Raw genomic sequence first — 279,273 nt, forward strand, 5'->3', positions numbered from 1 at the left:
GACCTCCTTCCCCTGGGCCCCCCTCAGGCCCACATCCCACAACAAACCACACTCCATGACCACCCAGCGGAAGGGCTGGGAGTCGGAGGAGAAAGCAGTTACTCACCTCAGCATTTAATTCCGTTCTCTCCTGCCAGCAGAACAGCGAACCGTGTGTTACTCTGGACTCCTGGCTGATAACCAGCAGGGAGGAAGTGAGCACGTTCTGAATTACCCTGTTTACCTCCTTCAACTTGTGAATCCAAGTGTTATTTTAAGGAATCTCTCTGCCAAAATAATCACTTTCCCACCACTGATGTTCTGTTTTGAAAATAACCTTAGAAATTGTCTTCTTTATAGCACATGTACTACTATACAGTTTAAGTCCCTTTTTACCCACAGAGTTGGCTCTGGTAGTTGGCCACTGATCAGCCAGAGTCGAGGCAGCTTCGCCTGCTGAAACAGGCACCTGCTTGGACGCACTGAACACAGAGCTATTAGGACCTGCGTCTGTCTGCCTGGGGAGTCAGTGCCTTTTTAACCCCGGTAATGGGTGGGTTACAAACGTAAAGCATATTCACATGCATCGCTGAAAAATGGGCTTTGCAGAGGAAAACAAACGTGATAAATTTTTTTTAAATCCTCGCAAGTGAAAAATCGTGCGATCAGAATCCAAAGAGAAAGCATGGATTTACCGTTCACTGGTCAGCGTCCTCTGCTGTCGGGTCTTGTCTGTGACCGTGGGTGATGGCCAGTTCCAGTTCATGTCCCACAAGCTCCCAAACTCTGCCATCGTCATCCTGCTGGCTTGTTAATGTGCAAAACCATAGATCCTGCTGCTTGGTTTAAAGACGGGAAGTTCTCCTCCTGCCACCACCCCTCTGCCCCGCACCGAGGGCCCTGAGGGTTCTCAGGAAGAGGCTTCGTATTTTACAGCACATCCTAGAGTGGAGTTCAAACCCAAGGGGAATAACGGGGGGGGTAGTATCTTTTAAATATTTTATTTATTTATTTATTTTGGATAGATGGGAAGGGAGGGAGAAAGGGAGAGAAACATCAATGTGTGGTTGCCTCTCAAGCACCCCCTACTGGGGACCTGGCCAGCAACCCGGGCATGTGTCCTGACTGGGAATTGAACCAGCAACCCTTTGGTTTGCAGGCCAGCACTTAGTCCACTGAGCCACATCAGCCAGGGCTACCTGCGTTTTTTGTTTGTTTTTTGTATTCCAATTACACCTCAGTTAAGCTGATGAGAAACACAAAGTCAAGGCAATGAACAGTAAGATCCCCTCTCTGCCAAGTGTCTTGTCTGGGGAAGAAGTGAAGGTCTCTGAGTGCAGGTGAGTCTGAGAGCTGCACCTGCAGGCACCTGAGGTCCTTACACAAGACGCCTCGGGTTCCTGGGACAGAGCCCAGAAGGAAGAGTGAGCCTGGAGCCAGGAATGAGACTAAGAGATAAAATCCACCAAAAGCAAAAACTTTATAAACATTTCTAGGGGGGGAAGTATTCATATCTGCAGATTTTATTCTTCCTTCTACAGTATTTCTTAGTGGTGCTATTTTTTGTTCGAAAAAGAAAGAACTTAATGAGCATAATCCAAAGAAAGAAAAGCTAAAACTCCATTATAGAGAGAAAAATAAAATGAAGTGGGATGGATACAAAGAAAGATAAGTTATATGTAAACCAATTAACAAAGAAAGTTATAGTAAATATAATATGGATAAAATCTTTTTTAAACTGTAACACCAAATGCTGCTTTTGTATCCTCCCAAACTATATTTTTAAGAAAAAGTGCTTTCTTAGGGATTCATTCTAGTTAGAATTTTGAAAACAGCTTATCATACAGAGAAAATGGGTTTCTTCCTTTTATTTATGATCAAGAATACCGACTGAATAAGAACAATAATATTAATACCCCTCACAGTAGATGAATTTTTAAGAAACAAAGGATGCCTCCGTTTGAACTCTGCGAAGGGCACTCACGGAGTCCCACCGGGGCGAGCTTCCTTCTGCCGCCCCCTTACTCTGCCACCAGGTGTCCTCCTGGAGGCTGTCACGGAGGACCTTGTCCCCCAACCTGCGGCACGTGCAACCGAAAGCCCACCCACCCTGCTCTCCCGCAGGGTGGCCACGTGTTCTCCCCTGCAGACGCAGCTCCCTCTCTGGTCTGGGAGGTGCTTTGTCCACAGTCAGACGGCACGACTCCCGGCCGCCCCGACACACCACTGCACCTGCTCTAGGGACCGTGGTCTTCCTCCCTCTTCTACCACAACATCTCTGGTGTCCGCGTCCCCCAGGGACCCAGGCAGGACCCTGTCCTGCTGCCCACTCCCATACCCACGCCCTAACTGGCCATCCCTGGAAACCACCCACCCCTGAAGCGAGAGTCTCAGAACCTCACCCAAGATGCTTGTCTCCAACTCGCCTGTTCACAGATTCCCACGGAGGAGTCCCACAGAGGCCACTCTTCAATGTCCCCAGGCTCCCACCCACGCCCTCAACTTCCTCACTTAATGACAGGGACAGCTGAGCCCCGCGGACTCCGGCATTCCAGCCCTCTCCAGCCAGTGCCGGATTCATTGTCCTGCAGCCTGCCTTTCTCCGGGGGGGCCCTGTTCTCACTGGGAACCAACACCCACCCACCCTGCACACGGGGAAGAGCTGCCCACACCCTGCCCTGTGGAGGGCCGACGGCGGGTCGCGGCTGCACACCTGCCCTTCCTGGCAATAGAAGCGAGTGACCTGCCCCATTTATGCAAAATAGTGAAGTGATGAGAACCCGGTTAGAAAGAAGCAATAACTCTATGTAGGAGGTGGACGGGTCTATTTATATTCATGATCTAACTGTGAAATTACAAATAACTTCAGTTCCCTTTGCTGCGACTGGGCACTCGATCATCTCAGGTTAAAGACACAGTCAGCATGTAACCTCCTCGTCCCACAGACATGACAAATGAGCAGGCATCCGCGAAAAGCACTCGCCATTGTACCCAGGAAAAAACAGAGTTCTCCTCTGTCAAGTAAAGAGGAAGAGATGCTTTGCAATGTCCCTTCTTCACCCGCAAACCTCTGATACAAAAGCTGGAAGGGAGTGTATGGTTTAGAAGTCGGAGGGTGGGCCAAGGCTCAGTTGGGCTAAAGCAGAGATTTTACAAATACTTCACAAAACTTACAAAAATGTTTTACGAATTTTACATCAGCCCTGTTCCTGAACGCCCACGAGATGGCTTTGCATGAGTCTTCTATCGGAAACCAAGTGGGTCTGGAGAGACGAGAAAGCCACGTTTGCTGAGCGCCTGCTGTGGGCTGGACCATCCTGTGCTCTCCCCTTCCAAATTGTGAGAGTCTCCCCACGTGAGGGTTTTGGAGGCTCAGAAATGTACACCTTGGCCGAGACCAGCACAGGCCCACTATCGTCAGGTGACAGAGAAGACCGAGGCCCGGGGCCACTGCCTGCCCACGCGCTGTCCCCGCTGTGGACCAGGGCACCCCCGTCTGTCCTGCTCCCAGAGTCATCAAGCCAAAAGAAATTCCTGAGCGGCGAATTAGTACAGGACCTCTGCCGACACTCTGCCCGTCTCTGCATGGGAGTATCTCTGCATCAGTATCTCTGACGGAAGTTTCGCTTGACTCTGCATAATGACTTTGGACCTTCGGCTTTGGGAACGCGAACTTCGGATTCAAAAGTCAAAGCCCTGGAGAAAAGCATTCACACTGCAAAGGGAGAAACCAGTGAATGAGCCCTCACCAGACTCCTGGATGATTTGGGGAAGCGAGCGAGAGTTCTCCAGACCCCGGGCAGGTGATAATGAGACAGGGAGTCAGAGGCTGGGGCGACGCTGAAGCAATTGGAGGTTGAACTGGATAATTTCCGAGGTGTCTTCCCACTCAGCAACCTGTGATTCTGTTACGTCGGGAGAGAAGCTACAGGGTGAGCAGGGGCACTTGGTCCGAGGCTCAGCAAGCCCCACTCCCGTGCCTCCGTGCTGGGCAGAGAAGGCAGGCTGAGCCCCTGCATTCCGCACGCAGAATCAGAACACAGGCGGGCCCTTGCCCAGCGCGCTTGCATCTGCCAAAACGCAAGCACTTCTGACGCCTCAGGAGGGAGAATGTCAGCTGAGATGACTTCTCTGTCCAAAAGGAGAGGATGTATTAGCTCAATCAGATGCAGAATCTGCCATATTTATAGAGCATTTTTTTAAAGCCAGATTCTTACAGGTGTAAGAAAAACTCTAGAGTGATGAGTGTTCCCTATTTTTCTTTCTAAATCGTCTCTGTTGAGGTTGTATTATGTAACATACATAATAAAATAATGCATCCATGTAAAGTGCCCACTTACAGAATGTCAGCACAGTGAGATACGGAATATCTTCATCAGCCCATGAAGTTGCCCACATCCGGACCCACTCGACCTGTGATCGGCATGTATGAGTTGTACACAACACGCCCCACACAATGAGGACTGAATTGCGTGTGTCTCGGAAGGAGACAGATACGCCCTTACGTCCTTCCCTCGTGTAAGAAAACGGAGCGGTGCAGATGTTCCGCAGTACCCCCCCACCCCCGCACCGCACCCAGTCCAACAGCCCTGACCTCGGCAGAAGGGAACCGCTCCCACACCGCAGTACCCTCGGTCTGGGGACAGTGGTCCGTCCCGTGTGAACTGTCGCTGACCGGCGTCGCGCCCTCGTTCTGTGCCGACTGAACCGTGGCACAGTCACCACTCGGAGCTGTCCTGTATAGCACCTCAGAGAACTCATTTAGACTTAGGCTAAGGGTTATTTCATGGGCTTAATTTTATCCATACCAAAAAGGAAAATATCGACCAACTATGTCGTTAAGATTTTTCTAAAACTTTCTCACGGGCGAGTCCAAGTTTTCTAAAACACCTTTGTCTCAGAGTTAGCCATGTCCCCTTTTTTTCCCCTCCAAATCCTCCTCTTTCTTTACAGATTTTATTTATTTTCAGAGAGGGGAAAGGAGAGAGAAAGAGAGGTAGAAAACACTGATGTGTGAGAGAAACATCCGTGTGTGGCTGCCTCTGGTGCACCCCCTACTGGGACCTGGCCCGCAACCCAGGCACGTGCCCTGACTGGGAATCAAACCAGCGACCTGTCTGTTCCTGGCCGGAGCTCAATCCACTGAGCCCCACCAGCCAGGGCCAATCCTTCTTTATCTCCTAGGGCTGGTGATTCAGCACTTCTCCAAGGATCCATAATTCCTCAAAAAGCTGCCGCTTCTAGGCTTCTAAGCCTGCTTTGCGGTCAGGGCGCCCTGGTGGGCTTCTGATCCTGCGGCGGGGATGCTGCTTCCCCACGCCGCTCACCTGCTCCCGCGGCCGTTTGTCTTCTGGGCGTTACAGGGGACAGGTGAAGTGGGCTAGCTCCCAATTTTCTTTCCAGGAAACTTGCTGCCCACGTGCTCCCAGGCGTGGACAGCATAGGCAGACCTCCACTGCCCCCTGGTGCCCGGAGGCGGTAAGGCAAAGTCAATAGTAGACCAGCTCAGTTTCCAAATGCAAAACGCGGGGTGGGGTGGGGTGCGTTTGACGGAAAGGATGGAACCCAGTGTTGGCTGCAGGCGTAAGGGGAAGACTGGGCAGACGAATCTGGCCACAGAACAGTGTGAAGGACAAATGGTCAAAAGCAGACAGCGCCGGTCACTCTCCTGGTCTCCTAGATTCCCAGTATCCCAGAAGCAGCCCCCCCCCCCATTGCTTCCGTGACAGCTATGTTGAAAGATTCCAGGTCATTTTATGGTTCTTTTCGTTATCTGCATTTTGTACAAGTTTTCCTAAATTGAACCTGGATTATTTGTGTAATATTTTCAAAGCCATAGTGTGTGACTCAATGTTTTCCCACTTCACCTCGGTTAATTTCACTGGTTCCTGCATAGGTCCTAACATGTACATATTGCATGTGTGTGTGTGTGTGTGTGTGTGTGTGTAATATGTATGTGCCACCAGATCGCCTAAGCAGGGAACGTTAGAGGCTGAAGTATGTGTTTGTGAGGCACTTGCACATAATGATAAGCTTAAGTGAAACACGCATGCAGATGTCAAGCAAAAGAAAAGTCAAGTACAGGGCTCTCGGTAACTGGCGCTGGTTGGTTGCCTGCTGTTTCCAGCTGGGTCCCTTACGTGCCTTGGAGTCCTTAGATTTTTCACAGCAGAGCAGCGCCACCTTGTGGTGGCCAACCACAAGTGCTGGCTCTCTGTTTCCTTCTGGGGCTGGTTTGAGCTACACAGCCTTGTGGCCACACAGTTGGCCCTCAGTCATGTTTGCGTTTTGTTGAGAAGACCAACTGTATTGTCAGATTTGTGCTTTTGCCAGGGATATAGGTCTCATAAATGATCACCAGAATGTCAAAACCTCAAGATTCTTCCTAAGTGGTGGTTGCACAAATCCAGTATTTCCTGTAAAAGCTCACAGCCTCCACATCTTTGTAACATTACAGGATTATGTTAGTAAAAGCAGACAGGCAAATTTGTAACGATGAAAGGGTTGTTTCTCTGGTAGAAACCCATCCCAGAGCGACTGCTGATGTGCCATTGTCTTCTCCAGGTTAAATCATCCTACAGATCACTGGTGCATGAAGAGACTCAACATTGTCCTCTTTCCTTATTCCTTAATGAGCTGTTAGAAAGTCTTAATGGGTGGGCTCTACGAAGTAACAATGGGTCGCACTAGACCTGTGTTGAGATGGGCATTTTCCAGTAATATAACAAGTGGCGTTCCTGGAACGGTTTGTGAAATGTCACAGATACACGGCGTTATGGGTGTGCAGCTCCTGCCTGGGTGTCACTTTACCTGCGGAGAACACTCCCCCACACACACTGCCACGGGCCCAGTGCCTCGGGGGTCATTTGTCTAATCGTGCTGTTGTTTGGCACAGTATTCGTTGTCATCCTGGAATAGCATTTAGGGAATTCAAAGATTGCGGAGAGTGTAAAAATATGGCTTTCTGGGAACCCTCCTGCACTGTTGGTGGAAATGCAGACGGTGCAGCCGTATAGAAAACAGTGTGGAGGCTCCTCAGAAAAACAGAACTACGTTGTGAGCCAACAATTGCGTTCCTGTGGATTTATCCAAAGAAATCCAAAACGCTGATATGAAAGGATATGTGCGCCCTGTGTTCATTGCGGCACTACGTACAGTAAGCCAGATGTGGAAGCCGCCCACTGTGATTGCCCATCAGTAGACAAATGCATAAAGAAGAAGTGGCGCACATATACAGTGGAACGTGACTCAACCATAAATAGCAAAATGTTACCATTTGCAACAACGTGGGTGGACCTAGAGGATATTATCCTGAGTAAAACAAGTCCTGGAAAGACAAATACTATATGCTTTCATCTATATGTGGAATCTAAAGAACAAAATACATGCACAAAACAGAAAAAGATTCACGGACACAGAGAACAGATGGAGGGTCGTCGGGCGAGGAGGCCGCAGGGCTAGCGGAAAAGGCGAGGGGAGCAAGAGGCACAGGTCAGTAGCTGCAGAGCAGTCACAGGGACGCAAAGTACAGCACGGGAGCGCGGTCGTGTTCCGCACCAACCACGGGTGGAGCAGGCGGGGACGAGACTTCCCGGGCAGTAGCTCCCTAAGCTTTGGGAACGTCTGCCCACTGTGCTGTACGCCTGAAACTAATAGCGTGTCGCATGGAACCTGGAACTAACACATTTTTTAATGTTTTTCTCTGGAAAGTTTTAGGACTTCTGTTTCGAGGCCTGTGGAAAAAAAGGTAAGGACTGGTCATAAGTTTTTTGAGCTCTCTCACTTAGGGCTATGTGCTGATAACCAGTCACTAACTTCTGAGCTTATATCAGGTCTTTATTTTCCTATCAGAATGGGGGTGGTGACCTTGCCTAATTTTCATTCTTATTATCACACTCAACTCCTACATGAAGGTGCTTTATAAATAAAAGATATGATAAAAAATTCTTTACTTATTGATTTGAGAGAGAGAGATAAACATAAATTTGTTGTTGCATTCATTGGTTGATTCTTGTATGTGCCCTGACCAGGGATTGAACCTGCAACCTTAGCATATCGGGATAATGCTCTAACCAACTGAGCTACCCAGCCAGGGCACTGTAAAATTAGTTTTAAACTTTTTTATTGTTTATAATAACAATAAGTATCTACACATTCACATAAGTGTAAGAAACATATACAAACTGTATTTTAGCCACTAGAATGGCTGTAATAAGCAAGACAAGCAAAAACAGGTGTTGGGGCAAATGCAAAGGAACGGAAACCTCCCCGCGCTGTGGGGGGAGGAAAACGGTGCAGACGCCGTGGAAACAGTTTGACACCTTCTCAAAACACTAAACATAAGGTCACGGCATGACCAGCAATTCAACATGGAGATGCTTACCCCCCAAAAGAAAAACCTATGGAAGAGAGACTTGAACATGAATTTTTGTAGAAAATTTAACTTTTAACAGCCAAATACTGGAAACAATTGAAATGACATCAGTTGGAAAAGGGATCAAACACACACACACACACACACACACACACACACACAGTGGGATGCTCTTCAGAGAAGGGGAGCAGGTGCCAACGCTGCCGCATCCTGGGCGAGCCTCAGGGGCAGCAGGCTGGTGACCAGGGCAGGGACCGGGCAGTGCGGACCTTCAGACACCACTCCTCCCGTTTTAAAGAGCCGGCAGAGGTGGTCAAAACCAACTTGTTCAGATCTCCGGAAACTGTTCAAAAAGACTTGCAATGATCTGGGGAGGGTATATTCCGGAAAAAACCCTGGACCTCAGTGAGCACGACGGTAACCCACCCTGTCCCCAGGCCCGGTCCCCAGCCACACAGCAGCCTGAGCACCCGTAGCCCACTCAGTACCTGTAGCCCACTCAGTGCAGCAGCCTCCGGGGCAGTAAAGGTGGGGTGGAGCTCCCCGAAGGCCCCACTCCGACAGCACTGTAATTTCTTTACCGGCGTGGCAGTTCCCAGGGAACGCCTACTCACGGGTTTTCTCTTTATTGGACTTTGTGGAGAAAAAGCCTTTTCTCTGGGGCTTTTGTTAAAAACCGTTAGAGGGAGTCTTTGCAGCACGAGGCTTCCAGAGGCAGCAATGGCAATAGTGCATTAGAGTGGGTGCCGCCCAGAAAACTTTTTTAAAAAGTGGGGGCCAAGGCACTCTGAAACTCTGCCAGGACTCCAGGGAGCGTGCAAGACCATCTGTGGGGTGGGGCACAGGCCAGGGAGGGGTCTGAGGGGGGCCTCGCTGTCGCCTCTGACCCACAGGCTGTGAGCGAGCCGGGCATGAGGGTGCAGGCGGAACTGCGAGCTGCCTGCACAAGGCCTGAGGACGGTCTGGCAAGCCCATGGGCCCTTAGGAGACACCGGGAGAGCGGCTGCCAAGGAGACCGCTGTCCGTCACTAGCTGGCCACTCACTTAACTGAAGCTTCAGCGGCTCCGAAATCAAATGAAAAGAAAAAAACAAAAATAAACTTTACAGCTTTAGTTCAGAAGAGTTGTCAACAACTGAATAAACCTCATCAGCTGCAAACCCTGGGGAGGGAGAAGAGTCATTTCCAGAGTTACCACATCATAGAATTGCAGATGTCCAGTTCTCAAGAAAGGAATTGTGAGACGTTCAAAGAAAAAAATAAAGCACAGTCAAATGCGGGAGAAAAGCCCTCAGTAGAATGTGCCCTTCGGAAAGCCCAGACGTTGGACTAAATCAGCTGCGCTAAATACATTCTAAGAACTCAGGGAACCTATGTCTAAAAAACTAAAGCAAAGAACGAGAATGTGCTCTCACCAAGTAGAGGATATCAGTACAGAGGCCAATATTATTAAAAGGAACCAAATGGAAATTCTGGAGTTGAAAAATACAGTAATAGAAAAAAATTTTAATCTCTAAGGGGGCTTGAAGCCGATTTAAACAGGCAGAGGAAGGAATCAACAAACATAAAGGTAGATGAACTGAGATTCTCCTGGGAATCGAAATAGAAATGAATGCATGGAAATGAATAAATCTCAGAGACCTGTGGGACATTATCTAATGAACCGACATAAGCAGAATGGAATGACCAGAAGAAGAGAGAGAAAAATAGGCCAAAAGAATATTTGAAAAAAATTATGGCTGGAAGCTTGCCAAATTTGACAACATACGTTAATCTACACATCCAGTGAGTTCCACAACCTGTAGTCGTCTCAACTCAAAGAGATCCATACCCAGACACATCATCATTAAACTGTCACACGCCAAAGAGAGAAGCAGCAGGAGAGAAACTACTCGTGATACACAAGGATTCTTTATAAGATTGACAGCTGATTTCTCCTCTGAAATCGTGGAGACCAGAGGAGAATGGGATGACACACTCAGAGTTGTGAAAGAAAATTTAACTGTCAGCCGAAAATTCCATATCTGGCAAACCTGCCCTTCAAAAGTGAAGAAAAATGAACAATACCCCAGCTGATAGCTTAAATCTTTATTCACATGCAGCAGTATGTGTAAAAAGGGGGGTGAATTTTTTTTGTAAAGCATGAAAAAGTGTCTAATATGAACTCAATATACTTCAATTTTGATATTGAACAAAAGATATTACCGCATTTATAGTCTAGTATCAATGTTTCTTTCAAAAACTATGGTATGCACCTCAAAGTTATTCTGAGTCATAGAGAAAGTCATTTAAAATGTCACCCATCAATGGCTTGCATAGCAGCTCCAAGACAGGAAAAGAATTATGGCAATGTGCTCACCTGCTCTGAGAACTTTTGCCTGGAATCCCAACCACGATACTTTCTAGTCATTGTGTCTTCGTGCTATAATAATGTTTCCAAAGATGTTTTTGTTCACTTCATTTATGTACTGACACAATTCTACTAAGTCCTTAAGAGTAGCCTTTACAAATATAGTGAGAATGGTTTGGTTCTATATGTCCTTTATAAAACACATGCACACACGCATGTATTGTCCATGTTGTTTTCTGGCCACGTTCTGCCTAATGGAAAAGCAACCGACTGGGTTGTAACTGAACTTGATTACAATGTAACACACAAACTTTCAACACCCCCCCTCCCCCCGCAGCCTCTATTGATTCACCTAGGCCTCTTCTCTCAGAACAGCATATTTAAACACAGACACTGAACTACATTGTAACAACTGCTACCTTTCCTCGGGGACTTCCTGGAGGCCCGTCTGTGGCCTTTGTTATTTCAGATTCCTCAGCTACCCTGCAGGTGGGTTCCATTACTATCTCCTGTCGAGAACGAGTAACTGAAATCAGGGAAGGTGCTGAAGCCCATGCTTAGCAAGTGGCAGGGCTGCCATCTGGGGCTTACCCCCACTTCCCTGCTCATTCTCCTTGATCCCGTCCTGAAGTCTACCTTGGACCCCTCTGCCTTCCCTGCAATGCCGTCAACAGAGTCCCCAGTGGTCTCTCTGTCATGCCACGAAGATTAAAATGGACACTTTCCATCCTTGTCTTAGCAACCCTTCAACATTTAACGTCTCTGCCTTTGCCTGATGAAGGAACAGCGTCTCCTGCCCTTCATGGTGCTTCCTACTGCCTGGGCCACGGCCTCAGTCCCCTTCGATGCTACACGTCTGTGTCCCTCAGAAACGGCAGTGGAGTCCTCCTAGCTTTGTCTGATGTCTCCCACATCCATCCATTCATTCATCCAACAGATACTTATTAACCCCCCACCGTGAGCAAGCGTGATACAATGAAACACTTCATTGCAACGGAGAGAGCTCTGAGAGCAGTGGGTGGGGGCGGGCATGGGGAAAGGCGGCCCAGAAGGTGGACACAGCCCTGGACAGAGGTGGGGGGGTGGCACACTAGGGACATTCTCCCAAGGAAGTAACACTTCGGCTGACATTTGGAGGTGAGTGGGAGGTCTCTAGTGGAACAGAGAGAATTGTTCTGGCAAAGGAAATAGTGGGTGAGAAGCTGGGTGCTGAAGGAGGTGGGCATTTCGGAGAAGCTGGGCAAAGGGCAGAAGGCGGTGTGGAGGCCTGAAAAGCAGGGAGGGACAAGGCAGCACCGTCGGGCTGCAGTGAGGCAGGTGTGTGCCCCCAGGGACAGCAGTCCTGCAAGACCCAAGGCAGAGGGTGGGGTAAACCTGTCTGTGCTTCTATTAAACAAACAGCGCAGCAGTTACAATGGATGGGGGTTGGGGGTGGGAAAGGCCACCATCGTTTTTTTAGGGTTTTTTTCAATTGCAATTAACACTCGGTGTTGTATGTTACTTCCGAGTGTACAGCATGGTGGTCAGACATTTCTAAGGTTTATGAAGGAATCCCCTGGCAAGTCCAGGGCCCCCGGCACCGTGCACAGTTACTACAGTATCATGGACTACACCCCCTGGACCACCGTCAGTTCTGGCCTGGTCTGCAGCCTTCAGAAGGCTTCCCTGGCAGACATCATGGCTCTTCTCCAAGGCAGCTGTCAACGCGACCTCCTTCCCTCTCAGTGTTTTCATTGTGTCTGTTAAAATGCCAGAGTAATGCATGGATGTGCGCTCACTGTGAAAACAAGTGTGAGCCCAGGGACCAAAGTGGCCGTGCACCTCGGTTCGCCACCACGAAGCCATCTCTCGGCCCAGAGCTGAGCGCTGATCTGGACCCCTCTCCACACATCTCCATGTGAAGGTGCAAATGTGAACACGTGGTCCCCACGACGTTCCAGACCACAGGTCTCCACCTGGGAAGTTGTGAACGCGGACTCACCGCTTCCGAGGGCAGGTGAGGCCAGGTTGGCGACGGTCCCTGCGCCTGCCCCAGCAGCCGTCCTTCTGCTGCAGGGTCCCCCGTACCTAACAAGCCCCCACTTCAGATGTGCTGTGGAGGCCAAGAAGGGAAACGGTCTGCCCAGGGCCACGAAACGCTGCCGTCCACGGGTCTGACCCAGCCACAGCTCACTTCCTCGCGGCTCTGGGGCTGGAAGCCCTGGTCAGGGTGCCTGCAGGTGGTTTCCGGGGGGAGCCCCTCCTGGCCGGAGACGCCCCTCCTCTCTGCGCCCTCACAGGGCCTGGCCTCGGTGCTGGTGTCCCCTCTGGTAAGGACTCCAGTTCTGCCCACTAGAGACCCACCCCTGTGACCTCAGTTAACCTTCACTGCCTTTTCGGAGTCAAAACAGGCAAGCTGGGAGGCGGGGCTTCCGCTGTGCATTTCCAGGGGACGGAATTCAGTCTGTAGCACCTGCTGGTTGCTCTCTGAGCCCGAGACCTTGGAGGACTTATTTCTCCTCCTGTATCTTGAGACTACAATACGAAATACCTGCCACCAACCTCCAATATAGGTTACCACAGAAAGCTGGCTGGGGAGACAAATCGTTGGCAGCCAGTGTATGTGAAGAGGTGTGCTCCCGCTTCTCTGAGCAGGCCCCTGAGTCCGCCCCCCACCATTCTGCTGAGTCCAGCCGCTGCTGCGATCCAGACGCCTCTCCGTCCTCAAGCCGTGAGACTTTGCAGATCGGAGAAGGGGCCCGTCATACCTCACAGGAAGTTCTGGTAGCCACAGCGCGGTCTGGTCCCAAGTTGCAGGAGCCTTGATACTGACATCTGAGTGGCATTCAACACAGCAGAGAGAAGTGTCGACAGCTGGAATATGATCAGTGCTGAAATCGTGCATTTTCTGTGTGCAAACTAAGTCCCCACCACAGGCAGGCCTGGGAGGGCAGAAAGCAGGGTCCCCAGGGTCCTGTGGCGTTGACCACACATCTGACTGACACTTAGAAGCAGATAAATAGCTTGAGTTTTCAAAGTCTCTATTCCAATGCTTCTCTCGTGAATTTTGGAATCAGTAAACAACTCTGGACTGTTCCATTGACTAAAACCAGTGGTATTTTTGCTGTTTTAATTCTCAAGGCAGAAACTTGAAAGGGATTGATATTGGAGTATGAATCACTATGTGATTTCTCTTCTAGAAAACATAGGTGAAAACACTCGCGGACGGAACTGAAATTAAAAGGAAAGAACTTTTAAAGTGATACTGCGATAAAACACAAGTGAGCTGGTGTGGTGCTTCTGCCCCCGACGGAGAATGTGAGGACCGTCCCGACCCCACGGGCCCCTCGGGAAGCGCCTGGCCTGGTGTGTGGTGTGAGAGCGCCTGTATACAACTCTAACCCAGACTGAATGTGAAAAGCCACCTAAAAATTTAAACGGTAGCATAGGCAACCTGTTCCTCCACAATTTGAAGATAGTCTTTCCATTTTCTGTCTGTTTATTTTCAAGTGTTCCCATTTTCCACCCACTTCATCCTGGGCCCTCTCAGGTCACTGGGGCCACGAGGACGAGCCCTGCTCTCCGAGGCCCTGACCCACTGCCCACGCTGCCTCCGCTGTCCTGCCGAGGGGTTGAGGGGTGGGGAGAAGAGGAACGCCAAAACGTAAGGGTGGCATTTGCGTTCCACACGAAATAATAATATCCAGGTTTCTTTCTGTTACTCAGGACCCATTACCAGCCGTTGAAACAGGGAGAGAGCTTATCCTTGTTAAAAAAATATTTTTAAAAGGTTAGGTAACAAATTGCCATGTGTTCCAGCAATTCCGCGTCTGGGAGTGTGTACATCAAGCGCACTGAGAGCAGGTTTCGCAGAGGTGTTTGTTCCTCCAGTAACAGCCGACAGGCGTGAGCCGCCCCCACGGGTGTCCACGGTGGACGGACAGGTGAACCAGACGCTCCGCCTGCACAGGGTGGGGAGTGCTCAGCCTCACAGGCAAACGATGCTGCTGCTGCAGCACAGAGAGACCCGGGGACGCGAGGCTGCGGGAGACAAGCCAGGCACAAAAGGACAAACACTGCGATTCCGCCTCCATGATGCACACAGACTAGTCAAATTCGGAGACAGAATGTAGCAGGGTGGGGGGTTGCTGGCGGCTGGGAGGGAGACGGAAGGGGGAGTTGGGGTTTCGTGGAGACAAAGTTTCAGTGTTGCAAGATAGAAAGTGAGAACACACGTATTCAGCACTATAGCTTGCCCCCAATGTGTTCTTCTGTGGCTATACTGAGCACTGCTGAACCGAGTACTGGGGTGGTGTGATCTGGAGTCACACCAAGTGTACTTGGGTCTTCGCGCTGCCCCTGCCGCTGACCTCCTAAAACCTTTCAGCTCCCAGGGGTGTGACGCCCAGCGATGAGAAGCTCCGTGAGGGAGGCTGTGTCTGCCTGGGGCGCAGTAAGAGTCAGACCGAACTCTGAACCCGGGACTCAATGTTAGCCTGCAAAAAAATATTTTTAAAAAATCCCGCGCAGTGTCCAGAGCTGTGGTTCACCACCAGGTGCCCCCACCCCCGCAAACTGCAGCTCCCACGCCCTCCGTCAGGTGTTCACACCCCTGCGTAGCTCTTCCCCCGACTGTGGGCTGGCCCTGGGAGCCATCCTCGACCTGTGCGACCTGTACGTGAGGGGCAGTGACCCTGTGTCTTCCCAGGCTTGGTCACGAGAGACCTCCAGGGCCTGCGCCCCCTTCTGCCAGGCGCCGAGGGTGCCTCAGCCCCAGACAGGGCTGAGTAAGCCCATGGCGTGTGTAGCCAGGTCTTGTCCATTCAATTTCAAGGCAACTTTTCTTGTGGGGCCCAAAGGGGTGGGGGTGGGAAGGCCCTTTGGGTGGAGCCCTGTGAGGACCACCCCCAAGGGGAGAGTGTCTTCAACTCCCCGCAGGGGACCACCTGTGCCTGGGAGATCAGGGTGCGGCTGAAAGTTCCAACCCTCCAGTCACGGAGTGGCAGCCAGCCCCACCCTCGGGTTGGAAGGTCACCTCATTAAATAGCGAAAGCCACCTCCTTCCCCTGGGAAGCCAGGTGGCAGGAGTAGCCACGGTGCCACAGGGGGCGATAAGTCTAAGCCTGGGACAGTCCTAGTTTTCAAATGACCCAGCGTCCAGTATTTCAAGGGCCAGTATCACGGCGTCCATGTGTCCTGGCTTGAAACCGCCCCGGAAGAGCGAGGCTTTGACAGCTCAAGGCCCTCACATACACCACTTGGTGCCCTCCCTTCTCCAGTTCACAGTTGCACTGTGTGAGCGTTTCCCCAGGGTGGGCACCTTCTGGGTTTACCTCGGCTTCCAGAAAGGGTCTGAGGCAAGTTAGTGGTGAGTCATAATGAGAGTGTTGAGGGACCCACAGGAAGTTCTTTTGAACACCCTGCTTCGCCCTGTGTATCCCCTGTTCTGTCTGTGTGGCCCCCTGCTGTGATTCCAGACCCTTCCACTGGACATGGTGGATAACGCTGACTCAGTGAGGGAGGGGGTTGATACTAAGGGTGATCAGAACAACAAGGGGTGAAGGCAGAAGCCAACCTGCACTGTTAACTGTAATTACTTCAGTAACCGTAATGGAGGGAAGCTGCCCCCGACGACAGAAGCAGTTCCCTGGCGACCCGTCCGATGGCGTAGCATCATGTTCTGTGCACTCACAAGGGCAGAGGTGTCGGGTTTTCTGATCCAGTTTTTCAAAGATCCTCGGGATGGGTGACTCAAATGTTGGATATTTTTTAGTTCCAGGTAATACCTAATAAGCTTAGTAATCAATGTACGTAAAAAGCTGTTGTTCCAGGAATTGAAGGTGCGCCCGCCCTGACTCTGGGAGACCACAAGCAGTTCCACCTTCGTGTCTCGGGAGGACTGCAAGACGTCAAGATGGTGTCTGAGCCACTGTGCTCCAGGGCCAGATGCCCACCGCCTGGGACACAGGTAAAGACCACCACCCAGGGCTCAAGTGAAAGGATGCTAAAGCTTTTGTCTGATTAACTTATTTCCTGAATTCCAAACCCTTCCCCAGACTTTTCTTCTTATAAAAAGGGTCCGTTTAAAATGAAATTTAAGACAGTCTGCGGTGGTACAAACCCACCATCTTCTCAGATCGCTGGCCATCTGAACACAGTGGCCATAAAGATTCAATCCCCATCTCTCGTTATTGGGTCTGGTAGGTGACAGGCAGCTTTTCCGGTCTCACTGGCAGGAATAAAGATGGCAGGCTCTGTGTTTCTAGGCACTGGGGTGCAAAGGCTGGTCCAGGTAAACACTCCCCTCCTTGCAGCTGCTCACCTTGTTTGAACCTGGGTGCCAGTTTCACTAGGAAGAGCTGTACGACCTCAGTTCCTGCAGTTAGCTACAGAATTCTGTTTTCATTGCTGTAAAGCACTACCAAGATACAAAACTGAAATAGCTCACTATTATTCTCGCAGATAATTTCAGATCTTCTGTTTCTCATGCCCTCTGCCCTTTACGTTCATTTATCCTCAGTGCAGACATTCGTGGATTTTTACGTTCATTTTTGCATAGGAGTGCAAGCCTCTTAGTTACTCTGTATCATCAAAAATAGTCTCACTTCAAAGCTTTATTTTTAAAAATTTTAAGAGGGTGAATTTTGCTCTTCTTCAAGAAAGAACAGCACATTCACTTCTACTGTTAATAATAAGAGTTACAGTGTCACTAGAAAATAGAGTTTCCTCTTAGATTTAACACTTGCTCAGTTGAGTCTCCTTCCACTGTCTTTTCTTTCGTTTTGTCAGAACACCAGAAAGGAAGGTGGAACTGGGAGCTCTGTGCCTCACCTTTGAAATTCATGAACTGCTAGGAAGCCGGGGTCCGTGCCTGCCCTCTGTTTCTGCGCTGTTGAGGATGGAGGGTTCCGGAGGGAACTTCAGACTCCGGGGCTCCGGGCTTCCTTCTGAACCCAGGCCTTTTATCTGACGTCTGCCAGGACTCTCCGAGACCTCCCGTCCCCACACCTGTCCGAGAATTGCCAGCTCGTCGGCGATGAGCCTCTGAGAAGCTCTCGCCTGCCGAGTGGGAGCGGGCTGCTCACAGAAGCCAATGTCCCCAGCTCCCCGCGCTCTGAGCGTGTACAAAGGGGCTCTCGTCTGGTCTGGGTCCCTTTCATTCCGAGGGAGTGTTGGCAGAGAAACACGGCTTTCATATGTCGTCCTTTGGCAGAGAGTAAAAATGAAAAAGCACAGACAGCTTATTTTTGAGACTTTACTAGATTCTTTAAATAATTTTATTAAAAACCCTGACTATTCTGGTGATACATGATAGAATTTTACACTTGAAATCTAATTTTACTAACCAATGTCACCCCCCAAAATTTAATAAAATATTGAAAAACCGTGAATAGAAATGCAATGACAAAAATTAAACTGGAGTGTACTGGTGCAAAGGTCGAGTTTCTTTGAACTCATTAACTTTGCTGTCAGTAATGAGCTGCATAGTCCTCAGCTCCGCTGATAAATTCTCCTTCTGATCTGAAGGGGTAGTGAAGCAAATGAGGAAAGGTACGCAGCGTGGAGAAACAGGGCAAACTGGCACCTGATGTCCCGAGACCGGAGTTCTAGGGCTGATGCTAATTTCAGTGGCTCTGTGACCTGACCTGGCGGTCTCATTCCTCCAGGCTCTAAAACAAACGGTGGCGTCGAATGGGAGGGTGGCGTCGTTTGCAGCGTCTGCGTGTGTGCGCATGTGCGTGTGGGTGTGGGTGTGGGTGTCAGAAACGGGTCCTTTTCAGTTTGCTGTTGCTCAGTCAGCCCTCTTCTTTCATTTTTAAAATTTACCTTTAAAAAAAAAAAAACCAAGACCTTTTGTTCCAGCTCTGAAACTGTTCTTCAAGTAACACAAAATCAAAATACCTTTGCACTTCAAACTATTCTGGGCAGAGTAAATATCCTTCTGGTTGAATAAGGAATAAGGTTACTTTTAAGTCTGGTATTTAACAGCAGTACTTGCCTCGACACCGTTACTCTGCATTTAAATCATGCCTCCTTAACAGAAAGGATCGTAAATTGTATAGCACAGTGATTTTCAACCTTTTGCATCTCATGGCACACATAAACTACTAAAATTCTGTGGCACCCCCCAAAATATATTTTTTGCCAACCTGACCAAAAAAAGGTATCATTTTTATTCATTGACACCGACTGGCTACTGTTGTGTTGGCTGTTGTCATTATTTTAGTTGACAGTCTAAGGGAAAGAGGTCAGTGCCCCTGACAAAACAGTCAGGATGGTATGTTTTTCCAAGTCTTGCGGCCCACCAGTCAAAGGTCGCTGGCATAGCAAAAACCGTTTTCTCTCAACAGGGAAGATGCGTTAGATGTCGCATTGAGTCCATGCTGCATCTTCACAGGCCCCTTACTTGCCGTCACCACGCATGCAAGGAGAACGGTTCAACAGTTCGCTGGTGGGAAGTGCTCCAGGCCCACAAGCCCACCACTTACCAGGTTCATCTTCCCCCTGAGTGGCTGGGACCCTCAGGCTAATTGAGGTCTAGCCCCGCTATTTTCCTGCCATGACTTTTTTCATTCTGCAAGAATTTCAGGCTTATACAAAAAGTACAATAGCACAAAGAATTTCCACAAACCACTCACTCAGGTCCCCAAAATGTTAACATTGTACCACATCTGTTTTATTGTCCTTTGTACATATATGAGTGTGTGTATATCCTCATGGTTTTTCCCCTGAAATATTAGAAAGGAAGTCACAGACTTGATGTTCCTTTACCCCTGAAATATTTCCATGCATATTTCTCTAAAATAAGGCCTTTTCCTAAATAGCGTTAGGACAGTGATCAAAAGTGGGGAATTAACATTTGTACTTTAACCTAAGGGCTTTTCCAAATTTCACCAGCTGTCTATTCTTCATAAGAAAAATTAAATTTTTTTACATGCATGTGCAGACATTATTTCCTTTTTATGCTCTGCTTCTTACACACAGGTGGTGTTAGTTTCCTATGACTGCCATAAGAAGACACCACAAACCCAGTGGCTTGAACAATAGAAATTTATCATCTCACTGTTCTTAGGAACAGAAACTTGAGTCAAGGTGTCGGCAGGGCTGTATCCCATTTGAAGGCTCAAGGGAAGGAGCTGAGTCAGGTGCCTCTCCCAGTTCTGATAGCTCCTGGGCAAGTGCCCACGTAACTCCAGTTATCTTCACATGATGTTCTCCCTGCGGGTACGTCTGTGCAAATTTCCCCTCTGCATTCCAGTTCCAAGGGGCACCGTCAGCTGCTAGCTGTGTTAGTTAGCTCTCATCAGGGAACCGCCCTTGAACCCGATGACTTATGTGTATTGTTATGTCCACAGAGGAAATTTCAAACCTAAAGGAAAGTTTAAGGCACTTAGACAAGGTTTAGGGGCCATTCGCAGAAGCAAAATCTCGAAGGATTAAGAAAATGCTCTAGAGAAAATAAGGGTTTGCAGTGTCTTTTACACATTCATGTGGGGGCGACTTTTCCCACACGTCCCCCCATGTGCCACGGATGAGAGTAAACATGACTGAGACATGATGTGATCTGCTTGGGGAGGAGAGGTGACCGGTTTCCCAGAGGAAAAAGGCCTTGAGCAGTGGCCAGTTTCTCAGGGGAAAAAGGCGGTGAGCCGCTTCCTCCAAGGGCTTTTATTGGGTTGTAATACACAGGAATACAGGGTGGCAAGGATCAAACAGTAAATAACATTTGAAAGAAATCTGAAGGCTTACTCTGAGTTAGAGTGTCAGGAAGAGGGTTGCAAAAACTTTGGGAGACATACTCATTTCCTCTTGGGACCCTTAACATATGAATGAAAGCACTCTTAGCAGAGCAGATTTCACAGGTTTTTCAGGAATTCTTTGTGATGCCAGATTCCCCCCCCCCACACACACACACATGCTCTGGCAAGGCAAGGAGCTGCACCTCTCCCCATCAGGTATTCAGGCTTAAGGGGATTAGAGCCTCTCCCAGAGAACATGGGGACTCGGGCTATCTCACATAGCTGGGAGGCATGAGTCCATTGCTCAGTCTTCGTTGCAGCCTCCTGAGTCCTTCCATGATGGCCTCCCAAGTGGTCAAGTCTGGCTTAGGTTGCTTCCTGCTGTGAGGAGACTTACCTATCAAGGACTTTCGACCATGCTTTGGAGGCAGGGAGGAAACCGAGGCAGCATTTGCTACCAGAGACAAGCTTTGTCTCCTGTGGCTTGCATTCCAGAGGTCACTCACAGCCTTAGCCACAAGGGGGGTGGGGGGTTAGGGTTACAATTCCTGAAACCAGGCAGAGCAGTCCACAACACATTTGGAGAAAGGAGAAGGTGTAAGGAAGACAATGAAACCCATTAGTGGTAGATTAAAAAGGTGGGAGAAAATAAAGCAGGGAAATCTTTAGGATTGGATGAAAACGGATAGATACATATTTTTTTGTATTGGTGGGTGCAGGGTACTTCACATTTAGCATATAATTTACAGAGGTATGCAGGTAAAGGTAACAGCAAGGAATATCGAGGTCATGTCTCCCCGGTACCAGGGGTGTTCATCTCTGGAAGTCTAAAGAAATGTCATTCTAGCCATACAAAGACAAGGGACAGAGCTTGCTCAGAGGGAAGGTTCATCGACCCTGTCGGCTTCAGGACGTGGTTTCCCATCATAACCTGCTCAGCTGGGCATTTTTCAAAATGAAAACATCCTGTGTGTGACTTTCAGTTACTGCATTGGTCAGGCTTGTCAGGGTGGCCACATTTCTGGTTCACGGCTAAAAAGAACCAACAGGCCCCAAGCGCAGTCCTTTGTACCAAGTCCCACGTCTGCAAAGCAAGGCTTAATACTTAATTACAGTTCCAGCCTTCCCCAGGATTGTAATTTTAGGCAGCAAGTCTGGAATTTCCTGGTCCACATCAATGAACTAATCTTCCTACCAGTCCCAATTGTTCCCCAAAGGAAGGTGACCTTGCCTGAAATAATCCTTTTAAAAAATTGGTTTCCTTGTCCCACCCCCTCTATGCTTTTAAAAACCGTTCCATTTCTGGAGCTCCTTTCTCCTTGCTGGACGGGTTGCTGCCTGATTCATGAATCTGTCAATAAAGCCAATTAACCTTTAAAATTTGTTCGGTTGAATTTGTGTTGCTTAACATTATGAATAAGATCACACATATGTATTCACATAAGTTGTATTTACAGTGTTTATAATCACATTTGCTATGTAATGTCTACTGTGAGCATCAAACGATACAAAATATAAAGTAAGAGAAAGCCTTCGTGTCAGGGAGCTGAGGGAGGCAGAACAAATGATACAAAATATAAAGCAAGAGAAAGCCTTGTCAGGGAGCTGAGGGAGGCAGAAGAGGGGGCGGCCACGGTTAGTCTCCAGGTTACCATGAGAAATACCTCTAGAATAATAGACTTTTAGTGAGAATCTGGGCAGAGAAATGTGTGTAAATGCTTTGCAAATTTCAGTACACTCACCAGCTGGGTAGGATTAAGTCTGACAACACATCCAAAGCCCGTAACATGTGCTCCGGGAGCGTGAGCGATCGTTTGTGCTGCTGTTCAGGGCCCCCGTGGGAAAAGGAAGCTCCCAGAGTTTCAGTAACTCCTCTGTGTCTCACAGCCGAGAGTGGCTGTGAGCTATTTGGAGACAAGTCTCCCAACCAGATCCAGTTTGTTCTTATTTCTTCTTCTTCCTTCTTCCTCTCCTCCTCCTCCTTGTACATTTTTAAATTATTGAATTTATGGGGGTGACATTGGTTAATAGAATTAGATAAGCGTCGAGTGTACAATTCTATAACACATCATCTGTGTACTGTGTTGTGTGTTCGCCCGCCCAGGTCAAGTCTCTTCATCCCCCTTTCACCCTCTGCTACCTCCCCCCACCCACGTCACCCTACTGTCGTCTATGAGGTTTTTTTCTTTTTGCTGAATTCCTCCCCATTTTTCGTGCAGCCCCGGTACCCCAGCCCCTCTGAAAACTGTCAGTCTGTTCTCTGGCCTGTACTTTTGACCACTAGGTTATAAGGGCCCCTTTTACTCTGAAGGTCGCGTTCTCCCCTGAGCTGGGAATGGAGCCTGCACTCCAAGGGAGACACTAAGATGGGGCTGAACGCATTGGAAATAAGCGTCTTCACGTGTTTTGGTTCATTCTTGAGTACAGACGGTATCGCTCCTTTAACCGATCCTGGGTCTCAGACACGACACACAGAGATCATCCGCAGACAAACAAGCAGCCCCGCCCCGCCCTGCCAGCCCTCCGGGTGAGCGCTCTTGGCGGACCAGCGCGTGAGCGATCTCGGGGCGGGGCCTGCGCCTGCGCCCTGCCCGGAGTGGGCGGGGCTCCGCGGGCGGGAGGTTTGAAGCGGGGACCCAAGGAGCGGAGCGAGGCCCGGGCAGGTCCAGAGCGCGAAGCTCGCCCGGCCCGGCCAGCTAAACTCTGCTCCGGGATTTGCGAGTTGCAGAGCTTAAGGGAGTACGACTGGCGAGGGGGACCGGCGGATCCGGGGCCCGGGGTCCCCGCCCACGTCGGCCTCCGGGTCTCCCTCGGAGCGGCCATTCCGCACGCGGACGATAGGGCGGCACTCGGGAGCGCGGGGCGCGCGGGTGACGGGGATTCCGACCAGTTCTGCTCTACGGTCCCCCCGAGCCGTCGGCGCCCTTCCCAGCCCCGCTCCCAGGTGAACCCTGGTGAGGCGCCGAGAGCTTCTAAGTCTCCTATGGGGACTGAAGGGCTCAGCTCGGATTTTAGGGCCGTTCGTCCTCATAACGGCCCAGAGGACAGAGAGCAGGCCTCGCGGGGCAGGACGCGGGCCCGTGTCCGCGGAGGGCGAGTCCGAGTCTGCGTCCGCCAAGGAATCGCCCCCTCTCCACGGGCCGCCCGGAGGGTCGGCGCGGCTCCGCCTCCGGCAGCTGAGAAAACGCGGAGAGCGGATCCTCGCGGGGTGGAGGGGAGTGGCGCGCCGGCCCTGCGCATGCTCGGTGCCTCCCGGCAGGTCTGCGGAGTTCCACTCCGCGCGGTAGTGAGGCCCCCTTCGCCCCTCATGGCGGAGCCCGGGACCCCGCGGGGCTCGGTTCTGAAAGGTGAGGGCTGGGTCTCCCTGGGAGCACGGGCGGGGCGGGCGGGGGCAGGGATGGTGGGGCGCGCTGGGGAGGGGGGGGTCATCGGATCCCCGGAAATCAGCCTAGCTCCATGTGGAGTGTGGGGTCTGTCCCCGAGTCTGGGACCGCGACCGCTACCGCGCCACCTGGGCCGGGGGGTGGTTGATCGTCGGCTTTCTCCCAGGTCCCAGCGCCGTTGCACCGCCGGGTGACTCCTGGGGCGCGGCGTTAATTGTGGAATTAGGAAAAGAAAGCAGATTCTCTGCCGCGGTCGAGTGCCTGTGTGTTATATGACAACAGCAGCGACCCCTCATCGAGGAACTGCGTCCAGGAACTGTGCTAAAGGCTTGATTAATAATATCTTAACTTGAATAGCCCAGGCAACTCTGGTTTACTTCGCTTCGTGGGTGGGGAAACTGAGGTACGGAGCATGTAGGGACCCCCCCCCCCCACACACACACAGCTAGTCCGCGCAGAGGAGACTGAAGCACCCGAGCCTGCTCCGAGGTCAGGGTACGCACCTGGGCACCGGGAGTTGCTGCGGAGCAGGACAGCATCAGTCGGGTGTTGGAGCAGGGAGGGGCCTGGAGTACAGACCTTCGAGCCAAAAGAGGAGACCAAGGCTTTACGGAAACTCCAGTCAGGTGTAGCTGCTTTTTTAATGTTAGTGTTTTGTTAAATTAATCTGCCTTTCCTTTTGCTCACAAGTAGTTAGAATGGCACACCTGGAGATTCCTTTAACGAATTAGGTTTGGGGAGAAAGGTGGGATCAGGGGTCTGCAGGCTGTGTCCCCCTCTCCCCATCCTCCTGCTGCCTGATTTTGTAGGACCTGCCAGTCGAGACTTTTACTTTTATGAATGGTTGGGGTGGGTGGTGGAGAAAAACTCCAGAAGAAGAATGACAAATGAAAAGTATATCAAGTTCTAACTTTGTTGTCTGTGAAGCTTTATCAAAACGCAGCTGAGCTCACTCTTTAAGTGCTGTCTTGGGCTGTCTTTGCTTTGGAGCCCTGAGTGGTCGACTCTCAAAGCCTGGAGTGTGTATTTATTGTCAGGTCCTTTACAGGAAACAGACTCCTGCCCTAGAAAAGTTAAGCCTGGTTTAGGAATTTGGGAAGAGCTTTGAGTGTAAGTGATGTAAACCATGATGTGTGGATGAGTACAATTGTTCTTTGTTTGAGATTTTAAGAACCATGATAGCACTAATGCCCTTTTGAATGGGCTTGTAATGGAAGAAAATTTAAATTTATGTTTTAATGTAAATATAACAAGAGAAAAATGTATTGAGATCTTTGGGGGAGGGATGCTGGGTTTTCAATATATTTAAAATGTTAATACCTTGTTCATTTTTAGATGTGGTGGCTTATGTTGAAGTGTGGTCAGCCAATGGAACAGAAAATTATTCAAAGACATTTACAAATCAACTTGTGGAGATGGGGGCAAAGGTAAGAGATTCATTTTACTATTTGCTACATGTGAGTAAGAATTCATCTCACCATTGCTTCATGTCAGTTTAAAAAATCCTTCTCACTATTGCTACATGTTAGTTAAGAATTCATCTCGACATCGCTACATTTTGATAGTTCTCTGGTACATAATGAGATATATTTACATTTTCTTACTTGGGGTGTTGTTACTTAGAACATGAAGGGGAAAGAAGACGGGTAAGTGGCAGGAGGAAAAAAAAGAAATCCACAATATGAAGGATTCAGCCCAGGAGGGGTTTTGGACGGTTGGTCTTGTGCTTCTGAGGAAGGAGAACCCGAGATGACAGTGTGCGTCCTGCCCGTGGTTACTGGGACGCCGCTGCTGTTGGTCAGATGAGGAATGCCGGGAAGGAAGAGGTGTCTAGGGGAAAGGCTGGGAAGCTGGGGCCCCGGAAACATCTGACAGCCACTTGCAGTCCAGGCTGAAAAGCTTGCTTTAGGGGTCAGGAATCCAGGGCTCAGGCGCTGGAAGGAGAAGTGCTGAAGGTGGACCCTATTTAGTGTTTCTGGGGCTGATAACAGGGTAGGGATGAGGGGCTGGGCCCAGGGGCAGAGATCAAGAAGGATGCCAGAACCCGAAAAACAGGTCTGGAGGTTGAGGGAGGGACTTTTAAAAGGCTGCAGACTCTTCAGAAAAGCTGAGCCTTGTGGGTCTGAAACAGGGTCACCGCTGAGCCTGGCACAGCTGCAGGGGGCCGGCTGAGGGCAGGGGCCAGCCCCAGGAACCCCTGAGCCCTGCAGGCTGAGGTCGGGTTCTCTGGCGCTCTGGCTTGTCTTCTCGTCTTAATGGTGTCTTTTGGTGACAGGTGAGGTGCCGGGAACAGAAATGGTGACTGCAGACAGCTCCCAGGGAGTTCAGCAGTTAACAAAGTGTGTTTGTGGCAGGGGCTTGGGAGGATTAAATGCAGTTTTCCCTTTTGGTGAGGGTTTTTTTGTTGTGTGTCCAGTTTAAACACATCTGTTCCTACACTGAGGTTCTGAAGGTTTTCCTTCTCTGTTATTTCTGGAAGTTTTATCATATTGCCTTTCACTTTTAGATTTGTAGTGTATCTGGAATTGGTTGTCGTATATAGCATGAAATAATTTCATTTTTTCCATGGGAGTATTCATTTCGCTCAACACCCTTGAAAAGATTGTCCATGAGCCAAGCTCCCCAGTATTCCCTTTGTCACCGGTCAGGTAACTGGGATTCAGTGTCTGTGTTCTGCTTAATGACAAACCACTCTGTCCTGATTGCCCTCTGGAATCAGTTTGCATTGTCTTCTCTTCTGTTCTTCAGAGTGTTCTGGCTGTTTTTAGCCTTTCACCTTTCTAAACACATTTTACAGTCAGGTGGTCAGTTTATAGCAAAGAACTTTTGGGGGATTTTGATTGCGGCTGGAGCAGTAACAATAGATCAGTGTAGAGAGAACTGACATTTTTACAAAATGGAACTGTCCAACCTATGAACATGATACGTACCTTTGTTGATTTGGTTTTAAAAAGTATTTCGATAATGTTCTGTGCTTTCCCATGGTCTGAACTGCTGCTGGTCTGTAAAGTAGTTAGTGCTTGTATGTCCACCTGGTGTCCAGGAAAGTCCCCAAACTCATTCATGAATTCTGTGGTGTTTGGGGGTTTTACAGACGTACCTGGTCGAATCGTATGAGCACGGGACAGTTTTGGTTTTTCTTATCCTAACACCTTTTATCTCTTTTTCTCCTGGTACTTTACAGGGGAGGCCAGTGAGTAGCATGGAGACTTGAGCGCCCTGGTCTGCACCCTCTTGTCAAAGGAAACCCTTTAGCATCTCTCCTAATGCACTTTGCCCTGACTTGGAGATCCTCATTTACTAGGAATTGTCCTCATGAATAAACTTAATTTTACCAAATGTGCTGTACACATATATTGAGGTGATCATCATGATTTTTACTCTGTTAACGTGGCGAATAATGATTACTCTTTTTTTTTAACGTTAGCCAACTTTGCAGCCCTGGAATAAGGGCTGGGGCTGGACAGGGCGGGCAGAAGTGGGTGTGCAGCGGTGAGCATGCGTCCCGGCCCATTCTTGGGTTATCACTCACTGGTCCTTGTACCCTTTTCCACACCAGCATCCGCCAGCCCACTTCATCCTGCCTTGTGTTATCTTTTCTATAGGGCGATACAGTTGGCTCGTAGTTGTTGCTTGTTTTGTACATGTCTCGTTGAATGGCACTTGCCTACACTTACTTAATGAAATTCTGAGCAAATAGTAACTATGGACTTAAACTTTTTTGCCCTTTACCTGCAGGTTTCAAAAACTTTCAACAAACAAGTGACTCACGTCGTGTTCAAAGACGGGTACCAGCGCACTTGGGACAAGGCTCAGGAGAGGGGCGTGAAGCTCGTGTCCGTGCTCTGGGTGGAAAAGTAAGTCGCTTCCCTCTTGTTGTTTTAGGTTGATTTGACAGAGAGAGAGAAAAGAAACGTAGTTTCATTGTTCCACTTACTGACGCATCCAATAAGGGGAACCCTGACTAGCGTGTCCGGACGACGCTCTAACCCCCTGAACCACCTGGCCGGGGCCTCTAATTTGTTCGTTGAGTGTCTAGTATGGGTGCAGTGTGGCCATGTATCCTGCACGGGTCCCAGAGCCAGATACTCTTCGGTTTCCGTCTTTTCCCTGTTGCTAACTTGGACAGCCATTCACAGCCTCAAGCCGCAGCTTCCCCAGCCCAGAGATGGTGGCAATGGAGTCCCTAGCCTGTGAGTGGGAGCAAGCACGTGGGCCCTGGGACACTGTGCTCAGCGTGGTCAGGGGACAGCAGGGGGCAGATGCGGTGACACCGATGGCATCCACCCACTGAGGCAGCTGTCACCATGCTCCGCAGACGGGGGGCGAAAACAACAGAACTTCCTTCCTCCTGGTTCTGGAGACTGAAGTCCAAGGTCAGGGTGCCAGCAGGGTTGGTTTCTCTGAGGCCTCTGTCTGGCCGGCAGGTGGCCTGTCTTCCTCTGGTCTCCCTGTGTCTGTGTCCTAACCGCTCACGAATGAACACTGAGCCCAGGTGGAGCCAGGCCCACCCACACGACCGCTCTCAGCCTCATCTCCAAAGGCCCCGTCTCTGGGTGCAGTCACATTCCGAGGTGTGGGGGTCAGGACTTCTTATGAAATGGGAAGTGGGGGGGCACAGTTGAGCCCACAACAGGAGTGTTCGGGGAAGCTTGCAGGAAGTTGAGGCTAGAGAGGTCCCCGGCCTCAGGTGACGCAGGTTCTGGTGGGCTGTGAGACCTAGAAGAAGCACTCAGGCCAGGGCAGGAGTGGGGGTGGGGTGGGGGGACAGCAGTGGAGGCAGCAGTGGAGTGGCCGGGCTGGAGGTGCAGCCACACCAGGGTGGCCAGTGCGGCTGTGAAGGACGTTCAGGCTCAGGACGTAGTTTTGGAGGGAGTGCCAGGCTGCCTTTCCTGAGGATGTGGGTGCAGGTTTGGGGAGCAGGGAGGAGCCAGGGCGATGTGCAGGTTTTGGCCCCAGGAGCGAGAAGGTCGGGTTTGCCGTTTACTGAGTCTGAGAAGGCTCCGACGGCCCAGGTGGGGGGCTGAGGGCCCGTCTGGATGGGCCTGTCTCGGGTGTGCGCCGGGCACCACGTGGGGGCAGCAGGCTGGCAGCTGGGTGTGAGTGTGCAGCTCCTGGAGAGGTCAGGGGTCAGCACGCAGGAGCCCTGGTTGCAGAAAGAGCCGCACTCAAGGGTCTTTTGTCCTGTGCCTCTTCTGTGCCCGCTGCCGCCGCCAGCAGGAATTGTGGCTTTCAATGCCAGAGTTTGATAAAAAGGAGAGGAACTGAAAGTTACACAGGTTTAGAAGATGGCGAGTTCTACCATTGAATCGCACTCCCTGCAGAAACCAAGACACCCCTGCAGACACACAGTCCGCTCTGCCCTCCCTGCTGGGCATAGTGAGGCCAGGTGGAGGGGCCAGGCGGAGGGGCCTTCTGGAAGAGGCAACACCCAGGTCCACAGCCCACTGCTCCGGCTCCTCCCAGTCCTTCCCAGTCCCTCCCAGTCCTTCCCAGTCGCAGTGTCGGCTGGCAGGCCTCCTGCGGTTCCCAGCGCCAGCATCTGTGTTGCTGCAATCACGATCTCCAGTTCCTAGTCCAGAACCGCGTGGCACCTCCTCACGGCCAGTGGGCGAGAGTCCTCTCACCCCCTTTCTTCCCGTGTGGTCTCGCATTCTGCCTGTCCCACTCGGTGGCCGCCTTTTTGTTTGAATCCCAGTGTGGAACTTCCTGCGTGACCCCATTTCCGACTCCTCCCACAGTCAGCCACACCTGCCAGCGCTCCCGTGTTCTCTTCCTTTCTAGGCAGCCACAGTCAGGCCTGGCAGGCCAGGCTCCGCACACCTGAGCTCTCCTGCAGGCGCTGTAACCCGGGAGCGGCCTCGCGGTCCAAGTCGGGCCCCTCTCCCTGGCTCTGCGCTGGCCACGGAGCTGCCCGCTGTTATTGACCTGCAAAATAACTCAGTCCCTGAGCGGCTGCTTTTCCCAGCCCCAAGTGAGGCCTGTGGGGGGGCCCTTGGGCCTCTCAGCCTGCACCCCATCACACCCTCACTTTATAGCTGTTTATGTCAAACACAAGTCTGGAGGTGCTCTCCTGGTGAGTGCAGGGGGGAGGGAAGAGGTCTGGGGGCACACCATTGAGGGGGCATACCACTGAGGGGTCTAGAAGTCAGGGAAGGAAAACTGTCAAGGAGAGGGCAACGATCGGGCTGCACGCAGCCAGGTCTGGGCAGTTACCCCTGGAGTGCGTGACACAGGAGGGTCTGGGGTCTCGACAAGCCCTGTGGGTGGAGTGGCAGGAGCAGAGAGGTTCAGGGAGAAGCTGGGACTGTGGGACTGGGAGGTGGAGCTGGGGCAGACCCGCCTGCGTGCTGGCGGAGCCCACCCTGCAGAGGAGGTTCTGTGCTGCAGAGGCACGTGGGCAGAACCCACGTGCGTGCTGCTCGTGCCGTGGCCTCAGACCGACTGGAGTTGCAGGGCAGCCCCTCGGCTGGCTCTCGTGTCACTGGGCCACGGCCCGGCATTGTGTTTTGAGCGCATTTCACTCACTGGCACCTGGGTCTGTGCTCCCCGCCAGGCCCAGCCATTTCCACAGTGGGTGGGCACCGGTGTGAGCGGCAGACTCAGGCCTGCGGGGCTGGAGCTGGAGAGTGCACCACTTCTGGGGAATGCAGTGCATTCTCCCCTCTGTCCCCACCCTTCCCTGTTGTGACCAGAACTCCGCCCGCTGTCTTCACTTACTGACTTGTGATCCTGCAGGATTCTGGCATCCTTAACTTTCCAAAGTCTGCAGGTGCCCTGCTGCCCACCGCACAGAAACTGGCCCAGAAACCTGGCCTCTGTGTGCGTCCCATGACCCTGCTCCGTCCTTGAGGCCACACGTGTGACATGGCATGTGGCGGGCTCCCACTGAGCCACATCTAAAAAGGCGTTTGGGTTTTAAGTAAATTTAGAGGAAAAGGAGTGTCTTGTACTCCCTATATCTTTGCTGCTGTGTTGCAGTTTGCTCATTCCTGCAGACCTGAGTCTCCTCTGGTGTTTCCTTCCAGTGTGAATAGTTACGTGGAGCATTTCTTCTTAACGGTTGTGAAATGTGGTGGTGAAACGTGCGGAGAGCCCGCTCTTTCAGCGTGCGGCTCGGTGGTGTTCAGTGTATTCCATGCGCAGAGACGTGTGGCCACGACTGTTCGATTCGGGAGAGCATTTCAGCACCACCCAAGCAGGAAGCAGTCACCTCCTCACCCCCGTAGCCCTGCCCCCTAGCCTTGCCCCCTTGCCCCGCCCCAGTGACCACCATTCTCCACCTTTGTCTCCTAGCGAGCCAGGTGGGTACACTCTGTGTACGTGGGCTCCTGTGTGGCCTTCGGTGGCAGGCCCCTCTCAGCACACATGCTGTTTGGAGGCTTGTCTCTGCTGTGTGTCCCGACTCAGCACCAGGTCCCCCTGACTGGCCGGGTGGGACCATCCATGGTGTGGACTCGCCCCGCCCCATCACCTGCCCGTCCACTGGGGTCTGGCAGAAGCTGTGTTGGGTCTGCAGCAGTTGGGTCAGGTTCAAGTGTTCTGTCAGTCCCTGAGTGGCGTGTTGACGTGTCGGTGGTCAGATGGTCCCCTCCCACTGCTGCCCCGTCAGCGTGGCACTTCCGTCCACCAGGCGACGGCACATTCCTTTAGGCTTTCCCTTGCCCGCAAGTGCCCTTGTGCTGTGGTCACATGTGGGCGGTGTTTTCCGTGGGGGTGCGATTCCAGGGTGACCGTGGCTTTCCCATCCTCCGCTGGCCTCCAGTGTCCAGTATGACGCCCATGGTCATGGCGGTCACTTCTCTGTTGTAAGTAATGTGTCCTTTCTGTCTGGCTGCTGTCAAGTTCTTTGCTTTGGTTTTAGAGCTTTAACTTGAGTGCTCTGAAATTCATTCTGTGCGATTTCTGAGGACTTGGATGTACAAACCGTGAGTTTGGGGCCGTCGTTTGTTCAGACGGCTTCCCCGCTCCCTTCTTGCCCTTGCGGCGAACCCCAATCAGCTGCAGAGCAGGAACGGCAGAGTTCGTCGGGAAAGGCACCGGTCCGCACGGTCTTTGTTTAACCACCGAGCTCTGGGGTTGGGCGGCCCAGAGGACAAGCACACTAGCTGGTGGGTGTGGCCATTCCAGTGAAGCCCCCAGGAAGGCAGTGGGGGTGCAGGGCCGGCCTCGGAGTCCCCCACGGGCTCTGAGGCCTGGCGTTTCTTCTTTGCCTGCGTCTGTCTTCAGGTGTATTGAGTCTTCTCTGCCACTAGTCCACACGGGACACTGACTCAGGCAATTTTGAGTGCGGCGTCTCCATGTCATTCCTGTCACAATTCTCAGCTGAGCTCCCCCGTCTGTGTCCCTGTCCTTCCCGCTCTCAGAGTCCGGCCGCAGCGGTCCTGTCCTCACCTCCCTGGTCGCTCCAGCCACCGAGGCTGGCGTCTCGGTTGTGTTTTCTTACAGGCGTCACACTCGTCCGGCTCTTCACCTGCTGCCCGGTGTGCGCTGCGTGTCGGGCACTGCGTCTGTCCCGCAGGCCCTGCCCCCGCCGTGCCACTCGGGAAGGGCTCTCCTCCCAGAAGTGCCCTCTGTCCCCAGTCTGCAGTGGGGCCTGTTTGCCACTCTGTCTACACTGCCTGCCTCCTTTTTGTGCCGTTAAAACGTTATCGTCTCTTCCGTTTGTTGATCCCACGTCATCACGGGTTTTAGTGTTTCTGCCGCAACATAAGCTGTGAGTGCGGCCTCTGCCTTTGTCTTGTTCCACTGCTGAGCTCCCACTGAGGTTGCTGACACACTCCCAACTCACAGTGGGCGCCCGATAAATATTTATCACCACCACTGACACACAGAGGACCCTGTACTTACATTGGCTGAGCAACACCAGAGGACCTGGGGAAGTGGCCTGAGCTCTATGTACAAGGTGGTGCAGGAGTGCGGAGCAGGAGGCGTGTGCGAGGTGGTGCGGGAAACAGACTGTTCCCAAAGGCCCGAAGCTGATGGAGACGCTTTCACAAAACTCGGGAGCGACAGGTGTTCTCGAACTTCGTGGGGCCTCCCCGCCGCTTCCCTCCAGGGAGTCCTGCCTGTCTGCTGTCCTCTCCTCTGCCGGCCTGAGTCCTTTTTGTCCCCTTTCTCTCTCTCTCTACCCCACTCAGCCCTTGTTCCTCCGCGGGCTTGTGGAGACCCCAGACTACCTGTAACTTTGCCCACAGGCAGCCTCCGAGGTCCCTTTGAAGGAACTTCGCTGCATGTTTCCATACCAGTTCTTCCTTTGCTGCTCTTCCGTGTTTGTGGTGCTGCATTCAGATTTTAACTATTGTAATAGTCACTGGTTTTTAGGTTTTCTCTTGCTCTCTTGAAAACAAAAACTTCATGTTGAATTAAATGTGTTTGCGCTTAAATGTGTGTATATTTTTAAAGTGTGTGTATATCTAGTTTACCTCGTACCTTGTTCTTCCTCCCCTCAGTCGAGGGAAACACACCATTGAGAAGTAGGTGCTTTTCCTAAGCATGTAATTAACGTGTACAGTGCATTTCTATGTTTGCATCTTGTGTAAACCCGTGGTAGTAAGTGGGTTTCTCATGGAATGCACCCTGTTCCAGTTAGCGGTGTCTGGGAAGACACCTCCATTGTTTGTACACTGAGACGAATCTCATTGTTCTAAACATTCGTGGACTCTGGTGACAGATGCCCGGCAATTACGGGACTGATGTGCTGCTGATCAGTCTGAAGTTTTCCGTTTTTCTTCCTCTTTACGGCGACCGGAGTGTTCGTCTGCATCGCTCCCTGGCAGAGACAAGCCCTCTTTAGGGTTGATTCCAGAAGCTTGTGCAGGGAGAGGGCCCAAGTCTCTGGCTCTGTGGCAGATGCCGTCAGGCTGTCCTGGAGACAGCGTGTGACAGCGCCTGACTCCACAGCCGTCCCGCATTCCGTGAGCCATCTTTCTCTCCCCACTTGTAGGCGGAGAAATAAAGGTGACTTTATCTCCACTTCCTTGGTTTTTTGTTAGTGAGCTTGACCTTTCTCCACCAGGACTTCGAGGTAAGAGCCAAGTTTGTGGTGAGTCTCTCCTGCTCACCGCCGCTGGACCATTGCCGGCAGTGTGCACCAGAAGTGTGAGTGCACCTAGGAAAGGCCACCGGGTGTCACCAGAGTCCCACTTGCTGGGTTATTTCTGGGAGTTTCTCCTCTGCAGCAGACTGCTGTACAACAGCTGATCAAACCCTGTCTTTCCTTTGGAGACTAGACAGTTGTGCGCTGAACGAAGAAAGGAAGCTGAAAGGAGTCAAGGTCAGCGTGACTGTCACCCCTACGTCCTGTTAAGAGAAGTTGATAAAAACGGATCCTTTAAGACCTTTTCTAAACTACAGCTAAGTGGGCAGCACAGCTGAGGGGTTGGCATTTGCCCCCCAGAGGACTCGGCTGCCGGGCACCCGTCCTGTTTCTCACCAGCAGGTGCAGAGTCCCACACCGCCCCAGCACGCCTGCCCAGGCGCCCGCGGTCGGCCCCTGGCCAGCCTGTTGGCGTGGCCACCGTTGGAGAGTGCGGGAGTGACGCGGACCCCCAGTTTGGGGTTGTCCGACATCCTGCTGGCCACGGTGGTTCCTCTCGCGCCCTCTGTGTGGTGCTGCGGGGTCTCCGGGCCGCGTGGGGGTGCCCACCAGGTAGTGTGGCTTTTGCAGAGCAGGTGCCTGCAAACCATGTCAGGGACCATCTGCTCTCACCGGGGTGTCATCCCCATATGCCTGCGCACACGCCCTGCCTGGGCGAACACAGCTGCTCCTCCAGTGTGGAGCACAGGAGCCACGGGTGGGCAGGTGGGCAGGCCGCAGCGGAGCCCTCGGCCTGTGGCCGCCACCCGTGTGGCCAGCACAGCGGGTGGGCGCCACCAGCGCCCAGCTGCAGTTGCCGTTGTGCCTCTGCTCCTGAGTGCGGCTCTCAGACTCTGCGGCCCCGCCCTCAGTGCCTCCTGTGCTGGCGGGGCAGGTGTGTGACACAGGCTCTCCCGTGAAAAGTGTGGCCTCGGAGCCGGTGCCTCCCCAGGGCTGCCACAGAGAGGGGCGTGCTGGTACTGTGTGGACTTTCGGCAGACCAGGGGCGGGTGGTGGCCGTGGGTGGCTGTGGCATCGGCACAGTGCTGGCCACGGGTCAGTGGGGGGCCTGTCCTGAGTGGAGTGGGGTCGTGGCCCCTGGCTTGCAGCGGCAAGTGCTGCCTGAGGGAGAAGGGGCTCGTGGGCCGGTCCCCAGCAGGACTGGCCAGCGGGAAGGGCGACCCACGCTGCCTCCCGGTGGCTGGGAAGGAGCAGCACGTGGAAAAGGAAGGCGGGGAAGTCGTTCGTCTTTAGAGATGCCTCCTGAGACCCTTTTCTCCTTAACCACTAGGCGGGGTGATGTGGCTGTGTCCCATCTCCGAGGAATCGTGGACATCCACCGGCGAGCTCTTTGTCTCCTCAGTGGGTTTTGACCGGGCGCCCGGGAACGTGGCTTCCCTGGGCACGTGCAGCCCCAGTGACGTGCGCGCACGGGGTGACACTCTAGCCACCTGTTTGTTCCCTGCGGAGGTCCCAGGTCCACCCGAGGACGATGGAGTCTGGGCGCGGCCTGTCCTTGGAGAGCACGGCGGACCCGGTGCCCGGACGGGACAGGTCCACCTCCCCTGTTCCGGTCTCACATCCCGGGGGTCCTCTAGCCTGTGCCGTCTCAGGCCTGGCCCCTTCCGTGGAGCGTGACGTCTCCGAGGTGGACCCGTGTTGTTTCTTGTGTGTCCATACGCGTCTCCAGTTTCACTCCCCTTTCACAGCTGAGCGCCGCTGCCCTGCTCTCCGGGCACCCGCGGTGGGTCTACCCCCTGCCCTGTCGAGGGACGCGCAGGTCGTCCTCAGATCGGGCCGTGATGAGGAGAGCCGCGCCCTGCACACTTGGATGTCTTTCCCTGGTGGCCGTCCTGTTCCGTTCCCACCAGTGCTGTCTGCGTCCTCGCCAGCCCTGAACTGGTCCCGGCCAGTCCTGTGCGTGATGCAGTGGAAGCTCCTGCTCTTCTTCTTCTTCCTCCTCTTCTCTCTTTTTTTTTTTTTTTTTAGCATATTTTGAGATGTAACGCAGACACCATGCCATTCGCCGGTTTACAGTGCATAGTTGGCGGTTTCCAGTGTGTTCTCAGTGGTGCAGCCGTGCCCAAAGTCCGGTTACACCCTTGTCTTCACCCCAGACAGAAGCCCTGGGCCTCTCACGCCGCCCTCCGCGCCCCACCGTCCCAGGCAGCCACGGATCCATGATGTCTCCAGATCGGCCTCTTCTGGACACATCACAGAAACGGGGTCACATAGCACGTGTGTGGGCTCCTTCTCTCAGCACCGTGTTTTCAGGGTCTGTCCACGCTGAAGCATGTGTCCGAATCCCCTTTTATGATCGAATGGTATCCCATCATGTGGCTGTGTCACGTGTATCCACCAGGGGCGTGCCGCGTGCCTCTACCATGTGGCTGTGTCGTGTGCATCCACCGTGTGGCTGTGCCATGTATATACACCACGTGGGGGTGTTCTGTGTCCCCATCGTGTGGCTGCCACACGTGTAGCCACGTCATGTATGTAGTCTGCCAGCTTGTCTCCTGTTCTGGAGATTCTTCACACCTACTTACGTGTCCTTTGGATCGAAAAGGTTTCTGTTTTGATGGAGTTCAGTTTACTTTTGGTCCGTTTCTTGTGCTTTTGGCGTCATTTGAGAAACCATCACCAAATCCAAGATCACAAGGTTCACTGCCATATTTTTCCCCAGAAGCTGTATAGTTCTAGCCCTGTGCTTAGGCGTTGGGTCCATCTGGGCGAGTGTTGTGTGCGGTTTCCTGTTGGCATCAGCTTCGTCGGCACCAGCTGTTGAGAAGGTTGTTCCCCCGGGAACTGCCTCGGGTTTCTCGTCACGAAACGACGGACCTCGAGCGTGAGGATCTCCCCCGGCTCTCACTCGGGCTTCTCCGAGCAGGAGAGCTGAGCGTCAGTGGCCTGCTGGGCGGCGGTCTGTGTCTTTGGCGTGGGCATCCTATGTGCATTTTTAAAAATAGGGTCTTTGTCGTCTTAATAGTGAGTTGCAGGCAATATTTGTGTACTTTGTGTACTAATTTCTTGGTTAGATATCATGTTGTAAGTATTTTTCTCAGTCCGTGACTTTGATTTTCTTATGTTTTTTGAAGCATGCACCTTTTTTATTTTGTCCAGTTTTTCCTTTTCTTTTTTGCTTTGTGTTTTTGGTATTCTATCTGAATATCTTCAAAATTATAAATTTTTTTATTTCCTTGTAGGAGCTTATAGTTCTAGCTTTTGTGTTTAGGTTGGTGGCCTGTTTTGAACAATTACGTGTGTGGGGACGGCGACAGTGAGGAGGTCAGAGGTCACCGTGTGTGGGGATGGTGATGGTCACGCGTCTTCCAGCAGCAACGCCTCTTGCTCAGGAGGTTGCGTCTGTGTGTTCACGGGGTCACTGTCATGCCCAGACAGGCATGCCACCTACCTCCATGGAACCTGGGTTTTAGTGACGGAAACAGATCTTAGAAGGGGCAGAGGAGGCCCTGCGGCCCCTCTTGGAGTTGTAACACTGAGCTGTGGGCAACAAGGAAGCCCCCCAAGAATGGGGAGACCCACACTCTGGGGAAGCCGCGGGGCATGGCCTGAGGTGGGAGCTCCGAGTGTGCAGGGGTGTTCAGCCTGGAGCCTGCAAGCGGGGATTTTGGGACAGGGGCGTGCTCCGCAGGGCCACGGGGAGGGCTGGGGTAGTCCTGGGTCCCCGACAGTGAGCAGTGCAAGTCTGCAGTGTGGTCAGGGTGTGGTCTGCAGGTGCGGTCCCCAGGTGCGTGGGGCTGCTCTGTGAACGGGGGTGGGGGGGGGTGGTGAGGTTTCGGTCTGGGAAGGGCTGAGTCCAGTGTTCAAGGTCAGCATTTCAGTTGCGTAGGAGTGAACAGGGGAGGGCCCTGTGTGGGAAGTCTCTGTGGATTTTCACTTTGGGCGTGGAAGGAAGGGGGTGCTGTGGAGAGTGGCAGTGTCCTGTGGTGACGGACAGGCTGTGGAGGGGGAGGCACAGCTGCTCTGGGGTGGCCGGGGTCTGGACAGAAGAACTAGAGGACCGCCTGGTTGTGGAGGGAAGCTCTCCGCCCTCCATGTCCGTCAGACCCTGCTGGCTCTCAGTGACTCAGGGGCAGCCTGCGCCCCCACCTGTGCAAGTGCCACGCACACTCATTCTCACACGTGCCGCAAGTCTGGAAGTAGTGTGCAAAAGGAATGCTTCCTCCATGTACTCTCGCTTCCGCTCTTATCCTCGAAAATGCCATGTAGAGAAGACTTTGGAAAGTCTAGTTCACAGTGAGGACTGCAGTTGGTCATGTGTGTGCTCACTTTGGAAGCCAGGTCCCCGCCCCCCGTGGCCTGTGCTGGCCTGGCCTCTTCCCGTCCCAGCCGACTCGCGCAGACTCAGTACTGCGAGCCACACGCGGGGAGCGCTCATCCGGGACTCTGACTCCTCGTGCCCGCAGGTGCAGGACGGAGGGGGCGCACGCGGACGAGGCGCTGTTCCCTGCGGCCAGGCCTCCGGAGCACCTGCCATGCCTGGTGAGAAAGAAGGTGAGTGAGCCGTTTCCGCGTGCGCAGCGCCAGTTGTAAATGTGTTCGTTTTGTCTTATTCTTACAGAGATAAAGCTTTCAGGAACAGACTCAAGACTTGTCTTTAGTATTACTTTTGGTGATACGGTTGTCACATAGCGTTTTTTAGTGAGTTAGAGATTCTTCTATCCTATAAATGTTTTGATGTAATTGGCAAGGAATGGAGGAGACTGATGTTGGCCGGGAACAAACTAAAGTTCATCGGCAGACCCGCCAACAGGCCTTTGTCCCTCGACGCCTGCAGTGCTTACTACTCTCATGTGCTCTCACGTGTGGTGAGGCCGGCGTTTAGACAGGGTGCCCTTGCTGTAGTGAAGGTCCGCAGGGCCCAGATAACAGTGCTTCGGAGTCTGGGGAGTGAGCACCTGGGGACCAGGGAGCGCCCAGGGGGACCCGTGTGCTCCCACAGGTGATGAGCAGGGTCGGCATGCGTGGTGGGACACACAGAGCCCCCACCTCTTGGACTTGCAGTTCCAAAGCAACTCTGCAGGTTGAGTCAGTGCCTGGTGTGCTTGCAGGTACCTGCAGCGCCTGCAGGTGCTTCCGTAAGAACCCTTCCGGCCAGTCCCTCGCCTGCTGGAAGGGACCCGCCCGCCACACAGTGTCATCCACTGTCATCCTTCAGGGAAGACAGGTGCCAGGGCCTGGCGCTTACTGGCGTTTCGTTAACCGGTTGATGAGTGAGTGATAACTCACTGATGGAGGGGGCCCTGGACGGGGGCCTCAGTGCAGAGTGCGTGCTTCCCCTGTAGACGCTCGGGGTAGCTGCTGCCTGAACCCCAGGGGAGGCCTCCCCCGCAGGCGCCTCTCTCCAGGGCGGAGGGGGCCAGGGAAGCCAGCTGTGCGAGCAGCTGCAGGGCGGGGTGCACAGGCTTTGGGCTGGTGGCTAGGCCCTGCTGCTCCTGCAGCAGAGAAGCTGGGGGGGCTGGCGTGGAAGGAGTGTTGGGGGCGTGCTCCTTCTGGGGTGCTCAGACCTGGAAGTTAACTAACCCAAGGCTTCCTTCGGGACTTGAGTCTAGGGCTTCAGGCTCTGAGGGCCACCGGTTCTGTCACAGTTTGTACCTGTGGTGGTGATTTTGCTTTTTACGGGCTGAATGGGCTTGCTGTGATTTAAAGACAGGCAAGGTTAAATCACGGCATTTCACTTGTAGTGTTAGCGTCATTGATTTTGTGTTTTATTGCTACGTCATGATTTCTTTGTGGGGCAGGGAGATAACATGAGAGTAACAAAAAATGAGGAGATTGATTTTGTTCAAGAATTTCCATGAAAATTAAGAATGCTGGGTTACTGAAGATGCCTCAGAAGACAGAGCTACCTGTGCAACCAGCCCTTATTCATTCTTCAAGTTCTGTTCGCATTTTCACAGTTGATAAACTCACATAATTGTTAAAAAATGCCTGTTTGAGGAGGTTTTGTTAATGTTATAAAAGATATCCAAAATGTACATGAAACAGTTCTCTTTCTGTCTTGCATAACTGCAACACTGAGTGTTATTTTTATGTTCTTTTTCTTGTACAGCATAAGTGTATGCAGCCTAAAGATTTTACTCCTAAAACTCCAGAAAATGATAAGAGACTTCAAAAGAAATTTGAGAAGATGGCTAATGAGCTACAAAGGCAAAAAACAACTCTGGGTGAGCAGAGACAGCGGTGTGGTCCTTTGCGTCCTGTGCTTATCTGTGTAGTTGAGTCTTCCCAGTGACAGTGGCACCCAGGAGGGCACGGTGCAGGGGCTGCGGTGGCTCCAGCCTAGGACGAGGAGAACAGACTGCAGGTCTCCTGCAGACTTGACAGTGGGCCTCGAAGGACCGTGCAGTCAAGCTCCAGGGACACGGTGTTGGTTTATTGGTCGTTCCGGGTGTGCAGCTTAATGAGTTGGTATTGGTATACATTGTTAATGTCCAGTGCACTTGTATGCATTGTTGACCATACGTAGTTACAATTTTTTCCCTTTTTGTTGCTCTGGAGGAGGAAGCTTGTAAGATGTATTCTCTTAGTCAGTGTCAAACATTCAGTACAGTATCTTTTTTAGCGCACCTTAGTTTCTTCACTGGGGCTCAATAACAAAAGACAGATTATGTAAGTTTTTGGGACACGGGCACCGTCATGAGGAGGTGAAGACCCAAGGGAGTGGCAAATCCAGGTACTTAGGTGCTGGGGTGGACAGAGCGGGTGTGGAAAGTAGCTGACGTAGAACGCGTGACCAGTTCCGTTGCTGACACCTCTGCTTGTACGGAGTTGTCTCTGCCTCCACTCCCGGCCTCTCGTGGTAGGAGCGCTTCTCTTCTCCTGCAGGAGAACGGGGGTCGGAGTGCGCCTCTCGCACGTGCTGTGGTGAGATTGCCTGCAGCTCAGAACAGACCTCGTGCCAAACAGGCGTGTTTCGGGTGCACTGAGGAGCAAGGTTTCCAAACGGCTTCGCCTTCTCACTAGTCATGTGACTCAGGCCACACCGTTCTGAGTCTCAGTTTCTTCCTCACACGCGAGGACACTCATACTGATGCTGTGGGTTTGGGGGGTTGAAGGACACACTTGCTTAGCAAGTGAGTGCCCGGCACGTGGGCGTTTCTCAGCAGGTGTGATATGACAAGGGAGGAGGAAGACTGGTGGGCGGGACGTTCCCTCCAGGAAATCCATTTGTTGGAGCAGGAAGGCGTTTCTTGAGCTTGACTTCGGACGTCTGCCCACTTTCAGGCGACGACGTCCCTGTGCTCTTGTTCGAGTCCAGTGGGTCACTGGTGTACAGCCCCACCACCGCGGTGCACCGTGGCCATCACCTTGCCATGGAGAAGAGGTTACAGGAGATGAAGGAGAAGAGGGAGAATCTCTCCCTCACCTGTGAGTACTCACGTCTTGTAAAACGAGCGTTATGCAAACAGGTGACTAGATTGTGGTGGGAAGGGTTTTATTCTCCCCTTTCCCTGTTCATTAGTTGTCAGCAGCGGAGCTCACATCCCCACCTCCCCCACCCATTCCCGACCTGGTCCTCAAGGGCGAGGCCTGTGCACCGGGCCACCTACCACGGGAAGCAGTGTTGCTTCTGTGGGACTTCAGCTGATTTCCCACGGTGCTTCCCAACTGGCCTTGTCCAGCGGTGTGAGCCTTTCTCATCACGTGCTCGTGCAGACTGCTTTTTGTGGCTCTCACCATCGGCCGTGAACCCTGGTTGGACTTCCTGGGTGTTGTGTGGGGTGTCTGGGTGGACACCAGGGCTGGTCTGCACGGGAAGCGGGAGGTGTGGCGTTCTGCCGACTGGCGCTGGAGCGAGGGCTGGAGCGCGCCTGATGGAGCGGCTTGCTCTTCCAGCTTCCCAGCTGATGGAGGAGCCTTGTGACGACTCTTCGTGGGAAGCGTCTCTGGACATTTCACGTGACACCGCTTTGTGTTCAGGTACGTTGTTTTCTGTGATGTATCTAAGGTTTAAGAATTTCATGATTTTGTTACTTGGAAGTTCATCCGGTGAGAGGAGTAGTTAATTAAAAACCAGGATTCATGAATTGCACCCTGAAATTAGGTATGGTAATAAAAAATAGATAATGTAGTAAAATTAAGACACGAGAAATCACATGACTCCTGTGGTTTTTCTCTCAGGCATTTGCTTTCTTGGCACAGAATCAATTGCTCATTAAAAAAAATACCGTAACCTTGTGTGAACTAACCCTCTCGCAGTCTAAACACTGGTACACGGGGTGGGGAGAGAGCCACAGCTGCGGCTCGGCGCGTGGGGTGCATGCAGGGGCGCGTGATGGGACGGGTCTGTGACACGGACACGTGGTCCAGAACCAGGGGTGGCCGGGGCAGCCTTGCCGCACTGATAGCAGTGCACATTCCACACCGCTCTTTCAAAGTCGATTCCGCGTTACTGTTTTCCAGACGACTCCTTGGCTGGCGGCCTGCAGTCTTCTTTCGATGAGCTGTGTGGAGGCTCAGGCTGTGGGCAGCAGGACAGGAGCCGGGGAGGACGCACCATGGAAACACGCAGTGCGCATCCGTCCGCCTCCCCCCAGCACTGCAGCCGGTCAACGCCTCGGAAACCCACTCGGCCTGTCCCGGAGGAGGAAGGAGGTGGCTGGAGAGGCGCTGCAGGAGGGGCAGTTGCCCCCCACGCGGGGCCGTCTGCGCAGGTGGTGAAGATGCGTGGTGAGAAGCGCAGTCTGTCTCCTGTGCCGCCTGCACCGAAGGGCTGCCGTGTGGGACGTCCAGGCCCCGGGGGCTCCTCGGAGAAGAGAGGAAGACCGTCGGAGCACCGGGAGTCACCCCGGGAAGGGAGCCTGGAGAGAAGGCAGTGTGGCAGGGAGCCCCCTGCACCCAGAGTGCGGCTGTTCCAGGCGGAAAAGCGCCAGCAGCTCACGGCCTGGCCTGCAGTCGAGCCCTGGGACTACGCAGCGTCCTCGTACGAGGATTACTTCTCCCCCGAAAACCTCAGGGAAAGGAGCTCCGAGACTCTCCCTCCTGGGCAGCGGTCCCCTTCCAGCCCTGCTCGGTTCGCGTGCGCTGCGGGCCTTTCTAAGAGGCAGAGAACGAGTGTCTTGGAGATGGCCGATTTCTCCTGCCTCGGCCGGAGCCTCACGTCCCCCGACCTCGCCGGCTCCACGGCAAAACGGAGCGCCCGCCTGGGGGAACCTGCGAGTGTCCAGCCGGACACAGCTTTGGGCCGCGTGGCTCCCGAGACACCACCTGCTGCTAAAGGAACCTCAGGGTGTCACCAACAGGGTGAGGTTCGGACGGAGGAGGGCACGGGCCCCGAGGGGAGTGGCTGTCCCTGCACAGACCCTGAGCTCACACACCCACCTGCACATCCTGGGGGCGCCACTCCCACAGAAGGAAACGACAGTGAAGTGAAAGACTCGGTGGGCGTCTTCCCAGGCCTGCAGGAAGAAGACCCCACTTCCAGAGCGCCCAGTGCCTCCGAAGGTGAATCCCAGGGGGCGGCGCGCTCAGTTCTGTAGGTGACTGATGCGCGGGGGTCTCCGGAGAAAGGGGGGCTTAGCTGGAGGGCGGGGTGAGAGCCTGGAGTCCCCGAGGGTCTGTGCCATGGGGACAACGGTGTGTCCGTCCTTTACGTGAGTTACGGCATTTTCGTAATGAAGCGAGTCTTCGTCTTTTGAAGTTTAAAGAATGCAGGCTTGGCAATTTCCAATAAATCATTCTTCAGAGTTAGACGACTTGGTGCCCGTGGAGTGTGTGGTGTCACAAACACACTGCTGCGCGCCTTCACCATCTGTGCGTGAGCCAGAGTGTCAGCCAGCGTGTGTGACGGGCAGGAGTGAGTGCTCCTCCCCTTGTCCCCGCCGAGTGCGGCCGCAGTGCCCAGGGGCGTGCTGGGGGAGGGCGGGTTTGAAAGGACCCTGCTGAGGAGGGGCCACTCTTGTCGTGGAGGGACATGACGGCGGTGCAGGCCGCTCTGCCATCAGGAAGGGGGAAGGGGTGAGAGGTGAATGGAAATACACTGTTGGGTTTGTCTGCAAGAGACTTTGGGCACGTTAGCTGTAAAGAAATAGTATTAGCATTTTTCCTTAGGTAAGTTCATGGGCCTGTTTGATTTTGTTCTGTTTGAAGCAATATCGATTAGACTTAGCTTGTAATTTCATTGTAGCCATATCAGTGAACTCTGCAATTGTCATTGTAGCAAAGGCAGCAAAATTAGAAAACATCTTGCACTTTCCGATTTTAAGTACAAATAGATTTCAGCAATCACAATGCAGAAACTTGAACTTCAACTGCCTTTGCCTCAAGATGGGGCTGGTTTTTCGCTAAGGCCCAGTTTATTTTCTGTCATTTCTCTCCCCGTCAAGTGGTTTAACCCTTTTTGAGGTGGAAGTGTGGCGGGGGCTCAGATGAGTTCAGACGTGTTGCCTCTTTCCCTTGGGTTAATGGAGCCCCCCAAGTTCATCTCTCAAAGAGAATGTCGTGTATCTGAAACGTAATTCTTATGTCTTTGTTTCCTGAAAATGTGAAAGAGTTGGCAACAAACTGTATTTTATGTTCCATCAGGCTTAGTGTGTGTTTTCGCCGCATTTGCTTTAAAGTCGCGGCGACTCTCACTGAAAACACTGGCTGCGTGGAACCGTCCAGCAGTGAAGAGCGCTCTGCTCCCAGAGCTCACGCCCTCACTCCCGTGAGCCCCTGGGCACTTGTGAAGCTTCCGGGCACTCGGGAGTCACTGCAGATGCAAAGGAAGTGGGAGGAAGGCTGGTTCCCGGCAGCGTGGCGCGTGCTGCGTGCCGGGCCCCTCGGTGTCCAGCAAGAGTGTGGCTCTTCTGGGTGCAGGCACGGGGCGTGCGTGGGACTGACCTGGGGGCTGCGGCTCCCTGAGGTCTGGGGCCCGTAGAAAGGGGCAGGACAGCGCTGGGCCTTCCAGGAGACATCAGGTTTCAGTGATCGAGGTGTGGGGTGCCACAGTGGGTGGCAGGCCAGCAGCCCTGGTGACCCAGAGCCAGAAACAGACATGGTCTGTGCTCAGTAGAAAGGTGTCTCCTAGCGCCCCCTGTCGTCCCAGGGGAACATTGCATCTTAGGACAGAAGAGACCTGCACATGGTCAGTCTAAACCTAACCCTCGTTTGTGGTTCAGTGGCCCGGCCCGTGGTCAGCCCGGTGGTGTCCTTCCTCCCTGGCAGAGTCCACCCCATCACCACCGCCAAGCAGCAGCCACGCCCTGTGCAGGAGGTGGGAGCGAAGGTGGGGGTGCGGACCTCTGGGCGCTCCTTGCTGTGCCTGCAGCTGGGACGGAGGCCTGTTCCTCTCACTGGTCTCAGTTCCCTCCCCGTCGCCCCGGTCAGTGGCTGGGACAGGCGGGAGCAGGACAGGCCGCAGGGCAGGTGAGAGTCAGTGACGGCCATCAACAGAAGGGGACGGAGGGAGAAAGTTTCCGTTCTGGACATTTTTAAGTAGTGATCTTTGAAATTGTGTTTTTTCTTTTTAAACTTTTGTTCTCTAATTTTATAAATACACTGATACATGCTTACTCTAACAGAAATTGCTGAAAAGAGTAGCATGTTCTTGTCCCTCTCTCCTCGCCTTCTTCAGCCTGAGGACGGGGCAGACGCAGATGCCCTGAGATAGAAGGAGCTGGCAGGAACGGCGCAGAGGCCGACACAGCAACAGCTGGAGGGGCTGCAGTGCAAGTCAGAGCGGCAGCAGGAGCCAGACCCTCGGGGCACCCCGTGCTGCAGAGACTCGGAGCGGCTCGGGTTGGGCTCGACCTGTGGGAAGAAGCCACTGGGGCTTTTACACAGGGAGCAGCCAGATGGGATTCGAGCTGTAAAGGTCACCCTGGCCGCCACAGGGAGGAGGGCTGCCTGCTGGGCACCGTGTCTGTCGATGGTCTGGTGTGCATGTGGGCGCGGACACACCAGTGCAAGGAGGTCCCAGTGCACACGTGGGGTTATGTTGACACTGTTGGCTCGGTGTCTGCTTCAGAAAGGGACGCCACGCCCATTTCTGCGCTTTGACGCCGCTGTTTTCAGCTTCTGTGCTGCAGGGACTGTGGAGATGCGATGAGGCTGGTTGAGGGCACTGGCCTCTCCGACCCGGGGGTGGCTGGGAGTGCTGCCCGGCACGAAATCATAAATTCACTGAAAAGCTGCGTTTTCTCCTCATCGGTTTTCCTGAGTGTTTGTGTATTTAATGTGCGGCCCAAGACAACTCTTCTTCCAGCGTGGGCCAGAGAGGCCGAGGGTTGGACACCCCTGCCAGAGTGTCAAATAAAAGAACGAAAGCAGCCAACGCAGTGGTATTCGGCTGGTGTGAATGAGTCAAAGTTATGCCTGCGTTTTTGGTCAGGTCACCAAAAAGTGCATTTTTTGTTGTGTTACAGAAGCGCTGTTCCGTATCAACAGAGCAATAAATAAGCTTTCTTTTTTAATGGACTTTGTCAGGGGTCAGTGAATTTTTTTGTATGGTAAATCAGTAAACATTTTAGGCTTGTGGGCCAGGAGGGAAAATCAGGATATGTAAGTACTTTTTCAATGAGAAAAAGACATTTTCACAAAACTCACAATTGAAGTGTTTGTGCTGGAAGTCTGAGGGGAAGAATGGAGTTCTGTTTTGGGGAGAGCCGTGACCTTCCACTTAGCCAGGGTTGCTTGCCAGTGCTGCTAAGCCTGATACATGATGAGGGTGTCTGTATTTCGCCTTTGAAAACGCCCTCCGTCCACGAGCAGGTGGTTCTCACCAAGCACAGTGTGCCTTGTGGGGTACAGAGGGCTCTGTCAGGCTCTCCTCTAGATCAGCACCTTGAACCTGCCCTTGGACCCGGCCTGGGACCCACCCTCACCCTGCAGGGCCAGCTCCTCGGCGGCCTTGCAGGGCTTCCTGACACAAGTGCCCCTTGCTCTCAGGTCCAGCTCTGAACAGCGTTGCTGGAACTCCCTTGAGCCAGGAAATACGTCCGCGTCAAGTTTGCGTGGAAGTGGTGACCTCGGTCGCTCTCATGTTTGACAGCACAAGGCAGGAAGTGCGTGACGCTGCTTGGTGTCACTTTTTGGTTTTTGGTGGACAGGGCTCTCCACCCCGCATGGCACTGCTCACTGCAGGTCTGGTCCTCCCCCCCCCACCACTCCAGTGTCGGTTTTCATGGCCAAGTACAGAAAGCCATGGGCCACCTGGATCAGAACCTCCTTCACTGGTTTTCCCAGTTACGGGCGTCTACCCTGTGCCGAGGGACTCAGAGGGCTCGGCTCTGCTGCCAGTGCTCTGGTTAGGCTGCCGGCCGACCACTCCTGCAGTGGGTTCTGCTAGGCAGATAGGCCAGCACGCGCACCTCCTGTCCTGCGGTACATGCCACGCTGTGTCTCCTCCACCATGGCACGGTGTCTGTCTCTGTGCGCCCGTCCCCGTGAAGGAGGGACACATGGAGTCTGTGCCAGCGCCAGGTGCGTGGTGGTCGCTGCCGCTCTGGGGCGGGAGGACTGGAGGCTGCCCCCGGGCTTCCCAGGGGGAGCGGCACGGTGGCCATGCTCACTTAGAGGAATGGCCAGCGCGGCGCAGGGGGTGGCCTGATGGGGTTGTGACTTCATTCCGCTGGTGGAGGGATTACAGGTGGAAATGTGGTGGTAATGGTGAGGTGCATCTTCGTGTGGCCGTGATGCGTGATGCCAAGGCAGAGTGGCTTTTGGAATTTCAGGTCTGCTCTGCTGTCCCATGAGAACGCTTGGGAAACGTGGTGATGCGTCTGGCACGTCACGTGGAATTGGTGAGGACGTAGGTCGTTTTGAAAGTGGGTTCGTTGTGAGTATTTTAGAGATGTTGGATAAGAGCCAAGCCCGTGCAGTCCTGGGCACTCGGACGTGGTTCCAGGCAGAGCAGTTTGCACGTTTTGAGTGTTTCTTCGAGAGCAAGTGGGCGATGGTGTTGTACCACACGAGCAGGTCTACGTGTAGGCGTCTGTCCCTTTGTCGTTTTAAATGGGAGGGTGGTTTCTGCACTGTCCGGCAGCTCACACAGCTCACACGAGTGGGTTCAGAAGAGCGTTTCTCAGCCCTTTCCCCGGGACCAGCCGTCTGATCACAGAGGGTGGGCGGTCCTACCAGCTGGACGAAGGTCATTCAGCCTTTCAGGATGGCGTTGTAACTGATGCACTGGTTGCTTTCATCCTTCCTTTTATCCATTCAGTCGCTGACCATATGCTTGCTCTGCACCTGCATCCATGGTTTTGGGGTAACCGAGGGGAGAGAAGGCGGGTGTGGTGCTGTTCCCCTCCCGGAGGAGCTCAGGCAGGTGCGGGAGATGGTCAAGATGGTCCACGTTCAGGTACTGGGAATTAATTCCAAGGCAAGGGTTGGCCCCCCGGGCCAAAGATTATGTCGTGTTGAAACTAGTACGCGTCTTTAAAACCCCTATTGCAGTGCTCTCTGCAATGGTTTTAAAGGGAAAAGCTCCACATCTGTTGAAGATCTGGATTAGGTTTTTGTGTTCTTGGTCCACAGAGTGAACATCATTTTATCAGATGAATATTAACTGGGTTTTGCGTGTATAGAGCTTGTAACAAGCGTGTTCCCCGATTTCCAGTAGTGTCTTTTGATAGTGTTAGGATTCTGCATTCTACATGGTTTCTAAATACCTCCTTCAGATTTTAAAGGCTCAGAAGGAACTTCGCTTTGGGAAAATAACATTTCGTACCTGCTTTTGTACCTTAACATTGTGAATTCCTAAATCAGTCTTCAGAAGCCTTTTTGGTCCTTTATGTAGTTGATCCATCAGAGGGTTTTGTATGAGCAAATATCAATTGCCTAAATGGCTCATTGTCACTTGTGCTGTTAGTCTAGTCTTGACTCTGTGTCTGGGGCGCAGGCAGGATGTGCAGGAGGAGACGTGTGGGAAATGAGTTTCCCAGGCCTCTGCCCGCAGCAGGACTTGGACGCAGACAGGTGCTTCCGACCTTGGCTCTTAAAGATGAAAAACAGATTTCTGCCTGGGGGCCAGGGGCTCTCGGAAGGTGACCGTGGGTCGTGGTGGGAAGTAAAGCACAGGTAGATGCGCAGGTAGGGGTTGGGTAGAGGACGCTCTGTCCAAATGAGCACAGGAGGAGCTGAGCACAGTGGGACCTCAGACCAGACTGCCCCCTGCAGACGGTGCCACGCAAGGTCTTCAGCTGCGGACAGGGAGACACGTGAAGGGAGGGTGAACGGAAAGGCCTGCTGAGGGGTAGCAGGGTCAGCATGGGGTCCGTCTGGGCTCCAAGGGAGCCCCGTAGGCGGGATTGTAGGTATCTCAGAACCGGACGTTTTTAGGGCCCAAGTCGCCAATAACAGTTAGTTTAAATTCAAGCAAATATTTCACCATTGTTCTGCTTTTTGTTTTCTCTTCTCTGGAATCCTAGTTTTGAAAGAAGAGTTAAAATTTCCAAATCAGGCCCTCCAAGATTAATCGTATCTTTTATTAGTGCATCCTATTCTATTTGAAACATCTGCACAGCAGTCACTTAATTTCTGGTGGCGCTCAAATTATTTTTGCCTCGTGTCCACTTACCCACATCTCCCTTGTCTGTGGGGTTATAAGTCCCACACCTTTGTACCTGCAGTGGACCGAACCGCTTACGAGAGACTGCTGCTTAGCGAGTGGGACGGCAGGGGCGTGGGGTGGTGTTGAAGGTAGGGTGCCAGTAGGCGACCCAGTGTGTGGCTGTGTCTGGGACGTAAGTGTCCCCGCGGCTTCTGTGCATTGTCGCCTGAGACCAGACAGACGGTGGCTGGCGTTCTCAGTCCTCCTCCAGAGTAGCTCCCTCGGAGAGCAGGCGGCTGCTTTGGGAGGGAGGGGTGGGACTAAGGAGCCCATCTGTGTAAAGTGAACGTTTCTCACTGGACTGTAGGTTCTCAGGGTCTCTCCACTGCTCAGCGTCTAGCGAGACCACACCACCCGATGAGAGTCTTCACGGTGTGTGTCTCGTGCAGATGCCGGTCCAGGGCGGACGTTCTCGGGCAGTGGAATCACCACTTCTCCTCTGTAGGCTGGAAACTGGGCGCTGCAGACGTTTCCTGGAATAACTCGCACTCACCCAGAGCTGAGACAGAACTGCCCTCTCAGTAGGGCTGGGGCCTGATTGTCATCCCAAGAATCGAAGAGCTGGGGTTTGGGTCGCACCTGGGCTGCAGGCGGTGCTCTGGTTGTCAGGTGGACAGGTGGGGTGCCAGAGCGGCACATTGTCACCTGGCGGCCACGGTGGCTGCTGACCCTGAGTGGGGTGAATCCTGTGGAATAGACAGAAAGTTCGAGGAGACCTCAGAGCGGGGGGGCGCGCAGCACTGGTTCAAAAGGCCGTGGCTTCGTGTAGCCAGCGCGCGCAAGGAAACTTCGGAACTTCAGCAACTCGCTTAAGTTAGTGCGTTAGTGCTCAGTGCGTGGAAAGTCCTAACGAATCCCCCGTCTGCTTGGGTCGTAGGTGTGGAAGACGGGCCCGCCAGGCACGGTGACTTGGAAGGCTCGCGGGCAGGCCGCAAGGACCGCAGTGGACCGCACGAGGCATCACAGAGAAGAGGGAAAGGCCAAAAGGTCAGTGTGAGAGGATGACGCCAAACTTCTGACGCTGCTGCGTCCTCTTGTCTGCCTCGGGTTCCCCACTTGCAGTTCGGGTGCGTTGGTATTGGGCACATGACTGCAGTCCCGTGCAGGATGGGGGTTCCTGCTGCAGGGACAGGCGTCTCCAGCAGGTTGCTACACGTCCTGCCTGCCCAGCGCCAGTGCCCTTGGGCAAAGTTGGTGATGGGCGGCGCCTGTCACTTGTGTTCCCCTGTCCCAGGCGTCCTCCTGATGGCTGTACTTAACGTGGGGTGTGCCCTGGGGCCCTGGGGTTTTTACCAACTGGCAGAGACTGGGGTATGAAGCACAATTTGGAAACTGCTTTTGTGCCTCAGGGACTTTGTCTGATGTTGTTTAGCAGATAATTTATCTTGGAAGGACTTTTGTTTGTTTTTAAACACTTCTCATCCAAACTAATGTCATTGATTTAGCCTCTTTTAAAGCGAAGACCAAAGTTTAATGTCCTGATTTGTTTGCTTATGGCATAAGTGTTGCAGAAGCACAAATTTAGGTGGCAAGATAGACGATGGGCCACGGGTACTCGCTCTGCAGATTAAAATGAAGAACAATAGAAATTTAACATGGAGTCGTAGATTCCAGGGCTATAGCTCCTTGGCACTTTGAGATCCTTGAGGGGGTGGGGGAAGGGGGGTGTCGATCTCTGCTGCTGACGCGAGCAAGTCCGAGTCTGCTGTCACCGCGGTAGCCCGGCTTTAAGAGTGTCCTGTGGGGCGCGTCAGCGAGGCGAGTTAGACGCAAGGGTCTGCTCTGCGACCTCCAAATACAGCATGGGTCTGGAGGGTCGCGGTGGTGTCCAGTCACTGCCGTCCCCCCTGAAGTCGGGGGCTTGCTGCTCGTTGTCATTACTGGGTTTCAAGGCCACCTCTGAAATTCGAGACTGTTAGTATAGTCGTGTGTTTATGTGTAAGTGTATAAAAGGAGGTTCGATTCCATCAAGCACGGACGGGTTGCTGTTTCCTTAAAAAATACCTTGTAATTGAATTTAAACGTTGAAAAAAAGTGAGTTTATCAGGAACACTTTTCATCAGTTAATTACTAAGGCACAGCCCGGAGGCCCCTGCTGGCGGGCAGGGCTGGCGATTCCGCCTCCAGGGAGCTGACCTCCGTGCTGATTCCACAGTCACAAAGTGTTGGAAAGGCACGTGTTTTGTGATTCTACTCATGTTTTTTATGTTGACCTTGCAGTTCCACACAGGTGTGTCGGTCAGGGAAGCCCTGAGCGGGCTGGTTGGAGTGGTCAGGCCTGAGTTCTGTGCATCCGGTGGTGCCACGGGAGAGTGTGGAGCGGGCGGGCGTGGCTGTCGGGGCACGGGGCGTGGCCTGGGGAGGGATGCCGGTGCCCCCCGCCCAGGCAGGCGCTGCCAGAGCGCTCTCCTCCTCGGTTTCCACGAGTTCTGCAGGCGGAGTTCTGCGCTCCATGGCTGTGCCGGGTGCAGGGCGGTGTTAGCTGGCCGCGGGGCACAGGCCTTCCTGTGTCTGACCCGCCTGCGACCTCCGGGGCTTCAGTTTCCTGGGTTACCTCCGCACGCCACCTCCAAACACGACCGTCCTGCGCGTCTCCAGTGTTCATTCTGGGAGTTTTCTCTGCAGATCCTGTTTCTATTTCACCTTCGCTCTCTATACGTCTGTTCTTCTGAGGGTCAACATGCAGCCTGAGTTTTTAAATGTCACCCGTTGCATTTTCGAGTTCTCCTAATTCCATCTGGACTTTTTAAACATCATTTCCGGTCTCAGCCAAAGTCGTTAGCCTTTTAGTTCTTTGAGTACAATGTGCGTGTTTATTTTGAAGTCTGTGTCCAGCAACCCCATTTTCTCGCTCCCCTTGGTCTCTCTCTGTCGCCTTCTGCTTCTCTTTCAGGCACACGTTCTGCTGATGTGCCGGTCACGTGTGGGGCATCTTCCCACCAGGAGTTGAGATGGTTGAGTCGGGCTTCTAGCCTCACGAGGCCCACTATCCCCCGGGGACAGTGAGCCTCAGGTGCTGGCCCACCCTCACGGCTCCCCCCCTCCTGTCACTCCTGGTCTCTCCTGGGCCTGGCGCCGTGCTCCCGGGGCTCACGGGGCTCGTGCTTGCACGCCGGTCTCTCCCGAGCCCAGCCGTGCAGGTCCTTCACAGTGGGAGGTGTCTCCGAGCTGAGTGCTGCACCCTTGCTGGAAATGGTGGGTGAGCACGGACGGCTGTTTAAACGTAGAGACAGACTAAACCCTTTTGGGAAAAGGGCAGGGAGAGCCTGAGTCAACAGAAGGGATTTTTAAGATGAACATTCAAGTCACTGGCCGCAAAAGGTGCACGACACATTTCCGAAAGTCTGAAAACAAATGTAACTCCATAAAGAGTCGCAGCCTCTCAGAGCTGGAGTGTTCCATTTAGTGGGAAAGGCGCTTCATAGATCAGTGGGAGGGTCGTTTAAAACTTTCCACTTCAAATCTGTAGTTTGTTGAGCCTTTTTTATTTTGAGAACGCAGTTGAGCAGTTTCATTACCTCTAACCCTGGCCTGTGATGCCGCCATCGACAGGACAGCGAGTCCTCCCACCTCCGCAGAGGGAGGCGTGGGGGACCGGGGGCAGGTCGCACCCTGTCAGACGGACGGACGCAGAGCCCGGAGACACTGGCCACGGCGGCGACACCGCACTGTGGTGAGCGCACGCGACAGTCCCTGTCTCCAAAGTTCTGTGGTCTATCCTGCCACTTCTCTTATTTCCCTTGTCGTTCAAAGTACTATCGTCCTCATGGCCCTGGCTGGGAGCTCAGTTGGCCAGAGCATCATCCCATTATGCCAGGCTGTGGGTTCGATCCCCAGGCAGGGCACATGCAGGAAGCGAACACTGAAGGTGGCAGTGGGTGGGACAACAGATGGACGTTTCTCTGTTTCCCTCGATTTCCCTCCTTCCTTCCTCTCTCTCTAAAATCAATCATTACATTTCTTTTTGTAAGTAACATTTCCCTCAGTGGGTTTTCTTAAGGCAGGTCATCAACTGGGCAGCTTTCCCTAAGTGGCTGTTCTGGAATCTCACTTCAGTGGCGTCTCTGCCGAGCAGGAGGCCTCTGAGGGCGAGCTGCGGGTCACAGCGCAGAGGCGGCCGCCACTGCTCCCACGAGCCTGACGCTGCGAGGAGCGAGGGCCAACACTTGAGGCTCCACGAGGGTGCTCGTTTTGACACTGCATTGAAAGAAAGAACAGACACTGCACCCCAGGTCGGTTGCTCCCATTTCTGCACGTTTCTTAAATGGAGTAGGAGGCAAACGATGAGGGGTTCGCGTCTGCCCAGCGGCTGCGGTTCTCACACTTTCCCCAGGATGTGCAGGAGGCCTTCGGGACGCAGACCGAGTCCTGCCGCCCCCTAACCACCGCACAGTGCCATCCCCTGGACGGAGCGGGTGCTGCGCAGGCGCTTGCTGAGTAACGAGGGGTGTGCGGATCTCCCGTCCGCCTTTCAGTGCACGTGCCATTTCTGGGGGCTCTGACCATCACGCAGCAATGTCATCGTCCCCACCCTGCACCTCGTTTCTTTCTGAGCGTCCCCCTAAACTTGCGAAATGCTCTGAGTCGTTGCAGAAGGTGTGGACTCTGCAGCCGGCTGTCGCGCCGAGATGCCAGCCAGCGCATGCCAGGGAGCCGGGGTGGCAGGGGAGGAGTCAGCTCCCTGGGGCCTGGTTTTGGAGAAGAAGGAGGAGGAGGAGGGAGAAGAAGCTGCCACCTTGCAGGGGGGAGGAGGTCGGAGCATGCAGTGGGGGGAAGGAAAGAGGCACCACAAGGCAGGAGAGGGTTCGAGAGGAGGGCCCAGGCGCAGTGCTGTTGGGGGCCCAGGAGCAGAGCGAGGGCCCAGGGGTCTTCCCACAGGACGACAGCAGGGCGTCTGAGCCACTTTCTCCAAACCAGCCCTTCTGCTCCCTCCCGTCCACTCCCCTCTGCAAGGCCCTGGAGGGAGTCCTCACCAAGGGAAAGGCCGCCCGCTCCTGTTTGGCACATGTGCCTCCGTAAGGTGCAGTGTCCCCGACTCGGGCTGCCTGCCATCATGGTGAGGTCTCTGGGGCTCTCCATTTGCAGTTTAACTTTCAGTTGAAACCGCCGTGACTCATCCAGATGACAGGGGACACTTGTTTTGTTTCTTTACAGCTCAGCATGGTTTGTTGTTGTGGCTCACTTAGGGGACACGGCACACTTCCTGGGGGTGACACCCCTATAAGTGTCCATGTAGATAGCCTGCACTGTGCCACCCGCAGTGGGAGGCCTGTCTCCTGGGCAGTGGCCCACTGTGCACGGGGCTGGGTTGACAAATGAGCTTGCCCAGGCGGAAGGGGCCCTGACTCCTAACCCATTGTCTGATGGAGCGGCAGTTGCTTCCCTAGGAGCAGTTGCTTGGCAGAGCGTCCCAGCATCAGCCAGCGTGGGGACAGGCTCATGATGACAGGGTGGGGTCCCCGGCAGATGGAACTCAGAAGCGTCTGAACGCCCCCCAGCTCTGGGAGTTACAGCAGTAGCTGTCGGCCCGGTCAGCGCATTACGATTCGCTGATTCCGGACGACTGAAATATTCATATCGACGACCGGATGTGAGGACGTGGCCCCAGCGCCGTCGCTGGCACGTGTCGTCTCAGGCCAGCATGGGCCGCCGGCCTCCCCACTGTGGGCCTCGGACCCGGCCAGGCATGCCGCATTGGGCAGGGGCACATGGCCAGTCGGGACGCTCTGAACATGTCCGCGTGTGCCGTCCATGCTCGTCTGGAGCACGTGAAGACAGAGGCCCGGTGGTCCTCTCCCTGCCGGCGCGCAGACGCACAGATAGGAGACCTGGAGAAGTGAGGCCCTCTCTGCTGGCAGGCACCCGAGGCCCTGGCAGGCGAGGGAGCTTCCCAATGTGGGTGGACGCAGCCTCGGCATCCAGGGTTCTGGCACCGAGGGTCTGGACCGTTTGGGGGTGCCGACCCAGGGAGAGTGAACCATGGTAATAACGTGCGGTGGAAGTGCCAGATGGCTCCGTCACTCATGCGGAGACTGCAACCAAACAATGACCTGCTGAGTCACAGACCCGAGTCCTCATGTGAAAGAAGCCGGCCACACGGATTTGGATTCCTGGGGGTAGGGTGGGGGAAGGGGGCTATAGATGAGTAAGAAGTCTGTACCCCTGGGCCTCCAGGTGGACACGTGCCTCTGAGCAGCACCAGGGAGCTGTCATAGCTGCCTCCTGCGACCGCCCCTGCCGCCCACCTTCCACGGCGGTCCCGGTCATCGGGTTCCTCTTCCCAGTGGTTAGCTCCAGAAGGTGACTCACTTCTGCCCAGTGAGCTGCCTGGGGTGGGGGGGATGCCGTACTGGGAGGTCTGGGAAGGGCGCTGTCTCACTGGGCCGCCCTGGGGAGCGGCACTCTCCTGGCCCTGCAGCCGCGCCCTGGCCTCAGGATGCAGCTCCTGGGTGCAGACCCAGGCCCGGGTCCGGAGACCACCAGGGGTGGGTGGGGGTGGTTTGCAAGTCCTACGGCATGTTCCGCCTGCATCGGGAGGGGTGTTTTCCCAGGCGGGTCGAGCTGCAGCTACTGGGGAGGAGCAGTGACCCCGGGCCAGTCACGCTCAGCTCCCTGTAGGCAGGGGTGTCAGACTCACCGTCACCGGGGCCCACATCAGCCTCACAGGTGCCTTCAAAGGGCCAAAATAATTGTAGGACTGTATAGATGGAAGTACTCCCTAACTGTTAAGGAGTTGAAATTACATCTGGCCCTTTGAAGGCACCGGTGACAGTGAGTCTGACACCCTGCTGAGGCCTTTCTTTTTAAAAACCCTCACCTGTAGGTGGTTTTTCATTGCTTTCAGATGGAAAGGGAGGGAGGGCGGGCGAGGGAGGCATTGATGCAGGAGAGAACCATCCATCGGCTGCCTCCCCTGCACACCGGGAGTCATGTACGCCTGGACCAGGGATGGAGCCCGCAGTCTGGGTGTGAGCTGGACCTGGAGTCGAACCTGCCACCTCTCGGTCATGCTCCAGCCAGCAGGCCACACCAGCCAGGGCCTGTACTCGTCCCTAAAGTGACCCTTCCCAAACAGTGTGCAGGGGGGCAAATGATTGGCTGCTAATTCAGGATACTCCAGTAGCTCAAAAGAAAAGAAGAGAAAAGAAAGCCAATGTGTTCAGAGGGTGAAGGGTTAAATGGAAGAGGGACAGATAAAGCCCCAGCTGAAAAGCAGTGAGGTGGTGTTACCGCACAGCCTTGGTAACACACAGAAACAGAGGCGCTTCAGACAGACTCTGCACGTGCTGGGAGGCGTTGGGATGTGAGTTCAGATGTCACCAGGATGGTGAGTCGGCCCGAGAAACGGTGCCGCACACAGGGCCTGGGGCCAGACGGGCTCAGCGTGGTCCCTGAATCGCCACTTCGGAAGTTCAGCTGTTCTGTTTCCTACAGAGCGGTCCTCCTTGCATGTTTAAGTGACTCACTGGCTGCACTGTGATTCCATTCATCAGAGAGTCCAGATCCTTCTCAGCATCGATCAGGTTGCAGCTTTTCCGGTTGTATTTGGTGGTTGTCGCTGTATCGGTTCAGTTTTGCTGAAAGGCGGGACAAGGGGTGGGAGACCCTCGGGGGCCAGCTGGCGGGCTCTGAGGGGAGAGGCACGTGTCTGGGTCCCAGAGGAGCGGCAGGGGCCGGGGATCTGAAGAGCGTGATTGCTTCCCCCCAGTCCTGCCCACTCACGTCCAGGGCCGGGCTCGGGCAGTTGAGGCCTGTGGCAGAGCGGGTGGAGGCAGGAGCTCCCGCGGTTCGAGCAGGCGTCTTCAGAAAGCCGAACCAGAGGGTCCATGAGTGGAAGCTGGCGTCTGCTCTGCTGCCCGCCCCACCAGCCACCCCCGTGCCTCATGGCTCCTGCTCCTCAGTGGCCTAGAGTCCGTCAGTGTCGTCACGGGGCAAGGTGCTCTGACCGGCCAGACGCAGCCGGGACAAGCCCTCGCAGACGCCCTGCGGCACGCTCTGTTCTTCTCCCAGCACTTCCTCCTCCCCTGGACCATGTGCTGGGCCCCCGGTGTCCATCCTCACCCTGGTCCCGCTCCTCTAAGGCCCCTGGTTTTTGGAGTGGAGAATGGACTCTGTCACACGGGAGCTGGCCCTCAGTGTCCACGTGGGCCAGCACAGACAGGGTGGCGTATAAAATCAGACCCCTGCCTGGCCGGGGTGACTCACTGGGCTGGGCGTCACCCCACAGAGTGAAAGGGTGCTGGTCCGATTCCCTGTCCGGGCACACGCCTGGGTTGCAGGCCAGGTCCCTGGTTGGGGGTGTGCAAGAGGCAACCAGTCAATGGTCCTCGCCCTCCTTTTCCCTCTAAAAATAAAAAAAATCTTTTTTAAAAATGTAGAGGCATTTCCCACGGTTCTGGAGGCTGGAAGTCCAAGATGAAGGTGCGAGCAGACTGCGTTCCTGGAGGGAACCTGCTTTCGAGCCGTGTCCTTACCCGGTGGGGGGGGCCGGGGTCTCGTTCCCTGATCCCATTCAGCAGAGCTGCCTGCACCACTGATGGCCTCCCAGAGCCCTCACCTCGGAAGCCCACCGGGCTGGGCGTCAGGGTTCAGCGCCTGAACTGGGGGGACATGGCAGTTGTCCTGGCTGAGTGGCTTCTGGGCGCAGCCCACACGAAGAGCCGGGCAGGGGTGGCTGGGCCCCAACGCGGGGCTGAGGTGCAGATGCTGCGTGTCTTCAGTGTGGCGGCCCGTGTGGGCTTGGACAGCAGCAGGGGGAGCTCGGGCACGTGTTCTGCGCGCTTGGGGCTTCGCCACGGAGGCTCGTCCTGGCCCTATGTGGGTCTTTGGGGCTGGTGCTGCCGTCTCGCTCACTGGCGCTGACGGTTTACCCGGGAACGTGGATTGTAGGGGGTGTTGTATTCTCAGAAAAAGCCGCCTGTATGTTAAGAGTTTCTGTAATTCTCCTAATGAAAACCAATTTCATGTGGGGGAAAAAAGGTAAAAAGGACAACTAAGGGGCAAAAAGGCTAACATTTAGAAAGTTAAAGATTTTAGCCCCAATTTTCTGCAGTGCGCCCAGCTTTAGAGCACAGATTGATCAAGTTAGCAAGGGAGCATCAACAATATGAAGAATACATATAGTGAGCTGATTTTTCAAAAAATAGTAGGGTCTCTGGGGGTCCATAGGTTGAGTTTTTCTGGAGACACTTTATTTTTCTTAAAGATCTTATTTTATTTTTAGACAGAGGGTAAAGGATGGAGAAAGACACAAACATCAGTGTGTGGTTGCCTCTCACACACCCCCTACTGGGGGCCTGGCCCGCAACCCAGGCCCGTGCCTGACTGGGAATTGAACTGGCTCAATTCACTGAGCCACAGCAGCCCGGTGGAGACAGTTTCGATGATGGAGCTGCCAGGTATCTAGATAATGGTATGTCCTCGGGGAGGGACTCGAAGATGTTTTCCAGACTTGATCTCGCACCAGGTCCGATGCTCTTTTTACTTTCTCTGTGGTCAGAGTTCGTGGGAACAGGGCGAGTGGACGAGAGCAGAGGCCTTGGCAGATGTGTGGTTTGTCTCACTGCAGTTTCTCGTACGGAAAAGTGGTCTCACTGTTTACCTCTGAAGTGGTACCGAAACCCAAACCATGTCAGAGAATGGTTTATTTTCACAGTGTTTCTCCTTTATCACTGGTAACACAAGTGCATTTGTTTAATTTGATCTACCTTTGATCTCACTTAAACAATATTGACTAGGCTCTTTTCCAAATACTCAGATTCTGCCTCTCCCCTCCCCTTTCCTCTCGCCACTTTAGGACTTCCAGAAAATGCTTTCGCTAAAATTAAGCATGGTGTTTCCTACGGGTGACTTGTTTTTCGCTGGTCGGTGGATTGTTTCACACGGCACCTCTCCGCGCTGGCCGGCATCGCCGCGTGGTGCCGTGGAGCTGCGTTCGGTCGAGCTCTTGTCCTTCTCGGGGCAGGGCCCACACTGAACAACTGGGAAAACGGAGAGGGGTGGTTTTTCTTCTCTCTGTGCAGGCAGTCAGTAATAGACCTCCCGAAATGCTTAAGTGTGTGAGAAGGTGGGACAGACTTCACACTAACACACTGCGGCCCCAGCAGAGCACAGCGGTTGGAGCGCCGTCCTGTGTGCCAACCGGCTGCGGCTGCGTCCCGGTTAGGGCGCCGGCCTGGGTTGCAGGATTTTTCCCCGATTGGGGCGTGCACGAGATTTTAGCCTCAATGTTTCTGAGCAATGTTTCTCTCTATCTCCCCGTCCCCAAGATGAATAAGCATATTTTGGGTGAAGATTAAAATTAAATTAAAGAAATACATTGCAGATAATAAGATAAAGGCTTCTGCCTTCCCTTGAAGCTGCGTGTAGAATACAACACATACAGTACAACTTTATTGTACTTTTTCCATTTCTGAGGTCTTCATACTCACAACTAAAATGTTGAGATATGTGCTTTTTGCTTGTGTTCCTTGTCCCATCTGCTGAATGCAACGAAAGCCGTGAACGACCCTGGAACACGGGGTGACCCGCTGGCCCTCCCAGCTGAGGCAGCAGCGCCAGAGCTGGGGCACGGGAGGCCGAGCCCGGACGGATGGACGGACGGACAGACAGACGTGGTGCACCTGTGTCAGTGCTGACAGCAGGTGTCTCCCCGCCTCCCTGCGAACAGCTGGGAAGCCCCCTCCCCCCGCCCTCTCCCCTGTCCCCGGAGGCCAGCTGTCCCACCTTTTCTCTGGGCGTTCCTGCCCCATTGACTGCCACGGGCTTCGTATTGCGGCTCCTTCCTTCAGCTGGTTGCTGCCGCTTCACGTTGACAGGTGCCTCCTCGTATCACAGGACACTGGGTTGGTTTTGTCTTTTCTGTTACAGCTTACGCATGACGGCAGAGCCTGTTAGTTTCAGGTGCGCAGCATAGAGACGCAGTGTTTACAAATGTCACGGAGCGACGGTTCCTCATTAAACTACCAGTTTCCGTCCTCCTGTCCTGTGATGAGGAGAACAAACCGACTGTTGCTAACTGCGTCATCCCCTGCACTCGGCCAGAGAAAGTGGTTCTTAGAGGCGCAGCTGGGGGAAAGCTCGACTTACATCTTGCCTCTCGGTGGCCGTCACTCATTCTCCTTCTCCCTGCTCGCTCACACGCTGTCGCCCCTCGTATGCCCGGGATCCATCCTCAAAGGCTCCCTCACCCCCAAACCAAGGTTCCGCTCCGTCTCCTAATCACCTGAAATCCAGCCCCTCCTTTTTGTCGTCATTGCCGTAGCAGACCAACCTCGAGCTATCGCAGAACTTTCCCGTGATACAAGAAGTGTGCTGAGAACATTTCAGGGTACCAGGCAGAGACAGTCAGCGAACCCAGATTAAGTAGGTTTCGGGCGTCCCTGTTTTATAAAATGAAGTCTGATGTGCATCCCCAGTGGAAGGCCATTGACCCAGAAGAGGCTCGATTTCGATTAGAGAAGCAAGACCCCGACAAGTGGCAGTGAGGGAGGGACACTGCACTGTCACCGTCTGATACAGGCACAGAGCAGCCAGGACACGGGAAGCGGAGGGGCTGTCTGTCATGTGGACCAGCCCGGACACACGCAGGGCGCCATGGTCAGTTCCCGGTCACGCTGCCCAGCGAGCTGCATGTGAAGTGCGTCCTGTGAGTTACAGAATGGGTAGATAACATGAGTGTTTTTAAAATTATGTATACACATGCCCACAGAAAGACCATTTGGCTTGGAGTATATACCAAATTATTAAACACTTGTAATTTCTGGCTGGTAGAATTTACAGGGGAATTTATATGGGTAATGATATATTGCCAAAGCCTTTAGGGTTTTTTTTGTTTTATTGTAAGCATGTGTTGTACTTAAATAAGTAAAGGAAGTATTTTAAAACTATTATTAGCCCTGGCTGGTGTAGCTCAGTGGATTGAGCTCTGGCCTGAGAACCAAAGAGTTGCGGTTCGATTCCCAGTCAGGGCACATGCCTGGGTTGCAGGCCAGGTCCCCAGTAGGGGACATACAAGAGGCAACCACACATTGATGTTTCTCTCCCTCTCTTCCTCTCTCCTCCTCTGTCTAAAATGAATAAAATCTTTTTAAGAAACTATTAAAATCAAGTGTAAGCATAGGGGATACAGGCAGTAATATTGTAGTGACTTGGTTCCGCGCCAGGCGGGCACTTGAACTGTCTGGGGAAGCAGTTTTTTCAAACACACATGCTTGTGTAGCCACCGCACCGTCCTCCCGAGGCTAACACAAAACACTGCTGACTGCAAACTGCAGTTGAAAAAATACAGGAGAAGTTCACAGTCCCCAGGAACAGCAGCTGCCAGCACCTGAGGAAGCAGCCCCAGTGCCCGTGCTTCCGAGGGCAGGGGCTGGGGACCTGTCACTGTGTCCGTCTGCCCGAGACCAGGACGCGGCCCCGAGAAGCCCTGGGTGACGGGCCCTGGTGGAACCCACGCACAGGTGGCCCACGGGTCCGCTCGCCAGTGGTGGTGGGACGGGCTTCGTGGGCAACTGGTGTCCTCCGCGGCCCCCGTCCTGGGCTCTTCGGGTGGGTGTTGGAACAGCGTGTCAGGGTGCACCTCCTGGGTGTCCGTGTCCAGGAGAACAGAGGTGCCCCAGATACAGAGCCCGGCACAGAGTGCGCCCTCTTTTACTGCAAAGTCACGAGCCTGTCGCTCTGTAACGTAGCAGCATCACACTCACGCACACCATACGCTGGTTTAGGTGAACTGTTCAGACCAAACCTGTAAGTTATTACACCCTTATTATTACCCTGCCAACACCACTCAAGCAGGCCTTCCTGCTGCCGGACTCTGTGTACATATACACACGCTTACATGTTTGCTTCTAATGATGTCACATTTCAGAAAAACGTATGAAAATTTGTTTCTGTGGGGGAAATTGTTTTGTGTTTCTGACTGTTTTCCGTTCCTTCTCTCTCGAAACCTCTAGCCGACGAGGACGTTAGTCATGACGAGCCTGCCGTCTGAGTGAGTACCCTCGTTTGGACCGTGTCCCTCTCGCCGCGCCCTTTCGCCCCATGTGCCCCGCACCACAACGCCGCGCCGTGTCGCCATTACTGCAGGCAATGGGCGTTCGAGTTGGACGGTCGCTGGACGTTAAAATCGTGCTTAAGAGGCCGTGACCAGTGCAGCGCAGAAGCCTTGTTGAGCCACGTCAGAGGTGGCGTAGGTCCGCGGTCCCACTCGCGGGCCGGCCTGCTGGCTCCGTGTGCCCACCCGCACCCCGAGCGCGCTCCGGTACCAGCGCTCTGAAGCGTCCCCCGCAGCGCATGCGGACGGCCCCCCGCGTCTCCTGCAGGTGTGCACAGCTGGCTGGCAGCCCACGCGCGCGGCACCGCGTTCTCCGGGGCAGGTGCCGAATCCCTGGTCACGGGAAAACCGTGTGTCTTCACAGTGGTCGCGGGAGTTTAGTCACGCCGGGGCATTTCACTGAGAAGCTGCAGAAAGGGCGCGCATCCCACCGTGTTCAGGGGCGGACCCTGCCCATGCTGGCAGGGGCGGCGCCCCCGGCTGCACTCGCGTCACTGGAGGTAGTGCGCCGCACGTCCTCAGGAGCGCGACACGGAAACCAACACCGGACGTGCGATGCTCCGTGTGGAAGCCTGGCCACAGAGTTGAGACACTCACTACAGAGCTGTTCTCCTCGGAGGGTCTGACAACCACACTTCCACGTGGGCCTGGCAGTCTCTCTGTCCTGACCCTGGGCGCACTTCCTGTCTGACGCTGAGAGAGACCCAGACGTCCTGTCGTGTGTTCCTTGGGGGCTCGGGCCCAGCGGCTCTGCCTGCATGTCTAGTGCAGGTTTGCGGGCAGGCGTTGCACCAGCCGGCCTCCCACGCACGCAGGCGGCTCCGAGGGGTGTCACTCCTCGGACCCGTGCATGGCTCGTACCTCTGCCTCCAGGGAGCACCTGGCCAGGCAGGAGCTGGGCCCCAGCCCCTTCCCCTCTGGGGACCCTGCGGCACCCGAGAGCTGCTGTGGCCACGCAGGAGCACGTGTCACAGGGCCTTTGGGGAGCTCTTAGATCAGCCGGCACACCCTGTCCAGGACAGAGCCCTCCGGTAGTCCCGAGACTCTCAGGATCCAGGGTGTAACTATCCTGTGGCTGTGGCTGTTGCTCTGCAGGACCCCTTTGGCAAGCGCCCCGCTGCTGGTCACTGACAGCAGCTGAGATGCCCATGTCCTGGCAGGCTTGTTCTTCAAACCCACCGGGTTTTTGTTCTGTCTTTACATAAACACATGGTTTTAAATCCTCTTGAACCAACACCCAGCATGTTAGATGCTGTATCCATGAGCCGCACTTTGAAAAGAACACTTGGGAGCACATCCAGCCTGGCTGCTGCCAGGCCTTGAGCCGGGGGAAGTCACAGGTGCACAGAAATGGGGACTCTGCAGGGCTGTGGGTTCTCGCTGCTTTTTGCTCTGCTCTGCTCTGCTTTACTTTGCTTCGCTTCGCTTCGCTTCGTTTCTTGGCCCCACCCAACTTAATACTTTCCACCACCCCAGGAGGTGCAGATCTCTGGTCTAAGTGATGATGGGACCCGAGGCTTGACTGTTTATCTTCTGTACCCATGATGTCTAAGAATTTGGGACTGTGGCATAGTTTGCCCCTGCCACCGACGGGAAGAAACAGGTCTTGGAACCATCACTCCCAAGGTCCCGGGAGAGAGACTCCAGGGGGCCGCTGCGGGGTCGGGGGTGAGCGCCCAGCTCTCAGAGCGTGGACCCAGCGGCCCCGTCCCCTCTCCGGGTAGTTTTCAGAGAGGGGAGAACTTACTTCTCGTGTGTGTGTCCCGGCATGGCCGGGGAAGCCCCGCGTGTCTTTGTATCTCCTCGGGGGTTTCCAGAACTCGCCAGGAGAGGGGGGCGGGCCGGGTGTCAGAATGGAAGGTGTTTTTAAAAAGGCAGACAGGAAGAATGGAGAGTCGTTTGGGAAGGAAGTTACATTGGGAGATTTTTTTTAAAGGTACTCACGGCCGCGGTGTAGTAACACAGCAGACAGCACATGTGATGAGCTCTGGGGAAGTGGGAGCCTCGGTCACGTTTGCCCTAAGAGTGGATGTGGCAGCTGAATGACAAGGACCTCCCCCCCCAGTCGAAAAACCGTGTGTTTCACTCTCAGTAGACGTTGTATTTTCCCAGTGCAATGCGCCACTGAGAGCTTGGTTCTGACCAGGCACAAACTGTCCCTGCAGGTCTGAGGAGACCACAGCCGCTGTGGTGGGGGGCTTCTGGGGCTGGGGCCTGGGCGGCTGTGCCCAGCGGGTGCCTCCCCATCTGCCTTCTCGGCCGTGAGAACAGGCCCTTGGAGTTGAGATCTGAGGTTGTTTGACTCCCCCACGTTTTAGGTTATGGATCGTAAAGAAATTAAGACAGGATCACCGTAGCCGAAACCAATGAAGAATTTCAGTGGTTCAGATTTTTTAAAAACTGTGTGTGATCGCATCGATGCCCCTCAGCAGGAAACGCTTATTTTGTTGATTTGTCTTTTCCCCATTTGGCAGGGAGCAGAGCATCGTCGTCCAGGTGGTCGCCAAACTGAAAGGCTTCTCAGTGGCCCGCGAAGTGTGCGGCAGCACCACGCACGTGCTGGCCGGGCAGGCGCTGCGCACCCTCAACGTGCTGCTGGGCCTGGCGAGAGGCTGCTGGATCCTGTCCTACGAGTGGGTAAGCCTGGGCGGGGCGGGTCACTCCACCCACGTCCTCCGGGGTTCGCATGCCTTCCCGTGGGCGGCGAGAGTCCGCCGCAGTCTCCCCGGCCATCGCCTGCTGCCACCGCGGACCCGTGGGAGCGGGGCGCCGTGGGGACCCCTCAGCCACCGGGAGAAATCCAGTTAGAACGGACTTGGAGGGAAAGGCTCATGTGTGTTCCCACAGTCACACGCACTTTGTGTCTGACCGAGAAATAATGTGACCTGTGTCAGTGACGGTTTCAAAAAGCCCCAAAAATTCGGTGACTGTTTGTACAGATGGATTTACTTAGGATGGATTTTAATCCCATTTGGACATATTTTATCTTATGCATATCTATCTGTAACATTACTTGCCCTCATTTCTGTGAATTAAAGGTAGTTTGTTTTCTTTAAATCATTGTTTTTATTATTCATAGAAATTGAAATTGTTACTGTTTCTATTTTTATTTGCCCCCCCAAGCCCTGCAGCCTGGTGAGAGGGAGTTGTTGTTAACTATTTTGCATCTGCAGAGTACCCACCCTCCTCCCTCCTCCTGCTAAGAATGTATCATATTAATGCCGTGTTAATTTAAACCAGTAGAATTATTCCACACTAACAAACTACAGATGCATTTTCTGTGATTTAACCCTGCTGCTCCCTGGTCCAGGAAGTGTGAGACATTAGTGCTCACAGGCACCAAGTGGGAAAGGCTGAAACTGCCCCGAGTGTTCTGTTTGCAGCAGTGGCGACTGGAGATTCCCTTACCTAATTAGACGTTAGGACTGACCCACGCGGCCTGGCACGGGGCAGCGTGTGCAAGTCCAGCTTCCGCAAACGAACACCCTGTGTTCTTTCTCTCCGGTTCACAGTGTGTCTTCGTCAGTCAGCCGTTCCTTCCCTCATTTCCCTGAGGAGAAAATGTTCTTTATCCTCCTTGGAGATACCATCTGTACTTGACTCTGTGCCCACCCTGTCCTCCTGGGGCCCCGAGCCGGCTGGAGGGGTCAGGCACGAGGGGCAGCATTGGTGCCGGCGCCTCCGCGTTCTGCTCTGGGTGCCACCAGGCCCCGCCCGCTGACGCCAAGTGGAGGGGGAGCCAGGTGCCAGTTTAGGTTCCACGTGGGGTGAGTCGTGCCGCGCGAGAGTGGAGGAAAGTGAAGCGGGTCCCTTAGCAAACTTCCAGTGCTCAGAGACCTCCGCCCGGAGCGAGGAGCCCGGCTCACCCAGTGTCACGCGTGAGTGAGTGGCGTGTGAGTGCAGTAGGGACAGAAAAGGGTGCCTGAGGCCTTCAGGTGAGAGGGAGGAGCAAAGTTGTGCTCACAGACAGGTGGTCGCCCCTGTGGGCGGCGGCAGGAACCTGCCGAGGGGGCTCTTAGAGCTAATAAGTGAGTTCAGCAGCTTGTCTGCGATAATGTCAGGTCCACGGTAAAGTATTTACATATAAGTCTGACCTGGTAGTGTGTGCAGAATCTGTGTTGAAAATCATAAAACATTGATTTTAATAACAGAATTGAACGGGGGTCACCCTGCGTCCACGAATCAGAAGGCGCTGTAGTTAAAGCGTCACTGCTCAGAATAGTCCGTGGGTGGAACACATGCCCAGTCACAGTCCCGGGGGGACGCCTTCAGAGATGCAGACAAGCTGACTCTGAAACGTGCATCGAGGGGAGCAGTGACCAGCCCGGCTGAAGCGCCTCTGGAGAGAAGAACGGAGTCGGAGCACCAGCACTGCCTGCTGCGAGGGCATCCTTCCCAAGGCAGCGTGGCGCGGGCACTGGACGGGCCTCACGGACCAGGACGGAGGGGCTGGGGGGAGACCCACGCCTGAGGCCGCCGGCTTCCACAGACAGTGCTGGGCCCAGAGGTCCCAGCCTGAGAGGTGACACCTCGGGGAAGCAGGCACAGTCCTCGGTGCGGCAGAGGAGCATCTCCAGCGCCGGAAGCAGGCCGGGTCAGAAAAGCAGCCCCGGCCGCCGCCGACTTCTCCTCCATCCGGTATTACGGGAGCCCCAGAGAGGCCTCTGCAGACTTAGAATGAGAAAACGTCCCAAACAAAGACGGACCCAGACGTGTTCGAATGCTGGGAAGCGCAGTTGGCAGAGAAGCACCTCCACGACGCCCAACAGCACGGGTGGTGAGACGGCAGCTTCGGGACACACACCGCACCCCCGGTGGTCGGCTGCGCTCCGAGCAGAGTGGTGGTCCCGCTGAGGGCATCAGCCTCTGGGCACTGCTGACACCTGGCTGTGGCGGGCGGAGGGCGGTGCAGCCACTCTGCACAGCAGTGTGCGAATTTCACGGGAAGTCAGATGTGCACACGCCCGCTCCTAGGCGAGTGGCCGGAGAGAAACGCCGGCCTGTGCTCACCCCCAGGCCTGTGCCTGGGGCCAACACCTGCCCTCAGTGGGCGGCCGCACAGGCAAGCTGGTCCCCCCACACAGCGAGTCACTGCTCGGTCTCGGGAAGCAGTGGCCATGCCTGCCACCAGTGTGCCCCAGGCTGAGGGCTTTCCATCGGTGCGACTTCCGTGAGGATGAGCTCTCCAGGCTTAGAAAGACTCGGGAGGAAGACAGCCCTGCAGAGACGGAGCTCGGGTGGATGCGTCCGCAAGCCAGGGAGTGCTCAGGACCCCGCCTCCGGAAGTGGCAGAAGGAACCAGCCGCTGGCCCCTGGGTGCGGGACGGCCAGTGCGCAGAACTGGCTGTCGGCTGTAAGCAAGAAGAAGAAAGGTGGTCGAGGAATGGAGCGCGTTTGGGAAAAACTGAAGGAGAATGCTCACAGGAAGCATGAGACCCAGTGTCCTGGGTCTCCAGCCACTGGAAACCGTTTCCCCTGCTGCAAGGTCACTGGGTGATGCGGGCGGGGAGCCGGTCCCGGACCCTGGGGCAGGGGCTGTGCGGACCTGCGAGGAGGTCAGTGCGCCCGGCTGACACTCAAGGCATCCCCAGGATTAACACCAGCGTGGCTGCACACCAGGCCTGTGGTCACCGAACCCAGGCGACACATTTTCTATACAGTAGAGTAATTTTTCCTAATTCATCTAATAAAGGCTTGAGCCCCTTATTCCTTTTTTCTTTTTCTGTTACAGTTCAGGCACGATATTATTTTACATTAGTTTCAGGTGCACTTTACAGAGTGTCCTGGGGACACTTCCAGCTGCCACCTGGCACCGCCCTTAGTTACCTCGCCAGTGTTGACCGCCCTCCCTGTGCTGGACTCCACATCCCCCGAGGTTCTGTGTCACTGCCAGTCATTGCCTCTCAGCCCCGCCCCTCAGGGCTCGTCAGCCTCTGGTGTGTCTGTGTGCTTTGTTCTGTAGATCCCACAGATCACTGAGAGCATCTAGTGTTCGTCTTCCTCCGTCGGGCTCATTTGACCCAGCACAGCGGCCTCCGGAACCAGTGGCTCTGAGCAGTGGTACAGCAGGGCCTCAGAAGTGAGCAGTGCTCTCCCCTCACTGTGCCACTAAGCCAGCTGCCGTCCTCCTCGAAGGCGCGACCTCTGCCAGGTTCCTGCGTCCTGTCCGCATCTCACTTGTTCACTTCTTTCTGTGGGGAAGACGAGGTCCACAAAGAGCCTCGGGGACGGAGAGTGGAGTGCAGGGTGGTTCCGATGAAGGGGCTGCACTGGGACACACGCGTGTGCGCCTGCTGGGAGGCCCATGTCTGCACCACGCCGACACGAGGGCGGTTTTGCAGCAGGAGACCCTCAGAGCAACGGGACCCCGCCTCCGGGGTGTGGGCAGTGAGCAAGGCAATGCAGACACAGCAGAGAAGAAAGCCCAGTCCGCAGTGACCTGCGGAGCTGCCCGGCTTTCCCTGCACCAGGGGTCTCACGGGCTGGGTGTTCGCCTCCGCCCTGCACAGCGCCAGGGCAGGCAGCCGAGTGGCCTGGGTGCTGGGGACTTAGCCAGCAGCCACCGTCCCCTTCTCTGTGAGACACGGCCGGTGACCCTCCGTCCCAGGCCTGCTGGCCGTTACGCATGCACAGTGCGCAGGCCCGTGACCGGGAGGAGCGAGAACTGAAAAAGTGTCAGCCTCACACCAGAAACGATAGCGTCCCTGCTTCCCCGCAGAGAGCTGCAGACATCAAGTGCCTCTCGCCGTCACCTCAGCTCTCTACATGGAGGGGCTGCGCTGACCCTGAACTTAAACCCTGGCCCTGGTGTGCTGCTTCTGCTGCTGCACTGTGTTCGTCACCTCCCGTGAGACAGAGGGGGCTGCACGGTCCCCCACCTGGAAGGCAGGAGGTGGCTGGGCACCTGGTGTGGTCTCAGGGGACGCTGCCGGCCGATCGGCGGAGTTCTGACGTGACCTGAAACAGCCCTCGAAGGCCACCGCGGTGCTGATTCTCACGGTCCGCCCTTGTGCACCTCCGCCAGGGCAGGGTCGCTCCGATTCTGAGAGCAGCAGTGTTGGGATTTGTGTGTTTCTGAAAGCGGCTGCAGGCGCTGGCCTTGCCGGTGGTGCCCCCACTCCCGGGAAGCAGGAAGGGCCCAGACACTGTGGCTTCATGTCACCTGCCTGCTGGCCCTGTGATGTCGTGAGACACTGTCATGCTCCACAGCAGGGGCCGCACGTTTGCTGGTGTTTCCGACGTGCCCCCTTAGGGCAGAGAAGCTCAGAAGGGGACCGCACGTCTCCCTGTTGGCCTCAGTCTTACCCAGGACAAGGAGATGGCGTCTTTCACGGTCTCTCTCTAATTTCCTAAAGAAATCCAGTCGGACAAACGTGACGACCTTCTCTGAGACTATTTCTAAAGCCACTGCGGGTAGTCCGTGAGCTCAGACTCCTTCCTGCTCTCACCTGCAGTCACGCCTGGGTCTGGGAACCCCACGGTGCGCATTTACCGCAGGGTCAGGACGTGAGGCATCTGTCCTACATGCTCAGGGGTCCCCTGTCTGCGTGTGAGGAAGGACTCTCCCAGTGGCCTGCTCCCTTCTTCCTTGTTCCAGTGCAATGCGGGGGGTTCTTAAAATGTTCTGTTTGGCTCGCAGCATAGACTTGCCTCCAAGACAAACAGGACTGAGAATGTTTTTATTTCAGTGTTTGTGTGATATTCTCTGGAAATTTCTTGTAGAGGTCTAGCAGTTCTTTAAAATTAGATGGTTATATGTGGCCCACTTAGTCTGTCAAAAAAAATGATGGTGATTTTATAACAATTCAGTTTGAATTTTTTTAATTTGTTTTTTGAAAGGCCTATTGGCAGATTCTGCATGTTCACGGCAGCGCCAACTTCATTGCTGGCGCTGCTGCTCAGCAAAGAGAACAATTGGTGTTTTTCCTGCTCCGTGGCCGAAGGGTCTGTGGGTACAGAGAAGCAAAACCTCCTCCCTGGGGATGGGAGACTGGCAGACGGGACACGGCCCAGCGCGAAAAGGGGGGTGTTGCTTCCAGCCAGGGACCCCCGAGAGCAGAGCTCCCTCGCTGTGTTGTGCTCGGGTGTAGCGCTCCGTGGGTTCCTGACTTCTGTCACTTACCCGGGTGGGGTGGGCTGGGTGTTTCCCACGTACTCTCTGACTTACCTGCACTTCTGCTTTGCCCCCGGGCGGGGGTGAGTGACCCATCTCGTCCCTCCTGTCCCCGTGGCACTACCATCCCCATCGGAATGGGGGGCATGGGAATGAGGGGTGGGCCAGCCTGCATCTGGGGCAGAGAAGGGGGACACTGAGCAGCTCCTGAGTGAGGTCCTACAGCCAAACCTGAGGACGGTGGACTGTTAACAGAAAAACACTCTACACTCAGGTGTTCGACACACCAAACGGTGGTTTACAAACAGGCGCGTTTTCCCGAACTGAACCACGTGCCTCGGTCTGGCTCTTGTGGAGAGTCCAGGCAGCCGTGGCTCTGCGCAGTCGGGATGAGCGGGGAGCGCGGGGCTGTGCCGCCGGCTTCCCCAGGCAGTGCTGCCCCCTCGGCGTCTCTGGCGGCCATCCTGGCACTACTCCCAGGAGCCTTTCAGGCGGCAGAGGGACGGCTTACAGACAGGTGTGCAGGGGACTGGGCCTGTCAGCGGGACCCGGGCTGTGGTCTCCGGGTCTTGGGAGCACGTGTGGTTTGGAGCACATGTGGTCTGCAGCCTTGGGCCAGGCCCCCGGGGCAGGTCCTCGAACCTTCACTGGCTTCATTCCAAAGGCCTCTGTGCCCAGCCACAGGTCGCCCGTGATGCAGTGCGTCTCCTGTGAGGGCACTTTCACGTGGCCATCTCAGGGGACTCTCTGGGCGGGACAGCTGTGTCGTAGAGAAGGGCTCTGCCTGTGTTTCCTGATGGAGACACAAGGCTCACAGCTCACCTGACGGCCCGTGGGCCTTGGAAGCACTGTTGATGAACGCCGCGCGTTGCCCCCGGCGTCGACTGTAAATCGTCACCTCGAAGTACACCCGTCTGCCAGCTCTCATTACTGAGTCACGGTCCTGTGCACACCGGCTGTCCCCGAGGCCCCTCCCTGGAAAGTGCCTGAGCACCGCTGCGGGTGCTGAGCCTCGGGGCCACAGGCCCAGCCTCCCGTGGGGGTGCGTCCCCCACCTGTGCCCACCTGGCCGTGCCCAGTTCCCTGGGCCCGTTCCCTGCAGGCAGTGCTCCTTCCCCAGACATGAAGCTGTGGTTCACACGGGAAGTGCGGGGACAGGACCGGGGCTGTCGTGTGCAATCATGGGGTGTCAGAGGCGCGGATGGTGTGTGACAAGCAGGCCGTGGCTCCCCCAGGACGTGGCCGCTGACTGTGTGTGAGTGTGGTTCCGTCACCGTGTTACAGAACACAGGGCCAAAGGGGACTGAGGGGGCACGATACACTGTCACCAAGAGGACCTCCCACTAAGTTCGCTCGTCCGCCACCAGAGGAAAAACGTCTCCCAATGCCAGAGGTTTGAGAAAAGGAAAGGAAATGTTTATTTAAAGCTATACAGACTTTAAGTAGTGACCCAATGTCCCCATTAAAACATCACAGTCCTTTAGGACACCCACAGACGCCCACAGTGCTTCCTTCTCCCTCTGCCCTTGTCTGGGCACCGCATCTCGGGAAAAGAAGTAGATTCAGGATCCCAGCACCATCAGCTGTGTATTCGCCAGGATCAAGCCGCGTGGTTCTCCTTGGCAAAGCTGCGAGGGGGTCTCCTTTCTGCCAAAGCCGAGTGGCGGTTCTCTGCTAAAGCCGTATGGTGATTCTCCCTCACATGGCTGCGGGAGTCCCACTCTGGCCAAAGTCCCATGGTTCTCCCTTTAATGGCTCCCGTGCATGGGTTGAAATCCTCGCGCCAGTCCTCCTCTGCAGCCCCATTTCCGACTCCTCCCACAATTGGCCACACCTGCCAGCATTCCCGTATTTTTTCCAGCTTTTTCTGGGCTGCCATAGTAAGTCTGGGCAGGTGTGGCCCCATGGCATGGTGCCAGTCATCTCCAAGCTCTAACACAGGTGCTGTAACCAGGGGGAGTTGCCTCCCAGTTACATCTTGGGTGGAAGTCACTCCCATTCCCCTGGCTCAAAGCAGGGCCACAGCTGTTTACCATACCTATGTAACCAGTTAAAGGTTACAGATATGTTACACGGCCACGCCAGAGGTTAGCTGCAAGCTGCTGCTACACAAAGCAGCTCTCAATGACCCTGCTCCATGGGCCCTTCCCCCAACTCACACCTGTGTGGGGAAGGGGTGAGGACACCCTACGTATCTTTCTAATGTTTCCTGGACACCTCAAGTTCTGGACCCCATTCCAAATCCCTGTTGGGGCCCCCTTCTTGGCTGCACCCTGTTTCAACCACACCAGAATTCACGTGTCTCTGCCGGTAACTGGACCTGTGATTACAAAATCACAGAATCTGCTCAGTTCCCCTGGCCCGGAACCTCACATGCTCATAGGTCCCGAGTCTGTGACCTTGCCTGGAAGAGAAGGTCGAGACAGCCCCCAGCTGCGTTCACTTGGGCTGCTGAGGAAAGATGAGGGTGCCATTCGCTGCAGCAGGGAAGACCAGGGGACAAAAATGGCCTCCCCGGGTGACAGGTACAATAGAAGTTCTGATCTGTACACGCTGAATGTGAGATTCCTGTGAGCCACATTCAACTCGTAGTAGCACGTCACACGCAGCGTGTGCATGTGTGTCTTCCGGGCAAGGCCAGGACTGTCACCGCCCACTGGGGGGCGTCACCACACAGAGGGCGTATGTCCAGCCCTGCTGCTTCGGGAGTGAGTGCCTGGGGCCGGGCGGCGGGGAGTGAGCTGAGGACTGGCCTGGGCTGTTTCTGCACTTAGATGTCAGGGAAGGAGGAGCCGCACAGGGGAATCGGGACAGGCCACTGGTGACAGGTGAGCACCAGCAGAAGGTGATGCTCGGCCACAGGGGGACCTGCGGCCACCGCGGGAAGGAGGGCGGGCGGGCTGTCAGTGCTGCTGACGGGAGAGGGCAGAGCCAGGGCGCTGGGCAGAGTGCGTCAGTCTGTCCTCGGGTCCCGGAACGGCACTCGGGGTGACTGGGGCTGACGGCGGAGAGTCAGGGAAGAGGTGGGGACCTGAGTGCATAGAACTTTCCAGACCTGGCGGGTCCCGGGAGTTAGGTGGGCGCCACGAAACAGGAGCCAGGCCCCACCCCAGGGCCGGTTGAAAGACTTGGTTTTATTACGATGAGTGTGGGAGCAACCCCGTGAAGCACTGGATTTGTTGGTGTACCAGGAAAAAAAGAAAACTGGAGTAAGGTTTTGTGTGTTGAAAGTGCTCTGCTTGGTAAACAGTGTGAATGGCTGAGGCTGCAAATCAGCAAAGGGGGGTGGCAGCCCATTTGGGGCTGGCTGCCCCCCCCCCCCAAACGCAGGCCTTCGGGCCAAGCCCTTTTCTTGCCCGCTTCTCTTTGACTTGGGGCAGCTGAGTGGAGATGGTTCTCCCCTCGATTGTCCCCTCCTCGCCTACGGTGGAGAACTCCGGGACCTCACCTCAGTCCATGCTGAACTGTGTCACAAGTTTAAAGCCTATTTGGGAAAAGCTTACGCTTTCCCCAGAGTTTCATCTTCATTCTCTCACCTTTAGGACTTTCTGTTGGTTCTTCAGTCTTCGCTGCTCTTCCCCTGACGTGTCAGTGACGCAGCTCGTGTTTGAAATAACAGCACAGACGTCTCAGGAGAGGCAACCGTGGCTGGGTTCTCTGAGGGCGTTTTGAGAAAGGTCTCCAGCTCTCCATCATTATCTGTGTCAGGGATGTTGTTGACGTCCGTCTTGGGGGTCTCTGAGCTCTATTTGGAGTTAAAATGGACGGCTGGGGAACCGCACACCGAACTCCGCTGTGTCTGCGAGCAGCCTCTGTGCACGAGGCTCTCCTGATCAGACCAGCTTTGAGGAGGGCTGGCATAAGAAACACTGGACTTTAGGGAACTGTCGGGCATTTGCAAAACTGTAATTGGCAACTTCATGCATTTCACTGCCTGGTACTTTCTATGTGTGAGCCCACACGGTGCGTGTCTCCTAGGACTCATGGCCCTGGAAGGTTCTCTCCAGAAAACTTTTTAGGTTCTTTTTCCTTAACCAGAGAATGAGGAACAATGTAACTAGAAGTGATTTTTGCCAACTGAAATACCAGCTTGCCTTGGATGCGTGGTAAAAGATCTATTTCTTAGGGTTTTTGGATTGGTTTTTTGTTCTGTGGAAAGAGCTGCTTTGCCTGCATGTGAGTTTTCATGACCCAGTAACCATCCAGCACCGACGATGCTCAGGTGGTGCACAGGTGTGCAGGGACCAGCCCAGCACAGGTGCGCTCCCAGGACCCCTGGTGCCGGCTCTCAGGAAGCCGGGCTGAGCAAGTGCCTGTGTCCTTCACTCGGCCCTCCCCACCCACTCTGCGTGGCACTGTGCACCGTGAGTGGCTCCCTTGGGGGGGGGGGCAGGAGCACACCTGCCCCGAAGGTGGTCTATGTCAGGCTCTCTGCCTTCGGGGGTGTGGGAGGACCACACAGTGAGGACGACTAACATGCAGACCCTTGGGGTCACAGGCAAGGCTCTCTTCTCTGTGAGTACTTCTGACGTTCTGCGCACTGTGACTGATGGAAGTGGAACATTTGTTTCCGTCGTTAAAGGTAAGCAGTGTTTTTGGTAGAAAATCTGAGAGACAGCAGCGGTGACCCTCTGTGGCTCACAGGCGAGGGCCAGGAAAAGGCTGCCCAGACGCCGAAGCCGCGCCTCTCGAACTGCCAAGGGCTCTTCGGCCACTGCAGGCTTCCTGAGGGCAGAGGCGGCCCCACTGACCCCACCGTCTCTACTGACACGGCCGGTGCCCAAGGGGGTCCTGGGACTGAGTGCTCGTGGAGTGAGGAAACAAGATGGATGGCTAAACATGCTTAATTCTTAAAAAAAAAATCTCAGAATTTTTTCTGAGTGTTATTAGCTCTGATGAGCTAAAAGTGTCATGTAAAAACATTGTACATCACTATAAATTACAAAAGTATTCGTGTATTTGTGCATTTCTTGTTAAAATTCATGAAAATCAAATTGTCTGATGCTCATTTAAGAAAAAAAATTCTTGTTACTCAAATTCATGGAAAGAAGAAGAACCAAAACCAGTGATTGCTCTTAGCAGCCATAATATTTGGATTATTGTCTGTGATGTTAATAATAATTTCTACTTTGTTTTCACAAAGTAAAGTGATGTTTCTGCTGTTTATTTTAGTTACATTGGAATGTGTTATATTTATTTCTTTGTTTTCATTTTGATAAGAAAAATACGAGCCTGTGTTATTTATAAAGACGTTTGGACTTGACATTCAAGCGTGCTTGGCGAAACGCTGGTTCGCTCTGGTCTCTGCTCAGCAATGTGTAAAAAGTGGCTGAGAGTGAGCAGTTAACCCAGACCCAGGAATAACCCTGAAGATGGGGGAATCCGGGCAGCATGAATCTGACACAGGCCTGCACACAGTGCGGCCGCCCGTTTGTGCAGACATCTCAAGCACATACCAGCAGGCAGCTCCTGTGTCCTCTCAACGGTCCGGGGCTTAGTCTCCGTCCATTCCTGTCTCTAAGAAGGGAAAGGACTTCCAGACTTGTTATTTTTAGGGCTTTATTGCTGACCTTCTCTGTCTTGGTTAAATAGGCCTTAACTAAGGTTTTGGTTTGGGGCCACTGTTTTCGAGACAGCTGGCGTAGTGCTTTTGAAGTCTTAAAACCACGTGCGTACCCTGGAGATAAAACCAAACGCTGCCCAGGAAGGTGCTGGGTGGCCCGGGGGCAGGGGCTGCTTCCCCACCCTGTTCCTGGTGGCCTCCTGGGAAGTCTATCAGCGTGGCGCTCCCTGGTCGGGAGATGCACACTCGCTGTCTCAGCTGGTCGGGGCAGTAGTCCCGGGGGGAACAGAGACTTGAATCCGTTGGAGTCTGGAATAGTACTTGAGTTTTTTAATAAATCACTCCCAGTCGCAGTACTTGAAAATGGGGGTTTTTGACTTTGAGTTCAGCTTATCTTACCCTCATAGTCTGTATTCTTCCTGGCCTCTACTTACAGAGATGGCCTAGAGAACGTTTGTACCCACCACCGCCATCAACTCCGATTGGCTCATGCTTCGCCCACCAGCCACTCACTGAGTGGCCCCCGGCCCCGACCCCCAGTGCGAGGGCGAGGCAGTCCAAAGCCCCGCTTCCTTCTGCAAGTGGGCTGCTTGGCCAGCATGCAGCACCTGTTAGCTGTTGAACAGGCACCTGCCGCGCATCTGCACTCACAGCCCAACTGCATGAGCCTCGCAATGACTACTCAGTGAGGCAGACTCGGGCCACACGGCGCCGGGCCCCTTCCACACCGTGTGCCAGTGACAGGCAGACCCACGGAGACAGGCTGGGGAGGGTTTCCAGGGCTAGTGGGAGGGGAGGAGGGCAGTAATGACTTTGGGTGCAGGGCCGCATTAAAAAGTTCTGAAACCAGAAAGGCTGTCATCACGTGACACTGCTGAGCGCCCTGGACGCGCTCACGGCGCACTGTAGTGCGGTTGATGGCACATCGGGCGAATTTCCCCTCAGTTAAAAAATTGCATCTGCTGTATAGGTTTGTGTTTTTTCAATAACTCCAAGGAGTTACAGAAAGGGTTTCTTGGTGTCTCTGAGCTGTGTCAGGGGTGCAGAATGGCTCGTTTTGGAACGAACATTGCCCCGAAACCTTGCCAGTTCTGGTTGGTCTTTTGCGAGGCGAGACCCCCACTGATTTCTGGCTCCACAGGTGCCCTGGGGTTTGTGACGGAGACTGCACTGGAGGTAGCCCCGATCTTTTCCTCCCGAAGTTCAACCCAGCTGCGACTTCATTGCTGCAACTATTGCATGAACCGCATGGATCCTTTTGAAATTTATAAAGACATACAGTGTTTCCTGTGACAGACAAACCAACTTGCCTCTTGTCAGAAAGCTGTGAGGAGAGAGATTGGTATAACCCGGGTGCTTGGATTCTGCGCTCTTAATACACAATACTGTTGAGTTGTGGGAGAAACAAATATTCATTCTCCCTCTAGGAAAAAGTCGAAACCTTGATTCGTACCGACTTCTCTTAAAGTTTTCTTGTTTGAGAACATCAGTTTCCTTCATAACAGAGACAAAGAATCTATAAAACCTGAGGAGAGAAGAATACCTGTAATACGACGTCCATAGTTTTGTTGGCTTACAGTGGCAGAATGCTGACTCCCTCTGTCGGTACCTCCGCAGCTGGTGGGGGAAGGTGGGCCCCACCAGAGCTGGCTGCTTTCCTGCTGTCCAACTGCTTGAACTTAACCTCCTGCTTGAACTTGAGGTCCCGTGAGCTAAATCTGGGGCCAAGGTTCTGTCTGATTTGGTTTTAACTCATAAGCAAGTGTTTTGTACAACATAAATTATTTCATATGTGAAGAGTATTGTTTACATTTCCCCCAAAGCCCCCCACTTCTTTCTTTTTTATTTTTTTACCTGCTCTGTTCTCACAAGTGTTCTTAGTGTAGTCACTGCCGTCGATGCTAATGATTATACAGGGCAGGCGGTGGGCTCTGGGGACAGGTCCCGAAACCGTGACCGGTTGGCGGACTGTGGAGAAACCTGGAATAAACTTAGTAGGACAACTGTGATAAGAAACTGTGACTATTAATAAATGACTGGTCAATAACATGACCAGTAACGCTTTCAAGTGAGTTATATCAGCTTCACTTTACAAATGTAATTTTCATACCCAGACTGAATCATAATTATATGGAGTGATTCCTTTTCTCAAGTGCAACCTGAAATCTCTCTCTTACAGGTCACTTTTTTCTTTAATCCCAGCTTTTCCTCATCACTCATATATTTCACTAATTCTGAATTTTTTCTCTAATTTTTTTGATAAGTCAAAAATTAAGGGTGCCTTATTTAAAGGGTTCACTTATTTGTGAGTAACTTGATTTTTTTAAACAGCTTGAAGAAAACTAGTCTGGAAATTAAGAAATTAGGATGAGTGTTAGGAGAGTATAACTGGATTGTTTTTGTTTTGGAGAGCGACTTCTCCTGGGGCTGGGCTGGAGCTATTTTGACTGCGTAGGATTTTCTGAGTCTTCAGGGGCACAGGAGGCTGGGGCAGCTCAGGCAAGCCCAGTGCCCACTGGCCCGCCCCAGTCCTGGGCAACGGTCTGTGCTTTTGTTATCTGAAACAAAACGAAGCAGGAAAAAACTTGCACTTTCCTTAGAAACATTTGCACACGGAAGCCCTCTGGGTTTATGCTGTTCTGTTGTTATAATAAGCCCACGTCATCTGCCTCGAAAAGCATGAACTATTGGGGCTTTAACGCTCTCGCTGTTCCTCTTCCTCGTTGTATTGGAAATCCTCAGCCAGTGCAATAAGGCAAGAAAAAAGTATACATGCCTCCAGGTAGAGAAAGGAAGAAATAAAACCGCTACTCCCAGGAAGCACAGTTGCGTGGAAGACACCAACGGGTGTGCAGAGAAGCTCAGCGGTGTGACAAGACACAAGGTCAGTGTGCAAAATGCAGCTGTATTTCTGGGCAGTAGCAGTGATGGAACAACTAGTATTCTGATTCTTTTAGAATCCCATTTTACACTCCCAGAAATGGAAATATTGACATTTAAATAGGGCCAAATATTTGCAGGATCCGTTTGCTGAACACTGTAAAACCCTTATGAAAGAAATCTAGTAAGACTCAAATCAGAGGGGAGGGATACTGTGTTGACAAGTTGGGAGACAGTCTGTAAGCTGTCGGTTCTGCCCATCGTGAGCTACAGCTTCAACTCAGTTCTCGTTCCAAGGCCAGCACGATGTCTGTGGGTAGCTCTGGGCAAGCGGGCCCCGTTGGCAGAGCACGTGTGAAACCTGAGAGCCACGTCGGAGACTCGACAGAGCAGAGGGTCTGGGTGACGGGAGGATGGGAACTCTCCGGACCCATCGGGCCACTCCTGCGCAAGTCTCAGATTCTCTGAAATGGAATGTCTAAAAAAACCAAGGAAATTTATGAGGCTTAGGAGAAAAAATGCCTTGTTGTTTCTCAACCCGATTCCCACTCTTAAAATAGCCTTCTGATAGTTTACCTACATATTTCTAAATAAACTGCCGTTCCTGCCAGTTTTTGATTTTTTGCTTTTAGACATTATCTGTAGACTTCTATAAAGATTAAGTTATGACTACCTGGCTTTTACTGGTACTGCCACCTCCCCTTTCTGATCTACCCAGTGTGGCTATGATTTTTGTTTAAAGTTTTGTGTGCGTCTGTGAACATGTGTGACCACGTGCACAAGCTCACACATGGGTGATCATGTGATCGCTTTCTGAGCCGAGCCATGTGATGTGCTGTGGTTCTGTTTCCTTTCTCATAATTTTGGTTTGTTCTTTGTAATAATTTTGATTGCTTCTGCTTCTATGTGCCTGTCACGAGTTCACTACAAGGAATCCTTAAAGCATTAGAATTCTCTCAACTCTGTCTACACATCACATAATCTCCTAATCCCATTTATTTTCCTTGGTGGCACCGCCCGGGAGCCCCTAGTTGTCCCGCCCCGGAGGCTCGCTCCCTCTGGGTCTGCAGAGCCACCGTCACCCTGAGCCGTGTCATCAGAGCGAAGCCAGGAGCCCCTTCCGTGTGGCGTGGCCCATGCTTTCATTTCAGACGTCATGCAATGGCGCAGAGTCGCGTGCAGAGTGAGGCACCGAAAAGCCGGTCGTCACGGCTGGCCTGAGTGGAGTACAGATAGCGTCCTGGGGTGGGCTTTCGATGGACGGAGGGCCACGTGTTGGGGTTTGCATGTGTTTCCCCTCCTGGGCTGACCACGGTCCCCAGGCCCGAGCACTGAGGTCCTGGTGGGGTGCAGGGCGGGGGGCCAGGCCAGGCTGGGCGAGAGGTCCTTCCTGCACTGCTCGCCGCTGCTCCCAGACACGCCTGTCCTCTTGCACTTGGTCCTGTTCCAGAGGAGAGTGGGCCCTCTCACCCTGCTCTACACCCCATTTTCAGACATACCTGTGCCACCCCTTTCTCTGTTCCTGGGAATCCGAGCAGGTCAGCGAACCCCTTCTGTCGACTTCCTTCTCCACACACTTAGATCTGAGCTTTTCTCTGCCCTTTCACCCTTTCAGTTACCACGGACCCATCTTCATGGCAACTTCCACAACTGCCATCACGTCTCACCTGTACGGGTTCTCTCCCCATTCACTCTAGTCGAGCATTGGGTCAGGGGGCCGATGGGCGTACAGTGAGCAGACTGTGTGTACATGCGGGTCTGTACCGGACCGCGGGGGGCCCCATGTAGTGGGACCTGCATGGGACTGCGGGGGGGCCCCGTGTAGTGGGACCTGCACAGGACTGCGGGGGGGGCCCCGTGTAGTGGGACCTGCACAGGACTGCGGGGGGGGGCCCCGTGTAGTGGGACCTGCACAGGACTGCGGGGGGGCCCCGTGTAGTGGGACCTGCACAGGACTGCGGGGGGGCCCCCGTGTAGTGGGACCTGCACAGGATTGCGGGGGGGCCCCGTGTAGTGGGACCTGCACAGGATTGCGGGGGGGCCCCCGTGTAGTGGGACCTGCATGGGACTGCGGGGGGCCCCGTGTAGTGGGACCCTGTCTCTTCATGGCTACCGATCCAAAGGCAAGGCCAGAAAACGGTGCCTGCCTGGGTTCGCCAAGGTTCACGTTTCACACGTGACCGTTGTAAAGCGTCAGAAACACCACATCTGTTGGTGGGGCCTGCGGAAGTGACCCAGCCCTCACGAGACACGGGATGGGACCCTCTGGGTTCCTTCAGCCCCGTTCCTTGCTGTGTTTAGCTTCTCTGTTCGTTTTTCTGTCACACATGTTATGGGAAATATGTTGGGTTAACTCTTTATTTTTAAGGTCACAGCCGTTGATCTGAATACTCTCCTAAAGACAGATCAGTGGCTAGTGAAGTAGTTTCCCCCTTTTTCCCTAATATGTTTCTGATTTGATCCTTACAATCAAATTTGCGTTTTCTGTTACCTCTGCACAACGTTCACCCTGGGTTTCTAGAGAAATGGAATATGATTCACTAACTAAAAGTCTGTTGATGTTAGTTTTATTTTCATAACATTTAAAGATGGACAAACACAGAGAACATGAAGTTTCTCCAAGACGTTTAAATTCAGTTGACGTTTTGATGGGGGTTATATTAGAACCCAAATGCCACACATACTTAGGAGTGGCTCTCGGACTCAGTCCCTGGGACAGCGTGTCTCCGTCCCACCCTGTCACGCTGCCCCGTGCCCGAGGTGACGTCGACCTGGTTTGGAATTTTGTGTTTTATTTCCTGGGCTAACCGTGTGTGCTTGTAGGAAACCACGTGTCCTACTTGTGTTTCTCGGTAAATGATGATGCACCTTGACCGAGAACAGTCAGGGAAGCACTTATGTGAATGTGCTCAGCCGCCCAGACAGGGCCGAGCAGAAACACGGCTTCAGCGTAGCTGCCAGGTGTCGAACACCAGGTGTGCACACACCGATCCGGCCGAGGGGTCGACGGGTCCCTGAGAGCACAGCTGGTCCCCTCTCCCCTCTCTTTCCCAAGCTCTCTCTCTCCCTCTCTCTCCCCCGTCCCTCTGTCTGGTGGAGACAGATTTTCCCGTGTCACACTGGTCCCATTGTGTCACCTTGGGCCCCGAGTCCCGGGAGCTCCTTGTCCCTCCTTCCCTGGCTGGTCTTCTGAGGCTCCTGCCCAGCAGTCCTCCGGCCCCGCGCTCATGCCCTGAGCACACAGGGCAGAAACAGGGCTTCTGCTGGCCCTCACCAGATGGGTCCCGCCAGCCCCATTTCCCCCCCACCCCCCGCTTTATCCAGAGCACCCTCTGCTCAAGCCAAAAAAGGAACCCGCCGGAATCCAGTCTTGGCCTGTGGGACTCTGTGCCCTCTGAGCCCTCTCCCTGCCCGCTGCCCCTCTCTCTGCCCGGGGAGCTCCCACGCGTCCCTGAGGACCGGGTTGAAACGCCAGCTCGCCGGCGGACCCTTCCTAGCCTTTCCGCACTGAGTCAGCCGGCTTCTCCTGCGGCTTCCTGCCGTTTGTGGTTGGCCTTCGTGCCTCCCTCGGGGCCGGACTCCTCTGGGCCTGGGTCCGTTTCCAGGACCCGGCCTGGGATCGGATGCGTGGTGGCAGAGGAGCGGAGAGTGAGCAGAAGGGAGGAGACGCTGAGTAAATAAGGGAGTCGGGAGCCCAGCCAGTGCCGGGCAGCCGCGCGGGGGGCTGTGTCCTGCTCTCGCCTGCATCCCCCGCCGCGCGCACTTCTCCTGAGAAACCAAGGGTCGTGTCAGACACAACCTGGCTCTAATGTATTAAAAAGGGAGCTCCTGTGACTGGTTCCCCATAGGTGGCTCTGAACCTTAGAAACGAGCAAAAAGGAAGACTTCAGCCTTATTTCCAGTCGTCATTCAGCAAGAAGAACGGAAGCTTCCTGTCGCAACTCTAGGAGGAAAGAGCGAGCCCGCCGAGTGTGAGGAGCGCGGTTCCAGATGAAGGGGAGCCGGGGGCTTGCGGCTGCTGTTTCCCTTCCAAATTCCACCGGGGCACAAAAACCTACAGGCCCTGAGGGTCTGGTCAGAGAGCGGAGACGCTGCCGCATCTCCAGCACTGTTGAGTTAAAGCGGAAACGTCGTTCGATCATTTAAACACGTGGGTTCAGTTAGTAACACGAGGAGGAAGCCTGCGGGGAGAGATGCTTGTTCATGAGACACCTGCTCCCCAGAATTCTCGGGGGGACTCTCACCGGGCTGCGGAGCCCTTCTAAAGATGGAGGCTGGAGCAGAAACAGGCACACGAGGGCGTTGCTTTTGGAACGTAGGCTACGGTTTCTCTTCTCTTAATGTATGTTTTTTTGTTAAGTAATAAGACTGGAATATTTACTGAGCATCGTCTAGAGCACAGGCGGCAAACACAAGGCCCGAGGGCCAAATCCCACCTTGTTTCTACCTGGCAGCAGCACCGCCCCCTCCCTTAACTGTTAACGAGTAGTTGCATTTATACAGTCCTAAAATTATCTTCGGCCCTTCGATGACAACTGGGAGACTGACGTGGCCCCTGGTGAAAATGAGTTCGACACCCCTGGTCCGTACTGACTCTGTACATGCGAAACCTGGAATTAAAAAGCAGATACGGCTTTCGCACGTGCGGAAACAGGGCGTGGTCCAGCGATCGGCCTCCAGTGACAACCCCGACTTCTAGACCCGGCCTCGCACCACTCCCACCGCCTGAAGACCCCGGGGCCCTTTGCCGTCCCAGCTTCCCTTGCAGGCCCCCGGGGCGTGGGCCCACTGCCCGTGGTCTCGTTTGTTTTGCTTTTGCTTTCTCCCCCACGTGGCTCGTTACCCACCGAAGTGCCTAGTGAACATCTAAAGTGTCGTGCTTTTGTGTCGCTGCAGGCGCTGTGGTCACTGGAACTGGGTCACTGGATTTCTGAGGAGCCGTTCGAACTCTCCGCCTCCTTCCCTGCAGCTCCGGTGAGTCAGACGCTGTGTTGTGATGGGACGTAGGGTTTGGTGTTCTCTAGGAGTCATTGTCAGCGCAGCTACAGGTTCGAGAGTTTATTGACTAAGAAGACGCATTAGCCAAACCTCGCACTCGTTTTCTGTGTATTTGTGAGAACAAAAGTGAGAATGTTCTGCGGAAAGTTGGGAGGGATGCATTCTCAAAACATTTTCACTAGAGAAGTGCTCGGGACCGAGGGAAACAGGAACAGAGAAGCCCAGATGCCGGAGGAGGTAGCGCCGCGTCTCGCTCGCAGCCTGAGAGAGAGAACACCATGGCTGCCAGTCGAGGGAGAAGCGGCGGGTGCAGAGCCGGCGCCGCCCGTGGACGTGGGGCTTCGGTGCTTTTCCTAAACCCGCCTCCGCTTCACTCTGAGTCTTCCAGATGCTCATGGAGAAGTCCCACGTTCTAACTTGTTTTGAAGATTGAGGAATAGTCTAGTCAGTAATTTCAGGTTTACTTGGAAGCTGGACTGAGCAGAAGCCGGCTTTCCTTTTCAGACACGTCACCGGGTTCGGGACAGGCTGTTTATTTAAGAGACTAGCGCCTGGGCGACAAGCAGAGACTCGTCTGTGCTCTCGCGCTGTGTTTTGGCTGTTTGGCTGTGGCACTGGGTCCTCGGGTGAGAAGGAGTCGGCTCTGCCCCGAGGCACTGTGGTGTTCAAGGTTGCTGGGTTGTTTCGTTTTCATTTTTCAGATCGCCGCTTTGAATTCCGGTCAGCTCTGTAGATGCTTTCTTAAGGGGAGAGGAGTTCCTCTGAGACCCTGGTAGGCACTGCGGCACAGTGAGCCCGCAGACCCCGTTCTGTCGGACGAGCGCGTGTGTCGTTTTGGACACCAGGGGGCGCGTCACCGCGGACAGGCGCCCAGCCTGCCCACAAGGGGCCAGGGGCAGGACTGGGGACCCTGACAGCTGGTCCTGGGTCATCTCTTTCTGGAGTGTGTCTGCCCTGGGCTCGTCAAGGGACCATGGAAACTTGCTGTTGCCTTTCAGCCGCTGGTGTTTTCTCACCGTGGGATGGTTTGCAGTTGGTGCAAAGCTGACCCCTCTGTGGAATACAGGGCCCTTAGATGTGATCTGGGTGGTGGCCTCGACTCAGTCTGCGTGCTTGCTGAGAATGCAACACAGCAGGGCAGGGAGAGCGCCCGCCGCGTCCGGAGCCCGCGGACGAGTCTGCGCGGGACGCTGTGGGGCGTCCTCACACTGGGTGTAGCCGTGGCGGGTGGGGCCTGTGCAGGTCACAGAGGCCAGAGAAGACAGTGGACAGAGGGCACGGCTGTGGCAGGGGAGTGTGGATGAAGACGGGCGTGCAGCTCGTGCTGGCCGCAGATTCGGCCCTGAGCTGCCTGGCAGCCGAGTGGAAAGCGGTGGGTTGAGACGTCACCCCCAGATTCTGAGCCGACCCGGCCGGCGCCACGGTGGCGCCGGGCAGACCCCAAGCTCAGCCCCCGCCCTCTCCCGAGGCTGTGCACGTGTGTGCACACTGTGGGCACTGGGCACTGGCTTTGCACTTCACAACACCCCTTAAAACGTCTTCTGGTAGACATTTTTTTTGTAATCTTAACAATGTAAATTTTTTTCCTAAAGTGACTTCAGAGTACAGTCTGACTCAAGGAGATGAGCTTCGCACAGGCCTTGAACGGCAGGGTTTGCCCAGCCGGGCACCGAGCAGGGCCCCCTCCAGGACACATCTCGCCCGAGGAGAGCGAGACCTCTGTGTCCGAGCAGCGAGTGACAGACAGCGAAGCCTCTTCGTCACCAGATTAAATGTGTAATTTCCCTCATCGTTGAAAGGGAGACTGTTCCATGTCACCAGACACATCAGTCGTTTTGGAATCAAATTACTATTTTCAAAATATTTCAAGTGTTTTCAAAAAAGTTAAATAGTAAATATTTTCAAAACAGTTAAATGTACTCATCTCACCTCATAAGTTATATTTACCCTCTAAAAATACCTTCGTATTTAACAGCCAGGCAGCAAACCAAACCGATAGCATGGTCTTTACAGGAGAGAAAGAATACGTCCTTGGGAGGTACGGGAGCCCCTGCTGCGCGAACTTGACACCTGTGTTTGAGCATTAACTTAGAGCTATGCCGGCAAAACAGACGTAAGTACACTGTGTTCGGGATGAAAATCCAAAGACCAAAGGAGAGCAGAAATGCGTGAACTGTGTCTTTCCTTTCCCAGAAAGTGAGCCACTGACAAGCTCTTCTCGGACCCTCCCTGAAGGTGCCACGCGTTTGTTTTCTGCCCTTTAATTGGGAGAGCGGGCGCACTGAGGGCGCGTGGGTGTTTACACAGTCCACAAACAGTGCCTAGAAGAATGCAGCCCAAGCCTCTCTCTGCCCCGAGGCCCAGCGTCTGGTTTCCAGTACTACTGAGGAGCTCGCACAGGGCACTCCTGGAGTGACAGCCCGGTCTGCGAGCCGGCAGTGCTCCCCGTGAGCTCCAAGTGTCTTTGCAGAGCCGTCCGCCAGGCCACGGGGTGACGGTTCTTGGGTGCACTGCGGCTCATCAAGTGGAGCAGGTGCCCGTGGTGGGGTCTCGGGGCTCTGCTTTGGAGCCCCCGCGGGCAAGCGCCCCTCTGAGGCGGCAGAGGTGACGGCGCAGCTGTGTCATCAGAGCTCTGGGTCTGAGTCTCGGGCAGTCAAGCAGCTGGCCCTGGCCTGTGCAGGCCTTCAGAAGTCTGAGGGCCGGACCATCATGGCCGTGGCCTTGAGCGAGTAGCCTGACCCCTTCCAGTAGTACCACTTGATGCCGTTGAACCTGTTAGTGTTCTGCCGCTGGGGGTAGTACATTCCGTTCAGGTTGGAAGGACCGCATGCGTCGAACCACCAGCCTGTGGAAGTAAAACAGATGGAATCAGGGACCGGGTCGCCCCCCCCCGCCCCGAGGTGGAGGCCCTTGGCTTGCCCATGCGCCGCATTCCGTGCATTTCAGTGCGTGCAGGTGTTCCTGGGGGGAGCGGGTGCTGCGGGGCCCAGCGAGAGGGAAGGCTGTGCCCGCGCCCTGTGGAAGGGCCAGCGGCGACCCCAGGGGTAGGAGACCACCCCCGTGCTGCTGAGCTGGCGGGGCTCTGGGGTGGAGCAGACGGTGTCAAAGCCCAGGCCTTGAGCGTGGCTCTCTGGGCCAGGAGACCCGTCCAGGCCCAGCAACCCACTGACCTGACCTGGACTGACCCAGCCTTTCCTCCACCCACCGAAGACATTCTTCTGTTTAAAATATAACCCTGAGTTTTAAGTACCCAGTGCTGCTTGAGAAAAGACAGAAAGGCTGTTGGGAGCCATGGTGGTGCACTCACTGAGGTAAAGCCAGGGCATGGGGGGGGTAGGCGCCAGGCCCACACCCACCTCCCCCCCCCAGGTGGAAACCACAGCGACCGTGGATGGGGGGGGTTTGCACACGCTGATCTGCGTAAGTCCCGGAACACTGAGTTGGAAGGACACATACAGGATGGTGCCATTTACATAAAATGAGTAAAACGCAGAACACGGTCACAGAACTATCACTGACATTTCCTACGTAGCAGGGTCACTAAATGACGTGAATGCCCCTCGATCCAGTGGTTTGTGCAGGGAGGTCCTGGCAGAGGGGCTTTAGTTGTATCCGGGTGTTTTATTTCTTTAAAAAGGATTCTGAGGCAGCAGGTACATTATGCTCCCTTACTCATCCCTTAGACTGTGGACACCAGTCACTTCCTCCAGGTGCCCGCCCCTGACAGTGACAGCTCCGTGACTTGAATTGGTTCGGATTCAGGTCCATTTGACAAGCCATGTGTTTTATTCAGAGCCCTTCAAGACACTCAGAAATATCTCGGGTTTATAGATCCGACCCTCCTGAGCCTGTCGTCTGGCTGAACTCTGAGCTCACTGTCCTCAAAACCACCCGGCCGGCCGTCAGGCCAGTGTGTCCGTGACCTAGTCCTCAGGCTGGACGCAGGCCGTGCTGTCAGAACCGCCCGTTTCTCCCTTCCGTTGCACCTCTTTTTCCACTCCCCCCGCAGCCCTACATCTTGATGGGAGCAACAAATACTTTGTTTCCGTGGTTGTTACTGCGCTTCTACGCTTCTACTCTGCAGCAGGCAGCCGGTTCAGTGTGGGAACCTGAAAGGATTGGGAGGGCCTGCCCCCGGCCCTCGCCCTCCCTGCTTTGTGGGCTTTAACGAGGATTATTACTGCGGAACGGGGGCGCCAAGCAGCCCTCAGACCTCAGGGTGAGAGCGTTCTCTCGCTGGCAGGGTGCAGAAGTGACTGTGGCTAACAGGGGCGACCTGTGTTTCCAACTTAAATTTATGCATGTACATAAATGCACCATCTAAGGAACATGGGGCTGATTTTTGTAAGGCAGGCGGTTCTTTCAGCATTAACTCCAGGTCCTGCGCAGCACCCGGGGAGCCCAGCGCATGTCCTCCGTGGTCCCCACCCCCACCCCACCCCCATGCCCTGTGTCCTGACCCTCGCCGTGTTTTTAAGAATTAACCTGACAGCATTTTCTGCTCTCAGTTACTATTCACTCGCTCTGTTTACTCAATGTAAACCTGATGGAATCAGAAGACGTTTTCTAGCAGCTGCCCCCCCCCCCACTTGAACTCCTTGGAGCTCCCAAGGGAGTCTGGCCACCTGGTGTGACTGTCACAGGGCTGCTGCCTTGGAGGCGGGGCTCCCTTTTTCTGCGCAGCGGTCCGATAGGAAGGGTGGGAGCACGGAGAGCCCGAGAGGGAGGCCTTCTCACAACCTGGACGGCTCCTCGCAGTTCGGGCAAGAGAAAGGCAGGGTAATCCACTGCTTGCTTCGTGTTTGTACGTATCTGCTATATAAAGGATTTCAGTGATGAAATCCTTAAAAAAACCGTACCTGAAAATTCCTTGGTTGAACAGTACACTATTGTTTGGAAGCGTTTCTATAGTAACCACTCTCTGCTGCTCTCTGGATTGCCCTTGTGGGTAGCTGGCCTTTTTAATGGAGCAGCGCACGTGGCCAGCACCCCGGGCCCACTCCCCGCTGGGGCGAGTCCTGGACCAACACAGCCAGCGGGCAGACAGCGCCCGCCTGAGGCTCAGCAGTCGGAGAGGGGAAGCTCCCCGTAGCAGGCGGGCCCATCTGTCTGTGGGGTGTGGGCACAGTCACCAGCCATGGGCAGGAGTCCCCTGGGCCAGCGCCCCCCCACACTGCGAACAGCCCCCCGCCAGCACGGATAGGAAGAGTGCCCGCGGCCGCCCCACCTCCGGTGAGCATCTGCGAGCACTTGCAGACACACTTGTCCCTGTCTGCGTCCCTGGTGCTGAAGTCGTTTCCAGGCTGGCTTATGCTGCTGATTTTGCCGGCGGTCCCCGTGAGCCCTCGGAGGCGAATCCTGCAGGCGTGCCAAGGGGGAGAAAACACAGCGTTAATGGGCTTGGGCTGCTGACCCACTGCGGTGGAAACTTTTCGTAGGGCGTTCCGTTCTAGCAAAAGGCGCTCTGGGCTGCCCGGTGCACTAAGGCACATGCCGGACCAAATATTTCTGCGCCGGTACAAACAGGAACCAGCTTATCATCAAACCCTTCGGCAGGGAGGGCTGTTTTCATGAAACCGTCAACGGCTGTCACTTACACAGCACCGGCAGGGACTTCAGGGCACTGTGGTTTGTTTTCCTGCCGCTGTGACATAAACAGGAAGGGGGGCCGTGGCACGGGGGTCCTCTCTGCAGGTCTGCAGGGTCACCCAGAGAGAAACGAGGGCCTCGGGGAGACTGGGCAGCCTCAAACACCGCGGTTTCCAGTGGGGGGGGGCGCTGGCGGGTACCACGGAACGGCCATTGAACTTGGCAATGCAGATCTGCCCAGTCGAGGCAGAGAGAAGCCCCTCTGGCTGCCCTGCCTGGTGTCTGTCTGCACAGGGTTGTGACACGCCTGCCAGGCCCTGGGAGGGACCGTGGGGTCCTGTCGTGTTAGGCACTTGTGACAGCACGCACTTCCTGAGGCATGCAGACGTGCGGCAGGCACTGCCGATGGGGGGGGGCGTTGGTGTGGCAACCGTGCTTCCAGGGAGGGAGCCCCGGGCAGCGGGGGCCGGGACAGCGCAGAGCAGGGCCCCACGGGACCTGTGTTGCTGTGCTAAGCTCGGCATTCCCAGGTGGGTGCGGGGGGTGTGGGAGCCCAGGGCGCGTCGGGTCTGCCTGTCCTGGGGTTCCCACGGGACCACGCCCTACGGCGTCAGAGGGAGAGTCTTGCATCAGCCCCCAGACGATGCTCGTCTCTGGAACTCCCGCCTCTGTGCACTAGCCCCTTGGGAGGAGGGACTGACCCTCCCCAGCCCCAAAGGCACATGGACGCAGCGCCCATGCCAGCTCTCAGGGCCACGCTGCCCATTTATACATGTCAGATGGTGGAGTTCAGAGGCAGGAACTGGCCCAGGTCCCTCCTGTAAGGGGTCTTGTCAGGTTGGCCCTCACCCCTCCATCCTCCACTGGGATCCTGCCTGGCAGACGCACTCGGGGGTGACTGATAATTGAGGAAGAGGTTCTGGGAGGTGGAAGCAGGAGCCACCAGGTGGCATTCCCTGGAGCGCAGACCCTGAGTCCCTCTGGGGTCACAGACTTGGATCTGTAGAGGTTTTCCCATGGTCGCTCTGCGAACTCCATCATGAAGTGTGGACTGAGTGTCCGACATCAGTGTCTGCCTCACGCATCAGAAACGCCCCTGGCCCGGTCCCTGCTGCAAAGGGTCCGCCGCAAGCGGGCTCTCCTGCCCTCGGGGCTTCGGAGGCTGTTTCCTTCCAGGCCCCTCTCCGGCCTCAGGGGGCCCTTCAGGGACAGTCCCTTCCTTCCTCCTCCAGACTCCAGCCACTGCAGCTCTCCTGGGCCTCATTCAGTTCCCCCAGCGGTGCACAAATGAGGAGGATACTACTTATTAGTCTCCGTTAGACTGACAACGCGTGGCCCGTTGGCTTCAAGTTGCTCATTTAAAATTTGGTTATCGCCAACAGCCACATTCTTGAAACTGCTCTAACCTGGAATCAGCTCTGTTGTAGAACAGGGGAGTGAAGTCAGAGTTAAAGTGAGGAGGGGCCAGTTTTTTAAGTTTAATGTACAAATTGTTTTTAGTTTAGTAAAAAGAACCATATTCTACTGATGTATTTTTCAGTTTCCCAACATTTGGGGCTGTTTCTTTAGGAAAAGAGTCCAGCTGCTGAATTCGGTAGACATTCCACTTGTAATGGGACCATTTGTAGTTGTTCTGAGTTTCAGTCACATTATGGTTCTCCTATCACACTGGCATGTTTTATTAGCATAATTCTCAATGTAATGACTGTCTTACACTGCCAAGTAAATTAAACTGAGCTTTAAACACATGTGCTGATGAAATGGCAGATCCCAAAGTTGATTTACTTTTCTAAAGGAAATATCTAAGAACTATCTCAGATTAGAATATTTTTATAATGTCAGCATGTGAGGGTAATGACCCATTTTGTAAAATCTTCATATATAAACAGTCTAATCCTTAATTTTTGTTTCTTTTTTTTTTAAATTCCTCTGTTGTAGTTTCCTGTTGCCAATTGAAAAAATATTTAGTTTGGAGGTGAAACAATGGCTGGCGCTTGTGTCTAAGAGTCCTCCGCAGTGTCGATCTCTCTGGAGCGTCCTCGGTGCTGCCTGGGGCCGGACACCTGCCCTGTCGCCATCCCCTGCGGCCTCTCCGGGAGCCGTGCCTGTGCTGCAGGGGGACGGTGCTGCCCGCTGACGCTCAGCAGCCGCGCACCGCGCCTGTTGGACATAGCTGCTCTGTTTTCAGAGCACGCGTCTGCATTCTGGTCCGCCCTGCAGATCAGGGCAGACGTGCTGGACGCTGCAGTTGGGGGGGGGGGGGCGCTGCCCGGCGGGCCGAGCTCAGCCGTTTCCGGAACTGTCACCATGCCCTCCCCGGGAAGCCAGCCCAGACCCGGGTCTGGAGATGGCGTTTGTGTCCGCAGGGCTCGGGTCTTCTGTTGGGCAGAGGGTCCCAGGTGGGCATCCGTGAGACGCTGGTGGCAGCAGGCCAGGGGGAAGCAGTCTTCTGTGACCTTCAACGGCCCTTGGCCTGTTTCTGACCGCACGGTAGGTGCTGGGGGTCAGCACGCAGTGCTGGCCTGCTCCTTGGACTCCTGCGGGGCTCGCTGGTGGCTGGACCCCGGGGGTGGGGCCTTCTCAGAGCAGCTCCTGTGGGGCCCCGCCCCCACCCGGGCACCTGCGTGGCCCAGTTTCTCCTTGTGGAACCGCACACCCCTAAGAGCCTCTTCTGTGCGGGCCTCGCCCGTAGGTGCAGATGATCAAGGCCCGGGCTCTCGGGCCCTTTGTCGCGCTGTCTCTACTACCAGGGCGTTTTAGGGCCAGAAAGTACATTCCGGGCCCAGGTGGCCCCTGCTTTCTTTGGGACAGTCACGATTAGCGCCACCTGCTGGTGGGCAAGGTAAACGGTAGCAAGTGCCGCAAGGGAGCAGCCACGGTGAAGTCCCCGCTGCCCACCAACCGTCCCCCAAACGCCCCACCGAACCTGCCACTCAAACTGGGCAGCTCAGCCTGACGTTGGGGTGGGACGTAACAGTCACGGGTATTTAAACCGCAAAAAGATGGGTTTCACTGTTAAACCCTTTTGGGAAAAAAACAGGTAGGCGTGTGTGTCGTGCTACCGTCTTGACATTTTCTAACAGGGACGCACACTTCGCCCACCGAGTCGTGGGTCCCGCCCCCTGCCGGGCTGTGTTCGCCTGTGCTGTGAGGGTGCGCGGCACACTCAGCCGGAGCCGTGCTGCCCCCTGAGGCGCCCCTTCTATTGTCAAAACCAAAGGCAGACTTTCAAAACTAGAGAAACCAGGGGTTTTCCATCAGGGCCGCTGCCCTCCGCCGCAGGGCGCCCCCTACCTGTAGTTGAGGTCCTCGCCCGAGAGGGAGAACTGCTCGTACAGCGCGTAGGCCTCGTTCCCCTCCCAGTCGGCCAGGCGGATGCGCAGCGCGTAGCGCTTCTGATTGGTCAGCTGCGACACGAACTCGTTCCCCAGCCAGTACTCGCCCGCGGGGTTCCCGAAGCCCTGTGGATGGGGTGAGAGTCAGTCCCTCGTTTGCTTTTCTCCGTGGACTCGAAGTCAGTAGTCACCACTCAGCATGGGGCGCTACCAAATACTCTGCAGGAATTCTTGTCCCTGTCCCGTGAAAATTGGGGGCCCTCCACGGGAGAATGTGGATTGATCCGGAAAAGGTTCGTTTTTAAGAAACCAAGCCGTTCCCGGGAGAGAATTAGCGGTAGAGTGTTTAGAACGACTTGGGACCCCCCCCCCACCACCACCACCACGGACACGAGAGCACAGAGGGCCAAGGGCAGAGGCCTGTGAAGCCCCACCAGCAGGCGGCTTTCCAAGGCCGCCACACCCGCGGCTCCTGCGCCTTCCCCTGGAGACAGGTTGGCGCTGTGGTGGCAGGACCGTCCTTTAACGGGGAGACTGACACATGGTCACAAAGAACCTTTGGGTTAAAAAAACACTGTCATGATTCATTGGTGGTTTTGAATTTGCGCTGAAGGTTCTGCAGATCCTGAAAGTTACTTTTCACACACCAAAATTATTTTCAGATGGTTTAACGAATGTTCATACCACTTTGTATTCCTTCCAAGTCCTCTGAAAATCGACACTGCCGTCTTCACGTCGCTGAATGATTGTCCACCCCCCTCCGGCCGTTTCCATGTCACAGTGAGCCTGCCAAGGACAAGGGTACAGTCACTGCGTGTGGGCTGGGTGGCTTAGGTCTGTGTGCTGCATGGGAGAAGCACGAGGAACTGGAGACCTCTGAACAAGACCTGTGCTCACAGGGCTCTTTGGGTGGGCCTCTAAAGAGAGGATGGGAAATCAACCGTGATACAGCACAGTGGTAAAAGTGGGACTTTCTTGTCATCGCCCATTTCAGGCCAGAGACCCACCCAGGCGCTGACTCAGAGTCCGCTGTTTCTCGGAGGCTCACTGTGAACAGCACCTCGCTGGGCAGGCGGGCCAGCCTCTCGCCCGCACCCAGAGGAAGTCAGTGGTTTGTGTTCACGTCCCCGAGACCCTTTAGGGTAGTCGGCAACCTGCCCCCTCTGCGGGAGTGATGTGAGAGGGGCATCTCGCTGTGCAGGGTCCCCAGACTGCTGTTACAGGGCGTGTCTCGGGGGCTGCCAGGCTCCCTCTGTTTGGAACACACACCAGGTGTCTCGGCCCATCCTCATTCGAAGGGACCGGAGGGACTGTGTACCCGCTGTGACCTGAGTGTGGCCTGGCAGCTCTACCCACAGAGCCGGCTTCGGGCCCACAGCATTTCTCCTCCTGGCTCTGGATTTCTGCTTTCAAGCTGGCCGGCAGGGTTTAAACCTGGTTCAGAACACAGAATTCTTTCCTGGGCTAGGAGTATGCATGCTCAATTTCAGCTCAGCTGGAGGTGCATCGTGAAATCAAAAACCCCTGAAAGCAAGGCTGCATAAATAGTTTTAAATAATGAGATTATAGCAGAACAAAAACGGTTTCCAGAAAGCAGAGATCAATTTCCCCACAGCACACCAGGTCGTACATGTGAAAGTTAAGGTTCAAAACCAATTAGAGCTTGACTTCCTTTGTTGTTTGCCACGGTCTTTTTGGTAAGCGTGGCGAACATTCAGGCCAAGTAAGCTGAGACGGGAATTGCCCTGTGAGTTAGTCCTGGAGTGTGGGCAAGGGGCCGGGGGGTGGGGATGCCTGGACCCGCTCCTGCACTCTAAGGGCTGGCCTGCCGCCTCGCCACGCCCGAGTAGGAGATGCAGTGAGAACCCGGCCCCACTCCCCTGAGGGCCGCTGGGCCCTTACTGCTTCCCCTGAGATCCTTGTGTTTGGAAACAGGTTCCATCAGAAAGAAAGTTACCTTCACTGAGAATAAAATGCTTCCCCGTCTCAAACGCATCAGATGCATGACACCCGTCTGTGTAAGGTAACCCCTTCCTGCCCTGCTTCACATCAGCACCACTGTGGGTGGAAGGCACTGCCGCCTGGCGTTTTTGAGAGCAGCAGACGTGTTCAGTCAGGTTAGATTAGTGCAGTCAGCCATTAGCTATTAAGTGGAATACAGGATTCGAAGCAGCTCTAATTCCCACTCACGTGACGTTTTTTCTACTAGACCCTGCGGACAGAAAGGGGAACCCGACCCTCTGTTCGCAGGCCTGAAGGCCCTCAGCACAGCCCCGAGCTGTGGTCAGCTCACAGACGACCCTCCTCTCCTTTGCCTGTGGTCCCCAGAATGGTCAGTCCCGCTCACGTCCATCAGTACGTCTGTCCAAATCCCCACTCGGTGCACTGGCTGAGCAAGCCGCCGCAGTGCGAGGTGTGTGTGTGTGTGCAGTGCCGCTCCTCCCCCCAGTGCGAGGTGTGTGTATAAGCGGCGCTCCGCCAGGGGTGGGGGACAGAGCTGGCCTGCTCCTGCTGTGCCTGTCCTTGTTCCGAGGATGCATGCTCCCTGGACGCCAGCATCACCGTCTTGAAGTCTCGATGCTCAAGTCAAGAGAGCCAGCTCGGCTGCTGTGGAAAGTGGGCTGAGGCAGCTGAGGGCGTCTGCTGGCGCTCCAGCAATGGGGGCCGTACCGCTCCCTACTCTGCCACTAGAGCGCTTTCCTAACATGGCTTTGTCCGGACTTAAAGAGAGGAAAAGAGAGAAACGGCGCTTATGAACTCCGAAGTACAGAGTCACGGTTCATCGGGTTGTGAAACTTCGAGAGAGCGTTGTCCCCATACTTGGGTGACACCCCTACTTGGGTGACAGTGACCAAGTAGGTAACATCAGACTGGGCCAAGCCGGGCTCCGCAGAGGGTGCCCAGGGCCCCGGGCAGTTGTGCGTGGTTGGGCTGGCGCGCCAGCATGTGGTGCAGGGCCCCGGGAGCTCGCTCTCGCTCAGCTCTGAGGCCACGGCGATCGCACAGCCAACACAGCAGGAAGATAAACGTTCAGAGGCAGCTGCCCCGTGAAATCAGGGAAGGGGACCACTGTGTCCCCACTTGGCAGGCACGCGTGCACGCTGCCCACAGACACTGTCTCACAGGGTCCACCTTGCACAAAAACCTAAAGAGGTTTTCAAAAACAAAGTTGAACTATTTAGGCCCTTTTGGGACAGCTCTTTCCAAAGTCTGCTGAACGCTCCCTCCCTGAGTTGGCTGAGTCAGGGCAGCATGGGGCCCCTGCCTCTCCTCCTGTGTGCGGCAGTCGCAGTGCTAACAACGGGGGGGGGGGTGAGTTGTTACCCTGGGGGCTGCACCTCCCCTGTGACCTGGACTCTGCTCTGTGTGGCCGGAGGGGTCAGGTCGCATCACAGATGAGGCAGCTTGGGGCTCACACAGCGTGAATGGCTCGCTCAGGGGCACTGATCTGCAGAGCTGGAATGCCCACCCACACGTAGGTGACCTGCTGTCCCTGCGTCAGGTGGGGAATTACAGTCTCACGTCTGGCGGGGAACCTGGGTAACTTACTCTGGACCCTTTACTTAGCCATGGGGAGATTGAGCCGTGAGAGATTGTTGCTCCCTGCTGTGTGCGCGAGCTATTGTTCCTGCAGATGTTCGAAAGGGACGTGCGTCCTAATGCTTCCAGCCGTGACCGGAGCCTCGTGCCATCCCCGAGTCCTGCACGGCTCCTCCTCCTGCAGGACGTTTTGCCTGCCACGGGCGGGTCTCCTGCACCAGCTGGGAATGCTGGCCCAGGCAGAACACGAACACAGCAGCAGGGGGCGACTGCTTCTGGGTTTCTAGCCTGTGCCCCCTCCCCACCGCCGCTCCCATCCCACTATCTCCTTGCGGGGGGGAGCCCCCCATCTGGTGACAGACAGGAGCACCCCAAGACCTGGCATGACAGCCAGGCTGCAAAGGGGGTTGAAAGGCTGGGCACAAAGTCTGTTTGCCGCTCCTAATCTGCGGCAGGCTATTTGGGGTTTTGTCCTCCCCTAGTGTCTCCTCTGGGGCACTAGGGACATGAACCAATTTTCAGGGTTGATTTAAAGCAGCATGAGTGAATTAGGTTTCTTTGGAAAGGATTATCTTCACTAACAGAATATTTGTCTTTTAAATTCGTAACCAAGGTCTGTGTTACTGTTTCAAACCCAGGGTCTTTAAACCCTACTGCTTATACTTTTAAAGGGGTTTTCTCCATCACTGGGCTGCAGGCGACACTGAATCAGACAGTACTTCCAGGGGTCTCCAGGATTTCCATTCTTGATACAGTAGCGAGTGCCTTTTCCATATGTGTTTATGTTCACCGTGTAGCTGCCTCTCCAGTGCGGTGCAGCATGTTAACAGCTGTTCATTATGTGCACCCCCAGCATTTACAGAACTGATTCTCTCGCGATGTTCTTCTGGCTTATGGAACCTCTAAGCAAGGCCAAGCTGAAATACTCCCTGAGGAGCGATTTCAGTCCCCTCCGAGGCACACTGTTCCCCGGGGTGGGGGGGCTGCATGCCCACTGCCCCGACGCAGCCTCTGTTTGTTGGGTCACTTTGCACAGTCCTAGCTGGGTATGTGCACTGGAGTTCGAGCTGCGTCCTGGTGGAGACAATGCTGTGCCCCTGACGGCGTGTGTGCGGCCGCGCCCACAGTGGCCACGGAGAGAGAGCGGTCTTGCTCGCCCCGTGGTCCTGGGGCTGGGGTCTGCGGGCTCCTGTGGGTCCCCAGCAGCAAGTCCACAAGGCTGGCACCATTTCCATAGTAACACTAAGTCCCCCTGGCCTTGCCCACCCTATTGGTGCTTGCACACACGGTGCACAAGCACAGGCGTGTGAACCTGAGGTGCTCGGCGAGACTCAGACTGCCCTTGGGTGGCTGCCTTCTCGTCACACCTGCTCACTTCGGCTGCCCCTGACGAAGCAGTCAGTGCGGTTTTATTAAACCCGAGCTGCTGGGTGCACCCCTTTCGGAGTCTGTGCTGGCAGGAGGGGCAGGCCCTGCCTCCACACACCAGAGGACCAGCTCCTGGAGACCATGGAGCTGCAGGCTGAGTGAGCGATATCAAGGGCAGGGGGAGGGGGTGTTAGAAGATTTTCTTTAGATTTTGCAAAAGAGTCTGACGCCCCATGGGGGACAGCTGGCAGCGTGCACACCAAAGCCAAGCCCAGGCGTGTGTGATGGGGCCGGAGGCAGCAGGTGCCACCGTGGGCCGCGAGCGTGGACAGTGTCCCTGCAGCGGGGCCTGGAGCCCGGCTGGCCCGGCGCACAGGTGCAACGGGCGGATCCGGGCCCTGCGACCAGCGCACAGCCCCGCAGGGAGACCCGGGCAGCCCCTTACCTTGACCTCCTCGGTGGAGTTGGGGAAGGTCAGCGTGTAGACGCCGCTGGTGGTCCGGCCGGCCTTGAACACTTCCGCACAGTCTCTGAAGATGGCCTGTTTTTCCTTCCCTGCTGCGGCGCTCTTCGCTGCTTTGGAAGGCAGAAGAGCGTTTGTGTGGAGTTCACGGGAAGACGAAAGGTTAGGGTTTCGACACGCGCTCATTTGGGAAGTTGTGTTACATTTGAATTCTGATAGTAAGTCAAAAGGATGTCAGTTTTTTACCCTTTCCAAAAAAGTTACTCTTCTCGCCTGCTCCGTACGCACTGGCAGCGACTCTCACCAGTAGTGCGCACCTCCTTGGTCTGCATGGAATGCAGCACTTCGCAACCCGCCACAATAAACCCCTCCTTCTAGAACCCTCCAGCTGGAGTGGAACCAGACAAAGCTGCCGCAGGGAGACACACACCGAGTGCAGCGGCGCCTGCGTGGCTTGGCCCCCGCCGTCCCCCGTCCAGACCCTGGCTGTGCTTGCCCTCTCATATCCCGAGGCCACGATGTGTGCGGCCCTTTAGACTCTTGGTTTAAGATGTTTAGGGTTCTTTGGATTTTTAGCAACTGTCCCTTAATAGTTTGCGTTAAAGGGGAACCTAACATGTATATGTGATGCCTTTGCAATTCTTCATCTAAGTCTGAACATTCCAGGACTGTGGAATTCTTTTAGGCTTCCCAATCTTTTCTTGTTGTATTAAAAATAGTGTGTGTGCACACAGGCCCTGGCAGGTGTTTCATTGCAGAGGCCCCTGCACACGGGTGCCTGGCCCAGCTGCTGGGGGGGGGGGGCTTTCTCCACTTGCTTCTCCCACCAGGGTCTGGGCCGCGTGGGTCCCTGGGCTGTGGCTCCTTGAAGCCAACACCTGGCACTGTCTTAGTCCCACCGGACAACGTCGGGTCACTGTCCTTTTTCTGTGATAGTTTTAAAAGTACACTTTTCCTAAGTTGTAAGAGTTGGAGACTCGAGTTGGGGGGCACGTGCTGCGCACTGCCAGCGGCATGAAACCTGCCGCGTGCCACCACCAGGACAGGCTGCCGTTCTGTGCATTTGCTTCCCTGGTTGGCAGAAACCCTGTTGGCCGGTTTCTGTTGAAGCTGGAATAACTGCGTGACTTGGGGAAAGCGTGAGAACAGGTGTCTTAAGGAATGACGAGTGTCTCAACGAGATCCTTATATGAAGTGTATCTGTGTCACAGAATCCCAGATGAAATAGTAAGAACTAGACCTGATTTGTTTAAGAAAGAACTTAAAAGTGCCACAACAGTGGTTTGTCACACCTCTAAGGAGCGAGCAACAGGAGAGGCAGCCCTTGTCCCCCTGGTGCAAGAGGAGTGAGAGGCGAAAGAGCACCGGAGAGCAGAGGGCACGGGAGGGCAGAGGGCATGGGAGGGCAGAGGGCACCGGAGGGCAGAGGGCACCGGAGGGCAGAGGGCATGGGAGGGCAGAGGGCACCGGAGGGCAGAGGGCACCGGAGGGCGCGCCAGAGCAGGGCACAGCTCTCTGCCAGGCACTGCGAGTATTAGCTCATTCGAACAAAATCAGATGGGTCTACTATTGTTTTCCCACTTGGTACATTATTACCTTGCCTGGCCCCATGTCCAGTGAATGACAGAAGTGACCCAAGTAGGGCTCTGTGATGCCCATGAATCCAGACTATGTCTGGGGTGCTTTGCTTCACAGTAATCCATCTGTGTAAATATATCCCCCTCCTTCCACTTTCTCCTTTTTCGTTTGTTCTATACTGAGACCCTGCGAAGCTTTCATAGCTGATAGATAAGAAAAGTAGGGCCTTTTGCTGAACGATGAGGATTTTTCAGGGTTTGAAACTCCCACTGGAACCGAATTAAGGACGGTATGAAAGCTAAAGGAGGCACGTGGGCGTCACTCACGGCCTGGCGCGGACATCGTGGTCAGCAGGCCGCGCACCGTCTCCATCAGGTCGTGCTGCTGCTTCTGCAGGGCCGAGTTGTTCACCGTCGCCGTCACCAGCTGCTTCTCCAGCTCCTCGATGATGGAGTTCTGCTTGGACACCAGCACCTGCAGCTGGTCTTTCTCCTCCCTGATGGACTGCAGCTGGACGCCGTGCTTGTCCTCCATGTCCAGCACCTTCTTTTCCAGGAAGCTGGTGAGGGGAGATCATGGTCAAGACCAGGGCCTTGGAAACAGCTCGCCCGCCTCCTGACGCCTATGCGGGCAGTCATGGTTTGAACCAGCATTAGTGATCATTGTCAGACACTCAGCAGCAGCTCACAAATGTGCCCCAGCCCATCAGTCATTGTGGGGCAGCACAACCAGGCTCCTGGGAACGAGCCCCGTCAGTGAGTGATCAGCTACCAGGACGCAGCTGCCTGTGCACGCGACTGGCGTCGGTTGCACCATGTCCACTTTCGTGGTCTGAATATTTTCCTGGATATCGCCTAAGCGTCGATCTGTGTGTCTTGTTCATTAGTTTAAATACCAAGGTGACCACAGCAGAAGAAGGGGACCTGACAACGAGTGCACAGAGCGCCGGCTTCCTGCCCGAGGTCGTCTAGCACCTTCGGGTGCAGCCGCTACACTTCCCAAACCCCCTGCAGTGCTCCCCCTGAACTGCCAGCAAAGAGATGGGAGCGCCTGGCTCCTCCCCACTGCCCTCGCAGCAACCCTACCTCCTGCGCCGGTGCTGCTGTACAAGGAGGCGGGGAGGCGGGTGGCTGCGTGGCCCGAGCATGCACGAGCGCAGGGACACTCGGGCCGGTGTGTCTTCAGGACACTTCCGTTTACTCCCCCCAGACTACACGAGTGCAGCTGCAGTGGGCTCGTACTCAAAAAGAGCCCGTCTGAAACACAAGTCGGGCCCGGGCCAGGCCCACCCAGGCCAGGCAGGCTCTGACAGGACTGCACACGGGGCTGCAGGGGCCCAGGCCACGCGGGCGCAGCTCGAGGAGCTCAGGTCACACCCCAGAGCAACGGTTCGCAAAACACGGGTCGGGACGCCTCACTGGTTGTGAAGCCGGTTCAGTGAGTCTCAGTCGACGTGTTTTTAATGAAAGGAAATTAAATACAGTTGGCCCTTGAACGACATGGATTTGAACTGTGGGTCCGCCTAGGGGGGATTTTTTCCAGTGAGCACCTGCACCGTTTTCTGTCTGTTTGAATGAGGATGCGGAGGGCTGGCTGTGTGCATCCGTATGTCATTGTGTCTATGGCACTAGTGTCCACGGATTTCGGTACCTGGCGGGGCGTGGGCTCCTGGGACTGATCCCTTGTGGACTCAGAGGGTGGTTAAGTTTTGGGGAGTCAAATATTACATGGGGATTTTTTGACTGCAAGGGGGTTTGATGTCTCTAACCCCCGTGTTGTTCAAAGGTCAAGTGTAAGTGGGATGAAACAGATGAGAATAGCGTGTGATTCCACAGCAAGAACTTGTGATGTTGCAACAGATAGCACGGCACCTGGTGCGAGGTGCCGGGGGATGGGTGGGTGGGCAGCCCAGGGAAGGCTAGTCTTGCTGGAAGCCTGCTCGTTAGTATTTGATTTTCTGATGCACGATGATCGATTTGATCATAAAAGTGGGACTTAGGTACAGTGTAATTTTGTATTAACATAATTCAGAGTCAGCTGGGACACGCAGGGGAATATTTCAGCAGAAATACCCAGGCTGATTCATGTTCTGTTTGAGTTTTTATTGCCGGGCCAGCGCTTTCCAATAGGCATAATCACGATGCTGGTAATCAGCACTTAATTGAACTGGTACAGGTAGCCCCTAAATTAATTTAGTTTTAGAAGGAAAAAAACTGATAAGGTGAAAAACTGATGGTCAGGTGCCGCTTCAGCAGGTGAACGTGGAAGCACAGTGGTGGCGGTTTTCACAGAAACTCGACCCTCGTAAATACTTCAACCTCGTCCGACGCAGTCTGTGGAGGAGGCAACTGCGCTTGAGGGGGCTGGGGAAGGTGATTGAAGGGGTGGCTGCTGTGTTCAGTCCACTCACGTGTCTGCAATGATGGTCTTGCAAATGGAATCTTAGTTCAGTAGAGGTGGAAGGAGCCTGGAAACAGGGGCGCCACCCTTCCCGAGAGGCGCGCCGTCACCGGCAGTTCCCTTGTTTTTCCCTATTTACAGGTGTTGGTGGGAAAAGCCTCACTTCTATCATTTCATGCCTACCACAAAGAGAACATGGTTCTGGGGCCGCGGAGAAGGGTGTCATTCCCGCAGGGTCGGGTTTGGTGGGTGTGGTGTTTGCCAGCCCTCGGCCTCTGTGAGCCGCGCCTGCAGGCAGACAGTTGCCGAGTAGGCCGTGAAGCAGTTACAAGTCGCTGGAAATTTTAGTTTGTTAGATATATTTGACAAGGCGGTTTTACGGAGGACAGGTGATGTTTAAATTTCATTTCCTGCAAAACTGGATGAGAGTTAATGGAGAAATACATTGCTGGTCAATGCAGATTAGTAAATTGGGGAAAGTGTGAGGCATTTGAGTGAAAATATGGAAGGGTCACAGAAGTGGGGGTAACGGGGAAACACAGCCCACTGCAGCGTGTCCGGGAGGACTCGCCCGCACAGCGTGGAGCCGCACACGGGGGCGCTGCGCCTAGTCGGGTGGTCGGAGGGTGGCGTGGGTGCTGCCGGCTCTCCTGGGAAGCAGCGAAGCTGACTGCGTGTAGCAGAGTTTGCTTGTGGAAGTGAAAGTGGGAAGCAGTGTGTCTGAACTCGGGAACGAGACTGCTATTTCTCTAGGCCAGAGGCCGTCTGAACTGACAGACCTTTCCAGACATCACGAGACCTCTGGCCTCATGGCACAGCCAACTAAAACGTCAGGAGGGAGCAGCGTGCAATACTAGGATGCGTTCAGCAAAGCGGACACGCCCTCACAGGCGTGACTGGCGAGGGCCGGCGCGGTCAGCCAGCCCCTGCACGTGCCCGGTGGGGCCGCGCTGTGCTGAAGAGCGCGTGGTCGCGGCAGACCGGTCAGCAAACCGCAGCAGAGGGACCGGCGTGGCCCGCCGTGGGTGTCCAACGTCTGTTTCCCCCTTTGCAGGAGAGAAAACTTGAAACGTTAAAAAAATACATTTGGATTAAAAATCAATTTGCTTTTTCAAATTCTAAGATAGTGAGTTAAGCTTGCTGCCCGAAGAACAGAAAGAAGTATTTCAGCTTAGTTCTTGATTAGTGGGAAAGAATGATGATAAGACAGTCAGTTTATCATCATTTTTTGGTTCAGAACAAAGAAGTAATTAACTGAAATTACTTCATCGCGAAGTGGAAAGTCTGCTGCTGTCTGACCGCCCTCCATGTCGCCTGGACATTTTGATTAGAAACAAGAAAACAGCACCCCAGGTGTGCAGGTGCGACTGTCCTCGTGAGCCCCGCACTGGAAGGAACTGGGGGACGCAGTCACCCCTAGTTTTTGTTTTCGTATTGCTTTGACTTGGCATTTTGCTGTATTTAAAAACTAATGTAATCATATCTAATCTTTGACCTTACTTTATTATGTTTTAAGACTAAATATCTTATCATGGAGCATGCCTTGGTTACAATATCCGTGTAACTTTCTTTCTTGCTGTAGGTTGTGTTCCATTGGGGGAAAAAAACTAGTTTTCCAGAAGCAGAGAAACTTGGTGACCTTAACAGGACGACGCCCAGGCCGGGCCCTGTCTCCCCAAAACACTGGCGGCCACGTCTTTCGGTCGCCCAGAGGCGGAGTGTGTGGGGTTTCAGGGGCGGGGGAGGGTCTTTAAGGGCCCAGGGATGGACAGCAACACTGAGGACTGTGCCAGCCGCATGCGCAGTGGTTCAGGGTTTTCCTCCACACCCTCCCCCCATTGCCCCTCCCACCCTGAGTCCCTGACCCCTGTGACATTTTAAATGAAGAAACTCAGCATTTGGAAGAGTGCATATAATTAATAGTCACACAAAATAGTCCCGTGTACCCAGAAAGCGCGCAATTCTGGATTATAAATTGTTTTGTGCTTTTATTACCTGTTCTTATCTTGCAATTTGTTTATTTCACTGGTCTGATCCAAAATCTGTTTTTCCAGTTTGTTTGTAGAGAGGGAATGTTCCAGGAGCTGAAGTTCGAGTCTTGTTGTCTGATTTAACACCTAAGTGCAACAAAACAAAATTCCTATTTACCATTTTTTAAAATCAGATAGAACTTCCTTTTCATCGAGCTATCTCAGTCATAGGAAACGTAACTGAGGCCTGTGCGTTTACCCAGCTCTCTCACTTCGGCGTGTTTCTCGTCGGGAAACTCGGTTTCCTGGATCCTATCAGTTTGTTTAAGGCTTTCATCCAGGTCTTTGTTGTGGAAAGTGTTCAGTAGTCTGGACGGTGGCAGTTGTGTCAAACAATGGAACGTCGTTTTCCTTGTCCTGCCACGCGTTGCCACATTGCACAGCGAGACGGGGGGGGGGGGTGCAGAGTGGTCACATCAGTGTTCGGGAAATGGCTGGGTAAGTGGAGAGCGGCCCAGCCCGTGCCCAGCACACTCCCGCTGGCAGGCGACCTTGACCACGTTTCCTGGTCGCTTGCAGTGGCCTTTTTTCTTTGTTTCTTTTTCTGATTCTAAAAGTCGTGTCCAGCCAGGACACAGTGACGTGCCAGTCCAGCACAAGAGCTGGGCCTTGGAGCTGTTTTGACCTGTGCCACGCACAGTCCCTGTCCCTGCCCCCGTACGCTCCCACAACCTGGGGGCGAATTCCTGTACATTGGCAGCCTTCCGGTAGCTAGAAGCCATTCCTCACACCCTCTGGGCCCTGGTGTCTCCCGAAGTCACGGGTCAAGGCTGTTGCCCGGGGACAGGGTCCTTGCGAGAAGCATTGTTTGCTTGGGGGGGGGGCGTCACTCACCAAAGGGCTGGCCCGGCCCCGCCGTGCAGAGTAGTCCGGTGCAGAGCCGCAGCCGGATGCGCTCACGCGCTCACAGGGAGCTCCTGTGCAAGTGAGTCACAGCATTGGCCACCAAGGGGGCGGGCTTCCCGTGACAGCCAGGGAACGCGGCCTTCATCCCTGGGCCCCCACACGCCTCATCCCGACTCGCTGCGCCACTTACTGCGGACAGGGCTGGGAGGTGGGGACTCTCCTTTAACTTGGAACGGCTGTAACAGGAGTGCTGGTGGGGAGCGGGGAGGGGGCGTGTCGGTCTGGACCGAAGCAGGACCCCCACAGTGCTGACCCACACTTCAGCAGGCCCGCGCCACAGGGGATGGTCCACATTCCCGTGGTCTCTCACGTGGCAGCCTCCAGCCGTCCATCACTGTCCAGAGTGACAGTCTGTGAGAAGCTGGCAGAGTCTTGCTTTGTGCAGAAACTTGCATGTTCGCACTAAACCGATTTCACACAGCAACCGTTCCGCAAATGCCCTGAGTAGGGGGCTGCGCGGTGCCGGACCTGCGTCTGAGCTCGTCCTCGTCCTCAGTCCCTCGGTGGACACAGCAGCTGGCTGCTTCTCTCCAGCCGTCACCCAGTGCGCCTGTCGTCCTGGACCGCGGGGTTGTGCGGCTTCACGGGGTTTTCGAAGCTCTCGGACCCAACTGAAAACAGCTTGTGAGGGCCGGCAAGCCTGGCCCGGACAGGGTGCGCGAAGGCCTGGACCCCAGCCCCGCTCTCCGTCGCCGCCACGGAACACGCAGGAGACGGCTTCCGCCAGCCCAGCACTTCCACCCTCAGAAGGTGGCCAGTGCCACCTGACTGACCCTCCTGAGTTGTCTCCATAATTGACTGTGGGCACACTGACGCTTTCACCTTTAAACGTTTGTGTATTTTCATTCTTAGTTCTTATTGCATCTTTGGACTGCAGTTTATGTACTTTCATCCTTGGCTTTTATTACCTCTTTGTAATCCATCACATAAAACATTTATACTGTTGCTAAACTGTTCTAGTGGTATGGGAAGATCGGGTAAGCAAATAGCTTTTAACCCTGTCCTCAGATAAAAATATCGTTGGCTAACAATATTTTTATTGGTAAGTAGAGCAGCCTGGCCACCACCTCACTGCTGTTTTCTCGGCCTCATCCAGCGGCTCTCAGGGCGGCAGTGGGACGCCTGCCCCTGCTGGACAAGGTCTTGGCACAGCTGGAAGTGACGCGGTTTTCCTGGCGCAAGTCTGGCATTCCTTGGTGCCCTTAGCCGAAGGAGCGAACCAGAACCCTGGGCCGTGGGACCGGGCCCGGCCAGAACTCCTGCCCTCTCGTGGAGCCCCATGTGAGCGCAGAGCGGGAGGGCGGTGGCTCCACAGGCCTGGGAGGAAGCAGGGGCGAGGCACTGCCAGGGAGGGCGCTTGCGCAGGGAGCACCGCCCTGACGCCTGCCCGCCGCTCCCTGCTCCTCTTGGTCTCCAGCATGTCATTCCGCAGGACGATGCCGCGAGCCTTGTCTTGGTGTTTTGCCAGTTGCTTTTATATTTTGCTATTCTGTGGCCCTCTTTTCGGCTGCCATGAACCATTGGCTCACAGAACCTTAGAGCTAAGGGAACTTCACCAGCGGCAATGTGGCCGCCCTCACTGGCAGCACCACTGGGGCCTCGCCCAGGGGACACAAGTGCCACCAGAGCATCCCTCGCTCCGCCACGAGCGGGCACTCTGTGCAGCGTGCCGCTTCCTGCCACCGTGTCCGCCTGCCTCAGGTTTTCAGTGAGTGTAACGGCTCACGGGTCGAGTCATGTGAACTCCCGCCACGGACTGGATGAACTCACAGCACACCCTGGTTCAGAGGTGCTCAGAGGTTTGGGTTTATCTTAACTGGAAAGGCAGACTGAAGGACAGAGTTTCCCGCCCTCTGCCTCGTATCCAGAGTCCAGAAGGCACCAGTGAGGTGGGGGTGCAGCCGCGAGTGCACAGGCTGTGCAGACGATTCGAGTGACCTCAGCTCTGACAACGCAAACGTACTTACTGAGCGGTCACAGGTGTTAAATTCTTACCAATGCCCCCTTTTCCCGCTAAGCCAACCGCCCTCTCCTTTCCCCGTCTTCCTCTAGTCACCAGGCCCCCCGGTTCCGTGTCACTGTGGACCCGGCCTGGCCGCGGCAGGTCTCCTGTCTCCTCACTTACTTGGGCCTCCACGTCGGTCAGCTTCCGCGTCTGCTCCGCCGTCTGGTTCAGCAGGTTCGTCCCGATTTCGATCATCACCGCGGTCTGGTTCTGCACCGCATTCTGCTGCATCTCCACCATCTCCTTCTTCATGCTGTCCTGGATGTAGCTCTCCAGCTGCAACACACACGCGTCCCACACGCGCACCAGAGGGGCAGCTGTGAGTCGGGTGCGGAACTCTCGCTCCCAAGCACGTTCCCCGCCATTGACCAATCTGGGGGGACCTAGGGCTTGCTCTGAGTTTGAAATTTTGCTGGGCTCTTTATAAGCTACAAGAAATGAAATACAGCATGATTTTATTTAACTCAGAATCGGTCATCTTTGCAACCTTGTGCATAGCAGACAAACTGGGAGTCTGCGCTGAGCCAGCCAGGGGAGGGCGCAGGGCTGTCCCGTTAACTCCCTCCTGCCCAGCCGAGCTCCGCCCCTGTTCGCAGGGAGTAAGAATTTGCTTCTAAGAAGCTTCCTTGTCTCCACCACCATCTAGACTTAGTCCTCAAAGTGTGGACTTCGGAAGACGGTGCGCAGGGCAGGCACACCTGGGGACTCCGCCCGTAACCGTGAGGTCCCCCTCAGCTCCACAGTCTGCAGCCCCCGGCCCTCTTACTGAGTTCAGCACACAGGAGACCTAGTAACGTTTTCCTCCTGTGTGTGAATCTGTCAGGAGTTCATCAGTTCGAGGATCAGTTTCACTCCCCCACCAGCACATCCATCACGTCACCTGCCGGTCGGGACGGGTCCCTCTCGCCTGAGGCCCCGGGGCCTGTGGGCACCCCGGCACCCCGTGACATGAGCAAGAGCAGAGCAGCTGACCTTACCCCCTCCGGTCCAGTGCCCTGCTCGCTGGCTGTCAGGTGATGGGACTCACTGCACACGGAGGGCGGAGGGCAGGCAGGCCGGTGGGCTGCAGGATGGCCCTGCTCCCTCCTTCCAGCCTTTGACCCCAAGTGAGTTGCTCACCTTTGCCGGCCTCCAGGGTCCTCCTATATAAAACTGTTTCTGATTGGTCAGAGGGCTGTTGAAGGATTAATTAAGCTGTGTTTTCTTCTAATTACAGTTGACGCTCAGTATTGTTTTCTGCTAGTTTCCATGTACAGCATAGTGATCAGACATTTATATTATCACAGAGGGATCCCCCGTCCAGTTCCCACCTGAGACGGTATGGCTATCACAGCGTCGCTGCCCGTGTTCCCTGCGCTGGACCTCAGGTCCCGGGGCAGGTCTGCAGAGAAGGTCCAGTCGGTGCTGCTCAGCCCCAGCCCTAACAACCCCCGCCTCACCCACCGCCGGGCAGAGGGCTGTTTTGGGACTGTTTCTGTGTCCTGAGCTCGTTCCTCTTGTCCCACGTGTCCGTGAAATCGCGTGGTCCTTGTCTTTGCTGGACTTAACTGCACTTGGCGACACACCCCGGAGGCCCGTCCGCGCTGCTGCCGATGTGATATTCCAGTTGTTTTTGTGGCCACGTATGTGCCATCGTCTGGACGGGCCACCTTTTATCTGCTCAGGTGTTGGTGGACGCTTGCGCTGCTTCCATGCAATCATGTATTATAATTTTTTTACCCTCACTCGGGAGTATATTTATTGATTTGAGAGAGAAAGGAAGGGAGAGAGAGAAGTGTCCATGCGAAAGAGGAACATGTGTTGGTTGCCTCTGGGTGGCGCCCCAACCGGGGCTGAAACCCGCAGCCTCTGGGGCCCAAGACGACGCTCCTGACCATCGAGCCGCCCGGCCAGGGCTCATTAAGCTGAGCTTCTGACGTTGTTGTTTGCATCACGTGGGGCACTTAGACTCTGCCTTATTTCTTCTCCGTGTTTTGTAACCATCCAGGGATGGGGGCCGCAGTCCCATTCGCGGTCCCATTTTACTTAAAATGTAAGATGGGGATGGGAGCCCTGTCTTTACTTCTTTATCACATAGTTGTAACTTAAACACTTTCTATTAAACTCAGTGATTAGCAGTCAGTCACAAAGGGCAGTGGAGCCCTGTCCGCGGGCCCGACCACGGCGCCTCTCTCTCGGCTCAGGGTCGTCAGTGTGGGCACGCTCTGCGCACTGTGTCGCCGGCCGTGTGCAGGGCCTCAGGGCTCGCAGCGGAGCTGTAAGCGTCCAGGGCCAGCGGGCCATGGACCCCGCCCCCACGCCCACGCGTTTCCCATCTCCCTGCGCCAGGGGCCTGGGCCCCCCCTGGTTCTCCCGTGGCTGTTGGGCAGGAAGCCCGACACCTGCTGGAGCTCCCAGGCTTCGTCCAGTCTGGTCGTGGAGGCCTTTGCTCCTCGTGCTCCTCCTCCTCCTCCTCCTCCTCCCCCTACTCCCCCTACTCCGTGAGAATCGGGGCAGCCCAGGCAAGTCCCCTCCGGGGCAGCCCTGTGAACTCTCTGCGGACTTCAGCCGCCTCCGTTAACCCTCCGCCGGCCGGCGGGGGCGGCGGGTGCAGGCTCGTTAGTGGCTGTGTTCTCGCTGAAAGACGGAAATTCCTTCCCTCTTCCCTCCCCCTGCCATTTAAAGAGCGTGACTTGCGTGGTTTTGGACCCCGTCTAGAAGAACCTAGATACAGAAGCTCGTGATTTCTCCCTCTCACCCCGCCCACTGCCGACTCTCATTCATCACCATGGGAATAATGGAATCTTTGAGGTTAAAGTTAAAGCTGTGTAAGTCATCCAGAGAAGTTATCTTAGTTACTCTTAACACCGAGCAAAAATAATATTTAGAAAGACTTATTCTGGGAAGTTTGGAGCTATTACGGATAGTCTCAAGCTGGAGTGAGGTTTAGGTCTCCACTCCGAAGTGATAATTTACAAATGATTATGAATAAAAGCCGTTATCGTATCGATTTCAGTACTTAGGAGCAAACAAAACTTCTTGTCTCTGCTGTCACTCCAAAGGGTGTGCCTAGAGCGGAGCGAGTGTTCTGTGATCCTCCCCCAGCCCCATTTCTGGAGCTGTGGGGTCGGATGTGTTTACAAACATCAAGACACATGACAGGGTTGTTTATAATTTGCCATTTTGAAGTCACGTTCCAGTTTAAAATTAGACTGAGGAACTTTAAAAGACATAAAAGACCCAAATATATAAAAATAAAATGTCTTGGTTTTATTGCTGTAACTTTTCCTAAGCTTGAAAATGATGGAATGCACTGTGCTTTTTAAGTCGCTACTTTTCAGCTTTTCGGGAGGGCAAAGTGTGTATGTACAGTGTATGGGGGGTTCATCCTACACTGAGCAGATTACAGATGTGCGTGTACATGCCCAGTCTCTACATACAGTCTGTACAGCAGAATGACGTGAAATTCAAAGTGACGTGTGCGACCCGTGTGCTGAGTGACCAAAGTCTGGAGGGAAAGTGGAACAGAAACAAGTGCCAAGTATCAGAACTTGCGTGTCGATTCCCAGAAAGATTCCTGGTCTCTCGCTGCAAGTGTGAGGTTACATTAGGGCTTTTAGAAGTGGCCGAGCTGAAGGCACGCCCAGAGCAGAGGGGCACGTATGGCCCAGTGACAGCCACCGTGGCTGGAGTTCAGGTTTGGGGGCCACCTGCAGTATCCTGGCTGCCGGGGACTCGAGGTGCCTGGTGTGTGGGGTTGTGCGGGAGGGGGCGGGAGGGGGAGCAAGCCGGCCCTTCTCCAGCCATCGCCAGCCCCAGGTGCCTGTCCCCAAGCTGGCTTGAGCGAGAGTCCAAGGACAGCAGCGCCTTCAACAGCGGATGGACCACCTACCCAGCAGTAAGGCAGGGGGTTGTTTTTACGAACGGACCGCCTCGACATGGGGATTACTCACGAGGATCCTGTGTCCTGGGAGGTTTGTGACCAAAGGATCTGTTTTCCCTCCAAAGACCAGCAGTCACTTTTGGAGAGGAAGACCCTGGATGGCCACGATGGGGTGTGGGGTGAACATTCCCACAGGAGGGGCCCCCTCGGGCGGGGCCTTGCCCTCAGTCTCCCACAGCCAGCAGTTTGCCACCAGACCCTCCCACCAGGCCGGACCCACGGAAAGGCGCACCTGGACGCCTCCCGGGCGTGGCCCAGGCCCGTGAGTTCTTTTCTGTTGAGTATCTGGTTTTTATTGTCTACGGCTGAAACCCAGAAGTAGAGAAATCTGCCCAACGAAATTCTGTTTAGTGGGAGGAAGTCTTGATACAAACAGGGTGGCGGCGGAGACCCCCTCCCACCAGGGCAACCCCCAGGCTCCCACCCTGGCGTCGGCACTGAGCCTGTAGGGGGGGCACAGCGGGTCCCGGGCTCAGGGGAGACTGCGTGCGCCCCGAGTCCTGTCCGACTGCACCTGGGCGGAGGCCCTGATCCGGGTCCCTGGGGAAGTGCAAACACACCGCGTGGACGTTCGTTTTGTCCGCTCCTTAGTGGGTGCTCTGAGAGTGGGCCCCCTGGGGCAGCGCTCCTGGCTCGGAGCACAAGTGAGTGGTCCCAGAGCAGCAGACTCGTGAAGGCGGCTGCTGTGTTTCAGTTGCCTGGCTCTCGGCTCAGTGTCGCTTTCATTTGCTAAAAACTTTGCATCTCAGACATGCCTTTAAAATGGGCGACACAGGTTGAAGCTGTAACAACCGGAATAAAAAATCTCAGCACAACAGTGACACACATTTTACACAAGAGATACGCCCTGACACCTCCCCCACCCCCTTCCACGTGGACCGGCCAAGTTCGACAGGGAGATGAGTCTGCTAATGAGGTGGCCCAGGGAGACCGATCGCTGTTAAGGTGTCTGCCTCTTTGTCTTCCTTCTCACGGAGATAGATCACCATCGTCATCGTGTCTACCTAAAGGAGGGTGACCTTGGACTTGGCTGGGAAAAGGAAAACATGCGCAGTTTACAAAAATGGTTCCCAACTCAGGGATTTGGATGCTGATGCAAAGTGTACAGACCCTTCCCAAGTACACAGACCAGGGTGAGAGGTCACTCCCACTTCAATAAATCTTAATGTCCGGGTGCCTTTTAATTAATTAGTTTTTGCTCACCTAAAGGACCTGATTTCCCCAGCAAATTAACCACAGACTTGAGGTTTCATTGCAAACATCTTACTCTGCAGGGTTTTAGTTCAGGACAGTTTTTTCTCCTGACCCAGTGATCCCTCCTGACCCAATTCCTTCTAGCCAGCCAAAGTCTGCCCTCCTTTCTGTCCTGGACTTTCACGCAGCCCCTCCCTGCTTCCCCAGGGCCCACCCTGGGAGGTAAGGGCTCCACCCAAGCTTGACCCCTTGGCAGCTCAGAGGCCTGCCCTGCACCTTAGCCTGCAGGAGGGAACGCAGATCCCCGGCTCGGCAGGCCCCTGCCCCACGCACACTCTGCAGCCCCCGCCCGCATTCTGTGTGCGCCCTGCTCCTGGCTGCCCCGGCCCCTGAGGCCGCCTGCGACCTCGGTCCTCGTCTCCTCTGTGGCAGTCCCCTCCGCTGCTTCCGGAGACTGTGCCCTAGCCCAGCGCACACCCGCCCGATACCCACTGCACCGCGGGCTATGTGGCGACACTGAGATCTTTGTTTCTCTCGCTTGTTTTTTAAATCTCCAAGTGCTGTAGGTTTCTGTTCTTGTTTGCTTGGGGTACTGAAGTTCTGTAGCCATTGTACAGATACATTCTGGCAACAAGCAAAGCATTTTCACTTATAATTTGTTGGAAAACTTGAATGCAAGATGATTAAATCCAGGAATATTCTGTTTGGAAGGCTTTTGACCTAATGTTCTCAGTTCCCTGTCGTGAGGTCTTCAGACAGAATAGTGGCAGGGCCGGGCCTTCCTCCCTCCCAGGAAGTTTCCTTACGTTCATCCCGCGCAGGCACCCAGGCACAGCCCGACTCTCTGTCCGCTCCCTGGGTAACTGCTTCAATGAAAGGGGAGCTGCAGGGCCCCGCCTCCGGCAGCCTTTGTCCTCCTGCACTCTCGCGGGAGGCCGGCATTGGGGCCGTTTGTCCCTGTTTCCTCTCTGCGGTGATACCGCACTTGAATTTGGGAAGGGTGGCCTAGAAAAGGACGTATCAAAGCCACTTGCTGCCCACCAACTCCGCATTTTCTCTCCACATCCAGCGTAAGGCTCTGAGGGATGTGATTGGAAACCGAGGCAAGCGTGGCCCTGCCAGGTGGTTCGTGAGAGGCCCCTTCCACCCCGCACCTGCCCACGCCCCACTGCGCAGGCTCCTCTTCTTAGCACCTCCTAGGACTGCTCCGCTTTGCCCTGTTTTCGCACTGTGTTCTGGCGGCAGCGTGAGCGACCTTCTCCCCGACACTCTCTAGGTAACCCCTCCCCTGTGGTCACTGGCATGCAGAGACCAGAAGGCCACTCCATGGCTGTAAACTTGAGGGTGTGATGGGGAATAGAGTGGAGCACCCCTCAGGGGCGCACCAAGGTTGCTGGCCCGCCCCTCCCCCTGGGACAGACCAGTGTCACCCGTTGGAGGGTGCCTTGCGTCTGGGCTCCGTCGGGCCCTGCGCGCATCTTTGCCTTCATCCGTGAGTGGGAGTGTCACTCTGTGCTCCTCGTCACATCTGACCTGGGGGACTTACCACGTAACTCTCACGTGGCTTTGCCTCCGTGTGCATTTCTGGTACCATCGTTCCAACACCTAAGGAAAACCGCATTTTCCCCCTGAAAATATTCTGGCCACTTCCTGCTGTGAAAGGGCTGCTTTTCCGTTGGTACCAGCTATTTCCAGTACACGCAGGCTCCAAGGGGGTGCTGTAGGAACCGCGTGGAAGCGTGGGCATTCCGTGCAGCAAAGGGCCACCCATTACACCTGTGAGGCTTTTATTCCTTTTTTTTTTTTAATCCTCACCTGAGAACCTTTTTTAAATTGCTGAGAGAGAGGAACATAGATTAGTCGCCTTCTCATACGTGCCCTGACTGGGAGTCTGACCTGCCAGAGCGCCACCTGTGAGGTTTTGGAGGGATCCTGAGCTCGGTGTTGTGCATGTCGACCCCAGTCTCTCCTCCGTGTCGCCCCAGACGGCTCTGGCTCACTGCGCCTTGCAGGTGTTAGTTGTAAGCCTGGAGCAATGCGATGCGGCGACTACTGCAATCTCACGTATACATCGACGCACAGCGGGCATGGTCACAGCAGTTCGCGAATGCGAACTCGCCTCTGTGTTTCCATCTCCCCGACTCTCGTGCTGCCATAGCGTGGGTCTCCCCTGGAGCATTCCTGACACAAAGGCTGCATGCACGTAGTTTATTTACGACGTGGTCCCGGGGGCAGCCAGGAGGACAAGCGAGGGGAGCCGGGCAGGAGGAGGCCACTGCGGTGTCCCCGTGGGCACCTGCCTGCCCGTGCTCCTGGGGTTACTCGCCGGAGCCCCGAAGAGGTCCCACCAGGTTCCCCCGGCCGCGGGAGTTGGATGCATAGCTGGGCAGGGAGCAGGGCTCTGGTCCCAACCGGGCAGGGCCTGCGGCCACCCCACATCACAGCACTGCCGCCGAGGCTGCTGGGACGGCCCCTGCGGGACGGTCCGGAGAGAGGAGCGAGGCCCAGAGGGTTCAGAGTCGTCCCAGGAGGGGACGACCTGAGGCAGATCAGGTAGATCTCACCCGCCTCTTCCTCCTGCCGCCCCCACAGGCCCAGGGCTGCTGGGACGATGAACAGGCTGACGTGGCCGGGCCGCGGGGTCCCCAGGCAGCACGGATCCTTGAGTAAGATCTCACACCAGCGATCCGGTGCCGAGCGGCGCTGCCACCACCTGGGGCTTTGTGGAGAGCCGTTGTCATAAAGTCCGCCCTTCGGCGCGTGCACAGACTGGAGAAAGGCGGCGGCAGGGGTGGAGACTGAGGCTGAGGCAGACCCCTGAGGGAGGCAGCCGTGGGGCCAGTGCCATTGGGGCGGGACTCACTCCAGCTCTGCGGGGCCCCACTGCCCCGGGCGTTCTGTAGACCTGGGACATCGGTCTGCTTCCCAGACACACTCAGGAGAGACGGAGGCGGAAAGGGCTGTAAACCTCTCTCACAAAATGAGCAGCAGCACCCAGTGTTCCACGTGGGAGCAGCTGAAACACAGCCTGCACGTGAGCTCAGCGACCCCGGGCTGCACGGTGCCGGGTGGGCCTCCTTTCTCAGTGAAAGGAAAGCTGTGCTGGCCCCTGAAATGAAGGCGCACAGAGGGGGAGACAAGTGAATATTTCCGTGTTTTCCTGTGGCCGAGAGACTGATTTGTAAACAAACCTATGTCTTCCTGGGCAGAGGTATCTCAGACACAGATATACATGTATCCCTGCATTTCAGTCCCCTTCCAAAGCTGGGGGAAGAAGGGGTCAGAAATGAATAGCATTGTGGAAACCCCTTGTGTTGTGGTCGCCCAGCACCTGGCCCCTCTCTCTGACCGCGGCACTGGCACACGGACTCACTGCAGAAAGCGTGCCGACCGCGAGCATGAACAGCCTCCCTTTCTCGCTCTCTGTTCCTGTGCTCAGTTCCCAAAGGTTGTTGGTGGCTCCGATCTGTCCCTGCTGGTTCCTTCCCTGTTACGTGAGCTGCTGCAACCCCAGGTCCGTTTCTGGGGGCGAGACAATGCCATCACTGTTGGAGCAGGCTTTTGTTTACTTTCTTTTCAACCTGAAATAATCTCCACTGTCACAATTACTGTGCTGGGTTGGTAGGAGAAGAGAAGGCTAAAGGGGTTTAAGTGAGTTTTTTTGTCTGAAGATACTTCGATGACACACTAGTTCTCTGTAAGGCAGGCAGCCTTGTTGCTGGTTTGAGAGGGAGGGTGAGGGGCTTGGGAATGCTTGAGAAATCTCAGAATTCCGACCTCCTGCTGCCTTCTCTCCTCCTCCTGCCAACAAACTGCGAAAGGTGGAGGGAATTCCAGCAGGAAAGACTCGCAGCATGTCCTGCGTCGGAGCCTTGTGGTGGAACATTCCATCTTTTCCACGGGCAGCTGGCAGCCCTCTGGGGAGCGGTGTGTCCTCTGGGCCCGGCCCCACTCCTTCTGCAGACCTTGGGCTCCAGTGAAGGGACACAGCTCCCGTCTGTGCACTCTCCCCTGGGGCGGGTGGGCATCAGCCTCCCTCTGCGGAACTGAGCCACTCAAACTGGAAGTGGCCGTTGCTGCAGTGAGAACGTGGGAAGTGGGCCTGTGGGTCCTCCGGATGCAGATTTTCAGGCTCATGCAGCCCCCACTGCAGCCTCTGAATTTGCTGATTTTATAACAGCCCACGTTCTGCTTTCCCAACCACTTCAGAGGCAGAATCTGCCCTTTCTGCTCTGTCTGGTTAGCTCTCGTGTGGCCGCTGGCTCAGTGCTCATTCTCCGAAGTGTTTAAAGCTGCGCAGTCTCCGTGTTTTGGCATGTGCTTATATAACTCAGTGACCCTTGTGCTCACGCTCTGAGGACGTGTGTGCTCGCCTGTCATCTTCGGAAGCAAAGGGCTCTAAAACCGATTAGTTATTTTTATAACTCATTTGTTGGGCCATGTTCTGCACATTAATTTCTAAAGCTGTAAAGCATTTGCTAAGCATGTTGATTTATTTTAAACCCACTCAATGTAGACACTGGAACATAACAGTATTCAGTGTCCAAGTGATGTGCCTTCTTTTCTGTTTTACTAATTTTAACTCTTTTTATCTTCATTCCTTGGTCGGAAATTTGCTAGAAAGTACATTCAAGAGGCATCAGAGTGTGCTCCTCACATGTGACAGACACGCCAGGGTCCGGCTGGGGCTCTGTGTATGTTGGAAGGCGCAGGTGAGCCCGGCGAGCCCCGCCATGCTTGTGGCTCACGGTGGAGGGGACATTCTGGCAGCCTCTCGCCCCGCTGTGCTGAAGGTGGCCGTGCGGCTCTGGGTCGGGAGGGCCTGCCTGGGGCACGGACAGGTCTGTGAGCTGCTGTTTGGGTCTTTCTGGCCTCCCGACCGAAAATGAGAGTGTCATCAGGTGTCGGACTTTGCTCTGTGCAGTGTCAGTTCTGGGGTGACGGGGTTCCGGACTCCAGTTTCAGGGAGCTTGTGTGCAGCGGCTGAGCAGGGGCACAGGTGAAAGCTCGGCCAGCAAGCAAAGGCGTCGTCTCTCCAGGTGGAGTGTAAACATCCATTATTTTGTTTCTATAGGTTTAAAGTAATTTCACATAAAACTTCACTCCAAGAAGGAGTTCATTTAGATGAAGATAAGGCAGGAGGGCCTCACCAAGAAAGACCCCTCCCTGCTTCCTGGCCTCCCATGTGCGAAGCCTGCCGACCCGTCCAAACCGCGAGGACGTGAATCGGGTTCAGGGCCGGCTGCAGGACACCGGATTAGAGCTCTCGGTGTGTCCTGCAGCAAGCACTTTTTGCTGGCCTCTTTCTCGCAATAGAATTGCATTTTTTTGACTTGGCATATTGCTCTGTGGGAACCGATTTGATGGGTTAATGCGCTGCGGCTCAGTTTTTTTAAATATAGCAGATTGCTGTTACGAACTAAATGCTGCCGCAGGAGGGCACGCAGCAGGAGAAGCCATGCTCCGGGACCCCGTTCACACCAGGTTCAAGAGCAGACCACACGGGGTGGGGGTTGGTGAGCAGGGCTGGCTGCTCCTCGGGCTGAAAGGAATCCCTCAGGGGCCCTGGAGAGGTTTCGTCTGGATCTCCGAGCTCCTGACAGGAATAAGCTGCTTTAAAGGTTCTCAAAGCTGTTGTTTTAAGGTCGGTATCCTTTGTGCAGCCACTTCTTGAGTTTTAGACGTTGACAGAAGGAATTTTAAAAGGAAAGCACATAGCCAGAGAAACCCCTGACAAGTTTTGCTGGGCTGCTGGGACCCTCCCTGCTCTGAGAGGCCCCCTTTTCCTCTGCCCACCGCTTTCCGGGGGTTGCGCCCACAAGCCGCCGGCAGAGATGAACTTGGGACAGTGACTTGAAAGAGCCGGGAAGCACCGCCCAGAGAGGGTAAGCACGTTGAGTTAGGTAAATTAGCGATTGAACATTCAAGCATAAAAGGCATTTGCTCTTGGAAGACCAAGAAAGAATTCATGCCGTTCCCATTAGTCTAAAAATAAGTAACAAATAAATAAATGTCTGAGCCATGGTTTGCGTTCTGTTGGAGTCCAGTGGCTCCGAGCGCAGGAAGAGAATGATTTATCCTCCAAGTAGCTGCGCTGCCGTTGCAGCGGAACCAGCACAGTTACTCTGGGAGACGGGAGCCAAACGGACCAGTCCCTGGAATTCAGTCATGTTGGAGTGCATCCAGTTCAAGCATTTCCCACTTTGAGCAACAGTAGAAAAACCTGAGTCGGGTAGCTTCATTCAGTTTGGATTCAGGTGGAGAAGAAGCCCTACACCCGGTTTTTTAATCTGGTGCAGTCATCCTCGCCACACACCGACTTGGGGCCTCAGACCCCCTAGGGGGACCCCAGCTCGCCTACAGGCTGGCCACCAGGTCCACTCTGCCTCAGTGCAGGTGTGTTGTTGGCACACTGGCCTTGGCTGTGCTAGATTAGTGTGAAGATGAACTGACGCCCATCAGCCCAGCTGCCGCTTGTCCGCTGCGGCCACCAGGCCGTGTGGGAGCACACGGGAGCCTGGGAGGGAACTCCGTGTTCCCAGCCAACACACGTGCTCGTGAACACCTTCCGGCCACGGCGGGGAGAACGGCTGTGCGGCCCCACACGGCTCACCAGTTCCCCATGGCAGGACGGGGCCGCTGTGCAGAGCTGGGCTTGGGGGCTTGCTATTGTGAGAAGCAAGTTCGGCATGAAAGCTGGCCTGGAACCCCAAATGTCCCCATCAGATTCCAAAGTGGGAGAAGCTGGGCAATGCCCAGCTGGCCAACAGAGACCACTCCCGAGTGACTGGGGTTCCTTACCAGGAAAGGAAAGCATCATATTTCTGCTTTCAGTTCATGTTACCTTGGGGTTTTAGTGGGCTCATGGATTGTCAGGACGTAAATATGTGTGCTGTTTGGACCTAACTACTTAATAAATGTTACTGTTGGCCTTTCTTTTGGCCTAGAGGTGCCATAAACTTTTTTTCTGAGAGCCCGAGGGTGCCATGAGCTGAGAAAGGAGTCTAGTACCTCAAACCTGGTATTTCTGGGCGTAAACACCGTCTGTCCTGCCCTGCCCTCCCGAGTCCGGGCGCGTCTGTAATTGCCATCGCCGTGATTTGATGTTTACTGGAAAACCAGTAAATCAGAAAGAACTGGTAAGTTATGCAAAATCTCCATTAATAAGTGTACCTGAGTATCTCCCCGCTCCCGAAACCGTTAAGAAAAACAACCGCCCCTCTGGCCGGCGCGTTTTGGGTGGTGCAGTGGAGGTACAGACCCTGTGCCCATTTAGACGGAAGTGGCGCGTTCCTGCGTGGCCTTGGTAGCTCGCAGGCCTGCCACCCTGGCCTCTTCCAGCCGCACCAGTTTTACGAGGACTCACGCTGCAGCGCAGAGGCGCAGGGGAGCTCTGTGCAGCTTGGGCTCCCTGCGCTGGTGCGGACGGCGCCCATTTCCCAGGGGCGCCCCGCGCGGAGGTCTGCGGAGGCCCCGCCCCCGACAGCCGGGCATGCGCATCTGCTCCCGCGGAAGCTAGTGGAGAATTCCTGTCCCCTGTCACTCCGCCGCCACAAGTTATAAAAAGCATGCCATTCAGAAGCGGCTTCCCCTTCTGCGTGCTTGAATTTTCCCTCACAACTCGACAGGGGAAAAATCATTTCAAGAGGTGCTTCTCGCTCAGCGGGCGAGCACCACGTTGGGCCAGCAGAGCTCGCAAGGTCGCTGCGCTTTGCTTTCAGGGAGCCGAACGTCTGTGCAGACCGAGTGCCCTTTGAGTGAAGACAGTGCATGACAGTGCAGCACACCACCACCTCCTCCTCACAGTCATCACACAGGTCACTCAAGACATCCTCACTGACTCATTTCCTGGGAACAAGCAGCTCACAGGAAATGGGAATGAGGGTGCACGTGGAAAGTGGGGGTGGGGTGAGTGTGCACACGGGACGTGGGAGTGAGGGGCGGGTGTGCACGCGGGGAGCCGGGGGCGGTGGCAGAGGCCTTCCTGCCACGAGGCCGTGCTGGCGTCCGTTGTCCTGAGTCACAGCACCCCGCTTTGCGCCGGGCTTTGCCGCGCTGCTGGAGCGAGTTGGTCTCAACCTTGCAGGCCCCTGTCGTTTTATCGGCGGCAGGAACTCTGAAAGCCTCCCCGGGTCGCAGGATCTGGTTTCAGACTAATGCGGTCTAGATGCCAGCTGGAAGCCCTTGGGCGGGAGGACCTCCATGGGAGTTTTGGCAGCTGTTGGGGTTCCAGCGCTGAGTGGTGGGTCCGCCTGGAATCCGGGCCCCTCCAGAGTGCCCAGCTCGAGGAGGCGGAGCTTAGACCCTAAGCAAAGGCTCCCTGCACAGGCCTGTCCGACATCTCAGCTGGAGCATGGGTGCCTTTGGGGTGGAGGTGGGGCTCCAGCAGTCTGCTCAGAACTGGGACCTGACTCCTCATCTTGATCCTCGCCTCCAGCGGCCACTAGCCCCACCCTGACCAGCCTTGAAGTGGGTTTTTGGCTTTTGGGGGCCCCTCAGCCGGGCGTCTCCGTGGTGCCTGGTGCAAATTGCTCAGGAGGCGAGGTCAGGCTGGCCCCCATGGGGAGAGGCACCGGTGTGGGAGGGGACCACACGGGAAGTTCACCTCCTGGGTGTCCATGGCGACCCCACAGGTCCTCAGGTGGGTGGTGCATGGCTCGGTCTAGGGAGGTGGGAGAGCGCAATGGAGGAGCCCTGGGCTCCTGGAGCAAGCCCAGTCTGGGGAGGTGTGCGTGCCGACCTATCTCCTGCTGCGCTGGTTCTGAGACGTCCAGCTGTAGCTGGCAGAGAGGTGCAGATTGAAAGGCTAGAGGGACAGTGGGTGGGAGCCTGGTGGGCTGTGGACCCCTGCACCCATACCCTTGTTAACCTGCCCCCCGGGCCTCAGCAGAATGACGGCAGGTCTGACCTGGACTTGGAATCGCACCCCCACCCCACCCCTGGGGAGCATCCCAGCCCAGCCGCAACCTGTGCCCTGCAGAACGGGTTGCATCAAAAGGCTGGTCAGTCTCGGAAGCCATTCAGCACAGCTTTAAAAAGTCCACCCAAGGGTAACAGTGAGCACAGCACACGGGCCTGTCTAAGGAAGAAGTGTGAGCCTCCACGAAAAGACACCAGTGTCCATCGGCACTGGTGCAGTGGGCCCACGTGGTGTGGCATGCACCCACGGTGAACGCCACGCCACAGTGGGAGGGGCAGGTCTCAGCACACAGCAGCAGGCCGCAGCACAGAAAGCGTGAGACCCAGGAAAGAGGACCTGTGGTTCCAGTTCCATGAAATACTGACCTGAGCAGAAGGAGCCTGTGGTGACCGAGGGCAGAGCAGAGCTGACCTGGAGTGTGGGGGGCAGGGAGGGGGGTCGTTACACAGGTCCACCAAAAGTCATCAAGGTAGACACTCCAGATTTGCTCGTTTTATTCTAAGTGACACCTTGAAGAGAAGTAAGTGCTGGATTCTGTGAAACAAATGGCGCAGCCTGGAGTCGGGGGGCCCCTTTGGACACAGGAAGGGGTGAAGCTGGCGGGGAGCAGGGGTGCCGCAGCAGGGCTGCGCCTCACCAGCTCACTCGGGGACCCCTCCCGAGGCCTGAAGACACAGCCAAGACTGCACACCGTGGTCCCCAGAGCACACCGGCTGCCGGCGGCTGCCACGACGCGCAGGTCCGGTGACCGGAGCGTGACGCCTGCTGTCTGTGCTGACGCGAAGTGCAGTCCGGAGAGGGTCCCCTCGTTGGGATTCTGATCAGGCGGTCCTGACCCGAACCGGCAAGTCACTCACCACCCCGGCTCCTCGGCACACTTGCCAGGCTACCCTGGGTGGGTAGCAGCCCCCACCCACAGGTTCTCTTCGCCCTTCCCCAGTTTCCCAGCCTGGGTCCTTGCTCCCTGGGGGCCGGTTCGGGTGTGGTTGCCGTGTGTGGTGTCAGAAGCGCAGGCGTCTGGGACACGCACGAAGGCTGCCAGCTCTCCTGTGCACACAGGGACGTGCGGCTCTTCGTGTGACTCCGTGGAGTGTCCGGTGCTGTGCCGAGCTCTGGGGGAACAACACCGGATCGGAGTTTTGCCAACTGTGGCTGTCTGATGGCACCCGAGCGTGAATTTCTCCTCGGAGGGTGGGAGAGAGGGTCTACCTAACACGGTCTGTTGTGACGTTACATGAGCCAGTGCCACCCCTCTGTAGGCACCCAGCCCCTGTCACCATGCCAGGCAACATTGTCACCACTGTCGTCTCACAGGAACAACCGCAGGGCGCCCACGGGAAAAGGCTCCCGGTTCTCACCTCTGGTGACCGCTGTCATCTGAACAGTGTCCTTTTGCAAGAACGCTGCAGGCTTTCTAAACCAACCGGCGACAGGTGCTGGCCTCAGCCCCGAGCCACGAATCCCGCTGTCGTCCAGGAAGTGAGGGAGTGGGGCAGGGCACCCTTGGGTGCTGACCCAGCACTGGGAGCCACTGAGGACTGGGGGGGACCCGGAGTGGGTCCCAGCTGGGTGGGAGAGGTGTTCGCTGGTCAGGGGTTTTCTCCTCCTCTGTCTCGTCCAGGGCCCGTTTTCGTGAACGGGGTGGCATTTGGGGGAGGGCGGGGAAGGGAAAGTGTGTGCGCCCAATGAACGCCAGGCTTGTGGCTGGCTCGCGTCCTCACAGCCAATACCCGCGAGGCATCACGGGCTGTCCAGTCGGAGGGGGAGCACGTGTGGCTGAACTGCGCCTGTTGTGACCCAAGGGGGAGTCGCGTGTGAAAACCCGGACGATTAATTACCTGTCACACAATGGCCGATTGTCACGCGAGGAGATGGTGTTCCGATTAACCTTGACCCTCTAACCCATGATCTAATTACCCGACCATTACTGCTTTTAAGAGCATTTTATTGTTACAGTTGAGTTAAAACCAATTCTGGTCAGGAATTCCTGTTAATCGGGTAAGCTTTTTTTTAAAAAAGGAAATTTAAGAATATTCCCTGGTAGCTAAAAATAATTAGGAATTTCATATGCTTACGCTAAAAGTTAAGCATGGATAATTAGCTTGTGGTTGGAATCTGATTATTTTTTGTGATTCAGCAAAATGTCTTCTCTGGCAGCATTTTTGCACCAGGACTTCCCATTAAATTTTGCTTAGAGAAGTTTTAACCAACATCCACATGCAGTAACTTTTCAGGGTTCCAAAGACTCAGTAGTTGTTAATAAAACTGAAAGGAATGCTCCAGTTAGCTTCAGACTAATGCTTAGGGTTATCTAGCGTACAACCGGGAGTTGACCATGTCTGTGGATGCCGCAGGGCCGGTGACTGAGAAAAGGCCCCGAGGAGACAGTACAGGTCCGGAAGTCTGGGTCTTCTCTACCGAGATGTGCAGATTGACTGGCTGACCCCGGGCTGCCTGCCCACCGGGGCCCCGGGGGTGAGCTGCCTTCAACAGTCATTTAGTCCCTGCTGCCTCCTACCACAGACACAGACCTGAGCCCATGGAAGTGGGAGCAGCACCACCTGAGTTGGTGGAGCCCGGCCGGGTCGGTGGCTCGTGGGATGGAGACGGGCGGCTCAGCAGGCGCCGGGGGCAGTTTTGGAGCTGGGCGTTCCTGCAGAGGGGCCCTCGGCTACGCACTGTGAACACAAACACTCGACTGTCCTCTCTGGAGGAAAGGAAGTCCCTTGCCCCAGAGCAAGACTGTGCCCTGAGGCGTCCGCCTCGGGTGTGTGCCTCCAGACTGTCCAGGCGGGTCACAGTGAGTGGCCTGTCCTCCCGAACGTGCGATGCAGAGCAGGTCTGGGTCAGTGTGTTTCTGGCGTTGTCCCTGAGAGCATGGCCCCCACGTGATGCCTGGCACTCCTTGGGTTCCATGGAGCGCAGACCAGTGCCCGGGGCCCCCTACAGGTGAGCAGGTTCACTGTGGGGACTCAGCCCGTCCCCGTAGTTGAATGAGGCAAGGGTCACCAAACAAACGTAAGGTTGAACGTGCTAAAAAAAAGTCATCTACGTGAAAGAAGGCAGTCCAAGAAGGCTGTGTGCGGGCGGCTCCAGCACACTGGCAGTCTCGGAAAGACGAGATGGGGGGGGGGTGGACAGGCAGAGAGCCCAGAGGGCTTCTGGGCAGTGAGTCCACTCCGGGTGAGATGGCACCAGTGGACGCAGGCCATCGTGCGAGACCCAGAGTGTACCCCAAAGGAGACCGTGGGCTTCGGGTGTCGACGCATCGGCACAGGGTCCTTCACTGTAGCAGGTGTGCCACCGGGAGGGGCTGCTGGCAGTGGGGGGGGCTATACTGGGAGTCTCTCCACCTTCCACTCCATTTTGCTGAGACAGTTGTTTACCACATATAATGAGGAGCCAATGAAATAACAACAAAAATCTTTTGTTCTGCAGCTTCAGCGGGCACCGGTGAACCAAGCTGGCTCTCACTGGCTATGTGGTTAACTAAGCAGACACCAAATTCAGGAAAACAACGCGGGGGCACTTGGGCTTAATGTCACCAGCATGGCCTCGAGTACCAGTCGGTTTCTTGGACTCGGGCCAGTTGTGCCCACGCTCGCTCTTCTTGTTACAGAACTGCCTGCTTCTAAGCTCAGGAGAGAGCACGTCGTCCCTTTCACTCGCAGTAGGCCACGTCCCTGGGGCCGGCTGGGGCCGGAAACGGCCCCCTGAAACAGTCCGGGTTTTTTCCAACTCCTTCCCTTCTTCTCCGCTGTCAGGGCCTCGAGGCTCCCGGGCCCCAAGGGGTGGCAGCCCCAAACCCAACTACCAAGACATGCTTCGGGAGGCAGGGCGGCAACCGCCGGTGCGGACAGCCCCACGGCAGACATCAGCTGGTGACAGCCCGGCCCTCATCCCTGGGTGTTCCGGGGCCGTGGTGTGCCCTGGAACGCTGAGCACGGGGTCAGGCCATCACCCGGCCAAGCACCCGGTTAAATTGCCGCGGTGGATTCGCCCCTCGTGCCAGGAGGACCCTTCATGTGCCGGAGAGTGTTGGTTAATGTGGTCTGGGCGGAAGGGGACCACTTTGAGAAACTGCAGTATGTTTCCCAAGAACTCTGTGTCTTAACATCTCTTCCCTGAAAAATCACCATTGTCCACAAAAAAAGCTATAAAGAAAAACAACCCATAAAGTTATATATTAAAATGGCAGGTTATATTCTTAACATACATACTCTGCTTGATTGTTGTTTAAGTATTAAATCCTGGATGTGAACACTCTGTAGTGTTAAGCCGTCTAGGTAAAGATTCCAAAAGCAGTTTCTAGACACATGAAAGTTTGTTTGGAGGGAGGCTGCGTCTGATTTTGGAGCTCGGTAATTACTGTCCAGCTCCGCACCCCCCAGGGGGGCCCCCCTGCAAGGGCTGTACCTGGGGTCTTGGGGAAGCAGGGAGGAAAGATGACGGCTGGAGGAGAGTGGGCAGGGAAAGGGTTATGCTCCCTCCTCAGGAGGCTTCTAATGGATTCCACATCCTTCCCTGGTGCGGGCCAAGACTAGGGTAAGAAAGGAAGGCGATTTCATGGGGAAGTCTAATTAAAACATCAACTCAACAGCCGACAGCCAGCACCCTGGCCTCGCTGTGCAGCTGGGGAGGTACCCACTCCTTCACTTTCGAACCGCACAGATACAAACGCCTCCGTCCTCACCCCAGTAACTGTGGGAGCTTGCGCTCTGAAGCGTGATCCGTGACACTTTTCGTTTGTGAGTGCCTCCAGTCCTTGGGTCGTTTTCTGGTTTTGGGCAAGAACTTCACGCTGATGCTGCTACGTGTGACATGCTGGAGGGGGTGCTCTCTCATCGTTTTTACCATCACACGGGGCCGGGACACAGGCTGCACGTGACTTTTCCGGGCCTGAACTTCATCGGCCGGGACTTCCACGAAGCTCTGCCATGTTCAGGTGTCACCCTCCATCAGCTTCCACAAGAGGGCTGTTCCCAGAGGGATGGTTCCTCGTGTCCCTGGCCATCTCAGTGGACACTCGCCTGAGCGGCCCCGTGGAGTTCATGTGACTGTCCCACTCCTCGGACGTCCCCAGTTGCTTTTCATTCCAGCAGCTCTGGACACTGTGACGGCACCTCTTTCCTGTGCGCACCTGGGAAGCTGGTCGTCCATTCAGTAGCCGTCAGAAGCCAAGGCTGCTGCAGGGTTGGGGGTCCAGGGCTGAGCTCACACCCCCAGACCCACAGTCTGGGGGAGGTATTGCCATCACTGCCTGCATGTCACCAAGTTACTTAGCCTCTCAGATCCACTTCCTTTTTTCACTCTTCACTGAAATGTGTAAGTTATCGGACAGGTATGTGTAACGTTAGAGTGCGTGCAGCACGTTTAAAACTAATCGCACACCGAGAGGCGTGTGTGGGCAGTGAGCATTAAGGGTGGTGACTTCAGAGTGATGGGGGTACTGGTGAAAGCGTCTGTGCACTCCTCGCACGCTCTGCCTTCCGCAGTAACGTGCCCCGCCTCGGAGATCAGGAAGAGCGAGCACCGGAAACGGTCTGCGCTGCGTTTCCTCCTGGAGAGCGGCTGACTCACCCTCCAGCCCGCGCTCCCTCGCTCCCCCCTCAGTCCCTGGCTCTCTGCCCCTCACTCATTCATCGTTTTTGTGCAGCGCTTCCCACCTCCTGTCACGCGTGTCCTGGCAAAACGTGCTGCTCCTGTGGAGCGCGTCCTGCCGGGGCCAGACCCTTGGTCTTCACTCCCTCTATCTCCCTGACTCTGCCCAGGCCCCACCTGGGCACACGCGGGCCTTCCGTCAATGTTTGTGGAACAAGCACATGAACCTTGATGACACCTGTCCTCACAGAAAACCCCCACGAGGGGTGGGAGGGGCAGGTAGGCTTTGACTCAGGGAGGCCAGGGAGCGAAAGACTAGCACTCTGTTCACACTCATCCGCACTTCCCAACAGTGTCCCGCGGTCTGGCCAGGCCCCCAGAAAGTCCTGGGTCTGGGCCCGGGGGGGGCGGGGGGGCGTTGAACTGGTGCTGCTCCGTGTGTGCTTTTCTCAGCCGGAGCCCTGCAGGACTTGGGAGCTGCGGAGCACTCTGGTGCCTCCCGGCCGTGTGCACAGGTGCCGGCGGGACCGGTGGGGCGGTGCCCGCGCCCGCATGGTGGGGCCGTTTGAGGACAATGAGCAGAGGTGCGGAAAGAGCTGTCAGGTCTGTTGCTGCCTGCTGTTGGGTGCCGTTGAGACCTCAGGGCCAGCAGTGCAGCCGGGTGGCTCTGTTCCTCTCATAGACCTCTGGGACAATTAAGGGCACGCATCTTATTGTTTGTTTTCTTCAAGGAAGGATGCAGTGAGGATAGTCTCATATATATCTCTCCATATATATGTATACACACATACATGTGCGTATACACATGTATATGTCAATACATATACGTGTGTGTACATATGTATATGTGTGTGGCTCACTTTGTCTTTTATTTTTAATAGAAATGGTTCAGTTCTCGCTAAGTATAGAGGTACGTAACTCAGGACTCATGAGAGACAACGGCGTGTCCTCCCAGCTGTCACCGTCATAAGTCAGCCGACACCCTGCTCACTGGGAGCGTCGGACCAGACCCGCGATGCACGGTGTGGCCCCAGCCGTCCACCCAGGGAGCACTCAGGACCCGCCGGACACTCCCGCCCCAGCCACCACTGTTTCTCCCTGTGACAGGTCCCATCACGGCGAGTCCAGTGTGTGTAGTGCCTCATCTGCACTCTCCCTTACCTCTGTCTTCTAAATTTTGCTTTTTCCCTCATTGAAATCTCTCCCCTCCGGCCTCTTTTCATGTCATTGGGGAGCCAAAAAAAGAGTCTGATCATGTCATAATGTCACGGTATATGCGGAGAAGGGAATTCGTGCGTCGTGATGCCGAACCGGTCACAGTACAGAGCCAGCAGGAGTCTCTGCAGGCGCTGCCTGAAGGAGGGACCAGCAGTCGGGGCAGGGGCCTGACCTCCCAGTTTCTGCTGTTTGTAAGGGACTGTGTTAATTAAAATCAGCCAGTTTCCACGTTTCAGCGTGGAGGCCGCGCGGAAGTTGCATGTGCAAGTCCATTTCCCGGTTCTCGTAGTGTGGCGCGTACAGAGTTAAACCAGTGTGACCTCCCCCGTGAAGTCGGCAGGGCCTCTTGATCACAGAAAGGAAACATGCGTATGTGCTCGTGTGTAACATAGAGTAAGCATTTATTACATTTCGTGTATTGCACTGTCTTGCTTACTATTTATAGTAAACGTTCTGTTGTACTTGCATTTTCCAGATGTAAATCTATCGTACCTGCCCTACCGCAGTGAAACCTGTTCATCCCTCACCATAATGCTATTAGTATGTAATTAAATAGTAATAACCAGCCTTCTCCTACGATCTTAAATAAAGGGGTTAGTCGGCTTAGCTGAACCCACCAAATTTGCTGCAGACACTAAACACGTCACAGCTGAGGACACAGCGGAGGTTACACACTGCCGTGTCCAGGAGCCAAGGGCGTGAGCGGTCGTTCTTTCTGTTACGGAGCCCGGCACAGGATGCACACATTCACACACCGACACGCACGTGCACATTCTCACACACATCCATGCACACATTGGTGTGCACAGGCTCACAGACACTGACCCCGTCCCAGGGGCGGGGGCAGGCAGTGTTCTGAGAGCTGGGAGGCGTCTGCCCCAGCCCCTCCCTCCAACAGCAGTTCCGATTTTAGGAGCCAGACTGCCTTGCTCAATCACCACGGGTCGACTGAGGAGTGTAGTTCTCCTGTCCTGTTAAAAGGCCTCAGATCTTACTTTTAAAGGAAGGGAAGGGTCTCAGATCAGGTTTGCAGTTTCCAGCCAGTATTTTTGTCATAAAAAAAAAAACCCAAGCAGATGACCGAGAGAGTGTCTACCTCAAGTTCACAGGCAGTAGCTGTATTTTTCAGAACAGTCTGTGTTCAAGCACAATGGACTTGGCAGTTGTTTACACATGTAAGGTGTTCATCAGTGTGAAAGAGTTGTTTATTTCCCTTCCCTGTTTCCTCTTACTTGGGGGAAAAACATTTGGCCTCCTAGCAAGACACGATCCACGTTGTTATTTGTCAGTCTTTACAAAGCGTGTTTAGTATCTGGGGCAGAGGTTTAGCGACCTGGTGGCTTTGCAGGGGCAGCGGCGTCCAGGGCCCTCATGGGTCACCGCAGTGTTCGGCGCCAGCACCGACTTGGAGGGCGTCTCTGCTCCTGCGCGGCCCCAGCCCGCCCCTCCCTCATGCAGAGGCTTCCACTCCCCCCTTGCCTGGCAGAGAAAGAGGGCAGAGTGGCATCTCTGATGAAGCGCAAGACAGCTTTTGTAGTCCCGGTCCCAAGGCCACGGCAACCACTCCCGAGACAGAACGCCCCTCACCTGCCCTGAGACTCAGCTCACCAGAAACCGGGGCTTGCTTCCCTTCCTGACACATTTTCTGGAACGCTTAAAGTGCCCTCACTCTCCCCCGCTCCCCTTCTCCCCTTCCCTCCCTCCTTCCCTCCCCCACCCCCTCATATTCAGTGTTGGTCAGGGAGAGAAAGGAAATAGGGAAACAAAAATATATAAATAAACATCTCTAAAGAGGAGGAAGCCTGGGAAACGAAAACCGCAGAAGTGTGTTTTTCCTTTCTGTGACGGCCTGGCAGTAGGTGTGAGTGTGGGCAGCGGACCCTTTCATCCTCTGCTTATCTGTCCTCCCTCAGATACTGTGCTCTCCCGTAGGACATGAGCGCTGTCTGTTGTCGCAGGTGGCAAAACACAGAAGAATAAAACAAGCAGAGAGCCAGCGTGCAGCCGCTCTAAGTGGGGTCCTATTTGCTCTTCTGCCTTTACTCCCAGACCAGAAGCCCATAAACCAAGTGAAAATACCGACGGACTTTCTCAGGTGCACGGCACCCAGATGGGCTGGGGGAGCAGGTGCGGGGCCGGAGAAGAGATAAACATTAAGTCATCCTTGGTGATATTTAGCTAGGTAGCTAATGCAGGAATCCAGATACCCCTGTGCCACTGTTCAAATATTTGCTAACTCAACCTGATAAGGAAAAAAATTGGGGTCACATAATGTAGATTTCCTTGTCCTGTCCCTACTGTAAACAGAGTCTCAAAGATCCCAGAGAATGGGCTGTTTATCTAAGGAAGAAATATGAGCCCCGCTCCTGGCATTTCAGGTGGACTTCTCGGGGCTCCATCAAGCAAATACAATTTAGCAGTCTTGCACTTGGCAAAACATTCTTTTACGTTGTTTCCAGGCTGATTATCTTCAGAGGTGACTTAGCAGCCGCCCAGATTAGTGTTTACCAGAATGGAGGGTATTTCTCCCGCCCTGCCCATGGCCACTGGCCCTGCACCGCAAGACGTGGGGACGTTCCCAAGCCATGCGCGCGGTCAGACAGGGTGAGCAGGAACCTGGGAGGCAGGTCTGCCTCCCACACACTTAAACTTGGGTCCTGCATGCTGCTTGCAGGTCTAATGTTGCTCCTCACACCACTCCGAGTGTGGGAAGATTTAGACGTCCAGGGGGACGTCCTCAGGAGAGAGGAACCTACCGGAAAGTCACCCAAAGGGACAGTGCCTTGGGGAATGTCACTAATGAGTTTTATGGGACAGAGTGGGTCAGTCGGTTTTTGTGTTTTCTGTTCTTTGATCTGGAGCGACCCCGGGAATGCCACGCTGAGAGCGCTCATTCATTGGGGCTCCGGGCTCCGCTAATAACCCAGTCCTTTCCTCTCGGAAGGCAGCAGAGTTAATGAGAAACGCAGATTAGGAGCCGAGACCTATTCTGAGGTTCAGATAAGGCATCCTAACCAACAGTTCCCAGTGGCACCAAAGGCTGATCCTGATCCGCTCCTCTGGGGCAGAGTTGTGAATGAGACGGACCAGCTCGTTAAAGTTCCTGGTGGCTTTGAATAGTCACATCCTACAGCCTGTAAGCAGCGTCTAGGGACCCCCTCCTTTAGTATGGACACAGTGCACCACAGTGAAATGCCTGGGGGCTGGGGTTTTTTTGTAAACAGCTCTCGCAGGCTGACCTGAGAGCAAGACCTCCCACCCCAGCACCGGAGCAGCGGCGAACCCGGTCCTGCATCCCGTCCTGCCCCACGTGGGTCCTCTGCAGAGCCAGCGCTGGCCCTGGAGGGGCTGCGGGGCTGAACTCCGCCCAGACACTGGGGAAACTTACCCCTTCACAAATGCAGCCCCGTGGGGGGGAGCCCTGGGGTTCTGAGAAACATGAGACCTGCTTTATTTAATTTCCTCTCCTTCACTAAGAGCCACGGTCTATTTTAGTACATAAGTTCAGGAAATCGGTAAAGCCCTTTCCTCCATCGTTATAGATCTGTAATTAACATGATTGTCCCCTTTTTCCCCCGGCTCCGGGGCGACTGCTGTCCCTGGCCACTGCTCTCCACCCCCCTCCCAGGCTGCAGCCAGATGCGAGGTCCCTGGCAGCGGCTCTTGCAGAGCCTAACCGCCCTGAACAGAGCACCCTGCCCGTCTCCTCCGCCCGGCGCAGGAAGGTTCCCCACTGGAGGGCTGGCCCTCTGTCCACCTCTGTCCACTCTGACACTTCACACAGCGCTTCCCCCGTCCCGCCGCGCCGGCCTCCCACCCTGGCGTTGGACACCAGCTGCCCTCATTCATCGCGAGGTGTCCACAGCCATCTCTCCCCTGCCATCACCCCCTTCGGGTGTTAGAGCAGACCCCTGGCGCTGGCCCCGAGGCAGACTGCGCGCTCCTACCTTCATGAGCCACTGGGTGTTGTTCTCCATGATGCTCTCCAGCGCCTGCAGCCTCTGCACCGAGTCGTCATAGTCGAGCGGCGCGTCCCGCTGCACGGCATTGGGCACGTAGGGGCTGGAGGGCGTGCGGCAGTTGTCGCTCTCGGGCAGCAGGAAGGTGTAGCTGCAGGCGCCGTGCTGGACCTGGTACTGCCTCCGCCCGACACTGTCCATGCTCCTCCGAAAGTTGCCGTAGGCTGCAGCCAGGGCCAGGTCCCAGCTCAGAGTAAAGAAAACAACCCGCCACATTCTTTCCTCGTCTGGGGGACGGGCCAGCAGCTCAGCAGACTCGGAGGCGCATGGGAACCGGGTGCTCTGCGGCCCTTGCAGGCTCAGGGCTCAGCTGCCCGGCTCAGGGTCCATGTGTGGGAGCCCGGTCCCAGAGACCCCGGCAGCAGGCTTCCCCGAGTCTGTCCTGCCGAGAGCTGTCAGATCTCCACGGGGAGCGTGGCCCCTCTCCCTGGGCAGGGCTGTGCTCGCCTGGGGGTCGTGTCCACGCTGCTTTGTTCCTCTGCCCCCCGAGGCTGCGCGTCAGGGTCCAAATTGATCACTCGCCTCCTCTTATATGATAAGTTGATAAGAGCAGCCAGACACGTGCAGCGAGCTGCTCCGCCCTCCTGGCTCCTCCGTCCGTTATCTTCCTGTAGGGGGTCAGCAGCCAGGCAACAGGAAAAACCCCAGCCCCGAGCGTGCCTCCCGGCCCGGGCTTGCGCGGCAGAAGCCCTCTGGGAAGGCGGCTCCCAGGCCCCCCGGGCACCTCGCAGGCACACCCCACTGGGTGTTTCCTAGAGAGCCTCAGCGCTGGTGTCTGCGCAGCTGGTCCCAGGGCTGAGTAATAACTTGAAAGTACAATGAGGGTTCCTGTTTTTTCCTTTAGGAATGGAAATGCTGCAAGTATGTCATGACTTGGGTTTATTTTCGTTATTGCAAACAAAGAGGAAGGAGCCTTGCTCTTGTAAACTCTGCCTTTGCAAAGGGGGAGGGCAGGCTCGGGGTGCTCCTTGGTCTCTGAACTGTTAGCTCCAAGGACAAAGTTTTCATTCCCAAAGAGTTTGATGGGAAAATCGCGATTTACTAAATCATGTTAGGAAGGTCAGCGTCTGAGCTGTGACAGCTAATCTTTTCAACAAAATACCCACTTCCGTATTCAAAATAAACCTGAAACAGACTGGTGAAGGGCACGTTAAATTACAACAGATAGGGGAATCAGAATTTAATGAGAGGATGTTGAGAGAGGAACACATAAACTTTATTAGATCAGGATTTGCTCACATCCTATCATTTTGTGGCATATTTTCCAGGATCAGTTAAGTCCATCTCATTCAACCTTGAACTCAGACACATCCCCTCCCCTTTTTAATTAAGTGCTGATGTCCTCCTCTGTAAAAGTCAGGAGCCGTGTCCACTGGCTGGACTTCCCTGCTTCAGTTCGGGCAGCTCTGCCACTGCCCCCGTTGCTTCCTCAGCAAGGAAACCTCAGCACTTGAGAGACGGACAGTCTGCTGGCCGCCCCACCAGAGTGCGCCTTGGGGAGGGGTGCGCAGTAGCATCTCAGCGCACAGGGCGCATTCCTCCCCCACAGTGGTCGAGATCGACGGTAACCAGTGTCCACCTGTGTCATGCGAGATCAGCCTCCAGGTGTGCATTGTGACAGGGGCCACATCCTGAACCCGACACCCTCGGGTGGGGGGACGGTCCTGTGAGGTGGGCGCACAGACCCAGACACGGAGAGTGACCACGCCGGCCGGTCGGAGCAGACCCCTGATGGAAGGGGGTCCTGGCGGCAGTCTGTGCCAAGGCCAGGCTTTGCCACGAGCCCCTCTGCCGTCCTTCTGCATCCGAGGCAGCACACCTCTGAAGCGTCTGGGCAACCTGCTTCCAGACACCACAGGGCACCCCTCCCCGCGGTGCAGGAGACCCCGGTCTCATTGTCCCCTCACTCCCTAATCACACCTCTGTGTTCTGTACACATTAACTGTGGACCCTCCCGTGCCCACCAGAGCGAAAGAAGTATCCGTCCTTTTCACTTTTCTCCCCGTCCCGAGATGCCCGCTTTGCTTTCTCCCGCCTCCCTAATCTACCACCCCTGGATTTCATGTGACCCCCCCCCTTACTTCCTCCATTGATTCTAACGCATGAAATAAGCTGCACGTCCTGGTTGGTGTGGCTCAGTAGGTTGGCCATCATCCCATGAACTTGACAGGTCACTGGTTCAATTCCTGGTCAGGGCACATGCCTGGGTTTCGGGTTTGGTTCCCTGCCGCAGGGTTGCAGGGGGTGCAAAAGAGGGGAAGAAACATCTTCCCCTCTCTTTCCCCCTCCCTTCCCCTCGCCCCAGATGAGTGAGCGAGTGAGTGAGTGAGTGGACGGGTGCTGTCCAAGGCCAAGCAGCACTGCTGCTCTTCCCCGCACAGCCTCTCCAGCACCAAGACTCCGCTTCTTGGCATTGCCGTCGGTTTGGCGTGGACTCTAGAGGTTCCGTGCGAGCTCGGACTTCTCATGCCGACAAGGGGCGTGGAATGGTGGTTCGTTCAGCTCTTGGGCAAGCACGGGACTTGGGTAGTGAGTTCAGTTCCCTGGGGTGAGTTCTCAAGAGACTTGGTCTGACCTTCAAGGACTTCCCTCCTGGGCACAGGCTGGCTCCCAGGTGACTCCTGGCACAGGGGTCAGACCCTAAAGTCCACGGGGGCGATGGCAAAAGCGCTTGTTTTTCTCCACGCTCACACTGAAATGCCGTCTCTCCTTTAGCTGCAAAGGTCACAGTGGTGGCCCACGCCGGCGGCTCTCTCCTCGATAGAGGTGGTGGGTGGTCCCCAGACAGACCTCGTGATTCCCGCTCTGAGTAAAGCAGCACCTGCCGCTCTCTGCAAGGGGCTGGTGCCGGCTGTCCGAGCTCTGGAGGGTCCCCCAGCAGAGGGCTGTGCGAGTCCCCCGCGGGGCCAGAGCAGTGCACGGTTTCCAGAACAGCACAGGCTGAGGACGAGGTGCCGTCTGACCGACTGACCGGAGAGGGAGGCCCGCAGGTGTGGGGCGGGGTCCCCCACCGCCAGTGCCGCCTCCCTGGGCCCTGGTTGCCTGCCTGTGCAGTGGCGCACCCCCTGCAGCGCCCCCTGGATCAGAGCGATCGCAGTGGTGACTGTGACGCAGGAGCGTCACTCTCCTGTCCGCACTGGCCTCTGCTGAAAACGGGGCTGTCCTCTCTCCACGGGCGCTGTAGCCGCGTCATCCTCTGAAGGGGACGCGGGGACTCAGGTGCACGTTTCTCCTTCCGAGCCTGTTTCCCACTGGGAAGAGCCTGTTCCAAGGCATCGAGGGTGCCGTTGCGGTTTTAGAAGTTGTCCCGGCTGCCACACGGGACTTCTGGTGCCCAGGTCTGTGCCAGCTGCTGGCAGGCCCTGGGGGGGTGGAGAGGAGCTGGGGCCCAGGGAAGCAAACGGGGACGGAGGTGGCTCGTGGGCTGCGGAACTGGCGGGCGCTGCCCCTGGCTGCCCCCTCGGGCTCGGGGCGAAGGTGCCAGGAGCAGCTCTCTGTGGGTCCCTGCACGGTGGTCATTAGTGGCGAGTGGGGGTAGCTCTGGGTGGGCGGGGCTGGCGCACTCTCTGCAAAGTCAGACGTCAGTGTCTTAGGCCTTGCCGGCCATGCAGACACTGGAATTCGAATTTCTTCTTATTTCCACATGCCATGGGATGGATTTCTGGATTTTCCTGAAGTTCTTTTCTGGATTTTCTTTAGCCATGTAGAACTGTAAAAGCCATTCCTAGCGCACTGGTCATTCAAAACAGACCATGGGCCGTCACCTGGAGACCCCAGAGTTAGAGCCTTGGGGGAAGCCCATGGGGGCACGGCTGTGGGAATGACCCTCTCTCGTGTCTCCGGTCACAGCACAGCTTCTTAGGGAACCAAGGAGCATGGGCCTGGCCAGGGAAGGGAACAGGCAGGCCGGACCCCTGGCCAAAGAGAAGCTGGCGGGCTGAGTATTTAAGGGGCCACATGGCCTCGACTGCTGTTCAGCTGGCCGCCTTCCCTGCGGGGCACTGGTGGTTGATGGGTGCGGGGTGATCACCTGGCCCCGGGAGGTGGGCGTTGCTTTCCAAGCCATCAAAGTCCCCGCAAGTGCCCCGGACAGGTGTGTGCTTCAAGACCCCGTGTCCGACCACAGGGCACAGAAGAAGCACTCAGACACGCGGGGGAGGGAGTACTGTCCTGCATCTGCCACCATTGTGTACCCTGGTTCTTGTTTTAATTATTTTTAGACCTCTTTATTTCTCACTTGAGGATATATTTATTAATTTTTAGAGAGAGAGAGGAAGCGGGGGGGGGGGGTGGAGAGAGACACGTCGATCGGCCGCTCCCCCTACACTCCCGCCCAGGAGTCAAACTGCAGCCTTCCAGGGCCCAGGACGACGCTCCGGCAGCGGAGCCACCCGCCCAGGGCTGTGGGAGTCTTTGTCCCTCACATCCGTGTGTGGGTGTCCAGACTCAGCCGTGTCCCCTGGCACCTCACACCGGCCGTCCTCACATCCCCCTGCCTGCCGGCCTTGGACCTGGGGCCCGGGGTGGGCCTGGGTTTGGGGAACGTGCTGCATCGGTGGGAGGGAGCTCTGGGCCCTGAAACACCTGGGGACATGGCATCGACGTGTGGCTCTTGGCCAATAGCCGGCACCCTTGGGGCTCCGGGCGGGCCGGGGGCGGCAGGGGCCTCGGAGATACCGTGTCAGACCGAGCTCTCTGGACCCCACCAACAGGCTCCCCTACAGACTAACGTGCAGAGTGTAGGGAGGGCCATCAGGAGGTTCCCTGGACACAAGGCTGTAGGAGAAGAGGTTATTTCCCCCCAAAGTTGCCTGCAGTCGTGAATAAGAGCAGAAGAAGGCACAGCTGGCCCGAACGGGGGGAAGGCTGAGCTTTCCAAAAGCAGGCTCCCCGCCTGGCGCCTCCTTCGTAGCCTTCTCAGTGGGTCTGCTCCTGCGGCGTTTCAAGGGGCCTGGCCTGGACCTGAGGACCCCCCAGCAGGCTGTCCCCTGAAAACTCGGGCGTTGCCTCTCTCCAGCGCTGCTGCTCATGAATCTGGCAGCCTTGGGAGAGAATTCCCAGCCCTGGGATTTGGAAAAAGTACCAAAGGAAAAGTCCCTTAAAGTTACTGTAAAGACAGAAAAAAGTGTCAGTACATGTACACACACACACACACACACACACACACACACAACCCCCCAGGAGGCACAGCTCGGCCCACAGGTGTGGGATGGGGACTCAGAGAGGATGGCTGAGTGCAGGGCTGAGCCTGTCTCAGGCCTTTGCGCTGGTGGATTTAAAGTAGGGGTTGCACCCGGCTGGCTTTAACAAGGGAAGGCACGGCCTTCCTCGGAGGAGATTAGCCCTCTCCTGCCGGCTGCCCCCTCTCTACAGCACAAACACTTGTCTCCAGCTACAGAGTCCGTGTCACTGATGGGGACTCCCTATGGCTCTGGGTCGTCCTGAACCGGTGGCTCACCAGGGAGCCCTCCACGAGCTGCTCCAGTGTCTTTGCCCCATGGCATCCGAGTGGGCAAAGGCCGCTCTGGGCCCCTGGTGGTGCAACCAGACGGCGGGCGCACTTACTGGCCTCAGAGCGCCTGGGAGATCCCGGCGGTTGCCAGGTGCACCGACCACGCTTCACATGCCCATCAGAGCTGCGCCTTAAGCTCTCTGGCTCTGCTGCCAGCTTTTCCTCTCTTCTTTGCCTCTGTAGCCGTCAGCCATGGAGGCTGTGCTGTGCCTTTCAGAGTCTGAACAGTTTCTGGAAAGGAGTGTGGTGCCTGGTGCAGCCGCCTCCCATCCCTGTCGGGGTGGAGTACACAGAGCATTCGACCTGTGCTGTGTTCAGGGAGCAAACCCAACCTCCACTTGCCTGGGGCACCGGCTCCGTAGGGCCCGCATTTGGTCAGGATAAGGGTCTGCCTGCCAGAGAGGGAGAGAAGCCCTTTGCCAGGTGTGGTCTCAGGCCGCTTCCTTTCCTGGGAAACAGCCATTTCCCCCGCACTGCCAGGCGTGTTTTTGTTTGGAGCAGACGGGGTACGTGCAGACATCAGGGGCAGAGCCAGGATGGCAGGGGCCTGTCTGGGACAGTCATCTCTCCTTGCAGCTGTGTGACTTCTGTGGGACCTGGAGGCGCGGCTGTGGGTTGGAGGGTGGGACTGATGGAAGAGCCCGAGTTAATTAACCAGACGAGAAGACCGTTACTGCTCACGCGACTCCCCAGGTCAGGGCGACTGAAAAGGCGCCCAGAATACTCACCGGTTCTCACCAGACTGTTCGCTGTGAAACTATGTCTAAAAGACTTTTAGAGGGGACGGATTTTCTTAAACTTTTACAGTTTGTACTGCCCAAAAAAAGCATAGCATCTGCTAAAGGACATTTCTTTTTTTAAGTCCACATTGTATATAGTACGTAACCTTAAAGACTTTGGGACAAAAAAGCTTTTTATTTACTAGAGACGGGAAATATCCCAGTAATTATTTTTTTAAAGATTTCATCATGAATTCCATGAATTTTTTGGAATATTTTGGTTTATATAATTCTCCTGTTATTAAAAAAGTTATCTCAGATGCTGTTTGACTTTTAAATATTTTCATTCTCTAATATTTGTATGGAATAGTGTATCATCTCATTTTTAAAAATGTCTAAAAGGTCAAGATACAGATCATAACTTTAAAAAGCCAGTGGCCGACACTCCGAAACAATAGATGAGTGCGTGAGCCTGATAATATTTTTGCCTGTGATTCTGTGTCCTGTTTTCTGCCTACAGAGGTGCTAAACATTTTCTTTTCGTGAACAGACGTCAGGAATGACAGCTTTGCCCACGAGCCATGTAACCCCGATAAAATCTGTCCTTTGACAAACAAAGTGTCAGATTCACAGATTCAGAGGGAGCATTGTTTATGAGTTATAAATTCACATGAAATGTTCCCAAATTCATTTCATCGAGGCTGCAGGGAGTTCAGAGTCGGTGGCTTGTTAAAAACATGTCCAGTCCCTTGTCCTGACCATTCAACTGAAAACTCAGTTTCTCCTAGAATGAATTTCTTTTTGAAAGTGGCTAGTGCCATCCAGATTAATCTTTGTTTAATCTGACTTTATAAAGTTTTTATCTTAATTTCTGAGAAACCTTTTAAAGCAAGAGAGATAAAAATGTCCTGTGTGCTATTTCCATGAAGATAGATTATCTCTCTTGGTTATAGGTTAACAGAAATAAAATCACTTATGTCAAAGAATCAAATAAAAGCACAAGATCCCCTCTGGTGTTCCCATCGGTCTGACTCGATATGAAAAAAAAAATCTTCCTGTGGGAAATGAGGTTTGATTGTGGAGTTACGTGCATAAAAAGTGTTTTTGAAGAATCATATGCAGTTTGTGAAGGATGGTATTAGAAGTATAATAATTAGTTACAGAGAAAAGGAAGGCGTGTCTGCCTACGAGCATCTAAAAGCGCTCCCTGCCCCCCTCGGCCCTCCAGCCGGGGATGGCCGTCCTCCCCCCCGACCGGATTGGAGTGCACTCCACTGCTCATGCAGTTTCTCTGGTACTCACTCCATTAATGATAAACTGTCCTTCCGCCAAATAGTTTATTTCAGGGAAAGGGTCTAAGTTCAAAGAAAGATTGAATCAAAAGACAAAAGGATGTAAGTTTTACAAAGCTGGTGAAGAGAGGACGTCTATAAGAGTTTTGAGGTGCCTTGTTTTTTGCATGTTTCCCTCGGGGGGGGTAATAAAAATCAATACTAATTTTCGAAGCCCTAACACTAATAGAATAATTACAGGAGAAAAAACCTATTAGATGGGTTACCTATCAGAGAATGCAAGTGTCAAAGCCACAGGTAATGCTCACCTGCTCCCTCTACTGGATTTAAAAGAGACCACAAGCAAAAGTAAACATTTTTATTCAAGTCGGTGATAGAAGTGAGATGCCATGTAGCACATAAATCACTAGCAACCAATACACAACTGGAAATGCTTTCACCATCGTTTTAATGTGAAAGAACCTCACATCCTACACAGAAGTTAAACACCTGTGCACACATGCATGTGTGTGCACACAGAGGAAAAACGTCGCTCAGGCCCCCTCGTCCCAGGCAGAGTCAGGAGGTATTTCTGTGTCCCTGGAGGCCGGTCCCCATGCCCGTGAGTGACACAGCAGCCGGAAAAGTCGGGGCTGTGCGTCTGGAGACCCGGTCCTGCTCACTGCGCATGACATCCAGGTCCCCCGTGCCCTCGCTGGACCTGCGGTGTGTGCGGTCATCGAGTGGCACGAGACCACAGCCACGTCTGTGACCCCCCCTTTCCCAGGACGGTCATCTCAGGTTCTGGAGGTGAGCACTGGCACTTTCGGCTCGGGCAGCACAGTTCAGCCCGTAGTATCTACCGTGCTTAGATGCAGAGTGAGACTGGGTGGCACTGGAGGGGGCGGAAAAGCAGAGAAGGGAAAACGCACAGTAGGTGTGGAAAGAGAACTCACAGGAACAGAAGTGCAGCGATCGGCATTCGTGACTCGACGGTCCTGCTTCGCAAAAGGTCAGACACGGCCGTCCAAGAGGGGGCTTCGGGCCGGAGGAGGGGTGTCTCAAGAAGCCTTTGGGAGTGAGCGCGGCAGAGAGTCAGAAGGGAGTAGGGGCGGCCTGGCCTACAGGCGCGGGTTGGGGAGGAGGCGTAAGGGGGGCGGGGCAGAAGGTATTTGAAGACACCTGTGGAGAGGCATGCAGCTGCAGGTTCAAAGAGCGCTGCGAGCGATGGGCAGGACCCTCAGGAGACAGGACGAAGTCCTGAGGGGGCGAAGTCAAGGACAGCCCTGCAGTCCCGGGTGGCTGCTGGCTGAAGGGTGGCACGGAGGAGGAGCCGGGATGGACAAGGAGGTCCAGGCCGCACTTCCAGCTACTTTCCATGATGATGGGTCGCGAAACATCCAGGTAGAGTTTGCCCGCTGAATGAGAAGGCCTGAAGCTCGCGGGGGACCTGGGCTGGGGGAGCATGGCAAGTCCACACGGGCACTGTCGGCGTCCGCCTTGTCGGCCTTGTCGGCCTTGTCGGCGGACCTGACTCCCGTGACCGGTGCAGGGGAGCGGCAGGAGAGCGGCCCTGTGCGCATCCTGCAGGCGGAGGGGAACGGTGGGCTGTGAGCCGTGGCCTGCAGTCGGCCCGTGCAGGCTCTGCGGGTTCTTCCGTGTCGTCTTTTCTTCTCGATGCCCTTGAGGCAGGGCAGGTGGCAGCGACGTCCAGGAGAAGGTGGGCCCACCTCATGAAAAGGCACCACACAGCGTCTGCGCCATGTTGCAAGTGACTGAAGATACACTCGGCCGACGTAATTCTCAGCTCCTCAGTATCCAGTTCGTTTGGAAATGGGGACGTTGGAAATGTAACAAGTTAAGATCCGGTCACACCGGAGGAGGGTTGGCTCTGATCTAAAGTGTCGTCCCTGCTGGGTAATCGAAGGGCGGGGATCCTGGCAGCTCCCAGACCACAGGTGGCGATCGTGGGAATCTTCGTTTTGCAACAGTGAAACTATGTCCTAGAAATCCCCACCCCAATTGCTGCTGTCCTCGTGCAAGACCGTTGTCCTCGAAGGCCCAGCTCAAATGCCACTTCCTCCGGGAAGCCTCCCTGCATCTCTGCAGGCAGAACTGTTGTTGCCAAGGTCATGTTTGGCCTGCACCTGCCTCTTGCCCTGTGAAAATGACCTCATGTACCTGAGGCCGTGCCTCAGCGGGTCACTGTTGTTGTCTGGGAGCCCGCCCCAGCAGCCCACTCAGGCAGAGACGGTGGCCATGAGCCACGGCTTCAGCCAGCTCGGTTTCATGCTGTCCTAGAGGTGGCCAGGATGCCATGAAGGTGTCACAAGGCCTTGAGCTAACGAAGACATTCCTAAGTGTTTGGATACCCCTCCCAGACCATCTGGAGTGCTGGCCCTGTTATTTGGGGGCTTCTGGTCTTTCAGCTGGGGCGCTGCTGGGGGGTTTTCACTGGTCCTGTTTCTTCTTGTTGCCTCATTTGCACCAGAGCCTGTGGTCCGTGAATGAAGCCACTCAGTGTATCGGTAAAGGGCTCCACAGCGAACGAGACAACCAAGTGCACAGCACTTGGTACAGAATAGATCGTCCCCAGATAAACGCATCTGTGGATTCTGAGTGTACAAAGCGTGAGTGAGTGTCTAACGACGTATGAGAACCCAGTGTTTCCCTTCAGATAATTTTTTAGACTGTTTCCACTTATCCTGCTGCCCCAATTCAAAACATTTTTAGCACTTCTTTGGACACTACTGTAAAGCAAAGGGCTTGCATTGGAATGTCTTCCACAATGACACAGTGTTGCTCATTGAGGGCAGAGTAATTTCCCATATGCCCCCAACTTCAGTGTTGCACTAGGGTTAGTCAGTGACAAAGCCCGATGCTACAATGTTACAACACGTTGTCAGCGGTGTTTCATTGTATTCCGCTCGGCAGATGGCAAAGGTGTCGTGCCTGTTGTAAAAGAAATGTAAGTTAAGGAACTCTCCATCGTCTGATAGGTTTAGGCGTCTCGTCAACTTGGCGCACGGGATGGAACTGATCCAGAGCTAATTCACCCAGTGTGTCTTCCACTGCCCTCCAGAGTAGGTCTAAAAAGTCGGACCAGTCCAAGGTCAGTGTCCTGCAGAACAAGGTTTCCTCTGCGTGTTGGCTGACGCTCCCTCCCCCCGGGGCAGGTCAGAGTGGTCTCTGCTTTCACCCACACCTCAAAATACCACCCTAGAATGGCTCCCCAGGCACTCAGCTGTGTCTGTGAGTGTCTGCATGCTGCTCTTTCAGAAGAGTAAGTGTGGCCCTGGCTGGTGTGGATCAGAGGATTGAGTGTGGCCTGTGAACCAAGGGGTCACCGGTCCGATTCCCAGTCAGGGCACATGCCTGGGTGGCAGGCCAGGTCCCCAGTGGGGACGTGTGAGAGGCATGGTGAGAGGACGCAGCGCCCATCGCTGCATCTCGAGGTCTTCCAGGCTGATCCGCTCGAGTTTGGCGTCTTCTGAGTCAGCCCTTTGTGTCTGTGTGTCCGGGGTGGGGGGGGGGGCGAAGGTCCACCAGCATTTCTTCCCGTGAATGAAAGACACATTTTTCATTTTCACCGCCTTATTGATTTGGGTGTTGTGAGCATGTCAGCTGTCTCCCACTGTCGGCTTTTTGTGGTCAGAGGCCAGGGAGCGGCTGAACACCTTCCAGCACACACGGCAGCCCCATGGCAGAGAGTTGTTTGCCCAAAATGTCACCGGTACCAAGAAACTTCGCAAACTGCGTTTGACACGATCAGTCGCAGCGCCTTCTCCACGCCCTGCACAGATCTTAGTTTGCATTTCAGTTGCATTTTTACCTTTCTCGAAATAAAAAAGCGCCGCATGCCAGAAGTGTTGCATATTTTCTCCCATCTTTAATATTGGCCCACCTGCACGAAAACTCACCAATTTTGGTAAATATTTTTTAATATTTACCATAGCGTGCTGCTATGACGGCCGTCACAACACAGTCTGACAGAATTGTTTCAATGAAGGTCAAGACGACCGAGCACCGACCGAGCCATCGTGCGGACCAAACCAACGCACTTTTCCGCACCCGACGCCCTCTGTTGTTGCGGACTGTGGGTGTCCACTGCCTTCAGGCGGCGGAGCTCTGTTCTGGGGCCTGTCCTGGGCTCTCTGCATCAACGTGACGATGCTGTGCACCCTCACCAGGCTGCCCGGGCTCGGTCACTCAGCACTGTCTCTGCTCACCAGCAGACCCTCCGACACCCCCGCCCTGGCCACTCATCAGAAAGTCTTGGTGACTCCAGGCTTGTCGTCAGTGGTGGAAAGGCCAGCGGTGGCCGCGAACCGCAGGCCCCCTGCTGGAGTGCTGACGCTGACTTAGAGGGAGACCCCCCCCCCAGCAGGCGGAGTGCGAGGCTGAAAGAGCCCTTTCCAGACTGAACCCTGCAGTGCCGCCACCTCTGCCGACCCGGTGCTTCTGCTTAAGGTGTGCGTCCTGCAAATCGGCAACAAACTCACCAGCGGAGCTGGCGCATCCACCCCTTTCAGATCAGGGGAGCTGGGGGTCGGGGGCACGTCTTGAAAGTGTATCTTCCGAAGCTCAGTCCCTGCTGGCTGCCGCTTACTTACTCTTTCTCAAGATTCGACAATACAGAGGCGTTTGTGGTGACTTTTTAAAGTGACTCGGTGACCCAGTGGTCCCGTCCTGCTGCATTTTCCAAACGCAGTCATATTCCGACAAGGTGGGCTCCTCAGGGTGAACAGAGTTCTTCTGCCGAACAGGTGGGGTCGGGCTGTGCCCCCTGGCGACGGCCACCCATGCAGACGCACCTCGGGGACCCTGCGGCTCGGTTCCGGACCACAGCAAGGTGAGTGTGTCACACAGATATACCGTTTTCCTGTGTGTGTGAAAGTCACGTTTACGCCATGCTGTGGTCTGTTCAGTGAGCAATAGCGTTACGTCTTAAAAAAGTCACACCTTAGTTGAGAAAATACTTTATTGCTGAAAACTGCTCGCCATCCCCCGAGCCCTCAGTGAGCCCACTGCCTTGCTGGCGGAGGGTCCTGCTGGGGGCTGGGGGCTGCTGACAGCGAAGGCTGGGGCTGGGGCGCTTTGTTAGGGTGAGACGGCAGCGAGGTCTGCCCATTGGACGACCGTCCGGTTCACAGGCGACTTCTCTGTCACCTGTGATGTGGTTCGGTTGCACTTTACCCGCAGAAGAACTTCTTTCAGATGGACTCGGCCCTCTCAACCCCCGACTGAGTTTATCACCCCCCACGCCCCTGCAGAAGACCACCTGACAGCCTGACCCCCGTGCTCCCTGCTGGCCTCTGGGACTCACACCACACTGCTCCCCACTGTCACCTTGTCCACGGTGGCGGCCTGCCTGGCTCTGCTCGCGTGGCCATCTCCAGCCGCGGTTCTCGGGTCCCGGGTTCCCGTGGGCCGGGGCTGCCGCAGCCAGGGCGCCTCTGTAGCTCGGAGCCGGGAGAAGGGTTGGACCAACCACGAAGCTGTCCATCTGGGAAGGGCACCAACCTTCTTTGGAGTTAGAACTAAAAATTCACTTAAAATAACCTTGAAAAGAAGCAGGAAAAAAAGTTTTAAAAAGCAAGCTCTGAAAAGAGAATGTGTTCAGACAACATGCCTTGGTGGGCAGACCTGGTGCTTGGAAGGGCCAGTTCGACAGGCCCTTCGGGGGAGGCTGAGACCCCTCCCCGCCGGCCGGCTGGCCGCAGTTCCCGAGAGGAGGCGCTGGGCCAACTGGAAGACGGGGGTCTGGCTGGGCTGCAGAGTGGGCGCGTCGGGTTGGGCGGCCCCCAATCGCCCAGGGCGCCTGGGCCCCGAGACCCCCGCAGCTCCTGCCGTCCTCCACCCGGGCACTGCTACGAGCCCACCTCCGTCTCAGATGCCGCTGTCCCCGCCCAGGATGCAGCGGAGCTCTGCCAGACCTGATGCCCACCTGCCCACGAGCAGGGGCTCTCGGTCCAGCGAGTGGCGCTTGTTGCCAGAGCTGCCGCAGGTGGGCGGCCCCGCTTCTAAGGGGAACTACTCGAGCATCGGGGAAGAAGGGCCGAGGGGGCCGGGGACAGAAGTCACAACAGGGAAGGAATGGGGTGGGCGTCACCGACTTGGGCTTTCACAGAGACGTTTGCTGAGTCATCAGTGTGTGACCATCAGAACAAAATCATGCAAGCCCCCAGCTGGCACTCGGCCTGCGGCCCCCGGACGGCAGGTCTGCTCTGTCAGGACAGACAGCCGAGAAACACGCTGACAGAGCCAGAGCCCCCTTCCAGCTTTGCGGTTGCAGTGCCGTCCGGGTTGCTCATCGAGGGTTTCTGTCCCTCTCCATAAGCTGCGGACACCTGAACGTAGGGGGATCTTTCTGGGCACAGATGGAGACCGAGAGCGAGTGTGGACTGTGTGTGTGTGTGTTGCACTTCCTCTCTTTCCTCCGGCTCTGTCACTGAGGATATCGACGTGAAAACAGGATCTCCGTGTCCGATGAGTTCATCGGCTGTTTTCCCACCGGGATCACAGGCTCTGTGGCATCCGCATGCGCCGCCCGGGGTGTCACTGGGAGCGCAGGCAGGTGGAAGTGATGAGATCCTGAGCAACACACTGTTGTTTTCAGGAAGAGACGGAGGGGGTGGGGGAGGGAAGGGGGCCTCGCTGAGTGCCTGCTATGCGCCGAGCCCTGTCTCCCTCACTGTGCTGGGGCCACAAGTCACCGCAGAGACCTAGGGGGTGGCTCTCTGGGTGGGGCAGTGCCTCCCGTTCACGGTTCGAACCCCAGAGTGGTGCCACCCCCCCCGCCCACAGTGGGCCGGTAGCTGGGGTGAAGTTTTATCTGAACTCATCCGATCTTAACCCGGACACGTGGTTTTCCTGCAGACTCAGTTTCTAGGCTTACACCAAGGTCGCCCTGGCGTTTAGGCTGCACCAGGGTCCTGGAAGGGGGCCCAGGCCCTCGCTTTTCTCCCTCCCTTCTCGTCTGCTCGGTCCAGGCGCTGCCTCCCAGCGGCAGCTCAGGCACCGTGGTCTGCTGCGGGGTCTGCGTGTGTGCACGGCCGGGGAGGGTCTCAGGTGCTTTTACGCATCGGGGGTGGGGTCCGTGTCTGAGTGGTGCGTGGCGCTCACACGGGCCTTCTCCAGTGGGGACCCCACCCAGGGCAGCGTTTCTCTCGCAGGGGCTGAGGTCACCCGGCCTCGCCAGCCAGCTCTGTGTGTGCCTGCTGGCTCCTTCTTAGACAGGAGGGGCTGTCCTTGGGTGGAAGGACGCTGGCTGGCTCTGGCCCTTGGGCAGACACACAGTGTGGGCAGGAAAGAGGTGGTGAGAGCCACCATGGCCCCGTGTCCTTGCCGACAGGTTGGCCGCTGGGCCCCAGCTGGGTTCAGGGCGGCACCGTCTCAGGCCCCTGGCGTGCAGGCAGGGACGAGCAGACAGGCCTGTGACATTGCAGCGTGCGTGCCAGCCGGGCCAAACAAGGGCACGAGTCAGTATCTCAGCCCGGCTCCCGGGTGGCAGTCTTGGGGTTCTGGAACCTTCTTTACGGCGGAACTGTTTCTGAATCGTGTTCGACTTGCGTGCATCGACTAAGAACCTCTCCCAACTCCTGCGGCAGAGCCGTCCTCTGGGACGGACAAGTGGAGGCCTGTCACTGGCTCAGTGACTTCGCACAGGTGGATTCGTGTTTCCGATCTTCGCGCCCTCGGGAAACACACGCAGCTTGCTGGTCGAAAAGCCTTTCCTGAGCGCCCGCTTGGAGCCAAGCACCACCCGAGTCCTCGGGATTCGAGGGTTGGACTTCTCATTAGACCGTGCACTTTAAAAGTCAGGAAAGTAAGTAGCTCTGGCTGGTGCGGCTCAGTGGACTGAGCGCCAGCCTGTGAACTGAAGGGTCCCCAGTTCAATTCTTAGTCAGGGCATATGCCTGGGAATTTTATTTTAAAAATAAGTAAGTAAATTTTTTAAAAAATAAAAAGCAGGACAGCGGTCCAGAGGGCACTACAGAGCACAGACATTCGGCTTTCTAAAGGTGTGACAGAAGGACACTGAGGGCTCCCGGGCGGGAGAGCGTCCCTCCCCCGCCCCCGCCTGCCTCACGTGGTCGTAAATAGGAAGGCCTCTCCTAATCTCGGAATCTTAGAAAGAAACCTTGATGTTGTTACGTGGGACCTAAAAGAATGCTCTTCCTCCCGGGCCCGGAAGGATATTCCTGAGAGAATGTTAAACTTGTGACAGGAATTATGGATGCGTTTGGAATTCTCTCGAGTGACTCAGGCCCGCTTTCGGCCGGTACCTGGGCACGGATCCGGGACTGCGTGACGCCGCCCGTTCAAAGCGCAGGCTCGCTCAGCGCGAGGGAGAAAGCGAGGGTGTCCTTCGGTGCATTATTCCCGTCGTGATGAATGATGCTTGTTTTCCTCTCCACTTTAATTAGAATGTTTTTACATTTGCCAAAGAAAATGTTGGAATGGAGACAAAAACCTGAGATGATAGGAACAGCGCTTGATGTAATCGGTTATTTGTAAAGGAAACACAACTTGTTTGGTATTTTACTGAAGCAGGAAGTGCAGAGCCTCGGCGCGCACACTGTGGCACATTCTCAGGTGCTCGTTGAGTCATCTGTTGTTGGAGATAGTCTGCTGCCTGGTACTTTTCCCCCGCGGTCACTTTTCATCTTCCCTTTGGCTTTGTTTGCTTGGTTTTGTTCTAATGCAGCGGGAGTGAACGGGGGTAAGAAATAGAGACATTGAATCAGAGTCCGTGTACGCGTTTTAAACAGCAGCTATCAAGATTGAATAAACTCAGTGGGGGACTTCTCCACGCACGTCTCTGTCTGTGGACAGAAAAATAGTAACTGTGTACGTGCGAAACGAGGAAAGCGAAGCGCAGCGGTCGCTGGCCCCGCGCTCTGCTGTTTCGAAAGCAGCCGTGAGCCCGGAGAATGGACCCGGGTCAGCGGAGGTGAAAAGCACTGTGGACTTAGGCCCTGGGGTTTGCTGCCGAGTGCTCGCTGGAGGGAGCGTCCACCCGCAGAAGCGGGCTGGAGTTTGGTGTCCAGCACCACGAGCCGAGAGCCGCCGGGGACACGGGGACCTCGGGTCGGCGTTTCCGGTCTCCCCCGAAATGTCAGGCTGGGGCACTGCCGTGAAGCGTGGCGGGGGCGGGCGGTGTTCGGGGTGGGCGTCCCCGGAGTGATTCCCAGGCCCACTGTGCGCTGGGTGGCCCTCCTTTCTGCCAAGTCAGGTCATCTAAGACCACCCTGAACATCCCAAGACCCCTCAGAGAGGCGCCGAGACACAGCGGCACGGAGGCTTTGAAGAGGGGCGGGTGCCGAAGGCCCGTTCCCGGCAGACGCCGCACCTGCTTTCTGTCTGAGTGAGGACCGTACTGTCAGAGCGGCGTCAGGCCCCGAGTGGGACCGAGAGGGAGGTGCCCCATACACGCCCACCACACACGCACACTCACACTCGCACACTCACACTCGCACACTCACACTCGCACACACTCCCAACCTCCCTCACTGGCTGCAGCCCACCAGACGGGGCATTTGTCCCAAGTGAGGAACCTGTCCTGACACAGCATCGTCATCCAGAGCCCACAGTGACATCAGGATCACTCTGTGTGGCACGTTCTGTGGGTTTGGAGAAACACATAGTGACATGTGTCCACCATTACATTTTCACACAGACTACTGTCCCCACACAGACTGGTGTCCCTGCCTGGAAAATGCCCCGGGCTCCGCCTGCTCACCCCTCCCCCACCCAGCAGCCAGGATCTCTGTACTGTCCCTGTAGTTTGGCCTTTTCCAGGATGTCACAGGGTTGGACTCACACAGTGTGTGTGTGTGTGGCCTTTTCAGGCTGGCTCTTGGACCGAGTAACACACACCTGAGGCTCCTTGACTTCCCGGGGCAGCTCGGGGTTTCGTGCGTCCGTCCGTTCTAGCCGGGGAGCATTCCACCCACTGGATGGACCGCAGTTTCTCCACCTGCCACCGACTGAAGGGCGTCTCGGCTGCTTCCGAGTCTCGGCTGCTCCGAGGGGAGCTGCTGTGAACGCCCACCGGCAGGTCTTAGTGTGGACATTCAGTTTTCGGGTCTTTTGGACAAGTATCAGGTAGCCCAATTGCTGAATTGTGTGGTGAGAGTAGGGTTAGTTTTATAGCAAACAGCCCGGCTGCCCCCCGCGGTGGCCATGAGAGGGTGCGCCGCCCCCCCACCCCCAGCAGCAGGGAGATCCCTGCTGCTCCCCACCCTCGCCAGCACGTGGCGCTGTCTGTGTCTGGATTTTGGCCACTCCAATAGGCGTGCAGTGGCCTCTCGGTGCTGTTCAATTTGCACCTCCCTGGTGACCTCTGACCTGGGGCATCTTTTCATTTGCCGTCTGTGTATCTTCTCGGGGGACGTGTCTGGCAGGGTCTCTGCCCCACTGTTTGATCAGGGCAGGACCCGCCTCTCTGGCATGTTAATGATGGCCCTGCCTTGTGGACACAGCTTGGGAGCCTGGCCAGCCTGCGCCATCCGAGATGTCCCAGGGCTTCCGTGAGAGTGCCCGTCCAGCACATCCAATGGTCGTCTGTCCAGAGGGAGGTCCAGGGTCCCAGAGTCCCAGCCCTGTCAGACTGACCCCTACTGTCATCATAGCGCCGCAAAAGTGGGGCCTGCACTGGCCGCGGTTGCTCCTGGCAGACACTGAACAAGGGCTCTGCTGAGAAAGGAGGGCCAAGCGGCCCAGGCCAGGGACCAGGCCCTCTGCGCCAGTACTGCCCCCCGACAGCCGCCCGGCCTGCTTCCCACAGTGCCCCACATGCGCGAGCACACACACACACACCCTCTTCCTAACGGCCCCAAAGACTGGCTTTTCTGGGCAGCGCTGCCCGACCTCCAGGAGCAGTCGATTCCACTCCTACATGGCTTCGCGGCGGTATTCCCGCATCGCCAGTGTGAGCCCCGCAGTGTGGAAAGAAAGGGTTGCTCTGTCTCGCTGCATTAGCGTCTGTGTGTCTCTCCAGCTGGACTGTGCGCTTCCCGAGGGTGAGGCCCATGGTTCTGTCCCTGTCTGTTTGTCCCCACACCTGTCCCGAAGACACTGAGTGGTGTCTTGGGTAGAAATCCAGCCTGATGGGAAGGGCGCATCAGACAGGGCCCTGGGTGGGCGCTGCACTGGGAGGGGTCTGGGGGCCGCTTCCGCAAACAGAAAGGCACTCTCTGAGAAGGCCAGGAGGTCATTAGGGGCCAGAGGAGGGAAGACCAGACCGAGGCCTTTGCTCTCAACCAGGCAGGTCGGCAGCCAGCGAGGGGCCCGGTCCCCGGGCTGTGCGGGCAGATGGAGCTCAATCCGCCGTCCTGAGGAAGGGGCCCCGCAGCCTCGGGTGTGGATGGACACCAGGGCCCAGCTGTGGGAAAGATGCAGGGCTCAAACACAGGGGGGGGGGGGGGAGCCTGGGACAGAAAGGATGGGGGTGGGGGTGGAGGGGGACGTGCCAGCCCTGCGGCCCCACCCCACAGCAGCACCACCGGTGGAAGGCTTCCTTGCCGGTCCTCCGTCCGCTTCCTTTCCTGAATGCGCAGCACATTCCTGGTGGGCCTCTGTGGCTGGCGCGGTTCTGGCTTCCTGCTGGTTTACAGCCTCCAGGTATTTGTAGACAGATCTCATCTCCTTCCCCTGAGTCACCCCTTGGCCCAGCCTCACTGGGCTCTGTTAAACTCTGGGCCTGGGCCTGGCCTCTGGCCACTCTCTGAAGGGTCTTGTTCTGGGTTTCTGGGTTTTATTCCATTCTGGTTATTTTCAGAGATGCAGTAAACCAAGAGGGCGTGTGCAATTTCGAAGTAGAAAACAATTATAAATAAGTATATGCATATAATATATATAAAATTGTGTGTGTGTGGTTGACTGGGTGTGGGGTGAGTGGTGTGTGTGAGTAGTGAGTGTGGTGAGTGTGTGTGTTTCCGTGGTGAGTGTGCGTGGGTGTGCGTGTATCCGTGGTGAGTGTGCATGGGTGTGTGCGTGTAACCACCTGATATGCCTCAGGGAAGAGGAGAGAGACCTTCTGAGAAAGCCAGCGTAGCTCATCCTGACTCAGGTGGGGGCATGGACCACAGTGGATGGTGAAGTGACGTAAAGCAAATGGTGGACTGTAAAGGGACCTAAAAATAAGATTCACAACAGGTCATTCTGTAAGTCTCGAGCCAGAGTATGGCTTTGAATACAAGCTGCATCGACAGCCCCGGCCTGTGGAGTGTGTCCGGCCGGTGCCCCCGGGGCAGATGGCCTCTGGGAGTCAGCAGCCCTCGGTCGTGGACCGAAGGGGCCGGGAGAGTCGGCTGGGGAAGTGCCTCTTCGGCTCCTGCTCCACGTGGACCAGAGGGAGGGAGGGGCACCGAGACCTCAGGGAGGCCAGAGCAGCAACGGGAGCAGGTGGTGCCCTGGGAACCCAGGAGGCCCGTGGAGGTGAAGCAGGGTCCCACCCGGGGTGCCCTTGGCAGCGGTGCCGCCGAGCAGGTCGGCCTGCAGAGCCAACCACTGGAGGCGGGAGAGCCCGGCCTCTCAGTGGGCGGGGAATGGAGATGGCACTGGCTGGGTTCGTGGGCTTCGGCTGGTTTCCCCTCCCCCAGTGGCTTTTTGAGACCGGGCCGTGCAGTTTCCCCTCTGCTGGTGGGCAGACCAACGTGGGGCAGGTGGCACCCACTCCCACGGCTAATCCCGGGGTCTCCTGGCCTCTGCCTCTCGGACACAGGCCCTGCCAGGGCAAACTGCTGGCTGCCCAAGCCCCTCTGAGTCTACTTGGTGGTTCTGTCTCCTTGGAGGGTTTTTACAGGTCTGCTCCCCAGGTCACATTCCCTTTAATGAGACCAGAGTGCCCGGCACTTGTGCCTTTAAAGCCGCCCAGGTGGCCATGGTCTGCAGCCCTGCTCTACAGCCCCCTCGTCAGCACTGGCGGCCCCTGGGGCCCCCGAGGCCCTGGCTTCACTGGCCCAGGGCGGCCGCGGCAGCAGGGTCGTAAGCGCTGCATTTGCGGTCTCCATTGCAGCCGGACTAGGGCGGCCCAGGACGCTGCAGCCCGCTCACCTGCAGCGGAGGGAGGGCTCCCCCCACAGGCAGTGTAGGTGGCCTCCCAGTCTCTTCGGTCCGTATGCAAGTTCACTCCAGTGCTCCTAGTCGACCCTTCTCCTTCGACCCCTTGCAGCACCTCTGAGAGCTGGGGTCTCCACAACTGTCCTGCAGCCGTCTCTAGTTAGAGCATCTCGGTCGGTGCAGATGAACCTCGTCCTCTCCCGGGTCCTCTTCTAGGAAAGAGCCGAGGCGCACAGCATCGCCCCAGCGCCCACGCCATGCCCCTGGCCCCTGTGGGCACACCCGCATGCTCACCCATCCTCCTCTCTGGCAGGTGGCGCCATTTGTTGTGTGTGAGTGTGTGTGTGTGTGTAAAACTCTGAAATGAAGTTAGACTTAGGAGCAAATTGCTGTGAATCCCCTTTATAGGAGGGATTGAGAAGGCCGAGAAATGACCGGTGCCGGCCGGCCTTACAGCGAGGGCTTGGGGGGCCTCCCTCGGGGTCCAGCGCAGTGGCCTGCCCTCCCTCGGGGAGCGTGGGGAGCACCAGGCCCCCCGAGTCCTGGAAGGAGCTGCGCTGGAGCTCGGCGATAAGCAGAGCCGTGTGTCCGGCTGCGTTTACAGGGGGACCGACTCCGCGGCAGCGGACGGCTGTGCCTGCACACCCTTGCACAGGGCAGGGGCGTCTGATAAGTGGTGCCCCACGTGGATTCCAGTTTTCAGAACGTCGATCAAGACGTTCCCAGAAGTCGTTTTACTGAGTATTGGAAAGCGCGTGTGCCCGTCTGTCAGGGCTTTGGGTTGACTCCGTTAACACTGGAGCTGTTTCTTTAATGGGAGGATGTTCTTTTCCTAAAAAGGAGGGCGGTTTGAACACCTGGTGGGAGAACGATCCATTCTTCCTCTGATGAACCTGGTGTCCCCCCTGCCCTCCCCTGCCCAGGTATTTGGGTGCAGAACTTATAATGATTCGAAGGCTTATACCAGAAAGTGGCAGTACCCATGTCACCATCTGCCTGGGTCCTCAGAATTCAGAGTCACCCGAGACTGCGCCTCGAGCTTTCAGTCTGGGCCTTCCCCGAAAAAGGGAGCGAGCGCTGCAGGCGCCCTGTGCAGCCCACGAGTGTCCCGGGGCCTAACCCTCCTGTCTCCCCCCACAGCTCTGCCGCCGCGAGCGCCACTTGTCCGTGGGGCCATACCGGGGGACCCTGTTCGCCGGGCAGCCCCCGATGTTCATCTCCCCGGCCAGCGACCCGCCCAGAGCCAAGCTGTGGGAGCTGGTCCGCCTGTGCGGGGGTCAGGTCACAGGCGTCCCTCGCCAGGCCAGCATCTTCATCGGGCCCTGCCACGGGAAGAAGGACGCCGGCACGCACCTGTCGGAGAAGTGGATCCTAGGTAGGAGTCTGCCCGGGGACCACCGGGGGCACGGTGGGGGGAGGGGGCTCTCAGACGCAGCAGCCGCGGGGGGGCCCGGGGGGCAGCGTCCTGTGACAGGACTGGGCTCTGCGGGGGTGGCCTCTCGCCCACCCCGCCCCTTCCAGGGGCCTGGGGGTGTGGGGGGCTCTGCCAGCACACCCGCCCCAACCGAGTCCTGCCGTTGTCCCTCGCGGCTGGGCTGGCCTAGACACTCTGAATTCAGAATTCTGAGCATCGAGGGTTCCCCACTATTCCTGCTGTGACCAGTCACGTGTAGTGGAATGTCCTCCGGCATTACTGTGGGGATCCACTGGCCTCTTCCTCTCTGGGATCTGATGGCTGTCAGTCTGCTGGGGTGGCTGTAACCTAGGAAGTGGACGGCCACTTGGACAACAGGAGTGTCACCCTCAGCCTGGGGCCGGGGATCCAGTGTCCACGGGGCTGGTTCCTCCGGAGGCCATCAGCCCTCCACCGTGTCCACACACAGCACCCCTCTGCCTGTCCGCCCTCGTCTCCTCCTCCTGTAGGGACACCTGGCATGGTGGACTGCATCCCACCCCAGTGACCGAGACCCAGCGCCGTCACCTCTTTCAGGGCCCTTGTGTCTGGCACAGTCAGGATCTGAGGTCCCGGGGTCAGGTCTTCGGCACACAGATTTGGGGGGTGGGGCGGCCTGGTGCATCTGGCAGAGGTGAGTGAGCCCAGTGTCCATACCAGGCCCGAGCCCTTCCCTGGCTTCTCCAGGTCTGAGCTGCGCTCCCCCCTCCCTACCCTACCCTCCTCCTCTGCTTCCTTTACAGTCAGTCCTCTTCCCATTCGCTTCCTCCTGTGTCCAAATCACCAGCTCCTGGCTCTCCTGGCCCTTTCCCGGACTCCGCCCTGTCCCAGACTCCGCCCCTAGAAGATGAGGAGGCACCATGTCCGTCCGAGCTGCGTATGAACGCAGCTACTACCTGTGAATGTACCCTAAGTGACTGGTGATCGTTTTTGACACATAGTAGAAGTATGGCCATCAAAAGTAATTTTTTACTATCTGATGCAGAGTAATGTATCTTTTGCCTGAAAACCAATTTAAAAAAATCTGTAATTTTAGCTGCAGCCCAGAGAGCCAGGAGGCTGTTCATGTTTCTCTAAAGACCAGCAGTGTGACTCTCCAAACAGCCGTGTTCTGAGACAGAGGCTCCTGTTTTCTTTCTCAGGAAAGTTCTCGTCCCAAAGCGACACTGACTGGGGCCCAGACTGTCTCGCTGAGCTGGCGGCACCATGTGCAGGAGCGATGCCCGCAGCTGGCTGCTCAGGGCGTGGGGCCGTGTGCCCTGCAGTGGCCAGAGACTGGTCTGCACACTTGTCCTCTCCAGGTCAGGGACCTGCCAGCCCCTCCCGGGCCCCTGCGAGTCTGTGCACAGGTGGTCCCGCCGGTGGCTTTGTGATCAGCTCTCCTGCCAGGGGCTTTAGGAGGTGACCGTCCCCAGCCTGAGCCCAGGGTTTCAGTTTGCAGGGCCCTTGGGAATGCTCTGGGTTTCAGAGCAGGAGGTGCAGGCCCGAGCATCCGTACTTTCCTCTCCTGCAGTTCCTGTCCTGTTCCCAGTGTGTCGCTGACGGCCTGTCTGTGGGTGCCACTGGCTATATCCGGGCATTGTGCGTCCTTGGCTCTCCGAGTACAGAAATCCTCACCCCTGAGACGAGCCCCCAACTCGCCGGCTACTGCCTGGCTGCACTGGGCCCTCTGCAGCAGGGCACTTGGGGGTCACACCACACATTTTCAAATATTCACGGGTGTGCACTCTTGTCTTTCTGCATTGAGTCGCAGGGCAGCAGCTCCCGCTCTGTGGGGAGAGGTGTCGTTTTTCCGTCTTTGCTCACTGCCCAGGCCTGCAGAGCACACGGTCCAGAGTGTGGCCTTGCCCGCTCACCCAGGCCCTGCCTTGGCCGCTTCCGTCCGCAGAGGCCACTCAGAGATGCTCTCGGGACCTCACTGCCTCTGTCTGTAAAACAGGTAGTGACCTCTGCTCTGCCGCCTCACAGGAGGGCCCAAGGGCGTGACCCTGGAGTGCGCAGGACAGCACGTGTTCCCAGTGCCCACTGACCGGTGGGGCGGGCATCCCACCCCTTTGACAAAGCGAGATTTTGTCTCTTGTGCGCCCCCTGCTGGGAACTGGCCTGCAACCCAGGCATGTGTCCTGACTGGGAATCAGACCGCAAAGCGAGATTTTGGAAGACCAAGTGAAATCAGGAGCGAAACCATTTTTAAAACCTTGTGAAAGCACCAATTTAAGAGAAAAAGGGTTGTTTTGTGACAGAGCATGAACAGCAGTACTCAAAACCCGCCAGTCGGATTGGTTGGAACTGGACCGTGGGCTGCTGGGGAGGTGGACGCCCCGAAACTCCCTGAGTGTGGAAAGGCAGTGACGAGGCTTCGCTGTCCTCCCATTCACCTTCCAAAGTGAGGGGCTGGGCGCCTTCTGTCGCTGCGGTTTGCGGCTCTTTGTTCCCAGACGGAAGGAGGACCGGTGCAGCGGGAGGCCCTTCGTTTGGCAGAGGAAGCACGGCCACAGCTCTCCACGCCGGGGGCTGAAACCCATCCGAGGGCCTTCCTGTCCCTCCCCCTGTGTCGTTAAAAACAGTGACCCAGCGTTCAGGACATCAAACGCCCTGTTACAGGACTGCCCTGGTAGTGAGAATGCTTCTAGCCCTCCGCTGTCTCTTAGGGGACGCACTGGGGTGACCTTTCAGCACCAAGCAGCTTCCTCCTGCTGCCGCCCCCTCGGGCCCCTGTTCCCCCTGCACGGAGAGCTTCACGGGCGAGCTGCCTGAAGGTGAGGCTGTGGGCCCGGCCGTGAGTGTGTGCCCCGTCCGTCCCCAGAGTCCGTCTTCCCTGAAAGAGCAGGACACAGGGCCAAGGCCCTGGATGACTCATCCACCAGAGGAGAGACGGGGATTCCTGAGAGTGCCACGCTCTGGGCACTCGAGTTTGTGTGGACAGAAGCAGGAAGACAAACACCGAGTTCCCGGCACCAGGAAGCGGGGTGTCATTACCTTTACCTGCAGTGGCTCACACGCATTGTATTCGAAAGCGTGTTCCAGTAACCTCACTTCCCCCGGCGCACCTGGAAGGCTCTCCCCGTTGCACACCTCCAGGAGCGGTGCCTGGGAGAGCGGCGGCTGGCGGGCGGCGGAGGCGGGCCGGCCCGAGCGCTTGCTCTGAGCTCGGTGGGCAGCTCGGTGGCCTTGGGGCCGGAACCCTTTCCCGTCACCCTTCTGTCCCCTGTGGGTGCTGGGAAGGTCGGTGTGGCCTTTCCCATAGAGCAGATTTCCAGTCCCAGGTGCCCTCTCATCGTCTGGGCTCTGTTTCAGGGATGAGACATACGGTTGATGCTGTTGTGGGAACACAGTGTGATGGTCTCAGCGATGTCGCCAAAAAAAGGCGAGCTTGGGCATGCTTTCCTTACAACTTTTAATAAAGCATATGGTTTGAATGTCCCCCCATGGCGACTTCAGGGAGAGTCCGCTGATGGCACGGGCCGCTCATGGAACGGTGATGGGAACCTCGTCCCGAGGGCAGGCGGGCGCTGGGAGAGAGGGGCGCCTGCTTGGCAGCTCGGGTTGTGTGAGCGGAAGGCCACCCAGGGCACCCCAAGACTGAGCAGACGGTGCCAGGGCTCTTCGGGGGCCGCAGCCCCCTGAGAATGGGGTGCGGGGGGTGGGCAAGGATGCTCCAGCTGCCCCTCGGAGCACCTGCTCTCATCCTCAGTGAGGCAGCCACAGCCAGTGGTGACCGGGACCAGGGTCCCCTTTTCTCTGCATCCCGGCTGACACCCGGTACTCGTTCATTTCCTGGTAACAGCCGATCTCCCGGGCGTGAGGTGGTGTCTCGTGGGAGTTTGGATTTGCGTCTCCCTGGTGGTTGGCACTGAGCATCTTCCCACGTGCCTGTCGGCAGGTCCTCTCTGGAGAAGAGCAGAGTGTGGTCACTAGTGCTGTGACAAGTTCACACGGTGACAGATGATTGGTGGAATGTGTGGACCGACCACAGTGGGAGCTGTAAAAATGTCGCGTCCGTATCGCACACCCAGAACTACTGCAAGCAGTATGAGATTGTGTACCAGCTGTGCCTAAAGTAAAACAACTTACAGAAGAAGAAAGAAACGAAAGTGACTGGCATTTCAGGCAATTTCAGGCAATGAGATGAATCACTTTTCTTTTGTGTTGTCACCGCAGGTGAAACCTACCAGGGCAGAAGTGAACGGGGGCTAGAACTGAGTCAGGGAATTCCACAGTTTCAACATCCCACATGTTTAGGCTTTTAAAAAAGATTTTATTTACTCATTTTCAGACAGAGGGGAAGAGAAGGAGAAAGGGAGAGAAACGTCAGTGTGTGGTTGCCTCTCACCAGCCCCCACTGGGGACCTGGGCCGCAGCTCAGACGCGAGCCCTGACTGGGAATCAAATGGGCGACCCTTTGGTTCGTGGACCGACACTCAGTCCACTGAGCCACAGCAGCCAGGGCTAAAGTCGTTAGCAGTCTCACGCCCAGTAAACGTGACATGCAATAGAAAAATAGTAACGAGTGAATCAAGGCTAGTCCTGTACCAGCATCGTTTCACTCACGTCTCCTGGGCGGGAAGCAGAAGCTGGTGTGCGAGGAGTCACGCGAGACCCGCAGGCCGCCTCGTCTGCGACATGGCCCGGTTTCCGGCGCACCCTGGGAGAAGTGTCAGGAAGCGTGGGTCTGCGGCGGGCGTGGAGGGCTGCCGTCACGAGACCACGCTCTTCCCGGCATTCTGTGTGCGGCGCCGGGTCGTTCATTCACAGGTCAGACCGACACTGAGCCCCCGGCACGTGACGGGCACATCCTGGGCCCCACCGGGACTGCCACGCACAGGGGATAGGCGGGGCTCGGTCCGGCGGGACTTACAGCCTTAAGCAGACGGACAGCAGCATTTTCGGACACGCCGACGGCGAGGATTGCTGCGGGGAAAACGGGGTGCGTGTTGAGGGTGATGGTGAGGGGTCTCCCGGCCGAGGAGCTGCGCTTGAGCTGAGGCCCAGATGGAGTGTAAGGGTGGGGGCGTGCTGGTCTTAGGGGCCGGAACTTAAGGCCCAGGGAGGCGCTAGGGTCAAGGGTGAGCTTCCAGGAGGGACAGGAAGTCCAGAGTGGCTGGAACCCCGAGAGGGGACAGAGGAACAGGAGGTGAAGCCGGAGTCCCTGAGCCTGCAAGTCCCCAGAGGACCGTAAGTTGAGGAAGCGGGTCAGACGCGGTTCTCCTGCGGGCTCCAGGGACTGGGTGACCCGGATTCCACAGAGCAGCGGAGGTGATTCCTTTGTTCGAGGGGCATCTGCCCACCTGGGCCCTGGTCCTTCTCCCAGCTCTAAAGGCCGCAGCTTGTTTTGAGAAGATAAACTAAAACTCCCGACAGGGTCCCAAGTGCCCTTGAACTCTGCACCCTGTACCAGTGGCCACATGTGGCTGCTGGCCCTCGGAGGTTTAGTTCATGAAGTGACTTGCACGCCTCACTGTGAAAAGTTGGCACGGCAGCGTGTTGGCTTAATATCCCAACCAGGAGGCCACCCGGAGCGCCTGCGGAAGTACCTTGTTAAAAACACACGTGCACAGCTGGTTTTTTCCATTACAGTCCGTGAGAGCTGTTCACGGACTGTTTCCACGGGCCAGGCCCGCATTGCGCTAACATCTGTCCTGTGGTCGTGTTTTATGGGGCATTTGAGGGTTGATTCTTTGTATGATATAACATTGGAATTTGGGGATGAGGCCGTCTAGCGCTGCCGGATGGACTTGGACAGAACTCATCTCGTGTGTGTGTGTGTGTGTGTGTGTGTGTGTGCGCGCATGTGCGCGCGCTCCCAGCTGCGGACTGAGAGCCCTGAGAGGCCCGAAGTGGGGCTGCCCCGGCCGCCAGTCAGGTGCTCTCTGCCTGCCTGGGACACCCAGGCCCCCAGCCCCAAGGGCACCTCAGGGCCCCCCCTCACAGCCCGTCCTCAGCCCCCAGGCAGGACCAGCACAGGCTGAGGCCGCAGGCGCGGGCGAGGGGTCAGCCTGGACTTCGTCGTGAGGTCACGTTTAGGCTTCTGTTTCATTTTCTCTAAACTTAGAACTTGACTCTTCTCCAGTCAGCCTTTCCCCAACGCAAGGAGTGAATGAGTAAATGAGTGAATGGATGGGTGGATAGAGGGGGGGACAGACAGGTGGGTGGGTGGGCGGGTGGCTGAATGGATGGGTGCAGAGATACATGGAGTGACCCTTGAGTTCAAGGTCAAGGAATTCAAACGGTAGAGAAGTGCACGGAGCCCAAACTCATACCTGCCCCTCCTTACTGTAATGTCAATGAGGGTGGAAGTTTGTCTTTCGGGTTTTTAAAACTGTGTTTACATAAAAATAAATGCACATACACATGTATCGTACGAGGGGTCGTCTTGCTATGAGTGAAGGGTCACCTGCTGTTCCACAGCTCTTCATTGAACTCTGTGACTAGGGGGCCCCTCTGTTTTGACACACGTGTGGGTGCTTCCTTCTCTTCAGCCATCGGCAGTGCTGGGACAAATTGACACACTGATCAGTAGACATTCGGGGTTACCCCGCTGCCTCTGTTATAAACTCTGTGTGTTCTGACTGGAGTGATTGGATTCAATTTTAAGAGGATGCCTTGGGCTGCGGCCGTTTGAGCGCCACCCCAGGCACAACGGTTCCCGTGAAACACGTCCACGGAAGTGAGTTTCCTGTGCCCCGGGTGTGTGTGCTTTAAACGCCTGGACGCACGGCTGCACCCCGAGCCCTCCCTTGCAAGGACATCCCCCACATTGTCCATATTTGGTGACTGATGGACTGACACAGTGGGTCTCATGAATGAACTTGTTCCCCAATTACTAAGTTGCTAATGAGTATGAACACCTGAGAGGGGAATTTGTATTTCGTGAATTGCCTATCCCTTGCCTGTTTTTAAATTGGGCTATTTATCTTTTTCATGTTGCTTTACAACTCTGCTGTGGTGTCACCTCTAATCTACTTATGTGCTCTGTGCTAATTACGTGCTGTTTCACTACTATAATTTCACAGTGTGTTTGGCAGCTGGTGTATCACTTTCTCATTCCTGTTTTCCAAAAATGTCTTCCTGTGCATTTTTTCTTTCATATAAATTTCAGAATGAGCCTCTCAATTTTTTTTTTAATTTGGGGATTTTAGGATTCAATTAATCAGGGGAAAGCATGCTTTCTGCCATCTTTTCTAGCTTTTAAAAAGGATATCCTGTCAAAGACAATGTAAACAATGAATTCACAGACGTTTTCAACCTAGAGGAAAATTAGGGCTTAATTAGTCTATAACCAGGAATAAGGAAAGGCCCTCTACCTGTTATTCAAAATCCAGATGCGGTAAAAGAAAAGACTGGTATAATTTGAAAACAGAAAGTTTTGCGTGGTAGAAATTCGCATTAGAAAAGTCAACAAGCCTTGACAAACAGATAGATAAACACCTATCACAGGTGAAGACCTCACATTTAGCTGTGAACCGTAACCACCACCCTGCTTCCCCGTGTTGCGGAGCAAGTGGTGCGCCCAGCGCTGACCCTCACTGCTCACGGCTCTTTTCTGCACACTGCTGACCAGAACCCACAGCATCCGGGCGGCCCACGTCAGCCTTCCTCCTCCCACAGCCCCGCTCGCCTCACCGATGACCGGTGAGGGCGTCAATTCCTAGCAGGAAGGCTACGTCTCCATTCTCGGGCTCCGTCTTGAGCCACAACTAAAACAAGCCATTTTTTTCTTCCCGTACCAAGAGAATAAGCCCATTTTTTACTCTGTGTTCCTCACGACTGTCGTACTTTCCCTCTCCCATCACTCGTCATCGGGACTCAGATGCAGGGGGCCCCTCTCCGGATGACAGTGGTAATCGGCGTGGCCCACCACATCTGTCATTCCCTGGAGTAGAAGGGGGCTGGGGAGTGGCGGGCGCTGCAGTGTCGAGGGAGGGAGGAGCACAGGGGTCGCGTTGAGCCGCTGCAGGGTGCACCCCGGCTGGCCTGTTCACGCCCCCCGTAGCTCACCTGGGCCGGGGGACTTCTTGCAGTCTTCACACACGAACAGAGTTCCCAGCGGAGAAGTGCCCCCCTCCTCACCTGGCCTGCATTGTGGGGAGTGCGCCTCACTCTGAAGCTAGCTCGTGGGAAGCGAGCAGCACAGGGCCTGGGGCGCGGAGTGAGTGTCGTGGCCGGTGCTCACCTGTGCGTTCACGTCTGCGTTCACGTCTGTTCACGTTGGCGCTCACTCGCGCCTGGCCCTGATGCAGACACCGGCCGTGTGCCGCATGTAATGGACACGTGGCCACCGAGCACATGAATGTGGCCTGGGTGTCTGAGGCAACGAACTCTTCATTTTATTTCAATTTCATATTCCTGTTATGGGGACATATGGAAAATGCAGCTCTGGGCCGTAAATGGTTTTAAGGTAGGATTTTGCCAAACCGCCTTTCTCCTTCTCTTTCTCTAGATTCGATCACTCAGCACAGGGTCTGCGCCTGTGAGGACTACCTGCTGCAGTGACAGGGGCGTCCTTCCACACACGGCACCTGCAGGCGGCCGCACAGTGTCACCGGGTGGCCCACTGACCCAGACTGTAAGGCAGGGACCGCCCAGAAAGGGGCCTTTCTGTGGACAGTGTCCCGGGTGCCTCGTGCGGCGTGGGCTCCGTACTCAGAACCCTCTTCGTGTGACTCTCCGGTGACTGACCGTGTGCTGCAGAGACGCCGTGACTCGCCCCTCTGGGCACAGCCTGTGCACGTCAGTAATGACCCGAATTCAAGGGTCACAGAACCTTCATCGCTCACTGGTTAAATAAAGATGGGAATTACTTTAAATTGCCTTATTTTGGAGCAATCTGAGCCCCGCAGTTTCTTGGTTAGGCACTGGCATCTTTCTGACATGTCATCTACAGGACATGAAGGACACTGGTCCCTGAGAAATTTACAAGGCGTGCTGTGCCCTGGTAAGTGTTAGTGTGGTTCGGTGGGGTGGACATGTCCCGGCCTCCATGGCCACCTTGGTGCCTGCTGTGCCCTAGAGAGAACAGCCCCTCTGACAGAGGACCGCCGAGTCCCCGCCGGTCTGAGGGGCCACACAGATGATCCCCAGCCGTCCGCTCTCCGTGTGATGTTGCTCGTCTCTGCGGTGGTTCTGCCTCACATTTCAAGTCCCTCCGCAACCTAACGGGTCGGCTTCTAGACTAACCCTCTGCGAAATGGGGTCGTAACACAGATGGAAGTAATGAAGGGTTTGCTGGTGGCTTTTAAATGGCGTCAGCACAAACAGTCCCCTCCCAGCACTTGGGCCCCAACAACCGCGGGCCCTCCGTGTGCCTCGGCCGGCCTGAGCCGTTGCTGTCACACTGGTGGTCCTGCTTTACCACGCCACGAGCCGCCTGGATGCTCAGGAGCTCGGACAGAGCCCCCGCGACACCAGAAGTGCCTGCGGAGCCACTGAAAATGCTCGGACCCATGTTGGGGACAAGCCCCAAAGAACGTCCCGCACCCCCTGCCCTGGCCGTGGAGTCCCACAGGGGTCTGTTCGCCGGGCCCGTGTCCCAGTGCTTGGTGGCCCCTCCAGATCTTTCTCCAGGAGCTGGTGCTTCTTGAGGTCGCCGACATGCACCAGGCCGTGCGCTCAACATTCCACTGTTGAGCACCCGTGTGGCACCCGTGTGACCCTCCCAGTGACCCTGAAGCCAGGGACAACCGGGCTGCCGTCCCCCACGCAGGACGCGGGGGGCCGCCAGTGTCCTGGGAGTCCAGACTTTTAAATTTTTTCAGGCATGTCACTTTTACCATTTCTACTCAATAATGTATTAAAAATTCTACCCAGAGAAGATGGCCAGAAAAAGAAATTATAGGCACGCAGTTAGAAATGAAGAAGTAAAGCTGTTCTCAGGTCACATGATGTGATATGTAAAAAGTTACAAGGAATGAAAGAAAAAATAATAAGCAATTTTTACCAGATTACAGGATACAAATCAATATACTAAGTTAATTGTATTTCTGTATACTAACAGTAAACAATTTGAAAATGGAAAAACACAAGTCCGTTTTTAATGGCATCTAGAAATAAACTACATTGGAATAAATTTAACAATCAAAGCACAAGACCTGTATACTGAGACCTACAAAGCACACCTGAAATCGAAGATCTAAACACACAGAGAAGTACAGGCAGTTCATGCTTCAGAAGACAGTGCTGGTAAGACGGCAGGCAGTTCTCAAAGTGGTCTATAGATTCAGTGTACCCATCAATGGTAGAGCGTCCAGACAGAAAGCCAGTAAAAAAAAACATCGGCCATAAAGGACACATCTGTCCAGCAGACGTGTCCAGAACATTCCTTCCGAAAGCAGCAGAGTGTCCACTCTCCTCGGTGGAACGCCAGCTGTGCGCACCAGCAGAGGCAGACATCAGAGCAGGCGTCTCTGCTGACCACAGCGGTGTGCGGCACGGAATCAACGGGGCGTCTGGACCCTCAGCCAGAAATTCATGTCTCTCGAGACAGTGTTCTTAAAGAGACAGGGCAAGCACCTGAGGCTGCTAGGTGCAGCAGTATTGACCTTGAAAAGAAATGGGAACAGCCCAATGTCCAGCAGAGTGGAAATCACTCAGTAAGCGATCGTCAGCCAGTGAAACGTCAAACAGCCCTCACAGACTGTTCTGAAGACTGACGTGACATAGAGGGGGGTTCATAATACGGAGTCGGAGACACCGCTGCGTTGACACTGCGGTCAGAGCCGTGCCAGGCGACACGTGTGTGTGTGTGTGTGTGTGTGTGTGGGTGGTGTCAGGCACGATCGGAGTGCCGTCGCTGGCGTACGACCGATGTGTGCACTTGATTTTCCTGTTACTGTGTGTGTTTGGTAACACATTTTCAAACGGAGAAATTTAGCGCCTGCCTCTTCAAAACCCATCGCAGTCAGATCCTCTGCATGCAGCAGTTCGCTCGTGGAATTCCGGCCAGCTCCTCCCTGGTTCTCAGACGTCAGTCCAAGTGTCTTCGGCCAAGTTACGAGAACACCCAGAGCATGAACTCTCTCCTCTCTAGACGGGGCCTCAACACCTCCGCAGACCCCTTTGGGGTCCCCGTACCCGGGAGCTGCCTTCTCCCCCTTCTTCACCTCTTGGTTCTGTGTTTTTCTATGTTCAGCTCAACTCCTAGTCCTCCTCTCCCACCTCCTGACTTCCCTTCCTCTCCGGAGGTCAGATCGGGCCCCACAGGCCTCACACCGAGGTGCAGACAGGCCTGCAGTCGCTCTGGAGGCTCCGGGAGAGGTCCTTTTCTCACCTTCCCCTCGCTGTTTCCAGGCTCCCTGGTACCCACCTCTCCTGGCTGGTGACGCACCTCCACCTGCAAAGCCATCATCCAGTGGGAGACGACCTCATTCCTTCCCCGAGACACTGGCAGTTTGCCCCCCTTCCCCCGCCCAGGACCCTGATTTCCCGGGCCCCCAGAGGAGATCCCCAGTGATCCTTTTATGCTGGTCAACAGCCGTGGACACCTCTGATCCCTCTGCCATGAAGGGGACACGTCACAGGCCGGGCCCATTCTCCTGCCTCCCGCTCTGCTAGTCTTCCTTGTTCAGAACCCACGAGGGACTACGGGTCACCCAGCCCTGCGACACAGCCCCGGGACCTCGGACAAGGCACTTGTCTTTTTAGAGCTGCAGTTTCTTCAACTGGCACTAATGTTAAGGGAAAAAAATATATTCATGGCGCTTGTTAAGACAGACTTTCGGAGGCGGGGCATGGCCGTAGGTGTGGGGCCACTGCCGGGGAACCCGCAGGCCAGCAGAGACGGGGCTCAGCTCAGAGAGCAGCCTGGGACGGGGGACTGACAGCCACAGGCAGGGCGGGGTCGGCGGGTGGACGCCTGGGGGTGAGGGGCTTCTGGCCGCACTGACCCAGCAGGACCCTTGCTGGGGGCAGCCGGGCAACCCCCCCCCCACCTGGGGACGGCGGGGCGTGAGGAAGCCCAGCAGGTGCTGAGGGTGATCAGGTTATCACAGGTGAGGTTCTGGTTACAGTGACTTAGCAGGTGGATTCCACAGGCAGGCGCCCAGGCAGAAAGTGCAGGAGGTTGTCCTTGATCGGAGCGCGCAGGGCGTCTCCCTCCGCAGCCACAGTCACACGGTCAGGGCGCCGCGGGTGGAGCGAAAGCTGTGCCCAGGACCCCGGCGGCACCTGCGGCCCCGCTGGTGCCGTTCGCGGAATGTGTGCACCCAGGGGTGCGGGTGAGCCGCCCCGGCACTCCCAGCACAGACTCGGAATGCCCAGCAGTCGGGCCTCGATGCCAACAACTGCCCCGGCAAAGACAGCGACACACCACTCTGCTCACACTGGACGTGTGCATTTAGCCGTCGCCGAATGTAATTGGCCGTCACTGTGAAGTGGAAACGCGTGTATTCGAAAGTGACCTGTGGCTGTAATTCAGCGTCCACGGCCCCTGTTCTCAATTCTGCTGCAACTTTCACATCACTGAAAACTGTCCAGTCTGTTTCCTGTGCCAGGAAAGCCAATAACCCACTTCTGCCCACAAATACTTGAGTGCTTAACTGAGACCGTTACTAAAGTTATTGAACGGAAACCGAACAGCTCATGCTAGGGTTCTCCAGGCTGGTCTGTTTTCTTTGGTGCGTTCCCAGTTATCAATATCTTCCCAAAGCCATGGGACCTTCCATGTCCAAGGCTCCACCTTGAACTCGAAGATACTGCCCCCAGTCACGTCTGTATTAATCTGGTTTCAATTTTTTTAATGCTCGGAATCACAGCTTATCTGTGGGAACAGATAGTCTAACATCTTTAATATTCCAGAGGGAAGAGATGCTGAAAAAAATTAATTCTGTGTCCTCTCCCGCAAGCCAGCAGATGGACTCCCAGCCAAGCCAAAGGGAGAGGAGTTGTTAGGAGGAATGTCTGTCCGTCTGTCCATCTGTCAACATGAAGGCAGGGATGAAACGCATTAGCTGTAGTTCTGTCAGCTCGGCTGGGGGACGACGGGAGCGGCAGACTGGCAGGCCCAGGCTCCGCACCAAGAGCCGCCAGCCAGGGCCACGAAACCCAACCGTGACATTGGGGGTCCAAGAGAAAGACTGCGTTCTGTGCATGCAGAGCTGCTGACAGGTGGGGGGGCACTGTGACTCACAAAGCCACCAGCGTGGTTCAGAGAACAGGACCGGGGATGTGCGGGGGCATGGCAGGCAGTGGAAGGCTCCGAGGGGTCATGAAAGGAGGCCACCTTGTTTCTGCAGGCCCCCCACCGGCCGTTAGACTTTGAACCTGGCCCCTGCTGTCCTTGAGCGGTCTCCACGACGCCCGTCCTCCCCTGGTTTATTGGGGCCACCTCCCATCCCCTGCTAGAGGTCAAGCTCCGAACACCCAAGATGCCTGAGGCGATGCCCACTGCAGTACTGGGGTGCGGTCTGCGTGTGTACTGAGCACACACACACACATGTGTTCACAGCAAATGGCGGGAGGGCGGAGCACACGCGCCCAAAAATCACGTTTTCAGGACTCAGGTGGCGGTGTTGGCGTCATTAACCTGAGGCTGCTGTATTGGTTTTCTGTGGCATGAAACCACTGTGTGTCTGGTGGGAGGTCCCCCCATTGCCCGTGTCTTTGAGAAGCAGGTTCTCAGGTCTGGAGGAAAGAAGGCACAGACCTAACTGAAGAGGGGTTAAGCCTGGAGACTCTACTCTGAATTAAACTCACCAGGTAGGTATTTACTTCTAGCATATTTATGTTTCTTGTTTCTGGTCACTAAACATCCTTCCATGACAGAACTGTGGTCTCGAAATAGCACTTCTCACTGAGAGAACGCAGGCTTCTTGGGGAGCTGGCAGATGTCACACCTGCAGGAGGAAGAGTGTGGGTGGAGCCAGGGGACGTTTTATCAAACCAGACGGTGAGGCAGCCGCCAGAGACCGGGACGGTGACGTCCACAGGACCCGGAAACCACCCGGAAGAGGCTCCCAGTGGACAAAGTGAGACGCTGTGAGCTTCAATAACGATTGGGATGAATCAAAACCCCTCAAAGAAGTTTAAGTCCAGGCATTCTCAATGCGGCTGAAAATGACGAGAATGAAAACCAATTCACTTCCTTGAAAACTGTGAACAGAGGGAACTGGTCTGGCGTCTCTCCAGCCTCCCCTTCGTAAACTGTTTGGTAAACTCATCATGTACAAGGGACAGTGTACTGGTGTATCTTACAAAGTATTCCAACTAGTCAGTGAAAAACGATAGAAGAGTGCCCTTGGCTGTCCCCCACAAATGGGAATAGACACCATGCATCAGTATCAATGACTCTCAAAATCACAGGACAGAGACAACCAGGCATCACATTCTTCCCACAGGCCTGACGAAGGCCCGGGGTCCGAGTGGGGTCCCATCAGTGGGCTCGGCCGCCAGTTTTCAGGAACTGCAGGGGACAGGAATGTGCCCAGCAGCACGCCAAGTCTGCAGCCACCAGAATCCACGTGGTGGGGAACAGAACAGACCCAGGGGCTCACGGGTTATTCCAAAAATAAATGGGGTAAGTCTTGAGGGGCTGAACAGGATAGCGCAGGGACGTGTATGTTTTGTAAGACAAGATGTACGAAAAATGAAATGCCTAAGGGTAAGAACAAATGTTTAATGGAAGCATTTCCTTCAAGTTAAACACGGCTCAGGAGAGAATTAATCAACTGGAAACCATGTCCGGAGAAATTGCCCGCAGTACACTGCCCGTCCTTTCCCCACTGGCGTCGGGGAGCCCGAGGCTGTTCCAGGTATGAGCTGTTGCAGACAACGCTGCAGCGAGCGTGGGATGCCTCCGCAAGTCCGTTTTTCAGAAACTGCTGGGTCATGCGGCAGTTCTTTCTGTGTTTCGGTAAAATCCTCATTAACTTCAGAGTGCTGCGTATGAGTAAAGTAAAAATGTCCGAGGTCACCACTAAAGGAAGAGAAGTAGGCACATATCCCTACCTTTCCAGTGGATGAGGAGAAGCAAACGGCTGGGAAAGCGGACGGAGAGGCCAGGCCAAGCTGCTCCGAGCAGAGCAGCCCGAGTTAGAGCGAGCGCTGCAGCAGGCCCTCCACGTTTTCCACGCGCTCAGGGGTTGGGGAGACTCCGCAGGAAGAGCCGGCCACCGCCGTCCCACTGGAGCTCGCTGGTGGACATTGGCTACGTCCCTCACCACTAACCCGTTGTAGATTAAGGTGTCAATCTAATCTTAAAATCGGCGCCCGATTTAAAATCTGGAAGAGGGGCTCCAGCAAGGAAGGTGGCCTTTATTTGGAGGGCGGCTCCTCCTCTCGTGGGAGCCCCTCCCACCTCAGTACCCTGCGCCCCTCCCCGCCTGAGCTGGGTGACCCATGGAAGGCCTCCTCCGGGAAGGGGGGAGGGGGCGGGCTGGCGGCCGCCCGGCTCCGTGGTTCGCGGCAGGTGCTGCAGGTGCTGCAGGGAGTGGACGCCGGAGAAGTGACCCCTGCCGGCCGTGGCCCGGGCTTCCCTGCGGCGCACGGGCAGGCCCTGCGATGGGAAAGGTCCCTGTTTCCTCTCCAGCCGTTCAGCCGACTCCTTTGTATCCCTGGGTTTGTTTTTTTTTTTTTCTCATTTCCACCAAATTACCTGTTGTTTTCTTCAGTTTTACATTGTCATCTTGGCAGACAATTTGTTTGTAACTCCTGGACCAGTGGGTTTTGGGAAGAGGCTCTCGTTTCTTTGGTTCTAGACAGCAGCCACGAACCACGGCGCAAGCCTTGGACGCTGGCTCCCGGCTGCCTGCAGTAGTCGTTGGCAGGACCTCCGGGCGCCTTCTGGAAGGGAGAGCAGTTCAGAAGAAATCGCTCATGTGTGTCAGTTCCCCAAGCTCGGCAGCCCCAGGCCCCAGCGCGCCGTGTGAGGGTCTGGGCCCGTGTTTGGAGCCCGCAGGGGCCCCTTCGTGGCCGGCACCCGCGTCTCGGTCGGACCCTCACGTAACCATGGACTCCAGTACCGCTTAGTGCTGTGTGTCTGAGATAAATGCAAGGGAGTGCAGCAGGTACCCATTCTCCTTCACTTCTCTCTGCAGACGCCGGGCCTTGGGTGGTTGGGCAGCTGACCCAGCCTGCAGCTCCGTCCCCTCCCATCTGCCTGCCAGGCCATGCGGCCTTTGTCCTGAACTGACCACTAGGCCCCAGGGGGAGGGTGTGGGAACGGTAGGACCTTGTGCAAACGGAGTGGACACTGTCCACAGGAGGAGACAGGGCTGTGGTCTCCACTCAAGAAAGGGGCACTTATCTCTGAGGGGCACTCACCCTTTGAAGGGTGTGGGGACAAAAAGAGAGCAAGGCCCAGGGCTGCCCCGAGGGCCAGCTGGGAAGCCAGCCAGGCAGCCAGCCAGGGGGCAGACCATGAGCCATAGTGAGCCCTGGCCTCCCTTCCTGAAGCAGGAAGCGGGAGTCCGTTCCCACCGGGCCACGGGACCTCTGGGCTGGGAGGGGCCCAATGTCCCCCCCAGCCTCCCTAGCCAGGGCTCCAAGTCCCCATGCTCAGGCTGAGCCCCCACACCCTAGGTGGCAGGAGCACCCCAAGCTGTCACAGCTGGGGTGTAGACACAGCCAGGCTGCAGGGCCTGTGGGGGGTGGGGCGGAGGCAGCGCATGTCGGGAGTTTCTGGAGGGGGTTCACAGGGGTGCCAGCCCTCCATGGCTGGAGGGGAGCCCCTTTCTGGAGCACCTCCCTCCAGAGCCAAGGCCGGCACCGGGGATCCACTCAGCCATGGGGACGGAAGACAGTGTCAGAAAGGGGAGAATGAGAACAGCAGGATTTAAATCACTTCAGCATGTTCAGTTGTTGCCGTGTGAATGTGCGCAACCCCCACTGCTGACTGTGAGACTGTGCAGTTGACTAACGAGGCAGCGCTGCCTCGGCCAAACGAGCCCAGGGGTCCCGTGGGCACGAAAACAGCAAGTGAGGATGATGTCCGTGTGCTTCTCACAACATGGACGGGATTCTCAAAGCCACCAGCGAAGGCTGCCACACCAGGATCACAGACGAGAACAGTTGCAATCGTGTAAAGAGTCAGCATCCCATCCAAACGGAGTGACATTAATACAGCAAAACCAGCCCGTGAGGATTCGCTGCGGGAACTGGGGTTTCCATTCTCTCTTGGGTTCGCTGTTGGAACGCGGCAGCCTGCTGAGAAATGCGCCACGTTCTTACTGCTTTCAAATCTAATAAGTCTGCAGCCAACCTTGACAGCCAGAGACAAGAATGCCGCAGTCCTCGGAATTCCCTGGATAACATGGCGCACCAGAAACCCTTTCTGAGTTCAGTCCTTCTGCTTGAAAACCTTTCACAATTGTTGCTCTGTTTTCTTGTCCCAGGAAAGCACAGTGAACTCACCAGAAAGTCTTTCTTCCAGAACCTCAGAAGGATCCAGCCATGCTGTGCTTGTGGGAAGGCCGGGAGCCTGGGCTGAACTTGGAACTCGCCTGGAAGCCAGCCGGCTCCTTTCCTGCTGACCTCGTCTGATGGGCGGGTGCTTGCCGAGTCGTGAGGGTCAGCGCCCCCCCAAACAACGTCGAGCCGAGGGGTCTTGAAGTCCCCCTGAGTTGTAGCGCAGTGGATAACGGTCCCCTCCAGGGTCCGGTTTGAGCAGACCCCCACAAAGCACCAGTTCGACCTGGAGGTTTCTAGAGACAGATCTAAGCCTTGCATCTGAGAAGCACGTCGACAAGGACAAAGCGCTGTCGTCAAGCGCGTGACACAGGGGCCTCTGAGGCCCAGTGGGCGTCACAAAGGGGTGTGGATGGAGTTGTGCCCGTGGCACCTGGAGGAAGAAGTGACAGGTCCGTCTCTATGGACTGTTCGGATGCCGGGAGTGCAGACGGGAGCAAGTCAGGGACAGGCTATGCGTGGTTCATGCCAAACTCAATTTGTCTTCTCTCTTTTTTTTAAAGCCCAGGCCTGTGCCCTGACTGGGAATTGAACCAGCAACAAGCCTGCACTCAATCTACTGAGCTGTACCAGCCAGGGCTAACTCAGCTTGTCTTAATCAGGCCAGCCCTGTAAAGTGTCCAGGAGTGTGTGGGCAGGAAACGGTGTGATCCAGTTTGTGTTGCGGGAAGGTCGCTCTGAAGGTCATTCTGATAGGAGGGTGTCCATGGCTCAGGTGGGGTGAGACCAGAGGCTGGGATGCCCGGGACAGCGAGGTCTGGGGAGCAGGCACAGGCCGGGCGTTGCTCTGTAGTGGCCCCCTGGGCCCTGACCAGCCCTCCAGTCCATCAGGGTCCTCGGTGGGAGGAGGGAGAGCTGACTGATGGCTGCCGGAGGGGAGGGGCAGGGGGCTGGGTGGACAGGCGGAGGGACGGAGGAGGACAGACTGGAAGTCACGGAGCAGTGGCAGGGGTGTGAGGTCCGGCACCGGGAACACAGTCAGCAACACTGATAGCCGTGTGGGGTGGCAGGTGGGCGCTAGGATTCTGGGGGGATCACTTCACAAATTATTTAATTGTCCTACCACTGTGCTGTACACCTGAGACTAATACAAAATAAGACTGAATGTCAACTGGAATTGAAAAATAATTTTTTTAAAGAGAAACCAGGGAGGAAAGGACGATGGAGCTTTGGAGACAGAAGGTGCCTGGATGAGAATAAATAACCCAAATGTTTAATGTGCTGCGCAGACAGAAGGGCCCCAAAACCCATGTGCCCCAACCAACCCAGGAAGATGTGTGCTGTGCTGTCTCCAGGCCTCAGTGTCCCCACCAGCGCAGGGCTCCACCGACCCTCCCAGTCGGCCCCACAGCACCCCACAACTCAGCAACCCTGGCTGCTCCCCAGTGGAGGCGGAGCGGGGGTCCCTTCTGAGGCCCTGGGAACAGTGGTGGGCCAACGACCCTACGCTGTTCCCTGGACACCCTCCGCCTCCCTCCTTCAGCTGTGCGGCCGCCACACTCGTGCCCTGCGGCCTCCAGGCCTCCAGTGCAGCTCCGAGGGCCGCCCCCTACAGGGGGGCTCCATGGGCCAGGCAGCTCATCCCTGGGTGAGGACGCGTTCTGGCACACAGCCGCTCGGCCACCCGCAGCCTGTGCTCCAGTGGTGCAACAGGAAGGAAGGACGGACGCCGCCCCCCCCCCCCACCCATAGCATCAGGTAGCACAGGGTGCCTGTGACACAGATGGGCAGCCTGGGCCGGCGGGCACTTCGGGAACTCGAAGCAGAGAGCCTCTTGCAGGTGGGCGGAGAGGACGTCCCTGGGGGTCACCCTTGGCTGAAAAGGTGGGACCGGCCGGAGTCGTGGGGAGGCGTGGGGTCTGCTTGGAGGTGCCGGGGGGCGGGTAGGAGCAAGTCCAGGTGTACCTCGAACCGGACGGACGGAAGCTGCGGGGGCGGCCAAAGGGCTTTGGGGGCGGGGCCCGTTTTCGGTCTACCTGAGCGCGCCTGCGCACCCCAGGCTTCACCGGCTCCACTTCAGGTCCGCGTGGTAAAGGCAGGTGACTTCTGGGCAGCTGGGGCTCTGTGTGGGGCGTGGGCGGAGGAGGTCGAGCAGCAGCCTGGTTGTATGTATCGTTTTTCTACCACATTTTTCTCCATTCTTAATCATCTCTAGACTTTACAGCCCAAGGTCCCATGGCGATGGAGGCGAAATCTTCCTTCCAGCTGGAAGTTCGTTGCTCACCCTTGAGCCCCGAGTCAAGCCCAACCGAGTCTCTGCTGAAGGCCCAGGCTCACGGCCGGGCCCAGGCCTCATTCTTGGGGGCTCTGAGCGTTCTAAACAATTGTCTCACTTGTCTTTTTCCTCCCGAAAAATGTACTGGGAAGGGATAACGGGCACGATCGGTTCCTGAGGGCCGATGGGTCCCGCAGTCCGTGGTGCCCCGGCCGAAAGCCCGTGCCCCTGTGGGAGGCCGGGGAGACGGGCCGGCGTGGCCTGGCGGCTTCACAACTGGGGCCTCGGAGGAGTGGCGGCGGCGTGGCGGCGCGTGACCTCCCCTGGCGTTCCTTTCCCGCAGTCAGCACGGGGGAGTCACCCGTGGGCCCCTTTGTGGATTTCTGCAACCCCCTCCCTTCCCACATTTCGCTAGGTAAGGCCCCACGCTATGGACAAAGTCCCATTTGCAATTAACTTGAAAACAGAAGAAAACCGAGTAAAAACCACTTAATCAGGAAAAACATTGCTCTTTTCCATTCGGTCCCTCCCCCCACCCTTAGCCAAGATGTATTTATTGTCGTTACTGTGCGAAGTATCTGGTTATCATAACCACAAAAAGACAGCTTATTAGTTTCAACTGCTGGGTAAAAGCAGGCAGCATTTTCTAGATTTCTGGTTTCACCCTTTTAACCCAAAGGAAAACTATAAATAGATGGTGAAGTCTGGGATTTCCACAGCTCAGTGCTGCTATAAATAGTCTTAAACATTTTCCCACTTCATGCTTTTCTGAGAGGACCTGCTCCACTTCCTTTCCTGGGTGACCTCTGAACACGGGGGGGGGGACACTCCGAATTTCACCGAGGGAGCTGACTGAAACCCGTAGCGACCCGTCGGCAACACTGAGCCCGCCTCGGGTCCTGAGAGACCTGAAAATGGCTTTACAGGGTCATTAAATAGTTTTGAGAAACGTCTGCTTAAAATAGGCTTTTCATACCTCCATTCACTCCCTCTCATTACCAAGGGCTTTGTTGGCAAAACCAAAATGAAGCCAAAGCCTGGATCGCTCACTCAACGGTGGTTAACATAAGTGAAGTTTATTGTAACTTCCCTGAGAACTTAGCGAAGTGGCGAAGTCGGTATCCACAGAATTGGAAAAAAATCCTTCAGCTTCCAGAGGAAGATGTGAGGTCAGGGCTGGTGTCCAGACTCATGCCTTGTTTCTTGCAGAACATTCCTAAGACGCCCTGCGGGACACACACAGACGCTAAATGCTTTGAAAGCTCCCGGCAGTACAGGGTTGTGGGTGGGGGGCGGGCCAGGGGCAGTGGGAGCAAAGCCCACGCAGAGCAGAAGGGCCCTCTCTGATGGGGGACGCCTGCCTTCCCACGCCCTCTGCTGGTGGCCGTTTGGGACGGGAAGGAAGGAGAGCGGAGCCAGTGCAAGGAGACTGCACAGAGATGAGGCGGGGGAAGAACAGCAATGAGAACAGGTAATGTCAGCAGAACACATGCCCCTGCTTTATATTGTGGTAAAAAAAAAAAGAGAGAGAGAGAGAAGGAGAAATGAAAGGCTATAGAATATTCTTAATGGGAGACTTATAAGAATTAATAAACAACTTGTAGCAGTTTTAGATCTACAGAAAATATGGAGCAAAAGGTACAGTTTTCACAGGTCCTCTCGCGGAGCAGCCAGCTCGGTTTTGAGCGTCTCACACCCGTGCTGTCCACTGTCACCTGTCCACTGTCACCTTCGATGGCCCAATATGAACACATTCTTATTCTGCCCTTCACCTCAGGGCTCACCCCGGTGTTCGCACACTCTGGGTTTTGAGGAGGGTGTGTCGGGTGCCCGTCATCACAGAATCCCACGGAGTACGAGTTCCACCGCCCTGTGCATCCTCTGGGTCCCGCTGTCCACGCCGGCCGCCCACCAGGCCTGTGACAACCCCGATCTTTTCACTGTGTCCATACTTCGGCCTTTTCCAGGATGTCACAGAGTTGGGATCACACAGCGGGGAGCCTTTTTTGATCGTACTGTCACTTAGTGACACGCATTTAAGGTTCCTTCGTGTCTGTTTTGTGGCCGGACAGCTCACTGCTGTTCTGCGGCTGAGTAACATTCCCTGCCTGGGTGTAGCAGCGTGTTTCCCTGTGCCTCCACGGAAGGGCGTCTCGGCTGCGCTCGAGATGAGGCAGTTCAGGAGGACGCTACTGCAGACCTCCGCCGGCTGCTGCTCCTGTGAACACGCATTTCGGCTCCTTAGGGTCAATGCCAAGGAGCAGGGCAGCTGGGTCCCCCACCTCCTCCCCAGCGCTTGTTATTTTCTGTTGGTTTGTTTTTCTCAGTAGTCATCCTGCTGGGTGTTAAGTGATACCTCATTGTGGTTTTCATTCTCATTAACCCAGTGACAGGTGACGTGTGGCATCTTCTCACGTGCTTTTTGGCCATTCATGTACCTTCCTTGGGGAAATGTCTGGTTGAGTCTTTTGCCCATTTTTAAATGGGGTTGGTTTTCCTTGTTGAGTTAAGGGAGCTCTCTATATATTCTGAATATTAACCTTCCATTGGGTGCATAACCTGCAGGCGTTTTCGCCCATTCTGCGGGTTCCCTTTCGTTCTCCTGACAGTGCCCTACGTTTCGATGAAGTCCAGTGCACCAGTTTCTCTCGTACTGCCTGGGCCGTTGGTGTCACACCCAGAAAATCCCTGCCAAATCCTGAGTCATGAAGATTCCCCCCCTGGGGTGTCCCGTGAGAGTTTTATAACTTTAGCCCTCAGGCACAGGTAGGTCTTTGGACAATTTTGAACTGACTTCTGTGTCTGCGTAAGAGAAGGGCTCAGTTTCGTCTGTGGCTGGTTTTCCTGGCACCAGTCATGTTGAAAGACCGGTCTTCCCCACCGAACGGCCTTGGCACCTTTGTCAGGAACCACTGACCACCTCTGGGCGGTTCGCCTCCAGACTCCCGGCTCCGTTCCCTTGGGCCGAGTGCTGGTCCTTACGCCCACCTCCCAGCCTTCACGAGTGCAGCTTCGAGATTGGGAAACCTGAGTGCTCCAGTTTGTCCCTGCACCCTCCTCGTGTTTTGGTCACTGGGGGCCCTTGCGAGTCCATGTGGATTTTAGGATGGGCTTTCCTGTGTGCTTCGTGAAATGTGTGAGGACCCACTCTGTGGGTCGTCGGCCTGGCGGCGATCGTAAGTGTCCAGTCCACAAATGCAGGCTGTCTCCCGTTTACTTTCTTCCCATCAGCAAGCTTCCTTTTTGTGGTTGCAGTGTGCGAGTCTCTGGTCCCCTCGGCCACATTCACTTCTGAGTTTCTTTAAAATTTTGTCATCAACAAGAATTGTTTTAATTTCTGTGTTAGATCGTCCTTGTTAGTGTATAGAAAGGTAGCCATTTTTTACATGCTGACTTTTTTTTTACATTTTACTTTATTTCTTTTTAGAGAAGAGGGGAAGGGAAGGAGAAAAATGGGGAGAGAAATATCAGTGTGTGGTTGCCTCTCATGAGTCCCCTACTGGGGAACTGACCTGCAACCCAGGCATGTGCCCTGACAGGGAATCAAACCGGTGATCCTCTGGTTCGCAGGCTGGTGCTCAAACCATTGAGCCACACCAGCCAGGGCTCATTGCATTTGTTTAACAGTAGTTCTACATATGACAACAGCGGTACTTTTACGGTCTAGTTACAGTACTTCCTCATTTTAAGGAGAACGTGGAGGCCCGACAGCCCCGCCAGTCTCTTCACCTGCAACCTCAGGCGTCACCGTTGTGTATCTCAGTGCCAACACAGGCAGCCCTGCTACCCAGCGTCACCTTGTCTGCTTTCAACCGTCACACACGTTTCCAGCAGCTAAAAGGAGAAGCGTATTGTATTTATCCAGATACTTGTAATTTCTCCTGCTCTTCCTTTATTCCACAAGATCCGAGCTTTCCTTCACCTGGAAAATTTCCTGTAGCAGCAGGTGTGCTGGGGTCAAGCTCTTTTAATTTCCTTTCTTTTGAAAATTTATTCCGCCTTCACTTCTGAAGCACAGTTTTGATTCATACAGAACTCTGGGTTGACAGGCGTTGTTATTCCTTTCAGCACTGAAAGACGTCCCACTGCCTTCTGGCCGCCATTGTTTCAGGCGAGAAGTCTTCATTCACCTAAATTCTCCCCTCTGTGTGTAATGCTCTGTTTTCACTGACTGCTTTCACAATACTTTGTTTTTCCTGTTTTTCTTCCTCTTTCTTTGTGTCTTTCTTTGATTTCTTTCTTCCCCTGCCCCAACCCTTTTTCCTTCTGTAGTTTGAGTGTGAGGTGTCTTACCTGGGTTTTGAGGTTTTCTGATAAAGGTTCTTCGAGGCTTATGTTCTCCCCCCAGTTTGGTGAGTTGTAAGCATGCCACTCTTTTCAAATAATTTTTCTGCACCAGCCGCTCTCCCCTCCCCCTCTAGGTCTCTGATGGCATGTGGCAGAACTCGAGCATTCTCCCATCGGTCTCTGAGGCTCTGGGAATTTTGGTGTGAATTTTTGTCCTTTCTGTACCACAGAGTGGATAAATTCTATAAACTGTTTTCTAGTTCTTTTTTCCTGGTGTCTCATTTTGCTATTGAGTCTATCAAGTTAATTGAAACTTTTTTCCAGCTATATTTATTTTTCAGCCCTAAATCATTTATTTTGCTATTTTTACAAGTAGAGTTCTGTTCTGAGAGCTTGTGTCTGCCTTCTGCTCATTTCAGGTGTGGTCACGGACTCGGCCCTCGGGTCCCGGCATCTGTGCCGTCTCTCTGTCGGCTCTGGGTTGCTTTTTCCCTTGAGCAACGGCTCTGCCTCCCTGGCTTGCTCTCCGTTGAGCAGTTGTGCATTGCGTCTTGGGCACGTTTGGTGCTGTGCTCTGAGCCCTGGGCCCTGTGTCGGCCTTGAGGACGCTCGAGCAGGCAGTCAGCCCTGTGGGGGGAACGGCGAACCCCTCAGGCTTTCCTGCTTTTCTCTGGGCCCGTCGTGAGTGTCCCCACCTGGCTGAGTGGTGCATCGTGCAGGTTCACTGACGGACTTAGGGAGTGACCCTCTCCAGCTCACTTCTGCTGGGCTTCCCTGACAGTGACTGGTGGCCTGGGGCCTCTCTCCCCATTCCTCCGAGCACAGAGACGGTCACTTGCTCTGGGCCTTTCGGTACCTCTGACCACCCTCTGACCACCCCGGCAGTGTGTCTACATTGGGGTGGGCAGAGCTGGCTTCACAGGTGGCCCAAGAGAGAATACAAAAGTTGAAAAGATTTCCCACCCCGCACCCTCCAGCTCACCGGACCCCTTTTCCGCATCCTTTGCCAGAAGACCGGCCAGAAGACCGGGGTCTCTTTGGCCGGCTTCTCTCGGCGATGCTGTGCGGCTGCTCTGCACTTGGGGCACCAGGGCCCTCGTGCGTCAGGGCAGTGAAGTCGTGGACACTGTCTGACGGGCCGTTTCCCAAGCCTTCCTTTCCCTCCCCTTTGGCTGTTGTTTGCTTTTCTGTTTCAGGGAGTTACTACTGAGCTCCCTCTGGAAATACCAGCTGTAGCCTCAGTGAGGCGCTAACAGGCGTTTAATGAACAAGAAGGCGGGTCTGGTCTGTCTCCTCGCAGGTCGGTGGCTCCCCAAGGACCAGGACCGTGTCTCTCTTCACCATGTGACACGAGGGGCGCCTGGCCTAGTGCAGTGCACGGTGAGGGCAGAGTGACGGCTCCCCTCGGTGACCGTGGGCAGGGAAGGGTGAGTAAGATTGAAGTGACTCAGGACAAAGGAGAACCTAACCTAAAACCGGTGTCAGGAGTCTATTTCGACATGAGACCTTGTGGGAAGGATGACAGGGCTTTGGCCGAAGACACGGGATTGACGGGAAAACACCGCAGACGCACCAGGGCTCTGACAGATGGAGCAGGAGGGGTCTCGCCGTCGTCACACTGAACAATAAACAGAGCTCTTGGCAGAGCGGACGGATCTGGGAGTAATACCTGATTCGGTAAGCAATAGAAATTGGCATGGAGTTCCCAAAGAGAAAAAAACAATCGCTTAAAACAACCCTTCAAGGCCTGATAAGCAAAGCAGTGGTAGCGTGTGGTGTGGATAAAGGCGAGGACAAGCTTTTCGCCCTCTGAACAGCCGTTCAGAGGCTCTGAGCCAGGGACCGTGGGGCCCAAATGACACTCTCAGGAAGACACCGAGGAGCCGGGTAATAAAATGGTCAGGGGTCAAGGCAAGTGACACATATCGGGGTCATCAGTACAGAGGGCGTGACATTGTGTGGGATGGCTGCTGACACCCCCTGGCAGGTGACGAGGGGGATTCTCGGGGGATTCCCTAGAGGGGCCCGCCGAGGCTTAGTCCCAGAGAGCTGCCCCTCGCTCGAATGCCCCACCCCCCGGGGTGGTGCTGTCTGTGCAGAAATGAGAGAGAAGGGGGAAGGGACGTTTCCCAAATGCATATCTTTCCATGGAAAAAAAAACCAGTGGGTTTAGAAGATACAGATTAGAGAGATGGCATGGTTGACTCCTAACATCTTACTTCAGAAATTCTGAAGCAATTTATGTGAAAAAACTTGAATAATGTTACTAATTTTGAGAGCCTGAAAGGCCACAGACGTCGACTGTGACAGAAGTGTCACCATTCCAGCAGATGTGAGTGTGACAGGGATCCAGATTGGAGGAAAGCAGAGTGGGGGCAGGGGCGGAGGGAGGGAGGGGGTCGCATCCGTGATAAACTGAGAAAGACTGACCCGCACAGGGAGCTGGAAACACCTTTCACACGCAGTCACCGAGCTGGCCAGCTGAGAGGTCTATAAACGTATGCTTTTGTTTGCAAATTATCTTGAAATCAAGTCTATCAATGTGATTTTTGTTCTATGGGATAACCTGTCATAAAATCGAAGTTCAGGTGCACAGAAGTCAGCGTGCCCGGTACATGGTCCATTTTATCTGCCAAGATAAACGGCAGAGGAGGCTAAGTTGGAGCTGTGTGGAAGGTAGCATTGATTTGGCCTGTATGCAAACCCACAGGCCACACGCAGGTGGGGGTGACGGCGGGAGGGGCGGTGACGACAGGTGGGAGCCAGCAGCACCGCACAGCCAGTGTGACCTGGTGGAAATGAGTTGTGTGTCTGACACAGAGCTCACAGTGGCATCAGAGATGCTGAGCGACCCTGGCCAGGGCGGGTGAGCCCAACGAGAACTTCAACCAGGAGGTAGGAAACATGAGAAAAGACCAAAAGAGAAGCCCCAGAGCTAAACAGTAATACCGCGACTGAGCTCCAAGTGCCCTCCGGAGGTTCCACGGCAGCCTGGATGGAGCCCCGGGAGGGACCGAGACCTCGGAGACTGGCAGAGGGGCTCGCCCGAGCTGAGCAGCGAAAGGAAAAGAGGATGAGAAAATAAAGGCGGCGTAACGGACTCATGGCACAGCATCAAGTGGACTGACATTTGCCTTATAGGGGGTCCCAGCAGGAAAAGAGAGAGGGGGCGGAAAACTGTCTTGAGGACCTAGTGGCTGCAACCTTTCCTAACCTGGGCGTGGAGACTGCCGCCCAGAGCCAGCGACCCCAAACTGCCACAGCTGGACCCAGAGGGCGTCGCAGGTGAATTCGAACAAACACCTGAAGAGGACTTACTACCCATCCAGCTCCAGCTCTTCCTAAAACACCGAGGGGCAGGGAAGGCCAGCAGACTCTCCCTGTGAGGCCAGCGTTACCCTGCCACCAAAGCCAGACAATGACACCTTAAGAACATGACACAGCAACATCCCTGGAGAACGGAGATGAAAAAGCTCTTGACAAAATAGTCCAGACTGAGTCAAGAACTCAGTGACGGGGTTCTGTGGTTATATACTCTGACCCGGTGGTATTTATCACTGGATGCAAAAATGGTGCAACACACACACAGGTCAGTAAATATAATGCATCACGTCAACAGACCGAAAGAAAGGACAGCTAGACACGCCCAAAACAAGTGTCTTGTGCTCTCACTTGTGTACTCACAGATTCCACAAAGTTAAACCTGTAGCGGCAGAGTACAGTGGGGGTTCCTTGAGGCTAGCAAATGGGGAAAATGGGAGCTAATCTACGTTTTCCAAAATTCTCATTCTAACTTGCAAGCTCGAATGTTACCGGCAGTATTGGTCGTTGCTCTCCAAGTAGCAGGTCCGTCTTGCTCAAGTCTGAGAACGCTGGGCATCGAGGACATTCTCAAGTGACACGGTGTGAGTCTCCAGCACGGGCACCCGGTGAGGGAGCCCGAGGGCCCCTGGTGCTTGGGTGTCACTGTCCGATGCTGCTGAGGGGCTGGCGGGGTTACCACCAACAACACCCCACACTCGATACAGTGAAAAGCTCACACCATGTTTCTGTGACGTTGCGACAGGTCGTCGACCTGGGAGCACCTGAAAGTGTCTGGGGGTGCTCTGGAGGTGCAAGGTCCACACTTCGAAACAAACACTGCTGTACGCTGATAGTGGTCCATCCTGGAGCAAGAGGGGGACCCCGTCTTTCCCCCAAAGCATGTGGGCTGTGTTGAGGGGTGGACACCGCTCTGAAGGGAAATCTCCCTAGTGACAGGGAGAAGAGGAGCAGGGGCCACAGACACCCACTCAGAGCAGCGAGGGAAAAGCAGGAGAACGTGGTTTACCCCAACTGTTAGCCTGTGGGCGAGCCAGTCGGATTTGGGCAGCAGGGAGTGAGCCGGGCAGGAGGGGGGACTTCCATGTTCCCTCCAATGTTCAAAACAGGCTGTGGGTTCTTTTACAACAATACGCCTTGCTTTTGTTTTACAACTAAAACCAGGGCCCGAGTGGATGCTGACCAGGCAGGGGCAGCCCACCGGCCCGGGGTTCTGGGAGGGCAGCGGCGTTCTTGCTGTGCGGGGCCCCTCTGGACCTTCGCGCCTGCCGTCCGCAGCGTGCCCAGGCTCGTTGGCGGTGCAGCCCTGGTTCAGTGCACGTGACTCTGGGGGCCCATGGTCGTGTGGGGCGGCCAGAACCTGCGGACAGTTGACACTTGACTGCGATGGTCTGTCTCCCTCTCCTCCCAAGTCACGTCTTCTCCGCCTGAAGATCACAGCGCTGTTAACCTGGGTCTCTTCTAGCAGGTGTATGTTTTCAGCTTTTTAATTAACGTGCTTATGTTTTGGTCCCATCTGGCTTTTATCTTGGTGTAGGTTTTCATGTTGGCTTGTAACAGGTTTTATGACGGTGCTACTGACATCCTTCCCCCCCCAATTCATTCTTTCCCTTTTGGGTTATGAAATGCCACTTGTCTCACACACAACACAAAATGCACACACTCAGTCCGCGGGGTTCCGGGCTCCAGTCTCGCCGCCCCAGCCGCCAATCTCAGCACCGGCCACAACGCACCACATGGCTTTGCGCTGTGCGCGGCTCCTGCTGGGACTCTCCTCCCTGCGTGGGCTCCCACGGAGGCGGGAGGGCCCCCGTGACCGGTCAGCACACCTGTAGCAGCTTCAGTGACATAAACTTGGCGGATAGATCTGGAGGTCACCAGTCCGACGTGGGCCTCAGGGTACAGGTCCAGGGTCGGCAGGGGTGGGGGCAGCGTCCAGGGTCGGCAGGGGTGGGGGCAGCGTCCAGCTTCTGGAGCCTGCCCCCTCTTTTTCCTCCGCTTCTGGCCCCCCTCCATCTTCAAAACCCACCAACAGGAGCAGGGTCCTCAGGTTGGGTCACTCTGAGCTCCTTTTCTGCTTCCCTCCATTTTTAAGGACCCTGGAGGTCACATTGAGCCCTTGAGACAACCCCAGAGGCCCTCAAGGCCCTCAGACTGGCAGTCTCAACTCCATCCGTGCCCCAAACTCGCCACTACCGTGAAAATGAACACGTTCACAGGCCCCAGAAATGATGTGGACGCCTCAGCGGGGGCATCGTTCTACCTGCCACACTCATATTGTTCCTTTAAAAAAACCCTTTGGGGTGTTTTTCTACATAAATTTTAGAACAAATTTGTCAAGGTCCCACTGTACTTGGCCATCTTCCTCCTTGGCCCCTCCTCCCTGGAAGAAAACCTAGTTAGGTTTCCGGTGACAATGAATCGAAGTTGTAGCATGAGGTGGGTGGAGCGTTTTATACGGCCTAACAATCTGCGATGGAAGCCCAATCTCCAGTTATCGCACCAGAGGAAGGAATCCCTTTTCTTTCTACATGTGGAAAATACTGAAAGACCAGCATAATCGTAAGAAGAATATACTCTATTACAGATACATAGTACTTCCTGTTTGGGATGTGGCACCTTTTTAAATCCTGTTTTCTGAGATTTCTTTTTCTCATGCTAAATCATTACCCATGTTCCAATCTGACGTTGTAAACTTGTGTTCTTTTTCTTAAAGGGCTCCCCACCCCTCCTGCCAAATGCGGTCCGGGCCCCACAGCCTGTCTCCCTGTCCGCAGATCAAACTTGTCGCACCTGTTACTCAAGCCTCAGGCTCGTTCTCCACCCCTCCCAACTCCTCTCCACTCCCCTGGGCCACAGCTGCAGCTCTGTCCTGCACAGGGCCCCGCTCTGCTCTTCTTCATCTGTTCTGAACTGCCTTGGCAATGGTAAACCCCACTGCCCACCCCAGACACAAGGCCTTTATCTGTCCTCTCTGTATCCCTGGCCCCGAGCACCCTGGGATTGGGATCGCAGGCGACACCAACTCTGTGCATTAAATCAGTATTTCTCTGTGAAACCCCGAGACAGTAGGGAAGGCTAGTTGACCGTCCCCTGACCTTGCTTCCTGCCTGCAGAGAAGTCCTGTTCTCAGGCGTTCCTAGACACTGGCACACAGAAGTGTATCGGTTTACGTAGTCTGCCCAGGAATGGGACCACGGCGCACATGTGACCCAGCGCCTGGCCCCTGGAGAGCTGACGGTGCAAGTGTCCCCACCTGTCCCCGTCCAGCCACAAATTCGTTTTCCGTGTTGCTCCTCAGACTTACTGAGCCGTTCTCAGTCAGCGTGGCCACGCTTTCCCCCGACGAGGCTGCCCATGAGGGCTGTGTCCTTTGGTCTAGGCAGGGCCTGGTCCGCAGCTGGGGGTCCATGCCCCACACAGCCCCAGGAACTGCTTTTAGAAGATCAGACTGAATCACGTCACATCTCTCCCTAAGACCTTTTTGTGCTGACCAGGCCCGTGGGGATAAAGTCTGGTCATTGACACACCCCCTTGTCCCATCGGACCTGCTGTCCTCTGGTTCTTGCTGGACTCAAGCAAGTCCAGCGTCTAGACTTTCTCTCCCCCCTACTTCCTCTGCCTTAACCTTTAACCTTCCAATTCGGCCGTGGGGGTCCCTGAAGCTGAGGAACACTGTGGGCCTCAGGAGTTTTAAGGGACCCGTTTTTCAGATGCTTAATGTGCCTAAAGCTGATGTGCCTCGGAGCCTCTCTGGAGCCCCCCTCCCCGCCAGTGCCCCCCTCGGGCCCACCCCAGGTCTCACCACAGCTCCCAGTCCCGAGGCAGGAAGTGTGATGGTCTTGTTGAAGACACCCGAAGATGATGCAACAGTTTCCCTCCATTAAGGCACCACTGAGACATGCATTTCAAGTAAAACTTTATTTACAGAGTTAGACACCAGGTTTTGTGATACATGTTGACTAAATTACATTGCTAGGAACAGCGATGGTTCAGTCCTGAGGAAATTTCCACGCAGAACCTTGACAAACCAGTCTGATCAATAAAAGGCTTTAAGCAAAGAAGATATGCCATTAAAATAAATTCTGTGGAATGAAAATGTTTTCAAAAAGAAAAAGGGCCAACATGAAATTCTAATTGGTAAGAACCTTGACTATTTAAAACGGATGCTGCTGGGCGTTAAACCCCTGCGGTATTTTAACCCGTGGGGTCCATTTAAAAGGTTCCTGTCACAGCTTTATGTTAAAATGTCAAGCACAGCTCATCAGAACTTAATTCTTTTGCAACTCAACTCAGGGTAAAATAATTTCAGATATTAAGTTGACTGGAAAGGGTGTGTGGGAAGTGCATGGCGTTCCCTTAGGGGGCATCTCAGAAAATAAAAGTGTGCGGCCGCCACAGGGCTCCCCCTGCCCTGAGCCCTTCAGGCACTGCGTCCTCACCTGGCGCTGCCTCTCCCTTCTCACCTGCAGCTCTGGCCTCGATCCTCCCCTCCACCCTCCAGCTGCATCTCAAGTGTCACTACTGGAGAAGCTGCCCTTGTCCCCTTGTCCCCGGAGCCAACGCGCTCTCCTCCTTAATCTACCTCCGCTGCACCAGGAATGGCCCCTTTTCATGAACCCCCACGTGCAACCGCTCATGAAGCGTAAGCGCCAGGCCCGCGCCTATGGAGACGGCTCCTCTCCGTGACACCCAGGGCCGGCGAACGCAGGCAGGCGTGGTCGAGCTCCTTAGAGAGCCACGGCGGTGGGGCGGTGGGAAAGGAGTTAGCGCCCGCGGGTCGGAAGTGTGCGCGCTGAGGGAGTAAAGGCAGAGGCCGTGGGGCTCCCACGGGGTAGTGACAGAATGGGAGGTGACCGGGTGACTGGCGTGAGGGGCACAAGGCCCAACAGAGTGGGCAGGGGCGGGTCTGCATGGAAGAGGGACTGTAGTCCGTGGTGTCTCCGGGCCGACATTGCCCGCAGGTTTACATCCGGGGGCCAGTGGCGACCTGGGGCTGACTCACCCCATGTCACCCCATTCGCACAATCACACACGTTGGTGGGCGGCGTGGACCCTGAACCTGCTTCGTTCCACCTGCAGGTGTCTGGCCTCAGTTGGCTCCAGGAGGCAGAGCCCGTTCTCCACACCCAGGCCTTCCTCCCTCCAAAACCAAATGTAGTGGTCGCAGAACGGCACCGCTTCTCCCGGAAGGCAGGGGAAACCCTGGTGAACCCTCTTCCCCTGTGTGATGCTCCCCGTTGGCAATGCAACTGTGCAAACACCTGTTCCTAGAGCGGTCTCCGTTCACCGGGCTTCATCCCCCCAGGTCACCACCATCAACCCAGTTACAGTCCCGTCCCGTCCAAGAATGTGGCCACCATCCTGTCTCTGATTTGAATTTTCCACTAAAATGCCTTCTGCATGAAGGTCCCCACAGGCGTCCATTCAAGAAAAAAGCTTTTGTCACTTAAAGCCTCTGCCATCTTTCAAAGTGCAACTATCGCTGGGAAGAGTGGGAGAGCCAGGCCCTCGGGAACTGCAGCAGACGACCTGAGAAGGCCTCATGCTCACCAGCGTGGGAAGAACCTTGCGCAAAGGCTGTCCAGCTACGCGTAACATCTCCGCGTCCTCCCTCCGGCGATCGAGCAAAGGGGCCCAACTCTGCACCACCCTAGTGGCGGCGTTGGGAAGGGCGGAGGTCCAGTGCACCTGCTGGGGCGAGGAAAGGAGCAGGAAAGGGGAGGGTGGAGCCCCCTGGAAAAGGTAGGTGACAGCGTTGCTAGGGATGGCCTCCCGCGGATGACCGCGGGCCAGGATTTAGCACTTATCTCAAACCTTGCCAACTCCTCGGATTCTACCTTGCCGTCCCTCCCACGGGGAGCTTGGCAAATACCTGTTGCCTGCACGAGGCCTCCTAATTGGGGAGGGCACGTCTGCTGAACATTCCAGGTACAGAGCGTACCTGGGCACTCCAACCGAGACAGGTCTCAACTCCGGGTGCATGCCCGAGTCGGGGCCACAGGGCGTGCCTGCCGGAGGTGGGCGTTCCCTCCACCCAACCCGCGCCCAGAGCCCTTCTCCGGCCGGTACCCACGCTCACCCGGCTCAGCCAGGTGGCTGCCACTCGCATCCGCGGCCACAGCGAGGCTAAGCCCCAGAGCATGCGCAGAGGCCAGAGCCGGGGGTCCAGGGTGCCAACGGCCGTTGCCCTCAACCGTCAGCCGCAGGAGACCAATCCGGAGTCGTGTTGTTGCCGAGGGCTCCGCACTGAGTAGGGACTATGGAAACAATCAGCCAATCAGGAGGCTTGTCGTTGCCGCAGAGCCCCGCCCCCGACAAGGGCACCGGGTGACGGGATAGGGTCATGGGGTGTGATCGCCCCTGAGCCACGGGCCCGGAGGGCGGCGGCGTCCCCTTGCCCGCGGCCGCGAGCAGCACGCCGGGCCCCGCACTCGCCCGTCCGCCAGTCCGCCCAGCCTTGGCGGCGGCGCGGCCCATGCGGCTGGGGGCGGAGGCCCGCGCGGGCGGGGCGTCTCAGGTGCGGCCGGCGGCCCGCGGAGGCGAGGGGGCGGTGGCGGGGCTGGGCGCGGCCCGGTGATTGGTCGCCGGCCGCGGGCCCCTAGGCGTCCGGAGGCTGCCGGGCGGGGAGGGGCCGGCGGTGCGGTCCCCGCGCGGAGCCGGGAAGATGCTGCTGTCCCTGGTGCTCCACATGTACTCGCTGCGCTGCGTGCTGCCGGCCGCCGTGCTGCTCGGCACGGCCCCCACCTACGTGCTGGCCTGGGGGGCCTGGCGGCTGCTCTCCGCCCTCCTGCCCGCCCGCTTCTACCAGGCGGTGGACGACCGGCTCTACTGCATCTACCAGAGCATGGTGCTCTTCTTCTTCGAGAACTACACCGGGGTGCAGGTGAGGCTCTGCGCGCCCCTGCCGCCCCTCTCCGCCGGGGTCCCGTGGGCGCGCGGGCGCCACCCCGGCTCGGAACCAGCCAGCGCCGCCGGGACCTTTGGGGTGGCTCCTCGCTGCGTGTCCCGAGAGCACGTGCTGTGTCTCCATCCTCCCACGGCGAGGGAAGTTTCAGGTTCTTACTCTAGGCTTTGGCCCAGTGCCTCCTTGCAGAGACCCCAAGTTCGCTGGGAAGCTGGAGCTACCTTGGTCTGAGCTACCAGTGGGGTCCCCGCCCCTCTTTCCTTGCTGTACCCCTGCGACTTGGAGCTTGGGTCAGCGGGAAGTAGGGCAAGCAGTGGACAGTTTGGGGCCTTTGCTATGGGAAGGTGGTCATGTGTAAGCTCAGAAGTGCGCTTTGAAAAATCGGAGACGAGACCTTCTCTTGAAACAAGTTGTTACTGTTTGGACAAGAAATGCAACTTTGTTTTGCCTTCCTGGCCAGTGAAAGCTGGGTGAGGAAATGAATACATTTGTTACTGTAGAAGCCTCGCCGTAGATAAAATTCTTGCCAATTTGGACTGGGCTTAAATGTGTGGCTGATCTTTTTTGTTTCAATCTTTCTTTCTCTATGGAGATTGGATGTGTAGATTAAATTTGTTTATTGGGTTCTTTGAAATCTCATACAAAATAACAATTGTGAATTTTTCTTTTATCTTTCAGTTTGGAAACAAAGAGTTTGATTCTAGCTTATTGCTAGAGTCAGTTGCTCCTGTTTTTTTCTTTTCTTGGTTTAGTGGTGTGAGGGGAATGGGATGGCTTTTTTTGGGGGGGTGGGTGTCTTTCTGCTTTGTCTTTCTTTACCTCCCAAAGCCACTGTTTTCACCCTGCTGTCAGTCATCGGCTCCTGTTCGGACTTTTGGCGCTGCTGTCAGCCCCTGAGGACCCAGTGTCCCCTGGCTGGAGGTGGTTGGGCGGGCAGGGAATTAGGAGAAGCCGGGTCTCTGCTGAAACCAGATTCTGTGTTCACCAGGAGAGAAAGAGAGAGAGACTGCCCTGCCAGAAAATGATTTCTCAGGAAATCATTTAAAATGGGCCTCGTTTAAATTATGTACTGATGCAGAACTATCGTTTCCCCCTGTGCTCATCATATGTATCTAAATGTATGGTTTTATCATGTTTAAGTCTTTAATTTCACATATGACAGCTGACCTGGACTCAGAACATGTGACGATGTCTGTTACCCCCAGAAAGGTAATTCTCCCAGTGCTGGGTTATTTTATTTTATTTATTTATTTTTAATTTAATTATTTTTCAAGTACAGTTTTCTGTCTTTTACTCCCATCCCAGCCCCCCCCCCCCCAGGTTATTTTATTTTTGTTTAAAGAACGTAACACGCTCCATACAGCATCACGTACAATGTGTCACTGAAGTGCTTGGTGTTTAGCAAGTTCCTTACTTTAAAAAGCGATTGTAAAATTTGGCCAGCTTTCTGAAATTGTGTCTCTTACCCCATGCCCTGTTCAGTAGAGACTTCCTATTCATTTTTGAGTTCTCAGTACATGGAAGTTAATCTGTTGATGACCTTTGGGTGCTCACTTCTAGGATTCCTAACAAACTTCCCCGTGGGACCAACATTAGGTGAACTTTCGAATTATACTCGGGCCCATCAGACATCCTTTCAACTGCTGTTGCTGAAACTACTGTTTATAACTTACCTGTGTAGGTCCTCCTAGAATCTCATTAGTGCTGAAAGTCAACTGGGTGCTTCTTCACTCTCTATTCCTTTGGAATTTTAAGTTTTACGAGTCCGTCTCTTAATTTGAGACCCACTGACAATTAGAACACACCTTTTCACTATCTGTGGGGTGGGAGGGCACCGACTGAAATACCGCATTACATGCTTGTGGCTGCCATCAGAAAGCACCTCTGATTTAGTGGCTTAAGCAGTCGAAATTTATCCCTGAACAGTTCTGGAGGCCAGGTGTCGGAAACCAAGGCGCTGGTTGGCCTGCACGCGTTCAGGAGCCTCTGGAGGAGAACCCTTCCCTTGTTTCTTCCAGCGTCTGGTGTCTGTGGACGCTCCCCGACTTGCAGTCACCCCACTCCAGTCTCTGCCTCTGGGGTCACGTGGCCTCTTGCTTGTCTGTCTGTCTCAGATGTCCCTTGGGTATCGGGCCTACCCAGGTAATCCAGGGTGGCCTCTTCAACTGGAAATCATGAGCAGTCTGCAAAGACCCTTGTTCCAAACACGGTCACGTTCCCGGGTCCTGCGCTCGGGAACACGCACACATTTTGGGGTCATCATTAAAAGCACGACCATACAGCTTCCAAGTCCTGCCTCTTCACTGTGTTGTTGCTGTTTCTTGTTTATTTTTGCCCTGTTTTGTTAGGCATTTGGCATCTGCTTGCTTTGACGCGCTTAAGTAAAGGGAGCCTTGGCTTTAGATGCCAAGGTTACTTTTAGGATAATGTCCCGTCCTGGCTGGTGTGGCTCAGTGGATTGAGCGCCAGCTTACAAAGTGAAGGGTTGATGGTTTGATTCCCAGTCGGGGCACATGCCTGGGTTGCGGGCCAGGTGCCCAGTACAGGGCTCATGAGAGACAACCACGCATTGATGTTTCTCTCCCTTTGTTTCTCTCTCCCTTCCCCTCTCTCTAAAAAGTAAGTAAAGTCTTTTAAACAAATTTCCCATAAGCTTTTAGTGTCTGATTTTCAAAGTAACCTCCACATATCCCTCAAATAGAGTATTTGAATAGTTGTCTTATTTTCAGAACCAGTTTTTATTCTATATAATAATAACCAACTTCTTATTCATGTGCTGGTGTTTTTTTAATTCTTAATTGATTCTTACATTCTCATCTTGTGATAGCGAAACTACCTGAGCCCCTGATGACTTGGAGGCGGTGTGACTTCTCCACTAAGCGCTTGCTGTGCGCAAACTCAGGGACGCACTGGCGGCTGGGTGTGTCCCCGTTGTGGGGCCGTGTGGGTCAGAGAAGGAGCTTGGACGTGTGATGCCTGGACACCCCACAGGGAAGGAGGCCGGTGTCCGTGCAGGAGCGAGGCGGACGGAGTGCGGGGACTGCCGGTGGAGGCCTTGGTGAGGACGGACGGACGGACGGACGGGCGGGCGTCTCTGCCCTAGGTTTCTGCCCCCGGCGTGGAGGTGGATGTGTGGACAGTGCTTGGAATAGCTGTGGCCAGTAATGAAAACTCTTTTAAACATGTTTTGGAAGCTGATAAAAGTTACTGTTATTTTTTCTTAATGCCAGAATTTTCTCTTTAAAAAATGTCTGCCCTTTGCCCTCCTTCCAACACCATGCACCAGAAGCTGGTCACTGGTGTCTGTAGGCCAGAGAGTCTGGTGATGTGATGAATGTCTGCTCATCAACAGCTAATGCGTGTTCGAGTCACCATTTTCTTCCTGCTTAAATCTGTTGGAATTTACCTTAAAATGGATTTTACTCTGATGGCTCTGTTTGCTAATTCCCTCTTCCCCAAATGCTGACATAATACATTATACAACAAAATGTGAAATTTGATCGATAATAAATTAGTGTTTCAACTGGCCTACTTTGTAGAACAGTGGCAGGGGGTTCCACACACACAGTTTACTTTGCCTCTCTCATAAATTCGCCTAATTTCGTGGAGCTAAATACACTGAGAGTTGATTCTTCTTAAATGGAATTAGAATTGAATATTTCCTTTAATATTTTCTTATTGGACTATGGTTCTTAATCAGAGGTTGAAATCGACAGACAGCCCAAAATTAAGTACTGACGTCACACTGAGGAGTCCCTAGAACCTGCTCTTCATGCATCCCTGCGGCGCCAGAGCGGGCACCTCGCTCCAGGCCCTGTGCCGGGCACTGCTAGATACAGGGAGGAGAAACAGGGACAAGGCCTCGGCCCTTACACGGCTCAGTGACATCTCGCGGGACAGGGCAGCACAGAAAGTGGAAGTGCACTGTGCTGGGTGAGGGTGTCGGCCCCGTGGGGGAGGGTCGGGCTTGGGAAGCTGCCCTGAGCAAGCGGCACTCGCCTGGAGCTCTGAATAGCCAGTGTGCCAGGCTCCGCGGGCATCGGGAGAGCAGGTCGCAGAAAGAGCAGGCAAGCACAGAATGCGGAGAACCCCAGGTCACGTCCTGTCCTGCTGCGTGTGTCGTCCTGTCCTGCTGTGTGTGTCACACCACGCTACCAGGTGGCACGGTTCTCCCCACTTGGCAGATGGGAGAACTGAGGCACAAAGGGTGACGGGTGTAGTGGTCACGCCAGGATTCAGTCCAAGGCAGTCTAGCCTCAGGGTCGATTCCCCTAGGACGCTCCTCCAGGCGGAGAGGTTGTGCCGGTTGGAATGAGAGCCCCTCTCCCAAGCTGCTTACAGTGGGGAACGTGGGCAACGAAGCCAGGTGGTGATACCGAAATCGGAGTGTGCGTTCCTTAGCTTTGTGACCCAGAGAGAAAGACTTTGCACAGGCTTGTCACGCCGCCGTGACCGGACTGTGAACAGGAGGAAGTGGCCTGGTGTGTTTAGGGGCAGGAGGTTCTCTGCTGATAAGGGGATAAAAATGAAGCCTCCTCAGTTCTGCCCTGGCCAGATTTGCCCTTTGTTGGTCTCTTCTTCCCCGCACCCCTCCCCCTCCCAGGAGACCAGCACGTTCCCAGCAGGGCGCCCGTGGCCTCCCCCATCTGCAGTGTGGGGGTCGCTTCAGTGTGACATTAGCAGATGCACTAGTGATGTTAGCACACGTTATAACGCGTCTGTTTTCCCTTCTACCAGACTGCAGCCCTCGGAGGTGGCAACAAAGGGGAGAGCTACTTGGTTTTTTCCTTGTAGCAGAAGGGCAGGTTAGTCTACAGGGGATCCTGGTCTGCATTTGTGTGAATGTAGGTGAACATCACTTCCAAGGGCAGGGTTTGAATGGCCTTACTGGTGCACAGGTTTTGCTGTAACAGGGTCTACAGGTGTAGAGAGTCTAATCACTTTCCTCACTTAGATAAAGGGGGGAGAACTGTGAGCTCCACTGTCACAAGGAGACCGAAGGAGGCGCGGGTGGAGACCTCACTTCATCAGAGACCTTGTGACGGCTGGAGGGGGTCCCGGGCCGCCAGCAGTGCAGAGAAACCTTCGCTGGCCCCCCAGTGAGGACTCGCACGGTTCGCAGCTTTGAACCAACGCCGTTCTGCCGGGTCTGTTCTGTTTCCTCCGCGTCTCTGCAGGAGCTGGCACGGGGCCCCCAGTTGGTGAGCACTGCGTGGGTAGTTCGGGCGCTGCGTGTGCACACACGCCCGTGTGTATGTGAGAGACTGCAAGTGACGTGTGGCTCCACTCTGGTTGGGTTCCAGGTTAGAATTCCAGAAGTGTGAGAAAGTGAGGGGTGGTCCTGGAGAGCAGGGCACACTGGGTGCTAAGCACCTGCTGGGCGCTAGCATTTCACTTCGATAAAAGAGTTTGCACCCTGCATCACATATGCTTCGGTGTAGAAGGAAGTCAGTTCCAAAACAGAGAAAGGGACATGGGACTCAGGGAGCAGAGGCGTCGTGTGGGGGCTGCAAGCGCCCCTTCCCTGGGCTGGAGGGTTTCTGTGGGTCAGCCTGGGTCCCCCACCCGGGCGGGCAGGTTGGCCTCGGGGCTGCCGGCTCCTCGTGCACCAAGGCCCTGCTTTGCTCCTGTTCTCCGTGTGTTTTCTGTAGGAAAAGTTTTTTTAGGTCAGTTTTTAATTTTATATCGCTCCCAAGTTTCTTGTCTCTTTGAGTGAGTATTCAAAGTGAAAATATATAAGCTCTTAATACACGAGAAGCCTTCTCGTTTGACCATTTTTATCTGGAATTTTGGCAGAGAAGAGTCCTGCAATGTTTAGCAAGTTTGGGCTGTGGTGTGAGGGCCTGGGTGGTACTCCCCACGCCCTGTCACGCTGCGTGCCCCCCGAGTGGCGGCGCCCCACCCCTCACACCTTCCTCGTGGAGTCTGCCTGAGCCAGCAGGTGAGGCTCTTGGGCCGGAAGGCTGCGACCCAGCTGTTCCATAAACGCGCCTTGCCCCACCCAGCCGGCCATTCCTTCTGGACCCAGCGGATGGAAACTGGGCTGTGTGACCGCATCTTGCAGCAGGGCCGCCCACGGAAGCTGCAGTGCGCCCTTCCCAAAAGGGAGGAGTGTTCGCTTTCGCGTAGTGAGCAGCTCGGAACAGGCCTGGGGGTGTTTCTCATCCAGATCAGGTCTGAACAAGCAGTCTCTTTCTATAAAACCTGTGGCCTCGCAGCAGCCCAGACACAGCGACCCCTCCCCCCCCACCCGCTGGCTCCGTGCCCCAGGCGCCTCTGGGTCAGGGTGCTCAGAGCCGGGCTCTCCTCCCCGCCACCTGCGCTGGCCTCACACCTGCAGACAGACGCCCAGGTGGCCGCGCCAGGGCCCCTGACCTGGCCTCACACTTGCTCCTTCCTCCTCTCTGGGCCCATCCCCACCGAGGCAGGTACCCACTAAAATGAAGAGAAAACCAGGTGAAGTAGAGCGTTTGGAGCCTGTGCTCCCAGTGACTAGTGCCTTGCCGTGCAGAGGAGGGAGAACGCGTCCTCTGCCTTCTTAGGTTTGTGGTGGGGGGGGGCCTGCAAATTAGCCGGACAGAAGACAGATTAACAAGAGAGAAGTCATGCACGTTTCAGTGGTGGTAACATTTCTGTGTGCATTGGGCGGGGCCCAGGAAAGAGACGAAACTGGGGGCAGTGGCCGGCAGGCCGCTCCCCGTCCACCCGCGCTCCCCTGCACGCGGGCTCTCCCCCTGGACCTCACGCGGCCCAGCCGGCCTTTCCCGTGCTGTGCACTGGGTGACATCAGCTGTGCAGCGTGTCTCCGCCCACGCATTGGCACTGTCCCTTCCACCGCGCCGCGGGGCTCTCTGAAAAGCCAGGGGCACAGCTTTGGAGCAGAGGCGGGGACTCCCAGGAACACCAGTCCTTGTGTTTCACCGTGCGACTGTTCTACACTTAACTACTCTTGTCTTAACAAGCAAAAGTTCATGTGGAAAGTGGGGGGGGCGGGGGAGAAAGGAGCCAGCAAGGCTGCGTGGGCGTAGGAAACAGGTTGCAGCGGCAGGAGAAGGGCCCGTGGAGCTTGGGGGAGAGAGAGGCAGAGAAAATCGCCTGCCTGGGAGGCGAAGGGGAGGCCAGGCTTGCTCCAGAGCGTGTGCCCTCGGGGAGACGAGGGTGGGCTCACGGCCGAGAAAGGGCGAGCCCTTCCTTTCTAACTGTGCTGATTGTGCTCTCTGAGCCTCCGAGAAAAGTCTGAGTTGTGGTAATCATGACTGGAAATAACCGTGACGTCGTGTGTGTGTCGGTTTTTTTGACCTTCTCCTATTTAGTATGTTATAGGAGTGCATGCTTTAAAACACCAAAGTAATGCTTCTTTTTGTTTTATCTTTTAGATATTGCTATATGGAGATTTGCCAAAAAATAAAGAAAATATAATATATTTAGCAAATCATCAATGCACAGGTTTGTATTTCATTTGTGTGAAACTTAGGTTTTTCTACAGAAAATGTGGGCATTCAAAGTAATGTTCTTATATATTTAAATGAAAAACTTTGTTATTGTTTAAGCATGAATTTTTAATGCAGATGTTATACGTGACCTTGTATTTCTGCGATTTTTACTATGAATCGTCCTATTCTTACCTTTCCCTCCGATGGGTGTAAGCTGTTTTCTTTCTTTTTTTCTATGTGTTTGAATAGTTCTTTAAAGAGTCTGCGTGTTCTTCCTTTTGTCCGTTGTGTTCCTGGATGTGGGACTGGGGGGCCCTGCTGTGGATACATTTTGTAGTTTTGACTGAAGCTGCAGAAAGTTTGACATGTGAGTGGTCAGCTCAGCATTGATTTCCAGTGTCTGCGGGTCCTTTTGCCTCTTCGGGTGCTTTGGTTTAATTGCAGCTCCGTATTCTGTCAGAAGAATCCCAGAGGACTTCGGTCCCCCGTGGAGTACGGTGTGTACCTTAAATTAGGTCAGGGTGCCTCTTAAACTTCTCCTACTGCATTAGCAATCCCCGACTCGCAGGGATTTGCAGACAGAGTCCCGTGACCCCTCCCCCTGTGTCCCCAGGGGCGCCCTCCTGTGTAACGGAGCTCGGGGCCAGGACCCAGACACTCACGCTGGTCACAGGGCTTTCGGGTTTACAAATAATTCGGTTCAGAAAAAGTCCCGCTCCATGCTTTTCAAACCTGGGACTGCTTCGACACACACTTCCCAAATTCCATCTTCACTTTAAAAATTGTAGTGCCCGGAAGTTAGAAGCTGACAACAACCTGACCACTGTGACTGCCGTGACTGGCAAGGCTCAGTTTGTTGGGCGCCGGCCCGCAAGGCGCAAGGTCACTGGTTCGATTCGCAGTCAGGGCCATGCCTGGGGTGGGCTCGGTCCCTGTTCAGGGTGTATGCCAGAGGCAACTGATCGAGGTTGCTCTCCCTCCCTCCCCCCTCTCTAAAAATAAATAAGTAAAGTCTTCAAAAAATAAGTAAATGGGACATAAAAACACCCTGACCAGTGGCGTTGCCTGGATGGAAGGCCACTTAAGCCATGGCCAGCGCTGGCTTTCTCCCAGCAGCCGCATTGCTTCGTGACCTAGTTGCATTTATTTGCACCTAGACTGCAAATACGGCAGAGAGAGTGGAAGAAGTGGAAGTGCATTTTTCTCAGCTTAGCGCCTCAGCGACCACTTCCAGTTTCTCCGGACGGGTTTAGCGCAGCAGTGTCGGGAGGAACGCCCACCTGTCTGTGCTCTGCAGACCTGGTCAGTGTGGCGGGCTCAGTTGATCCGAGTTCTTCAGGTCCAGCTTCCGCAGAGCAGCCAGCCCTCTGGTCTGCGTCTGCTTCCCACTCGGCCTAGAGAGCAGGCTCACCGCGTGCTGTATTCTGGTGTTTCTCCAGACATGCGTGGGCTTCGCACTGCTGACCAAGGCTCGCCCTTCCTGGCCTGCTGCCGTGGTGTATTTCTGCCACGCGGACCTGGCCCCGGGGAGCCCAGACTCCCTTAGTGTGAGCTGCTGGCTCATTCATCCATACGGCTTTCTTTCTGAGCAGGAGTCTCTCTTAAATGACTTTCTCGTTCACCTTCCTGGCCCACTGCCTGTGGTCCAGGGTTTGGTGGAGACACAGTTCTGTTCGGAGGGCGGTCACCGCAGTGCTGGCGGGGACGGGGTCACGGGGACAGTGGCGCAGCCGCAGCTGCTGGTGGTGTGCTCACCACACGTTGGCTTTCACACAGGAGTCCTCTCGATGAGGACTCCTGGGGAAGCTCCGGGAGGAGGGCAGGCCTTGAACGTGCTCCTCCTGTGTTTGGGGCGGGAAGGAATTGGTGAGCTCCAGCTGCTGAGGACCCAGAGAACTGACCGTGGGAGGCAGTCATGTCCCACGTCCTGCTGGGCAGCGGCCACCCAGCCCTGGCCCTGCCCTCCTCCAAGGCTGCCTTCCAGGGCCAGGGCTGAGAAGGGCGTGCTGAATGCCTTTCAAAGCCCGCAACCTGGGAGCATAAGCAGGGCCAGGGAAGGCATTTAGCCTGTAAAATATTAAATTGCTTGAGAACTTCAAGCCTCAGTCTGAATACAGGGTGGGGCAGAAGTAGGTTTGCAGTTTGAGTCTGCAGACACCGAGTTTCTTCTTGTTTATTATTTATCGGTCGTTGGTTTCCCATACGAACACCAGGGAGCCCACCTCCGCCCCCCAGCCTCCACCCCTGTATGATAGATTTGGAGCCTTTTCCCAGAAAAAGGAAAGTTGGGGGCACAGAGGAATTGGCCTTTGGCTCCAGGCTCCAGGGGCCCCCGGAGATTTTCCGTGGGCTTTGGTCACTTGCGGGCCTGTTGTGTCCAGGGGCCCTTCTTAAAACCCCCGTGAGGTGTTCGTCATAGCTGAGTACCTGCAGCTGTGAGCAGCAGCAGGCACGTTTCAAGGGCTGCTGCTCCGCGTGGACTTCCCAGTTCACCCTCCTCGGGACCAGCCAGAGTCCGAGTCTCCTCTTGGCCCAGCCTCTGAGAGCTGGCGACCTGTCAGTGCACTCTCGCCTCCCCTGCTTCCTCGCCACCCATCCCTGGTCCCTGCACTTTCAGTCCCTGCCACCTTGTTTTTCTCCGGAGTCAGCAGGGGCAGCGGCTCTGATTCCTTCCTGCTCTGGCCTCCAGTTGCCTCACTAGCCTCATGAAACGCTCTTCCTGCTTTGGGGGTCATCTTTCTTGACTAACAGCCTGTGTGGTGAATAGATTGTCATGCAAAGGTGTGGGCTATGGGGTCAGAGAGACCCTGGTTTATTTGCTGTTCTGCAACAGGCTGTGTGATAGTGGGCAGATTACTTAACCTCTCTGAGCCCTACTGGTCAGGTGTGAGTAGTATCTCTTGGTCAGGAGTTTCAGGCAGTTTGTGTAGCTGGCCCACAGTCTCAGAGCACCAGAGGTCATGGATCTGGGCCAGGCCAGACCTCCCTGCGCAGTCTCTAGACTCTGCAACACCCTCGTGAATTTGGAACTTGTCACGTGGGAACGTGGACCGGGAAGGCTTGCTTGTCTTGCTTCCCCGCCTCCTGGCTGCTCCTCCTGTCTTCCAAGTGAAGCAGACAGTGGCTCTGCCCTGCAGGACCTGCATGAAAAAGTTTTTATGTAGCCACATTTCTCTGTATCTTAAATTATGCCAGGGCACAAAATGTAAATGTTACTATAAAGGAAATATGTTACCACCTCAGCTGTCAGAAACTCAGCTCTCTCTTGTCTCCTGTCTTGAAACCTCATCGAAAATAAACAGCAAACGTGAAAAAGATATTCGAGGAGCAGAAATGGATGACACGGAGCTTGTCTCTCTCGGCCACTTAGTTTAGTTCTTAAATGTTCCCACTGAAGTTTTTGAAGACTAAGGGCATAACCCAGGACAGTGCGTCACAAATAGGACATGTGTTTAAAATGTTACACCTTCTCTTAAAAGTGTTTGGAAGTTGCATCCTAGGCCATAATATATCCATGCAGATTTTAATATAAAAGTGCACTGTAAAAATTTCTCCAGACTTTAAAAGTAGTTGCAGGAAAAGATACCAACCAACTCTTGTTTTTAGCCTGGAACCCAGGCCCTGTTCTCACCCCTGATTCAGAACCGACTCACACCGGCTGCAGTCACTCCGGCCTCGAGTGCTCAGTTGCCAAGAGGTGATGAGAAGGGGAGAGCCTGGCCGTGAGGGTGCAGGTGGTGTGAGCGTGAGGGGAGGGGACCGCTGGGTGTCTGGAGGAGGTTTCATCCTTAGAGCAGTGACAGGTGGCAGCTTCCTGGCGGAGGTGTCCCCCATGGACATGGGGTGGGCTCACTGACCACCAGGCATCACTACTGGGAGGGCGCTGTCATCACATTTATCTTCACAGTCATCGCAATTCTTAAATCCTCATGGAAGAGTTTACTTGAAATGGCTAAAAAGTTTAAAAAGACGACTATAATGACTGATACAGTATTTTCCCAAAAGGATAACTTTCAGTGTTGAAATTGGCTAAATCTCTGCACCTTTCTGTCACGGTCGAGAGTTAATGACCCTGTAATTGTGGAAACCGCCCCCTTTGGTTAAACCCTTCTTGTAACCCCTTAAATTTCTCGGCTTGTATTTCATACAGGATGAATGAAATAAAACTCTTTGTTTTGTATTTTTTAAACATTTCCCCTTGATTTTACCTTGTACGGTGTGATCTTGGGACTGTGTGTCTCTTACACAGTCTTATTGCTTTGCTCTGAGGGCCCTGCCCTCCAGCTCACCCACAGGCCACAGGCGCTAGAAGACTCCCTCCTTGTCCACTCTCGTCACTTCCGCTCCTCCCAGGGTCCGGGCCAGTTTGCAGCCACTTCCGTTCACATCTGCTCGCAGGCCTTCCAGACCCCGACTGCCGCCCCTTCCTGTCACTTCACTGGGCACCATCCTCTGCACACCCTGCTGGCTCCTGGTTCTCACCAAGGGCAGGTTCCCTGTTCCGAGTTTCTGTGAAAGATCGATTAGCGGTTCATTTCTTTCCACAATTTTTTGTTGGAATAAACTCACTCCTGCCCCCTCCTGCTTGCTTTTGCCACCTGCTGGGTCGTAACCTGCTGCTCGGTTGGAGGTGTTGGCAGCCGGGGCGTCTCTGCCTGGCACCGGGGCTGGCAGCAGCGGCACTTCCGGCCGCTTGTGCAGGCGCTGGGCCCTGGGCTTCGGTGCACACGCGGTGGGTTGGTGTGTCCATTGTGTGCTTGGCAGTGGCCTGTGACCAGTGGTTTGCTCACCATTCTGTCTTGTTTTTGGGACTGGGAACTGGAGAAGTTCTGTTCGTGTACATGCTGCTTTGGGACTCTTATGATTGTTTGTAACCTTTGCATTTGGCTCATGACATAAAAAGCCTTCCAAGAAATGCGAGAAACAAAACAACCTAAACAACAACAAAACAAATGGAAAACCACGGGGTTTTTATTTTCTAAGTGTGTTGATGTAAAGTCATTTAAAACTCTGATCATCATGTTTCCCGAGCACATCCCTTGCCGAGTGCTGTGAGGAGACCTCGTGTCTCCGCGCCGGGCGAGGCGGCTGACCGGGCTCTGTCTCCGCAGTGGACTGGATCGTCGCCGACATGCTGGCCGCGCGGCAGGGCGCGCTCGGGCACGTGCGCTACGTGCTGAAGGACGGGCTGAAGTGGCTCCCACTCTACGGCTGCTACTTCTCTCAGGTGCGTCCGCCTGTCGGCCGCGGGCGTGCACGTCCAGTGTGCGCTCGACACAAACGTGTGAGCTGCAGCATTGCTTGTATGAGTTTAGTAGCTTTTTCTAAGTGGAGGTGATTTAGGGTTGTTTTCACTTTTAAACAAATGCTATTTATTGATTTTTAGAGGGAGAAGAAGGGGGAGGGAAACACCGACTCGTTCCACTTCCTGATGCATTCATTGGTTGATTCTTGTACGTGCCCTGAACAGGCCCGAACCCACACACTTGGCTTATTGGGACAGCGCTGTAACTGACTGAGCCACCTGGCCAAGGCTGTTTTGGGTTTTTAATAGCGTATATTTATGTACATGTCTGATTACCTAGATAGTGAAATTAAGTAGCAAAAATGCAAATGTACAAAAATCAAACAAATAGGAAACTTTAACAGCGTAGAATTTGATAGACAGTTATGTACCTTATGAAACTACTAAGAGGAGACATTACTCCTGGGGACATAAAGAAGTAGCTTTGTATGTGTGGCACTTACCACAAGTACCAAGTATAGAGTTAATACTCAACATGGGTCATTGGAAGCATTAATGACATCCCAGAATGCCCTTCAGAATTACATAGTGACCTTCAGGTCCCAAAACTCTGTGCAGTGGGCTCCTTGATACTCAGAAAGGGTCCGGGGGCAAGCACCGTATGGGACATAAATGTACCTCCACTCAACTTTGCAATTAACTATAAACTATCAAAAAATAGTCTATATTCAGAAAGGGATTACTAGCATTTTTCTAATCCTCTTCTGACTAAATGATCTGATATTTCACTTTTTAAGTACGAAGTGTATAATCTGTATGGAAGACTTGTGTTAATAAGACTTTAATAACGGGTGGAGGAAGAGAGGCGGAAGTCAAGGTGCGCTCTGGGGCTGTGCCTGCCTGGAAGTCCCCCGGGATGGACAGGCGCCTGCATGCCCGGCCCTGCTTTCGCCGTCCTGGCCTCGTGGCGGCCACCCTCTCCTGGGTCTTCACTCTGTGCATGCACGTGTCTGTGTCCTGACCTCTTCCTACGAGGCACAGTCCCTACGAGGCACAGTCCCCACCCTCAGGACCGCAGAGAACCTCAGTTTCTTCCCCGAAGGCCCTGCCCCCAACACCGTCACAGTGCATGTTGGATTCCCAGCGTGAAAGTGGGGGCAGGACTCTGTGCACAGCAGCGCCGCATAAACACGTCTGTGGTCGGGTCAGTGCTGAGCACGCGGTTCAGTGGTTCCATACTGAGGGAAGAACTGGGACTGAGGTGCGTCTGTGATCGAGTGTTGGATTTTAAAACTATATTTTTAAGAAAGCACTTTTATTTGAACTGCCAACAAAAGTAAATGTTCGTGTACTTTCTGATATAACGTGCAGTTTTATTTATGTTGAAACATGAGAGACTTTTCAGCTGATGTTCTTTAGACGCTAATATTTGAATGTATTAAGTTTAATTCATGAAAACGCGATTCTGTGTCTCACTGCTGGGCGTCCTGGTGGTGAGCACTCTCCCCTCTCTCTGCGGCAGCACGGCGGCGTCTACGTCAGGAGGAGCGCCAAGTTCAACCAGCAGGAGATGAGGAGGAAGCTGCAGAGCTACTCCCGCGCTCGCACTCCGGTGAGCCCCCGTGCCTGCCCCGGCCGCTCGCGTGCCAGTCTCAGGCTTTCGTGAGTGCGTGAGGGCCGCTCTGCAGATACAGCATCTCAGGACCCAGGGGGGATGGACAGGTCAGAGTTGTGTGAGGGCAGCCAGAGCCCTTGGACACAGGCAGGGGTGGCTTCGGGTCCGGGCGGGTGCTGTTGCTGTGGGCCTTGTGAGGAGTGATGGGGAGAGCATTGGTGGCTGCAGTCTGTAAACAGTAAGCAGGACACCCCTCGTCACCTTACCCCTTGGCCCGCTTAGGAGCGCGAGACCCGGTGTCTTTAGTGTCGGGGGTGTTCTGGGAGAAGCAGTTGTTTTCTGTCTCTAAGTGTAAATTTGGAATGCTTGTGTTATTGAGTTATTTGAAAAGCCAAAAATAGTACCAGTATCTACAAGCAAAGAATCATTCAGTGTGACTGTTATTTCACAGCACTTTGCCCCCACCAGAGAATCTCGTTGTTCTCTTAGAGAGGTGCCGAGGTGCCCCCCACGCCCCCACCAGGCCAGCACGGCCACGTGTGCCTTACTCGCCCAGGCCCACAGGGTAGTCGTCCTGCTGCCCGGGACCTCGTCTCCCCGTGCAGGCCTCTTCCTTCTTCCTCCCTCGCCCCCCTCCCCGCCTTCCATTCTCTTTTCCTCTCTCCGGGGCCCGTACTTAAGCAAGAGTTCTCCAGTCAGCTGACCGCAGCTGACCCGTATTGGGTTTTTACCTCCGGACGTTCTCCGGCTGTCTTTCCGTCACGGCTGTCTTGTAACCCGACCTCTCTGAGGGTTCAGCTTGCAGACTTTCCAGAGCTTCACTGGTGTCCTGGGCTTGGGAGCAATATGCTTTTGGCATCTGTATCCCAGATGAAAGCCTCCTTTTTTTTTTTGTTAACTTACTTTGATGCTTGCAATAACTTTAGATTTACAAAATCCAAATGAAAAAGCTGCTATAGCTGCTATGGAAAGGGAGAGTATTCGTGAAGCACATGTCCCAGGAGGTGATAATTTCCACAGTCTGTCAGGAAGTCCTCAACTCACCGGCAGGAAAGCAGATCACTCAGAAATGGGCAAGACCTTGAGTAGACATTTCTCCAAAGAAGCCACACGGAGGGCCCGCAGGTACAGGACAAGGTGCTCTGTGTCATTATCATCAGGGAGATGCCAGCCACGGGCACAGTGACGTGTCCCCTCACACCCGTTAGAGTGGCTGTTGTCAAAAAGTCAAAAGATAACAAGTGTTGGGGAGGATGTGGAGCAAAGGGAACCCTTAGCTACTGTTGGTGGGATTGCAGGAAAAGAAGGCAGGGACCTCAAAAGATTAAAACTGGAACCATCTGCCATGTGCTTCAGCAGTTCTGCTTCTGGGCGCATGACAAGGTCTGTCCGGAAAAAAGTCCAGCCATTGTTAATACAATGAGAACAGTTTGTGGGACATCAGTGTGGCCTGGCAGCCAAGCAGAGTGGACTGGAATGGGCAGGCGTGAACAATGACAACGTCAGTGTACAAGTCAGTGGGGCGGTAGATGCCATTGAGTGAGCGTGTGCACTGTGTGGCTGCCACTTTCAAAATGACAGAGCGAGCAGAGCAACGGATCTGCATCCAGTTTTGTGCTAAGCTTGATCACTCCTCTGTGGAAACTGTTCAGATGTTTCAGAGGCCGAAGCTACAGGCACCTGGTGACTGGCAGCTTCATCACAACAACGCACCTGCTCACGCATCACGTCTCGTGCAGAGATTTTTGGTGAAACATCAAATCACCAGGTGACTCGGCCCCACTACAGCTGAGATTTGGTGCCCTGCGACTTCTGGCTTTTCCAAAACTAAAGTCACCTTCGAAAGGGAAGGGATTTCAGACCCTTGACGAGATTCAGGAAAATACAACGGGGCAGCCGACGGTGATTGGGAGAACTGTGTGTGGTCCCAAGGCACCTACTGTGAAGGGGACTGAGGCGTCATTGTCCTTTGTACAGTGTTGCTTTTATCTTGTATCTTCTTCCATAAAGGTCTCTATTTTTCAGAGTACATGGCTGGGTACCTTCTGGACAGACCTCGTATTTATACAAACACACACACAGACACACTGTTTTGAAGAGCTTCCTGAACCCCTTTGTTCCTTGCAGTAACGTTCCCAGCGGCCGAGACCATGGGAACACCCTAAGTGTCCATCCGCAGATGAGTGGGCAAAGAAGCTACGGTGTGTGTGTGCACAGTGCAGTATTTCTCAGCTTCAAAAAAGGAGGAACTTCTGTCGTTTGTGACAACATAGCACAGGAAACCTCTTTAATTGTGAAGGCCTGTTAGTGCAGCGGTGGGTGTGCAGTGAGCTACAGGTAGTCGCTGTGGAGAATCTGGTGAGTCTCGCTCTTCGCACACACCCGTGAGAGCATCCACAGCCAAGGGGGGGCATGTGGCAGTCACCCGAGCTTCCTTGTGCTTCTCCGCGCCTGTTCTGCCCCAGGGGAGTCACTGGCTTGCTCTCTGCTGTTACAGGTCAGTTGCGTTTTCCAGAATTTCACGTGCGTGGAGTCACACAGTTTGTGGTCTTTGAGGGGAGCGATCCGGCGTCGTCCACTTAGCGGGACGATTTTGGGACTCCTCCGGGGCGTGGTGTGGGCGTGCCAGAGCCTCTGTCTCTGCCCACCGCCGAGGAGGGCGGTGCCGTGCGGCTGTGCAGTTGCGCCGCGGCGTCCGTCGGCGTGGAGATGTAAAACCGGGGTTTCTGTCGTGCCTGTGACTTGCCTCTGCACATTCGTAATGGTGTCTCGACCAAAGGTCTTTCGTTGTCCTTCAGTCAGGTTTGCCGATTTCTCTCCCAGTTTCCTGTTTCAGAAATTCCTTGACAAAATCAAGGGTGTAAGCTTCTCTCCTGTTTCCTTCTGGAAGTTTTATAGGTTTAGTGTTACCTTTAGGTCTGTCATCCATTTAGAGTTAATTTTTGTATGTCGAGTGTTTGAAAAGATTAGATGACAGTCTAACTTTGTCTTTTGGCTGCCGAGCACGTTGGTGCAGGTTCTGTGACTCAGCCCCCAAACTGGGGGGTTCTCACTGTTGAGTCTCACTGTCCCTGTTGAGCCTTTCCCTGTTGAGTGAGTGTGATGTCTTAGACCAGCTGGCTGCTCAGTGAGCGTCGGGTTGGTGCTCTCATCAGTGACTTGTCAGGTCACCGGAAATGCATCCCCGCCCCGGCCAGCGGCTCAGTTGCTTGGACCGTGGTCCCAGATGCTGAAGGGTCGCGGGTTCGATAACCCATCAGGGCACATACCAGGCCATGGGTTCCGTCCCCAGTCAGGGCTTTTATGACAAGGCAGCCAGCAGATCTTTCTCTCTCCCGCTCCTGCTTCCTCTCTCTCTAAAAGCAGTGAAAAATGTCCTCAGGTGAGGATTAAGAAAGATGCATCATGGAAGCTCTGTAACACCGTCCTATGTGACATTTAACTGTAAGCACTTGCAGCCTTTTACGTTGTGGAGACTGACATGTTTATACGTGGTTTTCCTCCAATAACATGTACTGAGGGACACGGTTGTCTAAAATTTGCACCTTTTTAAAAGTCATTCTGCAGAACGCAGCAGGGGAGAGTTCTTTTATTAATTAACTGAGGCTTTGTGTGAGTCAGCATCTCATGGCCACATTTCACTGAGTGAGAATCAGCATGTAAATAGAAATGTTAGATTCTCAGTGGCTGACCCACCAGTGGATGTCCGACTGCATTTTAAACGAACACTTGAATTTTTGTGTTTTGGTGGTTCTCCTTGAAGTGAAGCTCATATGTAAACGAAAATACATTTTTCCCTCCACAGGAAATACTCTCTTAGCATTAGTAGGGCGAACGGTTAACAGCAAAAACGTCACACAAACCGAACCTTCTCTGCTCTGCAGATGTACCTTGTGATTTTCCCGGAGGGCACGAGGTACAACCCGGACCTGACGAAGGTCATCGCGGCCAGCCAGGCCTTCGCTGCTCAGGAAGGTGAGTGAGGTGCGTCTGCGTTTGCAAAGCCATCTTCAAGGTACTGACAGTTTCAGTTTTCGTTCCGAGAGAAGATGTTGGTGTTTGACGACACCCGAAGCGAACGAAGGTGCTGTGACTTGGGTGAGTGTGTGCGTCACCCCCAGGAGATGCAGGGTCTTTGCATTGATCCACACGCGTGTCGTCACCTGTGTCTGGGAGGCCAGGCTGGGCGGCTCCCGCAGCCCACGCTCTGCCACTGGGGACCCGGGCGAGTCTGTCCCGCACAGGGGGCGCAGACCCGCCTTTGTGTGTGGCGCGGGGGCTGCGGCCAGGGGGCCGGGGCTGTGGGCGGCAGGCCGAGGGCCGCGCTGACACTGGCCGCCTGGCTTGCAGCTGCTATGGCTGCGGAGCTCCAGCTTCCTCGTCCCTGTGGCTCGTGGGGGCGGCAGCCCATGCAAGGACTGGGGTGTCGGAAGATGGGGGGCCACTTCTTTCGGAGCACGCCACACGGAATTGGCTCCTGGGTGTGCGGTGCCCACGCCGGGGCGCTGTGTCCCCTGCCGGGCCACCTCTGCGCAGGTGCGGCTGTCCGGGGTCAGAGGGCGGCTGAGTGTGGGGGCGCCAGCCCTTCACCCCACTTGTTTCGGTTACTGCGCAGGGGCCGTACCCTCGCTGCCCTTGCCCCGGGAGGTCAGTGGTCCCTTCACTGTCCTCGGGGGGCTGGACTGGGCTGCGCAGTCCAGGGCACTTGGCCAGACGCTGGCGGGGGGGGGGGGCCGACGGGGGGCTGGGTCCCTCCTCACACTTCCTCTCAGCCCTTCCTTGCGGCATCTGTCGGGCGTCGTTCTTTTCCCAGGACGCAGTGCTAGGCGGGCGTCACCACAGGCTCGGGGCTGCGTCCCCAACACGCATGCGGCACAGCTGTGGACAGTTCCTGCTCCTGCTGCCGTGCCGTGTGTGCACCGGGGACCCGGTCGGCTCCCCTGAGGGGCAGCGACGAGACGGCTGTGGGCCGCAGGTGTGCTGTTTGTGCGTGAGGGGCCTGGGCATCCACGGCGCTGGTGTCCACTGGCGTCCTGGGGCCTGCGGTGCCGAGCGGGGGCAGGAGCCCTCCTGGAGTGGGAAGTGGCAGGGGGTCCCAGCTGTGAGGGGTCGGCGCCCCACCCCGCGTAGGTCAGGGGTCGGCTCTGTGATGACCGCACGCCCCTCGGAGGGTGAGACGAGTGCACGTGTGCAGGTAGACCGGCTGCACTCCGTTTCCTCCGAGTCCCGTTTCCTCTGAGACCTGGGCCCTGCATCCTCCGTCCTTTTGGACCCTGCGACCTGAACAGCACGGTTTTCAACCCTCCCTCCCACTTCTGGAGCCTGGAAGGCCGAGTCACGGTGTTGGCATGGCTGGCGGCTGTGGGTGAGAAGGGCGTGCGGGGGCCTCTGCTCCGTGCAGCACAGAGACGCCACGGTGTCCTCTCCTTTCACAGGAGCACGAGTCCCGTTGGGCTAAGACCCCCCGCCCCTCCCGCGGCCTCAGCACATCCTCACCACCTCCCCAAAGACCCCGCCCGGTCCGCGGGGCGGCCAGGCTGGGGTTCGGGCTCCAGGGGCAGCTGGAGAGGGCGTGCGCGGCCGGGCCTCCGCTCCCCTCCTGGTGGGACGGAAGCGATGCGCCGCCCTCACTCGCCCTCTCAGTCAGGTTCCTCTCGTCACCTCGGTGTCTGTCGAAGGGCCTACTGAGAGTTACTCGTTTTTAAAAATCCACGGCACTTCTCTAATGTGTTTTAAAACAAGTGCTTTTAAATAATTCCGAAAATAGTGTAAGGATGATGAGGTTGCTAAATATATTAATGATTGGCCTACCATTTTCCTGGGTTGCGGATCTTTCTCAAAGTTACCAAAAGGGGAAGAAAAATTTGTCTCATGGATATAATTTGTAACTGCTCATATTTCCTTTTTAAATTCTCCAAGAGCACTTGTTATCAGAAGTATATTTTCTTGAAACTTATGAAGGTAATTACACCCACCACACACAGACACAAAGGAAATCGATTTGTGAACAGTGTATCTACTAGAAAGAGTATGTCTGCTGTTCTTTCCTCTTCCAGTCACAAGTAAATGTGATTACTTGAAAATAAGAACAAAGGAACTTGTTTCACCATCTGTTAATTGTTCTTCAAGGAAGTTGGAACTAATAGCACCTGTTGGGCCGTGATATGTTTTGTTTCTAAACGTTATTAATTTTGTCCCTAAAGTACCTTCCTTTGATTCTGACTTTAAAAAGCACAAATGGATGTTTATAAAACTTGCCACTTGCTCAGGCACGGAAGTCACACGCCGCGCGGCCCTCCCAGCTCACAGAGGCCGCCGGTTGCCTCTGGGCGAATCTCCACCGTGAGCGGCCCCGGGCCCGGGGCCACTGCTTTCTGGCTGCGTTTTGTTCTCAGAAGGACTCAGCGTGAAGCGGGTCGAGTCTGCGTTAGCACTGTGACTTCCAAAGTTTGTGTCATGGTGCCACAAATTTTTCACGTGTCCACTTCAAAGACAGTCATTTTAACCGTCTAAATTTCCTTCTTACTTGAAACTGAATGTTACTCGTTCTTTTACAAAAGGCTTAGTCACGTTACCCAATAAAATACTCATGGTTTTGTTTAACTGTGATCGGTCTAGGACAAAACTTAAGTTTCCAAGAGGTCTGAAGTGTAGGTAGAGTCCTTGTGAAACGACTTAATGTCAGGAAAGCTGGGTGTTCACGGCTGCCCGATCTCCCGGCAGCGAGTTGGGGGGGCGGGATTCGCTGTCAGGGAGGCCCCTGCGGGACTGGCCACTTGGAAAAGCGATGGCGAGCGTTTAGTACTGAGAACCTCGATGTCAGACGGGGACCCGGCAGTGTATCGGTGTGTGAATACGAACGAGCAGTGTAATACGTAACTGTAACGCACTACGTGTACAGCAGATCGGGTCAGCATGGGTAAACTAACGAGGGAGGCGAGCGGTCTTTCCGTGAGTGCATTTCTGAGGGGTTTGTTCTGTCAGGTGCTGCTGGCCTGTGAACCCAGCGACCCTGTCAGGAGCACCGCCCCCCCTCCCGCCTGCGCCTCCTTTGCCCGCTGTTGGGAGAGTGTGGCTGTCTGTGCTGGGGTCTGCGGGGCGCGGGAGAGGCCACAGGGGCAGCCACGGGGGCCTCGGTCACGGTGGAGTCGGCGTCGTTGGGATGCGGAGATGGGAAGGGACCGACTGCTCTGGAAGACCGCGCTCCAGCCTCACGTTCCCAAGCTTGAGTTTTCCCTCCGGCCTCCTCATCATACTGGACAGAGACTAGGAAGGGATGAAGGGAAAGCCCCCAGCGTCCGTTCATGGCGACCCTCGGGCTGCCCACCCTCCAGGAGTCCGACTGCAGCCGTGGTCCGCTGCTCGGTCCCTTGGCCTCCTTCGCCTCATGCCGGTGGCGTGGCGCCTTGGTCAGGCGATGGCCTTAGGGGCACCCGCAGCAGGGGGCAGTGCTGTGGGCCTGGAGGACCGAGGGGGAGGAGCAGGGCACCTGTCCTGCACTCGCCTCGTGCCGTACACTCGAGTGGTGCTGTGAACCCGGCAGATGTGCAGCGACTTTGAGAGCTGGGTTATTCCTGTGGCCATTTCCATGACATTGGCTCACAGGGCCACACCAAAATAAACTGTAGGGCAGTTCATACCCCCTGTCTTTGCACATGTCTTCCAGCTGCCCTTTTGTGACTTCTTGATCTGCTCAGGCCACAGTCCAAATTCCAAAGCGGTGGCTGAGCGGTGCCCTAACCAGCAGCACTGGTGGCGTCCGGAAGTGTGACCCACACTCGGGTCTCAGGACCCACCCAGGCCCGCCTGGCTGTGCTGAGTCAGGCGTCTGGGGGCAGGCCGAGCCCCGTGCGGCCTGCGCACCCCGGTGGGCAGAACCGCGCTCACATCTGACGGAGATCGGCAGGGCGGGAGGGCCAGGGTTTTGTGTTTCCGGCACGTGTGGACTGGCACCTGTTGGCAAACCTTTACTTCACACTCACGTTCCAAAGGAAAAGAAAAAGTGGTTACGTGCCCGTCAGAGCAAGAGGCCGAGGCCCTGCGCCTGGTGACGTCCGGGCACCCCTTTCGCCACGTGCGCCCGTGTCCGTCACACCCGGGGTTCCACTGCGGCCAGGCCTCCGCGTGGCCGTTTTCGGCTTTCAGTGCTGGCTGGGGACTCGGGGACGCGCGTCCTGGCCTCCTCCGGCGCCTGCCCGTGAGCCCGAGTGGTTTTCCCCCAGAGCAGCGAGCAAGGTCCCGCGACCTTCCTGAGCCCTGAGCCCTCGTATCAGAAAACAGGGATTTATTGTGTCCTCTGAGACCGCAAATCAAATACCCGGGACTTTCATGCTTCAGGCAAATAAACGGCTTCTCTCAGCGTCTGGGTTGCAGCCCTCGTGGGGCCTGACTTCCCCAGACCCCCCAGGCCCGCGGACGTGCCTGAGCCTCGCCACTGGGAAGCTCTCGCCCTGCGACCCGGCCCCTCCCCGGCCTTCCTCCCAGCTCCCTCCGGTCCCCGACTCCGCGTCCCTCTGTGGGTGTCTGCCCCACAGACCTGTCCCGGCCTCTCCAGCACCCTCTTCTTCCTGAAGCTGTCACCCGAGGAACAGGCGGGATGGAAACCGCCTTCGGAAGGACTGCTGCTTTCACCCTCCGAGAGCATTTTGTGCCTTCAGGACGTTGCCGCGAGCTGGGCCTTTGGCGTCTGTTTACCGCCTCGTGACTCTGAGTTGGCGTGTGCGTGGTTTCGGGGTCGTGCCCTGTTGCACGTCCTGGACAGACAGACAGCACAACGCGTCAGGAGCTTCCGGGCTGTGTGCCCAGAGCAGAGGGGCCGGCGCTGTGATGAGATGGACACGTGTCGTATGAAGTCTCCTGCATGTGTCAGTGCACTGTCTGGTCGCCTGCCACCCCCTGCAGATTTCCACAGTGCAACACCAGCAGCAGCCACACCCGCTGGGCCCTGGGGGGAGCCCTGTGCAGGGCGGGAGGAAGAGCTGTGGGGGTGGCCGTCAGGACAGCAGACCAGGGGGCGGGGACCGGGTGTTGGCCTGGGTGAACGGGCTTGATTAGCTACTGCTTGTACCAGCCGAAGGCCGGGACTCGGGGTCCCCTGCAGATGGGGTCCCCTCCGTCGGTGCCACGGGGGACACTGGGGTCTGAGCAGTGGGTGACGGGGGCCTGTTCTCAGCTTGAGGTGAATCGTGGTCGGCTGCTCCATTATCGGCATGAACTGGTTTTATGACCGTGTCTCGAGGTTTTGGGCTCGGAGAGCCCTCCTCCCTGTTTGTGCCCAAGGACCCCTGCGTGTGACACTGGAAATCCTTGTCTGGGTGGGCTGGGGGCCCTGGGTCGGGGATAGGAGTATGAGGTGCCTCCTGATCACCAAAGAAGGGCCGCGTTCTACTTGTTGTCCAGGGAGGGTGCCACGGTCTCTTGTCTGGGGCCTCACTGAAGCCACCCCCACTTCCCTGCACTGCAAGCACTAGTTCAGGTGACGTGGCACCTCCCTGTCCCAGGGTGCATCCCAGCGCAGCCCGTCTGTGCCGTCTGTGAGTGCACTCGACCCCGGGCGCCTGTTCTCTGCCCGTCTCTGCTTCCGGTCCCCTCTTCCTCCCCTTCGGGCTGTCATTTTTTTGGAACTGGGGCAGGGGCTGGGCCCAGATGGGGGCTCGGGGCCTCCTCCGGGAGGGTGTTGTGCAAGGCTGCAGGTCCCGGGGTGGGGGGCCCAGTGTCTGCCCACAAAGCCGCCCCCGTTCTGGACCTTGACTGCCACGAGGTTTTAGTGGAACCCACTTCTGCTCTGTCTTCTCACTCGCTTTCTCAGTGTCTGCCCAGTGCCCGTCCCCCTGGACCCCACAGGGCGGCTCTGTGGGACTCGGGTCTCCACGGTGGGTGCGCTTCCGGGACAGGCGGAGCGCAGCACCCCACGCAGCCCTCTCTCCTAGGTCTGGCCGTGCTGCAGCACGTGCTGACGCCGCGCGTGAAGGCCGCACACGTCGCCTTTGACGCCATGAAGGACTACCTAGACGCCGTGTATGACGTGACGGTGGCTTTCGAAGGGACTGTGGACGGGAAGGGGCAGCGGAAGGAGGCTCCGTCCATGGTCGGTGAGTCCCGCGCCCTCGGGCCCGTGTCGCCCCCTTCCTCCCAGCAGCTGCGCGCCCCTGGTGTCCTTCCCTGGTGCACATCCGGTGGTTTCTATTCGTCCGCGAGTTTGCATTTCTCCAGGTTTGCTAAGTGGGGTGATTCCTGGTCGCCGTCTCAGTCCTTCCGAGGGTGGGGACACAGCGCTCACAGAGCCCGGCTCCCTGTCCCTGGGCCAGCGGCCGTCACGCGACGGGGGAGGTGGTTGTGGGTGTGGGAATGCGGCGCCCCCTGCAGCTTGACACCCAGACCAGCGGTTACCACCTGTGCCTCTCCTTTGTTTCGCTAAGGAAGCTGCGCCTTTTTGTTTTTAAACATCTTTTTGCCTCCATTTCATTGTTATTTTACATACCTGTGATTTCTACAATAAAAACACAAAATATTTTTATTTTTTGTTAGAATTCCTCTGCAAAGAATGTCCAAAAATCCACATTCACGTCGACCGCATAGACAAGAAGGACGTCCCAGAAGAACAAGTGTCCATGAGAAGGTGGCTTCACGAGCGCTTCGCAGTGAAAGACAAGTGAGTGCCAGCAGCCCGTGTGGCAGTGCCTCCCTGCTGAGTCCCCCGTGCTGAGCTGTCGGGCGGCTCCGCACAGCACTGCTCACTGGAGCCTTTGCCGCCCCGTGCCCCACGTCCCTAGGAGAGCTCCTGGAGGCTGGGCCCCGCCCTGCCCCATCCGCACCCGCGGTCTCTCCGAAGTGGTGCCCTATGGTGAGACGCCGCGTTTCATAGAAAAAGACAAGGCACCGCACGGTGCCCCGAGCCTGCCGCCCCAGCTCAGATACAGTGGCAGGACTGGGGGGATTGGCCATCAGGCTGCCAGCGTGGAAAATGGGGCCGAGGGGACAGACCGTGTCCCCTGTGTGCATGGGACGTGACACCGCATTTGGTTGAAAGGAGGGCAGGGCGGGTGTGTTTGGTGCCTCTGGGGTGAGGCACGGCTTGAAGAGGTCCGTCGGGGCGTGCGTGCCCCTCACTGAAGGAGCCGCAGGGGGCGTGGAGAAGCGTGAGTGCGTCTTGGATTCCATGCACGTTTCCAAAGGCAGGGGGTTCAGAACTTCCTCGCCTTCCTAGGAAGACAGAAAGTGGGCCTTGGGCTTCGGCCGTCCCGGGCAGGGCCTGCAGGGCGAGTGGCCTGCTCGTGCTTGTCCTGTCGCCGTGGCGGTGCGCGGTTTGAAAGGCGGGTTTTAAACGCCTCTGCTTCTATTTCCCGTGTGAAACAAATGGACCCTGCACTACAGTTAGAGCGCCCATGTCATAAAGGCCACGTTGAAAAGCGTGCTTTTTTAAAGGCTTCAAAAAACAGTGTCAGGATTAGGTTTATGTTCAGAAACTTCCCCGGGGGCTTCAGTCTCCGCACGGGCACCTCCCCAGGAGGCCGCGGCGGTGCCCCCTCCGCACTGCGCTCTGGCAGAGCGCCTGGCCGCACGCCGACCCCAGTGCTCCAGGCCGCGCAGGGCACAGACCCGTGGGCGGGGCTCTTGGTGTCACTGACTCTCGGTTGCTCATGACTGGACTTAGAAAACCAGGGGGAAACTGTACAAGTCAGATCGCTATTTTTCGACATGGCAATCTCTTCTTGGGGGAAAAAAGAGGCCTGAACAACACATTTAATATCCAGTGTATTTTGTCTTACAAGCATTTGTACATATTTAGGATGAGTCTGGGTATTTTAAAACTGGATATTGCTAGGGAATGATCCTCTAGGGCAGAAGAAGGACTTTTCATTTCTGTACATTTGCATTTGAGATTATTATATTGAATGTGTTCCGCTATTAAAACTTTACATTTTTGAAATAAGATGGGGAATGAATTAACTTTACTTTCCCTCTTGGCTGCTTGTATGATTCCAGGGGCTAAGGCCTTTGTGCTGTGAGCTCCGCTGACCTGTCCCTGCCTTGGGGCCAGGTGGGGGAGGGGCGGGGCAGGTGGAGAGGAGGCGAGGGGATCCTCACCCGACTGCGGGTCAGGTCACGGCGAAACGGTACAAAGGCCCCGCATCCCACGGCTGGGAGCCACTGCGTGTACCGTGGCGTGTGCACTCTCACTGACCGCGTCACGGGCCTCGTAGGAGCCTGCAGACTCCGGGGACCCGGCTCTGGCTGTTGCCCTTTTCCTCGTTGTTTCTCAGGGGCCCGCACCTTTCCCAGCGCGTGGCGGGTGCCCGCTGGTGTGCGTTGGGTTGGAGTGTGGAGCTGACTGGAGCCGAAACTCACCGTTTTCTGCCTTCCGGCTACAGGTTGCTTATAGAATTCTATGACTCACTGGATCCAGAGAGAAGAAACAAGTTTCCTGGGAAAAGTGTTCATTCGAAACTGAGTCTCATGAAGACGTTACCGTCACTGCTGATCCTGAGTGGCCTGACCGCCGGCCTGCTTGTGACTGAGGCAGGGCGCAAGCTGTACGTGAAGACCTGGGTCTACGGGACCCTGATCGGCTGCTTGTGGGTCAGCATTAAAGCGTAGGACTGTCCCCGGCAGCCGGACAAGCCGTGTTGGTTGTTGCGGGCGGCCGCACGCTATGTCACATTGTTTCCCGAGTTTGCTCCAACCTGTAAATAAAGCCTTACTGAGTGAACATCGGGTCAAAGAGAGTTTCTGACCGAAGCCACAGTTGGTCTGGCAGGCTCGCAGGGTCCCCAGCTTCCGTGCGGGAGCCGGCAGAGGGGACAGGTGCAGAGCGTCCTAGCTGCACGCGGTGGCCGCGTCTGCACCGGCCTCGGCTCTGGGAGGCGGTTGTCCTGTGGCGTCCTCTGCGGCCCTGTGACTCAGCCATTACGGTCTGTTCCACGGTATTTGTTGTTTCCCAGTTTTTACCACTCGACCGGTCCAAGCTCTTGTCATTGAAGTATTAAATACCTTACAGCTAGGTGACATTTTGCTTTCCACATACTTTCTCTGAGTCGGTGGAAGAAACTGTGTTTGAGCACTGAGCGGGGTGGGGGAGGCTCCGGGGCACCTGCTCCCGGTTTCCACTCACTGTGTGTTTGCAAAATGATTCCCATCTCGCGTATTTATTGAAACAGCTTAATTTGCACACCCCGCACTCTGTACAGAAGACTAATGTGTAAAATACAAGAATTAAGTTAACATTGTGGCCCTCCTTCTTGTAAAGCAACTTTAAGTTGCCCAGCATTGTGAAGATTTAGGCCAAACCCTCAGAACCTCTCAGCATCTGTGCCACGCGTACTCGAAAACCTGGGGGTTTCCTTACATTGTTTTATCACAACAGTCGTTGTGTCCCTTTGTTGGACCTGGTCCCACCAAAGTTGGAGGTGCAGGGGCCTCCAGGCGCCTTCTGGTTCACTAGCACGTGCCTTGCCGTCACTCCCGGGCCAGCGGAACGCCCAGTCCTGGTCCTTCTCGGCAGGCGTGGGGCCGCGGCGCCGTCCCGCGAAGGTGGGTGTGGCAGCTCTCGTGAGGGTGCCTTGCTGGCTGCAGTGAAGACGTCGTGCACCTGTCTCTTGTCGGGAACTCTGCCTCCTCCAGCCAGTGAGATGCGGTGCAGACCCGTGGCTCATCCGTGCCACTCGGAGCCAGAATCACCTTCAGGTGCTGAGCCACCGAGAGTTCGGTCCTGGCGCGGTGGGCCCCATGCCAGTGGACTTATTCTCGTCCTCCACGGTCTGCCCTCGGTCCGTGCCGCTGGGGGGTCGGTCCCAGGCTGTGTCGTCCCGTGGCTGAAGTGGAAAGCAGTCTGAGCGACCCCTGGGACCGGGGCCGCTATTGCGGGCAGCGCCTCTGAGGAGCAGGGCAGGGGGCACCAGTCTCTCTGTGTCCGCCTGTGCACATGCTCACACTTTCCACACGTGCCCACAGGGGGCACTTGGCCTGATGGGCGTGGGGGGTCGGCAGGACTTCTGAGGAGTGCGCTCCACCCAGATCGCAGCGTCCTCTTACCTGGGAAGTGACGTTCAAGTCTGTCAGGGTCCTCGTCACATGCTTCCTGTGAAGTCCTGAACTGAGACCCTGCTTCTGGTAGATCCAAGTAAACGCAAGTTGTGTTACCTTGAATATAATGGGTAAGCTCTAAATCTGAATTTTAAGAAGCAATACCGTTAGAATTTTATGGATTATAATTGATTTAAAAAAGGCAAAGTAAACTGCATAAAACCACTCGAAAATCATGTTTTTTATCACTATACTTATATTCTTCTCACAAGGGGTCTTTAAAATATTTGTTAGTTAAGAAATTTGTGTCAAAATATTTGGAAAATTAAAAGCTTCTTTTTAACGTGTGTTGATATCATTTGAATAATTTTCTAAAATTAAGAGCCCCGAACCTACTTGTAAATCTCTTCCCATAACATCACTTCAGCTTTCGTTTGTGTTATCTTGGTTTACAGCTTAGTTAGTATTTCTTTGTAAGAACGCCATAAATGTGCATGCTTTTATGTTTTTCAGAAAACAGTGTGTTTAGATGAAAGTAAAAGGAAAAATAAAACCTTTCACTGTCTCTAATGTGTGTGCTATTTAACATTTTGTGACCAAAAATTCACCAGCAGTTTTCCGTCGCATGCAATTGGCTTTATGGCTGGGTCCACATTTTGAAAATATAAAACTGGAAAAATGGGAATACTGTTTTTAAAGTGCTGAGCCCATTTTTGAGAATATATACATGCAACACCCCAAACTGTGAAGCAGCACAGTACTTCAATCGTCTGAACCCGCCTGCGTCTCCTGTACGACGCACAGCAGTGTGCGGTGCTTGACTCTTGCTGAGTCTGTGGGACCTCGCGGGCACCGGCCAGCTGCCTGAGCGTGGCCGCCTGGGCCCAGGGCCCGTGGGACCAGTCCCCCGCCATTCACAGGGGCGGCTTCCGCGCGCGCGCTCCTGTCTTCGGATTCCTCTCTCGTTCTCCGTGGCGCCTTCTCATCCTGAGGACGCACGCTTTGCTCTTTCCTATGTAGCATCGCACGGCTTACTGTTGTGTTTTAGGAAAGGTCTGTGTCGAAACGGGCAGAAAATCCGCTGTCAAGTATGGGCAGCGCCAAGTGGCAGCCGGCTGCCCAGCAGGCTCGCATCCACCACGGCAGTACTTCCTGTGTGCAGTTGCAGCCTTGACCGTGTCTGTTCTTGGAGTGTCATTTCGGGGACGAGATAGGCTCGGCTGTGTTCCAGGGACCACCCACAGAGTAAGTTCCATTGTCTCCGCTTATGAGCACACTTGCGGGTAGTTTGTGAGTTACTAGGGTTTCTGGAGGACCCAGTGCAGACCTGGAGGTGCTGGGGCCGCACCTATATGTGTTGTAGGTGTTGGGGTGGGAGCTTCACTTGGCACGTGATGCATGAAATGAGACCCAGTACTGAGAGCTCAGGGCCAAGCCCGTGCCACTCTGTGCCAGGACACGCCGGAGGGGAGTCGGGCACCCCCGGCTCACTTGAGAGGTGTGCAAAGGGCCGTGACAACGGAGGGCAACACTGAGACGTGAGTGTCAGAGCTGAAGCCCTGACTGGTGCGGGTCAGCGGGTAGAGTGCCGGCCTGCGAGCCACAAGGCCTGCCCTGCAGAGAGGCCGTGTGGACGAAGTGAACTCACAGGCTGGGCAGGGGGCAGGCACTGAAACATGGCCACGGTCGTCACACGTCATGGCAGTGAAAGATGCCACCGCTGCCTTGCTGCACGGCCTGACGGTCAAGGTCGAGCGGTGCGCTTAGCGTGGGCCCAGCCCACAGAGGCTGCTGGGCGGCGTTTCCCCTTCTGCAGAGGGGCAGCCGGGAGCTCTGTCCCAGCCGGGCCTCGCCCTGCAAAGGAGATGCTGGTGCTGCGGAAGCCAGTGCCTGAGGTGGCAGCTGGGAGCCGACAGAGCGAGTTTCTCCTCTGAGTCTGGGGGGAGAGCGGGTGGGTGTTAGGGACGCCATCCTCCTTCCTCCGGTGGGCTCTGGGCCGGGGGGCTCCGCCCCAGGGGCGGGCTGTGAGACCAGGGCCCAGGCTGCAGCGGGCATGCTGTGGGCAGCTCCCCGCCATCTTCTCTGAGGACCAGTGCCTGGGTCAGGCTGGGGGAGGGGCTCCTCGCCGGGGCCTCCCCAGCAGAGGCATTAGGTGTCTGCACTGCTGGCTGTGCCCCTGTGTCCTCATCGCCTTGTTCCCGAGGCCCTTCAGTCCCCAGAGTGGCAGGGGTTTAAAGGGTCACGGGGCCCCGTGTTCTCTGATGCATATGCACCCGTGCAAGAGAAGAAGAGGCCTCGTGAAGAGACGGGAGGAAGCAGCCGCTTAGGTTTTCACGGCGAGTGTTCCTTTGAAGCCCGTCTGCACATGCGCAGTGGGCGGCAGTGGGTAGCGGTGCGCCCCTGGACTTGGGTTCAGGTCCAGCCTGTGGATGGGTGGAGAGTGGAAACCGCGCGGCTGGATTTGAGTCCTTTTGCCGCCCCCTGGTGGCTGCTCGATGCCAGAACTGTGCTTCAAGAGGGGCACGGCCCCCCGTCCCTGCATGGCGTCCAGAGGTTCCCTGAGACTTCTGGAGCCGTGGGGAGGGCCACCAGCCTCTCCTGTCCCATCCCCACCCTGAAGGATGGGCCCTGCAGGGAAACACCTCAGCCCACCTGCCCCCTCCACTCCTCCGGGTCTTACACCTGGCCTGCCGGTTGGCGGCCTGTGCTGTGTGTGGTCTGTGGCTCTGGCCCCATCCCCTCCCTGGGGCCTCACCCTTTTCCAAGTCACTCCGGGTGCTGGGTGCTGGGAGCCCTTGGGTGCAGTGCTGCCATGTCCCACTGCACCCTGATGGGGAGACGAGCTGTGGGTGGGAATCTTGTCACCTGTGTGCTCCATCCGTGTGAGATACGCCACCGCCCTGCAGCCGAGGGGGCGGCACAGGAAGGCCTGGTCACGAACACCCGTGGACAGGGCCCTGGGATGCCCCAGGGGCCACACTGCAAGGTCCTGGTGCAGGTGGGACAGTCACTTTTGGAGAAGGAAACCGAGACCAGAGTGGGTAGGAGCCTGGCCTGGGCACCTGCCCCGAGGGTAGGGTCCCCTCACTGTGGCAGGTGGCAGCCTTCCCGAGCGGCAGAGGTGGGGGCAGGTGGTTCTCTGAGAAGAAGAGGACGAGGACCAGACCAGAGCTGCCTCCCCCATGTGGGGACACCTGGAGGAGGGTGTCCCCAGACACAGGACTGCTGGTGCCTGTCTCAGACCCACTGGTGCCGTCACCGAGGCCCCGTGGCAGTTGGCTCCAGCGGCCCGTCTGATGTGTCCTTGGAGGGCAGTGGCGTTTCCCCTGAGCGGGTGGCACCTGGGCAGAACGGCCCCAGAGGTCTCCAGCAGCAGGAGGTCACGGGGGAGCACCTGAGTGACCTTGGGGTTTGCCTGCAAATGTGGGGTGTGTTTCAGAGTGAAGCAGACGGAGGCGGAGAGGTGGCATTTGGGAGCCGAGGAAAGGCCTCTCCTTTCTGGGCAAAAGGTCCTCCCCGTGGCGCCTTCCTGTTTTCCTGGGACCGAGCCCTGCGTAGCAGACAGGGCCAGTGGCAGCAGAGGATGTGGCGTCACGGAGCATCAGGGCCAGCCCGGAGTCTGGGGAGTCTGGGCGGCGTGCGGGAGAGGTGGCGCCCTCGGACTGGAGCACAGAGGGGCGGCCACACCGCCCACCAGGAGGTGAGCCCACAGTGGCACCCACAGATTGACACGGCCTCGTGCACACGGGGAGCACGTCCGGTGGGTGGGGGCAGGGCAGTCGCCTCCTGGAGAGAATGCACCTGGGTGCGGAGGAGGCAGTGGGCAGTGTGGGTGCCCTTGACCTTCCGTCGCCTGGTGGAATGAGCTGTTCTGGACTTTTAGGGGCTCTGGTTGGGGGTCATGTCTACTTTCCGCCTTTGGCGGAGTCTTGGGTGGTCCTCAGGGAAGCGCCCCAGCCTCTCTGGCCCCGTTGCTGCTCGGGCTCCGTGTGTTCCCACCCCGGCCTCCAGATTTAGTCCGTTGTGCTTGGCTCTCTTCCTCGTCCCTTTCGAGCCTCACTGCCAGACCCAGCTTCCCTTCCCTTCCCTCCGCTGAGCCGCCGCCAGACAGCGGGGGCCGTGGCTCTTCTGCAGAGTCGGGGGTCACAGGCCCGGGTGGGCACCATCTAAGGGCCAGCACAAGGGGGCCCGTCACTTAGACCACTCGAGGCCACACTGTGCCTGGGAGCAAGTGCGCCCGGCCAGTCCTCCCGTGGTGAGCGTGCTGGCACACAGATAGGCAGAACAAAACACGTGAGCTTCGGCGACGTGTTAGCACAGCTGGTCTTCATTCCGTCCCGGGTCTCGATGGAAAAGAGAGGCTCGCCGTGTGGGGGAGGCCCTGGCGGGACCGAGGGGACCGTGCCCTGTGCACCCCCCTCCTCTCCTGCCTGCCAGCTGCTGCCAGAACAGGGCCCATCTCCCCGCGGCCCTCCCCATGGGGGCCACAAAGCCCTTACCCGTCGTCCATGGCCCCAGAGTGCGTGGAGAGGATGAGGTGAGGGGGTCCCCCACCCTCTGGGTGTTGAGTCTCCCAGGCCCACCCTCCAGAGCTCGTGTCAGTAGGCCTGAGAGGAACCCAGAAACGTGCTTTGCTAACCGCCTGCCAGGCGGTCCTGACCCAGGTGTCAGGTGGATGCAGGACCGAGGCCCAGGCAGGAGGCGGAGTGTGTCCCAATGGCAGAGCCCAGCCGGCCTCCCCCTTCCCGTCCCCACCAGCAGTTCGGAGCCAGCCTTCCCACCAGCATGCGGCCCGCTGCCTCCTGGGCCCCATTGTTGTGGGTGACGACCGACCGAGGTCACTGGGCGGGGCCCCTGGACACAGCGAGTTCTGCCCTCTCTGGACGCCACAGGAAGGCTCTTCACTGCTAACACAAAGCAAGGGGACAGTTTCCAGGAGCCGCTGCCGGGGGACTCGCAGAGAGCCCAGCCCCGGAGCCCACGCTGAAGGGATATCGGGCCCAGGGGCGCAGAGGAAAGGGCCGCGGCCAGGCTCGGGAGACGTTGCCTCGCTCATTCAGAGATACCGAGGGCGCCCGTGTCCGCTTTTCTGTGAATGGGAAACTCATCTTTTGGCTAAAAAAAGAACCACTTTATTTTTCTTTTTTGGCTTGGTTTTTTTCATTACAAAAAATAAACCACACACACACAAACTCTTCCCAAATGTAAACAAGCAAATGAACTAAAGGAAATTTACAACTGGGGGGAGTCGCTAAACCCCCGCCTCCCCTGGGACCGGGTGGAAGCCCACGGAGTCATCTGAGGGTGCCCCTCCCGGGCGGGCCAGGCCCTGTGGCCACACTTCCCCCCATGATGTGATGTTCACGCTGCCCTGAGGACGCAGGGTTCCCACTGGCCACCGACCTATCGACGCCGGGACTGGTGACTGCTTTCTTTCCACATGGAAAAACCGCACTGAATGGGAGAGAACCCGGGCTGTGGAATCCTCCGCACCTCGTGATGGTCAGGGCCATTTCCTAGCTCGTTTCCCCAGAGCCCGGCCACCCGCGGGCATGACCCTGTGGGACACGTGTGAGTCCCTCCAGCATCTCTGGGATTTTCCCAGCTGCCAGTCTGCGAGCCTGGACGGGGCTGCGGCTCGGGGAAGAACAGGCCCCGGCCGGAGTCTGCTCCCCCGGCCTCCTTCCTCGGTCTTCCGCGTGGTCCTGTGTTCCCGTGTGACAGGAGGCAGGAAAACCCCGCGAAGCCTGACACGCAGGGGTGCGCAGTTTTTCTTGGCCAGCGCTTGCTGCCTACATGAGCCGCGTGTGGGCCAGGAGAGCCCGGGGCTGTGGGAGCCGAGGGAGGGGCCTCTCGGAGGCCTGGAACGCAGGCCAGGTGCTCCGTCCACCCCGAGAGGTCGGGGCCAGGGAACGGCCCTGGCAGGGCGGGGGTAGGAGCCGGTCTCTTCCCCGGAGACTTCCAGAAGAGCCTCCGAAACTTTGGGTGTTTGCCCCTTTTTTAGAGGGTTTCCCCGGGCATACACTGTCACAGATGGTACCACGTGCACTGGGTGAGACCTTGCAGGCCCAGGGGCAAAGGGTGGGCCCGTGGCCACAACACACAGTCCCGGCCGAGGAGGCGGAGGCTAGTGCCAGCCGACCTGGGGCGGGGGTCCGCCTGCCGTGGGCCCTCCTTGCTGGGTGGCACAGATGGACCACGGTTCCTCTCACCGGGGATGAGTGAAGTGCAAGCTGGGCCCTGAGATGCGGACACTCCGGCGTCAGCTGCCTCCTGGGTTGTAGGAACAGCTCATGGAACTGAAACAGAACCAAGCGAGGGGCCACCAAACCCAGCATTCGCGAGCAGAGCTTCCCCTTGGGGTGGCTTTGGGTGGGTGCGGGTGGGTGCGGGTGGGGGTGAGGACCCCACCGGGGGAGCAGGGGCCTCGCCGGATGACTCTTCGGTTACACACCATTTTGACGGTGCGGGGAAACCTTCAGCCTAGTGGTTTTCCACATTGGCCTTGAGGTGAGGGGCACAGGGCACTGCTCCGAGGCTGCCGAGGCTGGGTGGGGTTCACCTGGTTTTGTTTCAGGAAGTCCCTGGTTTTCTTCTTTTTTTCCCCTCAAGAGGCAAAGTCGCCCACCCACGCTCACTGGCAGGCAGGCAGAGCAGGGAGACTGCGGGGACCCTCCCACCTCCTCCTGCTTCTCTGTCCCAGCTGAGCCCCCAGGAGCCCCAGGAAAGGCCAGGTTCAGGGACCACCCACAGGCCGGGGTCGCCGGGGTCACCCTCCACCCTCACTCAGCTCTACCAGGGGGCCTCTGGGCTCACAAGTGACCACCACCCTGTGCACCTGCCTGGCCCTGGACGTCCCTCAGCCCCTTCCCTCTCACCCCGGGGGTGCGGCACGGCCGTCGTCCCCTGCAGCCCAGCGTGGCCCCCGGGGCCCGGTGGAGAGAGTGCTGGCCTCTATCCGTGGGCCAGGCCGGCAGGAAGTGCTCTCGGTAGGTAAGGCAGCCCCCATTTCCTTTTCTTGACGACGTCCCCTCACTCTTCCTGAGACGTCCTCCGGCCACACAGCCCCTTCCTGTTGCTTATGCCTCTCAGATGTTTGCGCACTGCGTCCCACTGCCTTCTCTCTCGGCCCCACTTTGGGGACATTCTGCAGCCGTCCCTCCCCTCGCACACCTGTCCCTGCCCCCGAGAGCAGGGACTGCTCAGACACACACCCCTGGAGCCCAGCGGAGCCCGGTGTGGAGAGGGGCGGTGCCCGTGCAGACCCAGCCCAGCCGATCTTTAACCCGGACTCCGTGGGGCCGTTCCCGCCCGGCGTGTGTGGTTCGGCCACACCGCGGTCGCCCTGGCCAACTCTGTTCACTGCGGACTTCATGCCTGTGTTGCACCCTGTCTCAAGGCGAATTCCACTGCAGGGCTGGCTCCCCGGTTTGCCTCCTGTCCTCAGGCTGGGACCCACCGGGTCATCCTCCCTGCCTCGTCCTCACCCAGAGCCTGAGACGATCCCGGTGCAGGAGACATCTGCCGTGCTAGTGGCCGGCAAGGACTGGGGCTGGGCTGACGGGTGTCCCTGCCTGTCCACACTTCCACGCAGGGGGGCTGTAGGGGAGCAGCCGATGCCAGGGCCCCTGACGGGGTGACCAGGAGGCAGAGCCCAGGGTCTTGGTGGCCTCACCCCTCCCAGGCCCTCCCCTTGATGTGACTGGTGGTCCGTGAGGCTTGTGGGGGCCCGGGCCGCCGTCTGCCCCCAGGGCCTGCGGTGCCCCCGATGCCAGGGTCCGTCCTTGTGAGCCACCCTCCGCTCGCCCCGGCCCAGCCCTGGCTCCGAGGGCCGACAGGAGTGGAAGGACCTCCTGTGCTTTTCCTTCTGTGCATGTGCGTGCGTGACTGGCCACGGGGAAGGACTCTCCCCAGTGTCATGGACGTGTCCCTGCCAAAGAAAGCCGTGCGCACCAAAGGTAGACCCCGAGATGCTGGGACACGCGTGCACTCCGTGAAACCGTCACGGCCATCCAGAGAATTCACACGTCCACCGTCTCCCATGGTGACCACCTGGCGGGGTGGGGACGCGTGGGCTCCGCCCTCTTAGCAGAGGTCGGGTGCATGGCGCCGTGGGAGGGCACCTGGACGAGCCCCCAGCACTTTGCGGAGATAGCGGCCACCCAGCTGCCCGTGCGGCTGTGCGGGGGGACTCGGGGCAGGAGAGCACGGAGGGGATGCGCAGGGGGGCCGGGGGCCTCTGAGCCGGGCCGCCTGCCTGTGCCCATGTCCCGCCCTCCGTGGTCAGCGCGGCACGTGCAGCCCCTTCTCCCGCCTCCCACGTGAGGCCTTCCTCCCTGCGTCCTCGCTGTCCCCGTCCGGGGCTGTCCCTGCAGACGTCCGGACCTCCGCCAGTGGCTCGTAAGGGGCACTCAAAGGCCCTTTTGTGTGGACATGTGGCAGAGGTCGCAGGCCCCACAGAGGCCACTGAACTGGGGACATGAGAGACATTAAGCCCTGGGGACCATGCCTACCGGCAGAGAGTGAGACCCGTGGATCAGAGAGCCCAGTGCTCACAGCCGTGGAGGGAACTGAGGAACCATCCGTCTGTCCGGCCGTCCTGCCCTGTGTGCTAAGTGGGGCCACAGGGGTCAGAGCTGCAGGGGTCAGGGCCACCGGCACAGCTGTGTGACTGTCCTTTGCAGCAGGTGTCTGGCTGAGAGGGGCAGGAGGTGAAACCCAGGAAAATGCGTGGGGCAGGGAGGTGCCTTCCTGAGCATGTGACGTGCGGTGAAAGCAGGGGACATGGGGAGAGTGACGTGTCCCAGAACCGACATCGGGGGTCGAGGAAGCTCATGTCCAGCAGGAGGTTCCCGAGGCCCGGCTGGCAGCGCCTGGAGCCTGGGTGGAATGTCAAAGGGGACCTGTGTGTCTCTGTGTCACAGGCCTGGCTGGGAGCTGAGTGTGGAGGAGGCTGGCGTGCTCCCAGAGCCACCAGGTTTGCCAGGTTTTCCTCTGCCCCCACCACGGTCCCCCACCACGGTCCCCCATCACAGTCCCTCACCACGGTCCCTCACCGAGGTCCCCCACTGCGGTCCCCGCCCCTGAGCTGCCTGCATCTGAAGGCGGACTCTCTGGAGCACAGCCCGCGGCTGGCTGAGGTTGGTCCCAGGGCTGGAAGCGTCCCAGTGGAGGGCGGAAGGAGGCCCTGCCAAGGGACAGTGTGGTCCTGCGGGGACCTCTGCCCTCGGGGCCTGGGAGGCAGAGCCAGGAGAGGCTGCCTCTGGCTTCTGGCCGAAGACCAGACATTTCCTGGGCCCGACTGGGGGGCGGGGCCTGTGCTCCCTTGGTGGGCACCTGCCAAGGCCCTGGCCGGGCTCCCAAACACAGTTCCTCAACCATTCTCAGAGAAAAGGGGCCGCAGGACGGGCGGGGGCGGGGGAGACAGGCTGGGAGGCGGGGTGGCTGGGGTGGGGGGAGTGGAGACAACTGTACTCAAACAACCATTTAAAAAAAGAAAAACAGGGCAATTATACCCCTTAAATATACTCACTCATCAGTGTATCTTAGTGTTTATGTGATCACCTCCTAAAATCTACATCGTTAAAAATGACAGAGTAGAGATGGATATTCTGAATGTATTTTGTACAGTTTACGAACTTCGTAAATTAAATGTTAATATACTCGTTTTTGAGAGCACCAGTTCTATTAGCCTGTCCTTGTAGCTTTCATTATTACTTATTTAGGAAATAGCCAATTAATTGTGTCAAGAGCAGATCATAGATTAAATTTTTCTAAACTCTTTATAGAATGTGTCACTATGGCTATAAGATAAATGAGTCAATATCTTATCTAATATGTTGAAATAAGTAGAAAAGTGTATTTTTGGTAATATGTTGTAATTAAAAATCACATGCAAGCCTATGGGAATATGATCAATAAAAATATGCTTGTGGCATTTTTCTCCAAAAAAAAGAAGACTCTGCAGGCAAAACCCCCAAGGCATAGGCCCCCCCCCCCCCCCCCCAGGCCACCGGCCCAGGCCCCGCCTTTGCCTCCTGGTCCCCAGTGCTCAGCCCCACACCCCACGGGCCCCGCCCCCAGGCAGCGGTCCTGCCGGTCCCTGCTCCGTGCCAGCACCTTCCCCTGGGGAAAGCAGCCCCCACGGCCCTGGGCTACCGGGTCCTTTCATTTTGTTCTCATGCTTGTTTCAAAGCTCCCCGACCCTGGGAAGCCAGGGTGACCCTTTCCTCAGCCCGGGGTGTCTTTGTTTGTTTTGGTTCTTTAACGGGCTTGGTGTTTTTAGAGCAGTTTTAGGGTCACCGCAAAACGCAGAGGAAGGAGCAGGGATTTCCCACACCCCTGCCCGGCACGGGCACGGCCGCCCCCACCACCAAGGCCCCCTCAGGACGGGACACTTCTCAAAGCTGACGGACCTGCACTGGCATGTCATCGTCACCCACAGATGACATCAGGGTCACTCGAGTGTTGCACGCTCTGTGGGCTTGGACGAGTGGAGAGTGACGTGTGTCCATGGCACAGTTTCCCTGCCCTGAAAAACTGTGTGCTCCGTCTGTCCGTCCATCCCCCCCACCCCACAACCACTGATCTGTTCCCGTGCTTCTGGTTTTGCCTTTTCCTGGATGTCACAGAGTTGGAATCACACCTTTTCAGATTGACTTCTGTCACTTAGTCGGATGCAGTTCGGGTTCCTCCACGTCTTTTCATGGCTGACACCTCATTTCTCTCTAGCGGAACAGCAGTCCGCTGTCCGGGAGGGGCACAGCTGCTGCGCCCATCACCTGCGGGAGGGCAGCGTGGCTGCTCCCCGTTTGGGGGTTTTGAACACAGCTGCTGTGGACCTCGGTGTGCTGGTCCTGAACCCTCTGAGGAACCGGTGAGTCGTGCGATCGCCGGACCGTAGGGGTAAGAGGCGGTTGAGTTTCCGACACGCAGCCCAGCTGCCTTCCCACGTGGCTGCACCCCGCTCGGTCCTCGCCAGCCTGCGTGCGGTGCGGTGCGGTGTGGCCAGGGCTCCAGAGTTAGGCTATTCTCACACGTGTGTAGTGTGCATTTCCCTGATGACACATGATGAGGAGCAGCCTTCCAGCCTTCTTGGCCGGGAAGGCATCTGCTCTCCACGCAGTGGCAGGGTCCCGACTCCCTCCCAGCTCCCATTCCTGAAATGAGGGAGAGAGCTTCCTGAGGGCAGAGCCCGGGCCTCCTGCCCGCTCTGCCACCTCGGTCACAGCGTGGCCCTGAAGGGGCTGGGCCTATTGAGGGAGGGGCCCCTCCTGCTTGCGGGACCACCCCCTGAGATGGGAGCTCCTCAGCTGCGAAATGGGAAGAAACAATAGGTCCTCTTTTTGAGAAGCAAACTGTGCTCATACGCACATAAAGTACGCAGAGAGGGGACCAGCCGATGGTGACGATTGTTGCTTACCGACTATTCCATTTGCATCTGGGAGGAGTGACCTGACCCCAGGACTCCAAGGAAAAGCTGAGCCAGGGCAGGGCAGCTGACCTCCTGGGGTCCCAGGAGCTGGGGCGCCTTCTTGCATCACTTTATAAGGAGCATGTTTTCTGAAGTGGGTGCCTGGAAATTTGGGGGCCTCACATATGTAGGAAAGCGAGAAGAAACTGACCCCACCATGGTAGCCGTTCAGTAAGCTCCAGCTCCCCTAGAGTGAGTATTTGGCTGGAAAAAGACAGTCACAATTTAAGGATGAAATTTAGATGTGAAGAGAAGCTACCGAACTTTGGGACTTCACTCAGGAGCCACACTGAAATGTCGGCTAAGGGGTCACGGCGGGAGAGCAGTTCCAGGCATCCACCGGCCGGGCCCCCTTCCTCACACCGTCAGCGCCGACCGTTAACGAGCTTTGGACCAGGCCCAGACGCTGCCTTGCTCACAACGCTTCCTGCCCACGGCACCGGCACAAACAGCTATTCTGGGGTCGGGCTGCTCTCCAAGTTGGGTTACATGACGATAAACAAGTTTTTTTGGGTGAGCGAAATTTTAACTGGGTACTTCACAAAACACAATTAAAAAGGGATTATTTGGAGAAACGATTAAGTGGAAACATCGGAGACAAAGACTTGCATGTGGTTATAAAAATGTTTTTCCACGAGGCTCCGTTCAATCCTTGGCACGAGGAAGGACCTGTTTGGACACATTTCCGGCGGTGCTAAGTGTTTCCCATAGATTCGGGGACTTTCGTACAGAGACTATCAATGATTATCTATCTGCTGTTGTGGATAAAAATGGAAGGTGAAAAGTTCAAGGAATCAATTAGCTGGCTTGAGTTCGCTGAGAAATTCAGAATACTGTTCATGGCTGAGACTTCCAAAGTAAATCACCACACTACGAAGAAGTAAATTAACCCAGAATGACAAAATGAAGGGATGGTTCCCATGTAGCCTCATAAATTTCCTGCTTGATGCATTTCAAATCTCTGATTTCTAATAAAATTCTCATGAGAATGTCGTATTACTCCATAAAAACTCCTGAACTCTCCCCATGAGAACCGGCTGGTTTGTAAGAGCACAGGGGTTCATGCTGTGGTTTATTTATTAAAAATTTCTCAGTAAATATATCATGGTCCACTGACCACAGAGAGGCAGTGTGTCATTTCTGGTGTCCCCAAGTATGAAGAAAAACACGGAGAAGCACACGTCAGAACTCAGAACCAGGGAAAAAAACAACTGTAACTTTTTCTTTTCTTTCCTAGAGAAAGTTCTAGGCGAACTGCTCCTCGCCTTTATCTTTGGTCCCCAAAGACCTCGGAGGAGTTTCCCATATGTGGGGTGAAGGTCTGGACACCCCCCCCCCCCGGCTGGGAGGCAGTGGGGCTCGGAAGACACAGGGTGGGGACTTGCTGTCCCCTTGTCCCAGCACGGAGCCTGCCTTTTGGGGCACAAGGGGCAGGCAAAGGCGGCCCGGGGGGACAGCGCGAGTTTGGAGGGATTTCAAAGGTCTCAGAGAAAAGATGGGTACTTACAGGCAGTCACCGGGATGAGGAGTTTGTGGCCCCTCCCCTTGCCCCGCACGCCTCCCACTGGAAACGATGTTGACTAGTCTGGGCCACCTGCTCCTGGGGCTTTCCCGACGCCATTCCACGCGCAAGCCTGCAGTTCGGGCTGTTCCAGCCGCCCCGTTGTGGAGAGAGGGAAGGGCACTCAGAAGGGTCATGTAGCCGCAGAGCTCACACCCACCTAAGCGGGGCCTCAGGCCCTGGAAGGTGGACGAGCGAAGCGCCAACTGTGACCACCAGCCTGGGCTCTGAAGGAGCTGCCCTTCCAGGCGACCATGAACATGGGGGCCTTTCAAGGTTTTATCCCACCGCTCACCCAGGGTCCTCTTTGCACAAGCCCACGGTGCCGACGCAGCACTTGCCAAACCCCTGTAAGGGGTGGACTGCTGTGCTGACCTGTTCCCAGACTGGCCGCGTTCCACGGACTGATCGGCTGACTGACCGACGGTGCCGGCCAGGCGGCAGAGGAGACCAGCGCTGCCTCTGGTGCGACTGGCGTCCCCCAGGCGTCGACCCTCTGGGCCTGCACCTCTGTCCCCAGGGCCTGGCGCAGGGCCTGGCCTTGCAGGTAGCTGCTCAGTCACACGTTTCAAAGGCTCAGCTTAGGTTTGGGTTCGTGGCTGAGAAGAGCACACTTGTTAAAAAAATTTTTTTTAATTGTAAAAAATTTATAAAGAGCAGTTTTAGAATCACAGGGAAACGAGGGGAAAGGACAGATATTCCATATGCCCTCCGCCTCCCCCAACCACCCCTGGTAACAACACCCCCATCCGATGGGACATTTGTCACAGCTGAGGAATCTGCACAGACACGGCGTTGTCACCCAGGCCCGCCGCTGACATCAGGGTCACTCTGTGCTGCACGGCTGTGGGTTGGGACAGACATACAAGACACACGTCCATCATCACAGCACCACACAGGGTACTTCCCCTGCCTGGGAACACCCCCGCTCCGCCGCCCCTCCCCGCCCCCACACCTGCCGCCGCCCACCTCTCTCCTGTGTCCACAGTCCTGCCTTGTGCAGCACGCGGCGTGGTTGTTGGAGGCCGCCTTTCCGGGCTGTCCCTTCCACCTGGACACCGCATCAAGGCTCCTCCGCACCTTCCCGTGGCTTCCCGGCTCGTCCCTGGGAGCGGAGGGCACAACTTTCACCCCACAGAAACGCAAAGCGCTTTTCCAGGGCCCTGGAACTTAGACTGAACGTGGGACCACACGAACTGGAGGTCACTGTCCCCGGGGAGGCCCAGGGAAGGACAGCTTTTAAATGACAACAGCGATGGCAGCCGGATGCAGGGATCCCCATCACAAGACTCAGACCGGGTGACCCCGCTCCAGGATATGTGGGGGCGCAGGCCAGTCCCGCGAGCAAGCGAGCTAGGCTGCTGGCTGGCTCACACGTGCGGGCTCACATCCGAGCGCGCGTGGCTCTGACAACGCGAATTCACGGGAAATGGGAAGCTGCTGTGAACGCCCGAGAACCTCAGCAACTCCCGGAGCCCCTGACCTCAGCGAGGGCAGTGCGTAAATGCAGACGGGCCTGCCCTGCCAGGCCTTTGGCGAGCCCGTGGGATGGTCCACGCGGGGCGTCGTCCCTGAATGTGACCCAAAGCGGCGAACTGAACACCCACCACCCAGGCTTAGGCTGAAAGGATGAGAGATGCGGCCTGAGTCCGAGACCACGGGCTGCGCGGCTGCGGAGGGGCAAGCGCGCCACCTACTGGCCGACCGGGCGCTGCGCGGGCAGAGGGGCCCCGGGCGCTGCTGGCAAGAGCGGCTTCAACGCTGTGACCCGGGTGGGGAAGCCGGGAGGATTCCCAGCGCGTGAACTCTGAAAGCAAAGCCTGCCTGCGTACGAAGTGGGCCTGCTTCGTACTGTGCGCCGGCGCACAGGGCCCCCCCCACGCCCCGTCCCCCGCCCCAAGTGTCATCACTGAGAAAGGCAACAAGGCCCAGAACCCCTCGTGGCATTAACGTGTATGTCATGGGGTGCGTGGAGGGGCAAGGGACTCTCTCCGCACACCCCACGTTTTGCAACTTTGAGTTGGGGCTACATCCTACCCTGAATTACATGGGGGGAAGCTAAGGGGCCACGTATATCAATCCCAAGTCAAAACTAAGCCAGATCCTGCTTTCAGCAGTTACTGAACATCAAGGACTCGAAAGTCTGCACGTTGTCATAACCTTACTCAGTTCCACGTGGACACTGTCCACCCACCTCCACCGCCAGGTCACTCACATCACTTCCTGACGCTGGGGAAAACCCTTAGGACCGCCGAGAGCGGAAAGTGGGGTCCCCATAGGCAAATGAAACGTTCTCCCCACCCCTCACCGGATGGGGTCCCCCCCCCTTCTCGCTGGGAGTCCTGGAGATGAGACGGAGACAGACTAATTCCAGGAGAGACTCCCGGAATTCCTGTTTGGGTTGTGCGGCATTTCTTAAGGCTGTTTTCTCACCGGTGACTCTACCGGGCCCGACAAGGCTCTCTGATCCCACCCGCAGGACACTATGGGGAGGAGGGTTTTGCCCCTCCTGCCTTACAGAGTCAGGGGTGGTGGCAGGCTGCCTCCCCTCCCCCGGCCCGTGCTCTCAGGGCTTTGCAGCAGCGCCTGCCACACTTTTGAGTAAAGCCCAGGTTACAGCTCCACATGCGGGGTGAGCCAGGGTGGAGGTGGCTCCCTTCTTCCGTGGTGACTCTAGGACTCTGGGGGGCAGCTTGGGGGTCGGGGAAGAACAGGGGGGCCTCATCGCCGGGGTAAGCAGCTGGCTCCCAGGGCCTTTGTGACTTACTCCAGAGCTCTGTGACTACGAGTGTTCCTGGTGCACCCACGAGGAACCTGAGGCCCAGGCGGGTGAGGGGGTTCCTGCGCAGTCACAGAACGAGCTGGAAAAAGCTGGAGGAGAGGCCAGGTATCACGGCCACCCCGTCTCCTGAGCACACGGCTTCCCTCCGAGGTACAGCGAGCCCAGCTCATGGCTTCCCTGGCTGAGCGCACTTCAGGTAGAAGAATGAAAAATGCCAAGTTGCCCTTCTTTTAGCAAATGCCCCATCTCCTAAAGCAAGTTAAAGACAAATGGTCCCCTTTAAATCCAAGTCTTATGGGTCATTGTGACATCCTCAATTATCCCGGTTGGTTGTGTTCTGTTTGTTTGTCTTCTTAATTACAGCCTAAAGAACAAAAACCCACGTTGTTCATTCCCTTCCCAGCCTCCTCGCCCCCTCCCCCACCCCCACCGTGCCAATTTGAAAATGCACCAGAAAATTCCCCAGCGGGCTGGAAACCTGTCCACGGCCAATTCCAGCTGGAAAGAATCGCGTTCCGCCGAGACGTAGGCCCCATTCATAATGGAAACCCTGACGGGCCACGCGGTAATTACAGTTTTGCCATAATGAATGTTTCTGTGTGGTCAGAGTCCTGGATTTTTCCATGGTGTTTTTCCATGGGAGAGCCCTCCCAGAGAGATGTGAACCGAAAATCTGGGTTGCAGCTCCGACGGCGGAGCGGGGTCGCTCCCGGCACCGTGCAGCTGGAAGGTGGCGGTTGTGCTGACTTTGGGGGTCATGACCAGCCAGGGGCACATCAGTCAGACTGAGTTTTGAAAGATGGGCGGGGAGGGGGTGTAGGAGCTATTTCAGGAGACTTCCTTCTCTCCCAGATTCGTGACCATGAACTTTTCACTCTGCTCTCTGACTTGGTGGCCAAGGAACGTAGAAAACGTGAGTCCTGCTAACAAGACTTAGGGTGGCAGCTGTCCTGATGGGCCTTGAGCTTGGGTTTCAGCCCCAAGTGCTCATATACCAGAGAACCTCCCAGTCTTGGGGAGGCCAGGATGGTTGGTCATCTTAAATACTATGGAAAATGGAGTCAGATTCAGGCCCGGAAGTATCAGGCTATTTTAAAGACAGCAAGCAGGTGAAGGTTGAAAGCAAAGTCCTCACTTGGTGCTGGAAGGACTTCCAGTGGTTAGCACATGGCCAGAGAACCACTCAGACGCAACTCAGAGAAACGAGAAAAGGCCCAGGCGGGGAGCAGAGGTGCCCCCTGGGCCCCACGTAGCGCCCTGACCAAGGAGCCCCCTTTTGGGCCCCGTTCTCCCAGGGGTGCCCCTGGGAAGTTTCCAGCAGCCGTCCTGGGCCAGGCCGCACCAGGGACGACAGCTGAAGAAAGAGCCCTTTCAGATGCTGGCTCCTGAGCTCCAAGTTAAGCTTCGTGCCCTTCATTAGCCTTCAGGGGGGGGCCTCAGTCAAGTTTAGGGAGCCGTCACTAGAGGAAAAGACTGGTGGAGTACAAGCCTAGGCCAGGGGGCCAGGTCGGGGAAGGTGGGGGAAGGTCCCCAAGCACCACGTAGGACAAAGGGATGGGGGCAGGGATCTGTAGGAATCAGGGAAGAGGGTGAGGTTCCTGTTTGGGGGAGACATGTGGGGGGGCCCGGTACGCTACGGCAGCACAGTGACAGTCACCACGATGACTCTTCGCTCTGTCAGCAAACTCCCTTTCCTTCCCATCGACCTGTCCCGGCAGGAATCCTCTGCCACTGCCTTGCACTGGCTCATGAGACTGCTCTGTCAGCTGCAGGAAATGCTTGTCCACGCTCCCCGTCTGTGCGAGCTGGGCTACATGCCCCTGGGGCCTGGATACTGTCCCCGAACGCAGAGGTGTTTGGAAAAGGCCGGAAGTCCACCAGCACCCAGCTCCCCGTGTGTGGGCCGCCTTCCTTCCGCTCAGCGGGTGAGGATGGGTCGTCCACCGCCAGCTAAGAGGGAAGGCTTTGGGAAGCCACCGGAGGGCCGGTCCACAGGGAACACACAGGGGAGGGCTAGGAAGAGACGGAGCGTGAGCAGAAAGAAAGGGTCGTTAACTCCATTCCTGTTGGATGAGCTGACGTCACAGAGGGGCGCTCGCGTCCGCGGAGGGGAGAAAGGCCTGGAGGCCCAGGAAGCAGCCCCAAGTCAGGAGGGCAGACGAGGAGCCGGGCTGAGCCTGCGGGAAGGAGGGCCCTGCCTTTACCTGGAAAACACCCTGTAGGCTCCGCCCAGAGACCAGGGGGAGCCATGGGCGCTTTCCGATCGGCTGCCGATTGGAGAGACACATTTCCCATCCGCTTCTGGGAGGGCTTAGGTCCTTTTACCATGCCCTTCACAAAATAATGCCGCCACAACAGGCTTCTGGACAGGAGCTTTGTCATAATCGTCACTGTCCACAGAGACGTAACTCGAGGTTTCCAACGTGTCAGCCCCTGCTTTCAGGTCACCTGGAAGCTTGGAGCCCTTCCCCAAGGTCAGGGGGCCCTGGGGTGGCGAGGGGGGCTCTTGCAGGGAGGACCTCGTCCTCCCCCGCTGGTTGTTCCGCTGGCTCAACCCCCACGCAGGGGAGCAGAGGCAAAGGCTGCGTTGATCTTAGACAGGTTTCCTGTCCTCAGGGCAAGTTTCAGCAGCAGCCAGTGGTGGTAGCAGAAGAAAGAGTCTCCCCCGCCCCCTGGCCTTCCAGCCCAGCCTCTGGGGGCACCGGCTGCAGGCTGGGGGGCTTCTCCAGGCTTGTCAGCTCATACCCTTCCCCTTGGCCCGGGCTCTCCGGCCTCTCCCCAGCTAGAGCAGTGGCCGGGGGAGTAGATTCTCTCTCTGGGGTGTCAGCCCCTGCGACGCCACAGGACCGCCCCACAAAGCTCTGCTGCATGTCATGCATTTGGGACGCAGCTGTAGTAAGTGACCAGAGAGGCAGCGCCTGAAAAAGAAGGGAGAAAAGGAGCGCAGGTTCTGCTCTCCGGGGCCTGCAACCTCCCCGGAGCCTGCCTCGTCCCAGGCTCTGGCGTTTTGAGTAGAAAACATGATTTGGGATCCAGAACAGGACAACTATTGGAGACCAGAATTGGGTATTTGGGGGGAATGGACGGTTCCAGCTGCCGTAAGCTGCCCGTGTTTCTAAACTTAACAATGTAATAACACCGTTTAAATCCTAAATCTTTCAGGACGGCTCCAACCCAGTACTCTGGGTGTGTGTGCATCCGTATGTGTGTGCGTGTGCATGTGGGAATGTTGGTAGAAAGGCTTATTTTGCTCTCAGATGACTGGGTCAACTACTCAGGATTTAACCATTCTCACGTGGGCGGATGGGTTGCCAGGCTGGGGCGCGGGCAGGCGAGGAATCGGCCGCGAGGCCCCCGCAGAGGTCAAAGGCAGCCATCGAAACCCCAGATCGAGGAATTTCCACGAGCAGCAGCAGCAGCAGCCCTTCCTCTGTGCACAAACATCTTGATTGCATTGTTGTCGGGTTAATTTATTTTGATCAGAAGTGTTGACTATGGAATAACAGCGCGTTCCAGCAACCACCCACGTTATTTCCAGTTTCCTGTTGGACTGGGCCTCCTCATAAACAGCATGAAACCTGACATGGTGCGGGGGAAGCTCTGGAGGGGCCAGGAAGGGCTGGAAGGAGCCCAACCCCATCCCCTCGCCTCCTGTCCTTAGGGGGTGAGGGTGGGCGGCAGGCAAGCGGGGGAAGGGAGGCCGGATCCTGTGCCCCCAGGGTTGGCTGCACAGCGGGCCCTGGTCAAACCCTCTCTATACACTGCTGTGAACTCAGGGGTCGGCCACGAGGGTGTCACCTTCACAGTGACCCTCCCGAGGCCAAGAAAGGGAGTGAAGGTCCTGATCACGCAGCCCTAACCCCCAGATGCAGTGACGATGGACTTCGGGGAGGCCACACCCCTCCCGGGGCTCTCGGTTGCGGCCCTGTGGCCATGCAGTGGGTGCTCAATGAACGTCTGCCCAGGGAGCCCAGGATGAGAGGCAGAGCAGCCACCGCAAGCCTGTGTCCTGCCCGAGACTCATCCGCGCGTCATCTTCCCGCTGAGGGCTCCCTCCAGACCGCGTGGGAGTCGCGCCTCCGGCAGCTCCAGGGACCGGGCAGCGCCGCAGGCCTGGCGGTGAGCCCTGCGGCTGTCTGGGCCGCGCTGACTCTCGGCCTGGCTCCACTCCCCGAGCTCCGAGTCAGCAAGAGAAAGAAAACACCTCCCTGGTGCGAAGCTGGTGGGACTCTGGGCATGGGCGCGAGTTACGAAGGTGTGGGGGGTGTGTTTCTGAGTCAGAGTGTGCGGGCACCTGAAGCAGTGGGGGGACTGGATGGTCCCTCCCGAGAACGGGACCATCTCAAGGAGAGGTCAGACTTCCAGCTGGCACCTGCCCCTGCCCTGCCCTGGGGACACATGGCTCCCGGTGCACAGGGGGCACCCAGACCTGTGAGTCCTGCGGGTGCTCGCAGCCGGGCACACCCAGGCACACTGGGCAATCTCTGTATTCTTCCCTCTCTTTCCCTTCCCTCCCCCGCTGTGCACCGTTTTGAAACATTTTTCTCTGTACTGTCAGCTGCCGGTGGAGAGAATAAGTAGGCCCCTTTGGCTCTTATGGATCAGGAATCCTGCCAAGACTCCCGCCGAGGCCCAGAGGCTGGTCCTCGACGCCCCCTGGAGGAAGTCAGTGGCCAACAGCAGCAGGACCTAGGGGACAAGGGGAGCGTCACCTCCCTGGCCAGGAGCAATTGACCTCGGGGACATGCCCATCTCACAGTTGGGTAGGGGCTCCTTGGGGACAGGGCCCGGGTCAAGAGCTTCTCTGGCAATGGGGGCTTGTCCCTGTCTTTGGGGCAGCTCGTTCAGGGGTCTGCAGGATCGTAAACACACCGGACACACAGGAGGAGCCCCCATGGCACCCTGGCTCCCACTGGCAAGTCTGGGGGCTCTGAGAGGCTTCATCTCCTGCTCTATACCGTCCACACGCTCGTGTGAACTGTGTGCATGTGTCAGCTTTATAACACGACATCAAAAGGTGTCTGCAGAGCTCACCGTGCCAGTCGGTTCCAGTAAAGCCAGAGTCGCACACTCCCAGAACTAACTTCAGCATTTTTTCCAAGTTTTTGCCTCTTTAAACGTTAAGTTTGCTTTGCGGCCACTAGGGGGCAGCAGAGGAGCCTTCCGGGTGACCCCACGGGGCTTTGTCCCTCCCACCAGGTGGCTTATTTACATTGCTTTTCAGTTTTCAAATGTAAAACATAAATGTCTTAAAATAATTAAACTTGACATAATCCAGAGGTGATACATTGAAACGCTGTGTAGAAGACATGAGGAAAACTAAATTGTAATTCTGATGAGCTAAGTCTCTAAGGGCTAAGTGGTTGCGTGGTCACAGGTGGGTGTCATTTTAACTCTAGAAGATGCAAACAAGGAGGGCATCAGACAGGTTATTAGGAGGGGCTAGCGAGCCTAAGAATGCCCACGTTCCCCTGCCTTGGGCTCTGGGTGGCTTTGATCTGGGGCCAAGTTTTCTATTTTGTAAGCAGATAACAGACATTTTTAAGTAGCCATTAAAAACCAGGGCTCCGAGAAGCAGCCCACCAGGCCCGTCCTCCTCAGAAACCGGGTCCTGCGGTCTTTTGCTTTTGGAGCCCACCCCTCCCCCAGGAGGTGTGGCTCTTCCTCCACAACACAACACCATCAGTGACCTTCTGTTGGGAACCAGGCTCCTGTCTCTCTACCAGGCAAGAGCCTGTTAGGGGACAGAGGCCATGAAAGGGCCGCGTGACAGGGTCTGACACGGGGGGAGGGGAGGGGTGTTGGCCTGGGCGGCGTCCCCTGCCAGCCCCGAGTCCGCTTTCCTGGCTCTGGGGCGGACAGTCAGGACTCCACGCAGTGGGGCGGCGATGGGTCCACAGGGGTCTGTGAGTCAAACGGTGAGGGGCTGAGGGACGCGCCTGCGGCTGCCCCCACGGACAGCACGGCCATTCCTGCAGATGCGGCTCTAGACTCAGGTACTAATTCCTGGTTTTCCCACGTAATCACTCTGAACCCAGTGACTCAATGACAAGACAGCAGGAAGCCGTGAAGCGACCATTTCCCCTCCACGAGTGGCAGCCTCTGCAACTCCCGGCAGCTGGTGTGGAGACAAAGGTGTGGGGGGCCGGTGACAGGAACAAACGCCACAGACAGCAGAGTGGTCCCCGGTCAGTTCCGGGTCATCGGGGCCCACGTGGGCACTGGCGGAGGGGAAATTGCTTCTGCAGGGGGACCATAAAGCCAGCCGTCCATGTCAGTCCCTTGTGGGTGCCTGTGGGCTGGGACGCTGCTACGGGCGTGGACCCAGCTGGGAACAAACTCACCCTCACCCCACGGGAGGGCGTTACTGTCCTCGCTCCCAGGTGTGAGGCCGGAGCCCGGCCGAGGCTCAGGAACTTGCCCAGCGTCACACAGCCTTTCCGGCCCGTGGGCCCCAGGGCCGATGGGGTCTCGCAGCCCTGTAGGAGGGGACCGCGCCGCCCACCTCCCGCCAGAGCTGCCTCTCCGGCCCCTCCCATTTGCTCAGGACACCGTCCTGCTGGGCCTGATCCCAGTAAGTGTCCTTGTCTTTATTGGTAGAAAAGTGATGACCACTAGTTGCTGGTTGTTTTGTGCCCAGTTGTTTATTACTTCCTTTAATCTTCATAGAGACCTGGGCAGGTGGATTTCCCGAAAGGGCCACGGGACCGCTGTGGGCAGCCCTGTCCCCCACGTGCCGACGAGAAAGAGGTTCAGAGAGGTGACGGTCTTGGCCACAGCAGCCGGGGATGGTCGTGGGCGGGGCTGGAGTTCCACGCGAGCTTGTCCCAGTCCAGTGCCTGTGCTCCGAGACAGGTGGCCACACGGCCCTCTCTGCCGTCCGCAGACAAACCCGCACCTTCCAGTCAGAGCAGCTCTGCTCGCCCGGGGGTGGGGGGATACGCACGGCAGGCCCGTGGGCTTCGGGCGTCGCTGCTCTCTCAGCTCTTGGGCACCTTCTGCCTCTTCCTTCCGCTCACTGGGCAGTAAACAGCTTATCTCCTGCACTGGGTGAGGGGCAGCCGGGGGCGGCCACCACATCCCCTCCGGGCTCTTCCCACCGCCCTGGCCCCTGGCTGGAGCTCAACAACAAAGTGGATTAACGAGGACCGGGTGCGTATCTCACAGCAGGACTGTGATTATATTTCCCAGATGGGGCGACACACAGAGCGGCAGAGGAACGTCACCAAACACCCCCAGTTTTTGATACAGCAGCCCCATGGGGAAAACAGGGGGTCAGGGTACTGACCAACGTGCCTGTTCAGGGCAGTAACTCCTTTCAGAAATTTTCCTAAAACTGAGATTTCCCTTCTTAGCACACACACACACACACACACACGCTCGCACCCGCCACGGCTCCGTAGGCACAGGAGAAGGGAGGGCTAGTGAGGCCCGTCCTCATCGTGTAGAACTCGGCCATCCTGTTCCTGGAAGGGCTGTGCTGGACATCGAGGTAGCAGAGGGTGTATGTGGCCTCCACGAGCAGGTTGAACAGCCTCCAGTGGCAGGCACTGTCCACGAGGTCACTCTGCTGGGCCACCAGCCAGAACGTCATCACCAGCCAGCGGGCCCCTGGAGAGAGGTGGGAAGTCAGGGTCCCAGTGGGGAGGTGGGAGGGAGTGGGGCAGGGACTCGGGAACCTGGGCCTCGTGGCTGCCTCTCTGCGCCCACGACCCTGCCTCAGCACCAGGAGGAGAGGTCAGGGCACAGAGGAATGAGCGTGTTTTCTTTGTGCCGGTTATTTCATCTGAACCCCATCGAGGGCAGCTGACCTAATCCAGGGCTGAGAAAACCGAGAACAGCTCCCGCCACATTTACCAGACACTCTGGACTATGTATGCCCTGGAGTTCCAGAAAGGGTTTATTTAGACCAGGGGTGTCAGACTCATTGTCACCGGGGGTCACATCAGCCTCACAGTGGCCTTCAAAGGGCCGAGTGCAATTTTAGGACTGTATACATGTAATTACTTCTTAACGATGGGCAAGGAGCTCTGCATTCGGCCCTTTGAAGGCAACCTGAGGCTGATGTGGTCCCGGTGAAAATGCATTCGACCCCTGGTTTAGAGGTGCCTCGGCAGTCGTACTATTTTCCCATCACTCCTGTGAGATCTGTCTGCAGGGCAGCTATAGTTTTATTTTTTTATCCTCACCCGAGGGCATGTTTTCACTGCTTTTAGAGATTAAGAAAGTGAGGAAGGGAAAGAGAAAAACAGTTGTGAGGGAGAGAAGCATCAGCTGGTTGCCCCCCATCTGTCTGTACCTGGACCAGGGGATTGAACCCCAGACCGTAGGCAGGTGCCCTGACCAGGAATCAAACCTGCAACCTTTTGGTTACGGGAGGACGTTCCAACCAACCGAGCCACAGCAGCCAGGGCTCCCGCTATACTTTTTACTCCCAGTTTTAAGCTGAATAATATTTTACTGGAGTTTGAGCTGAATGTCAAAAAATGAATGGAAGAGTTAATCTCTCTTTAGGAACCCACCTTCTTCCAAAAATGTCTCCTTTCTGTTAACAAGTGAAGCGTATCCACGTCCGCCCCGGGCTCCGGTCTGGGCGTTTCTCAGCGCCGCCGTTCTCCGTAAACAGGAGGCCACTGCGTCGTCCTGCGGAGCGCTTTCCCCAGGACCACGGGGAGACCCCGCTGCTTGGACACAGGGGCACACCGGCCGCGCAGCGCCCCCGCGTGGCCAGGCAGGGCGTGGGTGAGGCTGGACTGAGGGTGACTGAGGGTCGGGGTCAGCGGAGGAGTCCCAAGCCCGGCCAGTGAAGTGGGGGGTTCCCGGAGGCTGGAACGCGTCACCGGACGCAGGGACACTGCTGCCCAGCGTCAGGGGAGGGGGCTCCTTATGCCTCCCTCCCACAGAGCTGGGGGGCTCTGTGGCTGGGCCGTTGGCCCTGGGACCCGTCTCCAGCGAGACCCCCCTCCTGCCCCCACCCCGACCTCCATGGGGGCTGCAGCCTCCTCCTCCGCCTCTGGACGCCGGCCTGGCCGACTGCCTTGTGGGGCACAATACAGCAGAGGTCACGTGGGGGCCACTGTGAGGACAGACAGTTTCCACGTCCATCCCTTTTTCTATCCGGTGGGTTCCAAGGGCACAGGAGGCGCCTGGGGGTGCGGGGCGTGTGAGGAAAGGTGCGGTCGGCAAGGCCAGCCCGCCGGAGCCTCCCTGTGATTCTAGACACCCACTGGGGTTGATGAGCGTGAGTGGTTATTGAAAGGCATTGACTCCTGGGCAGCCCGCCACGCAGCAATGGACAGCGGGGCTCAGGCTCAGCTTACCTGCAACCGCCAGTCCCCAGGCGTGGTGGGCTCTGAAGAACAGCGCCAGACTCAGGACGCGGGCCCCCACCACGCCCATCCTCCACAGCTGCTGGCAGGCGAGGGCAGCCCGCGGCGCAAAGGGGGGGGGGGCGGCTTCACGGAGCCCGCGAAGCCAGCGCAGCAGGCCAGGGCCCAGGACAGTGCGGCCCAGGAGCAGAGGGCACTCGCCCCTGCAGACAGCGGGAGCCTTCTATGGGGGGGGGGTTGCTAAATAAGGCGTTCGTTTCTGTCCCCCTTGAGAAGTGGGGCAGTCAGTGCTGGGGGGGGCGAGTCACCCACCTGGCAGGACATCTGCGAAGTCGGAGGTGAGGAAGGCGTAGGTTTGCAGCAGCAGCTGGGACCCGGCCTGGAGCAGGGCTTCCAGGAGGCGGAGGGCGGACAGGTCGGCCCCCAGGAGCCCCAGCGGGCCCAGGTGGGGGGTCGCCCCTTCCTTCCCCAGCACAGCGGGGGTGAGGTCCCAGTGCCTGAGGGAGGAGGGGTGACGGTGCGGAGCCGAGTGCAGTCTTGACCAGGATGGCCCCCTTTTCCTGGCATGTCGTTGGGACCTGGGGAACATGCTAGACAGTGGCCGGTCATGTCTGCACATTGGGGGCCCCGATCTCTCACTGCGCACTGAAGACACTGCCGCAGGGGTCCTGCTCACCCCAGCTGTGGGGCGGCTGGGGTGCGGGGGTGGCGGGCTCGGAGACTGGAATGGACAGGATAGCAGGGGGCTTCCTCTGAGCCCTGCAAGGGCTGGAGGAGAGGACATGTGTGCACAGGAGAACCCACAGGTCGCACTTCATCAGGCTCACCGCTTCCACACGCGGAGCTGCAGGAGGTGCAGCGCGACCAGCCCCCAGTGACCTTGCTGTCCGTCTGCTCGGAACCACAGGTAGCTCAGGCCCTGGACCAGGAAGCCAGGCAGCAGCACGCGAGCGACAGCCACGCCCAGAGCAGCTGTCTCGCGACGAAGTAGCAGACGGCGGTGCGGAGGCCTGGGCTCGAGGGGGAAGGGCAGAGGGTGAGTGAGCGGTGGACTGAGTCGGGGTGACCAGCCAACACTGTCCCCGCCAGGGCTCTGCAAGACCCAGTCCGGGAACTGCTGAGCCATCTGGCAGGCGAGATGGGCGAGAGGCTGAATGAAAGCAGTAGGGAGCCCGAGGTACAGGCGCCCCAGACAGACAGTGAAGGCGAGGTTCGAGGTCCCACATCACAGGCGCAAATAGTCCGCGGCACCGAGGGTGCGCTCCGACCGTGAGGAACCGCCTCTCTGCGCACTGCTGGGTGGGTTTCGTGGTTTTGGTCGGGAGGGTAGAGACGATCACAGGTTAGGGCCTGTCCTCCCCAGTCAGTGGCAGTGGAGACGGTGCTGCGTCTGTCCACACCAGCAGGTCCGGGAAGGTACCGTCGTCGTTTCATGTGACACTGGAGTTTAAAATGGGCACACACGCTGCCGCCAGTCGTAGCAGAAGCAGCCCAGCCCTCGTTACAGACAGACAGCTGCAGGTCTGGACAAGCGATCAGGGCGGCCATCCTGCGCCCTCAGGCTCTGTCTCCGCTCCACTGCTCCCCAGGTTTCCTGCCGCGGCAGCCAGGGCCCCCAGCACAGTCTTTGCGGGGGGAGGGGAACGCTGAGGGCCAGGCCACTCCAGATGGGGACCTTTCTGGGCCTGGTGCGTGCTGAGACCACTGGGTCCTGTTCTGCCTCTGCGCCGCTTGGCGGGGGCGATGCCCCGCCTGCTCAATCTGGCTCCTCCCGGCGCATCTTTGAAACAGCGGGCGCCTTCGGGAGACCCGCGCAGAGCGAGGTTCAAACCAGGAACCCGGAGCAGCAACTCGCTCCCAGTGGTAAAGTGGCAAAGCTGTGTGCGCGCGGGAGAGGGGGTGCTGCCCGGAGGGGGGTGGTTTAGGTGCGGTGACCTCCTAATGCGCCCCTCCTCCCCACTCCGGACCCTTCCGAGGAGAAGGCGTTGCAGGGAGCCCAGCGGAAGTGGGAGGAGGCAGGACTTCGGCACCGAAGGAGTTACCAATTCAAACCAGAAAGGCGCTAAAAGTGTTGCCATCTTGCTGCGCCTGGGCTGGTGCGTACCCAGCTCTCCAAGGGATCGGGGTGTCCCTAGTGGCCTCGCTGGGCTGTTCTAAACCCCGAGGCGGAGCCACAGACCTCCGGGGCAGCGCGGATGCCGAGACCCGTCCCACTCGACCCTACTCTGGCCTCCAAGCAGCCAGAGCCTCCGAGGCCTGCAGGGGTGGGCGGGGACCAGGGCGCACCCGGCCGGTCTTCAGCCCACCTCGAACCCGCAGCACTTTGCGGAGTCAGGAGAACTTTCTGAGGGAGGAGCGGGATACGTGTGCAGGAGGACCACGCACCCGTCGGAGTGGGGGGTGTTGCATCTACAGGAGGGTCGTGCATTCGCGGGGGGTCGCGCCTCCGCGGAGAGGGAGCCATGCCTCCACGAGGGATCTCATGCGCTCGGGGATCATGCATCCACGGGGGCTCAGCCTCCGCGGGGAAATTGGTGCTCCTGGCGTGTGTGTGTGTGTGGGGGGTCCCACGCTCGGGAGACCACGTACATAGTGGGAGGGAGTCGCGCGACCGCAGGAGGATCGTGCCTCCCGCGTCCGTTCGGCGCCCGCTCAGGTCTGGGCGGGCGCGCTCAGCAGGCAGGTTCCTGCAGGGCGCAGGCGGGGTAGTTGTCTGCTGGGGCCAGGGGTGGATCGTGCAGGGGTTGGGGTGTCGGAGGGGTTAGCCCCGCAGGCTCCCAGCCTTGGACTGCCCGGCACTTACCCGCGCTCTGCTCCGCCGCCAGCAGCAGGGCGGAGAGCCCCAGGAGCCCTGCGCGCATCCTCGCCGCCGCCGCCTCGCCCCCTTCTCCAGCTCACCCCCCTCCGTGCCCGGCGCGCGGGTCGGGAACGTTTGGGGCCAAGTCGCTGCTGCTGGGGCCGTTGGGGCAGGGCGGGCGGCGCCGAGGGGTCTGGCTCCTGGCGGGAGAGCGCCTGTAAGGCCGGGCCGCGAAGTGGGCAGGGGTGTCTCCTCGCTGTTCCCCAAACTTGGGGAAGCGCGTGGTGGAGTTGGGACTGCGGGTGGCTGTCTGGGGTGGTGGGCTGGCCAGGGAGTGCGTGTCTGTGGAGGGTGGGGGATCTGTAGAGCCCTCCGTGGGTCCTTTGGAAATCTTACAGAGGAAGCCGACCGGCTCTGTCTCTGCAAATTGCCCTCAAATCCACCCCTGTCTCTGCCCTCACCACGGGGCTTCTAGATACAGATGGGCGCAGGGTCACCCAAGACTCCAATCTGCAAGAAGTAACCCTGCCCCGGGAAACATTCTCTCCAGGGCGTGTGTAGCTATGAGGTCCGGCACAAATAACGCCCCCGCTTCTATTACAAACGCTTTTACTCCAAAATCACAAGCAAGTAATTCTGTAACATCACATCACACTCAAGCACACCATATGGCATTTTAGATGAAATGTTCAAGTTAAAGCTCTAAGTTATTACACTATTATTACTTTACCAACCACACTCAAGCAGGCCTTCCTTCTGCCGAACCCCGTGTGTGGTGGGTACACACTGATGTGTCTATATACACAGGCCTGTGTAGTGGGATTTAAGGGTTTTATGTAGGCATGGGGAAGATGATGGTGAATTTGGGGACTCTAACCCCCAAAGCAGGCAATTAGCCACAGTAGTCCTTGAGTCAGGGCCTTTGCCACTTCCCCGCCGGAGCTGGCTGCACTGTCACAATGCTCTAATTTTCCCCGCAAAACCCCCGCTGCAGGGAAGTCCCAGGAGGAGACTCTAACCCTTGAAGGGACAAGCGAGAGCAGGGCACTCGGGCGAACCTGTGAAATGCTTATGATTATTTTCCATTTACCAGAATAAAGCCAAGGGGCCAACCCCTCCGTTTTTCTCCCCTGTCATTCCAGCGTGGTTCTTCTAAAATGCTTCATTTAGTTGGGGGTAGTGTTTATCCATCCCAAGAGCACCCCCTGACCCAGTTTTCCGTGGACTTCTCAATGTGTTTCTGGTTTTCTCACCAGAAAGGTGAATTCTGACCTGGGACTCCCCTGGGAAACACAGAGGACAAAACCCTCGCGACCTTCCCGAGTCTCTTCCCTCTAAACCGATGGCAGGCAGAAGGGTGCATTTCGGAGGCCTGAATGCCCAGTCCTTCAGCTTCTCTCTCCCCCCACATCTCGGTGTCCAAGTCCCACAACCTGCCTCTTTGTCGACTTCCTACTTCTCTGGGCGCCCTGCAGAGGGCGTGTGTCCCAGGTTGCACATGCTCGGAGCAGGGCTCTCACCTGGTAGAAACGGTAAGAACTTGACGTCATGTGCAGACTAGGATTGGGAGGAGCGGGTGTTTATGGGCAGGGAGGGGTCATTGTATTCCATACTTTCTGCCACATTCCCAGTTTAGAAAAAAACGTCCCCCTAATCTCCAGGTATTACTTGAAGCATAGACAGCATCCCATACCTCAGAGGTTAAAAAAGCATCCAAGGAATTAAAAGTGTGGAAGGTGCCCTGCCCTGGCTGGTGTGGTTCAGTGGGTGGAGCAGGGGCCTGTGAACCAAAGAATTGTGGTTCAATTCCCAGTCAGTGCACATGCCTGGGTTACAGGCCAGGTCCCCCGTAGGGGGCGCGTGAGAGGCAACCACGCATTGATGTTTTTCTCTCTTCTTCCCTTCCCCTCTCTCTAAAAATAAATTTTATAAAGTTTGGAAGGGGGTCTTTCTCCTGGAACAGTAGCAGTGTGAATAAGAACTACAGTGGACGCTTTCTGCTCTGAAGCTACGGGAGGGTGGTTGAACAGCAGAAAACATCACGAAGGAAGGTGTTGATTGTCCCTGCATGAGAACCCCAACTCGGAAAACAGCGGTTCCCACCCCAAATTGCAGCCGGGGTGAAACAGTGGCAGACCGAACAGATGGCGGCGAGGCTGGGAGGTGCAGAAGTCCGGAGTGGGGGGTCGGCGTAGTCCACCTGGGACGCGAGGTTGGGCGAGTCACGGGGGGGAATGGGATCCAAGGTCACATGGTAGGTCAGATCATCCATCGCTGCAGCGCAAGGATGGAAACACGAGGTGCAGTAAAGCCAGCCAATCAGGAAACACCCGCCGTTGCCAAGGGAGTCGGCCACACTGACAGTTCCTGAAAGAGCAGAGCAGGAACCTTTGCTCCGCGCGCCCGCTGGTGCCATGGGAAGAAGTGGCAGCGACTCGTCTCCAGCTCAGCGCTCAGCTTCCGAGAGGAGAGCATTGCAGTGGCAGCCACGGCCCAGGAAGCAGGCACTCGGAATGGGTGACACACGGGGCTGACTTGAGTCCTGCCCAGCGCTGGGAGCAGAGGCCACCCCACCAGCGAGCTTGTCCTTGCAAGCTGAGATTCTGGGGATGCTTGTTGTTGCAGCAAAACGGGATAGTACAGATACCTGGGTCCCGGCTCCCCCAAGGCCCTCAGATTAGTGCTGAGCCGTGATGCTGGAATTCATCCTTGTCTGTCACTTTGTCCCACCTTGTGGTGTTTGCCAGGAATCTTTGGCTCGTGGCTTCACAACTATAGTCCCATGGCCCCGTTTTCCCCCTGTGTTTTCAGGTTGTCTTCCCTCTCAGGAGTCTGTCTCTGGGTCCAAATTTCCTCTTCAGAAAAGGAATGCGTATTCTTCTGTACATCCTTACACTGGATTAAGGCCCGCCCAGTGACCTCATTTTAAATCCCTGTAGATGCCAGGTTGTGAAACACAGACATCGGAAACAACTGCACACACATTCCAAGAAAAAGAGACCATTGCTGAATTCACCGTCAACACATTTAAGAAATGCAAGAGGTAAACCACTGAGAGAGAGTTCCTTTCCCTGGTTTCGTTGGGACAAGGATATCAAATGATGGTGCATGTGAGGTACTTGGCAATGGCAAGGTGAGCTGGAGCTAAACTATGTCCACAATTTGATAATATTGACTTGGTGAGGGGCTCTGGGGAACAGCCACCTACGACGGCCACTCCTCTAAGCCTTAAGCCCTAGAGATAACATCTCAGCAGAAGAGGGCCGGCTGGGCAGCTAGGGCTGACCGCTGGTCCAGCCACACTGACTAAGGAGCCCTGAGGCTGGACCAATCATCGGAGACCACGGTCCTGAGGGGACACACCTGGAGAGCTGTCGAGCACCCACGCAGATCCTCCCCTGAGACCTCCAGTTAAAATCCCTCAAGACGTGGGGCCCAGCAGGTGCTCTCGCTCTCCTGTGCCCTCCCCCAGCCCCTCCTTTCCCCGGGTGAATCCCTCTCCTTGGGGCACACCTGTGGCTTCCCCCGTCTCCTCCCTCCAGGTGTGTTCTTTGCCTCTCTCTCCCCTGAGCTCCAAGGGCCCTTCCTCTGCCTCTAACTTCTTTCCTGAGCCCACACAGTCCAGCGCGCTCACTTCTTCCACGGCTCACGACTTCAACATCTGTGACTTTCTGCAGAAACTTTTGCTTGGGAAAAATGAAAAAGAAATATCGAGCGACTAGACCCTGAGGCTGGAGGCTAGGATTACCCGGGTTGAGTTCTGATTAAGATGTTTTTGGTTAAATCCACTCCAACAAACACAGCACGTTGTAGGGTGGCTGTAGGATTAAGTGTTACGGAATCAGTGGAGTCGTATTTATGGAGTCGAAGTACCAATGGCATTCTTTTAAATATACATGACATATGAAATGAGAAACAGAGCAAAATACATCCATGTGAAAATACACAGAAAGGGGGAAATATACTCAAATGTTGAGTATATTTTTGTTTGGTTGAATATAATGTTGAGTTACTGTTGGTTTTCTCTGGGTTATGGGATTACTGGTGTTTTATTGTTTCTTTACATTCTTCTGTGTTATGTATTTTCAGTTACCACATAGTCCATATAGTCAGAAAACTTTCTGTAAATAAGATAAAATGTAAGAAATATTTCACAGTCAGGAAAAAGCCGAAACAAAGCTTACATACAATTCCTATAAAGATTTTTTATCAGTGGACATAGACGTCTACAGAGACATTGAAAGATACGCAGCCACACTGACCACGTGGGCGGGCAAGTCGCGTTTCTACATGGAAAAGCCGAATACTGGGGAAATGACCTTTCTTCTAGAATGGATATATGGGTTATTAAAAAAGAAAAAGAAAATTGGAACTTAAAAATAAGACTCTGAAAGTATCCAAAACCAATTAAGGAGAAGAGAATTGCTAATGAATTGTTTAAAAGAGAGAACGTGTAGGGGCGACTTGCCCCCCCCCCCCCCCAGTTAAGGTCCAGGGGGGACTGAGAATCCAGTGCAGGGTCCCTTGTTAGTACCAGGATGTTTGGACCTCAGGGGAGGGTGGCAGGCTGGGCAGGCAGTCGCTGAAGGCCAAAGCCTCCAAGAAAAATATTCAATTTTATATTTTTATGTTGATGATCATCTACGCTTTATTATAACCTTATTTCAGTCCATGCAGATTTACTCATTTATTCATGTATCTGATGGGTGCTCATGGGGAGCTGCCGCACGGGGGCGCTGTGGGATAGACAATCAGCTCTTGCTTACCCAGTAACTAAAGCTGAACACCGATCAATAACTTCAGTTTCTGAGTTTGCGTTCAGTTCATAATCCTTCGGTGCTGAGAAGCCCGACAGAATGATTTCGTCGGGTTGGGTCCTCTGCCTGCCACTGGTGGATTGCTATGTCTTAAAGCCCAGATGTCAGAAAGCAACCCCCTGACCCCTGAACACCGTTACACTGATCGCGCATCTTGTACCGCGTGATGAATTCGCCGAAGGTGGATCCACCATGTTGCCAGTGTGCCGAATAGAGGAATGTTTCACAATTCTAGCTGCACCATGCCTGGATCATTTTAATTTCGCTGCTGCCACGTTCCCAAATGTCTTGTCTAAATTTAAATGAGGAACTCTTCCAATGCTCGATTTTGTATGTCCATATGGATGGTGGCCCGTCAGTGAAGTCCGTGACCTCCATTTTCGCAGGTGAGGCTTACCTGGACTCCTGCCTGGGTTCCTGCACCAGTGTCTGACCTAACCCCCCCCCCCCGTCCCGGTGTCCGACACACCCCATCCTTTGCCCCTGGCGGTGAAAGGAATCTGCTGAATTGTTGTGGACACAATTAACGTTGTAGGGCAATAGGCCACTAGGGATCCTTTATTCAGAGAGTTGGCTTTGGAAAATTAGATGATGCCGAATTGAGCATTCCGCGATTTTTGGTTTTGAGAGCAAAATCCTATAGAGCCCGGAAGAGCCTATGTTACCACAATTTGCCACTAGATGGCGCCCCGAGAAGGTCAAGTGCTCACCCTGCTTTCCCTGGGATCAGGCGGAAGGGACCCTTAAACGGACCCTTCCTGGAGGACCTGACCCAGCTGTTGAACCTGCTGTTGAGGAGTGACACGCAAGTGCCGTCAGGGAATGTCGGGGCTGAGGACCTGGGGCTTCAAACGCCAGGTAGAGGAGCGTTGCCAAGAGGGTCTGTTCACGGTCCCTCTCCAACGGGAAGGTCGGGTGGGCGGCCGGGGGGCTCGGGTCCCTTCGATGGCCAGCCTCCAGCCAGGCCGGCTCAGGAAGAGGCGCAGGCCCTCCTCGCAGGGCTGCAGCTTCTGCTCCTTTGCCAGGTAGGGAGGTGACAGAGCTGTCCCCTGGCGAGTACTGAGAGGAGCGGATTTTAATAGATTCCCATCGCAACACAGGGGAACGACTGGCCTTTGCAGCACAGGTGCAGGTGGGGATGTTTCAACCTTCACTTTCAAACCTGCCCTGGAGAGTGAAAGCAGGGCTCTGTGACCCGGTCGATCAAGGGCCCGCTCGGGTTCTCTCCGACTTCTCCTTGGCTGTGGGAAATGCTCGGTCATTCTGTTGCTCCTAAAAAGAGTAATCGTGACCCAAAGGAGCAGGTGCGATTCTGAAATCGGTGCCTCCTCCCTCCCTCTTTTTCTTCCTTCTTGTTCGGTACTTTTCATTACTTGTCCTCACGTGCTGTGAAGTCGTCGTGAATTACACGTGGATTTTAACATCACCTTTGTCCACGTGGCTTCGTGCACAATTACTCTTCCCTCCACACCCTCCAAGGTCCCGGTTCCCAGCGGTGGCCACGCTCCCAGTGATCTTGGCATCCTGCCGTCTTTGCAATGTTTCCAGGGTCAGCCTTTTTGGGGGCTGCACGGCCCTGCCCACCCCTGTCCTCTCCTACACGTGTCCTTTTCCCCTCTTTGCACGGGTGTGGAGGCGACATTTCTGTGTGTGGCCATCGCTGAGGCTGCACTGGGCAGAAGGCAGGCTGTGCCTGAGAGAGGCTCGGGGCTGAGGAGTGGCCTTGGCGGGTGGACTGGACGCTGGCTGTTTTGCTACCAAGGATCTGGTCAGAACACTGTGGCTGTGACTGGGGTTAGGCTACCTCGGCAACTTTCACGTGGACCACCTACTGGGTGACAAAGGACCTCAGAAGATAGAGGCTGGGGCTGTGCCTCAAAGGGGGGCTGGTGGGGAGACTCGGAACCTGGACGGAGGTCCCACACCAGTGACTGGGGTGGGGGGCCAGGGCCACGTGGAGACCCGGCAAATGCAGCCCATGAAAGGGTGGGCTCAGGAACCCGCAACCCAGGGGAGGCGTCAGGGCTAGTTAGAAAAGCGCGGCCAGAGGCCCTGCTGCCTGGCCAAGGGTAGCTCTTCTGAGAGAGCGAACACTAGGTGCCCCTCCTCCCGCCCAAAGGGCCAAATAAGAGGAAGAAAGACGGGGCAGTGGGGGTCCCTTCTTCCCAGCCTCCCAGACCCTGAAGCTCGGGTCCAGACCACAGCAGGCAGGAGAAGACCCTCCAACAGGACGTGAGGTTGAAATTTCAAAACAGGTGAGTCTGCACCTGAAGGGCCAGAGGAGATCTTTCACTAAAAATCTAAAAGTTACTAAAACATCACAGAATCGGGCCGAGACGCTGTTTGTTGGCAGCTTTTGGAAGAAGAAACCGTTCGTTTCAAGCTCGTGACCCACCAAGTGGAGACGATTCCGTTTACTGAGTGAATCTCATAAACATGTCATGGTCTCACTACCATGGGCGCTGTGGTTTGAAGAGAGAAAAAGATAAGGGCGGGCGAGCTTGGAGGAACCTGTCCCAGGAGGCACACGGGGAGGGAGGGCAGGGCTCCGCCGGGGTCCCTGGCGCCCATGCCACTCGGCGTGGTCTCCAAGGCCGTTTTCAGGTTCGGCGGGGCTGGCTCTCCCCGGCTCCCTGCTTTCCGAGTCTCTGCTGGCGGGCAGCTCCTCGGGTAAAAGGATTCTGAGTCAGCCCTGAGTCACGCATGGCGGCTCCTCCACCCTCAGAAGCAGAAGAACCAGCTCGGCAGTGCCACAGGCTGCTGAGGTGCTAGGGGAGCCACAAGCAGGTGACTGGCAGGCTCCCGGTCACTGACCAGCCGTTGTCCTGTCCACGGCTACTCCAAGAGTGAGGTCTACCCCCCGGGTCCATCGCTGCCAGGGTCAGCGGTACTCATGCATTCTCCGAATCCCCACATCACCTGGGGTAAATTTGTTGTACTCTTATTATGTTCTTGAGAAAGCCAAGAGTCAGAGAAGCTAAGGCCTGTCCAGAGCCCCAGGTCTGCGCAACCTGGAAATCTGCCTGTCCACCTGGATCCCGTGTGACCTACTTTGGTGGTGGGCCCTGGACGCAGGGAGCAGACATCTGGGGGGCTGGAGAGAGCGGATGGGAGGGGAGGTGGACTCCCTGAGCACAAATCAAAGGAGGAGAGGAACACAGTGACTGGATTGGAAAGAGTGGCCAAGGCAGAGGCAGGAACACCCTTTGAGAGGGGGAAGGTGGTGGAAGGGCAGCTGCCCAGGTGACTGCTGTCCCCAGGTAGGTTTCGGATGCCTGGGTGGCAGGAAGGCTCTGCCCACACTGTACCCTGGTTTTCACAGAGCAGAGTGGCGGGCCAGTCACCAAGCACCAAACTTGAACTCTGATGCTGGCAGCTGCCCTCTGTCCCGCCCACAGGGTGCACGACCTGTGCTGCTAGGCAAGGGGAGTGGCCCTCTCGGCTCCCAGCGGGTTGGCCCTTCCTGAGCCCATGCTCCTGCCAGTCAGGGAACACACACCAATGAGTGGAGTCACTGTGTGGCAGTGAGGGGGAAGCTCAGGGAGGTGACAGTGACTAAGGCCTGCAGTCTGGGTCAGGGGCCAAGAGGCCAGAGCCTGCAGTGGTTCGGAAGATAGTGTGCTTGGAGCCGCTGTCACAACGGGGGTGCTCCGAGTTCTCGGTCACCGATCAGCTTAGTAGACAAGACAACATGTCACATTAGGTCTCAACCCTTCACAGGCAACTGTGACCGAAGGGGTCGTTTCTCTCCCAACACCTGCCCCACCGCCCACGGTCACACCCACTGGAATCCACAGCACATGTCTGCTGCTGCCCAGTCCATATTAAGCTTATCGGACCGTCTCAAACATTTCTTTCTGGGACGAAAACTAAGGGGGTGGAAATGGGAGGGAGGTGGGAGCACAGGGCGGGGGTGGGGCTGGGATGGGAGAAATAGACCAAAAAACTGTACTTGAAAAATAACTAAATAAAAAAAAATAATAAAACAAACAAACATTTCTTTCTGCAATCGGTCTCTCCAGCACAGGATGCAAACCAGGCCTGCAGGGCTGCCTGGTCCCCTTTCTGTCTTCTTCCGTAACAGTGCCCTGCCGCGTCCCTCTTGCTGCTGGACGCCGGGAGACTCCAGGTCACTGGCCCTGCGGCTCATGTTCTGGGTCCGACAGATGCTGCTTTTCTTGTCTCTCCAACTCCCTGTGTTTCTTGCAAAGGGATCCTTAGATCTACAGACTCGATCAAGTTCAGGTTCAACGGCTTTTGGCCAGAGTACTCCATAGGTGACGCTGGGTACCTCCTACCACGCCACTACAGGAGGCCCGTGGACATCTGTCTCTCTCTCTCTTAGTGAAGGACAAGCGTGGTCGCCGAGCTCAGCTGGTGGCAGCCTCCCCCTCAGTCATCAAATGCCCACCACGCTTTTCATGGGGGGTTTTAAATCCACCGATAGATGATTCACACCTGTGGTTTCATTCAGGGAGGCAAAAGGGTGGCTTTCTACCTATCTTCCTTGCTTCTTCATTAGCTGGAGATTTTCTATGAAGAAGGTATTTCCTTCATATAACTACTATTGATGGGAAACTACCGTTTGGACCAGCAAGGCAGAATAAGGGCTTCATTGTTTCTGTTTCCTAGTGTCCAGAGGGATACATTGCTGCCCCCAGAATTCCAGCTACAGGCAGTTTTGTTGTTTACATGCTGCTGTGAACTCAGGGACTGTTAGATGTTTAACGTTTCAATCAACCGGGGCCACTGCTCTCTGCCATGATGGCAGACGCTCCGTCCTTGCCCCCTGGGTCCCCTCTGGTTTGGAGCCGCATTCTTCAGACCCATCCGTTTTCACTTTCCTCCTGTCCAGCACCAGGAGGTACCATCTGTACGTGTCCTGGTTCAGACCTGGACTCTGCTCTTTCCCTAAACCATCCTGGTCTTCCCAGTGGGGACCAGTGGAGCCCAAGCCCGAGCCTGAGCCTGAGGGGCCTGCACCAGGGGTCACTGTGTTGCCAGGGGCGGAGGCTAAGACCCCTTGTTGAGGGGGAAGGAAAGCACCATGATTTATAGCGATCATTACAGAGCAAATGTAAGAGTAGAGGATTTTATTTATTTGTTTTTTAGAGAGGGGAAGGGAAGCAGAGAGGGAGAGAAACATCAGTGAGTGCTTGCCTCTCACACGCCCCCTACTGGGGACCTGGCCTGCAACCCAGGCGTGTGCCCTGACTGGGGACCAAACTGGTGATGCTCTGGTTTAGAGAGTAGAGAATTGTAGTGCAACTTTTCCTTTCCTTTGAATCCTCTCTCGTGCGCGTACTTGGTTCTTAGACGTTTCCGCCCCCGACTTCCATGTGCAGCGTTCATGTGGAACGTGGACCTCCCTGTTCATGCAACCGCAGCAGCCTCATGCACGCTCCCCCGGATGCACCGGCTGCCATGGCTTCGCCGCCTATCTTTGCGTCTAGCCGTTTGAGAGGACGTTGCAGACGCCAGGACAGTTCGGTTCAGCGTGTGTCCCCAGCGTGAGCACGGGGGTGCCCACAGTGACAGTGCCTGTTTCTGTGATGGACAGAGCAGTGGGCAGCTGGGCGTGAAGGGCCACAGGCTCAGGGGCTGTGAGCACCCGAAGCCAGCGGCGCCCTGCAGGTGGCCAGTCACTTGTGGTTTTAACGGTGTGTGGCCCAAGGCAGACAGCGGCAGGGGCAGTAGGAGGAGCCCCTGGGCAACCAGTGGCCGTCCGCAGTGGCCCAGAAAGGCCCGAGGGCCTGAAAAGAGGTCCCGAGGCCTCTGCAGGGGCGGCCTCTCCGAGGTGCCATGGGGAGTGACTGCCGATTTTAACTGGGCAGTAAAGTGGGAAATGAGGTTCGTGGCCACCAGAACCCCAGATGGACCAAAAGACGTTAGATTCACGTGTCCTTAGTAAGTGTCTGGTGACTGTCCTTGGAGCAGGATGTCACCCAGGTGGTCTCACAGCTGTGCTCCTGGAGCAACGCTGGGGCAGCAAAGATGTCACCTGCAAGGACCAGGAGGGACGGCGGAACTGCTGAGGCCCCGTGAGGAGGCTGGAGAAGGGGAACCACTGACAAGAGGCCTTTGACACGGGCGCCAAACAGAGTGGGTTCGCCCAGTCCAGGAGAGCACAGTATCCACCGGGCACGGACTGAGCAGAATGAGTGATTTGGTAGCATTGGTGACTGGGGCCCCGACGTCTGGAACCACAGTGTGAAGGTCGTGCTAACCCCCCGGAGGTGCCTGCAGCTTTTGCAGGTTCAGAGCAGGCAAGACCGGCTGTCAGGTGGACCGGGCACAGTCACGCTTTCTGTGGTCAATTTTCTATCACAAGCTTTAAGTCTCGGTTTCTCCCACCCTTTGCGACAGTGTGGATGGAACTGGAGAGCATTATGCTGAGTGAAATAAGCCAGGCGGTGAAAGACAAATACCACATGATCTCACCTATAATAGAAACCTAATCAGCAAAACAAACAAGCAAGTGAAATATAGCCAGAGACATCGAAATTAAGAACAATCTGACAGTGACCAGAGGGGAGGTGGGAGGGGATAAGTGGGGTGGGGAGAGGAGGAAGGGTTTTCAGGAACAACTGCAAAGGACACAGGGACAAAACCAAGAGGGGGTGAGATCAGGGGAGGGAGGTGGGCGTGCTGGGGTGGGGGAGGGGAAGTCATGGGGGAAAATGCAGGCAACTGTACCTGAACAACAATAAAATAATTAAATATAAAAAGTCTCGGTTTCAAATCACATTGGGTCAAACGAACTATTTCATTGGGGGTCCACGAGGCCCCATTTTGTGCCACCAGCTCTCATCTGTGCAGGAGCCAAGTGGCACCTGCCCCGTCCCCCACCCCCCATGTGCTTCGGGGCCATGGGGGGCACCCATCTACATTCCTCCCCCCAGTGGAGGTTTGCAATAGTTCCGTTTACTTGTGCCGCCTGTCTCCTCACTGGGTGGGCGGGAGTCAGGGCTGGATGCAGGTGGGACCTTGCTCTTCTGGGGGGACCAGACCCACAATCTGGTGGGGGGGAGGTGCTGGCAGAACCTCAGTGGCAGCCCAGCTGTGCCGGGGACGCAGGGGGTCAGCGGGTACACCAGCCTTCGTGACAATGAAGCCCCGGGCAGCCCCTCAGCCAGCCAGGTTGCAGGGGGCGTCTCCGAAGGGCCCGGTCACCTGCCGCTACACTGCCCTTCTTATCGCCTGGTGTTCTGGGTTCCTCCCTGAGATGGTCAGCCAGGTGTGTCCTCAAGGACATGGAGGAGAGGCCCCGGAAGCCTGTTCACTACATTCCCAGGTCCCTGGGGAGAGGCCACATGGTGGGGAGGCAGGAGGCGGGAGGAGGGGAAGGTTTAGGCCACTGCTTCATCAGACGCTGTAGAGATGGCAGCGCCCCCCACAGGTCATTAGGGTTGGCGTTCAAGTAACATCCGACCAAATAGCCGGGTACGTCCGGTTTCTGCAGGCCGTAAGCCGGGCTGTCTACTCCGGCACCGAGAAGTCAGGCATCCTGGGGCAGGGGCAGACGCCTGCCAAGGGCAGCCTGGCAGAACCCGTCCACTCTAGGGACCTGTTTCCCACGCAAGGCAGTCAGCGTGTGTAGGGACTGGCAGGTGGGGGATCCAGTGACACCCTAAGGAGGGTCACGGTCTCCCAGGGCCTGTGGGAGACTCCCAGCGCCCCAGGCCTGCTCACGCTCTCTCCTCCACTAAGCAGGTGCTGTCGTAGCAGCCGTGGGCCAGGGTCTTGTGCCCACGCAGGAGTGTAGTGGGCGGAGGACAGCTCTATGTTAGGTCCTTTGTTTCCAAGCCAAGCCCCCCCCCCCCCAGGGGCCAGGCGACACCTTTGTGTTTCAGGCTGACACAGAGTGTGGTGGTGGTGACTGGGGGGCGGGGTATGTCCTGGGGACAGTCGATTGTCAAATGATCGGAGGCCATCCTCGGGGAGAAGTGGGGTGGCTGTTGCTGAGGGGACCAAGTGAGAGGGGTAAGGGCCTTAGTCCTGGGACGTTGGGGCCAGGCAGGGCCGGGGCTCCCTGAGCTTGAGCTTGGGGTGGAGGACAGAGGGTGAGGGGCGGGGGTGGGGCCAGAGAAGGCAACAGACACGTCTGCTGCCCTCCCTGTAAAGCTTGCGGGGAGGAAGGCCCCCGAGCCCTGGGAGAGACGGGAGCTCTGGGCCACCTGTCACCGGGACGGGAAGGGCTGCAGGAGTCCTCTGGTCTTTCTGGTTCTGAGCCTGTTCCTGGGAATGGCGCTGTCGATCCCCTACCACCGTGTTCCTGACGTGGGAACGACGGGCCCGTTGCTGATCAGAGACAACGATACTCCATCAGCTGCAGAACATTTATTGGGAGAAAGGGGAGGCGACCTGTCTCTCCACCAACAGGTGGACACAGGCGCAGGTGCGCTGCAGGCCTGCCATGTCGGGGTGGGTGGGGCGGGGGTCACAGCAGGGCCTCTTAAGAGACCTGAAACTAGGTTAAGGGACTGCGGGAGAGTCGCGGAAGAGTCAGAAATCATCGTCCGGGAGCCCAGACGTTAGGCCTAGAGAGTAAAACTGAGGAGGAATCATTTTATGGCCAGACTGGAAGTTCTCAGATGCCAACCTTGACCAACCCACGGCCCCCGGCCCAGGAAGGAGGCAGGTGGCGGTTCTAGCTCTGCAGAGGGACCAGGTCACTGTGAGCTCTGAATTTGGGGCGAGCTCCTGCCCGACCCAACGGGGCCTGACACGGTGTCATCTGTCCCCTTGTCACGCATTCTTGATGGTGTGTGGACTCCCCGAATCACCCTGTGTGTTGGTTTGGTAATGAAACGTGGAGGAGGAGATGAGGAGAGCACCCCCGGTCCTGAGCTCTCGGGCTTTGCGGCCTGGCCAGTCTCACTGCCAATCCCCCTGCTCTCCTGACCTCTTCCAAAAGGAGACACAAGATTCATTTTGGTCCGAAGGAGGGATGTTTAAAAAAGGGGGGCCTTTTCTTTTACTAACAGAACGCTCACAGATGGCACAGGCAGGCGCCCACGAGGCCCTGCTCACACGCAGCACTTGGCCCTCCCCTGGTAGCAGGAGCCCTGGATCCTGGTGAAGCGTGGGCAGGGGGAGAAGTTGCAGGTCCCTCCCCTCTTGACGCACTCGTACTCCGGGTACCTGTGGAACAGGGTCACGAGGCCCGCACCTGGAAGGGGGGAGAGAGCGCACATCAGGCTCGGGGCTGGCAGCCCGCGGGACTTCAGGGTGGCTGGCGAGGCCGGGCACACTGCCCGTCAGGCTGCTCACTGTCTCCTCCGGCTGGGACTTACTCTGCCTCCCCCCAGAATCTCAGAGTCTCTCACCTGTCAGGTGTCCAGACTCGTGGTCCATCCGCCCGTGGACAGATGAGAACAAAGCAGCCCTGCAGTATCCGGAGTGGGAGACTCTCAGGCCATTGCTTCACACCGACAGGTGTTACGGGTTGAATTGTGCTCCTTTCGGCCCCCACCCCCCCAGTTCTTATGTTGAAGTCCTAACCAGCCAGTGCCTCAGAATGTGGTTGTGTTTGGAGACCAGGCCTTTACAGAGGTGACTGAGGTTAAACAAGGTCCTGTGAGTCATTCCTAGTCCAACAGGATGGGCGTCCCAGTGAGAAGAGATTCGGACACAGAGAGAGAGGGACTTGGGGGACGTGCGCACACACAGGGCAGGCCCCCGTCTGCAGGCCGAGGAGGGAGGTCTCAGGAGAAAGCCCCCCTGCCTGCACCTGAACTTCAGCCCCCAGAACTGTAAGAAGATAAATCTTTGTTGTGCGAGGGACCACGAGGGGGTGTTTCATCATGGCCAGCCCGGCTGGCTGATACAAGAGCCCGCCCCCTCCCCGGAAAACGGTGCATTCTAATGTCACGTAGCTCTGCTGGCTGGGAACACGTTCCTCATACTGACCGAGACTGTTCTCTTATTCAGTGCACAGCCCTGTTGCAGCCACGACACCCACCCTAGAACCGTGGGTGTGTGGTGCCTAGGCATTTGGCAATGTTTGGGGACATTGTTGGTTGACACATTGTTTGGGGACACCTGGGAGGGCGTGGGAGGTGCTAGGCAGGTAGAGGCAGAGATGCAGCCAGGTAACTCAGGGCCCCCTGAACAGCCCTCAGAGCAGCGACCCGTGGCCCGTTGTGCTGCACACACGTGAAAATCGGCTGTGACACTCGTACAGGTGTCGATATACTTGTTCTGGGGTGCAGACTGTGGCCTGGTCTTTTTTTTTTTTAATTCTTCAGATAAATTTAACGTGCAGAAAAGGCTTGAGACCACTGGTTTTCACATTTGGTCAGAGAACTGAAGAATTACTGGGGCAAAATTTGAGGGCAGACAGGAATGCGGGCAAGGGCAGCCCATTAAAATTGGGAGCAGTTAGTTGCGATAGTAGTCATTTTCTATGTATATACTCTTATAGAAAAAAAGAATATTCACTTGTACCAACTTGAAAGTTTTGTTGAGATAGAGGAGTTCGCAAAAAAAAAATACAACTTACTAAAACAAGCAAATGAGAATGACAAAGTCTAAGTAGCTCCCATGACTGTCCAAGAAATCGAGTCCAGAAATCGCGCCCCGGGCCAAGCTGGCTTCGTCGGCAAATCCTACCAGGGCACAGACAAGGAATAGTGCCTATTCCAACTGTTCCTCAGAACAGAAGAGGGAGAATACTCACCAGTTCATCATGTGGCGTCAGCATGGTCTGCACACAAATATCTAACAGAACTAGTCAGAACAGGAAAGGAAGGGAGAATCACAGGTCAGCCTCCCTGATCAGCTAAGGCAAAAGCCCTGAATAAATTATCCGCAAACAGCATAAAACCAGGTTCAGGTTTCATTTCCCACCTGACTGTTTCATTTGACATTTGAAAATCAGTCGATGCCCATTAAGAATACAGGGGGAAAAGCATATGGTTTTCTCCATAGATGCAGAAAAATGCTGGAGAAAATTCAACACTGACTTATGATGAGTTTTTTATCCACAAGACCAGCACAGCTGCCTTCATCATGCATTCCACACTGCACTTGAGGTACTGGCCAGGGGAATAAGATAAACAATAAATCAATAAAGTGGATAGGTGTTGTAAAGGAGGAAATAAAATCCTCAGTATTTGCAGGTATTACAATGATATGTAAGATAGTCCAAAAGGAATTAATAAGCAAATTGAGCAAGTTTGCTGTATGAGATCAACAAACAAAAAAAAGAAAAATTCTGTATGCTAGTAACCAATAGAAAAAATAAAACTACAATAAAACACCATCTAGAAAAGCACAAAATATCCAATTTCTACTTACACATCCAAGAAAATATGTGCAACACCTTTCTCTATAGGGAATAAGATATTTTTGTTAAAAAAAGACCTAAATGAGTGAAAATGCTGTTTAAGCATTGGAAGACTAATTACTCTTAAAATGTTAATGTTCCTCAAATCAATCTACAGATTTGACCCAATGCTGTGAAAATCCTATGAGACTTTCAGTGAAACTTGCCGAGCGAGATGAAAACTTATATGGAAAGGCGAAGGGCCAAGAATAACCAAGACACTCTCGGAGAAGAAGGGAGCAGGACTTGCCTTACTGGATTTCAAGACTAATTATAGAGCCACGGCAATCAGACCGTGTGGCGAAGGCACCAGGACGACTCATAGAGAGGGGGGCAGGACAGGACACGCAGAGCGAGACCCAGGCACGCGTGGGGAGCTGCGGGACAGTGACGGTGGCTCAGCGGAGCGGCGGGGGCAGCGGTCCTCTCCAGGGCTGGCTCTGGGACAGCTGGATGTTCACAGTGAAAAAACTGCTTTCCCCCTCACCAGACCGTGCACACACACACACACACACACGCACACCCCTTTATCAGCCTACGTGTAAAGGACAGGACAATAAGCCCCCAGAAGGCAGTACTGAAGATTTTCTTCATGCCTCTGGGTTAAAAAAAGAACCTGGACCCTAAGGCAGAAGCCATGACACATCGATGAGCCTCACAAAAATAGTGGTACAAACCCCTAAGGAGAGTTTCCATTAAGACAGCGAGAATTGAGGCTCAAGCCAGAAGCTGTTCAGAATGCGCGTAACTGATGAAGGGCTTGTGCCGCACTGTGTACAGAACTCCCACAAACCATTATGAAAAGACAGATCTCTGATGGGGAATATGGGCAGGAGACTACAGGCCCTTCACAAAAGACGTCCAAGCTTCTATGCAGCTAGAAGAGTGACTCTTCCCAGTACATGTTAATGAGGCCAGTCAACAGTCTTGCCAAGGTGGGGAAAAAATTCCTGCCCAGGTGCAGCTGTTCTTCTAGGCTAGCACAAGAATGTGTGTTGGGCGACTGGAAGTAGCTGGGATGAAGCAGCAGGAAACCAACTGGGAAACGTGTGCCAGTCAGTGGGCCAGTCGGGGTGAAAACGAGAGGCGGGAAGAGGGGCTATGGCAGGGAGCGCAGGGCCGCATTTTAGGGCCACCAGAAAACGAGTGTTCGGGGAGGTGGACCCGTCCCCTTTTGGTGCCACTGAGCTCAACCATGGCCTGCACAGGTCGGGGGTGGCGGCCCAGGGTCTAAGCAGTGAGAGAGACGGCCAAGAAGATGCATTGGAAACACAGAGCGTGCTCTTTGGACTCGACAGAAAAGAGGCAGGAGAAAGAGAGAGCCTTTCAGAGGGTGAGCCAGGGAGGGGAGGAGCGTGGGACCAGGCTGCCGTCCCGAGGTCAAGGGCGGCCGCTCTCTATTACACAACGGGAACAATGGGACCGCAGGGAACAATGCGAGAAGGGGCGGTTGGACAGCCATTGACTAACTCACAAGTGTCTTGCCCCTAAAGACAGTGGGCCGAGGCGGGAGCGAATAGCGTAGATGACGTGTGTGTTCGGGAAGAGGAGGCCAAAGTCAACCACTGCCAGGACCCACGCCCCTGTCTCCTCCCAGGAGGGGGTGAGGGCTGGGACAGGGCCGACGTGACCCATCGAGGGGCCCGTGGGGGCAGCAGACCCAGGGGCAGGTGCACAGGAGCGAAGCGCTCAGGCCGGATGTTTGCAGTGCCTGCTGCAGGGTCCACCCCTCGGCGGACCCCCCATGGACTGGGGCTACTCAGAGGTGAGGCGTCAGCTTGTCAGAGCCCCATGGGCCTTACTTAGCAAGTCAGCTGAGCCTCTGTCCCTCCTCAGGACAAGGTGGGGGAAGGACTGCCCTCCAGTGTGGTCCCCTCGCACTGTGGTCATCGAGGTAGAGGCTGCTGGCCAACTTAGGGGCCCTGCTGTCCCAGCATGCAGCAGAGGCCAGGGAGGGTCACCGTGCATTCCTATGACTCCATTAAACTCTGTGGGGACAGAAATCAAACCTACAAAGCAGGTCATAATGCAGGTCCGAGGCCCTCCCTGCCGACGAGTAGCCCATGAAGTCCTCGTCCACTGTACCTCTTGCTGGTTGCTGGTAGTCAGCAACGCTTCTTGCTAAGTTCACAAAAGCTTGAAAGCTTGTATTCCTGTCTGAGTTGTCCCTGTCAAAACTCTGTGGGCCCCGTGGTGTATCCAGAGGGCCTTGGGAAGTGACAGGGCAGAATGTGGCATTCAGAGTGAGGGCCGGGTTTGCGTGTTTGCTGGCCGGGTATTTGAAGAGTCACCAATTCTCTGAGATTCACGATTAAAAACTAGTCTATGACATGGGGATAAAACCTAAAATGGGGACGACCGCTCAGAGGAGTCCCCGGCCAGTGGAGATGCTGGGGACCCCCAGTGAGATGACCCCCACAGGGGTGTGCTGTGTCTGGTGTGGGTACGGACCCTTCCTTCCCCACGTGTGGCGAATCGGCTTCCTCTGTGGGCCTGAGACAGGCCGTGGGAGCGTGTTCTTCCCGGGGGTTCAGAGGCCACACGGCAGGCACGCTCCTGCCAGCTGTCACCGGAGGCCTGACAGGCCCAGTGGGCTGGGGCGGGGATGGCAGAGCAAGACGCTCAGGTGTGGGCCGGCGGGTGGAGATGGGGGGTCACGGAATATCGGAGCCGGGAGTCATTTTGCTGAATGCTCTCGTTTTCCAGGTGAGGAAACTGAGGCCCAGACTCCCAGGGATGCAGGCAGTGGTCCCGGGGAAGAAGAGAAGAGCGTGGGGGGTGACAGGTGCTTTACCGAGGGTCTGGCTAATTTGGAACGGCTGGCTGAGCTGCAGGTCACCTGGGGAGAAGCACCGCTGGAGGGGCACGGCTCTGTTTAGGGGAGGGCTGTCCTTGCCACCCCCCCCCCATGCTCTCATCTACTCAGCTTCCAAGCAGCCTCTTACACCATCTCTGCTTCTGTCATGCTCCCAGCGTGTAAACCTTCTGGGGCTCACCCGAACCCGGGGGTCACCTGAGGCCTCGCCTGGTCTGCCCCAGGTCTGGCCCCATGACTCTGCTGGGCTCCCGGCGCACTCAGGGCCGGAGAGGCAGGCAGGCCAACATGGGAGTGGACGCCCCGGCCTCAGTCCCTGCTCACTTGTGACCAGTCATGTGACTTGGGCCAAGGTATTCATCCACAAAGTGGGGGTAGGGGTCGCTCCTCCTCTGTCGGGGCGCTGTGAGGTGTGCGTTAAAAGTGAGAGCTATTGTTTTTATTCCTCGTCATCTCTGGTCTTTCCCATCTGTTGCCCTTTCTGTCTGGATTGTCCCTGTTCCCCCGCAGCCTGTGTCTGTCACTCATCTAATTCAGGGCTGTGACCTTCGTTACCCACAGTGGTCGGTCGGCAGCCGCCATAAATCTGTGAGGTGGGCTGGGGAGAGGCGGTGGGGGCAGTGGGGCCCGGGCGAGCGGGGCGCAAGCCATCTGGAGCAGCGGCCACTAGTCCACGGCAGCTCACTGTGGCGACCTTCTATGTGTTTGTAAGGGAACATAAAATCAAAGTTTTCTGTGACATTTTCTGATTTTAAATGCTAAGAAGGAGTTAACTGTTATTTTCTTAAAATACCACGAACACCCAAGCAACTCCCATTTTCCCTTCATTCCTCAGCTTCCCCAAGAAGCCCCCTGGCCCCTCGCGTCCGGGTCACGTCCCCCCGGTCACACCTGCCCTCTGCACCCTGCCCTTGCCGACACCCAGCACCATCGTAGGGAGGTATTTGTTATATATGTGGGTTTCTCGCCCGGCTCTGCTCCTAGAATTCAACTCACAAGGGCTGTGTCCCTCACTCTCCCCAGTCCCAGGCACAGGAGCTGTGAACTACTGTATTTTTCGGACTATAAGATGCACTTCCCCCCACATTTGGGAGGAAAAGGGGGGTGCAGTCAGAATGTAGCTTCCCTGGCTTTCTGTGGCAGGAGCGGGCGGCAATGGAGCGGGCCCACAGGTCATTAAATATTTTACCACATTTTTTGCTTCAAAAATTTTTTTCCTCTTCTGAAACCTAGGTGCGTCTTATGGTCCTAAAAATACGGTAAATGTCTGCAGGAGCACTGAGTGGACTGCCTCCAACCATCCTGATTTCCCAACACCTCGGCGGTGGGGCTCTTGACTTGTTGACCTGGGGACCTGAGTCACGGGGCCGTTCTGACATCTCCCGTCCTCACGGGAAGACTGTTGGCAGGAGACAGGTGTGGGCGACTCTTGTCAGAGATGAAAACTGCCAGCGGGGAGTATCAGGATTTCTTGTGGTGGCCTCATGACTCTCGTCCACCCCGGCTCCTGTGTGCCTCGGTTTCCCCGCCCGTGAACCAACTAAGTCGGCCTAATGAGCTCTAAGGGCCCTTCCAGAAATGAAGTGGACCAGTCCCATGCAAGGGCTCAGGCGAGTGAGGGGGTGAGGTGGGAGCCAGCAGACCTGGGCCAGCACCCCCCATCCCCTGCCCTGAACTTGGACCTGGGATCTTGCTGACCTCACACAGCAGTCCGCTTAGCCAGTGGGCAGCAGCCACCAGAGCAACCACACAACTGTGGCCGTGGCAGTGACAGCTGCAGCAGACACCCTAAGCCGGAGCCCCCAAAGTAAGGCAGAGACCCTGTGGGAGTCCCATGGCAGAAGATGGGTTGGGGGGGACAGCGATCCTCGTCCCCCCGCCCCACGACAACCATGTCCAGAAAACATGGAAAATCCCGATGCACGATATTTGTGTTACCGACGGCCTTTCCTGTGGCCAAGCTCACGCCCCGAACACCCCGCACAGCAGCAGTGACCTAACGTGGGTGATGTCTGGCCTGCGGAGCTGCCGAGCTGATCCGAGTCCCCCCACTTACCAGCCTCAGCCCAGGGGTGGAGTGGGCACAGCTCTCCCCCTTCCAGAACAGCCACCCCCCACAAGAGACTTGCCTTCCTGAGGCGTCCTGGTCCCCACACAGAGAACCCCTGGCCGGGTAGGTTGGGCAGATGCGCTGTGAAAGCAGAGGGCACAGCCGCCCCCAACCCCAGGGGTACCCGAGCTCACCCCACATTTACTAAGCGCTCCCCAGGGTCAGCTAGTGTTTTTTCAATGAATGATCAGCCAGTTCGGCTGCTCCTGCGTGTCCTTGCAAACACTTGTACCTCCTATGCCTAGAATGGGATGCTCATAACCCTATTTAGACGATAGAGAGGAAAAGAACTCTTCCTGTTCACAAAGAGGCATTCCAACTTTCCGAGGGTGCATGGCTACTTGGTGCGCACACGCATGCACACACAACCCAGAGCAGCACATCCGAGAACAGCACGCACACTTACACGCCCGGCAGAACAGAGTAGAAGCTCTTTCGAGAAAACCTGGCTGCAGCTAAGTTGATGTCTACAGATCTCTAATGGGTCCAGCCGCCAACACTAAAACTGCTGCATTAGAATACTTTCATTCCTGTTTTCAGATGGGGAAACTGAGGCTTATCTGTCTGCTCAGGTGAAGCCCTGGAGAAGAGCACATTTGAACCTGTGGGAGCAATTCAGAGCTGGGGTGCTTAGGAGGCAGCTGCCGCTCTTCTCAGGGGAGGGAACGGACACCCAGAAGGTGGGACTTGCTCAAGGCCCAGAGGGAGTGAGCGCCAGGGCTGGGGTGAAACATGTTCCCCGATTCTTCCCGAAGGCCCCGCCTTCTGTTACATCAGGGACTTGGCTGCTTTGACCCAGAGGGGCTGGGGGAGGCTGGCCGGACTGAGAGCACGCCCTGGGAAGATGTCCCAGCCCGAAGAGCAGACTCCTGAAGGAGGGTCTCAGACCGCCTGTGGGCCTTGAGCACCTGCACACAGGTGAGTCAAAGGCACAAGGGAGCTGGCCCTGTGGGAGGGGCCGGTGGCACCTGCTTGCAGCAGGGCACCTGGGAGGCCCCACCCGGTGACCCAGGGCTGGCAGCCTACACCTTGTCAGCTGAAAAGGAAGCTGGCTGCCCTGTGTGAGGGGCTGCCTTGCAGGTGGAGTAGGCGACCCCCCAACAGGGTGTCTGCTAGATGCCCAAAGCCTGCGGGGGCTGGGAGGTGCTGGCGGCTGCCTGGGCCTGACCCCATGTGCCTGCCAAGTGCGGAGAGCATGGAGCCCTCGGGATGGTCGGGCAGCAAGGCACGAGCCTGCCAGTCCTGCAGCTGGGTGGCCCCAGGGTGTCGGGACAAAAAGCCAGCATATGCTCCCCACAGGCTCCTTCCCAGCCTGTCGGGGGACTGCGCAGACCCGAGTCTCAGCAGGCTTCACCACAGACACTCGGCCCCCTCAGCCCTGGGGGTGCGTCTGGCTGCTGCACCCTCGGGGTGCACCGGCCAGCGGTCCCCACAGTTCCCATAGCCCCGGCACACCTGTCCCCGAGCTCACCTGGGGCTATCTGGGAGAAGAGGAGGCAGAGAGACAGCAGCAGCAGGTACAAAACCTTCATGGTGGCTGCCAGGCTGGGCCGGGACGTCAGGAGGAGGCGCGGCTCCTTGGAGGCTGAGCTGACAGCTTCCCCAGGCTGCAGCACCTGCTGTTTATAAGGCTAGAGGGTTGCACAATCACGCGGCTGCTGTCGCAATCCTCGGAGGGGAACTCTGATAAGTGACCCCCCGTGTCCTTCCCTCCACCCCCCACCCCGGCCCCCAGCCGTCTGCGAGTCTCAACCAGCCGCAGCTGGATTTATTTGTTTTTTGTGATTGTTTAAGCTGTGACAGTCCTTCCTGGTTTTCCCCCCTTCCTTCCTCTCCTTCACCCGGCCCCACCCTCTCCCCACCCCAAGCCCGTCCTGGTCCGTGTCCACAGGCTGTGCATATGTGTTCTCTGGTTAATCCTTTCACTGTCTTTCATCCTGTCCCCCGACTCTCACCCCCAACTCCTTCCGCCAGACTTAGTGTGCAGCTCAGAAACCTGGAGCTGGCTCCCCCTGCAGCTCTATCTTTCCTTTTTCCCCCTCGCTGGGCAGTTCTGATGAGGTTCCTGGAAAGGGCAGACCCTATGGAGGCCCCTCAGTGGAAAGGCCCGGAGAGAACCAGAAGTGGCCTCTGGACAGCCGACAGCCAGGTGCCGCCCACCGGGAGCCTGAGTCAGACTCCGTAGCTGACCTGCGTTTCCGGGGCTCAAACTTCTCCTCTTCCCAGTGCAGACAGCCAGCTGTGTCCTGCCTCGAAGCAGCTGCCCTGGGCTGCGGCTGCTTTCTCCATCCCTGCCGCTGCTGCGGCCCTTTGTCCGGGAGCGGCCAGCACCAGCCTGCCTGCCAGTCTCTCTCTTCCCTTCCTTTCCTGCCGCCCTCTCGTCCTTCTTTTTAAATTAATATGTCTCTCAAATCAGTTTTCAACTACAAGCCACTTCTATCACTTAAATTTTATCGAGACTTTATTTTTTTAGAGGCAGTTTTCGATGTGCAGCAAAATTTAGGGGAAGGTACCGAGATTTTTCCATATACCTCCTGTCCCCGCCCCCCACCATCAACATCTCCCACCACACGGGACATTTGTCACCACTGACCAACTCGCACGGACACGGCATTGTCATTCAGAGCCCACCGCTGACATCTGGGTCACTCTGTGTGGCACGTTCTCTGGGTTTGGAGAAGCACATGGTGACATGTGTCCACCATCACCGTGTCACACAGAGCAGATCCACTGCCCTCGAAACCCTCTGCGCTCTGCCTGCTCACCCCTCCCTGCCACCCACACCCCTCGGCAACCGCTGATCTGTCACTGTCTCCACAGCGTCGTCTTTTCCAGGATGTCACGGAGCTGGAATCACACCTTCTCAGTTGGTTGTCTTTTGCTCTGTGATGTGCATTTAAGGTTCCTTCTTCACCTTCCGTGACACGGTAGCGCTGAGAATAATTCACTGTGTGGATGAGCCACTGTTGGTTTACCCATTCAGCTACTGAAGGGCATCTTCATCGCTTCCAAATCGGGGCAATGAAGAATAAAGCTGCTGCGAACAACCACTCGGGTGCTTGTGTGGACCCGGGTTTCAGCTCCTTCGGGCAAATGCCAAGGGGCACGATTGTTGGATCAGACCCTCACAGCACGTTTACTTTCGGAAGGAACTGCCCGACTGTCTTCTAAACGGGGGGCACCATTCCCAGCAGCAATAAACGAGACTTCTTACTGTTCCCCATCCTCACCAGCATGTGGGGCTGTCCGAGTCTGTGTTTTGGCCACTCTGATAGGCGTGTGGTTTGGTCTCCTGGCTGTTTTGATTGGCACTTCCTGGGTGACCCGTGACCTGGGGCATATTTTTATACCCAGCTTTTCTTTTCTCCTACTAGTCCTGTGTTCCCAGGAAGTCCCCAACTAGTTTCCCAGTTCCTGGGCTCTGAGCGTGGCCCCTAGAAGTCAGGGGGCCCGTGTTCCGACCCGGGGTGAGCCTCCCAGACCTGCGGGGTTAGAATCTCATTCTTTCCACTGTCAATGGCCTGATGTGCCTGGATTTGGAGATGGGGCCCTAGCGGAGGTGATTAAGCCTCCCCGAGGTCCCGAGGGTGGGGCCTGAGCCCTCAGGGCTGTAGAAGGGAAGAGAGGGTGCTTCTCAGCCGTGGGAGGAGGTGCCGTCTGCCGGAGAGGAAGAGGCTCTCGCCCCACATCAGTCCGCCGGCACCACCCTGGGGCCTCCAGCTCCCAGAGCTGTGAGAAAGCCCTGGCAGCCGGGAAGCCGCCAGGCGTGGTGCGCTGGTTACAGAGGCCGCAGCTGAGAGAGACCTGTGCTGTCCGCACGTTGGGGTGGCCCTTCATGTCCTCATGGATGCCATTGCTGCTGGGCTTCCATCCCGGCAGCTACCGCTCCTGCCAGCCCCTCCCGGAAGCTGGGTGACCTCCCTGCTCTGGAAGCTGGAGGTTGCCACTCCTGTCTGTGTCTGCAGCACACTGCACTGGTGCATCTGAGAGCCCATGCCAGGCCGCAGGGCCCACCCGGAGGGCAGCCCCCTGACGCTGTGCCACTTTCCAGAGAGCGGTGACCAGTCACACATTTTGCAATGGGACAGCAGGGGCCAGTCCCTCATCACAGGCTAAATGTGTGTGCACACTGGCGTATGTGGTGCAGAGAAAGGGGAAGAGGCTAAGGGGGACACACCCCTTGTGAAGGGCATTTGCCTCCAGGAACGGGCAGGGGGCCCCGAGGGGCAGGCGGTGAGGAAATCTTGCCTGCATCCACCCAGCGCACTTTCACTCGATTCGTTAGGTTCATGCTCTGTTTTGAGGCCTGACAACAGCGTGATTTCCAACACTTCTCCTTGTTCTCTCGCTTGCACCAGACCTTGACGGCCATCCGTCTAGGTCGCGTCCTTGGCCGGCTGGTCTCTAGGTCGCGTCTCCCTGGCCACATGGCTGGTGCTGCCCAGAGGCAAGAGCTGCTTTGGGTCGGGTGTTCACTGGGGCGTGAGACCTGGGTGCAGTGGAGGGCGAAGGTGTGGGGAGGGCAGTACTGGCAGCACCTGTCAGGGCCCCCCACCTGCTGAAGTTCAAAGGAGACACATTCCTTTCACTGTGGGCTTGAGCCAGTTCCAGGTCCCAGTCGGGTGTTCTCCTGAGTCCGTCTCAGTTCTGTCTGCTGCAGTTGGCTCCTCCGTGCCTGGACGGAGGAGAATGAGGAGCACAGGCCGACCGAGCACCCTTCACGCCGGGTACCACACGGGGACTTTCGCGCCTGTGCTGGCATCCTGCCCCCAGCCCTCGGAGAGGCCACCCACGGAGCCGAATCAGCCCCTGAGTCACGGGGCCTGGATTTCAGTCCCGTGCTTCACCTAGGAGGGTCGACTTGGACCTGGCATTTAGCTGCCCTTCTGTGAAGCAGGACAGAGAAGCAGTCACGATGCCAGAGCCTTGGTGGATTTAAGGTGTTCATGCCTTGGAAGTGGCTGCGGCAGGTGCCCAGGAAGGGCCTGTGCCTGCCACTCTCGTTTTGCTCTGTGTGTGACCACGGAGCACCACTGTCCCCATCCCCTTGGGCGACCCACCTGGACGGGCAGAGCACACCGGACGGGGCGTGAGTGGTGGGCCCAGCAGCTCGCTTCCTCCCCTCCCGCGTCTGGGCATCTTTCAATCTCGCCGGAACCCCTTCATTTAGATAATGCATTTTGGGCATGTCTGTATTCCAGCTGCCATAGAAAGCTTTTGAAAAAATGATTTATTTTGGGGAGTTGCACTTAGATATATTTTTGGGAGTTGCGTTTAGATAGACAGAAATAACACAATCCCCCAACTTAGCCGTCTTCGACATGCAGCGTAGCGGTGGGAGCTCACCCTTCTGCAGACCACCTCATCCTTCCAAGGCAAAGCCCGGTGCCCACCAAACCCTTCCTCCACGCCCCTCCCCCAGCCCCACACAGTCAGATGTTTTACAGAAACGCCAGGTGCAGAAACTAACTGTGGAGGGTGGAGGCAGGTGTTCGGAGTCACAGGACAAGAGGCGAAGGGGACGCTGGGGTCCCCCGCCCCAAAGGCACCTTGCCCAGCACTGGGGCCTGGACTGTCCCGTGTGCCCAGGGGGAGCTGCACTGCCCACCGCTCAGCCTTTGTTTCCCAGAATCTCAGAATCCGAGCTTGTGTGGGGCTCTCCGAGCTCCTGGATTTACGGGACCTGCGTTTCTCTGCCCCACGCTAAATGCCTGCCGGGGTGATGTTTCGTGTCAGCAGCGTTGAAAACAAAGGCAGCTGGAGACATTGCAGCGACTGAAGGGGAAGATGATTCACTCGCCCAGTCCCTTCTGGGTGTGGAGCAGGAGAGAGGCCAGAGCCTGAGGAAGAAAAACCAGTTTCCCGTGGAAACTCTCTATTCCCATCAGCAATGCCCCCGATCACTTCTGGCTGTAACCCGTTCCACCCACCGATTTTCCAGAAAGGAGGGCACCTCACACTTCAGGATTCTGGAGCTGTCAGTCACCTGGGACCGGGAGGGAGGCCAGGGCTGACTCAGGGCCCCTGGCCGTGTGCGACTCAGGCAAAGCCACCGTCGGATGCCCGTCTAGTAAAAGAACGAGGAGTTTTATGGGTTTTCAAAAGTAATTTTAAATTTTATTTCACAGTCGTCACCCAGTAAAATGAACGTCCCGGGGTACGGTCCTGCAATGTGAATAGATGTATAGATTTGTGGGACCACCACCACCACCAGAACGTAAAACAGCCCCGTCTCCCGCCCCCCCAAAACACCCAACCAACTCTCATTGCACCTAAGACGTTGAGCAGAGATAGGATAATAATACGCAGCTCTAATTCAACTTTTGCTAGTTATTCCCAGATTTCTTTACAACTTTTTAAAAGCCCCAAATCCAAACAGGGTTCAGGGTTCATGGCCAAGGCTCTAGTCTCTCTTCAGTCTTTGAAAGCACATTCCCAGCTGTTCAGTCTGTCATGACTTCGCTATTTTTTAAAAAGAGATTCTTTTGTTGTTTGTTTAATCTTTATTCTGTATCATCTTAGTTAAGGTATTCCTTTTTTAAAAAGATTTTATTTATTTATTTTTAGAGAGAAGGGAAGGGAGGGAGAAGAGAGGAAGAGAAACATCAGTGTGTGGTTCTCTCCCATGTGTCCTCCACTGGGAACCTGGCCTGCAACCCAGGCATGTGCCCCAACTAAAAATTGGACTGGCAACCCCTTTGGTTCACAGGCCCACACTCGGTCCACTGAGCTACACCAGCCAGGGCGTGACTTTGCTGTTTTTGAAGAGCCGTATGGTTTGTTTTTGTTGAAAGACCAGTTTCCAAAGTGGGCAGCCCATCAGAATTGCTTTGCCCGACAGCCCCTTAATCAGAATCACCAAGGCAGGGGCTCAGGGATCTGTCTTTTTAACACGTTCCCAGAAGGACTGAAACTCGCCCAAGGCCATGTGCTCTGAGCTCTCCCGCATCTTACCTACTGTGGCTTCTGCCGCTCCCACCAGGGTGGCAACATGAAGGCGGAGTTTGCTGTCCACTCATCGAGCTCACACTGCCACAGACGGCTTGTGGACCAGCCAGCCCCCCTGAACTGGGCACCGGGACCAGGACAAGACCACCTGCCTCCCCACAACCCCACCCTACCTCTGCCTGTGGACTTCAACATCCGACTTCCTTGAACAGCCTTCAGCACCAAGCCCGGTTTGTTCAGAATGGTGTAGGAACAGCCGCGTTAGCAGGAAAAGGGGGATTCACTCCCTCCCCGGGTACCCTCCTCCCACACAGCTTCCCTGCTGTTTGTCAAGCCAGTGGAAGGCCCTGCTGGGTGCTGAACTCTGAGTTGGGCCTCCACCCCTCGGTGAATCTTTTCCACCACAGTGCGGATGCTGGCTCTGAGCCAGGCTTTCTAATCACAGAGAGGTGCTGTGTCCTCCCCACGAGTCCGCCCGAGTAGCTGCTGCCCCAAGCTAACTGCATTCTGGGAAACCAAGCTGGAGTCTCCAACAAGGCACCAAGCACCGTCTTCGCCCGGCCTGACGGGGTAACGGGACCGGTGGTGCGGTGCAGCGGGTGAGCCTGCAGGCTCTGGAGGTTAAGATCCTGTTACCCACCCGAGGAACCGGCCGGGGGCAGCTTACTTCTGGTGGTTCAGTTTCTCCGAATGTGCAATGGTGGTGATAACCGTGCCCGCCATCTCCGATTGCTGGGAGACTGACACGTTCTTTCCGAGTTAGAGCACAGCGTGGCCCCCAGCGAGTGCTGAGGGTGTTTCAGTTGCTTGTGCAGGTACCGGGCCTCCTCATCCCCCTGGAAGGTGGGACCACCCCTGACTCGACTGTGGCTCCCACCACCACCTCACTCTCAGCTTCGCTCTCCTGAGTCGAGGCCTGTGGCCCCCGTTCTATCCCAGGCTCTGAGCACCCCTGTTTCAGGACGAAAGGCTCTGCCCCCTGGGACGGGGGACGGGAGGTGGAGCGGGTCTCAGGAAATCCTGTGATCCCACTCCTGGCTTCAGAGAAGTTCGGTTTATTCCCACTGCACAAACAAATAGGGTTACATATCAAATGCAGATACTACTGTAGGTTTTTCTGTTTGCGTACGGTCATGGAATTTCCTACCACGAACACGGAGTTAAACAGCTAAGCCCAGCATATCAAAAGTCATTTTTGTACATTAAGATGAAGAATAACGCATGATGCTGTGCACAGCCAAAAATCAAACAGAATAAACGTGTACAGAATGAGCACAGGTGGGGTTTTGTTCACCACCCTCCCATCCAACCCCTTTCTTTTCCCCAGAGGTAAGTACTGTTAATGTTTAGTAACTTTCTCTTTGGGTTCTGGGCTTTTTTCTCTGCATTTACATATGTGAATGTGAAAACACACTTCCATTCTATTTTTCTTCTTTTCTCACACACGTGCTCCGGCAGCACCTTCTCCACGAATGGCTTTGCCAGCTGACATGCGTCGTGGAGAGAGTTTTTGAGGTGGGCCCCCCCTGCATGCATTGTGGGCGGCCTCCCTCAGCAGCTCCCCCTGGGGTACTGCCCGGCTTCCCCACTCGGGGCCCAGGGCAGGGCCGGTGCCCCGGGGGGAGGCTGGCTCCGGGAGCGTTTTTGTCCAGACATTTTTTTCCGGATTAAGGTGACCTGAGTCTGCTGTATCTTTCTCCACCTGGGGGCAGAGCCTCCAGGTGGCCCTCCTGTCCTGGCCTGAGGACTTCTTTAGTCCTCAGAGTGTGTGCTTCCAGAAAAAGCTAGACAGACTGGCAGGACCCTGCTCTCTTGAGTCATCCTGTTCCTTCCCCCGGTCTCACCACCTCCAGCTGGCCAAGCCCACAGTCCTGGCCAGCCCACATCTGTGAGGGCACTGCCAGTTGGGGGGGCTGGCCCAGAGGGACGTGTCTAGAGGAGGGTTCCGGGGCCACTGTGGAGACATGAACCCTTTCGCTCTAAGGCAGGGTTTTGCATCCCCAGGCAGCCCTTCTGCCATTTTGGACTTGTAGCATGAACTTAAAAGGAGCCTGGGTGGAGGATGCCAGGAGCTTTGGTCACGTTTGATGACCTACCTGGATAATGGGTGTCAGGTGTCCTGGCAATGTGAGTCCTTTGGGGGTAATCCGAGGGTCATCTGGAGGTCTGGTGTCACACGGTGAACTGATGCATTATCTGGGCATTGACGTAGGTTGGGAAAGTTCAAGCCTTTGATTTCCCAGGCCAGTTACAGTAAGAATAGAATTTCTTCCTCACACTTAACCGTCAAAATGTCACCAATTACAGCAGCGCGGTTCATGCGTGTTCAGTCATGTGTTCCCTGTCTTCCCTTCCCCCATCCCCCCCGTGATCAGGACTTGTCTTTCAGGAAACATCACAGATCAAACCAAACCTTTTAATGTCTCTTGTTGCCAGGGTGGGGGCAGAGCCTCCCCTGGGCCCTGCACGGCCCTGGGACAGGGGACATGGGCTAGGGACATGTTTGCATCGGCGGGTCTGACAACTGGCTCCGTGTTTGTGCTCATCTTCCAGGTGAAGCATCAGGAAAGGACCAATTAAGGCCTTATGATTGTGATCTGTTTCAGACCTGGGCCCAGTCCTGAGGACTGCTCAGTGCACTTAACCTGCTGTCTCTCAGTCACACAGGCGGCCCCAGAGTGAGGCCTTGGAGCGAGCGATGGCATGTTCGGTAAGAGGCATCTGTCTCTAAGGGGACAAGACAGGACGGCTAACGGCTGGAGGAGACCCTGCTCCTGTTGCTGAGCCCTGCAACCAGGCGGGCAGGGAGAGCTCTGGATGCCTGGCTCACAGCCTCCTCAGGTGCAGCGAAGGCCACCGGGGGCCCCTCACCGGTGTGCAGCCAGAGTGTCCCCAGGGTCTCTGCAGCAGACCTGAAGACCACCCACAGGTGAGGGTGTGGTGCCTCCTCTGAGGGGTCCATCAAGTTGTCCCCCTTCGGCTTGTGTGGCTTTGGGAGAAGGCAGCTTTAGCTTCCAACGACTCCAGGTCACAGGATGGGAGTGGCACTGGACATGCTGGTTTGGAGAGCCAGCCTGACACTGGGGTTGGGGGGAGGGGAAATGGGAAGAATCCGGACCCAGTCCAGTCCAGGTAGGAGCAAAACTTCAAAGGACAGCGAATAGCACTGGAATCTAATATCCACCAAGGTGGGCTTAGATGATTAAAGCTTCACTTTCCTCCCTAAAATAACTCACTGTTTACCAAAAATAGGCAAATTAATTAATTTGCAGAGTAAGTCTAGCTTCTAGAAACCTGGCATGTTGTCTACACCGGAGCAGCCAGAACAGTAACTAACCACATAGGCTCCTTCAAATCTATTTTGTCTGAATTTTTCACAGGGAATCTCCAGACTGAATTTCTCAAAGGCCTCTTGAGGCCGAAGAACCAAGGCAAGGACTCGCTGTCAGACTCTTCCTGCAATTCACTTAATGCAGATTTGGGTGAGTTCCTCTTTTCTCTCGCGGTGCTGATCTGTATCCGGCTTTGAGGGTCCTGCACACCTTTGATAAACAGTCAGTATTACACAGTCTTGTATATAGTTCCTCACTTCTTGGGGAGAGGCACCTTCTGACAAGGGACTGTTCTTGCCAAAACCCAAGCCTCAACCAGCGTTGCCGTAATGGGCATGTCTGTCTGTAGCAGGGGCTGCCAGCCTGAAGGCCGTGGGTAAGTGCAGGCTAGAATTACACGAGAGCCAGAAATGGTGAGCAGTTCACTGTGTTGCATAACTAGCTACAAACCTGGGAACTTTCAGAGGGCGAAGAGCCCACGTTAATGACAAAGTCCCCCGAAAGCTGCCACAGCCACACAAAGAGACGAGGGGGCAGTCCTCAAAAGCCCCAGCTAGCGTGTCTAAACAGACGCTGCTTTGATGAAATATACAGCTCATCAGCCTGCGGGGCACAGGGCAGACAGCAGGTTTGTAGAACTTACGCCTGTGTCCTCTCCTGAGAGATCTCGTTCTTACTGATCGGCTGAGGAAGTTTCGGAAAAAGACTCACGTTTGCCCACTCACCCTCCGATGGAGACTTGGGTTGCTTTGGACTTTGGGAATCCTAGTGGGGCTATGACCATGTGTCTGTAAATACTTGTTCATGAGCCTGCTGTCAATGATTTTGGGTGCCTGTCCGGAAGTGGAGCTGCTGGACCGTCCGGCAACTCCACATTGAACGTTTTGAGGCACCTTCACACTGGTTTCCACAGCAGCTGAGCCACGCTGTTTCCACTGTTCTAGAACAGGGAGGGCCCAGTGCGGGGAGAGCCAGGCGCGAACACCAAGACCTGCGGTGGAGAAATACTGGCCATTTTACTGTTGAACGGCTCCATCCCGGACAATGGGAAGCTAACACCCCAAAGCCTGAACTCTGCAGTGGCCTGTAGGTTACAGATTACATGGGACAAAGTCACAGACACTGTGGGTTGGGGGTGGGGGTCCTGCTGGGTCTGGTAGATGGGAGGTGAGGTGAAGGTGTATCATTTCTCCAGATCTTGGGGACAGTGCTGAGGTCTGCACTGGTGTCTCTCTGTCCCGTCTCTGGGCACGTAGCGGGGGGGGGGGTCGTTCCACTGTAGAGACCAGGAACTGACACATCACTCATGTCGCGATGTGACCTTTAGTCTGCTGGAGGTCGGATCCTGTGACCATTAGCCAGGTCGGGGACCTTCTCTGGCTGCCTCGGGGGTTGCTGGTGTTGGAGAGAGGGGATGGGGCTCTGGGGGGAATAGACAGAGGAACATGATTTCCAGAGTGAGGATTTAAAACCATGTCTGAAGTCATAAGGATGCTCAGGTTCACCACCAAGAGTCCACAAGGTTCCAGTTTCTCCATGTCCTCCCAGTACTGTGCCACCTGCTTTTGCAGACACCTCACAACAACCCAGCGGAGCAGGTGGCCCCGTCCAGCTACACCTGGGTGGTCTGGAGCTGTGAAACGGTGTCTCCCAGGCCCGGGGGGACACAGTGGGGCTAGGACTCAGGCGGGGGCTGTTTGTCTACGAAGTCCATGCCCCCTTCATCCTGTCCAACTATATTTTTATTGGATCTATAGGCGCTAAATTGTCCATAAGTGTAGGTGTATATTATGGTCATTCAACCGGGGGTCTCACGTAATGCAGCATTTGAGGCCCTGGGATGGCCCATTGGGGTGGGTGGTCATCACATCAGTGGACGGGAAGTCTCTCCCGTAGGTGAAGGTTTGTTTATTTCCCTGTTTTGGTCGGAGCGGGAACTATCATCATTTTAGCAGTCTGTGGAGGAGACAGGACCTCCCAGGGGGTAGCCAACACTCCCTACGCTGAGGGAAGAACTCAGTTTTCAGAAGGGCAGGTGGAGGGGACTTCCCTCCATTCACTTCCGTGCCTCACCGGGTGTTTTTCTGGTTCAGCTGCAGAAACTCGCTGATTGCAGGAACCTGTGGGTGCAGACCGGGGGCCAGGACGAAAGCAGGAGCCGGCTGCCCAGCGCCTCCCAGGTCTACACCCTGGGGGCTGGCTGCCCCTGAGCCTCCTCATCTTGAAGGTGAGATGCCACAGTGTGGGTGGCAGACAGAGTAACCAGGTAACTCTGGCAAAGCCCTCCCCACGGTGCCTGTTTTCACTCTCTGGGGAGGTCGCCCCGGTTGCGGGATGTGTCCTGCTGGCTGGGCACTCTACACGTCAGCGTCCAGCGCTCCTTTCTGAGTACTGGACTCTGCCTTCTTATCCTGGGTTAGCACAGCGGTTTTCAGCGGGGGTCTGTCGTGCTCTCAGGGGACATCGGGCCAGTTCCGGAGACATTCTTGTCACCATGTCTGGAGGTGTCACCGGCAGCTAGTACCCAGAGGCCTCGGATGCTGCCGAGAGTCCTGCAGGGCACGGGTCACCCCCATGACAAAGGACTGCTGGCCCGCAGGGTCGACAGTGCGGAGGCGGAGAAACCCAGGGGGAGAATAATGTAACTCACTCTCCTGTCCCACGTGTTAGGGCCTTGTTGTCTGCGTCTGGGCGGTGGCACGCCTTGGTTCCAGGGCCGAGGGCTCACTAACAACCTGTGGGAGCTGTGGGGCGTGGTGTGGGCAGATCTTATCAGAGGCCCAGTCCCGGAGCCTCTGACAGTGCATGGATTTCTTTCCTCTGACTCATTCTGAAAATAGTCGCCGAGCCCCTGGTGAGTGCCAGGCTGTGCTGCGGCTGGGACTTCAGCCCTGGGACAGCTGAACCCTGTAGGTGGCAGGGGTGGTAGACAAGGTCTGGCCACCACCGAGCGAGATAAAGGCCCTGGGAGGTGAGGTGCATGACGTTCCCTGTAAGTTCAGGTCAACAACCGGGTTCCACACGCCAACCCCACGGCGAGTTGTTTGGAGGGAGATCAGCCTGCTGCTGGGACAATGCGCAGGCTTTCCTGGTTTTAGGAACGAGCTCTATATCCCTCTTAAAAAGCCAGACACAACTTTTAGGTGTTGCAAGGCGTGTTTTTTTAATCTGCTCCACATGAGCAGGGCACTGGCCACTTGGGGCGCCTGCACCACCACACACGTGCCCTTCACGTGTGGGCCTGAGTGGGACTTTGTCAGTGTGGGGAGCCCATGTGAGGTTTGGGAAGGGGTGGCAACAAGGAGGCCGTGACTCTGGGGAGTGGGGAGGGTTCTGTGATCTGGGCTGAGCCAGCCAGGGGACACCCCCTTAGTGCCCCCC

At 56.0% G+C, this 279,273-nt stretch overlaps 5 protein-coding genes and 1 long non-coding RNA gene across 14 annotated transcripts in view; 3 read left to right on the plus strand and 3 right to left on the minus strand.

Moving 5' to 3' along the window:
* Nucleotides 1-23,159: 23,159 nt before the first annotated feature.
* Nucleotides 23,160-162,972, plus strand: MCPH1 (microcephalin 1). 8 transcript variants are annotated; one of them, XM_037133901.2, is made up of 14 exons: nt 23,160-23,768; nt 25,140-25,231; nt 27,543-27,661; nt 38,310-38,397; nt 39,956-40,070; nt 41,131-41,274; nt 41,743-41,826; nt 42,310-43,350; nt 50,316-50,425; nt 62,392-62,429; nt 64,967-65,129; nt 83,945-84,022; nt 153,845-154,079; nt 162,598-162,742. In XM_037133901.2, the coding sequence occupies exons 1-14, from the start codon at nt 23,405-23,407 to the stop codon at nt 162,648-162,650; spliced, it is 2,724 nt and encodes a 907-aa protein (XP_036989796.2). In that variant the 5' UTR covers nt 23,160-23,404; the 3' UTR covers nt 162,651-162,742. The 8 variants fall into 8 exon arrangements, with proteins under 8 accessions (XP_036989796.2, XP_053528603.1, XP_036989797.2 ...); XM_053672628.1 differs by having other exon boundaries at nt 64,967-65,125; nt 162,598-162,680; XM_037133902.2 differs by lacking the exon at nt 153,845-154,079 and having other exon boundaries at nt 162,598-162,972.
* ANGPT2 (angiopoietin 2) lies at nt 84,366-132,918 on the minus strand. Of its 2 annotated transcripts, none has more exons than XM_037133906.2 (9): nt 132,063-132,918; nt 107,381-107,536; nt 104,315-104,436; nt 100,246-100,478; nt 98,324-98,451; nt 93,655-93,756; nt 92,930-93,096; nt 89,274-89,404; nt 84,366-86,891 (listed from the first exon to the last, which is right to left on the minus strand). In XM_037133906.2, the coding sequence occupies exons 1-9, from the start codon at nt 132,348-132,350 to the stop codon at nt 86,731-86,733; spliced, it is 1,488 nt and encodes a 495-aa protein (XP_036989801.2). In that variant the 5' UTR covers nt 132,351-132,918; the 3' UTR covers nt 84,366-86,730. The 2 variants fall into 2 exon arrangements, with proteins under 2 accessions (XP_036989801.2, XP_036989800.2); XM_037133905.2 differs by having other exon boundaries at nt 98,324-98,454.
* Nucleotides 162,973-187,697: 24,725 nt separating the features above from the next.
* AGPAT5 (1-acylglycerol-3-phosphate O-acyltransferase 5) lies at nt 187,698-215,286 on the plus strand. The gene is made up of 8 exons (XM_037133907.2): nt 187,698-188,263; nt 195,661-195,730; nt 200,829-200,944; nt 202,485-202,574; nt 206,462-206,552; nt 212,507-212,668; nt 213,105-213,228; nt 214,949-215,286. Exons 1-8 carry the CDS (start codon nt 188,045-188,047, stop codon nt 215,172-215,174), a joined length of 1,098 nt encoding a protein of 365 aa, XP_036989802.1. The 5' UTR covers nt 187,698-188,044; the 3' UTR covers nt 215,175-215,286.
* Nucleotides 215,287-234,726: 19,440 nt separating this feature from the next.
* XKR5 (XK related 5) lies at nt 234,727-246,761 on the minus strand. Its single transcript, XM_053672632.1, is given in 12 exon segments — nt 234,727-234,989; nt 234,992-235,081; nt 235,084-235,305; nt 236,978-237,104; nt 237,921-237,928; nt 239,847-240,026; nt 241,736-241,850; nt 241,853-241,947; nt 242,057-242,520; nt 242,572-242,692; nt 242,695-242,754; nt 244,548-246,761. Coding segments are annotated over 12 exon segments (1,803 nt in total). The 5' UTR covers nt 244,606-246,761.
* A 10,922-nt stretch (nt 246,762-257,683) lies between these two features.
* On the minus strand, nt 257,684-267,281 carry DEFB1 (defensin beta 1). Its single transcript, XM_037133909.2, has 2 exons — nt 267,084-267,281; nt 257,684-258,530 (listed from the first exon to the last, which is right to left on the minus strand). Exons 1-2 carry the CDS (start codon nt 267,142-267,144, stop codon nt 258,388-258,390), a joined length of 204 nt encoding a protein of 67 aa, XP_036989804.1. The 5' UTR covers nt 267,145-267,281; the 3' UTR covers nt 257,684-258,387.
* Nucleotides 266,324-279,273, plus strand: part of LOC128628482 (uncharacterized) — a 13,760-nt gene continuing 810 nt past the window's right edge. The window contains exons 1-5 of the long non-coding RNA XR_008392879.1: nt 266,324-266,530; nt 275,167-275,489; nt 275,941-276,042; nt 276,837-276,978; nt 277,986-278,119. This is a non-coding gene — a long non-coding RNA (uncharacterized LOC128628482). The remainder of the gene's footprint in view (nt 266,531-275,166; nt 275,490-275,940; nt 276,043-276,836; nt 276,979-277,985; nt 278,120-279,273) is intronic.

This window comes from Artibeus jamaicensis, unplaced genomic scaffold (genome assembly GCF_021234435.1).
Source record: "Artibeus jamaicensis isolate MK-2021 breed Jamaican fruit bat unplaced genomic scaffold, CSHL_Jam_final contig_780, whole genome shotgun sequence".
NCBI classification, from domain to species: Eukaryota; Metazoa; Chordata; class Mammalia; order Chiroptera; family Phyllostomidae; genus Artibeus; species Artibeus jamaicensis.

Bases quoted from the DNA above. Each gene is read 5' to 3' on its own strand.
- MCPH1 (XM_037133901.2), top strand. From the start codon at position 23,405: ATGGGGACTGAAGGGCTCAGCTCGGATTTTAGGGCCGTTCGTCCTCAT. The intron at 38,398-39,955 runs GTGAGTGAGCCG...TTTCTTGTACAG, and splicing joins CATGCCTGGTGAGAAAGAAG to CATAAGTGTATGCAGCCTAA. The intron at 41,827-42,309 runs GTACGTTGTTTT...ACTGTTTTCCAG, and splicing joins TGACACCGCTTTGTGTTCAG to ACGACTCCTTGGCTGGCGGC.
- ANGPT2 (XM_037133905.2), bottom strand. From the start codon at position 132,350: ATGTGGCGGGTTGTTTTCTTTACTCTGAGCTGGGACCTGGCCCTGGCT. The intron at 98,455-100,245 runs GTGAGTGACGCC...TGCCTTCCAAAG, and splicing joins CACGATGTCCGCGCCAGGCC to CAGCGAAGAGCGCCGCAGCA. The intron at 93,097-93,654 runs GTATGAACATTC...CCCCATCCACAG, and splicing joins CTTGGAAGGAATACAAAGTG to GGCTTCGGGAACCCCGCGGG.
- AGPAT5 (XM_037133907.2), top strand. From the start codon at position 188,045: ATGCTGCTGTCCCTGGTGCTCCACATGTACTCGCTGCGCTGCGTGCTG. The intron at 202,575-206,461 runs GTGAGCCCCCGT...TCTGCTCTGCAG, and splicing joins ACTCCCGCGCTCGCACTCCG to ATGTACCTTGTGATTTTCCC. The intron at 206,553-212,506 runs GTGAGTGAGGTG...CCTCTCTCCTAG, and splicing joins GGCCTTCGCTGCTCAGGAAG to GTCTGGCCGTGCTGCAGCAC.
- DEFB1 (XM_037133909.2), bottom strand. From the start codon at position 267,144: ATGAAGGTTTTGTACCTGCTGCTGCTGTCTCTCTGCCTCCTCTTCTCC. The intron at 258,531-267,083 runs GTGAGCTCGGGG...CCCCCCTTCCAG, and splicing joins CTTCTCCCAGATAGCCCCAG to GTGCGGGCCTCGTGACCCTG.